This window comes from Pelodiscus sinensis, chromosome 1, assembly GCF_052426305.1.
Source record: "Pelodiscus sinensis isolate ZL-2025 chromosome 1, ASM5242630v1, whole genome shotgun sequence".
NCBI lineage: Eukaryota > Metazoa > Chordata > Testudines > Trionychidae > Pelodiscus > Pelodiscus sinensis.
The window spans coordinates 238,433,565-238,721,922 of record NC_143052.1 but is presented as its reverse complement, the minus strand read 5'-3'; the positions used below and the strand labels follow the sequence as shown (position 1 = coordinate 238,721,922).

At 42.9% G+C, this 288,358-nt stretch overlaps 1 protein-coding gene and 3 long non-coding RNA genes across 6 annotated transcripts; 2 read left to right on the top strand and 2 right to left on the bottom strand.

Moving 5' to 3' along the window:
- Positions 1-45,420: 45,420 nt before the first annotated feature.
- NCK2 (NCK adaptor protein 2) lies at positions 45,421-175,192 on the bottom strand. Of its 2 annotated transcripts, none has more exons than XM_075917651.2 (5): positions 174,965-175,192; positions 131,148-131,221; positions 86,627-86,868; positions 61,849-62,570; positions 45,421-46,853 (listed from the first exon to the last, which is right to left on the bottom strand). In XM_075917651.2, the coding sequence occupies exons 3-5, from the start codon at positions 86,850-86,852 to the stop codon at positions 46,659-46,661; spliced, it is 1,143 nt and encodes a 380-aa protein (XP_075773766.1). In that variant the 5' UTR covers positions 86,853-86,868; positions 131,148-131,221; positions 174,965-175,192; the 3' UTR covers positions 45,421-46,658. The 2 variants fall into 2 exon arrangements, with proteins under 2 accessions (XP_075773766.1, XP_075773770.1); XM_075917655.2 differs by lacking the exon at positions 174,965-175,192 and adding an exon at positions 174,835-174,908.
- Positions 175,193-175,424: 232 nt separating this feature from the next.
- Positions 175,425-191,697, top strand: LOC149525723 (uncharacterized). Its single transcript, XR_016348419.1, has 3 exons — positions 175,425-176,137; positions 188,332-188,450; positions 189,455-191,697. It is a non-coding gene; the product is annotated as an uncharacterized LOC149525723 (long non-coding RNA).
- A 25,908-nt stretch (positions 191,698-217,605) lies between these two features.
- LOC142825723 (uncharacterized) lies at positions 217,606-287,091 on the bottom strand. The gene is made up of 4 exons (XR_012900083.2): positions 286,825-287,091; positions 273,035-273,089; positions 270,944-271,008; positions 217,606-217,770 (listed from the first exon to the last, which is right to left on the bottom strand). It is a non-coding gene; the product is annotated as an uncharacterized LOC142825723 (long non-coding RNA).
- Positions 263,163-270,182, top strand: LOC149525722 (uncharacterized). Of its 2 annotated transcripts, none has more exons than XR_016348417.1 (3): positions 263,163-263,356; positions 263,802-263,918; positions 269,984-270,182. It is a non-coding gene; the product is annotated as an uncharacterized LOC149525722 (long non-coding RNA). The 2 variants fall into 2 exon arrangements; XR_016348418.1 differs by lacking the exon at positions 263,163-263,356 and adding an exon at positions 263,399-263,750 and having other exon boundaries at positions 263,835-263,918.
- Positions 287,092-288,358: the final 1,267 nt, after the last annotated feature.

Here is a 288,358-nt window from a genome sequence, read left to right as displayed (position 1 = left end):
TCTGCTCAGCACACGGGAAATAAGTGTGTTTATAAAATGTTAGTTCTTTATTCAGGGTTTTATTAGCATAAACAATTTGCTGCATTACCTCTGGGGATTAATCTGGCATTACAGAAAGCTCCCCTTTTCATCATGGTCTCTAAGGGACATTGTCCTGTCAATGTTTCCATTACCAAATCCCACATTTCTGGCTAGAATTAGGACAAATTCACTTCAGGATAAAGTCCAGCAGATTCTTATCCCCCCGCCCCCTTATAAAATATTGCATCTACTTAATTTTATGTCCCAGAAGCCTAGTACCTATTACTCAAAAGTAGCTACGTGTTTCCAGGGGTGACTGCTAGGGAGGGACACAAAGGAGGCATGAGTCATGTGACTGTCCCCCCACATAGAATCATAGAATCATAGGACTGGAAGGGACCTCGAGAGGTCATCGAGTCCAGCCCCCCGCCCTCAAGGCAGGATCAAGCTCCGTCTACACCATCCCTGACAGATGTCTATCTAACCTGTTCTTAAATATCTCCAGAGAGGGAGATTCCACCACCTCCCTTGGCAATTTATTCCAATATTTGACCACCCTGACAGTTAGGAATTTTTTCCTAATGTCCAATCTAAACCTCCCCTGCTGCACTTTAAGCCCATTACTCCTTGTCCTGTCCTCAGAAACCAAGAGGAACAAATTTTCTCCTTCCTCCTTGTGACACCCTTTTAGATATTTGAAAACTGCTATCATGTCCCCCCTTAATCTTCTTTTTTCCAAACTAAACAAGCCCAGTTCATGAAGCCTGGCTTCATAGGTCATGTTCTCTAGACCTTTAATCATTCTTGTCGCTCTTCTCTGTACCCTTTCCAATTTCTCCACATCTTTCTTGAAATGTGGCGCCCAGAACTGGACACAGTACTCCAGCTGAGGCCTAACTAGTGCAGAATAGAGCGGCAGAATGACTTCACGAGTTTTGCTTACAACACACCTGTTGATACAACCTAGAATCATATTTGCTTTTTTTGCAATAGCATCACACTGTTGACTCATATTCAACTTGTGGTCCACTATGACCCCTAGATCCCTTTCCGCCATGCTCCTTCCTAGACAGTCGCTTCCCATCTTGTATGTATGGAACTGATTGTTCCTTCCTAAGTGGAGCACTTTGCATTTCTCTTTATTAAACCTCATCCTGTTTACCTCTGACCATTTCTCTAACTTGCTAAGGTCATTTTGAATTATGTCCCTATCCTCCAAAGAAGTCGCAACCCCACCCAGTTTGGTATCATCTGCAAACTTAATAAGCGTACTCTCTATCCCAATATCTACATCATTGATGAAGATATTGAACAGTACGGGTCCCAAAACAGACCCTTGAGGAACTCCACTTGTTATCCCTTTCCAGCAGGATTTAGAACCGTTAACAACAACTCTCTGACTACGGTTATCCAGCCAATTATGCACCCACCTTATCGTGGCCCTATCTAAGTTATATTTGCCTAGTTTATCAATAAGAATATCATGCGAGACCGTATCAAATGCCTTACTAAAGTCTAGGTATATGACATCCACCGCTTCTCCCTTATCCACAAGGCTCGTTATCTTATCAAAGAAAGCTATCAGATTAGTTTGGCATGACTTGTTCTTCACAAACCCATGCTGGCTATTCCCTATCACTTTATTACCTTCCAAGTGTTTGCATATGATTTCCTTAATTACCTGCTCCATTATCTTCCCTGGGACAGACGTTAAACTGACCGGTCTGTAGTTTCCTGGGTTGTTCTTATTCCCCTTTTTATAGATGGGCACAATATTTGCCCTTCTCCAGTCTTCTGGAATCTCCCCTGTCTGCCATGATTTTTCAAAGATCATAGCTAAAGGCTCAGATACCTCCTCTATCCGCTCCTTGAGTATCCTGGGATGCATTTCATCAGGACCTGGTGACTTGCTGACATCTAACTTTCCTAAGTGATTTTTAACTTGTTCTTTGTGTATCCTATCTTCTAAACTTACCCTCTCTCTGCTTGTATTCACTACGTTAGGCACACCTCCAGACTTCTCGGTGAAGACCGAAACAAAGAAGTCATTGAGCATCTCCGCCATTTCCAAGTTCCCTGTTACTGCTTCTCCCTCCTCGCTAAGCAGTGGGCCTTTCCACACCACCCCTAGCCTGGAGAAGGGCCCGCCCCTGCCCTACCTGACCCCAGGTCCCACCCTTCCCTGCCCCCACTCCACCCCACCCTACCCACATCTCCCAGGACCCCTCTTCCAAGCAACACAGCCCAGGGGGTTAGTGGAGGGGCCTGGCACCAGCAGCAGGGATCAGCACCACCCCCCGCACTAGACAGTGGCAGCAGAAAGCAGAGTGACCTGGCCCCAGCCTGCTGTGTCCGCTGGCTCCCAGCTTCACCATTCTGCTTCCTACCACAAATGAGTGTGCGGCGGTCCCACCCCAGTCCTTATGCCCCCTCCCCTGATCAACATGGCTAGGAGCTGGGGGAGCAAAGCAAGCTGGGGCCAGGTAGCTCTACGTCCCATCACCATCAGTGAGTGCAGAGGGGGTGGGGGCTTGGCCCCTGTCACTGGAACCATTCTCTCCACTAATCCCTCAGGTCACCGAAGCACAGGGTTAGGGACAGTTGCCTCTGGATTGGACAGCTCTGCTAGCTCCTTGCCCCTCCCTCCACAGCATTTGGGGGCACATGGCATTTCCTGCCCCACAATGTGTCACCCCTGCATGTTTCCACCGTGTAGACTAGTGTCTTTGGGTATTTAATTTTGTGTAGTTTCTGAGAACCCCTAAATACTGAGGATTTCCTTATTGTATAATCCCTTTCCGTTAATTTGTACCTCCCATGAGTCATTTTACCACAGTGGCAAAGGGTGGGACTCAGCATACTAGCACCTTCTGCTGCTCACCATGCAGTTCTGCTCTACTGGTCAGTACACCAATTCTTGGTGGCATCTTTCCCACCATCACTTCTGCTCCTGGAAGCATATCACTTCAAGGACCTCTACAGGACCCAGCCTTTCAGCTGTGCCACACTCTCTGCTCTTCCCTTCCCTTCCATGGAACAGTATCAAAGTTCAAAAGTTTGGCCACTGCCTCAGTGGTGAGTATGTACATGTGTGTCAGGGGAGACCCAGGACCACCCACTACTTTTGGTTCCACCCCAGGAACTCTGTAGATGGCAGGCATGTGCTGCATCCCCACCAACATCTTAGTCTATTTCCTTGGGCCACTTCCCCCACAGCCTCAGTAATTTCTTTGCCTTTGCTTCAGGGACTCAACATGCACTGCCCAAGATCTCTTTAGTTCCTCAGGTTCCTGCTAGTAGCACTGTTCTGTTCTGGGTGCTGGCTTTCTTCCACCTCAAAGGCAACCCGCCCTCACTCCTTTAGCTCCAGGGAGCAACTAAACTTGCACTTAGCGTCATGCTGGCTCTGCTCCCATTGAGATCAACAGTAAAGTTCCTATGCAATTCAAGGAGAGCAAAGTAAGACCAACAGAGAATGCTTTTAAAAATCCCCCGCCACATGACCTTCCATCATTGAAGAACGGAATGGTACCATTAATGAAGTTTCTATCTGTTAATACCCTGAAATCCTGCAAGTTAAAGGTTTCCATTCAGAACAGTGCTTTTAGTATTCAACTTTCACCACAGCCTTAGTAACAAACCCAGATTTCAGATCCTCCACTAGGTCAAAACAACAAAGTCCCGCTGAAGCCAGTTTATACCATCTGAAGAACTGAACCCTATTTGTTTTCTGCATGAGCGGAACCTACTGGGTAGTAAAGAGCTCATTACTATGGGAGTGTTGGGTTTTAAATGTGGCATTTAATGCTGAGAAGGCATGTGTGTTGCAGGACCAAGGGGAAAGCTAATTGCAGACAGATTAACTGTAACTGCAGAAACAATGTCATCTAAACACCGACGTTGATTCTCTGATCCATCACATGTACGATGTACACATCTACATCTTTACATGCTATAGGGAGAAAGTAAACTCTCCAAGGCCTGAAAATGGGATTTATTTTCTTTCTTGCCCATTGGTTTGCAAGTGCAGTTCATTAATTTGGCTTTTCATGACTTGGAAACCAAGCCTATTTACTCTTTAATCTAATCTAAGAAATTGTTTTGTTCAAAAAGCCATTGTTGCTTCAACCCAGGGAATGTCACTCTTGGCTTTAGCAGCATGGCAGCCAGTGATGCAGCCAGGTTTCAAAACTCTCCATTGAATTACATCTGGGCGAGACAGAGAGTCAGATTGTGGTTATCAATCTGGGGGTGCACAAGATGGAGGGGGTTGAAGAATCTGCCTCCCTTCAGCAGGCCTGCACAGAGGCTAGCCATTGGATGAGGATCATAGGAACTGTGCTAGTCTCTTCCTGCTCTCAGACTTCCCTGAGGGTGAGAAGGACAACCTGGAAGGTTTTTCTATTGAGTTCAGTGAGACTAGGTTCTAGACCCTCATTAATATGTTCTTTTGCTACCAACCATTACCCAAGTAGCTGGTGCACAGGGTGCAAAGCAAGGAGTTGAATTACAAGAGCCTAGGACAATAGAAGCACATGGAGCTTCCCAAATTGCACCATTTTTAAATGACTCTTTGTATCCCAATTAGAAGAGATTTAAACATCTCCCATTCTGCTCCCAAAAGAGAAACCTACCAAAGGACTGCAGTGGCAACAGAGCCAAAACCTTGGAGTTCAGAAAAGTCCAGATACAGAGCCTAGCTTTAGGATTGGATCCTGGTTTCCACAATGGTCTCCACGAAAACCTTGGCTGTGATCGTACAGCCACGGTCTTGGATAGTGGTTGAATATGGGTCCAAATCTAACATAGTGGGATGTAACTGCTGCTGGTCTCTAAATTAAAAGTTTGGGGATAAGAGTTTCACAAAACAGGGGAGAAGCAAGAGATTCAAATTTACCCTTGGGAGAAAAAAAAAACCCCTAGAGACAGAAACAAATCCATTGGCTACACCTGTGACCTTAATTGTGGAAATAATTTCTGCATGACAAGCACCTCTACATCTAGAGCAGCGAGATCCCTAAAAGCGATTCAAAAGGAGGCCATTCATTCTAATCTAGGAGTAACGATTACAGTGAACATGGCCTCTGTGTGGGGCAGGGATTTTCTTATATATGACAAGCAGGGGGCCCCTCAGCAGGGCCGCATTTTGACTTTCGTGGGCCCTAGACACTTTTGCCTTCGTGGGCACCTTCCTCCATAAAAAAAAAATTAAAATTTATTTTTGATATAACTTTAAATACTTCAACAGTGTATTTTTTTTTCTGTTTTAGGCAAAATTTAATAGATTTTCGTGGGCCCTAAAAGTTTCATTTTTTTCTGATATGAGAAAAAAATTAAAACATTTTCTTCGACCCTAAAAGTTCATTTTTTTCTTCTGATTTTAAAAGAAACTAAAACATTTCCATGGGCCCCTAAAAGTATTGTGGGCTCTAGGCACTGTGCCTACTCTGCCTAATGGATAAGTCGTCCCTGCCCCTCAAACAAGCCAGGCCTCTGGGCAAAGGGTGTGTGCATGGCACCACACACCCAAAAGAGACAAGGCCTCAGACAGAAGGGGTGGGGCTGAGGTCTAGCCTCTCATTTCTCTGGCAGTGAAGGGCCCAGGGCTGCAGCGGCAGCCAGGAGACCGGGGCCCCTTTGAATTGCTGAGGCCTTTGGTAGGTGCCCTCTTCAGCCCTCTGCCCCTCCCTCCCCCCCCCAGCAGTGGGCCTGGTGACAAGAGAATAAATGAAACTGTAAAGGATCAGAGTTGGGTAGAGGGAAAACCTCCAAAAGGTTTACTGTTAAAGTAGGCAGCAAAAGGAATGTAACCTCTAAGCCAGGATATGAATGAGGGAAGCTGGAGGACTCAGTTGATAGGATACGTAACCTGCCCCTATTAAAAAATCCAGTCCAGGTCTGGGGCGATCAAGAGGCTAAATTAGCTCATGGCTGTTTGGTGGCTTCTGAACTTTATTGATCCTACATCCACTTCCAACAGTTCTTACATCACAAAATGCAACATCTTCATTGATATCACCCTTGTCAGAAGCCTCTGCGGAGAAGCCAAGCAGGCAACGAGGTTTCTTTGCGACAGGATGGAGTTACCTAAGTGGATCAGTATAAGCAAGTTCACATTGCTACAGCACAGTGTCTGTTCTAGGAACAGCTGAAAACAATGTCCAGTCAAATTGCAACAGTTTATGGACAATATGTTCACTTTAAAAATGTGGAGCACTACACATCAAGAGAATTTCATTAAAAACTCATGCAAAACATTTGAGGGTTTTGAATAAAAATGCAAGTAAAACTAGTTTTTATTGTTAAAAAGAACTCTGTAGGATGATTCCAGAAACTGCACTGATGACTTAAAAACATCAATTTTTGGATCTCTCTGGATCTTTCAGTAACCATAGAAATGCAAAATATATTTAATTACTTTTCAAATGGAAAAGAATGAAGTAATTTCATCTGTATTAGATATGTCTAGCTAGGGCCATCATCATTTAACCTTCAGAGCCATCCTCACAATCAAGCTACTAAAGCTCAGAGGAACTTCATTGCACTATGTATCTTTAAGGCAAATAAAGCATGCTAGCTTTTGTAAAATAAAATGTGAAGCTGCTCCAAACAAATATTCCACTTGGTAAAATCTTCAGGTATCACTCATTCCACCTACTGGCATAAAAAGCTGCTTTCCGATGCAGAAAACTTTGAGATTACAAAAAACTAATGGTAAGTAGTGTCAGAGCTTTGCTTTATTGCATCCTAAACATTTAAATGAAAAAAGCCAGGGCTATTTCCAATGAACAGGGCTTATTAAAATTAAGATGGTAGTTAGCTATAGTTGCATCGTGCGTAAGCTTGTATAAGATTAATGAAGTCCCACCAAGCCTTTATGCACAGCATAAAAAACATAAGGCCATTCATACAGGGTGTAACATTATCTGATTAAAATATAACCACATAGCTCATTGTTGCAACCACTGTTATATACTTGAAATAAAACTTGTACAAATTGTGGCACGTAGTGTGTCTATGGAAAGAGTATGAGTTGGTGAATATGATTAGGTTATTTGCATCCATGTATCATTTTCATATTTGAAGGTATAGACTCATCAATTCATAGAATCATAGAACTGTAAGGAACATTGAGAGATTGTCAAGTTCAGTCCCCTGCCCTCACAACAGGACCAAGCACTATCTAGATCATCCCTGATAGATGTCTATCTAATCTGCTTTTAAATATCTCCAATGATGGAGATTCCACAACCTCCCTAGGCAATTTATTCCAGTGTCTAACCACCCTGACAGTTAGGAAGTTTTTCCTAATTTCCAACCTAAACCTCCCTTGCTGCAGTTTAAGCCCATTGCTTCTTGTCCTATCAACAGAGGTCAAGTAGAACAATTTTCACTCTCCTCCCTGTGACACCCTTTTAGATACCTAAAAACCGCTATCATGTCCCCTCTCAGTTTTGTCCTTTCCAAACTAAACAAGCCCAATTCCTTCAGCTTTCCCTTATAGCTCATGTTTTCTAGACATTGTTTTTGTTGCTCTTTTCTGGACCTTCTCAAATTTCTCTACATCTTTCTTGAAATGTGGTGCCCCGAACTGGACACAGTACTCCAACTGAGGCCTAATCAACACAGAGTAGACTGGAAAAATGACTTCTCGTGTCTTGCTCACAACACTCTTGTTAATGCATCCCAGAATCTTGTTTGCTTTTTTTGCAACAGTGTCATACTGTTGATTCATATTTAGCTTGTGGTCCACTATGACCCCCAGATCCCTTTCTGCAGTACTCCTTCCTAGACAGTCACTTCCCATTCTGTTTGTGCAAAATGGATTGATCCTTCCTAAGTGGAGCACTTTGCATTTGTCTTTATTTATTAACTGTTCATTTCAAATGACTGGTTCCTGTGGTAAGACTCATGAGGTATTTAGACAGCACACTGTGAAGGGACTATGCAATTTGAATGGCCCATCAAGAAACATTCAACTCACAATGGACTATGGAAGATGCCCATCTGACCCAAATGGACTTTCCTATGAATGCTCAAAGTAGAGGGTGGGTTATGGCTTCTGCTGTGACTAAGCAAAATTATGCCTGGGCATGTGACTTGCCCATGGGACCCCATCCTCCAGCTTTACCTGTCATTTTTCACAGTCATAACAATGGGATTCCCTCCACATGGCAGAAGCTATTAAAGGCCCTTGAAACACCTGCATTTTGTATCTTTCCTGCTCCAGCCTCCCTCCTGCTCAAGCCTCTAGTCTAGGGGTCAGCAACCTATAGCTCTCCAGCCACATCTGGCTCTTTTGACATTCCCCCACACACAACTTTTTAAACTAAAATGAAAAATTAATTCAAAATTTTAAAAACACATTATTACTCATATCAAGATGGTCTTTTTTGTCTATTTCACCTTTAACCAGAGGTGAAAGTAAGGCAGGGTGCCCAGCTAAGAACCAGCTGTGCTCCAGCAAGAGCTGGCTTGGGCACTCTGCTCATTTAAAGGGCTGGCAGAGTCACATTGTAGGGGACACATGCGCTCTTCCAGGCAGGATAGTGAGAGAGGCCGGCAGTGGCAGATGCCTGCATCTGACCGTGGCAACCCATCTCCAGCCCCCATCTGACTGCCGTGGTCTGTCCTCAGCCGCTGTGCTCCTGGGGCAGACTCCGCTGTCCAGCAACTGCTGCAAGAGCCCAGCCATGGTGGTCTGCCTTGGGCTCTGGCCATGGCAGCCTGGCCAACAAGGCCCCAATGAGGGCCGCAGTCTCCAGTCCCTGACCCTGATTTTGGGGCAGGCCTCACAATCTGACCTCCATCTGGCCACAGGAAGGGCTGGTGGTGGCCTCCCTCCTGCTGCGGCACAGGTGGGAGGGGAGGCCATGGTCCAGCTGTGGAGATCCTGGCCCAGCCCCTCATCCAGCCACTGCCAGGTAAGGTAATCCAGCCCCAGGGCCCCACCCCATATTCTACTTCCCACTCCCAGCACCCTGCCCTGCCTACTGCACCCCCATCACCTGCCCTGAGCCCCTCATTCACTCCATCCCTGACTTCTGCACCCCCACATCCACAAACTGCACCTCCAGAAGAAGCAGATGTCTGATTAAATAAAGTCTGTGAGTACAATGTTTCAGCTCTGCTATTATTCATCATGTCAATTATCAATAAAATTAAGTTGCATATTTTCATTCATGCAAATGGGCATTCTTACGTGGCTCTTTGTTGACCACTTCTTCTGAATTTTGATGTAGTTTGGCTCTTTGGTTTGAAAAGGTTGCCGACCCCTGCTATAGACTTATACTAATGAAATCATTCTAACAAAAGGTCCTTCCCATGATTTGGAAACAACCAGAGACTTGACTTAAGCTAGCAGGTTATTTCATCACTGCTACAAGCCCAGACAAAGAACTTGACAATTATTGTATGGATTTGATTCCTTTAGACAATTTTAACTCTCACTTTTCTTTCTTTTATAAATAAACCTTTAGATTTTTCTATATGAAAAGATTGTCCATAGTGTGATTTTGGGGTAAAAGCTGAGTTGTGTGTTGACCTGGGCATGTGGGTGATCCTTTGGATCAGAAGAACCTATTATTTGCTGAAACTGGTTTTAAAGAAATCTAGTGTTTAGGGGGATGATTCAAAGACTGGAATGCCTCTGGAAACTACTTTTTATTAGCCAGTGTGGAGAGACGGAAGTGTACTTTTGTGGCTGGTTTGGTAGAGCTTATGGCAGTTGGCAGTATAACCACCGGCAGCTTGGGGCTGTATTTACCTATTTCTCAGCAGTGTGACCTGAATTTAAAGTTCTCTGTTGTAACCCATAAAGGCACAGTTACACAGGGTCAGACCGATAATCCATCTAGCCCAGTATCCTATCTTCCAACATTAGCCAATGCCAGCTGCTTCGGGAAGCTGAACAGCACATGTAATCATCAAAGGATCCATTCCCAGCTCCTGGCAAACAGCTATCCCTACCCATCCTGGCTAATAGCCATTATAGGTCCTATCCTCCACAAACGTAACTAGTTCTTTTCTGAACCCTGTTGGGCTATGTCTACACTCGCGGCTTCTTGCGCAAGTACGGCCGTTCTTGCGCAAAAATCTGCAGAGCATCCACACTGCCCGCCCGCTCTTGTGCAAGGAAATTTACAGTACGGCATGGTAAGAGCGGGTGTCTTGCGCAAGAGCTACGCTCTTTTTTAACAGGTGTAAGCTCTCTTGCACAGGAGCTCTTGCGCAAGAGGGCAGTGTGGACGCTCAGCAGGGATTTCTTGCGCAAGAAAGCCCTATAGCTAAAATGGTCATCAGAGCTTTCTTGCGCAAGAGAGCATCCACACTGCCATGGGCGCTCTTGCGCAAAAGCACAGCGCGCACATAGCAGTGTGGACATTTTGTTGCACAAGACTTCTTGCATAAGAACACTTGCGCAAGATGTTCTTGCGCAAGAAGTCGCCAGTGTAGACAAAGCCTTGGTGTCTTGGCCTTTATGACATCTTTTCCAAGACGTTCCACAAGTTGACTGTGCATAGTGTGAAGAACACAGTTTGAGTGGGTCTGGGGGCTGCTTACTCTATGGGTTCAGATACTTTACAGACAGGTAAGGCTGCAGCTAGAAAATGAACCCAACAGGGCATGGTCAGTTCATCAGTCTACTTATAGCCTGACAGATGGTGGTGATCCTTCATGCATGCATGCTCCAGCTGGGCATGCTGCACTTCCTGCTCATCTCAGCTACAGGACAAGCAGTGGAAGAGAATTAATGCACTGTGGGGCAGGAACTGAGATGTGGCATGACACCTTTGTGAATCATGTGAATATACAACCCATTGTGATAGAGGTTATTTCCTCGACTGGCAGAAATGCTTCTGTAACAGTTTCAATGAATGTTTTACTCAAGGCGAGGAGGAGACGACCTTTTTTTTTAGTTGGGGGCCACACACAAAAGAGAAGAAAAACAAACAAACAAACCCCTCACTGACGTGGCCTCCGACGGAGAGGAGAAAGACGTTTCCGCAAATCCCCTCGCACACCAGAGCCTAGGGGGGCCCAGCTTAGTAGATTTTGTGTGCTCCAGCCCTGCAGTGGGTCAGTGGAGGGAACAGGAGCACCAATGTGGGCTCCCTAATGCTGGGGCTGGGACTAAGCCACGAGGACAGGATCGAAGCAAGCCGGGGGCCATATCCGGCCCCTGGGCCTTAAGTTCCCCATCTAAAGGGGAGGCTTGAGAGAGCTTTAATTTACACCTGGATCTAGATGAAATTTTTTGATCCAAAATTTCTTTAGTGAAAAATGCAGATTCAGTGACACGAAAACATTCAGTGACTGTCTGGCAATCGTAGCAAATTGCTGAAGAGTATATATATATATATATATACAGGGCTCGTGATCTGCACATGTAAAGATTGCCGGAAAGCACGGCTAGCGAGCGGGGCTCGCCACGGTTCAGCGAGCCTTATATATATATAATCAAAACATTTTATTCCAGCATTTTCAAAACAAAATGTATTGATTTTTTAAAAATTTGACATGACCTGGTTTTGTAATCTCCCATAATTATTTGAGGGCTGTCAATTCATTGCAATTAATACACGATTAACATAAAACAAATTCACACTTTTTTTTAACCAAGCTTTAATTGCACACCTATGGAGATGCAATTCGGTGGCAGCCAGGGATGGAGAGAGCACCCTGCCACCTGCATCATCCCTTCCCCAGGGCTGGCCTTGGGAAGGTATGAGGGGGATCACAACCCAGGGGTTGCTGCTCTGTACCTCTGGGGAAGGGGTATCCCTTCTCCTGTCATCTTGCTCTAGTGTTGCTCCTGCCTACTCCTCCCCCTCCCCCAAATCTCCTGCCATGCATCCACCCCTAACCAAGCTGCTCTGGACTGAGAACATGCCTCCTATTTGTAGCACAGAGGTAAGGGTGTGTTGTAATTGAAAGCAATGTATTTGAAAATGTAGAAAACAGCCAATATATGGCATTCTATTACTGCTTAGCAGTGTGTGAGATTATACCTGCAAGTAATTGCAACTATTTTGTCTAATCACGCAATGAATTACAATCCACTTTTAAAACTGTTTGACAGTCCTAATTACTTTAGCAAATTAAAAAAACATTTAAAAATGCTGGAATGAAAGGCTTTGCTGACCCCAAAACGTTTTAAAAATCTTTTTAATCTGCTAAAAATGTCATGTTCAGTTTAGCCAAACTTGATTTTTTTCCCTGTGCTTTTTTGGACCCACCAAACAAACTGAAAAATGAGTTGTTCGTACAATTCTATGTATAATTTCCACTGGCTGGTTTGTGCCACTCTTACACTTCATTTAAAGACATATGTCATGGCAAATTTTGACAAGAGGAAGCTGTGGCCTACAATGCGCAGCATTCCATGGCTCCTTTTAGCTCAGAAAAAGGGATTGTTGCAGAGTTCAGTGAGGCTTGCTCAATCTGTGCATGGAGGGGCTAGGCTTGTTTACATAGACACTCATGCTACGGCCATACTACAAGCTTTTTCCGGAAGAAGAAATGCAAAAGGAGCACTCATTTGCATATGTCGTGCTCTCATTTGCATTTTCTCTTCCGATCCTTTTTGCAGAAGAGGTGTTTGCAAAAAAACCCTCAGTGTAGATAGGGCCATTTTGCACAACAAAATCCTTTTGCACAAGGTCCTTTATGCCTCAAAAAAGGAGGTATATGGGATTTTGCGCAAAAGGGGGGTTTATGCAAAATGGCCCTGTCTACACTGCGTTTTTTGTGTGCAAAAACATCTTCCGCAAAATGTATTGGAAGAGACTATGCAAATGAGAGTGCAAGAAATGCTAATGAGCGCTTCATTTGCATTGCCTCTGCCAACAAATTCCTGCAGTGTAGACGTAGCCCCAGTGTCTGTGTAGGCAAGTCCCAAGTGTCCCTAACCCTCCAAAACCTGAGAGTCTAGTAACAGTGCACGGGCCACAACAATGCAGATTACATTTTTGGACAAGGATTTTCACGCTGCATTTTACACTAATGCTAATGGAAGTTATATGGCCAAAAACTTCCCCATAAAATAAATTTTTTCTCTGGATTTCTGGTTATTAAAGAGCCTCACATTTCTGAGAGAGATACTGTCCTGAGCATAGAATCTTACAAGTGTAGAACTGGAAAGCATGAGCCAGGCTGAATCCCTAAGCCCAACAAATGTCTCCTGTGGAGCAGAAACCCCAAACCCTGGCAGGTGTCCTATGGCTCCCCAACTTCTGAAGACTGTCATATGCAGCTTGGAGGGCCAGTACATTTGGCCACCTCTGCCATTAACTAAATCATTGATGAAGATATTGAACAAAACTGGACTCAGAATGTATCTCTGTGGGACCCCACTTGTTAAGTGCTTTCAGATAAACTGTAAACCAGTGATGACTACTTTCTGGAAACAGTTTTCCAACCAGTTATGCATCCATGTAGCTCCATGTAGGCCATATTCCCCTAGCTCAGTGTTTCCCAAATAGTGCTCTGAGATTCTGCGAAGTGAAAGTAAGGGTTCTGTGAGAACCTGATCACTCCCTCCCCCAGGGCCAGTCTTAGAGGGGCTGTGGGGTTTTTTTGTTTTTTGCTTTACAGTTTTTACCCTTTTTTTTTGGTTGACGAGTTTCCCCCAGTGTTTTTTTTAAAGGGTTCTGTGGCCAAAAAAAATTGGGAAACACTGTCCTCGCTTGTTTATAAGGTCATGTGAGACAGTATCAAAAGCCTTCAAGTCAAAATGTACCACATCTACCACTTTCCTCTATCTACAAGGCTTTTGTTACCCTGTCTCCGAAAGCTATTGGCTGCGTCTAGACTGGCATGATTTTGCGCAAATACTTTTAACGGAAAAGTTTTTCCATTAAAAATATTTGCACAAGAGAGCATCTATACTGGCATGTGCCTTTGCACAAAAGATTTGCTTTTGCGTAAAAGCATCCATGCCAGTGTAGACACTCTCTTGCGCAAGAAAGCGCCAATGGCCATTTTAGCCATTGGGCTTTCTTGCGCAAGAAATTAACGTGGCTGTCTACACTGGCCCTCTTGTTCAAGAATACTTACGCAAGAGGGCTTATCCCTGAGCGGGAGCGTCAGAGTATTTGTGCAAGAACCACTGATTTTGTACATTACAAAGTCAGTGTTCTTGTGCAAGTACTTGCGGCCAGTGTAGACAGGCGGCAAGATTTTGTGCAAAAGTGGCTGCTTTTGCGCAAAATCATGCCAGTCTAGACGCACCCATTAAGTTTATTTGACATGATTTATTCTTGACAAATCCTTGTTGACTATTACCTATTGTCTTCTAGGTGTTTGCAAATTGATTGTTTGAGTAGTTGTGCCATTATCTTTTCAGGTACTGAGGTTAAGATGATTGGTCTATAATTCCCCAGATTGCCCTGTTAATGTGGGCTTCTTTATTAATGTTAGACCTTATTAGTTATCAGTTAAGTTGACATGATTTAAGTTGTTTATTTGTGCGTTCACCATTTTGTTTTGTTTAGAACAACAGGTGAGCCTCCATTTTGATTAGTCATCTTCTTCCTTGCTCATGGAGAAGGCAGGAAAACAGGGAAAGAGAGGGAAAGTTTTGCTAGGCAACAGGAGTGCATAACTAGGGGGTGGTCAGAGTGCTTGGGGCTCTCTTCCTCCAGCCTGCTCACTGACAGGGTGCAGTGAGTGCTGCTCAGGTAACTGATCACTGGCTTGGAGTGTCAGTTGTGAGTAAGGTGGGGTAACATCAGATGGTGTATTTGATTACTGGGGGCACACTCGCACACACGGCTCGATGGATTAGACAGGGCTAACACACACCCGAGACGGCGCAAAGGGGCTAGGGTGGGTTCTGAGTTAGGGCCTAGCCTAATCTGCTACTGTCACTGAATTATTCCCGATCCCTGCCATCCGGAGAGGAGACTTGAAGTCAGCTTTCCCTGGAGCTGGGTAAGACAGGAGGCCTAACATCAGCAACTCTCCTCTGTGTGCCTGCTGTTGTGTTGACTCCCTCAGTTTCCAGACCCAGTTATTCTGTCCTTCCCTAGTCCTTTTTACCTTCCCTATCCTATAGATAATAAAGTTAAGTTTCCTTTATAATTTTGTGTGTGGACTCCTCATTTGGTGCCCTGATAGACGGGTGAAAGGGGTGAGAATCAGATAAGAGCTCAGGTGGATCTCTCTGGAGTCCTTCTTTCTCTTACAGTCCTTTATCCCCTTCTTGGAGATTGGCACTATATTTGCCCTCTGCCAGTCCTTTGAATTTGTTATCCTCCATGAGCTTTCAAAGATAATCTCTACTAGCTTAGAGATCTCCACAGTTAACTCCTTGAGCATTCTAGGATGCATTTCATCAGGCTCTGGTGAAACTGAGGACATCTAACTTGTCTAAGTAACTTTTAGCTGGTTCTTTCCCTATTTTATCTCGTTCTTTCCCTATTTCAGATCCTCGCTTATTTTCACTGGTATTTACTAGGTTAGGTGTCCGATTGCTGCCAATCTTTTTGGTGAAAATTAAAACAAAAGTCATTTTGCCCTACAGGTTGTACACCCCTAAACCAGGACTCTCTGGTCCAGCAGCAACTGGTGGCTGGTCTAATTTTGTCCCTGCATGCTTGAGTTGTTCCTTTATATTCATCCTTTGGAATTTGGCCTGATTTCCACTTTTTGTAGAGCTCTTTTTTAAATTTCAGATCACTGAAAATCTCCTGATTAAATCAGGTTGGTCTTTTGCCATACTTCCAATCTTTCGTATGTAGTGGGATAGTTTGCTCTTGTGCTCTTAATGATATCTGTTAAAAAACTGCCAACTCTTTCATACGCTTCATCCCTTTAGACTTACTTCCCATTGGATCTTACTTACCAGCTCCCTGAGCTTGCTAAAGTCTGCCTTCTTGAAATCCATTATCTTTATTCTGTTATTTTACCTCCTATCATTCCTTAGAATCATAAATTCCATTATTTCATGATCACTTTCACCTACACTGCCTTCCACTTTCAAATTCTCAACCAGTTCTTCCCTATTTCTCAAAATCAAATCTAGACCAGCTTCTCCATTTCACCTTCTGAAATAAAGTCTTGCTTCCAATGCATTCCAAGAACTTGTTGATTATCTGTGCCCTCCTATATTATTTTCCTAACAGATGTCTGAGTAGTTGAAGTGCCCTGTAAAATTTAGTGCTGTTAGCTGTTTAAATAAAGCTTCATCCACCACTTCTTTCCTATATAATAGAACCCTACCATGACATCAGTCTTCTTTTTATTTGTACCCCTTTTATGCTGACCGAGAGAATTTCAGCAAGTCTGTCTCCTCTTTCCATCTCAACCTCTAGCCAATTGTATCTTTTATATTCAAGGAAATATACCTCGGTTACATCTATACTGTGCTCTCTTGCTCAAGAAAATATGCAAATGAGGTGAAGTGGTGAATATCGCCACACCTCATTTGCATACTTAATAAAACACCATTTTTGCACAAGGGGCTTTTCTGCTGCTTTTTTTCAGGCAGAACAGCTCTTGCATGAGAGGGAGTTTTTGTACAAAAAGGAGCTGTGTAGACGGCTTCTTTTTGCGCAAAAGCCCCTTGCACAAAAATGGTGGCTCATTAAATATGCAAATGAGGCACAGCTATATTCACCGCTTTGCCTCATTTGCATATTTTCTTGTTCGAGAGAGTGCAGTATAGATGTAGCCTTCCCTTTTTCCCCACTGTCTGTCCTTCCTGAGCAAGTGTAACCATCATGAGCTGTACAGGCAGTCCCCGGGTTATGTACAAGATAGGGACTGTAGGTTTGTTCTTAAGTTGAATTTGTATGTAAGTCGGAACTGGTACATATTGTAGGGGAAACTCTAGCCAAACATTTCTCCAGAGCTCAGTTTTATTCTCCCACACCTCACTTCCCTCAGTCCTTTATTCTCAAGCTGAGGTATCTGCTGAGAAAAGCCACTTCACATCTCCCTGGTCTGCTGGAGGGGGGGGGGCGCTAGCTTCACGTCTTCCTGGTCTGCTGGGGGGAAGCAGCTAGTGCGAGGTTGCCTCACCCCATTTGTAAGTAGGGATCCGATGTAAGTCGGATCCATGTAACCCGGGGACTGCCTGTATTTGAATCCTGGCCCTCTGGAGTTTAGTATAGGAGCCTCTACCCTTTGAGCTAAAAGCCAGCAGGCTCTTAGCCCATGCTGTAGAGGTCTCTTGTTCTTATCTGTTGCTGTGGTCTAGGTGCCACTGCATGAGACAGTGACCCACACTAGATGCGTGAGCTATACAAGCTTTATCCTTCTATATCAACATTCTAGTCATATTTATTATCCTGCCAAGTCTTTGTGGCTATGTCTATACTACCAAGCTACCAGGTTATTTATTTCAAAATAATAATTCCTGAAATAACTATTTCCAAAAAATAATGCATCTGCACTACAAGGAAGCCTCAAAATTAGTCCAAGGCAGGCTCCCTTAATGTGGATGTGCTACCTCGATTTAGAGCCCCAGGGAGCACTGGGGAGTAATTACTTTGAATGACTGTGGGGAGTAATCTGTTAGTCTATAAGGTGCCACAGGACTTCTCATGGTTTATGCAGATTCAGACTAACACGGCTACCTCTCTGATACTTGTGGGGAGTAGTTATTTCAAAATCACAGCAGCTGAGCATCCACACCAACCCTATTTTGAAATATCCATTTTGAAAGAGGGGTTATTCCTCGTAGAAGGAGGGGTTATTATTTCAAAATAACAAGCCTGTTATTTCAAAATAATGGGTTTGCTTTGTGGACGTTTACCTTGTTATTTCAAAATAACTCTAGAGTAGACATGCCCTGTGATACCAACTATATCATAGTTGTGTTTATTCACTAGTATTTGATAGGTGGTTGATCTTGAAAAACCCAGATAGATGTGAAAACTTTTACATCTCCTTTATGTAAACCACGAGAGATGAGCAGCATGGATTTCTCTCCAGCTTTTTTTTTTAAGGGGGGGGGGGGGGCATTGTCAGTTTACAGAGCTCAAAATATTGTTGCCTCTATTATAAATCAACAAGAACCCACACCTTCTGCGACTGCCCATGAAGATAGATAGATAGATAGATAGATAGATAGATAGATAGATAGATAGATAGATAGATAGATAGATAGATAGATAGATAGATAGATATCTTTCCCAGCAAATAGCTCTCTCTTACAGTGGTCAGGAGACAGGATAAGAATGCAACAATCCTGCAACAAAAATAACAAGAATGCTCTATTTCTCATCTCCATGCAGCTTTTGTGAGACTCTCCAATTGTACCGAGCATGGACAAGATTGCCAAGCGACAAACTCAGCATGTGTTCACACAAACACTTTTGGAATGATGTTATTCCTCTGATAAGGGAAAAAGTCTGTCATGCCAGGTCCTGACATGACTGTAGCTTTCCTTGGTGCTCCAGGGCAATTCAGAGGGTAGATTGGAGAGGTTTTTGAAACAGTCACTGTCAGGCAATCCAAGTCTCACGTCTGGAAGCATCAAAACAGTTGAATCGGTGTATCAATTGTATAGGTATAGTTGACACATCTGACGCAGGACAAACAATTCCAGAAAACCTCAGATTGCATTTGTGGACTCAATTTCCAGGTGGCTCCACAGTACCAGGAAGAACTACAGTATTTCTAAAAAAGTGAATCGCTGCATTGTACATCTTAAAATCTAATCCTCTGCAATGCAAAAACAGTACAATGTTTCCTTCCTGGGTCACCACACATATCCCCTTTGTTTCTAAATGATAGTTACTCTGGCCCAGATTGTGTTACTCTAATACACATTACATAGCCAGTTATTATACCTCTTTCCCTTTCCCTGAGGCTATGTCTAGACTGCAGGCGTCTTTTTGAGGAACCTTTTCTCGGAAGAGATCTTCTGAAAAAAATTCTTCTGAAATGGAGCACACACACACAAAAGCACATTGACAAAGCGATCCGCTTTTTCAAAAGCTAGTGTCCACACTGAATGGACGCTCTCGCGCATGTAAGCTGTGATTACTATGGGCAGAATGGCCAGCAAGGCTTTTTCCTTTTCTTTTGAAAGAACTCCCTCTTCCCTGTCCACACACGCCTTTTTCTGAAAGATCTCTTTTGGAAAAAGGCTTCTGCCTCATAGAAAGAGGTTTACCACTGTTGGAAAAAACCCTCAGTTCTTTCAATTAGCTTTTGGAAGAATGTGATTGCAGTGTGGATGTAACTCAGGTTGTGTCAGAAAAGTGGCCGTTTTTCCAACAAAAATCTGCAGTGTAGACATACGCCGAGTTATAATATTGTAAGTGGGCATCGGTGTTTGGCTAGGATTTTAGGATCATAGGCCAGGATTTGAATGATTTTGGCAATTAATGATTTTTCATTAAAAAACACTTCTTCACTGTTAGCAGCTCCCATAGATACACAGATAAAGCTATTAGTGCAAATTTTGGGAGAAACTGAGTGTACATATACAAATCTGGAAAGACACTAAAAATGTCAATTGAGAGAGAAGCATGATAAATGTCAATTTTAGAAGAAATCATTTTCCAGTTAAAGGGATATTTATTTAAAAGCTTACTAGGAAGACAGGAAAGATGGAATTTAAATCTTCATGAAGCATGTCTTCTATAATTATGCACATATGCTCAAAAGACAAAATTCACCCTTGTACAGAAAGCCAACCCAGGGCAAAGGCACAACATATATCATCAACATTATCTATGCTGTTCCTCTACAAAGAGTGAATTTCACCCAAAATGCAGCAGCTTTTGGGGAAATCAATTTGTCCCACAAGTGCTGAATTTTCTTTTTAAATGCTCCCCATCCACACACACACGATTTATCCAGGGTTTGTTATAGATTAATAAGACCTACTCTGGAAAAGGCATGCTTGTAGTTAAGTGATAATGCAATATTTTGGCAGGGTTAATGTGAATGCCCATTCCTGGAATGCCAACTGTGATACTGATGCCAACCCAGATTAAAACTGTAGGCTCAGTTGAAAACTGCCAGACTAACAGCTGAAAATCAGACCAATTCACTTGTGTATTGGTACAGATTAAAGTGGTTATTAATGGTATGAGAATGTATTTGACTTGTTAACTACAGGAATGGGATGTTACGTGTATTGTTTTCTTTCATCTGTATCATGTTATAGCAATCACTTATTCCTGTATCTCAGTGGTTACCAATCATTAGATATGGATCTGCCGGTAGATCTTGGAGCCTCTGACTGGTTTGATGATCCTGACTGGTTTGATCAGGAATCCATCAAGCGCTGGCACTTCAGTTGTCCCTCCACCCACTGTCATGCTGCTCCTGCCCTCTGCTTTGGAGCTGCCCCTCTGGGAACCTCCTGCTTGCTGTGCAGAGTGTGCGAGGGAGAAGAGGGGGGTGCTGATGTCAGGGTGACCCTCCTCCCCCTCACTCCTGTACCCTAATTCCACACAGAGAGACGGGAATGGAGGGAGCTTGGCAATGCAAATCTCTGTCACTCTCATGCACTGTGTGTGTCTCTGTCAGTCTCACAAACACACAGGCTGAATCCATGCTGGGCCACTTATTCCAGAAAAGCAGCCGCTTTTCTGGAATAACTTGCCAGTTGTCTACACTGGCCGCTTGCTTTTCCAGAAAAGCACTGACGATCTACTGTAAAATTGTCAGTGTTTTTCCGGAAAAACTATGCTGCTCCCGTTCGGGCAAAAGTCCTTTTCCAGAAAAACTATTCCGGAAAAGGGCCCGTGTAGACAGCACAGTAGTCTTTTCCACAAAAAAGCCCCGATCGCGAAAATGACGATCAGGGCTTTTTTCCGGAAAAGCGCGTCTACATTGGCCATGGACGCTTTTCCAGAAAAAGTGCTTTTCCGGAAAAGCATCCTGCCAATGTAGACGCGCTTTTTCCGGAAATACTTATAATGGAAAACTGTTCCGTTTTAAGCATTTCTGGAAAAGGGTGCTAGTGTAGACGTAGCCACACTGTCCTTCACTTATGTCCCAACCCGACACATACGTGGAAGGTTGTTACTTCTTTTACTGCTCACAAAGTGGGTTATTTTGGGGTTTTAACTGGTCTGTGCTTTTCACCATTTTCATTTCTCTCTTACACTTACATTTATTCTTTGACTAGGGAGTTCTAAAATTCCTAACTTGTTGTGGTTGGAGTAATTATCCCTGTGGAGGCTCAGGGGTCCCTGCATGGAGCTGACTGACTGGATGGGGCTGATTAATCACCTGTGAAGCTGTGCGGCCCTTCAGCTTAGAGGGTATACTGCCCCATGCTGTATTGTGCCTGTATTGCATCTTAAAGGTAGGCACATCTGGACTGCCCATCCCCACCTCCACCCCCTGCTCGTCACATGGGCTGGGGGAGCTACTTCCAAGTAGGAGGTGAAGATGTGGAGTTTCACAGGCACATGCAGAGCAGGAGCAGTGCTGGGGTTTGGCCTCGCTTTCCTGTAAGCCACACATGCAGTCCCACAGCTCTTAGCTGGGAGGGGGAGAAGCTAGCATGTACCGTCCAAGCCCAAGAAAGAAACTTCCCAAGCTTGTGCTAGAATCTGGCCTAGAATATTTGTTGCTGGAGCACAAACTCCTGCCTACATGCTGGACTCAGAGGCTATGTCTACACTGCAGGCTTCTTGTGCAAGAAGCATTTTGCACAAGAGTTTTTACACAAAAACTTGTTGTGCAAGAGCATACCCACACCTCAAAGTGCATCGCAAGTGATGTGCTTTTGCCCAAGACAGTCTCCACACCTGTGCTTTTTCCCACTTGTGCAAAAACCCCTCTGGAGCATCCACACTTGCCTTTTTGCCCAATAGTTGTAGCGGAAAAGGGAGCTATGCCTTGTACAAGGAGGTTTACCTAAACTGGCAAAAGCCCTATGTTCTGCCACTTTACTGCTGATTTACTTGCGCAAAAGTGCATATGAGGTGTGGACGCTCCCTAGGTTTTTGCGCAAAACCAGCCATTTATGCAAAAACCTTGCAGTGTAGACGTAGCCAGAGGATATGTCTAAACATCAAAGCTACTTAATAAAATAGCTACCCTGCGCCTTTTGAATGTGCCCACTATTCTGAAATATAGTGGGCACGCTATTTCGGCATTCCAGTAACCCTTCAAGGGAAGTCTTGAAATAGCACTTTATTTCAAACTTTGGTGCTCTGTAGATAGGCTATTTTGAAATTTGGTGCTATTTCGAAATAAACTCAAAATAAGCTACGCAATGTATTGTGCAAATTACATTATCTTATTTCAAGTTTGCAGTGCAGTGTAGACATAGCCTGAAGGAGTAGTTTCATTTTAAAGGGCTTCAGCCTGCACCAGTCACCTAGTGATGCCTGCTGGAGGTTAGATCCATGAATGGCTATTAGCCAGGATGGGTAGGAATGGAGACCCTAGCCTCTGTCAGAGGCTGGGAATGGATGACAGGAGAGAGATTGCTTGAAGATTCCCTGTTCTGTTCACTCCCTCTGGGGCATCTGGCATTGGCCACTGTCGGCAGACAGGATACTGGGCTACACGGACCCTTGGTCTGACCCAGAATGGCTGTTTTTATGTTCTTATTCTTGCAAAATAACCAACCCAATCCAAAAATGTATGATGTAAAGCCATGGTCACCAATCAGTAGATCGTGAGCTACCGGTAGATCTCAGGGGCTCTAAAAGTAGCTCTTGAGCCCTCTCTGAACTGCGCGCCTGCACAGTACATTTTCATTAGATTTCCTCATTTGAGGAGCAGCTACTCACTGAGCAACAACACAGGTGAGTAGCTGCGCGGAATGGTGGGAGCTGGGAGGTCGGGAGGGCTGAAACACCCCAGCCAGCTGACTGTGGCTTTCACAGCTGGAGCTAAGCACAGCCTCCCTGGGCTGAGCACAGGGCAGCCGGGCTGGAGGGAAGAGAAGCAGCTGCCCGGCCAGCTGGCCATGGTGCTCAGCCAGGGTGCACCACGCTCCACGTGGGCTGGCGCAGAGGAGAAGCTGCCTGGCCTGCTGGCTGTGGCCTTCAGCCCAGAGGAGGCTGAACCGCGTTCCAGCTGATTGGGCGGCTTCCCCTCTGTGCCTGCCCACGTGGAGCTTGGTGGCACCCTGGCTGAGCACCATGGCCAGCTGGCCGGGCAGCCGCTTTTCTTCGCTGCAGCCCGGCTGCCCTGTGGTCAGTCCGGAGGGAGTGCGGGTCGGAGGCTTCCCTCTGTGGCTGGTGTAGGGAACTCCCTGCCCCCAACCTTGTTCCCTGTCCTCTGCCCCAAACTTGTCCCCTGCCCTCCTGGCCCCCTGTTCCCTCTCCCTTACCCCCCCCCCCCCCGACCCTGCTGCAGAAACCTGCCCCCCCCCCCGCAGAAACTTGTCCCCCGGCACCCTGCCCCCCCTGCAGAAACCAGTTCCTTCTGGCACCCTGTCTCCTACTACAGAAACCTGTCCCCCTGCTCCCCTCTGCAGAAACCTGCCCCCCGCCAGCACCCTGTCCCCTGCTGCAGAAACCTGTCCTGGCACCCTGCCCCCTCTCCCCTGCCTCCCCTGTTCCCTGCTCCAGAACCCACTAGCACCTCTCCCCAGTACTGTGTCCCCTGCTCCCAAATGACTTTTCTATGGGTCAGTGACCCCTGACTCAAGGCAGGTTCCCTGCCATTCTCATAAATAAAGACAATGCAGAAACTTGTTGTGTTTAACATAGTATTCTATTTAAAAATTAAACCTGGCCAACAAACCCCCAATTGGGGCCAAGCCCCTATCTGGCCACAACCACTCCTGCACTCCCCCTTCCCCAGACCCTAGATCTGAGCCTATCAAACACTGGAACCTCATGCCCTCAGCCCCTCACATACCCCAATCCAAATTCCTGCACACTCACATCCACAAGCCTGTGGCTTGCTTAGTATCCCAACACTGCCCAGCCTGGAGCCCCCTCCCCGAGCCAGTGTCCCCTTCTCCACCTCCTCCTCCATCCAGATTTCCTCCCAGAGCTTGCACCTCTCACCCCTTCCCATACCCAAATCCCTCATTCCCACCCTGGAGCCTACACATCCTGTCTCAACCCAGCGAGGGTACGGCTAGACTGCAGGAGTTTTTTAGGATTCTGGAGATATCCCAGAAAAACTCTTCTGCATCCAGGGTTGCATTTGTTCTTCCGCTTTTTTAGTGGAAGAGCAAACAGGCTCTTTTGGTCACCCCTATTTTCCTCTTTCCACAAGGAATAAGGTGGCTTCCAAAAGAAGGGGTTTTTTTCTGACATTTGGTCCAGTGTAGACAGGCCAAATGTTGGAAAAATCTCTTCCTACAGAATAAATAAATAAATAAATAAGCAGCAGTATAAGGATTGGGGATAGCAAGTGATGGAGAGGAGGAGAATAGAGGGCGGGGCTTCAAGGAAGGGGCGGGGCAATAGATATTGGCTTGGTCTGTCATTTAAAAAGTGATCTTTGGTGTAAAAAGGTTGGAGACCACTGATGTCAAGTGAGATATAGTAAATTCACTTAGAGGTGTAAATGTATATGAAGGGAGAAGATTTTGGTGTAATTCTGTATGTGTAAAAATGAGGAGGGCTGTAGTACCTTAGGCCGTGTCCAGACTCAGGGGTTTTTTCGGGAAAAGTAGCCTTTTCCCGAAAAAACTTCCCCTGCGTCCAGACTCAAGCCGCGTTCTTTCGAAATTATTTCGAAAGAACGCAGCTTTACTTTTGATGGCGGTAAACCTCAATTTACAAGGAAGAACGCCTTCTTTCGAAAGTTCCTCTTTCGAAAGAAGGCGTTCTTCAATGTAAATAGGCCGTCTTCGAAAGAGAGCATCCAGACTCGCTGGGTGCTCTCTTTCGAAAAAGCGGATTTCTCTTTCGAAAGATCTGCCTGCAGTCTAGACGCGATCTTTCGAAAGAACCTCTTTCGAAAGATGCTTTCGAAAGAGCGTCTTTCAAAAGAAGCCTGCAGTCTAGACATAGCCTTAGAGACTAACAGATTTATCAGGGCATAAGCTTTTATGGGTAAAACCCACTGCATCAGATGTATTGGAATGGAAGTTACAGAACCAGATATATATATAAGAAAGAAATTACTTGCATTAATGAAGCTAATCAAGTCAGGGTGGAAGTGAGTTAGTCACAGCATTTGGGGGAGGGGAAGAAGTGAATATCTAGAGGGGAAATTGCCTTTCTAATGCATTAACCAGTTGAAATCCTTATTCAGTTCTAAGGTGATAGTGTTGAATTTGCAGATGAATTCCGGTTCAGCTGTTTCCCTTTGTAATCATGTTTTGAAATTCTTTTGTAGAAGGATGGCTGCTTTCAAATCCATTCCTGAATGCCCAAGGAAGTTAGACTCACCTTGCACACTTGAGTCAGACCAACTCACTATAGCTTTGTTGTATGCCAAACAAAGGAACTCAAGTGATAAAATCTGTAGTCAAACTGAGAGTTTTGGATCCCAGAGATTTGAATAAGGGATTCTGTATAAGCTAAGTGGGAAAGGTCTCCAAGGGAATCCCAACAAAATGAGAGCATTACAGCACTGTGCCACCCACCTAAATTTGTCTGAGATCTTTTAATATAACCACACAGGCCCCATTCACAATATTGTTTAAGTGGCTATTTTAAGCTACCCTCAATTTCATATTACAGTTTGGACCTTCCTAGTACAGGACCCTGAGAACCTGATTGATCCCAGATGAGGGCTTTTGCTGCACCAGGCTATATGTGGCCTCCCCTGCTATCAGCCCTGGACCTCTACCAGTCTTCCCCTCTCCTTTGCCAGTCCTATCCTCCTTCCCTGCTATGCTGAGCAGCCCAGCTCCCAGCACTTGGGAGTTGCATGGGGTAGCCCAGATGTGACAAGCCCAGCTGCCAGTCCTCCACTGGGTCTCTCTTGTCTGGCAACATCCATGGTCCAGTAGGTCAGGTTGCTTTACTTGGCATATAACAAAGCTATGGTGAGTAGGACTATGGATTTCCAGGACCAGAGAAGCCCAATTGACAAAGGTTCAACCTGCACTACTTGAAATCAGACCATCTTTCAAAGAGAGCTGTTAGAGCAGTAAAATATCCCATAAAAAGTTTTGGTCATTTTCTATGCAGTTCATGCACTTGTATCACAATCCTCTGAAATCCCTGTATAACTGCTTGCCTGAGATGCCTGTTAAAATATATTCTCTTCTGATTACATCAGCACATATATACTTGCTAGACAAGAATGACAATGATCTATGGAAAGCGTGTGTTGAATAAAACTGCAGTTATATTCATGATAAAAGTTTGTGTTGGCAAAAGAGACTGTTTCCTCTTTGCAGGAAAAAAAACCCCACCTCTAATTCTATAGTTGAATGAACTCTTTGTACAGATATTATCATGGTCAGGGAAGATGATTATGAAGCCACAATTTAAAAATGCCCCTTTTAATGCAATATAGAATTCTAAAAAGTTATAAAATAATTTAAAACAACAGACCTTTAGTTTGGTCTTTATTATGCCCTGTGTTCAAACCAGTTAATCAAATCAGACAATCCCATATCATTAAAATGGTGACTCCTGAGGAACTAACCTGCATGTAAGACTTTAAATCTAAGCCCTGATATAGTGTGACTAGCACTGGTGTTTGCTTAGCACAATTTAGTGGTTTTTGAGACAAAGCCAGAATTCCCAAGGCTCCAGTTAATAAAGTAGATGGAATCATGCATTCTGGATGCTTCAAGGAGGAAAGAGTGAATCCATATTACCAAAAAGATGTTTTCCTGTTAATTTAATACCTTAAAAACACACCCAGAATTATCACTCAAACAACATTTGGGAGGCTTATGCTGTTGTAAAAGAGAAGGACTTAGAGAGGCAGGTTGTGTCCACATCCACAGAACCCAGTGAGCCTTCCAGAAATAGCGTGTTTAATTATTACAGAATTGATACAAGCTCAGAACAATGGGCTTCTGTGACTGGCAGCTTTGTGCAGTGTGGTTAAGTGTGTCCTAGTAAACTAGGTGTGCAATTCCAACAGGCCGGATGACTAGTACCATGTCAGTGACATTTGAAAGAAGAAAGATATTTCTTGATGAGCTGCACTGTTCAGTAGCCTGATCCCTGCAGAAGAACATACTGTCTCTACAAGTACACAGAGAGCAGAAACAGAGACTCAAACCATCTGGGCCCTTCTTTGTCATCGGATCTGGGAGTACACTGGAATGTGGGAGGGGGCAGAACATCTAGTAGCAGTACAGCACAGAAGGCCTGGCTTGTGCTAGCGGATTAGGAACACACACATCTGTGGCCAGGATATTTTTTAAAGCAGCTCATGAGTATGGATGACCCAGTTTTGAGTTCCCAGCTCACAGCTACTACAAGGGATGTGATGTAATAGATTCCCAAGGGACTGCATATTCCTTTATACTCTTCCCTACATCCTGCCTGCTCCCTACCTCTTCCATTGTTCTCATTTTAGACTTCAAAGCTCTTTGCAATACAGATGTAGATAGCTTCCTTGCCCCATCATGCTATATAAGCAATAATAATGGACTTATTTCAACTGATTGGGATGGCAGAGTTCAGCTGATACATTAGCTGTTATATTGCACATCCATTTGAACACTTTTTCAATTTTATACACATGCACACCGGACACTATTTCTTTTTCAAAAAAGATTTCATGTTCCTTCACATTGATGATGGGTGGGTGTGACCCCATTAATTCCTTACAAATCTCTTTTCTTTTTTGATCCTTATATTTTCCCCCTCACCTCTGATGTTCCTCCATATGTCACAACTAAAGTAGGACTGGACATTCTAGGCAGGGGGAGTTGATGGACATGCATGGCACAGTGGTGCTAAGCACACCAGCACAAAGGTGACCCCACATTATGTGTGATGGATACAGCCATCTTCAGGGAAGTTTGAATATTCCAGAAGGGGGGAGTATTATTGGAAACATTCTGTTTGAGGTAATATTCCAGCATTTCTCTCCGTACAGCACAAACATCTGCTGTTGGGCTTAGCATGCTTGCACTTATACTGCACTTGTGTACCCGTGGGAACTGTAACACAACATTGTGGCCATCAAAGTAGAGGATGCTCAGGGACTGGATCCAGAGACCACACTAGTGTCTCTAGTCTGTCATCAAATATACTGCTGCTTGTCTCAGCGCTGTTTTTACTTTAACGAGAAAAGAAAGCAAGGATTCCATCCACAGTTTTCTACTGCTATGCACACGACCTTTCATTTTTGCTAATCATTTCCATTTTATCACCCTCCCCAGAAGAAGCAATTTAAGTATTTAAGAAAGAAAAATAATTTTCACGATGGTATTGGTCCATTGCTAAATAGAAATGCTAAAACGATCAATAGTAATGCAGAAAACACAAAAGTATTAATGCATGATTCTGTTCAGCATTTGATAAAAACAAATGATTCAGTCATACTTCTTTTCTACTAGAATCTCAGGAGAATGATAAATTACAGCTACTAAAGTTAGACATTTTATAATCAGCACGTCCAAAAACTTGCATCCAAGATTTTTAAAAGAGCTGTCTGGGGAGCTCACTGGGTCATTAATGTTGATTTTCAGTAAGTCTTGGAGCACTGAAGAATTTCCAGAAAACTGGAAGAAAATTACTGTTCCTCCAATATTTAAAAAGGTAAACAAGATAACTGGGGTAATTATAAAGCTGTCATATCTATTACAGGCAAAGTAATAGAACAGCCAATATGGACCTTGATGAACAAAATATTAAGGGAAGTTGATACAATGAATGCCAATCAAAATAAGCTGATGGAACATATATCCTGGCAAATTAACATGATATCTTTTTCAATATGTTTACTAGTTTGGCTGGAAAAAAAAAAGCAATAGCGTTAATGTAATATAAACAGACTTCTGTAAGATAGTCAGCTTTATACCACACATTTTAATTAGCTAGAATGATAGAAAATTAACATATCACACCTTAAATGGATTAAACATTGGCTAATTGATAGTAATTGTAACATACACTGAGAAAGTGTGTTTGTATAGTGGGGTCTGGGACTGGTTTAATGGCCTTTTACCAGTTAACATTGCTATTAGTGACCTGGAACAAAAAAAAAACATAAAATCATCACTGATTAAAAAGATGACCCTAACATCAGGAAATGGTAAATAATGAAGACAGCTCACTGATACAGAGCTAGCTGGGTTGCTTGGTAAGCTGGGGGCAAGCAAACAATGTATTTTTTAATACAGCTAAATGTATACTTTTACAAACAAAGCATGTAGCCAGCCATTCTCATCAGATGGAGAACTCTATCCTAAGAAGCAGTGACTCTGAAAAAAGGATTTGGGGTTCATGTAGACAACCAGCTAAACATTGCCTATTTGGTGCGATACTGCGACCAAAAATGAGATCCTTGGATGCATAGAAATCTTGAGTAAGAGTAGAGAAGTTATTTACCTCTCTATGTAGAACTGGTGTGAGCCCTGCTGGAATAATGTGTCCAGTTCTGATGTTCGCATTTCAAGAAGGATGCTAATAAACTGGAAGAGGTTCAGGGAAGAGCCATGAGAATGATTAAAGGGTTAGGAAATACATCATATGATGATAGACTCAAGGAACTCCATCTATTTAGCTTAACAAAGAGAAAGTTAAAGGGTGACTTGATTACAGCCTGTAAGTATCTACGTGCCAAACAAATATTTAATAATGGGCTTTTCAGTCTTAGCAGAGAAAGTATAACACATTCCTATGCTTGGAAGCTGAAGCTAGACAGATTTAGATGGCAGTATAGGGAGGGCCATAGCCTGGATTAGGGGAAGTTTAGCATCCTTGGGCCTATTCTACCCACCACCCACACCTACCATGTTGAGTGAGTAGGTGTGATGATGCTGAACATTAAGAGAAGTCCTGAAGAAATATATGTGGTATCCAAGTTGGAGACAAGCTCTGTCTCTTGGCTCCATGTCTGGCTGCTTTCAAGCTTCTTAGGCATGAGATTAACCTTCACGTCACAAGTGTCTGGTAATAGCAACCTCTGCACTCTGCTCTCCTCTGAGCAGGTCCAGTATTATCTCTGTGCTCATGCCAAACCCCTGGTGCGATTCAGTTCTACTCCCACGTAGAGAGTCAGCTTAGTCTTACTCCTTCCTCTGCTATTTTACCCTTCTCCACCTTGCTGGCTGCACCTAAAGCAGATTTCAGATCCTGTGCTTTCCTTTTACCCCATCTCCACGTCTAATGCTCCCTAAGTCAAGCACCTGCGTTGGGAGGGTTGTGATCTTTCACTGCTTCCTGTTCATTTTGAATGCAAATGTTAAACCTGAGGCAGTTTTTTTTTGTTTTTTCCATTATAAAGTCAGCATTTGACAAGTGAGCTTTTGCAAAACTTGAGACAGTTGCCAGGGCCTGAGCCAGCTCTCATTAAGGTCAATAGTCATCTCTCAGTTGATGTCAATGGGCGTTGGATTGGGCCCTAAACGCTTCAGAATTCTATACATAACTCAGCCCGAATTCTAGACATAACCCTCACCTAAAGGCAACACGGCTTCTAACGCTTGGTCCCCATTTTTTATTGCCCTCCTGGAAACCTTTCCCCAGCTGAGGGTGCCAGCTGAGGTTCTGCAGGGCTGTAATGTGGATCATAATCTGATCTGAAGCTACAGCTCAGGATTTTATTCCAGGTCATGGATGGGAAAAAAAATCATCTCTGGCTTTCTTTGCTTCCAATTTTCCTTCTTAGTCACTCTTTTTTTGCATTCAGTGTACATTCCCAGAGTAATATATTCAAATGAAAATGAATAATCACTACCTTAACAGAAGTCATTAATCCCTTGTAAGTACACTCTTGCATGAACCTATTAATTCTCATTTCCCAAGTTTTCAGAGTTAAAATAAATGTTTGATGTAATATTTGCTACCTACTCCGCTTTAATTAAACAACCTCCAACTGCCTATGTTGGTGAAATATTTAATCAGTCAATAGCACTTTTAGTCCTCAAGGAGAAAGCTTGTCTGACGCATGCGGAAACATTGTGAACCATCAGCTAAGGCAGAGGTGGGGAACCTTTTTTTGCACTGGGGCCACAGCCCCACAGAAAAATTAGCCAGGAGCTGCACACAGTCAGATGCAAAAAACCCAAAAAGTCAAACAAACAAAACACCCAAACCACCCTCTCCTCACTGTGGCCCCAACTGAGAAGGAGAAAAACACTCCCCACATTCCTCTCCCACACCAGAGCCTAAGAGGGCCCCGGCCTAGTACATTTTGTGTGGCCCAGCCCTGTGGTGGGGCAGTGGGAGGGGATGAAGTGCCAGCATGGTCTCCCCAATGCTCAGGGAGCCCTGAGCCTCACGGGCCAGACCCAGGCAAGCCAGGGCTTACATATAGACGCATAGACTTTAAGGTCAGAAGGGACCATTATGATCATCTAGTCTGACCCCCTGCACAATGCAGGCCACAGAATTTCACCCACCCCTCCTAGAATAATCCTCTCACCTATATCTCAGATATTGAAGCCTTCAAATAGTTTGAAGACCCCAAGATGCAGAGAATCCTCCAGCTGTGATCTGTGCCCCATGCTACAGTGGAAGGCGAAAAACCTCCAGGGCCTCTGCCAATCTACCCTGGAGGAAAATTCCTTCCCGACCCAAAATATAGCGATCAGCTAAACCCTGAGCATATGGGCAAGACTCACCAGCCAGACACCCAGAAAGTTCTCTATAGTTCTCTACATATGGCCCCAGGGCCAGGGGTTCCCCATCCCTGAGCTAAAGTTTTCAGCTAATGTCCCATGTGCAACATGACCAGCTTTTCCTTCTTCTCCACAGAGAGTAATTCCACCAGCCCCAGTGAATGAAAGCAGTTCACTCCTCCTGCTTGAAATCTATACATACAGAAAATGGGGCTGGATGATTCTGGAGATTTCTAATAAAGATGCACAAGTGCAAATTTGATCCAGATGAAAAGCAGAAGACAATGGTTACATCCTAGTGATAGCTCCTCAGTGGCTCATGTGGAATGAGTTGATGGTTTCAATGTTCCCTCTACTGTTTTCCATCGAGGCGCAGAATAATTTTTTTATGCATGGCACGTGTGAATGTGCACCACCAGTAGAAACAAATAGTGAGCTGTGGGCGCTCCGCTAATCAGCTGAAATTCCTGAGCAGCCCCACAAGCACACAGCTTAGAGGGAACACTGGTCTCATTGTGGTTCCTCTGTGGACACATCAACACCACGGAAACCACAACCGCGGCTGGCATCTTTTGTAGCAACTTCAGCAGTGAAACCAAACAGTAAAGGGGAATGAATTGCCCTTTTATTCCCTGGAGGCAGTCCCTCCAGAATAACGCTGAGACATGCGGACAGGGTAGGTACTTAGGGCATCTTGAATTGCCACGGCCTTTGCTGTATCTCTTCTGTGGGGGAAACTGTCTAATTTCTTGGGCTGTCAGTGTCCTCACTAAGGCCGTGTCCAGACTCAGGGTTTTTTTTCGGGAAAAGTAGCCTTTTCCCGAAAAAACTTCCCCTGCGTCCAGACTCAAGCCGCGTTCTTTCGAAATTATTTCGAAAGAACGCGGCTTTTCTTTCGATGGCGGTAAACCTCAATTTACGAGGAAGAACGCCTTCTTTCGAAAGTTCCTCTTTCGAAAGAAGGCGTTCTTCAATGTAAAGAGGCCGTCTTTGAAAGAGAGCATCCAGACTCGCTGGGTGCTCTCTTTCGAAAAAGTGGATTTCTCTTTCGAAAGATCCGCCTGCAGTCTAGACGCGATCTTTTGAAAGAGGCTCTTTCGAAAGATGCTTTCGAAAGAGCCTCTTTCGAAAGAAGCCTGCAGTCTAGACATAGCCTAAGTCTCTTAAAAATTTAAACCTGAAAAAAAGGGGGCAATTGAAACACATACAAGAGTTGATTAGAAAGTAGCTGCAGATCAGCAGTAATGTCTGAAAATAGCCCAAGATTCCACATTATGGCATGATGATCCTCTGGGCTCTTCAGGGCCCAAAATTCCTTCTTGTAAGCCCACAGGATAAACTACTCAGCTTTTCTTTAGCGGGGGGCAAGGGGGACTGCACGGGGAGGGGGGGTTCTTAACAAGCATCTACAAACAAGGATTGCAATTCTCTTCCATTTCAAAAGAGATGAAAGCCCTGAAGTCCTTCAAGTCTCCTCCATTTTTGCTGGCTATCCAATTATAAAAAAAAAAAGTGAGATGAGGTTAGGTTTGGTATATTTACATTGTGCATGAAGTATGCAGAAAGAAGGTGAGATCTCACAAGGAACTAAAAAAACGTAACACGAACTTTTATTTATAATCCCCCCCCTTTAAAAAATCCCGCAAAGTACATATAAAGTAGATGTGATTGAAAATGACATTGGGATGTTCCTATACATGTTTGTATTTTTCATAAACAAAGCGTGGGAATTTGCTTGATATAGAACAGTGGTTCCCAAACTTTTTGGCATCATGCCCCCTTTTTGATTTTTGAGAAACCCTCATGCCCTCCCTCCCCATAGCAGCAAAACTTGAGCAAAAAAGAAAGAAAAAAAAAAGGAACTGACCGGGGCCAAAAAACAAGATAGAAGTTTAGGGGGAGAGACCGGGAGAGGGGCTGTGTTGTCTCATGCCCCCCCAGGAATTTCTTCACGCCCCTCCTCCCCCAGTTTGGGAACCCATGATCTAGAAGGTGATATTTAATTCCAGTGAAGATGTATGGATGCTTTTTATGCCCATACTTCATGCACAGAGGCTCAGATTGTTCTGTAAGGCCTATAGAAGATCTAGCTGAAGACTCACCAAAGCCCAAATGTGAAACAAAAGGAAAATGGGGAAAAAAGGAATAGAAAAAAAACATATAAAGTTGTGGGTCTCAACATACAGTACTCTCATGGAGCAGCAGACTGATGGGTCTGAGATTCTACTTGCAGCTAGGAAAAGTGGACTTGGTTAGCCGGTAACTGTTAATATGGATTTTAATGTGTCCGAAATAGGTGGAGCTTCGCTCAGAGGCAGATGACTTGGTCCAATCTGCTGCCAACACCAGAAAAATCCTGGTAAATGCCAGTGTTGTCTGAATCTAATCCCCAAATAGGAATGCATGGCTCTATCCTCGAGTTCCAACATATTCAGGTATTAAAACCAAGCATTAGGTATCAGGGTAATTAGTGCAATGCCATGCTGCTGAGTCCAATCAGCATTATATAAGGTGGGAGCATCATTTTGAGCAGCAAGAATTAAGGAGCCAAGACAGCAGAGGGTCAGGAAAGAAAACCCAAGAGCTGCTATGCTTGAGGGAGATTAGGCTAAAGTTTATGTTATTATTCCACAGGAAAATTAAGACCACATCCCACAGAAGGAATATGCTGAAGACACTAATTCACATCTTGATGAAAAGGCTTTCATGCACTAGATGAGATTATTGTTTACCACAAGGCCGAGGGATTTGAACAGAGCTAGAGTGACCCTCACCATGTGGGAGGTCTCTGCGTGGGTGCGCCCCTTGATCAGACAATCGTCCAGGTAAAGAAAAATTGCGACTCCTATTCTGCGTAGATGGGCCGCTACCACCGCTAGTGTCTTGGAGAACACCCTTGGTGCTGATATAAGGCCGAACGGGAGTACTTTGAACTGGAAGTGATCGTTTCCTACCACAAAGCGGAGAAATCGCCTGTGTGCCACGTGGATCGAAATGTGGAAATAAGCGTCCTGTAGATCTAGGACTGCGAACCAGTCTCCTTTGTTTAGTGCTGGCATGATCTTGACCAGCGTGGTCATTTTGAAGCGCTGTTTGCGGATGAAGCGATTTAGACCTCTTAGGTCGAGGATTGGCCTCCACCCGCCTGATTTCTTGGTGACCAGGAAGTACCTGGAGTAAAACCCTTTCCCGCGAAACTCGTTTGGGACTCGCTCTATGGCACCTATGTTTAAAAGGTGGAGGATTTCTTCCCGAAGAATGGTCTCGTGGGACGGGTTCCGAATCAGAGCTAAGGTGGGGGGGGGTGGTGGGGGGAAGCAAACGGAATGGGATGGAGAGGCCCTTTGTTATTACTTCTCTGACCCAGCGGTCCGATGTAATGCTGGCCCATTGATGTATGTAGGGCTTCAGCCGGTGGTTGAATGTGATGGAAACACGCTTCTGTATACTGACCACTGGAGGCATGTTCGCGTCCTCTGCATGCGAGTCAAACCTGCTGCCTAGGAGCAGGTCTGGTTGATGGACGATTTTGTTGTTGTTGTCGTTTGCGCTGCGGGCGCTGTCGAAATTTGGGTTGCTCAGGTACACGCTGCTGTTGCCTATACGAGGGATAGTCATACCTTCTTTGGAATGGATAATATCTCCTCTGTCTGAAAGGTGGCGTGTACATACCCAGAGTTCTGAGGGTAGTACGTGAGTCCTTCCCCGAGTGTAAAATTTCGTCGGTTGAGGAGGCAAATAGCTTTTGCTTATCGAAGGGCATGTCCTCAACCTTGGTCTGCAACTCCCTAGGAGCTCCCGCTGACAGTAGCCATGAGGCCCTACGCATAGCAATGCCTGAAGCCATGGCCCGGGCCGCGGTGTCCGCTACATCAACAGCGATTTGTAGGGATGTTCTGCACGCCGCGAATCCCTCTTGAACTACAGCTTTCAGAAGATGTTTCTTACTGTCCGGAAGATGTTGCTTAAGTTCAGGAAGCTTGGAATAGTTATCAAAATTATGATTTGAGAGGAGCGCAGCATAGTTAGCGATGCGAAGAAGTAGGGTTGAGGAAGAATAGACTTTACGCCCGAATGAATCCAGTTTCTTAGAGTCCTTATCCGGAAGTGAATTTTTAAAATGCGGCGTCTTTGCCTTATGGCGGACAGCATCTACGATCAACGAATTAGGCTGTGGGTGGTTGAAAAGAAAGTCCAATCCTTTTGATGGTACGAAATACTTTTTGTCCACTCTTTTATTAGTAGGTGGCACTGAGGTTGGCGTTTGCCAGATATCCTCGGCCACCTCCATAATGGCTTCATCTATTGGTAGGGTGATCCTTCTCTGTCATCAGGGAGTGACGATTCGTTCGGAGTTATGGCTTTAACAGCCGAAGATATTGAAGAATTAGCATTAGGAGACTTGTCTGGCTCTGACTCAAAAAGTTGCCCCTCCTCCAGGTCTGATAGTTGCGACCTAGGGGTCGGGGATCGTGGGGGCCTCACGGATCTCCGGGAAGGCTGTCCCTGGCGTCTAGAATGTGTGGAACCTGGACTTATTGAGCGACAGGAGCATGGTGACCTACAGCGAGATCGTGACCGACTACAGCGCGAAAATTCGTCACAGTAGCGGCTATGATAATGTGAACCATGCCGAGCAGAGTGCGCAGGTGACGAGTGTTTAGAAGATCTAGCGCTGCCATGCCTGTCATAGTACGAATGCTGTGATGAGTACGTGGAGTGTCTGGAAGGGGACCGAGACCTAGAGCGCCTGTGATGCGAACAACTACGGTCCCTATGGTGGTGGTGAGAAGACACACTACGACTGTAATGCTTCCTATGACCCAGAGCATGATCAGCTTGAGAAGGAAGGTGAGGAGATGCCTCCGGAGAGGGTGAGAGCGAGACCACCTGAGCACCTGGCTTGGATGGTGCCATAGAGATCTGAGGTGGGAGCTGCTCCTGAGAGGAGGGCTGCAGGGTCACAGGCTCAGTAGAACGTGAGGCAGGCATTTCCATAGGCTGCACCGGCGGTGCGCACGGTGCTGAGGACAGCTCCCTGCGAGGAGAGCTGCGTGAGGAGGCTGGAGTGATCGGCACCGGGAGCGTGGGTGCCGACGGAGCTGGCCCTTTAAGGGACTCCTGCGGTGCCGGCTGCGGCCGCGGCTTTGATGTGCCGGGCGGCTTTTTTCCTGCCGGTGCACGGGCTGCCCTGGAACCAGAGGCACCCGGCTTTCCTCCTGCGCTGCCCCGGGGTTGTGGGGCTATTGGCAGGGACTTTGCTGGAGAGGCTCTCTTCCTACTCGGGGAAGGTGAATTCGGGGAAGGAGCCCTCCGCTTCTCCAAAGTGGGGTCTGAGGCAGAGGATCCTGCCGTAGCAGAAGGCATCAATGCCTTATCAAATAAAATTTCCTTCAGGCGCCTTTCGCGCTCCTTACGAGCTCTGGAAGTGAGCTTGGCACAGTGCCCACACTTTTGGGGAATATGTGCCTCCCCGAGACAGCGAACGCAGGCAGAGTGGCCGTCTGAGAGCGGCATAGAGTCCCTGCATACTGAGCATTTCTTGAAACCGGGGGAGCCCGGCATTTTGAAAGGTTGAGAGGGCTTGCCTGGCGCTCCTCTCCCTGACAGAATTTCTGTTCCCGTTTCCTTATTTGTATATTTTGTGAACCCCTACGTGTCCATTACTATTTGTTCATCTATATCTCTTTCTTTTTTTTTTTTTTTTTTTTTTTAAATAAGCCGGTAGGGCTAGAGCCGCGGAGAAAGTGACCAGAGCCGCGGCTTGAGCCGCCGGTTTTAAAGTTAATTACGCCGTTGTTAATTAGTTTCCCTTCTATAGTTAAATGCCGATGTTATTTTACAGTATTTCTTTAATTTTTCCTGAGGTAGGGAGAAGACAAGTTGGAGCCCCGTCCGCGACCAGGGGCGGATGAGAGGAACTGGCGGAGACCGGGTCGCGCGCGGCTGTTCAAAGGCGCGAACGCTGCTCGCGCATGCGCGACCCGGTCGGCTACAGCTAGGGCAAGCTCCGATTCGCGGCGCCGGGACCAGCCCGACACCAGACGTGGAGCACCCACGGGGACTACCCGAAGAAGAATTATAAGTCAAAGAAAAACTTAGAACAAAAGAACTGAATGATTTAACAATTGGATGGTTTTGAAAAGGCCACAAGATTCCTGAATCAGAAGAAAACTTGAAAGCCAGTGTCAGTTAAACAGCATATAAACAGCGAATGTCAAAGTAACCACGAAATAGGCTTTATAAGATGATCTTCTTTACATATTTGTGACCATGGATCTCCAAACTTTTACCCTTCCATTGGAGTGTTGAACAACACTTGTGTTAGTTTGGGAACTGCATATATGTAACTCCATCAGCTATTCCAGCAAAAAAACCTTAAAGGAGTGGTCCTGTAGCACCTTAGAGACTAACATATATATATATAATATTACATTATTAATCACACCGTGCTTTGGTTGAGGCTGTTAGAAAAAAATACAAAATAAATGTTATCACTTTTTTCCTTGGATTGCTACTATATACTTTGGCAATCTGTATCCCTATACTCACCCCTTTACAGGATTGGTGCATTTTTTGTGACGGTACTACCTGGTACACAGTACTGGCACCTCCAGACAGAGCTCAACAACTTTTCCCCTGGAGTACAGGCACCTTTTTTTTTTTAAACAAATAAAGCACTGTATACAATTATGTAAAATTTTGTACAAAGCATGCCTTGCAAGGTATCATTTGAAAACTCATAATTGGCTGATTATTGCCCTGGTAAAAAAAATATGTATGCTAACACTGTATGTAAAGTTGTAATATTCTGCTATGTTCTAAGGATGAAGAGTAGTCACAAAATGGTTTGCAGGAGACAAAAGGCTTGGGAAGAACTCACTCAGGTGCCAACAAAATCAAATGGACCATTACCTGGTTAAGTGGCCATTGTTTGGCAGGAAAGAGAATGTGGGTGAAAATCTACATCTTGTCAAAGAAACACCTAGGAGTTCCTATCCACACAGATTTCTTGACTCCTAAACCTGATCTGGAAATTCTTCTCAAAGAAGAAAAAGAGCTGTAAGATGTGGGAGCAGGTGTTCCAAATGATCTCTCCTCTTCCCTTTTACTCATGGTATTGACAATACTTGAAAAACAAAAGAAAGCAACATCGGATTGGAGGAGGGATCCTGACAAACCAATTCAGACAGCAAGACTGCTGTAACACACGGGATATGTTTACACTAGGAAATTGTTTCAAAATAAGTAAATTTAACATAACTCCTGATAACAAAATCAAAACTAACTCCTGATAACAAAATCAAAATAGCATGTCCCCACTATAGGGAAGCATCGAAATTAGTCAGAATTATTTCGAAATAGCATGTCAACACTGATTGGAGCCTGCCTCAGACTTAGAGCCCCCAAAAGCGCTCCAGGGAGGGCACTCTGTGGCTGACTGGTCAGGCAAGCTACAATGCGTGCTTACAGGGGCTCCTCTCTACGGCCAGGTCTCACATGCCACTCCTCCACTGCCTCCCTTCTCACGGAACACCCAACACACACTGTGTGCTCTGGTTGCCCTTGCGGACACCACAGCACTGACACCACGGAGCCAGAACTGCTGTAAAGCAGTGCCAGGCTCATGGGCCTCATGCTCTGCCTCATGGCACAGTTCATCCAAACTACCCACATCTTGCTACAGCAGGATATGGACTAGCCTGGACCACAGGCCCTGATCACCCAGATCCTTGCACTCCTACTGCTGTGCATGCCCCTCAATCTCCTGGACACCGTGGAACGCTGCCTCTGGCGATGCGAGACCAGTTTTGACTGGTGGGAGTACGTCGCCCTTCAGTGATGGGACAACCAGCCGGGGCTCCAGAACTTCCATATGCACAAGGCCACCATCCTGGAGCTCTGAAAGTGATTCATCCCTGCCCTCAGGCAACAGGACATCTGACTGCGACTCCCCATCCCCGTACACAAAAGCATCATCATCGCCCTCTGGAAGCTCATCACACCAGACAGCTACTGCTCCATTGGGAACCAGTCAGTGTGGGGAAATCCACAGTCGGGGCCGTGCTTCTACAGGTCGCCAAGGCCTCAACCATGCGCTGCTACGGATGCGCTGAGTTCACAGCTGGCCCAGCTGTGAAAAGTTACAAAGTCAGTCATCCCAGGAGAAACTGTATATGAAGCCCAGCCCTCATCTCTAAGCCAACACCGAAGGTCTCAGTTCAGACAATGGTGATGTGCTTTGAGCAAAGCCATACGCTGCCTAAACAGCAGGCACTTTCAAGCAAGGGTACAGACATCCCAGGGGAGCAGACATCACTACCCTTACCGCCTGGGGTCAAGCAGGCAGGGGAAGGTGACAGCCAGGCCAGGAGTGGGGGGATGGGGCAGCTCAGCTTCCTACTTTGTCCCATGCAAGCCAGATCTAGCACTGGCAGCATCCTACAGAGTGAGAACTTCTCTCCCTGCCCGCTGGAAGGGAGGAGCGGTTGGGAGAGGTGTGTGTAAATGGTACATGGTTCTTGCCAGAGAGAGTGCTACTGGGTTCCCCTCATCTTCCTCCCCTCAAAAGGTTTCCATGCAAGAGAGAAGTCTCTTCCACATCGCTGTGCTTGACTGGAAGCGAATGCTGCCTGAGTGTGGGCATGAGCCTGTGTCACGTGTGGCACGGTTATGTGGTTACATGACCCCAGACTCCTTAGTGGTGACCTATCGTGGGAAGGTGTCCCACCGCGGAGGCCAAAGGCAGGCCTCTCCAGAAACCTTGAGAGAAGGACCAAGGCACTCCTGTGTGAGAGCATCATGGGTTGAATGCTCTGGACTGGTGCTCCATGTGCACAGACGTGCAAAGGCTGTTGTGTGATCCCCAGGCCAAGCAGGCTGAAAAAGGAGCAAACAGTCCCCCTCGCAGCCTGTCGTCTGCCCCTGTGTCTACTGGAAAAGAACTCTCACAGAGAAGCACAGTACACACACACTTGGTTGGAGAATGTAGGGGATGTAGCTGTTCATCAGTCCAGATTGTATCCTGGGCAATGTTACACATATGTATGTTGATAACCTACTACATTATAAACTTAACCTTTATAAATGAGTTGGCCAACAGGGCCACTGCACAGTCCTCATACAAGTCCCTTCTTAATTCACTTCTCTTCAAAAAGACTACAAGTTAGTTAAGTTGTGTATATATTTTATCTTTAAAAAACAGTCATTTTGAACTCCCCTTTGGCTCATCCACATGACCATAAAGTGTAGCCACATTCAGCTGGGTTGGTACATTTCCAACAGCATATCTGTCACCATTCCTTAACTGCATTTCACTTCAATAGCTCATTTGTGGATTCTTTTGTCTGTTCTCCATCAGTATTGTATGTTATATAGTAATTATTTTGTATTTCTCTTTTTGGTTTGCAGTGTTCTTTCCTTTTGTATGTGGGTTGATATATTTTTAATTACAGGGTTTTGTTTACAGTTTCAGTCTTCTGAATGGAGGTTTATTTTTTTTTCTGCCTTAACAGACACTATAATTACAACAATCTCAATAAACCCTATATACTGTGATTTTACAGTAACACAATGGTTTCTAAGCTTATACACCAGTACAATGCCTACGCTTTGGTCAGGCTAACTTTGCATCAATTTGCTTCAAGCAAAATCACGCCTCTTCCTGAAAACGGCTACTGCTGAACCACAACTTTTAAAGGGGCTGCCAACAGAGGCATGTAAAATAGGCTACCTGACAATCAATGAAGTGGGGATTTAAATATCCCCGGCTTCATTAAAATAAAAATGGCCACCGCGCTGTGCCGGCTCAGCTGATTGTTGGCACAGCACGCGAGTCAAAATGTGGATTGTTCGACAAGGGAAGCCTTTGTCGACCGCTCCTGTAAACCTCATTTCACGAGGCACAAGGGATCGGTCAACAAAGGCTTCCTTTGTCAACTGATCTGCACGTTTTGACTTGCACGCTGTGCCGACGATCAGCTGAGCCGGCACGGCGCAGCGACCATTTTCATTTTAATGAAGCCAGGGATATTTAAATCCCTGCTTCATTGACTATGTCGGGTAGCCTATTTTACATGCCTCTGTCGGCAGAGACATGTAATCTAGACGTACCCTTTGTGACCCTGTGGAGCACCAGAGTCGACAGGGTACCCTCAGTGTCCTTGCTATACCCTCTAAATCAGACCCTGGGAGATCAATCTTCAAAGTGTTGATCTCCCACTAAGTAGACAAGGCATTACTGTTACATCTGTTGGCTCAGTGAAGCTGCTTAGCGCTCAACTCCTCACTACCAGTACTACAGGAGCAGAGTATCAAGCACAGAAACTGTTCTAGTTCTGCACAATACCCGGCTAGAGGAGTGGAACAATGATCAAAGGCAGTGGAGCAGAAGGGTAAGAATTCTGAGATCATAAGATTGGAGATAGAAAAAGGGTCAAGTTCAAAGCAGAAAGTAAAGAAACTGGGTGGTTCTGAGAACCACAAAAAAGGAAGCCAAGGAGGCAGACACTAAGAAGGAGAAAAGAGAGTAAGGGATGACATGTAAATGAGAGAGCACCGAGCAAAAAGGGCAGGAAGCTAGTAGGGGGAATGGAAAAAGAACAGGCTCATGGTAAAGGTCAGTTAGCAAGAAGAGAGTTCTACCACCTAGACTGAAAATCCAGCATCAGAGTCCGTGGATTTGCCTTAGAGAAAGAATAGATTTTATTCTTCAGTACTACCAAATCTGACACAAAGCATTAAATGTAAAAATACATTGAATGTCTGTGTAAGATGTGCCCTTGTTGTTCTTCCTATGCTTTAAAGTTTTTAAATACTACACTAGTGGTCCCCAACACAGTGCCCGCGGGTGCCATGGCGCTCGCCGGGGCTTTTGTGTGTGCCCGCCTACTGACCAGGGCCAGCCCGAGCCATTCCTGCATCAAGGGCACGCAGTGCCACCCCCAGGCGAGTGCGGCCCCCGCCCCGGGCACACGGCGTATGCGCAGTGCCACCCCTGGGCACGCAGCACATGTGTGGCCCCGCCCCCAGGTGCCCAGCAGCCCCAAAAGATTGGGGACCACTGTACTACACCAATAGATATAATTACACATTTTGAGTTCCTAGACTAGAGGGTTTTGTCGACAAAAGTGGACTTTTCTCGACATAACTATACCTGCGTCTACACTGCCGCTGAGTTCTGTTGACATAACGTCAACAGAACTCAGCAGTTTTGTCGACATCTGAAAACCTCATTCTACGAGGAATAACGCCTTTTGTCGACAGTTCTGTCGACAGAAGGCATTATTGCATCTACACTGTCCTTTGCATCTACTTTCATGTTGACAAAGCGGCTTGCTTTGTCGACAGAACTGGATGTAGTCTAGACGCTGTTTGTCTACAGAAGCTTTGTCGACAGTATTTGTCGACAAAACTTCTGTCAACAAAAGCCTGTAGTCTAGACGTACCCTTTAGTTTTACAGGTTTAGAGACTTCAGAGGTTTTTTTAAAAAATCAGTTAAGGTCCATATGAAAGCAGTACTGTACACCTTGTATTCACCTTTCCATTAGGAGTTTGTCTAATTCCTGTTTGTTATTAAGAGGATGAATGTTGGCTTCCCCACTCTTTTGGAGTTACAGTATATGGCTAACATTTTGCAGTTTAGAAGCTTTAGGGGTAGCCGAGATAGTCTGTACAGAAAAAAAAAAAAATGGTCTGATAGCACTTTATAGAATAACAAAACATGTAGATGGTATCATGAGCTTTCATGGGCACAGGAAAGGGACACAATTCAAAGAACAGGCATTACTGAAACATTGTAGAATGGAAAAAATAAAAAGCATATATTGTTATATCTGAGCTATACAAGATGAATAGTGGAAGGAAAAGGGATGGAGATGCAACACTAGATTTAAAACAAATTCCACAATCTGGTCATTCAAGTAAATATAAATCATAAGACTACAAATATACCATATGAGATTACACTAGACTTGTGACACTCAAAATGTAGAATGGGCATGATCTGACTATTTTTGTTGTGTTTGTACAGCACTAGCAAAATAGCGGCCTGGTCAATGACCAGAGTTCCTAGAAACTACCACAAAACAAACAAACAAAGAAAAGCTCATTAAAAAGACCCTGGTGAAATTAGAATCCTTGAACACGGTGTTTAGATATAGCAGTGTACGTTAACAGATTCAGAGAAGGTGTGCATACAATTAAATTGAAAAGGAAGCAAAAGATCAGAAAAAAATTAAATGATAGTACCAATAAAATTGGGTGACAATTAAAAACGAATAAATACACTTAGAAAAATCTGATACTATTTGGAAAAATCAGAAAGATTTCTGTAAAGAAAAATCAAGTATTTCTAATCTACTATAATTCTGAGCCCTTTTAATGAAAAAAAAAGAGCTGAAGAATAAGTAGATTGATTTATTTAATCTTAAAACAAAACCCCAATAATTTTTTATAAGAGGCTGTTAAGGAAACGAAGTAGTCATGGAGTGACAGATAAAGTTATGTCAGGGATTAGAAACTGGCTGAGAAACATAAATAGTTTGCATTTATTCCTAAAGTAGATATTCTAACAGTAGAATATCCCAACAATCTTTATTAGGACCAGTATTGTTTTTAGCATAATTATTAAAGAACTGTAAAAAATAGCTAGCAGTCAGGTGGCAAAACTTGCAGAAAAAACAAAATTATTTAGATCAGTTCAGATGACAAGATACAGAGGAAGTGCAGAGGAACCTAACAAATAAGCACCAACAAAGGCAAGCTAAAACTCATTGGAAGGAATAATTTCAACTACTTATACACCATTGTTGGGTTATAAATTAGCTATAACCACACAGGAAAAAGATATGTCCCTCTCACTGTAGGCAGTTCAATAAACATCTCTCCTCAATATACACCAACAGTCAAAAAATAAGCCATGTAAGAATGTATAAAGACAGGGATAGAAAATAACACCAAAATTGTGATATAAAACCTGTGGTATCCCTTTATCTGCAGTATGGTGTTCTGTTAGATCTCCATATAGAAGGGGTACAGGGAAAGGTGAAGAAAAAAACCTCACTTGATATGGAAATTCTTATGTTACCAATGTCTGGTCACTACCTGGATATATCAGTCCACAAATTATGACTCTTTATGATAGCAATGTTGCTATACTGATTGGGGTCTCTCTCAATCAGTGATGCCATGACAAAGTTGTAGTGGAGAAAGTCAAACAGAGGTATGATTTTTACTAGCAGATTCCATTGAAAAAAAATGAAGAAACCTAAAAGAAGAAAAAAAATGAGAGCGAGAACAAACATGTGCACACCTAGATATGATAAAAAACAGTAGATTTGTAAAACTTCCAAAAGTGTCTGCCGCTCAAGCTTTTCTTATGCTTGGATTTCAGCTACCTGTGCAGCTGCACCAGTGCAACCCCACTAAAAGGATGAGTTACATCAAAGCAGATCATGCTGCACTGGTGTAAATCCTGATCACATTACAGAGTTTCATCAGGGCAGTTATGCCAATAGCTGAATTCTCAATGGCAGACAAGGAGACACACACAAAAAATTGCCAAAATAATAAATAAAACAAAAGCCTTAGGAACTGGTTTCCTCTGCATTTTCATTACAACTCTTTTTTGCTCATCATAGTAACCAAGACTAAGGAATTACAAAGAATCTCCCCCCTACCTACAGTGTATTGCTATTTTTTTCTTTAGGTCAAATTCAAAATACACAAATTCCATATTTACACTATTTCATCTTCCTAAATCAACACCATGACTACCAGTCAAGGATACATCCAGTACTCCATCTTCACATAATATCTTTTTATTACAATATCCAAAAAACTGGGTATGCAAGAATTTGAGATTTCAAGATCCCTTCTTCAATCTCAGGAATGTGCCATCTCAAGACTGTATATTTAAACCATAAAAGAGTTTAAATGTAAAGAAAAGAGAAAATGCATTTTCTTCATAAACATTCTGTGTGTCTCTTACTACCAATCCTACCATCCTCTGTAAACCCTGAAGTTTTTCTCTGTAAAGCAAATATATATATATATATATATATATATATATATATATATATATATATATATATATATATTAGTGTTGGTAGCCCACCCACCCTAGCCCAAGATCAGTTTTTATTAATCTTCTGTATTAGTGTCAACAATCAGCTACAGATACATATTACTTTGAGAATTAAATACATAACTGTTTAATTCAAACAAGCAGAAGGGCAAGAGGAAAAAGCATTATGTGGATGGCACATTTGGTTGTAGATTACCAAAACATTCAGCCTTTACAATTCAATGATTCGTTCTCTAGTAAATCAACGTAAAAAAAGAAAATTCCTCTCCGTTGCAATTACAGACCAAAATACACTAGTTTTCTTTTACTACAATCTTACCATAGTAGATTAAGAAGTACTATTACAAAATGCTTTAATTAGTGTACTCTTTACAAAGAGTTAAAGAGGCAATGTAATAGCAGAGTACAGTGTAAAGAGTGCTTCTAGGAACTAGGAATTTTTGTAATATACTACTTGGTAAGCAAAATAGCTACAGAACTCACTGCCACAACTGTTATGTCTACTGTATCTCATTTAATTAGCTGCAGCTTCAGTGCATTCAAACTGTGCCCGATGTCTTTCAATGAACAGTTCCGTCAGCATGAGCAATTTGAACAGATTAACACTGTCTTGAATTGAAAACACCCCTCGTTTATCAGAACTAACTATGTAAACGTACACAGAAGAGGGGAGTTTAGAACTCAGGCCTGAAAGTGAGTGCTTACAACGTCCATTTAAGTGAAATTTTCAACCTGAGGGAAGGTCATCTGAGATTAACAGAACCAAAAAGACAAAATAGGCAAACAAAACAAAACCAAAAAAGGACAACAACAACCAGAGCAAACACTTGTGAAAGAGCCCATTCTTTAAGCCTGCTCCAGGGAGTAGATTGCTCTGCTCTATAAAAGTGAATTAGGACCTAAGGCTTGAAAGTTATAAGAGGCCTAGGCGGCATAGTCTATCTTCAACGTCACTGAAGTGCTTTTACAAGATACAACTTTTCCCCGTGTTCACTGGTGAAGATGGGAGCTTTTTTGTAGTGTTCCACCAATTCATCCATTGTTTGAAATCGACGCTGGCCAATACAATAGACATTGTCCACGAGCTGCACCTTGAAATGTTTGTTCTTCCCTGATGCCTTTAGAGATACTGAGAAGTCACTGGGCTGTTGAAAGAGAGAAAAACAAAATTATTATTATAAAAGAGTCAAAGAGAAAACACAAATGTTGTGATATAAAGTAACTACCATAAACTCTATTCTTTGTTCTCTAGTATAGTGTGTTAGCTATTTAAGACATCTAAATGTCTATTATTTAATAAATGTATCCCATTATTAATATATGCAGTTAATAGAAAACTCTCCAGTTACACGGTCTGAAGTAGCCAGACATGACTAAATTGCAAATAGTGCAAAAATTACTGACTCAAAGTAGCATCACAACAATGACAAGCACAGAAAAAGATCTGTGTCATGTATGGTTTCTTCTATTGATACATCCTGGATAAAATCAATATTGTTAGGGTGAAGAGAGGCACAGAGGTGGAAATTCCCATGACTTTTTTTAAAACCATGACCACTAGAGGGCATTTCCTGCATTGCATTACAGGAAAAAAATCGTTTCCATCCTTAAACTTTGTTTAAAAAGATGTGAGGAACAGTTCTTGTTTAGACATAGGAATCATATTTGCAATACAAACCACCCAAATACAGTACTAAACACATAAGGTGAAATTCAACATTTTTTTTACTGAAAGATTATTTGAAAGACAAAAAAGAATTATTCCATTTACTATTTTTTATACTGAGCAACTTTTCAGTGTTTTTCATAACATTAATGCTATGTAATAAAATAGTCAACGTGAACATAAATAAATGGCAGCAAATATTTTGCACATATACAACATTTCTTTCTACTCAAACATGAGTGGGCCATTCCTTCATCCTCTGCCATACTATTTTAAAAAGCAATTGAAAACGTTCCTTTTTTAAAAAAGAATGAACTTCCAATTTGTAAATTTTATTTAATTTAACGTTCATTTATACTAATTCTCAATTTAAATTATTCCCAGCGGTTTTGGATCCAATACTTGAACTTGGGCCTACTGTAGTATAACTCTTTAATAATGATAGAGACAACATTTATATAAAAGTTAAACAGTGAATGTCCATCTGATTATACCTCTAAAATCTAGTCTACGCTACACAGTGAGTTTGACGCAAGGCAGTTTAGTTCAATCAAACTATGGAAGAGTCTACACTTAAATTTTGCTCCCACTGACATAACTGCTCCTCTACACTGATTTAATGACTTCATCTCCACAAAGGGTGTAGAGTCAAGGTGAAAGCAATTAGGTCAAAGCAGTGTGTGTAGATGCTGCATTGCTTTTGTTGACTGTTAATTGCTTTTAGTACCACAATGCCCCCATAGTGACAGTGCAATCAGTAAAACCACTCTTGTTGAGGTCATACACTGGTGGGACAAGGTGTAAAGAATAGACAAGCACAAGTGATGTAAATACTGTGGTTGCTATTTGCCGATGTAAGCTAGGTCGACTTAATTTTGTGGTGTAGACATGACCTAAGTTTACAAACAACGTCTCTGGTACAGAACATAGATCACAGAATGCATACACAGTGAAGTATGTTTGATTTACCATAAGAGCTGTGTAGTTAGTTACAAAATCAGAACAGATTCACAAAATGTGGCAATAACCCCTAAATTCCGCAACATTATCTTATTCTATTCCTCCACTTCCACACAAAAACATAGAATTATGGCTATTTTAATGGAAAACTCTTATTGGCATAACATTCTTGAAGGACTATTTTTGACAGTGACTGACTTTATGGATGAGTTTTCACTGTGACTGCCAGGCAGCCTAATTCCACTCCCTGGGATGCTGTCCAAGTAGCCAGGTTTAGGCCATCTCTCTGTCAGCATGTATCATAGAAATTTGGAGGATAGGGGTACAGAGCTTGTAAATGGTTTTACATCTCATCTCCTTGAATTCAAGGGCTTCAACTATTGCACTATTCCACAGCCAGCCGAACTTGCCAGTTGAGCTGTGCAGAAAATAGTAATTCTGTTTCAATGAGAATTTTGATTTTACAATTTAGTTTTGTTCCAATTAGGATTGAAAACCAACATTTTTAAATGCTCTACAAAAGAGTCCTCCAATGTGGTTTGCCAAGGAGCTGGACAGGCAGGTTGGCAGGGTTCTGGTGGATCATTGCCTGGGTTTAACTGGGACGTTGCTGAAACTGAATCATCTCACTGAAATGTTTAGCTTTTAATGAATCCACAAATTCTGATGAACAATGTTTCATTGGAATTTTTCTTACTAGCTCTACTTGCCAGCATAAAATCTTATATTTTATTCCCTCCCCTTTCTTCCTCCTCCCTCTCGACTCCCACAACCTGGCTGTCAATTGTATTTTAGCTTTGGCTCTAAACCCATCCTGCCTGAGCTCAAAGAAACAGTGTACAGAGTTTTTACTGTAATTGGATTAATTCCCCCTAGTGAGGAAAACTGGAAAGCAAGAGACAGCTGCAGGCCAGTCCTTACCAAGAAGGGAAATGAACACAAAGTATCAGGAACTTGCCTGCAAAACTTGCACAATCCATGGGCCCTGGCTGAGATGAAAAGGGCAATTCAGTTTTCAATAGTATTGTTACAAATTCTATATGCTGCATTGGTCATATTATACTACAAGATCATCTTCACTATCGTATGCAATAGAACCATTCATGAAAAAAGGTAAACTTGAGACTCTGGAGCACAAAATTCTGCGACTGCTGAATCATAGAAATGTCACAGGGCACTGGCAATGAATAGCATACCACTAACTTTGTTTTAAATACGAAAACTAACAACATAAGCCTCCAGGAAATAATCTAATAAGGATAGATGCAAGTCAGTAATAGAATGCTAATTTGTGTGAGTCTGAGAAACAAGACCAAACTTTAATATTAAAGTCCTAATTCTGTTCTTCTGTAGATAACACACACACACACACACACACACACACACACACAACCCCCCCCCCAAAAACAGAAAAACTAAACAACCCACATTTAAAAATACTAATTGACACAGTTACAATCGGAAATACCAAAATATGGAACTGAAAATGTTACATCATGTCTGAAGCAAAACCAACTAAACTAATCCTTTTACACCATGGGTGGAGAATCAGGCCTAGTGGCTAGATGCGACCCCAGGCTTGCCTGGATCTGGCCCCCGAGGCTCAGGGCTCACCTCAAGCATTGGGGAGCCCATGCAGGAGCGCCAGCCTCCCACCCTACCCCAGGGCTGGCCAGGCTCTGGTGTATGAAGGGAATGTGGGGAGTGTCTTTCTCCTTCTCAGTCAGGGGCCATGTCAGTGAGGGTTGTTGTTTCTGGTTTTGGGTGTTTTTTGCTTCTCACTTATGTGCAGCCCCTGACTGATATTTCTGTGGATCAGTGGCCTCCGAGCCAAAAAAGGTTTTCCACCCCTGTTTTATGTTCTGTGGAGATTTAATGCCCTTTTGTTTAAGGCAATGTTATTATCAGAGCCTCAAAGCTATGATCTCAAGTAAATATATGCGAGTACTTTACTGGAGTGGGTAAGTATTGTTATCTTTATAAAGATGAAAAAGTTGGAGAACAGAGAAGTTGTGACAGTGAGTCAATAGGAGATCAGAAAAAAACCCCATACCCTGTCATTTTCAGTCCTGTGACCAAGCCACTGGCCCACCCTCACTAGCATGCCAAGTAGTCACACAAACACCAGTGCATTATTGCACTATTGCCACACTGCTCTGCTATTTTTGACACTTGCCCACCCTTCCCCAAATGCTGCCCTGCTCACCCCCAGTACACCCCTTTCCCCAAGCGACATAGGCTAAGAGATTACTGGGGAGTCCGGTGCTGGCAGCAGGGTTGTGCCTCCCCACTCACTGCACAGGCAGGAAGCAGAGTGACCCAGACGGGAAGTGGAGTGGGCTGGCTGGGCGATAGAGCAATAGAACGGGCTATGGCTGGGCTGCTCCGCATTGCACAGCTGGTGGTGAGGGTGGGGGTAAGTCTGGCCTCTGCTGCCAGCACCAAGCCCACCCAGTAATCCTCAAGTTGCCCTAGGCCTTGCGAGACCCTCCAAATCCTGGGGTTGATGCGCCTTGAACTTTTCTGTGGATGAGACAGCTCTGCATATAACAGAAGAATTTAGAATTGTATATATTTCACCACAACATGTTGAAAGTTACATCTTTTTGATGAACTCAGTCTTAAAACTATGGAACAGCCCGTATAACTTGACTGTGAGAGCCATCAGATGGTACAGACACAACAGCTCAAACACCAGTTGCAAAAGATCTGAAACTTTTTATTGCCCTCAAATTAATGAGTAACAAGAATACAAGAAGAATCAGTGAAAATAACTGGACTTGTATTTATTTTGATTCCTCCTCACGGCAAATATTCCAGTAAAAGGTTTAAATAATGTTTTAAAAAAAGTGTGTGTAAACTATTGCTCTTTAAACTTAACATTACCATCCTAAAGTTTGTTGGTTGAATATAGCCTGAATTGGTTCCCTGATGTCCTTCTTGGATATGTTCCAAGCCTGTTTGTTGATTTTAAATCTATTTTTTAGGCCATTTTCTTTTAGCTTCTGGCAGATTTCCTCCCTTTTCCCACTTGAATTAACTACTACCTTTAGATAGCTTGCATGCACACTTTTCTTGCTTAAAAGCCTCAGATGTTACACACACTCCTTAAAGACACACTAAAAGCAAATCTGAGTCTCTAGATAATCTGTAAGGTTGTCTGGTGATTCTGCAGTAGGATTATACAGCAGAGCATCATGACAGGGAGCCTATGAGTATTTCTGTCATTCTGTATCCCCCTGGATTTCCTTATCACCCCCATAACGTCCCTCCCTACAGTCAACAGTACTCACTTTAAAAAGCATATACAGTAAATGATGAAAATGCTTGAACCCAAAAAAGCTCAGTAAGTTTAAAAAGTATGAACAAATACTAGCTTCCTCACATAGATATTGTATTTTTTATGACAATGTTGGAACATTTGTTTCAGCAATGTTGAATTGTTTCAGAATTTCAAATTATGGTTTTTAAGCAAGGTCTGAATAAGCCCTCCCCTGACAGCTAGTGATGAGCAAGGGGGCAAAAGGGAAGAAGGCTTCAGGACCAGACTGTGTTTACAAAAACATATCTTCCTTGCGTTGGTACCAGCAGACAGAGCTGTATTGCCTATATGATCAATTTTGGTTGGTGTTAGGATACAAATCATCAGGTTATGCTCCTCTAGCCTACATCTTGAGAGGTAGGGGCTACAAGATTCAAACTCACACCCTGATCCTTCATGTCCTGGGTGCACAGGACCTTGGTAATAAGCAAGTGTAGAGAAAATGTGGAATTGGTGAACTCTATGTAAGACTGATGTGGTAACTCTTGGTGGCAGACTTGCTCTGAACAGGCCAGCTCCTCAGCATTTAGCCAGGGAGCTTACAAGCTGTCTGGTTGAGGATGTTCAGCTTTGGGTGAGCATTTGACTATGGTCCTGGTAATATATCTAGGAGTATTCATCTACAAATTTGACACTGTTTCTCTGGGCTTGAAGAAAGCCATTAATTGAATGTTGCATTATAAAGCCAGTCTCCGCTAGGGATGTTAAATATCGGTTAACTGAATAGTCAATTAACCTAAGGCATTCTTATCGGTTAGCTGACTACTCTATAGTCTCTGGGGAAGGAGCAGCAGTCAATGCGCTCCAGTCTCAATCCCGAGGAGCCCCTTGCCACTCCACGCTGCTGCCTCTGTATCAGAGGCAGCAGTGTGGGGCGCCAGGTGGGAACTGATCTGCGACAGGAACCAGTTTAAAAATCAGATACAAAGGCAGCAGCGTGGAGTGGCAGCAGCCCATTTCAGGGAGGAGAGGTTGAGCTTCCGGACCCAGCACGAGTTGGAACTGAGGTAGGCTGTTGGCCAGCTTGCTAAAAATTTACTGGCATGGGGGGGGAGGGGGGGGGGAAGAGGATGGGGGAAAATGTGTGTAGTCTATAACATTAACCTATAAGCTTTTGCTTATCGGTTAATCAACTATACTATTGCATCCCTAGTCTCCCCTGCCTCTAACAACTGCATTTTTACATCAAAAGCTAAGATGGGACACTTTCAGCCCACTTAATTAGCCTCATTAACACTGGTCCAACAACTGACAGGTACTTCCCCCTTCCCCTTTATAAATATCTTGATTCTGTTATTTTCACTCTAGCACATGATCTGATGAAGTAGGTTTTACCCACAAAAGCTCATGATACTATATATTTTTGTTAGTCTTTAAGACACAGGACGACTCATTGTTTTAGCAGCATCAGAGTCACTATTGAAAGGCCTAGCAGTGTGGTGAACCAGTGCTGGTGGGGCCAGGCTGGGGCTAGAGAATGACCCACATTCAGTCTCATTTGATCTTCAATAGGATACAGTGCACTAGAGGAATGGAGGGAAAGGTATTGAGCAGGTGTCCAATTCAAGGGAGTACAAAAGTGTCCATGAGTGAGCTTGGGTTGTGGCCTCACAAGTAGCAGAACTGGTGACATTTCCTGTTTTGCCTGGGGACGAACAGATCTTCCTGTGAAGTTCCCCACTGCTGGAAACTGACCTTTACTATATCAGAGAAGGGCCTACTGAGGTGATCTGCCTCAAAATGGATTGAGTGCATTAGGCAGAATTCCCACAAGTGGATAGTTTTCTGACGTGCGAAAGAGCGAGTTCTTCCCTGCCTACTAAGGTAGAACATGGTTGTGAGCACTAGCACATTCTTGTGCAAGAACCTGACAGCCAGGAAGATTGCTCTTAGTTCCCAAACATTTATATGTAAAGAGAATTCCTTCCTGAGACCACAGGCCCTGCACCCCAGCCCCTGGCGACTTCCCCATTCTAGATCTGCTTGTGAGGAAGTCCCCAAAGAAGAACTGGGAGGGAGGGAGCATGTGAGAAGTGGAAATAAACCAGGATACATCGTTCCTTTCTTCAGTGTTCAGCACCCAGCAGTCCATGGTGATAAGAGACCATGTCATGCTGAAGTGAGACAGTCCAAAACCAAAAGGGAGACAGGATCCAGTGGTATGGTAACTGGTATGACTACTTCAGGTGTACCATCAAAAGTTCTGTTTGGCTGCCTCCATTTATCTTGGTAGGCCTGGTAGAGATGTTGAGGCAGACAGAAGCAGCTTCCTATGTCTAAAACCCATTTAATTTCTTTTGCAGGTCCTGACGGGGCAGTGAAAGTGAGTGTTGGGGGTTGAAGTACTCAGTTGAAGATACAGGAGTGTAAAGATCCAGAGTCTTAAGAGTGTCTCTAAAGTCTTTAGGGCCATGGAGCTTTGCATCTATTTGCTCTGAGAAGAGTGAAGTGTCTTCATACAGAAAATCCTGACTTGATAGCTGAATCTCCATTGGCAGTCCTGAGGACTGGAACCAAGACACTTGCTCATAACCACTGCAGAAATCAAGATCTATCCACTGAGCCTGCTGCATCCAGGGCAGCCCGGGCTACTAAGCTCCTCTGCCAAAACAGAGAACTGCTGCCTGGACTCTTCAGAAGGAAATCCTTGAATTGCAACATCAAGTCCCAGACCATGAAGTACTACCTCCCCAGCAAGGCCTGGTTGTTGGAGGTGCACAGCTGCAGACCCCCTCCAATATTAACCTTTCTATACTTTTTATCTGAGTCTTTCGCCGTGGGGATCAGTGCTTATTGCCCTTGTCTGTCCCTCTTGTTGGCCACTAACAACACCAGGACCCAGGAGAGGGCTGGGAATACAAATATTCTTACCCTTGATCCATCCCGTGCTTTTCAGTAGACTGGGCTACCCACAGGTGACAGGGCGCAGTCACAGAAGACCCCTTAGGATTATTCCCGCTGTGCTGATCATGCCACTGATACCTGCCTTCTCTGGGGCTTCCCACCACCCTGTCCTGCTGGGCCAGATCCTCTAGTCTCCCCTGACAAGGCAGAGTCGGGGAAACCACCCTCCTGAAGAGCAATGTAGACAACAAACCACTTCAGCTCTGGAAGAATGCAGTTCTAGGGCACAGCACCCAGGAAACCAACCCCTAAAAGGGATCAACCCCTCCCCCAAATCCATCTTTCTCTGTGTAAAAGTTTTACACAAGGAAAGCTCATGAGGATGCTTGCCCTCTTTATCAATAAGAGAGATGTACACTGGTCATTTCCCCACAGATAAGATTTACACTGGGCCTGATAATAAAAAGATTATTTTGTTTTTTTTAAGTACAAACAGCAAGGATTTAAATGGCTGCAAGGCCTCTTTCCCAGGAACAGAGTGGGCGGCCCTTGCCTGCCCAGGTACCCGGGAGAAGGCTTTGCTGCAGCAGTGAAGCCACCTCCCAGAAGGAGTCTCCTCCCTAGGAGCAGAGCTGAGCACCTAGCTCCTGGGGAGGAGGCTTCACTGCCCTGCTGCAATGCAGCTGCCTCCCCAGGAGCCAGCTGAGTTTAAGCAGTATCATTCTAGCATCCCTAGTGTATAGTATATACAGCAGTATAAACAAACCTGTGTCTATGAAATTTGTTTGTACTGACTTTGCTAGTGTTTTTTTTTTTTTTAATGTAGAGCATTGTAGAACTAGGCAAATATCTAGATGATTTGATGTACCCACTGGAAGACCTCTGAGTACCCCCAGAAGTTAAAATGTGTCTATTCAGGTTTAGATAAATATGTAAATGCAGAACATTTCAATAGGGGCGAGGGGGAGGCAGTTCCTGCCTATATCAGAGGCAGTAGTGTGGGGGCAGGAGGGAAGGGAGAGTGCAGGGGCTGGAAGCTTCATGGCTCCCTGGCTCATTGGTTAACCATACATTTACAGGAGTTTCAGGGGGTAGCCAAGTTACTCTATTATAGAAAAAAACAGCAAGCAAATGGTCTGGTAGCACTTTATAGACTAACAAAACATGTAGATGGTATCATGAACTTTTGTGGACACAGCCCACTTCTTCAGATGATTGGAGTTATGACTAGGTGATTAGAAAACTTAAAATAAATAGGAGAAGGGAAAGGGTGGGGGAGAGAAAGATACCCTGTTGCCCATCCCCATCCCTCTACCTGTATACATAAAGTATCAGGAGAAAGGGTGCTAAACCTGAGTAGATAAAGATCAAAGTCAGTGGATAGATTGGTAAGGCAGGAAGGATACCATTCAGAAAGCTGTTAGCACCTACCAGGGAATACACATACCTCTGGTTGAGAACCACCAGAGCAGGGGAAGAATTAATCTGAGTTAGCGCTATAGCTCCATAAGATGGAATTTCTCCCCCCCGTTTTCTTTTTAAAAGCTTTGATGTACGTATTTTACATTCTGGTAAAGTTTGCTTAAAATCAGAGAGATTTTTTTTAAAGTAAAAAACTACTGTAAGCTGTCAGTGGGCTGAGGAAAAATATAAAAGGCTCCATATTTTGGTCATTTGTCACATACTGAGTACTTTTGTCACACATCTGCAGGTTTGAAACTTGAATGGTATAGGAGGCCCTATATTCTGTGCAGAAAACCAGAATACTGCATTAGCATCCTGTTTTCCCTCCTCAATGTCACCTTCCTCTGCTGTGTTGCAGGGCAAGAAGTGTGGTAGCTCTAGTCACACCAGAAGTCTCCCAGTGTCAACCAGCTGTACTAAATCTTGGAATTTATCAGCCACACTGCAGAGTGCTTGTAATATTACTTCTGGAAGAATTCTGCACCACTGCATAATGCCAAATTTCAGAAATTAATGGTTTTTGCACAGAATTTCCTTCCCTCAACAGAAAAGGACTAGAGTGCTGTTTGCCACTAGTGGCCACTGGACCCGGTGGAGCCCAGCTCGCACACAGATGACACTACTGGGGGAGGAAGAAAAAGCAAGATGGTTGCCAGCAGCTGCAGTTCCCTTCATGCTCTGAAGAAAGGAGAGGGCGGTGTGCAGGAAATTATGCAAGCTCAAGACCAAGCATCAAGATGTTTCTCCTTCTGGATCCCTGGACTCTAAAGGCTTGAGGTGTGAGTGGCTGGGCTGGGCTGGGTTGGCCCATGGCTGGGCTCTGGGGAAAGGAGATGTGAATATCTGGATCCCCAGCTGGACTCTGCGGGGTGGGGGGCTGGGGACAGAGTAGTAGGAACCGAGTTGTCGTAAGGGTTTCTTTAACTCTACTCCTGGAGGAAATTGTGCGTGTGTATTGTTACAGTGATAGAAATGTAGCCATGTTAGTCTGGGGTAGCTGAAGCAAAATGCAGGACAATGTAGCACTTTAAAGACTAAGAAGATGGTTTATTAGATGATGAGCTTTCGTGGGCCAGACCCACTTCCTCAGATCAAATAGTGGAAGAAAATAGTCACAACCATATATACCAAAGGATACAATTAAAAAAAATGAACACATATGAAAAGGACAAATCACATTTCAGAACAGGAGGGGGATGCAGGGGGGGCGGGAAAGGAAGGAAGGAAGGAAAGTGTCTGTGAATTGATGATATTAGAGGTGGGGAGAGTGGGATGTTTGTGAGTTAATGGTATTAGAGGTGATAATTGGGGAAGCTATCTTGATAATGGGTAAGATAGTTCAAGTGTTTGTTCATTCCTTTTTGGAGAGTGTCGAATTTTAACATGAATGACAATTCAGAGGATTCCCTTTCAAGTGCAGATGTAAAAGGTCTTTGTAGCAGAATGCAGGTGGTTAAGTCATTGAGAGAGTGTCCTTTCTGGTTAAAATGGCAAGAAACTGTTTTTTCTTTGTGATCTTGTCTGATATCTGTTTTGTGGGCATTAATCCTTTGGCGAAGTGTCTGAGATGTTTGTCCAATGTACACAGCAGACGGACACTTTCGGCACATGATAGCATAGATTATATTTCTGGATGCGCAGGAATATGTGTTCTTGATCTTATAACTCACTTGGTTAGGTCCAATAATGGTATCAGCAGAATGAATATGTGGACAAAGCTGGCAACGGGGTTTATTGCAAGGGAAGGTACCAGGGTTGGTATTAGTGTGGTATGTCCTGTGGTTGTTGGTAAGAATCATCTTGAGGTTAGGTGGTTTTCTATAGGAGACTATGGGTCTGTCTCCCAGAGCCTCTTGGAGTATGGTATCCACTAAAGCTTCACCCTTTTATTCTGGGTCACAACAAGAATTTAGGTGGAATGAGTCAGGACATATTAAGTGTGACGAGCATTTTTCATGGTTTTTAATGGATCAAAGAAAGAAATACATGTTTTTTGATCTAATAAAACCATTAAATAATTCACTCAGGTCCTAGCTACATTACAGTCTACATCTTAAGTTATAACTTATCATCATCACAGTTGCACTCCCCTGGGAACTAAGCATATGGAGAGCTGGGGTCAAAGCATTCTCAACTGAAGGGATCCAGCTGGGGAATGATTTTCCAGAAGATGTGAGATAAATCCAATTTTTAGGAAATGCTTCAAAACCTACCCATTTTGACAAAGATTTTTCCCAATTAACAGAATAATATTAACATCATCCACATGCATTCTCTGCCAAAAAAGCCCAACCTACTCCAGGCAGAGATTTTCATAATCTGCAATGGGGAAGAACCAAAGACTCAATGAAGTGCATGAAAAAACTATTTTGGATATGTAAGACTCTCAGATAATGAGCAGCTGTACAAAATCCTACAATGGTCAGGTCAGAAAATATGGGACAAACCATAGTAAGAGAATGACCCACATACAGAAGACCACTTTGTCACACGGCATCCCATATTTTTCATGATTGTACTATAATGATATAATTATCAAGCAATTTCTACAAGATGAGTTAAGTAAGGTATCACTGAAAAGACAGTATATGATTATCCTATCGGTATGTATCATTTTTGTATCTGAAGTGATGAATATTGACTATATATCCATATTTCACACACAGTCACACCTGGGGGACACCCATTAGGCAAGATGCTGCCATTCGAAATATCTTGTTGTGAAGGGCCCATTCAGGATAATGGGCCATTAAAGAAAACAAAAGGCCTTAGAAGTTTATTCCCCCACCTTCCTGAGAAACCTCCAGATAGCCCGTCGGTAATGGCTGCTATGGCTCTGTAGGGACAAGTGACCAGACCACATTACCTTGAACTCTATTTTGTGTGCCTGTATTTTTCCATAAATTATGCTCAGATCTGTTTTTGGAACAAAGGGTTCCTGCTATACACTAAAGCAATATAAAGCAGGAAGTTACTTCATCTATTTTTCTTTACTCCTGCTCTCCCCGCTCCCCCAATTCAATGCCTATGAAAAGCTCTTAAGAACTTGGAATATGGGTAGGGTGCCCAAACTGCAAAGCAAGTACAGCTTGTGCCTGGAGAATCTGCGTGGTTGCTTATATCATCGCTCCGAGTGAGAAATTTCTATTTCATATCTGATATTTCTAGCATTTTAGGCTTAGTTTCTGGTTTTGTTTATTGGCTAGTTAATCTGCTTTGATCTGTTTGCTATCTCTTATAATAACTTAAAATCTATCTTTTTGTAGTTAATAAACTTGTTTTATGTTTTAATCTAAACCAATATGCCTTTGACTGAAGTGTTTGGGGGAAAATCCTAGTTTAGTTTAACACAAATGTATTGTGCAGATTCCTTTTCACGCTGAGGGAAAGATGAATTGGGGATAAATTCATATTGGTCGTGGTTTTGACAAGGACAGGCTGGTACAGCCCTGGGGGTCCTAGGCTGGGAAGCTGCAGGTTAATTTGATTGTAGCTCCTCTATTGTTGGTTCATGCAGTGGCTGAACCACGCAGTGGTAATTGCAGCTAGGTGTGTTTCTACTGCTGCAAATGCTGGTGGGAGTGTAGGACTAGGAGCAGTCAACAGCTTGTCACAGTAACACAGAGTAAGAGGAAGTCCAGCATAATAAATCAGAGGGCTCAGTGATAGGGATGTAAGTGTCTAGTCGACTATCTGATAAGCAAAAGCTTATCAGATAGGCAACTAGTCCCTCGACTAGTCGTTCTTCCCCTTGCTGCCTCTATCAGATCTGATAGAGGCAGCAAGGGAGAGGGGAAGCAGGAGCTGGTGTTGGGGAGGAGCTATGTTAAAAGCCGGCTCCTTCCAGCACCATCCCTGCAGGGGCACCGGAGTAGTGGGTCCGGGTACGGGCAGGGAATATATATAACACATGAATACAATGTGAGTTGGCAGATACTGATACAGATACACTCTCAGGAGTGTCCTCTTTTTTGAAAGTTCAAATATGGTAACCCTACTCTTGGTATGCTCCACAAGCAATAATGAGCATGAGAACCATCATTTGGCAACCATTCTGGACACCAACTTATCAAATATGAGTTCATTTGACCGAGGGGGGGGGGAGGAAAGCACTCGAAGAATTTGGTAAGAGATGAGGGTGCAGACAGTAGGACTGGGGTGCCAAAGGCAGGCTTTGGCCAGGAGACACTTACCAGGGTGACTCCTAGCCAACAGCCCAGCTGGATCCTCAGCCAGGGTCCCTGGCTTACATGAGCCACATGTGGCTAAGTCTGAATGCTGCAAGCCTGGAAGGGGAGGGGTACTTCATGAGCTGACTGTCCTGCAAACACACAGCTCCCATTGACCAGAAATTGGCCAATGGGAGTTGCAAATTATGCTGGGGGTGGGAGAAGCGTGTGAAGATTCTCTCCCCTCCCCCAGGATTCCTGAGTTCAGAAATTGCTCTTATCAACATGCAAGGGAGGGGAAAACAAGCAAGAAACCTGGTGGAAGCTTCCCCATGCCACATCCGGCAGCTTGACGGGTCTCATCCAGACTGCAGGTCGAATTCTGCCCACCCCTGGGCTAGATGAGGAGTAACGTTAGTTCGAACCAAGGGTTTTGGTTCGAACTAACGTGTCCCGACGCGCACTTTTTGAAACAGCTGTTGATCAGAGTAACGCGCCGGCGAGTTTGTGCTAATGAAGCGTGGGATATTTAAATCCCTGCTTTATTGACTATTTTGAATGCCTACCTTTGCATCCCTAGTTCAAACTAGGGTACAAGTGTAGACATACCCTAACAGTCCCAAAAAGATAAAGTTGTGAAGCAGGACATTTTCATGTTTCCCCCATAGAAGGAGACAAAACTCAGTAGTTTCCTTGGAAAATCCTTAGGAGTGTGAAGCCTGAAACCTAGACAGATAATCATTTTGCAAGATATTGTCCGTATGTCATCATTACTGTTGTGTATGAAATGAGAATTACAGGGAATGGACACACATGTCAGTTCCCACTCCCAACCTTAGTAAAACTAAAACAGCAAATGTACATCAGAAAATAAAACCAGTTTCTAAGAGTTTAAAAAAAAACAAAAGAAAAATGTTTAAGCAATTGAAAAAAAAACCCTACTTTCTTGCCTTTAAATTGTTATTCCCTGGCTTCCAGAAATCTTACTGGCAGAAACAAGGTGTACCAGCAAATCCCAACTTAAAGTACATGGCTGAGTTTAAAAAAAAAAAAAAACTCCGCTAAACTCAAGAATAGATTTATACTTATTTAAACATTCCCTGAGCTGAGTAAAGGTGATAAATTTGGGGAGGATATATTGCATTTGTCATATCTAACAAGAAAAATATTTCTTGAAGTTCAAAATGGAATTCACTCTTTAGTACGGAATTATGATTTGCTACTCCACAATACACAAGCATACAAATACACAAACATACAAACAATGGTTGCACCTCAGTAGTGAATTAAGTAATTCCAGTGTATAGCAAAAGTATATGTTTGTAAAGTTTGTAAATTGCTTGCTTCTTTTGGGTTAGATATTCACTGTACTTACATTGCTACTTTAAAAACCACACACTATGTCAGGGGTGGACAATAACTGAGGAGGTTCACCAGGATTAGCCCCTGGCAGTTCCACTGTTGCTATATTTACCTGTGCCTCTACACAGGTACGGGTGATTGCAGTTCCCGTTGGCTGTGGATCGCCATTCCCAGCCAATGGAAGCTACAATCACGGTACCTGCAAAAGTGCTGGTAAATATAGTGGCATTGGCCAGCCAGGAGCTAATCGGATCTGACCTGTAGTCCACTATTTGTCCACCCCTGCACTATGTGATATTATATTTACTTACATCAAGCACATAATACAAATTCAAGTGTTAAATGTCACTTACCGAAGATTCACTATCTCTAACAAGGAAGTCCCCTTCCACTCCCCTCTCGTTTAGGGCACATTCTGCTTGATGCCGTGTAACATTCCCATAATACCACTCTCTTCCAGCAAACCGTCCTGTAGAAGATGGCCCTGTATAGCTTATCTGAGGTGGATGGGAAGTGTTAATGGCAGGACCATCACTTAAGATTACCACATAGTTTTTAGGAACAAGACCAATTTGCCCCCGGGAATTTTTACATTTCCACCATTCTGGGTCATTTTCTGGTTTTTCAATGACTTCCATTGTTTCCCCCTTTTCAAAATTGAGCTCTTCTTCTGTGACGGAGCTGAATGGATACAGTGTCTGAACAACATGGAGTACTTTTGAGCTCTGGCCATTACTCATGGATGCACCTTTCCTTAAACTTAGAAAACTTGGGGAATCTGCAGTTGCTTCCTCAACTTCCTCCATCACATAGTTCGAAGGAAACCAGCCAATCTGTCCATTGTAGCTACCTCTCCACCAGCCATCACTGCACTTTTCCATAACAATGACTCGGGATCCTTTAACAAGAGACAGCTCATCCTCCCTCTCTGCCACATAGGCAAATTTAACATAAGCTGGGATGTTAAGGTCATAAATCCGGTCTGCACTGCTACCGTTGGATGGATATTCTGCATCTGTACTAGGAGTAGGTGAAGCATCTCGTGCACTTGTCTTCCTTTTTGTTTTACCCAAACCTGTTAAATAAAAAGAGAAATTTCCAGTAGGCATGTAGGATATAAATAGAAAAATAATTTAAAAAATTAGTCTATAATGCATAAATTAGCCAAGTGATTTTCCTGTCATTAACAAAAATGTTAGGCATATAGTCATCAATATTACACTGCAAATAGACTGTCAGGAAATATCAGCATCTTAGTATTTTAAGAAATCACTCTGTCTATTGGTTCAGCTTTTTGGGTATGTCTAGACTGCACGCCTTTTTCGACAAAGGCTTTGTCGACAGATACGGTCGACAAAGCCTCTGTCGAAAAAGAGCATCTAGTCTCTCTTTCAAAAATGCACAGTTTGCATGCAATAGAGCCTTTTTTCAACAGAGTACTATCAAAAAAAGGCATCATTCCTCGTAGAATGAGGTTTACCGCCTTTGACAAAACTGCCACATTTTGTCGACTTACTGTCAACAGAATGTGGCGGTAGTGTAGACGCAGGTATAGTTTTGTCTACAAAAGCCCACTTTTGTCGACAAAACCCTGTAGTCTAGACACACCCTTTAAGTTAAGCTCTATTTCTCTACAAAGTCTCTTAGTGGAAACTCAGAAACAGAGTCGTACAAGACACATCATTTATGTAAACAATTAGTCTTCCAGGGATGTTATGTCTCCTGAAATCCAATCCAATCAATCATATATTTTAATTTTAATTATAAGGATTTAAATGGGTCTGGAAAAAAGTAATAACAAAAACAAGTTAGCACCGTTAAAAGGCTCCTCGCAACAAACTATATTATTGCTGAATTGTGCATCTATAAATCTTCCAAGGTTAAAAATATAGTAACCACACTGTAAAGCACAGATAACATATTGAGGGATTTTTAGGCATGAGACGATAGGCAAAATGATTCTGAATAACCTTCAGCTTTGACAATTTTCAAAAAATGTACATTTTGAATGGTTTTCCATGATATTAGGAAATAGAAAATATATTTAAAAAGGAGTGAAGTTGTGACAGTATATATAAGCAGACTGATACAGGGGAGCAATGCCCTGCTCTTCTGAATTTCAAGTGATCTGATTAAATTCTATGTTATTTATTAAGAGGGAACCCAATACACACAAGCCAGACAGCATTCAGGAATCAGACACAAGGGACAGAAAACAAAAGTACTGCAAAAAACTCTAATAATGTGTACATTTCTCTGTGCTCTAGGATCCTATCACCAGCATTATTCAACAAGCATGGAGCAATTTATCTAAGAGGACATGAATTTAAACCGTCTATAAAACATGCAATGAAAATCAAACGTGTGTCAGTATTTAAAAAAAAATTGTCTGTGTCAGAAATAGGGATGTTAAACTGCAGGTATTTAATTAATCAAGTAGTTGATAGAATTTTTATTGACTACTCGATTAGCAGATAGGCAACTTGATTCAGTTCTGGCTCGTGCCAGGTGCAGAACCAAATCCTGCTGCGGCTCTGCAATTTAAAAGGCAGTAGGAGATGGGGAGCCTACTCTCCCCCCCCCCCCCGACTCCTACTGAATTTTAAATTGCTGAGTTGCAGCAGGGTTTTGTCCCACACCCTGTGTGATCTGGAACTGAGCTGGGCTGATCGGGTACAGGGACTGCTGCTGCTGATGGGGGGGGGGGGGAGTGAGAAAAGATGGGCGGCATAGCAGAAATGGTGCTAGGAGGAATCGGTTTTTAAGTCAGATCCCCTCTTGATTCCCCCGCTTTGTTGCCTCTGATATAGAAGCAGCAAGGGGAGGGGGAGGAAATGCGAGTAGTTGACTTGACTAACTGATAAGCATAGGTTGATCGGGCAATCAACTAGTTGACTTCTCCCTTACATCCCTAGTCAGAAGTAGCCATATGTAATTTGACTATGCTGACAGTATCAATTTTGCTTGACCAGATACCTGCTTAATTACAAACAGCAATTCAGCAAAAGTGCTTGTCTAGAGCAAATAAACTCACCTGACATATTCTTACAGACTATCCTTTTGAGCAATATACATAACTGTCTACTAGACTTTAAGAATATTTAGGTAGCCTCAAAAAGAGAAAGAAATTAACTGATTAAGCTGATCTAATAAAGATCACTACAACTTTATTTCTTTACAACCACAAGAAATCTGATGAGGTTCAACAAGGACAAGTGCAGAGTCCTGCACTTGGGACGGAAGAATCCCAAGCATTGTTACAAGCTGGGGACCAACCAGTTAAGTAGTAGTTCTGCAGAAAAGGACCTGGGGGTTACAGTGGATGAGAAGCTGGATATGATTCAACAGTGTGCCCTTGTAGCCAAGAAGGCTAATGGAATATTAGGTTGCATTAAGAGGAGCATTGCCAGCAGATCCAGAGATGTCATTATTCCCCTTTATTCGGCTTTGGTGAGGCCACATGTGGAGTATTGTGTCCAGTTCTGGGCCCCCCATTACAAAAAGGATGTGGACGCATTGGAGCGGGTCCAGCGGAGGGCAACCAAAATGATTAGGGGGCTGGAGTATGATGACTTATGAGGAGAGGCTGAGGGAGTTGGGTCTGTTTAGTCTGCAGAAGAGAAGAGTGAGGAGGGATTTGACAGCAGCCTTCAACTTCCTGAAGGGAGGTTCCAAAGAGAACGGAGAGAGGCTGTTCTCAATAGTGACAGATGGCAGAACAAGGAGCAATGGTCTCAAGTTGTGGTGGGATAGGTCCAGGTTGGATATTAGGAAAAACTATTTCACTAGGAGGGTAGTAAAGCACTGGAATGGGTTACCCAGGGAAGTAGTGGAGTCTCCATCCCTAGAGGTGTTTAAGTCTCCGCTCGACAAAGCCCTGGCTGGATTGATTTAGTGGGATTTGTTCTGCCTAGAGCAGGGGGCAGGACTTGATGACCTGAGGTCTCTTCCAGCTCTATGGATCTATGATTCTATGAACTTCTGATTGAAGAAAGTTCCAAGGATTGCAAAGCACTTCTCTGACTTGTTTCAAGTGATTTCCCATTTCCTGTTAGAGCCTACGCTTCCAGATTTCATATCCTGCTAATCCTTCTGTAACTATTTTATTTTAGCTGGAAATGAATGGCTATATCCTTGGCATGATGACCAGTTTATTGTCCTGTGATACAACAGGAGAACAGCACTTCTACTCTTTGAACAAACTCCAGCAGAAAATTGGCTATGGTCCAATCTCTGATAAAATATTCCAATCTCAGCTATTTAGAAGTGACTGTCAACCAAAAGACTACCATGAATACAAGAACTAAGGGACGCTAATTAGTAAGGTTAAGTAGAAACAAAACATGGTACTATGTAGAGAAGCTGGACAAAATGTAAATCTGAAGTTAATGACCTCATTACTTTTTTATGGACAAATGGCTGAGATTTGATTTAAACAAACAAAAAATACACCCTAGTACTTGAGATTTCAAATATTTATCCCTATCAGTTCAAGGAAACCACCATTTCTGGTATTATATTATAGGAATGCATATCTGAAATTTTCCTATTTTGGAGTAATAAGGTCTACACATCCAGGATATTGGGTATTCTGCTCGATGCAGCCTTGGAAGCAGACCAAGCCTCTCAATCAGAGGAAGTATGGCTCCACCACTGAGAAACTGTTAGTTGAGACACTTCCATATGCTTAGGAAAAAACAAGCACTCTAAGGAAAATTAAACAGTAAGGCTACGTCTACACTGGCCCCTTTTTCGGAAGGGGCATGCTAATTTTGAAAGTGGGAATAGGGAAATCCGCGGGGGATTTAAATATCCCCCGCGGATTTAAATAAACATGTCCGCCGCTTTTTTTCCGGCTTGAGGAAAAGCCGGAAAAAAAGCATCTAGACTGGCCCGATCCTCCGGAATAAAGCCCTATTCCGGAGGATCTCTTATTCCTACTTTCCCCAAGTCGGAAAAAAAGCGGCGGACATGTTTATTTAAATCCGCGGGGGATATTTAAATCCCCCGCGGATTTCCCTATTCCCATTTTCAAAATTAGCATGCCCCTTCCGAAAAAGGGGCCAGTGTAGACGTAGCCTAATACTAAATAGAACAATCCTTCTGTACAGCAGTGAATTAAATGAACAGCAAACTGAGTACCAATAATACAATATTTTTCTAATTAACAACCCATTCAAGGGTGGGTGGGGTCTGAGAACCTCCTTCCTCCAAGAAAGGAATTTTTCCTATTTATATTTGTAAGGAGGTCCACAGATCCATGACACTGAGATTTTTACAGCAGTATAAACTCACTGGGGACTAATATACAGAAATATGTACAGATGCAAACGAGGATACTAACAATCACTGGGCTGCTACAGCGAGAAGCACATGTGTATTGATGGCAGCACAGGATGATGAGGACATCCATTGTATAGAACTGTGAAGGTCGTATGAACAGATAATCAGGTGGGTTTTATTGTTTAAGGCACATGATTCCCCCCTCCCCCCCATGAAGCTATCACAGCTTTGAGGGAGTGAGCAACAGAATTAGGTAAGAGCCCGTGAAAGTACACCGGCAGGATGTAGAAGAGATGCTGCTCTCATTAGAAAAATGCAGGACATTTAGGTAAGGTGAATTTCTCTATCTTTTCTACTGGGCAAAGGATGCTAGACAAAGCAGTAACTTCACCTTTGAGCATCAGAACTGAGGCCACATCTCCACTTACCAAAGGAGCGACACTCTGGCAATCAATCTTCCTAGGTTCCATTTAGTGGGTCAGCCAGGGAGGGATAAGACAAAATTCTTTAGTGCTCTCACATGAGCAGTGGCCCATTAAGAAAATCACATGGAAGTCCAATGATCCCGGAAGAAACAGAAGCATGTAAGACAGTTATCTGTCCTGTAACTGATTTTCTTGGAGATGTGTTGCTTATGTACATTCCAATTTAGGTGTGTGTGATCGCCATATGTCCAGTGCTATAAGATTTTCCTCCAGCAGTATCCATAAAGGGGCGGCAGCTCTGGTAACCGCTGCAGTGACACTCTCATAGAATATTAGATCTGGTGGAACTGGAGTTATTAAGTCTGTGCAGTAGTCAAGTTACTGCTGTGGCAGCTATATTTTAGGGCAGATGATTATAGAGTTAGGTCAATGTAAGCTGACTTACGTAGACCTAACTCTATAGTGCACAGCAGCCCTAATAGGAATTTACTAATGCCACACTGCAGTAGTGGAATTAACATGAAGACAGACAATATGGAGACCTTTGGAAGATCAACTACAAATAACTGTTCAAAGTTAAGAATATGAATTTCAGATACAATTAATAAATAGGAAAAGTAACCTGCTTTCTTAGAATCTTTGAACTATGGTGACAGAATATAAAAAGCAAACATATCTTCTTTAAGCATGTAATTGCAACAGGCAATTAAATGTCAAAAGTTCACAGAAGTCCAAAGCTCTAATGACACCTAGAAGGAAGTGACCAGGCATGAATAAAATAATTCATGAAACAAAATATCTAGAAGACAGCCAGCTAGCCAGCCGGCCAACCAGCAGAGAATTATTTCAGAATCAGAGTGAAGAGCTTATTAGAAAGGGTGGAGTTGAACGAAGAAGAACAATTCTCTAAATAGAACAGTGGACTGGTATATCTCCTGTGATAACTAGAAGTGTGTTCAAAATCCAAAATTCTTAAGTGTAAAAAAACCACCCAACAACCAACCATCATTTATTTTACTGGATATTTTAAAAGATTACCTAAAGTGGTTGTGTTTAGAAACCAAACTTAAATTGGAAATCTCTCAAACTCTGCTTTTTCACACGTTTTCCAGAACTTTCTGCTTTAGGCTGGGCTAGAAATACAACAAAAACAATTTATTGCATTGTATTTCAGTATTTCTTTTTCTGGCTCATACCACAAACCACAGCAAGGTAGGAAAACTACAAGAAAACAACAAAACAAGTCTTTCAAAGCTCAAAGAAAGACTGTTTTACTTTTTTGTTTGAACTTATGCTCCTAGTGATAATCAGAATTTTTTTTTTAACCATTAGCACCATTGGCTCTTTGGAGCCATTGGACCCAGAGCAGAATTTTCCAAAGCTCAAAGGGATCTTGTAGTTTATAGTAGCCTATGAAATGGTCTTTATAAACCACCTATTTTTTAGATGGACCCCTATTCTGCCTGCAGAAACTCAGCAAGCTTTGGAATCAAATTGCGATACATAGTAACACTTCTTTGTGCTCAGAAACCATTTTAAACAAAGGTCTCTAAAACTACACCCCAAAGGAGAAGATATTGGACTTTTTTTGGTGGCTTTTCTCTTTCAGAACAGGACTTGCAGAAAATGATAATCTGAAGCAGACTTTTTGACATGACAAGATATGGATATCTTAAACCTTTGTTTTGTTGTTTTATCTGCCTCAATGGCTAGACTGATGAAATTTTTGGGTTTGCACATAAAAACTTGAAGTTACTAGTCTAGATCTACAAGCACTATATAGAAATTAGAATTAAATGGTTTCCTCATTACTGTACAACATAAGGGAGACAGAGATACCTGATACACAGGGAGGAACTGGGGGACATTAGGATAGGCTAATCATATGCTTGAGGTCAGAAAGGGGAGAGGGTGGCATGTCCTTAAGCTAAAAGATGACAGGACTTGAAGAGCATGCACATTCACCAAATGTAATTCAAAAGAGGTTGTATGATCAGGCCTGCAGTATCCACAGTTGGCCTCTGTAAAGGCCATATCAGTAAGGAGAACCTGTGATTTTTATCACCTATCTGGTAGTTCTGTTCCAGCAGCAGACAAACACACCTTTTTCCGTAGATTTATCTTCCATTTTCTAATTATAGGCTTGCTTTGTCAATGTGCTTTTGTCTAGCAAAAATATTACATAGTATAAGCTATACTTACTAAGCCTTCTCATGCTCCTATATGTTGGTGTTCTTGGTACTGATGAGTTATCACGCTTTCTCATGTTGATTATTTCTCCTCATTCAGATAAGTGAAAGAGAAGAAGCACTGAAGTGACTATAAAATGTTTCTCCATTTTGCTCATCAATAACCCACACTGGTTTAATCTCTAGTCTTAGGTTCTCTTTCAAATTAATATGCATCACAGAATCCAGAGACTGAAGAGCCCTTTAGTCATACTGTCTAAATCCCAAAAAAACACAACATTGTCCCCTAAATTATATTCATGAGTACCTTGAGCAGTTTAGTTTCAAATATTACATAAAGCCTTTCTTCCTCCAAAAGAATCCCTATTTTTTGTTTATTGGTGACAAAACTATCTTCCCACATCACACATGCTCCCTACACGTTCAAAGCTGTCACTAAGCGCTGAATCATCTTTTTACACAAGACACCGAAAATACACTAAATCTTCTTTTCTGCTCAAAAAACTAAACATTTTGTCTGTACTTCAGAAGTTCAGACTATTTTCTTCTGTGTGGATTACCTTGCATTTGTCAACACAGAATTTAATTTGCATCTTACGCTCCATGCATCTCACTCTGTTGGGTCCTTTGGAGTGCCTCAGTTCATGACTAACCTATATATTTTTGTGTTATCTGGAATAATATAAATAAGCCATTACTTCGTTAAAACATACTAACTTTCTCCAGACATACAAAAGTCACAATACTTTATCAAGACACATCAAAAGCAATGTCTGGATCATGCATAACGATGGCAAAAAACTTCATTGTTCACCCTGCCACCATCCTAAACTCAGAGACTGAAATCTGCCTGTACAAAATACAGCACGTTTAAGTGATGTGTGGAAATCATGTACAGAGTAAGTGAGTGTTTCTGTTCCTATGGTTAGTTTGTGTATCAAATCAATTCCAGGAAAAAAGAATAAACCTAAACCAGGACCTCTGGGCTGGCAGGAAGGCTGGTGGAGAAATATTTGGATGCCTAATCAAAGATTTGGCTCTAAGAATTCATATTTACAGAAAACAAAAATACATAGAGTAAAGGAGGGAAAGAAATAGCTTAGATGTTACCTTGAAATGCTAGCCAAAATACTTCCAATGTTAATTTTAAAACAGAAAGCCACCAACGACACTGAATTGGCTTAAAACATATGCTCATTTAAAATATCAGTTAGGACTGAACATATTAAAAACTATTACTCACATAAGTACTAGCGATATTAGATATAAAACTATTTTTTGCTTTTGACGGCAATTAAATTCTCTAGCTATCAATGTGGATCTTTCAAAAGCAACAGAATATAACATTTTTTAATAGTTAACTTTTAAAATAAGGATTCAGGAGTAGCTGTATTACCTAAAACTACTTCTAACATTTTAAAATCCCCTAAATTACTAGACTTCAGTTTTACGGTATCCTTTTTTTCCATATCCTATCAAATTGGATAGGGGAATGCTGCCTGAGGGCTGGCCACAGACAAGACTGTTTGCCACGAACAGGGGCTGCTGGACTCAGCGCAAGCTGGACCAAGAAGTCTCAGCTAGCGCTGATCTCTGCACCTCTGCATTTTAAATGTAGTAAGAGCCCAGTGGCTCTTACAACATTTAAAATGCAGAGCCGCAATGCAGGTGGCTCCAGAGCAGACATGAGCCAGGACTGCTCATTCCTAGCTGGAATCGGCTGCTAGAGCTACCCCCGCTGCGGCTCTGTATAGCGGTGCTTATTGACTAGTGGATAGTCAATTCAAATTGTATCAACTATACGATTAGCCAGATAATTGCATTTTAAAATCCTTAGCCAACCCTGTCCACCATGAACAGGCTGCTCCGACGCCAGCTCCTGTCTGCAGGGGGGCCAGCTCCCTGCTGGGACCCCTGCTGACAGAAGTTACCACCTAAGGAGCCTCTCGGTCCAATGCTGGCAAAGGCTGCTTCGCAGCAGCTTCACTTAGTCCCCCTCTGCTGCCTCTCATAGAGGCAGCAGGGGAGGGTGGATAATCAGCAAAGAGGAGCCGGTGCTGGGGGAAAACCAGCTTTTAAGCCAGCTCCACCCCAGCACCAGTTCCTGTTTCTTCCCCTCCCCTTGCTGTCTATCAGACGCAACAAGGGGGAGAGAGAGGGAAGCGAGTGGTCGATACTCCAGTCTACTACCAGATGAGCTTATGCTTATCGGGTCGTCGACTACTGGACTACTTGCTAACATCCCTATTCTGAAGGCCCTGATTAAAACCACAGATATGACCTCCCTCCATGGCCCTGGTGTGGGCATTAAATTACTTAACAGATATGAGAGGTTTAGGGTTGCTAGATGGTTTAACCAAAAATACCGACCGTCCCCCAAACAAAAACACTAGGGGAAAAATTCTGTTGAGGAAAAAAAAGGAGGGAGACCAAAGTTGTTGAGTAAAAAAAAAAAACAACCACACCACAACACACATCACCCAAACCCCAGCATGTCCCCTTTAAGAAATGCCTTTGTGGCTTTTTGGCCCTAACAGGCTGCTGGCGGACATCCGCCATCTTGTCTTCCTCCTCCGGGCCAGATGGCTCCCCTGTGGAACCAGGTAAACACCTGGTATTTTCATCTCCTGGCTGGAAAAAAAAATAAATCAGAAAATATTGGACATTTCAGGTGTCCGGTATTTTCTGAATTTTTTTTTACCGGAAAGAAGGTGAAAATACCGGACTGTCCGGGTCAATACCGGACACCTGGCAACCCAAAAGAAGTTGGAAGGAGATTAACACAGCCAGTGAGCAGCACTGATGCCCTGTAGATACTACGCGATAAGGTTGAATTTATTAAGGTTGATTTTTAGCACCCAATTTTGAAGGTGCATGTTTCCACTGTGCACAGGAGTTTGGCATAGTTTGAACAAATGTGACCCCAGGAGGGGGCTATTGTCTTTGAGAGCAATGAACTGTGGGGTAGCTCTCTCTCAGTTCCTGCACCTCTTTGCAATTTTTCACTGAAAAAAATCACCTTATATTCTGTTAATCTAAAGTGTTAGGTTGACATTAATAAAAGCAATTAGACCAGAATAGGAAGTGAACATGTGTGAAGGACAGAAGTTATTACATTCATAGAACCCTTTAACATGGGGATGGAGAGAGGTCAGAGAGTGGAAAATGTTTTAGCATATCCTTTGGCTGGGAAAACATTTTTCTAATGAGTTTTCAAAGGCTAAATGTCTACATATTATGTTCAGTACTTTTGACAGTTTATTTTCTGACACTCCCACAAATAGCATTCTGTTTGAAGTATGCTGCAGTAAATTATTATATAGAAATGGAGGCTTAGAGTCTTAATAGAGATTTAGGAAGCTCACTATGACAGGCACAGACATACCATATCAATCAGAAAGCTAGAAAAGCTTGTTGAAAACTCAATGTGAAATTATTCAGACATTTCTACAAGCAGACTGTTTAAGTCATGTTACAATTCTACTAAGATATACCAAGGAATATCGTTTAAGATTCCTTTAGGTCAAACACCGCTATAACTGAGTCCTGCAGATGAATTTCACTCGATGAACGTATTAAAAATACTGTGTGAAAATTTGTAATTTAAATGATGTTGTGCATCCAGATATCATCAAAAGAGATGGTACTTAAATACGGTCAGCCAATAAAAAATAATAAACGTTCCATCACATTCCACTAATGAGGTTTGAATACATCGCCAAAATATAATAAAAGAATAATTAAAATTACAGCAATTTAGGTCAGGGACTGAGTCTTTTTTTGTCTTTCATGTGTCTAGCATGTAGTGGGCAAGCAAGAAACAATTAACCAATAAAAATACATTAAGTATCAATGCTTTCAATATGGAGAAAAATTATAAATTAAATGCATGTAAAATTCATTTTGGGATAAGATGTTAACTGTTTGAAAGATACAATCAAAATAAACTATTCTCTATAATAACAAAACAGAATTCCAGGACTTTTTCCATTCACCCACTTATACTTAAGAAATAAAAACAAAGATAACATCCCAGCTTCCCTCCCCCACTTCCTCCTACCTCCAGAAACAATACAAAACCTCAAAGCAGAAGCAGCAGCATATAAATTAGATAAAACCTAATTCTAGATACTGAAGTTGCATAGTAGTGCAAAATGTATATTTTTGTAAATTAAATTCCCTGGTTTATGTCTTTATGATGAAATAAAAATTGAGTTAACTGATTTTATCACCATTTTCTTTAAAACTAATTTAGAATGCCAGCAAACTATACCTCTTCTTCCTGTATAAAATCTTAGTTAATTCATTAACATGATTCGTTAATGACATCACCACTTCCTAAAGTAGGAATGGGGAACCTTTTTTGGGTTGGGGGCCACTCACCCACCGAAAAACTAGTAGGGGGAGTTAATGACAATCCACTGAATTTGGGGCTAAAGATCAAGGCACAACAGAAACTTCATTTTAGGTACTACCTCTCTGCTCTGCAACTTCCATCGGTTCCCTGTTTTCTTTCCAATGCCAACTAAAGGCACTGTTATCAAGAAACTCAAATGAGTTAAGATCCTGTTACATCAGAGACTGCCCTTCCAAAGAGGCAGACACTTAAGACTCAGTGAAGCACAACTACCACATTACTCGGGGAAAACTTGAAAGAACCAGTAATAACATTTGGTAAGGAATCCTTCATTATGGACTGACATATCAGAAAAGTAGGACTAGGTCTGAAACTGACCATACTGCAAAACCCACTTGGGTCATCTGACCTTATTTTCTTTGCAGCTAAATACCTTTAGAACAGGGATGGGAATCCTAATGATCCAGCCCATGGCTTGCCTTGATTCGGGCTGGGAAGCTCACTCTACCCCATAATGGAATGAGCTGATGCTAGTACCCAGCCATATGTAGAGCGCTGTGACTGGAACACCAATGCCAGCTCCCTGTGTGAGGGAGGAAATCGGGGGCCAAGACTCACGGGCCTGAGCAAGGCAAGCCATCAGCTGCACCTGGCCTATAGGCTCTGCCTGGCCGGGAGGAAGAAGTGACTCTGTGCACTGCAGGGAAATGATCCCTACAGGCACTGCCCTCCATTGCTCCCATTGGCTGGTGCCTGCAGCACACAGAGACATTCAGAGCCACCTGTGCCCCCCTTCCAGGAGCCACGCCAGGTGGGCATCCCAATCCTCTGCCCATTCACCACATCCGCACCCCTAGCCCATTCCTGCATCTTCTTTCCCGCCCAGATCCCACACCTAGCCCACCCCTGCCCTTTCACATCGAGCCTGCTCCTGCGCCCTACCTCCTATGCAACCTCTTCACCTCAGCTCAGTCCTGTAACCTACCCCTTCGCCACTCCCTCCTGCACACTTGGACCCACCCCTACAAGGGTCCCACAAAATCTACTAGTCTCAGGTTCCCAGAAGAGTTAATCCAGCCCTAAGAGTAAAACCTGAGCCTCGCCTCCCTCCTCCTCCGATCCCGTGGGGCTAGAGTGTCAGGGGACTGTCTTTTTTTCCCCTCCTGCTGTTAGTTGAGGATATCGAGGTTTTTCCCCACCTCCTACTTCTCATTTGGAGGCCAGGGGGAAGTGAGGCTTTTTCCCCCCTTCTTACCAGTGTGTGGGCTCCCTACTAGTTTTTCTGTGGGTCAGTGGCCTCCAACCCAAAAAAGGTTCCCCATCCCTGCTTTAGAAAGTGGTGATGTCAGAAGTCTAACTCACCTTGATGGGAACCTTTTTACGATCCTTGAGTTTCTGATGTCCTTGTTAAGATACTTGGGTTTGGTTTCCAGAGTCTATGGTATTAACGAATTTAAACAGCTCTTTTTGTATTTAAATTCTTTGTTTATATCTTATCAACATATGATATACTCCAAATAGGAAGGCTTAGATCTGTAGACACTAGAACTCATAGAATAGAAATTTTCAGTTAGTATATTTTTTCCTTTTCTCTTTCATTTATGAGGTTCCCAGATCCAGCTGGGATTTTCATAGCAATGTTCATTCAATCAAACCAAACAATATATGATCCTCAATTATTAATCTGCTTCTTGAAAACTACAGAACAATGTTTCTTCCTACAAAAGCCCACGATGTCAATGTCCAGCTTATAACATTTTAGGAAGGTATGAAACAAGCTGACTGCCCTGCAGATCTTCTCATGTGGAGCATAAGTCCTTTTGGAACAGTAGGCTGTTAGTTCTATGAGAAAGCAACCTTCATGTTTCCTGTGGAGAGATTCCTTAATTTGTAGGCCTCACAGATGCATCACTTCAGTAACCTGGAAACAGCAAATTTAGATACTTTCTCTAAGATGCCAGATGGAAGAGAATGGCTAGAGTATAGATTCTCAAACAGGAGTTGGGAGGTTATTGCATGTAGGGTAGTGAACCATCAATCTTCACCTCAAACCCTGCTTTAGGTTGCACTCAAAGGTTTGATATATGGAAGGGACCACTACTACCCAAGTTGTAGGAATGTAATATGTAATACTGAACCAAAACAAAAATACATTACACTGGGCTAAAGTATTGGACTTATCCTTAGCCAGGGATGTACACAGTTTCTGAATGCTCCATATATAATTACGCTCTTTACTCTACTTTGGATATATAGCTCCTCAGTTGAGCAAGATATATTTAGGCCAAAAAAACAGTTGGGGGAGGGGAGGGATAACCACAATCTTGGACTCTGATGACACGGGGATATTTTTATGAGTCCTGTTTGTGTCTCAGTTTCCTATATGTGCTTCTTTGCCATCCAGTAACTGGAAGAGGACTCTGTTTTCAGGGCAGGTGAAGAGATATAGATGTGGGTGTCACCTCACGGTCTAGCCTTAGTCTCCTTATTAATGGAGCACCTGAAGAAACGATGATGAATCCATTCGCCAGGATACTGGAACCTAGCAACCAACAACCCAGAGAGATATGGACTTTCTTGCCTCTCTGCAGGGAAGCTGAACCACAATTTCCCAGCTCAAAATCAAAGGACTGGAGAGGCATGAGGTGGGATAAGGAGTCAGGGCTCTAACCTTGATTATGACAAAAGAAGTCAGATGGGGAGGCACCTTGGCTAGGCTCTTGGCTAACCAGAATGGACTATACTTTATCCTTCATTTCTCTATGCTACCCTAAAGACTTTGTATACCGTATTTCATTCAATGAATAAATCTTCTTATTCTGACAGTGTTGTGTGAGTACTGGTGCAAATGCTTGATCAGATGTATTAATCCCTGAAGAGTGTACAAGTCTCCATCAGGCGTCTCTGTCTGTTGGACTTGCTGAACAGAGCTCAAGATGTGAAGCAGGCATGCAGAAGTCCCAGAGGTATGCCTCTCCTAGAGATTGTTACAAAGCTGGGGGTGTAGCATCAATCCTGTAAATCTGTGACAGGCTCTCTCTGTGAATCTCTGAATTAATTTTTGTCAGGAAGGCTGTATCTGTTCAAAGAACCATTTTATTGCTGAGCACTTAGGACAGTGAGTATTAAAAGACTCAGAAAGGAGATGCTAGTGAAGGACTCCTGTGCCTGCGCTTTAGGGGAGGGTACTTTGAAGATCCCTGGCACAAGCTAATCAAAGTTTCTCCTCATTGCTGTAAATGCAGAGACAATCCAAGTACTTTACCAGTGAGGTGGAGCAATAACAAATCTCTTATCTTCATATCTTTCTCCAACATGCTACGCTCTATGGAGAGAGGTGGACTAGCTCCAGGCCTCTGGAGGGGCAGGGCGTTAGGCAGAGGAGTGAGTTGAAGGCTAGAGAGAGAGAGAGAGAGACTGTGTGTGTGATTGTGTGCCACAAAGACTGGGAGAGTGTGTGTGGCCCAGTGTGTATGTGTACAGCAACTGTGCACGTGTGAGGCACAGAGATTGGGTACAGGTGACACACAGACTGGGTGTGTGTGCGAGCACGGGGCAGAGATACTGGGTGTATGACACTATGAGAGAGAGAAAGCGAGAGCGAGTTAGCTGCTGGAACAATGGACTGCCTCTTTAAAGAAGCACTTTCAGGGTGTCCCTATATACCCATCTCTGCAAAGTAGGGGTTGGGCAGAGGGACATAGGAGAGTTGCTTCAGTCTGAGATCTGAATGGTGACCGAGACATCAGCATTTCTCTCTCATTTCTTTCCCTCCCTCTTTTCCCCATTTTGTGCAGCTAGCAAGAGGGTCCTGGAAGCAGCTCAACTACAGGATGGAGCAAGGTGGGGAGCGGAGGGGCAGCTGAATACATGATGACAGCTATAAGTATGCACACACTGCTATTCAGCTAGATGGGCTGGAGAGAAAAGTTGGGCAGGCCACATCCAGCCCACAGGACGGATTTTGCCCACCCCTGTCATAGAGATAGGCCAGCTGCAGCAATGGAGTCCCAACAGTAGAGAGGAACTGGATCCTTCGATCTCCAGCAAAAGGGAGAGAGAAGTGAAGATCAGAGACACAATTAGGAAACTACCAAGAAAAAGTCTTTTTTTTTCTTTTTTGGGAGGGAGGGGAAGAAGATTTAATGTTTTTTCTCTGTAGCAGGTCTTCTTAAAGTTATTCTCCTTAACCTCTGATGATAGGACAAGAAGCAATGGGCTTAAATTGCAGTAAGGGAGGTTTAGACTGGACATTAGGAAAATCTTCCTAATTCTCAGGGTGGTTAAACACTGGAATAAGGTGCCTAAGGAGGTTGCGGAATCTCCATCACTGGAGATATTTAAGAACAGGTTAGATAGACATCTGTCAGGTATGATCTAGATAGTGCTTGGTCCTGTCGTGAGGGTAGGGGACTGAATTTGATGACCTCTCAAGGTCCCTTCCAGTTCTAGTATTCTATGATTCTATATAATTATTCCCCTTTACCTGTTTCCTCATTGTTTGTCACATACTCCAATTTCAAGTGTCCCACCCCAATATAATATTCAAAACTCAGTAATCATTGTCTAACACAAATGTTTTTTTAAAATTCATGCCTGGGTCTTGTTCAGTTTGCTCATGCCATTCTTTGGAATCCTAACCTTTTCTCTCAGCCTTCCTTCCTTTCTTTCTTTTTGGCTGCCAATCCTGCAAAGAGTACTGATCAAGCAGAGGCCTACATCCATGATGTGCCCCACTGAAATTCAATATAGCTCTCCTATATAGAGCTAGTTGGAGGATTAGGGCCTTAGATTGTATTCTGCTTGGAATTAGGTCTTTCTTGACCTCTAAATCATCTTCATGGTATCTGGAAAAGGGTTTACTGTTCTGTAAGAGCAACTCCTATGAGTAGGGCTGCAAAAATGTGTCAGACCATGAAATAAACCCTTCCCCATGAAAACTGAGCTCTCCCTTGCTGCTGGCAGTTCCCTAGTCATTAGGCTCCTAGTTGCAAGTGCCAACTGTGCTGGAAGGGAGAAGAGCCTCTCTCACTCTTTGGGGCAGACTGGATTCAATTTAGAGTGCCTACCCGGGCTGCCAGAAGCTCTAGCCACGAAGGTTCCTGCAGTGGGAGACTTGTGGAGGTGGTTTCAAAATCCCTCTGCTCCTGGTAACACTCCAGCCAGGGAGCTCCTAGTTGTGAGTTTCTGCTGGGCTAGGAAGGGACAGAACCATGGCCGTCTGGTATAATAGGTGAGGAAAAGCACTTGCCTTCTCAAACTGCCAGCAGGGCCCTGTTCACGCTCCACTCCCAGGACACCTACTTGAAGGCATTCTGATGATGGAATGTTGCTGCCCCAGTGACCGCCTCTGGGGCCAGGGAGACTGGAGCCACACACAACCCACCCTCCCCGTGCTTTGGGGTTGGGAAGGCTAGGGCCATGTTCCCACACACCCTCCCTGTGCACTGGAGCAAGGAAGGCTACGGCTGCATGCCGAGCTACCCTCCCTGTGCTCTGGGGCCAGGAAGGCTGGGGCCGTGTGCCTGCACACAGCATGCTGCCCTGCCTCCCTGGAAGGGAACAGGGAAGCAGTTTGACTCCTGTGTGGGACGGGTTTCCCTCCCTCAGCCCTACCTTCATTGACTGCCCATGGATAGGACTTGTCTTTGTCTGGATGCTTTTACTATGTTACCAATTGTAGAAAGTAATTTTGCTGTGAGAATATATACAGGCAGTCCCCGGGTTACGTACAAGATAGGGACTGTAGGTTTGTTCTTAAGTTGAATTTGTATGTAAGTCGGAACTGGTACATATTGGGGGGGAGGGGCCGGGGAGCTGGAGTTAGGTGGAAAAGACCCTGATTCTCATACAACTTCCTTATTCTAAGAAAAACACATACTGTTTTGATATGAAGGTTTTTTTTGGTTGATATTTTAATTAAAAATTGATCATAAGTTTCAGTGTTTCATGCTATATCCAAATCTTCCTTTTGGGGTACCTGAAAGATCCCAGTTATTCATTTAATAGTCAGAATCTTTGTTTTTTATAACTAAAAAAAGTTTATTCAATGCATATTACTGTTCCAAATGGAATTTGCTACCGATAGTTCAGTGAAATGGGTATTAAGTGTAATCAATAGTCATTGGAGAGTGCAGTGAAATATTGATACAATCAAAGCTGTTGTTGTATTCTGCTGAGCAGAAAATGGAAATCCCTTCCTGTGAAGTGTGTGTGTGAATTTATCCACAGGATTAATTTTAAAGAAAAATTCTGTGTTGGGAACAGGAGTTTAGCCACAGGTGGGTCCTCATTGTCCACTCACCCACTTTGCAACCAGACCCATTCCCTCGGGGCTTACCGTGCTCCGCTCCAGCCAGGGTGTGGAGTTGGGGCTTATCCCCTCTTCCCTTCTGTCCTGCTCCTCCTCATTCTTGCCCACCCACACCACTGGGTAATTTTTCAGCTTCACCTCTGCCAGGCTGAAAGGGACTTGTTAATTTCATGTGACACTAACAAGATACTTGCAGCTCTAGTGCTGAAGAGGGAAAGAGCTGTTGCTCCCAAGGTGGGGACTGTAACACAATGGGTCTCACTGTTTGCTGCTCCTGCTGTTCCCTAGGAAATTAATTTTTCCGCTCTGGGGTGCCCCCTTTTGGCTGGTGTCTTGTTCCCCCCCCAGCAGACCCGCGTCCTCCGCAGCGAGAAAAGCCGCTCCGCGTCTCCCTGGTCTGCTGGGGGGAAGCGCCCCCCGCGCCGCCGGAGGCAGCGACAGTGGGGGAGACACCCCGCACTAGCTGTGCCCCCCTCTCCCCCGTTTGTAACTAGGGATCCGATGTAAGTCGGATTGATGTAACCCGGGGACTGCCTGTATACATATTTGTATTATTCAATTATTTTGGTGGTGAGCATATATATGCAATTGTAGAACCGTCATTTTACTGTGTGTGCACAATAAAGAAAGGGGAAAAGAAAAGAGTCTAGTAGGAGTGGAAGATTTTTGCTGCCAAAACTGGTTGTTTTTTCCTGACAAAAGTAGCACTGCAGCATGAATACTCTCACTTTTGTCAAGACAGGGCAGTTTTTGGTGACAAAACTTGGTAGTGTAAACAAACCCTTGACCTAAAGCTTTATCTATACTACATAGCTTTTGGTGACACAGAGCTGTCTCTAAAATTCAGGCAGCATAAACATTGTTTATTAGCACTATTACCCACAAAAAAACTTCCACCCTTCATGAACAGTGTTTGCTTTGTGTGCAGGAGAGCTACTGCCCACAAAGCACTGTTTACATGAGCACTTGCCAAGGTGTTGCAGAGTTTATTAAGCACCTATGAACGACAAAAGCTTTTGTCATTCAATTGCCAGTGTAGACAAAGTGTAAGTATTCATCTGATTAAATTGATTTTACCCACGAAAGCTCATGATACCATATATTTTTGTTAGTCTCCAAGGTGCCACAGGACTACTTATTGTTTTAAAAAGGAAAACAGACCACCACCTATAGCCCCTAGCTTAAATACTCCACCGCATCTTTGACAATCTATCCTGGAAAACGATCCCTCACTCTCACAGACCATGAGAGAAAGGCCAATCCTTGCCTACAGGCAGCCCCCCAATCTAAAGCAAATACCGCAGCCACACACCATACCACAGATACACTCATTCAGGAACCAGCTCCTGCAACAAACCCTGTCCACATATCTATACAAGCAACACCACCACAGGACTCAACCACATAAGCCACATCCCTACTCTGTATATAGCATTAGTGAAACTGACAGTGGAAAAAACTGTTCTGTTCTGGCATCATATTTTATAGAGGATGATGAAAAATTGGAGAGGATGTAGAAAAGAGAAACAAAAATGTTTTGAAAGCTAGAGACTACAAAAAACCTTAAGGAGATCAATCTGTTTTGCTGATCAAAAAGCAGATTAAGACCATCATAAGGCATAAGTGTAACACTGTTGCTGGGATGTATTAGCAGGAGTGTCGTAAGCAAGACACAAGTAGTAATTATTCTAATCTGCTCTGTGTGGATTAGGCCTCAACTGGAGCATTGTGTCCAGTTCTGGGCACCACCTTTTATGAAGTATGTGGGCAAATTGGAGAGAGCTCAGAAAAGTGTGACAAAAAACACAATTAAAGGTCTAGAAACCATATCCTATGAGGGAAGAATGAAAAAACTGGGCATGTTTAGTTTGGAAAAGAGAAGACGAAGGGGGGACATGAAAACAGTTTTCAAATATTAAAAGGTTGTTACCAGGAGGAAGGGAAAATTATTTTCTCTCAACTTCTGATGATAGGACAAGAAATGATGGACTTAAATTGAAGCATGGGAGGTTTAGGTTGGATATTAGGAAAAATTTCCCAACAGTCAAGGCGGTTTAGCACTGGAATAAATTGCCAAGGGAGGTTGTGGAATTTACACAGGAGATGTTTAAGAGAAGGTTAGACAAACACCTGTCAGTAATAGTCTATACTTAGTTCTGCCATGAGTGCAAGGGACTCATTTTGTGATTCTATGATAAGTACCTTCACAGGAGAACATAGTGGGTATTAAAGGATGTTACATATTTAAGGCACTGTGTTTAAAAAAAACACACAGTAGTGCCCCAGTTAAATGTTTTAATTTCACAGAATATCTACACAGCTCCCCTCTGCCATCCCTACCCACACCACTGAAATTTTTCCAACAGCAGTGAGGGGAAAATGGGCGTCCCTGCTGAGGCCAAAGGTGCTTTTTGGGGATTAATGGGCTGATCCCATCCCAGTGAGATGAGGAGAGTAATGCAGAGCAAGGAAAGGCGTTCACTGTGCACATGATGCTGGCTAGTCCAGTCTGCCATTGCTACTTTCTTCCCCAGCAAGTGGGGAGGGGAGTCGGTATTGACAAGTGTATGGCATTTAGAAGCCCCAAACTTGGCTTTGTCCTCCAGCAAGCCCATTGGTGACACGAGAGGAGCTGAAAACAGGATCTGCTGCTTTGAGCATAAGCAGATGTATTGGGAAGGCGGGGGGCGTAAGACAAGAAATGTGTCTCAAACTTGGATCAAGCATTCTTTCATTCCTTCGATGTAGAAGGGCTCCCTTACATACCTCGTGCTTCAAGTGGTGGATCCTGGTCTCAGCTCCTGTAGTGTCTCCTCTGGGTTTGGGGAGGTGGGTAACGTGGGCCAGGTCAGTGATTCAAATCACAGCGCTTTGTCAGTGCTGTCTACCTCTCCTTGGTGGTTGGCAGGAAGCAATAGGAGAGCAAGCTGAGCTTTGATTCTTTACCCAGGCCAGGCTAGACTAGACCAGACAGACACTGCTATGTTGTGAGAAACCTCCATCCCACAAGTAGCCAAATTAGGCAAATGCTCCAAGTTAGCTGCCTCCCCAATTCTCATTTCCACCTCCCTACTGTTGGAAAAATCACTGTATTGAGCTAATGCCACAATTTCTGTGAAGAATGAAATTATGGTTTCTGAGGGCCTTATGCATGCACAACGAGCATTTGCAAAATGTGAATGAAAAGCTCTGTGAGAGGAGAGGAAACCCTTGTTTTGTCTCACATCTTCTTAACGCTGGATATGGGGTGACAAAAAAAAGTAGACAGTTGTCCCCAAAACCTACAGCTCTCAAAAGGCTGATGTGACAAAATTGATTTGGGAAGGAATGAGCTGGGATGAAGTGAGGAGTCCATTTCATCCCAATTGAGTATGTTCTTCACTGGCTCTCTATCTTCACTGTGCACAAACTGGCTAGTTACAGCTGTTTGCTTAGGAACTGCTTGGGGAGAATGGTTTCATCTTGTTGAATATTCCTCTGTTCCTAAAAATCTAAAACAAGTGAAATATAAACAGCAGGATTGATCCACAAGATCTACACCACAGTGAGTGTTTCCCTGAGATGAACTAAACTGCCCAGCCACTGCAGCAGGAATCTTGAAACAAACTACAAAGAAGAGATTAGAAAAAAGGGCAGGCTGCTAAAGGAAGAGTATACGTATGTCCCAAATATCCTGGTAACATTGGGGTGGAGGTACTCATAGCAATGAAGAAAAGCCCAGTCCCAGCACAGACTGGAAATCACTTAGTCCTCATAAAAATGCTATTAAAAGTGCTATTTTAGATATTAAAAGTAAGAGAGACATGAGAAGGAGCTGGATGGACAGTACGTAGGACCATTGAAAATTTCTCAATGGAAAATTGTGTTTTCAACAAAACAATGGATTTTTTTCCTCAAAAGTATTTGCTTTCTACACTGATTTTTACTTTGTGTCAAAAAAGCCAATAACTGAAAACTGAATATTTTTGATGAACATTAACAAATTTTCATTTGGAAATGCTTTTGTTCCCCCTCATGGGACTAGTACAGGGATGGGCAATAATTTTTGAAGGGGGGCTACTTCATGAATTTCAGAAGGGGCGTGGCCTTGGGCAGAAGGGGCAAGGCTGGGAGACTTCATGCATTCCCACACCCACAGATTCTGATTGGCCTGGGGGTGGGGGAGCATGTGAAGTCTTTGCACCCCACCTCCATCCTGTCAGGGGTGCAAAGTGCCTAATGAAAACCACTAGCTGTCAAACTGCTGGCAATTCCCTCTGGTGCCGCATGCCCCTGGTGGGGGAGGGGGGAGAGGAGACTTTGTGCACTCCCGTTGCCCCCACGTCTCAATTGCCTGGGGGAGTGGGAGTGGCCAAAAGCCACATCAAAGGGCTTGGGAGGTTGAATCTGGCTTGCAGAGGCTGTCATGCCCACTTGTGGACAAGTACTTGAGGTTCCTCTTTAGGCTAGGTTCTCAAGTTGGACCGCCTATTCCATAGTACACTATAGCTAAGGTTACATTTTTGCCATTATATCTTTTACTTAGTAAAAGTCATGGACAGGTCAAAGGCAGTAAACAAAAATTCACAGCCAGTGACCTTCCATGACTTGTATTATACACCCCACACTAAATCATGGGTGCTCTGAGGTCCAGGGCCCACAAGGTTGCGTGGGAAGGTAGAGGGCTGGGATCCCTGCTGGTACTGGAGAAGAGTTGGTGGGGCTGGCAGGTTCCCTACTAGGGATGTAAAATCCCATTTAATCAGTTAACTGATCTAAATTATGGCAGATGGGGGAGAAGGAAGGTAGCTCTAATCCAGCTGGATTGGAGTGTCCCATTCCCCGGCCATGGACATGGGTTGTCCTGGTTAGGCTAGAGCCCTCCTGCCTGAAATGCACCTGGACCAGGCTGCTGCAGACAGAAGCTGCTCCGGCTGGGCTGGCGTGCCCCTCCTGCCAATTTGCAGTGGGCTCCGCAGAGCTGAGTCCCTTCCCCATCAAAGAAAAAAGACACAAGGCAAACTAGAACTTCCACGAAGTAGCAGGTTAGCATTTCCAAATTGAAATTTTTGGTTTGTAGTTGACAGTTTTCAGCCTATAATTTGAGAGTTTCTGCTGGAAGCTCAAAACATTAGAAAAAAAATTAAATTAAATAATTTTCTCCTATTTTTTCAGTTTCCTCACACCATTCTTTTCTCAGCCAACTTTTCTCTTGCTTTATAATTGTTTCTATTTTAATAAATACGTCCTGAAACATCACTATGTTTATAACAGCCTTTAGCTATAGCTATAAGCACTTAAAAGTTATATTTAATTAAGGAAAAGTCGTAATTACCAACATCAGTACAAGAAATTCCAGAAATGAGGACCCAAAGTCTAAAAAAGCACAGTAAAAACCTTTCAAGTTTATGCTATTACTCTTAGTCCAATATAGAATGCTTCTTAAAGTATTCAATCTGCAAGAATCACATATTTGATGAATTTTGCAACAAATTCAAAAATTTAGTGGTGAAAAGATTAAACGTGTATAGGTGACTTTCAGATACACCTCATCAAAACAACTTAACTTCTTAAAAATGTAAGCATTTATACTTTTCTTTATGTGTTCTTGGGGGGAACTGGTAGGCAGATATAAGTAATGGTTGAAATATCAGGATATTCATTTCCATTGCTTCCATTTGGACTTTTAGAAGAGTTAGAAAACACCCTCAGGTTAATGAAAAAAAAAAATCAAGCGCTACTACTATGAACTAGGGATGTAAGTGAGTAATCAACTAAGTCTAGGCTTATTGTGTAGTCAAGTCAATTACTTGATTACTTGCATTACCCCCATTTCCTGCCTCTGTATCAGAGGCAACAGTGGGGTATAATGAGGGAAGGGGAGACTGCCACGAAGCAGCCTCTGCCTGCGGTGAACCCAAGCTCGCTATGGGCAGAAGCTGCTCCACATCCCTTAGAACAGTCACTGTCTGTGGGGAGACGTAAGTTGGGACTGAGCAAGTCCGGTTCAGTCCAGGCTTGCACAGGTCAGGGACTGCTGTGGCACTGCATTTTAAATGCAGAGCCACAGTGGGTTAGCTCCCAACCTGGCAAGAGCTGGGACTGAGCTGGGCTAACTCAGTCCTGGCTCATGCCAGCTCCTGGACCTACCCCTGCTGCACCTCTGCAGTTTAGATGTAGTAAGAGCCGGGATGCCTGCAAGCCCAGCTCCTACTACATTTAAAATGTAGAACCGCAGTGGGGGTAGCTACTGGACCAGGCGTGAGCCAGGACTGAGTACCTTCCCTTATTGACTAATTGTGTAGTCAATACAAATTGTATCGACTACTATTAGCCAATTACCTGCCTCTTAACATCCTTAAAATGAACATGGTGCATACGACTGAAAAAAAATGTTTCTTGCTCTACTTAACATGCACATAGATATGAGCAAAATCGTTACTGACCACATTAATGTTTTGTGGAAAAAAAATTGATCAAGCACTACCTCCCATAACTACAAAATCCCCCCAAAGCATTCATTTTACTGAGACAAATTCATTTTTAACACTCTAATTTAAAAGTCACTAGTTGTATCAGACTTACCCAATGTGTCTTTTAGATTTTTAACCAGGGAGCCTTTCTTCAAGCTGTTCTTTCGCTCCACGTAATTTGATGGCACATATCCCGTTTTGTTGGCCGCATTTCTTACCCTCCACCATGTTTTGGAATCATCCAGTAGCCAAAGACGCTCGTTCTTCTTGATGTCAAGTTCTTGGTCCTGTTGTGCAGTATAATCCCACTTGGCTATAACAATAACTTCTTCTGTCATCTTTCATGGAGTCCCTCTGCCACAAAGCAGTGGAAAAGTTCATTAACACACTCTACTTGAATCCCCTTCCATTATTATTTCAACATAAAAGCATGTAAACTTCAACTCCTTTGGAGAAAAAACAGGCATATACAAAAATAAATGAAAAAAATCATTCCTTTTTGGTTTGCCAAACAATACAGTAATCAAATTAGGATATCCTGGTAATACACTTATTCACAAATTTAAATTTCTTCTTCTGGACTATTAAATAATGTTATTAAACTGCAAGAATATCTAAAAAAGTTCTTAAACTTAACATTTACAACACATTTAGCCTCTATACGCACAATTATAAGATTATTCCTACATTCTTTAAGATCCTCTTCGTAATAAAAAAAAACAGTAGTACAAGCCAAAAAAGATTTTACTTTTCCATTCTGTGACAGGGTTGGGCCAGAGGGGTACAAGAAAATAAGTGTTAGGAGAGAAATATTAGCCCTAGATTAAGTCTCTTTTCCCAGGGTAAACTAATAAGGGCTAAACCAGAACCTGCAGGAATTTACCAGAACCAATCAGGGCAAATAAGTCACCTGTAGCCAGACTTGTCCAGAGTCAAGTGAGTTAGACTAGTCAGAACACCTGGGGCCTTTGAAGAACCAGTTGAGACTGGTTAAAATGGGCTCCCTTTCTGGTAGCTCAGAGTGCACGAGGAGTTTGGGGAGAGAGGGACCTGTGGAGAGTCTGAGAGGAGAAAGTAAAAGCAGATACCAGGAGAAAGAACCTGCCATAGGGAAGGTTCCGAGGAAGACTATGAGGAAATGGCATAGGGGATTCGTAGCTGTTACGCAGATGTTACCAGAGACATTGTAGACAGTTTCTATCACAGGGTTCCTGGGCTGGAAACTAGAGTAGATGGTGGGCCCAGGTTTCCCACACTACCAGTTCTCCATTCCAGTACTAAAGAGAGACTGGTTATGTCCTGTCCTATATCACAGAGACTATGAAATTTGGTTTTCTCTCTTTTTACCATGCTGGCCAATGATAAGAGTATCTCAACAAACAGCAAACTGGTGTCTAAATTGAGGGCTGATGTGAGCCTCTGAGGTAAGTAAAGTGCCTGAAAGTGTGGGGCCCACCACAGTTAAGGAGGAGCTATGTCACAATCCTCAATATCACACTTTGTATGTTACATCATTTTATAATGACCGTCATTCTAACATGCTCCGTACAAACATTAAAAATACTTCAGTTTAAAAAGAAAAGCATGGGCTTGCTCTCTCTCTCTCTCTTTCAAAAAAAAAAAAAAAAAAAAAAAAAAAGAGGACCATGTGGTATTTTGGGTCTATTTAGTTATATAATTAATTTGTGCTTCAGCAGAAAAAATAGATATGTTCTTCTAATCTGTATCATTCAGACCAGGGGAGGGCAATAATTTTGGGGGGGAGGGGCACTCCAAGAATTTGGAAAGTGGTCAAGGGCTGCACTTTTCTGTGGAGGTGGTGTGGAGTCCTAGGGGGTTGTGACCTGGTTCAGGGGTTTAGGGTGTAAGATCAGGGAGGGAGTATAGGTACAGGAGAGGATTCTGGCCTGGGGAAAGAGGTGTAGGAGGGGATACAGGTTCTGGGAGGGAGTTATGACCTGGGACAGAGGGGTGCAGAGGGTTTGGATGGTGACCTGGTGGAGGGAGTTGGGGTGTGGGAGAGGCAGGGGTGCCAGAGGTAGGCTTTGGCTGGGAGGCCCTTACCTAAGTGTCTCCCAGTCAGCAACCTTGCAGCACCCCAAAGGCAGGCTGGGCTCCCTTCCTGCTGAAGCCCCAGACAGCTTAAAACTGCAGCCTGTTCCCTCCATGCAGCTCTCAGCTCGGGAGGGGATAGAGGCTTGCGCTGTCCCTGTCCCCTAGGCCAATCTCAGCTCCTATTGGCTGGTTGTTTCTGGCCAATAGAGCTGAGGACTGAGATGGGGGTGGGGAAATCACACAAAGCCTTCCCCTCATTCCAGAGCAGAGAACCACATGGAGCAACCCTTCACTTAAAAAATACCGGGCCTCAGTGTGGCTGCTGGGGAGAGGGGGTGTGAGTGTGAGTGTGAGTGTGAGTGTGAGAGAGAGAGAGAGAGAGAGAGAGAGAGAGCGACCCACTGCTGGGAAACAGGGTTGGGGGCAGCGGGGCTGTCTGGCGGAGATCAGGGTGGGCAGGCAGTGGAAGCAGGGCTGGCCGGGGGAGATCGGGAGGAGGAGGACGGGAGAACCAGCCGCCAGAAGCCAGAAGCCGGGCTGGATGTGGGCAGCAGGGCTGGCCAGGGGAGATTGGGAGGAGAAGCGGGGAGGGGAGAGGAGGGGGCAAATTGGCCGGTGGGAAGCGGGACTGACCCGGGCACATGCAGACTCGGGCACACGAGTGAGTCCAGCCCCAGGATTTCCAATCCCCTCCTGCCCCCCCATGCCATCCCTCGAGTAGTTGCGAACTACCTGGCTGGTAGACACACTCACGCAGCATGAGCACATCTACCAGCCAGGCAGTTCACAGCTACAGACTGATATACCTAATAATAATAAAACTTACCTAATTAGAAAATACTGGACATTTTATATGTCCGTATTTTCTCAATTTGTTTCCCCGACAAAACCTTCAAATACCAGACTGTCCGGTACAAAACTGGACACCTGGCAACCCTACCCTACCCCTCCTTGCACCCTCTCTCCTAGCCAGATACCCTACCCCCAATCTGCTCCTGTCTCCTGGAGTGCCCATGCGGCATCGGGTCCCTCAAGCCCTGGCCCAGGCTTGGCAGAGGATGCAGCAGGGTGAAACACTGAAAATTTATTCGTTTTTAATTCTTTTTTTATGTGTGTTTATATTTTTGGGCTGCAAAAAACAGTACTGAAAAAAACAGGTTCCAACTAAAGTAAAAAGTTTGGGAAACCCTGGTCTAGCCAGCTTTCTATCCATCTTACAGTCCATTTATCCAATCCATATTCCCTTAACTTGCTGGCAAGAATATTGTGGGTGACCGTCTCAAAAGCTTTGCTAAAGCTGGCACTGGGGCTTTGGGAGGACTCATAGATTCATAGACTTTAAGGTCAGAAGGGACCATTATGATCATCTAGTCTGACCCCCTGCACAGTGCAGGCCACAGAATCTCAACCACCCGTCTTAGAATAATCCTCTCACCTATATCAAAGATATTGAAGCATTCAAATACTTTGAAGGACCCAACATGCAGAGAGTCCTTCAGCTGTGATCTGTGCCCAATGCTACAGAGGAAGGTGAAAAACCTCCAGGGCCTCTGCCAATCTACCCTGGAGGAAAATTCCTTCCTGATCCCAAATATGGCAATCAGCTAAACCCTGAGCATGTGGGCAAGACTCACCAGCCAGACACCCAGAAAGTTCCCTATAGCAACTCCTATCATCCCTCCATTGACCTATTTCCAACTGATAATGAATGGTCAATTAGTTACCAAGATCATGTTATTTCATCCAACCATCCCCTTATCATAGAATCATAGAACTGGAAGAGACCCCAGAAGGTCGTCAAGTCCAGCCCCCCGCTCTAGGCAGGACCAATCCCATCTAAATCAACCCGGCCAGGGCTTTGTCAAGCCAAGACTTAAATACCTCTAGGGATGGAGACTCCACTACTTCCCTAGGTAACCCATTCCAATGCTTCACTACCCTTCTAGTAAAATAGTTTTTCCTAATATCCAATCTGGACCTCTCCCACCACAACTTGAGACCATTGCTCCTTGTTCTGCCATCTGTCACTACTGAGAACAGCCTCTCTCCATCCTCTTTGGAACCTCCCTTCAGGAAGTTGAAGGCTGCTATCAAATCCCCCCTCACTCTTCGCTTCTGCAGACTAAACAGACCCAAGTCCCTCAGCCTCTCCTCGTAGGTCATATGCTCCAGCCCCCTAATCATTTTGGTTGCCCTCCGCTGGACCCTCTCCAATGCTTCCACATCCTTTTTGTAGTGGGGGGCCCAGAACTGGACACAATACTCCAGATGTGGCCTCACCAAAGCCGAATAAAGGGGAATAATGACATCTCTGGATCTGCTGGCAATGCTCCTCTTAATGCATCCTAATATGCCATTAGCCTTCTTGGCTACAAGGGCACACTGTTGACTCATATCTAGCTTCTCATCCACTGTAACCCCCAGGTCCTTTTCTGCAGAACTGCAACTTAACTGGTTGGTCCCCAGCCTGTAACTATGCTTGGGATTCTTCCGTCCCAAGTGCAGGACTCTACACGTGTCTTTGTTGAATCTCATGAGATTTCTAGTGGCCCAATCCTCCAATTTGTCTAAGTCACTCTGGATCCTATCTCTGCCCTTAAGCGTATCTACCTCTCCCCCCAGCTTAGGACCAGAAACAACTTATTTGAATATTCATCATTTGCTTAATGATTATGCAAATATGCAAATGAATGTTACTGGTCCTCCCAAAGCTCATGAATGGATTTACTGGTCCCCATGTCAAAAAGTTTGGGAACTTCTGGTATAGAACATAGCTATCCATCTTAGAATCTCTTCTTCCTTATTGTTCCCTGGTGTGGTGTGGCAGGTTGTGTTAAAAGGAGAGAGTCAGCAAGGAGGACCACAGCCAAGGCTCCTCTCTATTCTCCCTGGCCCACTCCCTCCCTTATTCATGAGATTTGAGAAGGCTGGGTAAATAGCTCCTTCTGCCCACATGGAGAGGACTCTGAACTGGAGCTGTAATCTGAGTAAGCTATTATTTTGTTGAGTAGGGGAAGCTTCACTCCCCTTTACTCTCATCATGACTGAGTAAGGGCTAGGAACAATTTAGCCCTATAAAACCAAGGAGCTTTCTTTTAGAAAAAACCACACATGCAAAATATAAGTTTCAAGAGATAATAAGTACAGTAACATTCAAATAAGAGTCTATCTTATTTCATCCCCTCAATTTCATCCTCTTTGAAGATCTTTGAGTGGTATCACAAGATTTCTATATTAAAAAGCATCACATTGATTTCTGATCTTTCAGTTTTTTAAAGTATGAAGTCAAATATATGGGTATCTCAGAAAGCCTCTTGAGGTCCCACCCAGTCATATGATTCTGTTTATGGTGGTTTCCATTTCAAGATCCAACTTGTGCAGTACCTACCTACCTACAGTACAAGCTATGAAAACTCAGAGATGTTGTGACAAAAATAAAAGACAAATACATCTTTAAAAATCAGTTAGAGACCACAAACACTAAGTTATCTTAATTGTGACTGTATGGTTATACCATGATGCCATCACAGAACTGAGTTATGTCTGGATACTGCTGATCCATTATTCCAAGTAAAGAAAGATGAAGTGAGATGATTCACCTGAAAACAATGGTCAGGACAAATTTGTAACTATGGAAGTCTATCTGTAGCATGGAAGTCAGGACATGCAATTTTTTCTGAAATACTGAGAGTTCAGAGGTTTGTCTACATCCTCATTTCTCAATTGGCAGAACACAAGATACAGAGCAGCATGCAACAGGTAAGGATGAGATGGGGAATTTGAACATGAGTCTATAAAATAATTATCTTTTGATCAACTTAAGAAAAGTTTAAACAGTTACAGACAATAAATGGGGTTTTTACAATTCACAATAGCTGAAGCATGTCAGATGAAGATTAAGAAATAAGAAGTACAGCAAAGGATAAACCTCCATTTCAGATCCTTTGAAAACTGAATTTTTAAAATAATTTTACCCTTTGGATAACAACAGACATAATACAGTTTTGAGCTTTTGAACCAAGTTTTCTGGTAAACTGAAATCTCTGCCTTTAGTTCATATAAATCAAGCAATATTTCACAGATCAGTAAGCTGATGTAGCCAGAAGGAGACTGTAGTTGAATCCATTCTGGTTGTTGCTGCTGTCAATACAATCTCTCTACAGTTTAGGATTGGTTTATTTCAGCAATTGTGAACTGGGACAGCCAATTCTCACTACTCCTGTGGATATGCAGAACTTAAAATTAGTTACTAACTCTTTACTAGTTAGGCTAATTGAGGGTATGGTTGTGCAGAAGAGCTGCAATTAACAGGTTTAGACAGAGATTATTTCACACCTAAAGGAAGGTTAAAAATGTAAGATGTTAAATTGTTGAGAATTTCAGATCTTTTAAATAAATGAAACATGTTAAGACAAAGACGTTTCCTGTACTGCTAACATAAGAACATAAGAACGGCCGTACTGGGTCAGACCAAAGGTCCATCTAGCCCAGTATCCTGTCTGCCGACAGTGGCCAGCACCAGGTGCCCCAGAGAGGGTGGACCGAAGACAATGATCAAGCGATTTGTCTCCTGCCATCCCTCTCCAGCCTCTGACAGACAGAGGCCAAGGACACCATTTTATCCCCTGGCTAATAGCCTTTTATGGACCTAACCTCCATGAAATTATCTAGCTTCTCTTTAAACTCTATTATAGTCCTAGCCTTCACAGCCTCCTCTGGCAAGGAGTTCCACAGGTTGACTACACGCTGTGTGAAGAAGAACTTTCTTTTATTAGTTTTAAACCTGCTCCCCATTAATTTAATTTGGTGTCCTCTAGTTCTTCTATTTAGGGAACTAATAAATAACTTTTCTTTATCGGCCCTCTCCACACCACTCATGATTTTATAGACCTCTATCATATCCCCCCTCAGTCTCCTCTTTTCTAAACTGAAAAGTCCCAGTCGCTTTAACCTCTCCTCATATGGGACCTGTTCCAAACCCCTAATCATTTTAGTTGCCCTTTTCTGAACCCTTTCCAAGGCCAAAGTACCTTTTTTGAGGTGAGGAGACCACATCTGTACACAGTATTCAAGATGTGGGCGTACCATAGTTTTATAGAGGGGCAGTAAGATATTCTGGGTCTTATTTTCTATCCCTTTCCTAATAATTCCTAGCATCTTATTTGCCTTTTTGACCGCCGCTGCACACTGCGTGGAAGTTTTCAGGGAACTGTCCACGATAATTCCAAGATCTCTTTCCTGATTTGTCGTAGCCAAATTAGCCCCCATCATACTGCACGTATAGTAGGGGTTATTTTTCCCGATGTGCATTACTTTACACTTATCCACATTAAATTTCATTTGCCATTTTGTTGCCCAATCACTCAGTTTGGTGAGATCTTCTTGGAGTCCCTCACAGTCTGCTTCTGTCTTGACTATCCTAAACAGTTTTGTATCGTCTGCAAACTTTACTACCTCACTGCTTACACCTTTCTCCAGATCATTTATGAATAAGTTGAAAAGGATTGGTCCCAGGACTGACCCTTGGGGTACACCACTAGTTACCCCTCTCCACTCTGAAAATTTACCATTTATTCCTACCCTTTGTTTCCTGTCTTTTAACCAGTTCTCAATCCAAGAAAGGACCTTCCCTCTTATCCCATGGCCATGTAATTTACACAAGAGCCTTTGGTGAGGGACCTTGTCAAAGGCTTTCTGAAAATCTAAGTATACTATATCTACTGGATCTCCCTTGTCTGCATGTTTGTTAACCCCTTCAAAGAACTCTAATAGATTAGTAAGACAGGATTTCCCTTTACAGAAACCATGTTGACTTTTGTCCAACAAATTATGTTCTTCTACATGCTTCACAATTTTATTCTTTACTATTGTTTCGACTAATTTGCCCGGTACTGAAGTTAGACTTACCGGTCTGTAATTGCCAGGATCGCCTCTACAGCCCTTTTTAAATATTGGTGTCACGTTGGCTAACTTCCAGTCATTAGGTACGGAAGCCGATTTAAAGGATAGGTTACAAACCACAGATAAAAGCTCAGCAATTTCCCATTTGAGTTCTTTTAGAACCCTTGGATGAATGCCATCTGGTCCTGGAGATTTGTTAACATTAAGTTTTTCTATTTGTTCCAAAACCTCCTCTAATGACACTTCAATCCGGGACAGTTCCTCAGATTCATCACCCACAAAGGACGGTGCAGATTCAGGAATCTCCCCAATGTCCTCAGCCGTGAAGACTGAAGCAAAGAAATCATTTAGTTTCTCCGCAATGGCTTTATCATCCTTGATTGCTCCTTTTATAGCTCGATCATCTAGGGGACCCACAGGTTTTTTAGCAGGCTTCCTGCTTCTAATTTACTTAAAAAACGTTTTGTTATTTCTTTGAGTTTTTGGCTAGCTGTTCCTCAAAATCTTTTTTTGCTTTTCTTATTACATTTTTACACTTGATTTGACAGTGTTTATGTTCTTTTCTATTTATCTCACTAGGATTGGACTTCCACTTCTTAAAAGATACCTTTTTGTCCCTCACTGACAAAGTTAGTTATGGAGGTTAGGTCCATAAAAGGCTATTAGCCAGGGGATAAAATGGTGTCCTTGGCCTCTGTTTGTCAGAGGCTGGAGAGAGATGGCAGGAGACAAATTGCTTGATCATTGTCTTCGGTCCACCCTCTCTGGGGCACCTGGTGCTGGCTACTGTCGGCAGACAGGATACTGGGCTAGAAGGACCTTTGGTCTGACCCAGTATGGCCGTTCTTATGTACTAAGGAGCCGGATACCAACGTCTTCTTATTTGTGGGAAGGAAGGGTATCGGCATGGTGTTGTCTGAGCTTTATGGTAGCTTTGCCCCTGGAGAAGGGGTGGCAACTTAAATGGAATGACTGGTTCCTCTGCTTCTGAGAAGGAATCAGACTCCAGCTACACTGGTAATGTGGATGGAGAGGGTGGTATTATATGAACAAGACCCGATAGCAACAAATCTGATGTTGGAGGCTGGGTCTTCATCAGAGACGTACCGGTGCCTGTGGAGATTGTCCACTCAAATCACTTCAGTAAGTATTAATGCAGAACCACTCAAGGGGAAAGAAATTGCAGGGGATGCTGCTGCCAATAAAGTCACCAGCATCAGTACCAACAGTGCCTTAGACACTAAGAGTTCTGGTTCCAAGCCTTGTGGTATGAACTGTGGATCAATGCATCTGGCAAGCACTGCGATTTCGTATCACTTTTGTGAGCCCTGGAATGATGTGTCCCTTCTTGGTCAGTAGTCCTGAATGGCACAGCATCTGTCTGTGGCTTGGAGAAAGATGTATTGCCATATTTACATGCCTGCTTCTGTGGCTTATGGCTAGGCCCCAATGAAGGGATCTGTAGCACTGATACTAGTGGAGTTGGACTATCTCTCTGAGGCTGGAGGCACTCTCTTGGATTGTCCTGGCTGATGTACGGAGGGATTCCTTGGCCAATGTCCAACTGTGATCCATTGGTGGCCTCCAGGAGGTGCTTTTTTTAAAACAGAGAACTCTGCCTTCTTGCATACATGTGGGGAAGGAGAGGCAAAATGTGCACCTGGAAAGAGTGTAGGCTTCTCCCAAACAGAAGAGACAGCACAGGGGCTCCTTGTTGGGGGAGAACAAAGGGCAAAAGAAGTATACCTTGAATCCTGGCTGCTTCTGCATACTCTAGTATGCAGAACCAGGTTCTGAGGGTAGGAAGAGAAGGAAAATTCCAAAGCAGTGTCCATTTGCAATTCTTTAAAAAATAAAACAAGAAAGTGCATAATAGAAAGGGAAATATAGGAGAAATGTCCCAAGTCCTGACAACCATGGCACATCCTGCCTACATGCCAGGGAGGGAACTTTTTGGCAGGATACTGACAGAGTGTATCCCCAGTCTGTAACCCCATATATTTTTTCAGTAAGGCAGACTTAAAAATACTGAGCTAAGTGAGAAATAAAAATAATGTCAGCAAAATGCATCACCCTTAGGACAAGAGGATAGTAGGAGCTCTCACTTGGACCACACATGTGCTGTGAAAGAACTGGAGACATGATTGGTCTTCCCTGGCCTTTATCACCCAGGGAGAAACCACAAGTAGTGCAAGGATGCATGAACAGACAGACAGGCACTACTAGTTTCAAAAACTCTGGCTTTGGGCACATGTACATTATCCTCTGTGGAATACAACAGGGACCATCACTCAAAGAAAGTAATTCTATTAATGTATGTGAGGTATTCACATATACTGAAAAGTGGTATATAACAGACTATAAATGAAAGAAATAAGTTGGGGAGGCTGCACACAGGGGAGAACCCAACTACCAAAGTTTCAAGGGAATTAAACATCCATCCAAAGCATCAGTGTTCTCTGAAGATCTGCTATGTTATATTTTTTAAAAAATCCAGTCAAATGCAAAAACTCCAACAACAATGTTAATGAGACTATCAAACCAGAAAAATCTGTGGCTAGGACAACTTCTTCCTGACCTCTTTGTGCTGCCAAAGCAATGCAAAGGGCCTGGACCAAAGTATAGAATCTGGCCCCTAATCTCCTTATGGCCGGAGATGGAGTTAAATGATGTCACTTTCTAAAAGACTTCAGCACCAGTTTGGAAATGCTTATTTAACTAAAAAATTAATTGCAAACACAGCTGTCAATTCAAGCATGAAACTTAGCTGTTTCTCACCATGTGAGTATTAACTATGCTTTTACTTTGCAACATGGGTGCCGCTTTCTTTTTAGCTTTATTATTGTAACAGAAGGTTGGGTTTTTCTTTCATATATTATTCCAACTGCAGTTTCCATTAAACATTCCCTATGTTCACAGGTACTTCTCATACTACAGGTTGACCCTTCCAAAACCAGGACTCCCTCATCTGGCAACTGGACCAGGGAGTCCCGGCTGGGAGCCCCAGTGACAAGATGGCAAGTGGCTAGGAGCCCGTTGGGGCTGGGGCTCAGACCAGTGCCGGACACATGGTAGTGCAGCAGGGGCCGCAGCAGCCCCACTAGCAGGGCTGGGGTGTGACAGTTGCAGCAGCTGCAGTAGTGGGGCCGGAGATACAGCAGCTGCGGCAGCCCTGATAGCAGGGCTGTGGCCAGTGATGCAGCAGTCCAGATAGTGGGGCCAGGGTAGTCCGGGCTGCCAGGGTTGCAGCAGCATGGCAGCCTGGCAGGGGTGGTGGCTGGGGCCAGCAGCGAGGAGGTTAAGTGGTCTGGGGAACTGGCAGCAGGGGACTTCTTCTGGTCTGGCACATTCCCTCGTATGGGAACGCGTTAAGTCCTGAGGGTGCCGGACTGAAGAGGTCCACCCTGTAGTTTGACAGAGCTCAGGCTTCCCCTCTCACTCTCCCTGCCCCTGGTCTGCTTTTCCTACAATGCTGTATCCTAAGCTAATTTTTATTTTATTTGCCACAAGATCAGAACTTTCTGTTACATTTCATTAAGTTGCAAGTACATGTAGACTACTAAGTATATATTTAAAAAAAATCTTGCTCACCCAGGAGGGATTCTTGCAGCTCATTAGTCTCTAACTCAGGGATTGGCTAAATGTGACCTGCAAGTCCCTCAGGAAGGCTCCTTGCCTTCCACAATATGTCACACCCCTCAAAATGACTGGCTGAGGGAGTCATGTGCTCTGTGTCCCACGAGCCCCTGGAGCAAGGGCTTCACATACTGCCTCTGCCTCCAGCATGATCTTGCAGCTCCCATTGGCAGCCAATAAGAGTTGCCTGGCCCATGCTTGTGGTGCATCCAGCAAACAATGCCTGTCCCCTTCCAAGGGTTTGCGCTGCTCAAAGAGCACATGAGCCCCATAGCCAGCTTCCTTGAAAACCTGCCTAAAGGTCCTAATGGGCTGCTGGCCAGGAGTTGCTTAAGAAAGGGTACGTCTAGACTACAGGCTTTTGTCGACAGATACTGTCGACAAAGCTTCTGTCGACAAAGAGCATCTAGACTACATCCAGTTTTGTCGACAAAGCAAGCCACTTTGTCGACATGACAGTGTAGACGCAAAGGACAGTGTAGACGCAATAATGCCTTCTGTCGACAAAAGGCGTTATTCCTCGTAGAATGAGGTTGACAGTCGTTGACAAAACTGCTGAGTTCTGTCGATGTTATGTCGACAAAAGTAGACTTATGTCGACAAAACCCTATAGTCTAGTCTAGACACCCCCTAAGTGATTTCGGGCTAGAACCTGCACCTGGCACCCCTGTCCATTTCTCCCCAGCCCTCTGCTTCCCCTCCACCATGCCTGCCCAGGTCACAACCCAAACTCTGTGCACCCCCGCTCCTGCACTCATACCACCTGCTCCTCATACTAGGAATGTAATAATTTAAATGCTTAAAATGGTTAACCCAGTGGTCGCCAACCAGTTGATTGCGATCAATTGGTCGATCGCAGAGGCACTGCCAGTCGATCTCAATGCAGTACCCCCTTGTTCCCTACTCCCTGCAACGAGGAGCCTGCTCTGGCGCTACAGCCTCCTGTCCCTCGCAAAATTGGAGCCAAAGTCGGCTTCCTGTGGTTGGGGAGGCGAGGTGTGAGAGGGAGAGAAGTCCCACAGCTCCTTGTCAGATCCGGATTCTCAGGAAGCATGCGCATGCACTGCTCCTTCCCTCCCCACAGCAATGTGCACACTTTCTTGTCTTGCCTTCCTTCCCCCATTCCCCAGGGAGGCAGGGTTGTAGGGGCAGGTGCTAAAATGGCAGCGGAGGATCCAGAGCAGCTGGATTTCTTAAAGGATCCACACGTGCCCTTCTTTCAGCACTGCCTGCAGAGCCTGCCTGAGAGATCCTCATACCGAGAGATTCCCAGGTACTGGTGGAGCTGCACCTGCCCCCTCTTCCCTGGCCAGACACCCACCAGCACCGTGCTCCTGCCCCCTCTTCCCTGGCCAGACACCCACCAGCACCGTGCTCCTGCTCCCTCTTCCCTGGCCAGACACCCACCAGCACCGTGCTCCTGCTCCCTCTTCCCTGGCCAGACACCCACCAGCACCCTGCTACTGCCCCCTCTTCCCTGGCCAGACACCCACCAGCACCCTGCTACTGCCCCCTCCCTTCTGACCAGACACCTACCCCCAGCTTACTCCTGTACCGCAACTCCCATCCAGATTCTGCACCCTCGTCCCTACCCCACTCACTGGCAGCTCAGTCTCGCACACTGGATCCCTCATTTTTGGCTCCACACCAGAGCCTAGGAAGGCCCACAAAATCCACTAACCCTGGTACCTCAGAAGAGTTAATCTGGCCTTAGGCCTTGAACTTCAGTCCTACCTACTTTACCCTCCACCATAGGGCTGGAATGCCAGGGGAGTGAGGTGTCTTAGTTGAGGCCACATCAGTGAGTGCTGGGATTTTCTGGAGGGGTTGAGATTTTGCATCTCACTTGTGTAGTCCCTGAATGATTTTTCTCTGGGTCAGTGGCCCCTGACACAAAAAATGTTCCCTGCCCCTCCCATAAATAAAGAAAACGCTGAAATGTTTTGTGTTTAAATAATATTTTATTTAAAAATGAAGCATGGCCAACAAGCCCCCATCTGGCTGCAGCCTCATAAACCCCCTGCATCCCCTACACACCCCAAGCCTGAGCCTATCATACACCTGAACCCCCTGCCCTGAGCCACCCACATCCCTGAACACCTGTACCCCCAATACCAGTCTTATGCCACAACACTGCAACCCCCCCCTACCCTGAGCTCCTCATACACCACAACCCAAACACCTGCACCCCCACATCCAGAAGTCTGCAGTTTGCTCAGCATCCCAACCCTCCCCCTGACCCCAAAATTCTCCAGCCTGGAACCCTCTTCCTGAGCCAGCATCCCCTTCTCCACATCCTCCTGCAGCCAAATTCCTTCCCAGAGCTTGCACCTCTCACTCCTTCCTACACCCAAATCCATCATTCCCACCCGAGAGTCCACATCTCCTGTCTCAACCCAGTGAGAGTGAGTAAGGGCTGGGGACAGCAACTGAAGGAGAAGAAGGAAATGGAGAGGGTGAGGTCTTGGGGAAGGGATGGGGTATATCTTGGCTTGCCCTGACATTTAAAAAGTGATCTTGGGTGTAAAAAGGCTAGAGATCACTGGGTTAACCGCTTCTGTTTTTCCTTTGATATTTCCATATCCTCTGCTCCTTGTTTTCTACCCCCACCTCCTTTTTTCCACCTCCTTCCCTTCTCCCCTATTTATTTTGGGTCTGCACATCCTAAACTCAAAACTCTGGTCATTTGAAGAAGTGGGCTGTGCCCACGAAAACTCATGATACCATCTACATGTTTTGTTAGTCAATAAAGTGCAACCAAACCATATGTTGTTTTTTAAGAGGCTCGTCGGTTAACCTTCATGGTTACACATAAGCCCTGCCCCCTAAACTCCTGCCTCTGTATCAGAAGCAGCAGCATGGAAGAAGGGGGAAGGCGCAGCATGAGTCAGTGCTTATGGGCAGCAGGCTTTTAAGCCAGTTCCCTGCAAGCATGAGCCTCTTCGGAGCAGCCTCCCCTGCCACACTCCACCACTCCAGAGGTCACTAAAGCCATTCCCCCATGAGTAATGCAGAGGAGAAAACTTCTGGCACTCGCACATATGGCACGCACACACACCTAACACAAGACAAACATAAGCAATCTCTCAAGGAAGAACAATATGCTTCAGTAAAGGCTGAGCAAAGATTGAATCATCACAAAGCAAGTCACAGAAAACAGAAATACTGTAGCTACTGTATATACCTTTTAAGAGACCTCCTAGAACGGAAAGAGCAAACAAATGGAGAAAGACAAGAAAAGGTATGTATGACTGATGCAGCACTGTTAGTTTCAGTATATGCCCATAGGCAGAAAAATAAAACAAGAAACAATTTTTGAACCATGTGTAGGGATAAGGTATTTTCCTGCTGCCATATTGTAAGGTTTGAAGCCTTTTCGTAGGGCCACATTATGAGAGCAGCAGCCATGTGTCAAACAGCAGAAAGTCACATCCTCACTAGGGATGCAAAATTTCAATTAATTGGCTAATCGAATAGTAGATGCAATTTGCATTGACTTTTCGATTAGTCGATAAGGACACCTCCACCTTTGAAATGTAGCAACAGCCTTAGGGTACGTCTACACTACATGCCTCTGGCGACAGAGGTATGTAGATTAGGCTACCCGACAGAGTAAAATGAAGCGGCGATTTAAATAATCGCCGCTTCATTTAAATTTACATGGCTGCCGCGTTGAGCCGACAAACAGCTGATCAGCTGTTTGTCGGCTCAGCGCGATAGTCTGGACGCTCCCCTGCCGACATCAAAGGGAGTTGTCGACAACCCAGGTATGCCTCCTGGGATGAGGCATACCTGGGTTGTCGACAACTCTCTTTGATGTCGGCAGGGGAGCGTCCAGACTATCGCGCTGAGCCGACAAACAGCTGATCAGCTGTTTGTCGGCTCAACGCGGCAGCCATGTAAATTTAAATGAAGCGGCGATTATTTAAATCGCCGCTTCATTTTACTCTGTCGGGTAGCCTAATCTACATGCCTCTGTCGCCAGAGGCATGTAGTCTAGACGTACCCTTAGGGTTGTTGCTACACTTCAAAGGCAAAAGTGATGCAGGGAGCATGGGGCCAGCAGGAGACTGCTTGAGTCCCTCGCTGGCCCCATGCTCCTCCCAGTATTTCAAAGTTGCAGCGCCACAGGGAGCCCTGGGTCAGATGGGGAATCTGAGTCCCCAGCTCACCCCGGGCTCCACATGGCACTGCTGCTTTGAAACACCATGTGCAGCCTGCAGCATTTCAAAGCGGCAGCGTCACATGGAGCTCGGGGGTCTGGCCCCAGGCTCCATGCAGTGCTGCCACTTTGAAGCACCTGCTCCTCACTCCTTCCTTCTGATAGATGCAGCAAGGGGGGAGGGGAAGCAACTAGTAAACTAGCATCTTGACTATTTGATAAGCATTTGCTTATCGGATAGTTGACTAGTCATTCACATCCCTAATCCTCACATTCCACCATCTAAATTACATTAAAACAATGTAATATCAGGCTGTTAAGGAGGAAATCCTGACCTAACAGTATCCACCATCACCAGATAAAGAAAACAGACTTTAATATGGTTAAAGAAAACTTAGTTCGACAGCACTACAGTATCAGTGAAGTCGTCACTCATCAACAGGATTATAAAATCTATACTGCAATTGTTTTGCCTTTATGGTTTCCACTTCTCTATTGTTTTTCTGTATGGTTTCTGCCTGCTTCTTTTATTGTTTCCTGCCTGTTGCATAATTAATTTTGCTAGCTGTAAATCAACTATGGTAGTGGGGTAGGACTGGTTAAAGAATTGTTTACAATATATTAGGATTGGCTAGAAAAGTATTTAGTAATATTTTAGTAAAATGAATGATTAAGGTACAGCTAAGCATGGTTCAAGTTTCCCTACTATAAAAACTGGGGTCCAAAAGGAAGCTCTTTGTAATGAAGCCCAGGACACAGCCTCAAAACCAGAGTTACCAGACCTCAACACCCTGCCAATAACATTGTGAACAAACTAGAATTTCCCAATGACCTGATCCTGACTGGCCATCAAAAAAGCCCATTTACCTTATCAGAAGTGGAGAGCATTGTATGCTTAGTTAATAAATAGAGACAAGTAAGATATTACTGTGTAAGGCTCTTTCATTGGTAAAAGACACTGTAACCTTGCAAAAGATTAAGCCTTGAGTTCACAGGCAGTGGGTGTTTACCTGGAGCCCAAAAAGTAGAGCCTGAAGCCCCAACAGAGGTAAAGTTAGGTGCCTTTTGCCCAGAGCCCTAAGAACACCTGCAAATTTATTAAGAAAGTTTACAGATATGGAAGCAGAGGTTCAGAGATGTTAAGAGACTTGCCCAAGCGAACAATGATTCAGTGACAGAGCCTAAGCTATCTGACATTTAGTCCTGTACTTTAAAACCAGCCCATGGTTGGTGGATTACTTGCTGGTGCTTAGATAGTGAACAGGTCCAGCGATAACCCTCTTTTCTGGTCACTTCTAAAGCTTTCAAAGCTCTTCATTATAAAGCATGACCTGTGCAAGCACATTTATTGCTAGTCTGAAAAAATGGGTGAACAATTTTCAAACAATACAACATTTGGAGATGTCACAAAATTTATATGAGTCAAGATGAGACAACAAGGGACAATTGTTGGACCTGATAAAACATAATGATTATATAGCACAATGAAAGATGAAATTCAGTGAAGACAAGTGCAACATAGTACACACCACCAAGATAACGCCTAGAACTATGCAAGCACATTTAGCTCTAAATGAACTGTAACTGTTCAGTAAAAGATCCAGGTATTACTATTGTCAACCTAACATCTTGTAAATGGCAAACTGGTGGAATGGGATGGGACTCTACATCAAAGAAAATATTACCTGCTTTAAAATCACTGACTATTCAGAAAAGCAGGATCTGGAATACTTATAAATTATTGAAACAACTGATGAAATCTCAAGGTGGTAGGGGACTGCTACAGACCACCAAATCACGAGGGACCAAGATGAAGAGTTCCTTAATCTACCATCTATAATGTGAAGAAATAAACAGTGTGTTATTACGGGGGTTTTGCCTCAGGAACATTTGCTGGAAATCTCACGCTGTCACTAGCAAAACATCCCTGGCCCGGACCTTCTAAAATTAATGATAACTTTTAAACACAAGAAGTAATGCAATCAACTCTTTATCAGAACTTATTCTGATGAGTAAAGATGAGCTGATCATTGATTTAAAATACTATACTTGGCTAGGTGTAAACAATGACCTAACGCTATCTGATATGTGCAAATAAAATATATAGTTCTAGCCAATAAATATACACAGTTGGTGCTTTACAAAGGCTAATTTTCCAAAGCAGAAAACAATCATGAGCAAAACTGAGTAACAGAAAAATGTTAATCATACACATTAAAGAAGACATAATTAAAAATGCTTTACTAGAGGCAAATTGACGGAATGGCCTTTCTTGCTTTCCTCATCTCCCTCTCCCCTCCCAGAAAAACCTCCACTCAAACAACACAATTCCCCAATCATGAAAAAAATGTCTTTGGTTCAACATACTAGTTAAGAGATGAGGTAAAAATGAGAATAAAAGGAAGGCTAAGAAATATTAGTGAACAATCTCTGGTTGTTAGGGGGTAAGGACATTAAGAAGGAATTCTTCAAATATAATGGAGGAAAATAATTGTAGCAATAGTATAGGTCCAATACTAGACAGGTTGGTAAAATGTCAAATATGATGCAGCAAAAGTCAGAAGTATGGAATAAATACTTATATTCTCTATTTAGAAAAAATATAATGATATACAGGCAGTCCCCGAGTTACGCGGATCCGACTTATGTCGGATCCGCAGTTACGAACGGGGCCGTCTCCCTGGTCTCCAGCAGACCAGGGAGAGGAAGCAAAGCGGCGGAGTACGCGGGCAGCGGATAGCCCAGACGCGTCTGGGCTGTCCGCTGCCCGCGTGTTCCGTGGCTTTGCTCCCCGTCCCCCTGGTCTGCAGACCAGGGAGACGGGGAGCAAAGCAGAGCAAAGCCGCGGAGCCCGAGGGCAGCAGGACAGCCACGGCGCGTCTAGGCTGTCCCGCTGCCCCCGTGCTCCGCGGCTTTGCTCCGGACGCCTGTGGTACAGCAGCTGGGGCGCTGCCGGTTGGTCCCGTAGCGCCGCTCTGGGTGCTATGGGACCAACCTGGCAGCACCCCAGCTGCTCTGCCCCAGGCGTCCTGATTCAGCCACTGCTGGTCAGTTTCAGCAGCGGCTGAATCAGGACGCCTGGGGCAGAGCAGCTTGGGTGCTGCTGGGTTGGTCCAGTAGCGCCGAGGAGCGGCGCTACTGGAGCAACCCAGCAGCACCCAAGCTGCTCTGCCCCAGGCGTCCCCAAGTCAGCCGCTGCTGAAACTGACCAGCGCTGACTACAGGAAGCCCGAGGCAGAGTTGCTCTGCCCCGGGCTTCCTGGAATCAGCCGCTGATCAGTTTCAGCAGCAGCTGACTTGGGGACGCCTGGGGTTCTTAAGTTGAATCTGTATGTAAGTCGGAACTGGCATCCAGATTCAGCTGCTGTTGAAACTGATCAGTTTCAGCTGCGGCTGAATCTGGACGCCAGTTCTGACTTACATACAGATTCAACTTAAGAACAAACCTACAGTCCCTATCTTGTACGTAACCCGGGGACTGCCTGTATTCTTATCCTACAGGGATAATGAAATCGTAACTATGGAGGGATGTTAAATGGCAACTGTTATAATGAAGCATTTTTTAAATCCGCAGGACCACATATATTTTACCCCACAAAAATTAAAAGAATTCATCATTTTAACAAATCTTGAAACACTGTGCAGAGAACTGAGGAAAAATGTCTGTTACACCAATGTCTCTGGGATGATTAACCTGACATCAGTCAGGGAGAATCATGGAAAGGCTGGTATGGGACATAATCAGAGAAGATTTAAGAAATAACAATATTAATAGGAATTAATTAGGTTCTATGAAAATTTGGTCTTGCCATAAAAAAAAAAAATCAGGTTTATCTGACAATGCCAATGTAGTTGATAAAGGTAACTGTGCTGACATATGTTTGACATAGTCCTGCATGACATTATGATAATGTGAAAGAAAATATAAAATAACTGGTAAAACTAGCAGATGACAAAGATTAGTTTTGAGAAGTAAGTTATGATGGGCTCAGGTCAATTGTATAGGTTGACCCCAGGTGAGTCTCTGAACAATATGCATTTAATTCAGCAAATATGCAAGACCATACATCTACAAAGAATGCACACACTCATGATGGGGAACTGTTATCCTAGAATGCAGTAACAAGAATGAACAGTCAGCGTGGAAATTATGGGCAATATTTTTTTTCTTTTAAACTGTGAGGATAATCAACAATTGGAAAAAAAACTTAATGGATGTCATGGATTTTCCTATCACTTTATATCTTTTAAACAAGACTAGATATATCTTTCTAAAGTTATGCTATTGCTAAAACAGAAGTTATGAGGTTGATGTGGAGATTACTTGGATAAATTCCTTGACCTATGTATGCAGGGCAGACTAAATAATCTAATTGTCACACTTTGGCCTTAAAAAAAATCTATTAATCTATACCATAAACGTATTCATTACAAGGCAGTTTACATTACAGAAAAGTTTTTTTAAAAACTCATTAATACTAGCCTGTATGTTTTGAGACATGTTCCTTCACTTTTATTTGCTTGCCTTAACAAAATGCAACTCTAGATATTCTACCACATGATTGATAGTAAATAATCACTAACATCTCACTTTTCCTCTTCTGGATTTTCCATCACAATTACAGACCATCTGAGGTTCAGGCCACCTAAAGATATCCAGACATTGTTCCTTCTTTTCTTTCATTCCTTTTCATCCTTGTTGCTGGTGGATTTTTTTTTAAACAAATGCTTTTTGACAACTGTAACCAATACCTGCTGTTCTCTCCAGCACTATAATATATCTGACACGGAAATCTCAAGTGCATCTACAGCCACCCTACAATGCTTGCATCTTGTGGTTCAAAACAACTGCAAACAGGAAACCTCAATTCTACTTTTGAGACAACGAATTTCTTTGTAGCTCCATTAGAGCACAGAAATGAAGTTTGTTTTGTAGCCTACTAGTGGTTTAACAGTCTTTAACTGATATAACATTAGAAGAGCAATTAAAAATAACAAACCTGGATCTGTGATTTAAAAAGGGGCAGCTTACTTTAATGCAAACCATAACTCTTCTGCTCTCTACAATTAAAAGTTTTCAAATATGTGTGAAACATTTCTATAAAATGTCCCTGTGGACATATATAGCACAGTAGACATACAACATGCTGCAGAAACCACAGAACTGTGAAACATCATACCAGAAAATACTCTCTCACTCCTGGTTCCTTGCAAAGCATACTCATTACAATACAACTAATAGGACTTATATTACATTTTTATTAGATTCATTTACTTTGTTCACAGAGTTTCAGCGAGCCACAGTTTTTGCACTGCAGCACGCAACTGCATTATTTAAGCTGTCATTTGTGGAACTGGGTGTTTTCACAACTGAACAGTTGGGGCTTTTGATACCCAGAAACACCTGGGCTGCATTTTCTGTGGTTGGAGTGGGGTTGGTTTTTTTTATTGGCATGAAGCTTACAGTGAAATCTTCTATACTTTGAGAGAGTCTCTCTCCCATTTTCATCGCTTACATGGTTAGTCATTTATATGCATTTTAACATTCCTACTACAATCTTGCCAGAGCTCCAACCACTCTCCCCTGGTGGAATCTCCGCAGGGTGCTGTAATAGACCCAAACTTTGGATCTCACATGCTCTTAAGGCTACCTAGAACTGGACAACAATAAGTTATGTCAAGCTCTGGGCTTCTAGACACATTATTGGGATGCAGAGTCTTCATCCAGCATCCCTTCCTGAGATATAGGACTCAAGACTTCAGCTAGCTAGGCCATGGGGGAACCTTTTCTGGATTGAGGGCCAGTGACCCACAGAAAGATCAGTCAGCAATCTGAAGAGCAACCAGAAAAGCAGCTCCCATTCCCTGTGGACCATTGCCAATGGGAGCTACAGGGACAGTACCTGCAGATAGAGGGAGCATACCTCAGCCTAGGAGACAAGGGACAGATCAACATTTCTGCAGAGCTCCCTGAGGTAATCACCACTTGGCACCTTCACCCCCTTTCCACACCCAACAGTGTGCCCCAGCCCTGAGACCCTTCCCATACTTAAACTCCTGCTGCTGCAGGAGGTAGTGGGGAAGGAGAGGCGAGAGAGTCAACCTCAGCAGCAGTCGGTGCAGTTGGCCAAGGGCCTGCCCAAGCTGCTTAGCCAGTCTCCGGGCCAGCTGCACTGGCTGCTGCAGAAGTCATGGAGGCCTTGGAAAGTTAAGGAATCTAAGACTTCCATGACAGACTCGCAGTCTGAATGATGTTTAGTCTGGAAGCCAGAGGAATGAGGGAAGATTGTAATCTAGCAGTGTAGCTGTGGTAAAAAGTCACATACCACCAAAAATCAACTCTCCAAGTCCTATGTTATTAGGCTACAAATCAGACTTCCCTGACCAGGACCCTTGGGACCAGAGCAGTCCTGAACAAGGGATTTTGCAGGACCAATGGAGGTCAATTTCAGCCCTTCTACTGATGGATGCCAGGCTCTCCCAGGGTCCATCAGCAGACTCGTCTGGGCTCCCCTCTTAGCCACTAGGCCCTGTCGCTTGCCCAGCTCCCCACCCCCTGGGTTCCCAACCTCTGAGCTCCCCGCCATTTGGGTATATTCATTTTAAACATTTTGAGAATTGCTCAGATGCTATAGTAATAGGTGCCAACTATATTTTATCTATCAATCTACTTTCAAAAAAATCTATACTGCAGAACTGTAACTGAGACAATGAAATTTTACAGTACCATTTTTGGTCAACTTAAAAATATTTCAGAACCAGAGAGCAGGCTACCATGACTCTCCAGCTACTTAGTCTCCTTCATTAAATTTCACTCCTGAGAACCCCTTATCCAGGACATGTCTGCAGAAGCCTCCAGTCTGGAGCCTACCAAATAGTGCAACAAATCCCAAGTGATTTTGCAAGATAGTGGTTTATTGTAGGAGCCTAAGGGGAAAAAATGAGTTACAACTTTCCATTAAACACATGCAATAGTATTCTATTGTTCTGTGTGGAGTTATCTGTGTCAAATGATGTGACCTTCAAATATGCTTACCTCCCCAGAGTCAGATTTAATTTTTATGTCATTAGTGATACCGCGGTGATACAAAATTTCCTGCATGGGGGCATTTCAAGATGCTAATGCTTAATCAATGTGACACCATTTAAAATATATAACACTAAAGTCTGCCTTTCCTATTTACTCAAACATTCTGCTGTTTAAGGGAGGGGAGGATTCTTAAATAACACCATCTTTCATAAAAAGAAAAAGGCTATTCCTATTTCTTATTTGGAATTTTTCACAACTTATACAGCAAATAGCTTTTCTTTTTGATTCTCATACATGTTTATATTTAAACTAAATTAAAGTGCAAATAGTTCTACAGAACTACTCTACAGAATTCTACAGAAATCACTTGGTATTACATAAAACCAGGTTTTAAGTGCAATGACACTAGGTTACTTGTCCTAGGACCTGTTTAACCTAGGAAAATAATCTGTAGTTGAAAAGTTGTCTGACAATTCACCAAACAGACCATAAATTTAAAATGAGCGTGGATATAGTTTGATTACTAAATAATCAAGAAGAAAAAAGTTTAAGCAGATTGGGTTGAAAAAAGTGTATGGAGATTACTTACTATAACTGAAGGTTCTTTGAGATGTGTGGTCCCTATCTGTATTCCACACATAGATACCCATGCATGCCATGCACCAGAGTCTGGAAATTCTTCAAAGGGGTGAGAATAAAACGCAGTATAGGTCAAAGTCTCCTCAGTTCCTTTTCTTCCAGCAAACAAACTGGATGCAAAGTGGACAGGAAATACAGCAGGTAGTGCAATGTAGATAGGGGCTATTCACCTTGAGGACTCTTCAGTTACAGTAAGTAAACTCCACTTCTTCCTCAAGTGATGATCATTGTATGTATTCCCCATGTGGGTGACTGGCAAATAGTGTTCATATCGGAGGAGGGTGAGAGAGAGTTGGCAACAGAGATTCTTGTCATACTTCCTTCTTACAGCTGCATCTGTAGTTACTACTTGGACTAGAGCATAGCATGGTGTGAATGTGTGAACACAGCTCCAAGTTGCTACTCTGCTAATGTCTTGCAGTGGAATATCCAGTAGGGATGCTATAGAGACAGCTGGTGCTCATGTGCACTGAGCTATAACACCATTAGGAGGGTGAATTTTTGCTATTTTGTAGCATTTTAAGATGCATGCTGAAACTCACTTAGAAATCCTGTGGAAGGATATGATTTATCCACATGATCTTTTTGCTCTAATAATAAAGAGCTACAGAAATTTTACAATGTGTTTGGCTTTTTGCAGGTAGAAAGGGCATGATTAACACCAAGAAACTGAAGAGTCTGATCTTTGGAAGAAACATGGAATTTTTTAGAAAAAAATACACATAAGCATATTGTCTGATTGACAATCTTGTGAATAAATCTGAGATGTGACTAAAGGAAACCTCTTTGACAGAAAAACTATGTATTGTTTTATATTTTAGTTTAAACATGTGTTTATATTGCAGTTTAAACATGGGGCGAAAGAGGACATGATTCCAAGTAGGGACATAAAGAGATAAGAAAACTGGAGAAGCAATGACCCACACTACCTTTTATACCCTCAACTGGGAACACAAGGGAAACTACAGAGCACATGAAGGTCAACAGAAGATGCTTTGAAGAATTTCTGGATTCAGACATACAGGGCTGTACCTAAGTGGGACCCGGAATCCCCTGTTCCAATTGCATCCCTTCCCTGAAGCCCCAGCCCCCAAACTACATCACCTAAGGGATTACTGGGGATCCTGGCATGGGTCATAGGTAGGGCTCAGGACACCCACTGCCCTCACTGTGGTGGTGGGAGCTGCAAGTGGAGCAATCCAACAGCCTGCTCTGCCGCCACCTCCCAGCCAGGTCACTGGGCTTCACTGCAGTGTCAGGAAGCAGAGATGCCTCACTCGGGGGAACAGAGTGAGCTGAGGCACTCCGCTTCCCACCACTGTGGTGAAACAGCGTGACCAGGCTGGGAAATAGCAGCAGCAGAGTGGCGCAGGCTGCTGGGTCACTATGCTTGCCGCAGCTCCCTGCTGATGTCCTGCGCCAAGCTCCTCAGTAATACCCCCCAGGCTGTCCTGGGCCCCATGTCAAGTCAATATGGGAGACTGGCCCATTCATAGGACAGTTGAGGTGCCCGTTGTGGAGTCTCCCAAAGCACAGAGGCTAGGGAGGCAACCCCAAACCATCCTGTGGATTGAATGGCTCTGCAGACACATGGCACACATGTAAACCCATGTGTAGAATACACATAGGGACCATCACTTGAAGAACAATACAGTAACAAGGTAACTGCCACTGGTTAAAAAAAAAAAAAATCTATGCCTAAAGATGACCTGAATAATTTAAAAAGGGGACGATGATATTATGGAAACTGGAAAACTATTGAAATAATATCACAAGAGTACAGAACAAAACACTGAGCAATAGGTGGATATGAATTTTTAAAGGCATATGGGCTTTATCAACACCAAATCACTCAAAATTAGATAACATTTCAGAAAAAAATGTCTTTGCTAAAGATTCTACACTCCACTGAGTATTAACTTCAGGCCTTCATACATAGAGGAGTAAAAAGCACACAACTATATTTTTAAAATCATCTTTTCAAGTAATCTTTAAGACTTAGAGGAACTACATGGCATTTAAATAGTTAAGTTGCAGTGAAGAAAACCTTCTCTCATTCGAGGACCTCGCCATTGTCCTTGCTTGGAAATAGCCCCAGTAGAACAATCAATTGCCAGCAATCAATGTTGCTATGTGGATTTTTTCCCTAATTATAAATAAGGACAAGCTTTGTTTTTGACTGCCAAATTTCCATTCCTTAATCTACTTCATTCTTTGGAACAGGCAGCATATAGAAATGTATAAAAAAAATAAGTAGGCAGAATGAGAGGGGAATGCAGGAAGACTACAATTTGCACAAAATGCCTACTAGACATGACAAAGCTAGAAGGTTCAATATTAGACCTACCAGATTTCATGTAACTCCTTAATGAAAAGACCACATAAAAATTTGGAAGGGAACATAAAAATAGAAGAAAAATTATATACATTGAGCCATGAAAAAGGGAACAAAAAATCAGAAGGAAAATTGAAAGTGTTTTTCTGTATGCTATACTGATGTGACATGCTCTGTGGAAGACAAATCCCAATAGACGCCTGCCACCTACGGTGATTCTGTCAGTTCAAATGGAGAGAGCAATGTTTCTGTTACTCTAAGTAAAAAACGAAAAAGATAAAATAATGAGAAACTACTTCCTAGACTGGCAATATTAAAGATTCCATATGGTAAATTTTATGAAATGTTAAGGAACCTCTCTCTTTCTGGTTAAGATTTCACTACAGGCAGTCCCTGGGTTACGTGGATCCGACTTACGTCGGATCCCTACTTACGAACGGGGCTTTTCTCGCCGCGGAGGACGCGGGCGGTGGGACCGCCCAGACACACCGCAGTCCCGCCGCCTGCGTCCTCCGCAGCGAGAAAAGCTGCTCCGCATCTCCCTGGTCTGCTGGGGGGGGCATCTCTGCGGCATGGCGCATCCCTGAGGTCCCGCAGCCCGCGTCCTCCGCAGTGAGAAAAGCTGCTCCGCGTCTCCTTGGTCTGCTGGGGGGGGGGCCCCCAGCAGACCAGGGAGACGCGGAGCAAAGCCGCAGAGGACACGGGCAGCGGGACTGCAGCGCGTCTGGGCAGTCCCACCGCCCGCGTCCTCCGCGGCGAGAAAAGCCGCTCCGCGTGTCCCTGGTCTGCTGGGGGAGGGGGAGCGCAGCTAGTGCGCCCCCCGCCCCAGCAGACCAGGGTTTTCTCGCTGACGCCTGGGGTAGAGCAGCTGGGGGGCTGCCGGGTTGGTCTCACAGCACTGAGGTGCGGCGCTACTGGACCAACCCAGCAGCACCCCAGCTGCTCTGCCCCAGGCGTCCCCAAGAGCAGCTGGGGTGCTGCCGGGTTGGTCTTGCCGTGCCAAGGGTCAGCGCTACCAGACCAACCCAGCAGCACTCCAGCTGCTCTGCCCCAGGCGTGTCTGATTCAGCCGCTGCTGGTCAGTTTCAACAGCGGCTGAATCTGGACGCCTGGGACAGAGCAGCTGGGGCGCTGCTGGGTTGGTCCCCACAGCGCCGCACCTCGGCGCTGCGGGGACCAACCTGGCAGCACCCCAGCTGCTCTACCCCAGGTGTCCCCAAGTCAGCTGCTGCTGAAACTGATCAGCGGCTGATTCCAGGAAGCCAGGGGCAAAGCAGCTCTGCCTCGGGCTTCCTGTAGTCAGCCGCTGGTCAGTTTCAGCAGCAGCTGAATTGGGGACACCTGGGGTACCCGACTTACGTACAAATTCAACTTAAGAACAAACCTACAGTCCCTATCTTGTACGTAACCCAGGGACTGCCTGTAAATATTTAACAATCTCAGCATGTGAAATAGTTACAATGACCTGGTCCTAATTTGTTCTTCCTCATGTTTCACTTCACCATATCAAACATAACCAATCTCTGAATTAAACTTTATTAGGCGCACTCTTTTTAGAAACAAAGAACACAGTTCTCAAATATAAGATTTTAACCTTGATCTTACATAAAAGGACAAAACTCAGAACCACCGTACTCTGCTACATTTTATTGCTAATCCCTTAGAACACCATTAGCCACTTTTAAAGGGATTTCACTTTATGCTGTCTATAAAATGCTGAAAATAAAACTGAACTGTTGACCTTCTGTTCCCCATAGAAAAATCATACACTGTATTCACTTTTTGTGTTCTAAGTAGAAAAGATTCAGGTATTTTAGAGTTTGACAAGAAAGATAAAAAATGAGCATCTCTGAAAAGGAAAAAAAAAAAGATATTCTGCCTCTATTTTTTCTTCAAAGCAGCAGATTGGATTAGCAGGATTAAGTGATCTTTATCAAATTTTCTGTGTTATGTATATAAATACTCCATAAAAAGTAATGACTTCCAGAACACTACAGCAGCATTGCAAACTCTCTCTCGAGATCTGCTTTCACACAAATGTTACTCTTTTTTTTTGGTTCACAGATATTGTTTTAAATCAAGAGTGTATGTCTAAATTTGTTAAAATTTTCCAACTATTATTTCAAATATTCAAAATATTCTGCTCCTTTAGAGTTTGCAATAAGTCATTGAGAGTAATTTTACACCCTTTTTAGGAGGGGGAAGGGCAAAAATTCTCCCAGTTTGTTAAATTTCAAAGCTGAGCTGCATTCGGTGCTGGAGTACTTCATACCAAGAGAGTCAATCATCACACACCAAACTGGTGAATAGGCAGCTATATGCCACAAAGCACATCACCTCTGGCACACTGCATCCAACAGATCCCAGTTCTGAGCAATATTGCTCCTTCCCCTATCAGACAAGAGGTTGCCACTGGCAAGTTCCTAAAGAAAGTACATGCCAACCCCAGCTTGCTGCTGCACAATGACCTTTTTAAACTGCCAGCTGTATGCTTGCCATAATGTCATACACCTTGGTGTGGCAGATGAGGCCATAATGATAGGGTGAAAACACTCTGGCAGAGGAAAGGATATCCGTTATAATTCCCAACTAGGCCCTTGTCGTGGACCCCACAATTTGCTCACTTGGTTTTGACATATCCCATTGTCAGTGATCCCTGTTGAACAGGTTCCAGAGTGGGAAAGATTTCTATGCAGCCAACCAATATTGCAGGGCCTTTGTGATAGCTCTTTGTGCAGCTGCTGCACAACACAGACAACGACACAATTTGTTAATGAATGCCTGTTGAGTAGGTTCAATGGTGGTATAGAAAAACTGCATCACGCCACTGAAGATACCATTGCTTGGCTAGACAACTATGCACATGCTAAACAAATAAACTGCTAACATACTAGCAAAATGAGCAAAAGTGACATCACTAAAACTAACTGTTAATTAAAATGCTCACTCAAAGCTGTTCCACTGAAATAACACCTTGTAAATATTTTCTAAATATATTTAGTCTGATAAGCACCAAATTAATGCTCTTCTATAACAGTCAATGCTTCCCATTTTTTCCGCTAAATCAATGTATCATTCTGTCTTATTTCTGAGGTATGACAACTTGAAGAAAAGTGCTCACACCACAGTCTTCACTAATTATCATCCTTACTAGTTGTTTCTACAGCAGCCCAAGAACTGAATGGCCATGAAATACAAATTCCTTCCCCCTGCTGCCTTCCTGCACGAGGGGATGGATAGGAGTTCCGGGACTGAGCACCAGCTCCAACTGCTCAGGAAGCACGTGGCTGCCATGGGGAGAGGAGGAGCAGGGTGCATGCGCTTCCTGAGCAGTTGGAGCTGGCGCAGACCTGGGACTCCTACTGCCACTGCCCCACATGCAGGAAGGCAGCAGGGGGAAAGAAGTTGCTGGTGTATGACAGACCCAGCTGTTCAGGAAACGTGCCAGCTGTTTGGGGAGGGGAAGCAGTGCAAATCTGTGTCCTGAGCCCATCATACTCCCAACCTCCATGCTCTGAGCCCTCAGACACCCAAAAAACTCCTGCACCCTCACATCCACAAGCCTGTGGCTTGCTCAGCACCCCAACCCTCCACCTAACCCCAACTCTCTCCAGCCTGGAGCCCCCCTCCACCTCCACCTGAGCCAACATCCCCTTCTCCGTCTTTTCCTGCAGCCAAATTCCCTCCCAGAGCCTGCACCTCTCATCCCTTTCCAAACCCAAATCCCTCATTCCCACCCCAGAGCCTGCACCTCCTGTCTCAACCCAGTGAGAGTGTATAAGGGCTGGGAATAGCAACTGATGGAAAGGAGGGCAACAGAGAGGGCAGGGCCTCAAGGAAGGGGTGGGGTCTTGGGGAAGGGATGGGGTAGATCTAGGCTTGTCCTGACATTTAAAAAATGATCCTGGGTGTAAAAGGTTGGAGACCACTGCCTTAGAGGGTCAAAAAATCCTTATGGTTTTTTCAGATAGAATTTTATAGTTCTACTAACATTCAGGATACATCAGAGACCTAAAAGGGAAGAAAAATAGGCAGACTATCTTCTGATTAAGGAATAACAAAAGCTGTTACACAGTCCTGTTACTGGAAAACCCAAGTTTATGTTACATGCATCTGAGAGAGAACAATAGTGTGAAAAGGCATTAACCTCATGTATAGCATGGCTTCAAAGAAAAGTACTTTAATGACACCTAAAACTCATGGAAAGCTAATATTTTGATTTAGGTTCTATGTGGGAATACTATGTTTTAACTGGACACCTAAAGACATAAGCTGCCCAAAAGTAATGGAAAAAGAAGATTGCTCACCTAGTGCAATAATTGAGGTTTTCGAGATATGCCTCACTGTGGGTGCTGCACTCCCAAGTGATGGTGCATCCCAGAGCCATTAATCAGAGATCTTTGGTAGCAATGGCTGGTCAAGATGTGCGTGCGCAGTTGCTGTCTTGCGGTACCACTGGAATCTGTTTAGTGTATGCATGTCCTAAACCCCTCAGTTTCTTCTCCCCTGTAGAATCTTATGAATCAAACTCCAAAGAGGAGGGAAGGAGTGTGAGTAGTGGAACACCCACAGGGACACACATCTTGAACAACCTCAGTTATTGCACAAGGTCAGTAACCTCTTCCTCAAGTGCTGTCACTAGGGGTGCTTCAATTCCAGTGAATATAAAGCAGTATACAACAATATAGTTGGGTGGACTTTGGAGTAGCGTTTTTGGTAGTAGCAGAAAGTACTTTATGACAGTACTATGGTGTCCGCTTTGGTGTCCTGTGCAATGGTGTAGTGTTTGGCAAATGTATGGCCTGATGTCCAAGTAGCAGCTTTGTATATGTCAATAATGGGTCTGTTGTAAAGAAATGCTACAGACGTTGACAGAGTACAGTGTGTTCTGATGCCCTCTGAGGCTTCAATATCCTGGATCTGGTAGCATGACTTTATACAATCAGATATTCACTTGGAATGTCATTGTTTTGAAATAGCAGCAACTTTGGACCATTTGGCTATGGACAAGAAAAGTTCCAAAGGATTTATAGACTAGATTAGTTCTGTCCAAAGAGAAGGCAATCACCCTTCTAATGTTGAGGTTATGTAGTGCTTCTTCCTGTATGTGGGTTTTTGTGGAGTTTGCAGTAAAAATGTAGGGAAGTGAATCCGCTGATTGATAAGGAAGGCGGATGCCATCTTTCAAAGAAATGTATGGTGGAGCTGCAACATGGACCTTGTCCTCAAAGAAAATAGTGTAGGGAGGGTTGACCATTTGTGCACTTATTTTCCCAACTCTTCTCATTGATGTGATAGCAATGACGAATGCTACCTTCATGGACATGTGTAGTAGGGAGGTGGGTAGCTAGCAGTTTGAAGGGAGGTCTCATAAGTACTCTGAAGGTGAGATTCAATTATCCATGTGCATGTGGGAGGTGTACCTCAGAGTAAAGTTTTTGAAATCTTGTAAAGAAGTGTTTCATAGGAGGGTGTGTGAAAACTGAGAAGCCATTCCTGTTGTCATGGAAGGTGTTGATTGCCGTGAGGTGTACTCTCGTGGAATTGAGTGATAGTCCGTCATTTTTTATTTCTAAAAATGTAATCAAGGATGTCAGGAAGAGGTATAGTGCAGGGTGAGAGACTTTTCGGCAAGCACCACAGAGAATTATTTCCAATTCTGTAGGAAAGTACTGCAGATGTAGTCTAGTCTACTGTGTAACACCACATGTTTGACTTGCTTCAAACAGGGTCGCCAGGCAAGTTTTCAGTTGAGGATGGAGGATTTGACCATCACTCTAGGACAGAAAATCTGGTTTCACTGAGAGAGTTCTTAGATCAACATGCATAGCAGATAAGAATACCAAGTCTGACTGAGCCATGCTAGAATGATAAGCATGACCTTGGCATTGCCGTCCCTAATAGTGTGGAGGACTCTGTGCATTAGTAGAATAAATGGGAATGCATACAAGAGTGTCTTGTTCCACAGGATGAAGAAAACATCTCCTAGGGATCTGAGTTCTGCCCTGAAACATAATAGATGACATTTGCGATTTTTTTGCTTTGGCAAAGGAACCACAATGGAAGAAGAGTTGGCATAAGATTGTAGGGTTTAGTTCCCAGTTGTGTCTGCTGGGTGTGTCAGTGGTAGGGATGTTAGAGTTTAACCAATTAAACTATTAACTGATAACCATTAGCTTATTCGTTAACATTACTGGTTAAACTCCCAGCCATAGACAGAGGTCTGCAGGTCAGGCAGCCTGCAGAGTGTTTAACCATGTAAATGACTGAAATTCAATCAGTTTCAGTTAGTAGGTTTGGGTTTCTTTTATTTATTTATTTTTACATCCCCGTTCAGTGTTCTGACACTCAGGAAGGTAGGAAGCCATGTCATCCATGTCATGTTGTATGTACCAGTTCCACAGTTGGATGGCTTCTCTGCATAGAGGGTGTGACCATGCTCTCCTCGTCTGTTGATGTAGAATATGCATGCTATATTATCTGCCAAGACTTGAATTGATTTATTTCTTAGGGAGTGGGAGGAAGTGAAGATGTACGTATCTGACTGAGTTCTAGGAGGATTAAATGCAGAAGGGTTTTGTGTGGTGGTCCAAGTGTGCTCCCTGCCTATCAGAGAAGTATCTGTCCTGAGCATAAGTGCAAGAGGATTTTGAATGCCTGTGCATGTGTTCACCCTTTTATATCACCACAGCAATGAGTTCAGGACTGTTGTGGATGGAGTTACCATCATGTTTAAACTGTGCTTGATGGATCTGTATACTGAGCTCAGCCAGTCCTGTGGAGGCACCTCATGTGTAGTCTGGAATATTTAATGATGAATGGGGTGGCCTCCATTTGACCCAGAAATTGCAGGCACATTCTTGCTTTGACCATGGGCAGATGGACACTGTGTCTACGATGTGTTTGATGAGGAGGAATCTGGTGTGCAGCAGCAATGTTCTGGCCAGAATCGAGTCCACATAAGCCCCAATGAACTTTATCTGTTGCATAGGTATCAGAGTGGATGTTTGGAAATTTATTTGCAGTCCTAGTCTTTGGGGGTGATGATAAACCATATGGCCATTTGTGTCTCTTCATATAATTGATAAAGCAGTCATCCAGGTATGGGAAAAATATGATTCTTTGTTCATGTAGGCAGCTCAGAACTACTGCAAGAGTTTTGGAAAACACTCCCAGGCTGTAGAAAGACTGAATGATAACACTCTGTACTGGAAGTTGGTTATGCCCCACTGTGAATCGTAGAAATAGTCTGTGGGCTAGATGTATTGAAATGTGGAAGTCTGCATCTTGTAAGTCGTGGGCTAACAACCAATCCTCGTTACAATGCAGATATTATTATGCTCAAAATGACCATCCTGAATTTTGAATCCCTTTCCTCTGTGTTGTGTTGGAACTGGTTTCACTGCACTTAACTATAAGAGGTGAGACTCCTCTGTTCCTAGGTGCTCACGAGAAGGGTCCTTGAAGAGAAACGGGGAAGGGGAAAGGGTAGGGACATGAAATAAAGAGGACTGAATAGCCCGACTACTAGTTCCAGGGCCCAGTGGTCCTGTGTGATCTGTTGCCAAGCACGGTAGAAGCATAAGAGGCAACAGCCAAATGGACAAGTAGACACTAGTGTTAAGGAGTGATCGCCCAGACCCTTGACCAAGCCTTAAAAATTAAGGCTTGCAACCAATAGTTGGGATGTGGCTTGTTCCAGCTGGTTTTGTCTGCGTCTAGCAGTTCTGCTTCAGTTCCTCTTAGTCTCATATGGCTTAGACTGTGGAAAATTGTACTGTTGCAAGTGAGGATTTCTGGTTCTGCTTTCTCTAGTCTGGGGGAGTTTATATTCCCAGTGTGGGCAGAGTGGCCCTGGAGTCTTTCAATGTGATCTTGTGTCCTCAGAAACATCAGGGGTAAATTCAAATAGTTTGTTATAGTTACCAAAGTCACTAGCAAGAAGAACAGTTTAACTGGCAATACTAAATTGCAAGTTATAGACCAGCAGTGGCCAACCCGCAGCTCGCGAAGAAAATAATTGCAGCTCCTGACGGAACTGGGACGGAATCCAGAACCGCTCAGGTCAACCGCTCTGACCGGGCCGGGCCGCTTTGAGCCGCATGTGTGCTCATGGCCCACTCCGTTCCACTCACGACCCCCAGCGCATTACATCATATCCTGCACGTGCAGGCTGAGACGCACACAGCATCCCAGCCTGCACGTGCTAGCAGCCAGTTGCTGAGGGCAGGCAGCGGCGAGGGCTCCAGGTGTGGCGGTGACACCAGCGGCAGCTCCAGGATCCAAGTATAAGGTTGCAGGGGAGGGGAATTGGGTTAGAGCAGGGAGGGGCGGCATCTGGCTCTAGGGTGGATGATTGGCTGGGGGGGATGTGCATGGCGTCCCAGCCAGCTCATGCTCAAAGCTGCTGCTCAGTGCACGCGCCCCAGCACCTGGAGGGAGACGTGTAGCTGTAGGGGCTCCGGGACCCAAAAATTAGGTTAGAGTGGGGGGAAGGGAATTGGGTTTGAGTGTGGGAGGAGGGCTGTGCCTGGCTCTAGTCTGGATGAGGGGAGGGGGATTGGGTTAGGGTGAGGGGTGCACACCACGTCCCAGCCAGCACATCTCAAGGCCAGCTGCTCAGCACACACGCCCTAGCACCTGTCCTCAAGGGAGACGCGCATGGCTGTAGCGGCAGCTCCGCCTCTGGGACCCAAAAATTAGGTTACAGCAGGGGCAGAGGGATTGGGTTAGAGGGGGGAAGGTGCCTGGCTCTAGGGAAGGGGATTGGGTTAGAGCGGGGCGGGGAGTGCTTGAGGGAGGGAAGGGGATGAGCAGCCAGCGCGCTTCCTGAGACCCGGGATCCCCAGATGTCTCTGTCCCCACTCCCTGGCCAGACCCCTCTCTCCCCCACGAGTACCCTGCCCAGAACCCTGTCCCCTGCCCACACCAGCACAGTTGGGGCCACATTAGTGAGGCTTGGGTTTGGGTTTTTTTGCATCTCACTTGTGTGGCCCCGACTGACTTTTCTGTGGGCCAGTGACCCGACTCAAAACAGGTTCCCTGCCCTTCTCAGAAATAAAGACAACGCTGAAACCTTTTGTGTTTGACATAATATTTTATTTAAAAATGAAGCCTGGCCAACAAGCCCCCATCTGGCCGCAGCATCATAACACTGTTGCACCCACCCAGGCCCCAAACCTGAGCCTATCATACCCTGGAACTCCCTGTCCTGAGCCTCTCACATCCCCAAACTCCTGAACCCCCACATCCCCAGTCTTCTGCCACAACACTCCTGCACCATCCACACCCTGCAAATCTGTGTCCTGAGCCCATCATACTCCCTGCCCTGCCCTGAGCCTTTCACGCACCCCAGCCCAAACTCCTGCACCCTCAGAGCACTCCCACCCTACACCTGAGTCCAAAACTCCCCGGCCTGGAGCCCCCTCCCTGAGCCAGCATCCATTTCTCTACTTCCTCCTGCACCCAAATTCCCTCCCAGAGCTTGCACCTCTCACCCCTTCCCAGTGCTTTTTTTGTCATGGTATGCCCCCGACGGTGTACCAGCACCTATTTTCCCCCAGCACAGCTTTTTTTTTCACGCCTCAACAACTCCCCCCCGTCCCCTGTCCCCTCCGAATACATGGCTCTTCGCTCTCTATCCACCACTATTTTGGCTCTTCGTCTCTTAACAGGCTGGCCACCCTGGTATAGAGCTTGAGACCCAAGAGAACATTTGAGGTCTTTTTCCTGTGCTGTGGACCCGTGCTGGGATTGTTCTGCCCAACAGTTCACTACTTCAACCACGGGGGAAAGGCTGGTGGTGAGAAAATAAGTTCATGCTCTTAGCATAATATTTATGGCCTGCTCACTTATAGGCAGGTGGTGTGGCGGCTGGTGTCTGTCACATAACATCAACTAGTTTCAGTATGGTGTCATTTATAAGGAGTGCAATCTTTGATATCACCAAAAGTAGGAGGATCTTCAGGCATTTGTGTTAGGTCACCTGCACATTCTCAAAAGAAATGTCTTGGCTGACTGCCACCCTTTTCAACAGCTCCTGAAATTGCTTGAAGTCATCCGCCATCGCTGGTGCTGGTGGCATGACAGCATCATCTAGAGTTGAAGAAGAGTTATGCTCTAGTGACTCCATCTCCAGTGCAGGTTCCTGCTCTACCTCAAGTGGATCTTAAGTAGCTCTAGATATAGATGGGCCTGGAGATCCTAGTGAAGAATGTATCTGTGCTCTGGCTGGTGAAGAGGTGCAGGAGTAGTGGGCTTATAGGCCACCCGTGAGTCCCAAGGTGGCCATTGCATAAAATATGGCATGTAAGATTCCATTCATGGGGGAGCAAACCACAGAAACTGGGGTTGATCCATGTGAGCCTTTGCAATTTTTGTGGTGGTAGTAGAGAAGAGTCAGATGGTGAAAAGACTGCATCCTTTTGATGGCACATTCTTAGTGTTGCACCCATACAAGATTTGTGAATACACCAAGTTTTTATTACCATTGGTTTAGAGGGAAAAAAATATTCAAATACTATGGCATCAATATTAGAATCCTGATAACAAAATGTAATAATTCAAAGGACACCTGACATGTTCTCAAGCCTGACTATGAAGAACCCAAATTCTTCCTGATAGTATTCCCAGCAGCTCCTGGTCCCCACAATGAATCAGTACAAATAGCAACATCGTTATTCTTAACTTAGATGAGATTTGAATAATGTAAAATAGCTATCTTCTGACATCCATTTTGAGGTCTCAGTACTGATCCTGACAGACAAGTTACATATATATTTGAGGTTCTAGTCTGAGTCTCCTGGTTTTGGAACGGGTATGTGCGCTCTCTCTTGCTCTCTCTCGCTCCTTAAATGAAATTAGTAAAATGATGATAGCTTCATTTCTTTTCCCCCTACTCACTGCACAGTATAAGTATGAAAGGTTATTCATAAAAAAAAACCTGTGGACTGCATGTCAAAGCACTGCTGGGAATGTGCAAGTTTATTTTTAATTGCATTTCCACTTTACATCCCAAAACCCCGGAGTGGTTAACACCGTCAACTTAGAAACCAATTAATTCTCCCAAAATCCCCAGTCGCGAAGTTGTCAGCCCAATTCTTAGACTCTGAAAACTTCATATGTCAGTAGTCCAGCCTTTGGATGAATCAAATATATAACTATTCACCAGACCAATCATGATGCTTTCAGCATTCCAAGATACTCCTCCTCTGATGTTACTTAACTTTGTCAGATATCCAGGAGCGATGCAGCATTTAGAGCAGAGGTCTCAAAATCACGGGCCACAGGCCATCTGTGGCCTGAACAGTTCCACAATCCGGCCCACACATGATTGCTGGCCCATGAGTCCCTGCAGCCCTGACCCGTGGGACAGGGGGAGGGAAGGGTCTTTACCTTCCCCCAAGTACAGCCCCCGCTCTGTCCTCTGCCTCCTTCCTCCATACTCAGCAAATCTTCCCCCACCCTCCCAGGGTTTCTGGAGCATGGCAAATAGCTCATTTGCTGTGCTCCAGATCAGGAAGGGAGGGGAAGAAGTAGGAATAGAGGGATGCTTGGGGAAAGAGGCAGGATAGCTGTCAAGTCCCCTCAGCTGGGGGCCACAAGTGTAGTCCAGCAGCAGTGGAGTTCGGTGCACTTCCACAGGGATGCAAGGCAGAATTTTTCTGTCATTTTAGCCCTGCCTACACTGGGGATTAAGCTGGCTTAATTTTTCACACCTCTGATGAAAACAGTTGAGTTGTCTTAACGTTTTAGTGTGGATTTGGCCTGAACCTTTCCTTTTTTGATGAGGCATGATGTGTCTACAGGCAGTCCCCGGGTTACATGGATCCGACTTACATCAGATCCCTACTTACAAACGGGGTGAGGCAACCCCGCACTAGCTGCTTCCCCCCAGCAGACCAGGGAGACGTGAAGCAAGCACCCCCCTCAGCAGACCAGGGAGACGCGGAGCGGCTTTTCTCAGCAGACACCTCAGCTTGAGAATAAAGGACTGAGGAGAGTGAGGTGTGGGAGAATAAAACTGAGCTCTGGAGAAATGTTTGGCTAGAGTTTCCCCTACAATAGGCATGTCCAAAGTCCGGCCCGCGGGCCAATTGCGGCCCGCGGTCGGATTTAATACGGCCCCCGCTTCTCCCAGCTCCCCGGTGCTCCTTTCAACTGGCGCGTGCAGCGCGCCGCTTCGGGCCGCGCTGCCGCCGCGCTCCTAGTCCCTGCCCTGTAGGGCACGTCCGCAGCCCCGCTCTCCCGCTTGGCTGCGGGTTCGCCCTGCCCCCGGGCCGCTGTGAGGCCAGCGTGCCCTGCGCTCTCCGACCCCGCGGGCCCTCCGCTTTGGGGCTGAGAGTGTGGGGACAGCCCCCGCTTCCTCCCCCTCTCCTGGCTCCCCAGCGCTCCTCTGAACTGGCGCGCGCAGCGCGCTGCTTCCGGCCGCGGCGCCGCTTCAGTCCTAAAGCCTGCCATGTAGGGCACGTCCGCAGCCCCGCTCCCCCACTTGGCTGCGGGTTCGCCCTGCCCCCGTGCCGCCGTGAGGCCAGCGTGCCCTGCGCTCTCCGCCCGCCTCCGACCCTGCGGGCCCTCTGCCTTGGGGCTGAGAGTGCGGGGACGGACTCCGCAGCTGCTGAGATCAGGAAATCTCTCAGTATCTGTGATTGGCCCTGCGCACTGTCAGCTTCCTGGCGGGCTCAGGCACGTGGAGCTGCGAACACGCCCGAGCTCATCATTAGACACTTCACCATAAACAGCCACAAAGGCAAGAGAATTCTTGTTGGGCAGTGTATTAGTGCAGTGTATTACTTGGGCAGTGTATTAAACCTCTGGCACTGCGCTCACATGATCCCTTCCCCTTCTGGTCAATTTAAAAAAATGGCGACTGTAAATAAGAGAAGGAAAGTTGACAGTGAGGGCCGCCGCTTCCAGGACAGATGGAAAGTGGAATATTTCTTCACTGAAATACAGAATCACTGTGTTTGTCTGATATGCCAAGAGACTGTGGCTGTTTATAAGGAATTTAATGTCAAGAGATACTACCAGTCGAGACATAGCACATACGACAAGCTAACAGGGCACGACCGCAGTGAAAAGTTGAAGCAACTTGAAGCTGTTTTAATGTCACAACAGCAATTTTTCATAAGAGCCCGTGAGTCAAATGAAAATGCCACAAGGGCGAGCTATGAGGTGGCAACGTTAATTGCTAAAAATTGCAAATCTTTTGCTGAGGGTGACTTTATCAAAGAATGCGTTATGAAAATGGTTGAGAATATCTGTCCCGAGAAGAAGCAAGAGTTTGCCAACATTTGCCTGGCTCGTAACACTGTAGCACGGAGAATTGAAGAGATTTCATCAGATATTAAGAGACAGTTGACATCCAAAGGAGTGGATTTTGACTTCTTTTCAATAGCCTGTGATGAAAGCACGGACCTATCTGACACAGCTCAGTTGCTGATTTTTATGAGAGGGGTGGACGATGAAATGAATGTGACTGAAGAGCTACTTGACCTCCAGAGCCTTACGGACCAAACAAGAGGAAAAGATTTATTTGTTTCTGTTAGTTCCGCCATAGATGACATGAAACTGCCTTGGAACAAAGTTACTGGGATTATTACTGATGGGGCACCTGCCATGGTTGGTGAATGAAGTGGATTATCAACCCTAATCTGTAACAAGGTGATCGAAGAAGGAGGCAAAGCTATTAAACTCCATTGTATCATTCATCAACAAGTTCTCTGTGCTAAACATCTCAAATATGATCATGTTATTAAACCGGTGCTAAAGACTATTACTTTTATTCGCTCTAAAGCCCTGTGCCACCGCCAGTTTAAACAGTTTCTACTGGACATCCAGGCTGAATACAAAGATGTTTTATATCACAACGATGTAAGATGGCTCAGTCGGGGGTCTGCACTGTAGCGTTTCTACTCTCTCAGAAAGGAAATCGGAGAATTCTTGGAAACAAAGGGACAACCAATGCGAGAACTATCTGATCCTATTTGGCTGGCTGATTTGGGGTTTCTAGTTGACATAACAAAGCATCTGAATGTACTGAACACGAGTCTTCAGGGGAAAGATGCAGTGGTGAACCAGCTTTATTCACACCTCAAAGCCTTTGGGACAAAGCTACAACTTTTCATAAGGCAGTTGTCACAAACACAGCCCAATACCATACATTTTTCAGCGTTGCAGGAAATAATGAACAGTTTTCCACAGGACAATATCAGTGCGCAAACGAGCAGGTATGCAGCAGACATTGCATCTCCGGCTGGGGAGTTTAAACGGCGCTTTCAGGATTTTGCAGCTATTGAAAAGGAGATCAGCCTTTTCTCCTCTCCATTCTCTGTTGACCCCGATGATGCTCCAGATCAGCTGCAGCTCGAGCTCATTGAGCTGCATTGTGACAGCGAGTTACGCAGTCGTCACCAACAGCTCTCTCTTGTGAACTTTTACCGCCAACTGGATAAGAGCCGGTTTCAAGAGATTCGAACATTGGCTAAGAAAATGCTGAGCTTGTTTGGCTCAACATATATGTGTGAGAAGACATTCTCTGCTATGAACTTTAACAAGAACCGCGTGAGGACAAGACTAAATGACTCTCACCTGCGTGACATTTTGCGCATCAAAACCACTGCCTTTGAACCAGACCTAGCCTATGTGCTGCAGTCCAGATCTCAGTTTCACCCTTCACATTAGTGTAGGCAAGTTTTTATTTCAATTGAGATGAATACATTGTAAAATCTCAGTTAATGTCAGTTGGTCTAAATCAGTTATAAATATATTTGAACACTACATGTATACTTGGTGTTATGTTCCTGTTCATATTTTTTGAACTTAAAAGTTGATAATATGTAATGTACTTTACAATGTTCCTGACATATATTTCAGCTTCCTGGATTTTTTTTTTTCATCTGGCCTTCAGATATGAAAGGCAGAGTGATTTAACACCTGTTTAGATTTGTCATCCATGTGACGAAATGAAAAGTATGCCGTTTGCAATAAACTTTGCATAAAATAGTTAATTTGCATTTAATTTTAATGGTTCAAAGAATGTCAGGCAAAATGGTCGGCCCTCACGCATGTTCACTTCTTCAAATCTGGCCCTCTTTGAAAAAAGTTTGGACACCCCTGCCCTACAATACGTACCAGTTCCGACTTACATACAAATTCAACTTAAGAACAAACCTACAGTCCATATCTTGTACGTAACCCGGGGACTGCCTGTACTTGGTTTGTACTCCTTATCCTCTTACCAATTTATATAACACTGAAATGTGTATAACATCAAGCTGGAAGTGTGTGTAATATTTTCTTTAAAGTTTTAACTTGTCATAAATCCTAAAAAACTCTCAATCGCTTGGATGCCCAAACATAGTAAATTTCAAGAAGCATTCCAGTGTCCACTGTCATCAGCTAGCTTTACTAAATGTTTTTGTTTATAGTTCTTCTCCTTAAGTGAACAACAGAGTTCACATTTAAGCTGCTATAACAATTAAGTGCCTGATTCTGCAAGGTGTTGAGTGCCCTCTATTTAGAGCTACTTTTGTACTTTACTGTCTTGAAATAAGCACTGCAGAAATAATTATTGAAGAAGTCTGATCACAACCCAATGTAACCTCATTTTGGGAAGCCTGTTGAAATTTGTCACAGCTTCTAAATATTCATTTTCACCAGTTTACATCTAAACTTGTCTAATTTAGTCATATCCACATTTCACAGCTTACAATGGCACAGCTGCACCAATGCAGCCATACCACTATAAGGGTCTCTCATGTAGCTGCTCTGTGCTGACAGGAGTGAGCTCTGCCATCAACATAATTAAGCCATCAACAATGAGCGAAGGTAGCTATGTCGCTGGAAAAAAAGGGTCTCCCATCAACATACTGCTGTGAACACTACCACTTATGCTGGAGAAAATGACCTCACTCGGGGGGTTCATACTCTTGAGCAACAAAAATTCTGCTAGTGTAAGCGTGGCCTTAAATTCTTCTCTGTATATGTATATTATTAAAAGACCTAATTAGCTTATGTTGTATGGATTATGGAGAAAAATGTTCTTAAATAAAATCTTTTGATACCTCCATTTTCTCTATGTGGTCAAATTAATTCTTGCCAGTATACATACACATATTATCCAAAATATTTTAGTTTGTAAAACTGTAAAATGTAACCCTTTTTTTTTTTCATTCAAAGAAATTAGTGACAAGTCTCCCCAGTTTAAACATGCAGAGTAGTACTCTTCATATTACATTCTAAACCAGACAATATTTACATACATCCTGATGAAGGATGTTAAGTAGCATGTACATGACTAATTGTGTCAATTTGTATCAAGTACACGATTAGTCAATAAAGGGCCACTGAGGCTCTGCAGTTTAAATGTGGTAGGAGCCAGGCTTCCATTTAAACTGCAGAGCTGTAGTGGGGGTATGCTCATCCTGGATCCCGTGCTGCGTCTCTGCCTTTAAATGTATTAAGAGCCGGGTGGCTCTTACAACATTTAAAAGGTAGAGCCGCAGCGCCTCTGTGTCCCCTGCCTCCCCTATCACCACAGAGAAAGACAGTGAGAGGGAACTGGCTTTTAAATCAGCTCCAGCTTTGCCCCTCCCCCTCGATGCCTCTGATATAGAGGCCACAGGGGGAGGAGAGGAGATGCAAGTAGTTGACTGCCGGATAAGCTTAGGCTTATTAGGTAGTCAACTAATCAACTACTCTTTTACATCAATAGTCCTGATGCTGGAATAGACTGTTATTTGCAATAATGTGTTATCTCAAAAAATCGTAAAATTTGAATTCAGAGATGTTCTCGTCACAAGATGAATTCAAATTATATTAATTTTTTAGACAAACTAAAGTGTCTGTAATAGAGTAAAATGTATTGAAAACCACAAAGTTCAATGGAATATACTATGTTGGCCATGTAATTATGTTACAACATACACAAAATGTGTCCTATATTTAAATGTATTAAAAAGTATGAAAGCCACATGTGGCTGCAAAAAAAAATCAACTAAGTGAATCACAGATTTACCCATATATACCTAATTTTGACTTAAGTATGTATTTTGGACCTGATTCAGCAAAGCATGTAAGCACATCCTTAATTTTAATTGTGTAAATTATCCTATAAATGCCAACGGTACTAATCACAGTTTAAGAGTAAACATGAATCAGTGCCTTGTGTACAAAAATCTTTTAATGTTGTCTTCCACCAAACTAGATCAGTTAAAAAAAAAAAAAGTCTTATGAAAATAACATTTAAGGTGACAGAAAATCCCCTCCTGCTCAAAAAGGAAAATCTGAGTTAACAATAGGGTATTTTTACCTTAACTGCACAGAATTATTTCAGCATATTTAGCATGTAACATTGCCCTCTATTTGGCCTTTAAATACAAAAAACACCATTTACAAGCTAAACGTCTTTTTTCTTGGAGAGGCCACAACTTTAAATGAGCCTTTTGGAATAAGGGGCAAACATGACACATTTTGGAATCTTAATTCAAATGCTCATTCTCAACCTCACAAGACTGTTATATGGGGCTAAAAATCTTGGGAAAACAGCCAATTATTTAAGTACTTTTACCTCTAGCTATAAAAAAAAATTAGAGTTATGCAAAAAAAAGTATCTATGCGTGCATACTCCTCCTAAATTTCACAAGGAAAATTTTGTGTATTTTGTTTTTGTTTTTATTTTAAATGGTACACGTAAACTCTACTCTCAAACAAGCAAACATCAAAAAGTAAAAATAATGTATTACTAAGTACATTTGTGCATTTATTTAATAAGTTCCGTTCCAGTCAAAACAAACAAAAGGAAGTTTTTCTTCACCCAGTGCACAGCCAACATGTGGAACTTCTTGCCAGAGAATGTGGTGACAGCTAGGACTTTAACAGGGTTCAAAAAAAAGCAAGATAGTTTCAGGGAGGCTAGCTCCATCAATGGCTATTAGCCAGGATAGGTAGGAACGGTGTCCCTAGCCTCTGTTTGTAAATGGGTGACAGGAGCGGGCTCACGTGAGGATTACCTGTTGTGTTCCCTCCCTGTGGGGCATCTGGTATTGGCAACTGTCAGCAGACAGAATACTGGGCTAGATGCCTTGAGGGCGGGGGGCTGGACTCGATGACCTCTCGAGATCCCTTTCAGTCCTATGATTCTATAATTTGGTCTGATACACAGCATTCAGGTAATACATTTCTGCTAAACCATGGTGACAGAGTACAGTTGCCATGTGGAAATGGTGTGCTGTGTGGATTAGGAAAATAGGAATTAACAAGATTCTTTTGTACAACAAATCCTGCATAAAACACAATTTAATTGGACAACCTCATGTCTTTGAAGACTGCCAAAAAATATTTTAAAATGTACCAAGTACAGTTCTATGTTTTGTAAACTGTGGTCTAAGTAAGATGAAGTCTTTACGCAATTCTGCTACTCCTTTATAAGAAGGCTATGTACATTAAGCAAGTGAAACAAAATTCTGATTTTATTTTAAACACTATATACAACAGTACTTATTTTATGGATCTAGTTTTTAGGAAACCAAGAGGAGTCAATGCTGAGCCTATTAATAAATCAGAGCTAACAAACTTTGGCTGAGCACTGTAAAAAAAGAAAATTCTGGAGCAAGGTATTAGACAATATAGAAGAGCAAGAGCCAAATATAGTCTTTAGTGAGATCTAATTCTTTAATCTGATTCTATTCACTTATGAAAGAGAGAGCTAAAATTTAGTTGGTTCAGATCAGTGGAGGAAAATGCTTTAACACTTTTCTTAGTAGCTTAACAATTTATAAGCACCGAAGTACATTAAATAAATGGAATACCAAATAATTAAGCCAGTTATCTTCCTATCATTGTCAGTTATAAGACTGAGTTTGGAGTTAACTCACCTTTGGCACACCTTTAAAGGATCCAGACAGAAAGAGGCAGGAATCCCCAATAAAATTATGTTCACAAGGAGTCTCTGAAACAGCAAAGATGCAGACATTTCAATTATAACAATAAACTCACCTCAGGATTTTTATCTATGGATTAAGTTCTACAGATTTCCTTATGAAAGTTTCATATGGAAATCTGTACAACCAGAAAAATACAGTGTGGCAGAACTTATTTAAGTTAATGTAGTAGGAGTCATAGGGGGGAACTGGCTCTTGCTCCCTCCCCTTTGTTGCCTCCAATACAGACTACTCGAGTAGTCACTTGCATCCCTAGTCATATAATATTTTCGAAGGGACCATGAAGGGTTTGAATAGTCATTGCCATTTTTAATTACATTTCAAAACTTAAGGATGTCTCACATTTCACATACTGCAAATCCATTAATTTGTGACTGGTAATATCGTGTTCCCAAAATGCTAAGAAATACTCTCAGAAATGGCTAGCCCAGTTTGAATTTTTTTTTTTAAAAAAAGGCCAATTTAAGCAAAGAAAAAAAATGGCAATTTTTAGCTGATGAAAATTACTTCCCTGGTGGAGTGTCTTTGTTTGGTGGATGCAAAGATTGCATCATAGAATTGGCCACCCAAATATTGAACAAGAACAAGCTTCAATCAATAATAAAACACCACCTGGCAAGCACACTTGTCACTACTACACTACACAGGAACCTATAAAAAGTAACATCAAACTACAACCCATACTCAAAGGAGACCCCATCCTCAAAGAAATCTTGCCTTAACTATCTTTTCTGGCCGTCAAACAAATCTCAAACCTCTCCATGCTTATCAAAAGCAAGCTCCCCCACAGACCAGGACATCCCAAATCAAATCTGTATCAGATCCTGCCAGAGTACCCGACAGACATATCTCCATTGCTATACTTGCTAATGAGTAAATCTGGCTATGGAAAGCCCTGAACCTCAGTCCTCCCTGTCCCTTCCCCTCACCCCGTGGAACCAGAGCGCCAGAGAAGTGAGTTGTCTCAGTTGGGGGCCACATCAGTGAAAGTTGGGAGGGGGGGGGGGGGTTGGAGGAGGTTTTTTGCTTCTCACTTGTGTGGTTCCCAACTGATTTTTCTGTGGGTCAACAACCCCCAAGCCAAAAAAGATTCCTCACCTCTGCCATAAATAAAGAAAACATTGAAGCCTTTTGTGTTGGTCATACATTCATATTTTATTTATTTAAAATGAAGTTTGATGAACTAACCTGAGAAAGTTAAAACTATTAATCTGTTTAATAACTTAAATTAAACTGTTCTCTCTAGCAGCAGCACTAGCAAAATGGCTCAGGAGTAATTATGTAGTTAACAGTGAGTTTCCATTAGGAGCTGATGGTCCATAAAAAAGGTGTAAATGGAGTCAAGTGGTCCACAGGCCAGAAGGCTTCAGAATCACTGAAAAAGAGCAACCCTGAGAGACTGCCCTGGGCTCCACAAAAGCCCTGGGCTCCACAAAAGCCCAAAGAGAGATTGGGTCTGTTACCACAGTGGTGAAACCACTGTGTCACTCCAGTGTGGATGATGGACAAACTCTTTAAGAGTCTTCCTCATCCAAGCAGTTGATGATTTAAGCCAGGCATGTCCAAAGTCCGGCCCACGGGCCAATTGCGGCCCGTGTTCCGGTTTAATACGGTAATTTGGCAATATCTATCTTTTATGGCCCCCAACGAATCCATATGTATTGAGATGAATACATTGTAAAATCTCAGTTAATGTCAGTTGGTCTAAATCAGTTATAAATATATTTGGACACAACATGTATACTTGGTGTTATGTTCCTGTTCATATTTTTTTAACTTAAAAGTTGACAGACAACCTTTATTACCAATAATATGTAATGTACTTTACAATGTTCCTGACATATATTTCAGCTTCCTGGATTTTTTTTTCATCTGGCCTTCAGATATGAAAGGCAGAGTGATTTAACACCTGTTTAGATTTGTCATCCATGTGACGAAATGAAAAGTATGCCGTTTGCAATAAACTTTGCATAAAATAGTTAATTTGCATTTAATTTTAATGGTTCAAAGAATGTCAGGCAAAATGGTCGGCCCTCACGCATGTTCACTTCATCAAATCTGGCCCTCTTTGAAAAAAGTTTGGACACCCCTGATTTAAGCAGTGTGTTAAGATGCCACGTGAAAACACATGGCATGTCCACAGGGAGGCGAGATGTAACGTCTTACTACAACAGGGCTACTCAACTTTGGAAGCCCCTGGGGTCACAATGATACTCACAACACATGACAAGGGCTGCAACTTAAGTGTGGTTGCATATACATGCAAATATATATATGCAAATAGCTTCTTTCACACTGACGGGCATGAACATAAAGATTAAGGCAAGACTACACAACATGCAAACCCCATTTAAGTCAGTTCTGTTGATATTAATAAAATGCAATATTTAATTTCCACCCATATGACAGCATTTTTAATGAGCAATGACAATTCAGGAATTTAACTACTAAAGTACATATCAAAAGAAGACCATTATATTGACTTGCTGTTGTGGAGTGTGTCCCCCGTGGAGGCCATGTTCAAAGGATCCCACCCGCAGGCCGCATGCTGAGCCCCGTGTAAACCCAAACTGCACCACGGGCCGCAAACAAACGGGATGTGGGCCACATGTTGAGTAGCCATGCTCTACAGAGAGGACTGTCATGATTTTTATTATTGGTAAATAAGCCCTTTGTGAGCTCTGTGAAGAGGTGAGATGTTTTGACTTTCAGTTTCAAGGGATTGTTTTTCTGTCTTTTGGCTGCACGTTGGTAAGACCTGAATGGAATTAGCTGTGGCAACACATTTCTGAATTATTCTGACACCAAAGTGAAACCTGTACTAAAGACCCCACATCCAGGGAGAGAAAGTGCTGCTGTTAGAAGTCAATTCAAAATCTCTCCAATTTTCATCAAAGATGGCCTCTACCAAACAGTGGGGCTTTTACTAATTGGTGCCTTATATTTTTGAAGGGTGACTAAATGTTAACTGGATCTTCTTGGTAATGTCAACAGACTGCATTGGGCCCAATCCTAGTTTAAAGTTGAAATTGGATCAGGCCCTTTTGTAAGCAGGTTTGGAAGTGGTCTCATTTAGCAATTATTATTAGGTATTATTTACATAATATAAGCACTGCCATCATGGTATTGATACATACATTTCTTAGTAGCTTTACATATAAAATAGCCCAGCCCCATTGACCTCCATCAGAAATGTACCTTTAAGAACATAAGAACAGCCATACTGGGTCACAGCAAAGATCCACCTAGCCCAGTATCCTGTCTGCCGACAGTGGCCAACACCAGATGTCCCAGAAGGAGGGATCACAACAGGTAATCCTCATGTGATCCCTCTCCTGTGACCCACCTCCAGAGAAACAGAGGCTAGGGATACCATTCCTACCCAACCTGGCTAATAGCCATTGATGGATCTAACCTCCATGAATCAATCTAGCTCTTTTTTGAACCCTGTTAAAGTTCTAGCCTTCACTGCATCCTCTGGCAAGGAGCTGCACAGGTTGGAAGATCACCGGATGCTTTATTTACCTGAGTCGGATAGTATGGTAGCTCACAGTTGCACACAGTTCACCATTCCCGGCCAATGGGAGATGTTGGAATGGCAAACCATGGCCAACAGGAGCTGCCAGCAGCTGTACCAGTGAATACCAAGGTAAATACAGAGTCTGGCAGCCCATGGGCTGCCTATTGCCCAACCCTCCTCTCAGGGATGCAATGGATAATCCCTTATTCTTTAGGACAAGCAAGTACTCTAAAATACATTGCAAAAACTAGATTAACCTCTTATCTGATATTCACAAGAGAAGTCTCCTTATTTTAGATTATACCATTTTATAGTTGATTTTTTAAAATATTACGTAATACACGAGTCTCAAAAATTGTCAGAGTCCTGTAGCCCATGATGTGAGATGTAGTGCTTCAGTCTGGATGGTACATCTTTCCCCTTGTGATAGGAGATTCAGTTATACCAATGAACATCTGAATTTCCCTCTAGAGAGGAGAAACAAGCCAGAGGCTCGAAAAGGTCTACATATTTTTCCATGGCTCACTATAAGAAGTGGTTGAATTGCGTTAGCCTAATCTTTCCAAAACAATAGACAACATAAGACAGAGCAAGTATGGAAAATATTAGCATAATATGAGTTATAATGGAACTCATACAGGCATTGCTATCAGCACTGACTAATACCACCAATATTCCATGACCCATACAGTACCCAAATAAAAATATAGAGACTGAATTATGATAATGATTAATAAATCATAACTGTCATTACAATTTTATCTCCGTGATTTGGCCGGTATAAATTTGACTCAGTGCACTTTGGTGATATTTTATCTATAAATTTTATCATACCAAGTCAGCGGAAAGAACAGGAGAGAGAAATACTCCAACCCTAAAACAGTGCTCTGAAACGCACGATTTCTTATGGCAGCTGTCAAATTAATGACATCTCCAAAGCTATCTGAATAGTGTTTCTGGGCATAAATCCAATTATGTTCTTTCTATCTGAATACCCCAAAAAAGTCCTGCCGAGGTTAGAAGTGGAAGTAATTTTAAGTGCAGATTAGATATATAACCAGTTCCAAAACTGAAACCAGAAATAGAGAACAAAAATATTCGCATACATGTCCTTATCTGGAAGTGAAGGGGGAAGGGAAAATAATTTTTGGTATTCATCTGGCAAAAAGTCAAAATCATTATCTTGTCCAAATTTGTCACTTATTAGATGCACCTCACAAAATAAAATGTCTAGATTACAAAATTTACATCAGCTTGCTAAAATTACTTTATGCAGCACAAATTTTTCTTCACTCATTAGGGTCCTACGTAGAGATTTTATCAAAAAACCGATTAACTAGTATCCATGTAACTGATAACTAGTATCTGAGGCGCAACCCTCTGCCCGCTTTGACAGGCCACTGCGCGGGGTTGCTGTCCCCCAGCCTATATGGACTAAGAGCCGACAGTCCTGTCTGGAAGTGGCAGCAGTGCTTGCTGCAAGGTGGCCGCTCCAGCCTGGCCATGGCAAGTGGTAGGAAAGGACACTCCAGCCCAGCAGGGTTGGAGCAGCTTCCCCTCCCCCACCATTTAATCAGTTAACCAGTTAAACATTAAGTTTAAACAGTTAACTAATTACATAAGATTTTACACCCTTACTACTATGTTCACTATTTTTTCTTTGTTCAACACTAACCTTTAATAGGAAATAACAGTACTGGATTACATGTTCACACAACAGTTCAACTTCCTTCAAATTAATTTCACAATACTGTTAATATATAAAGCCCAAATTTTAGAGGGTTGTTCTAATGGCAAGCCACAAAAGAAATAATACTGTTCGTGGCAAAGTAGGGGAATACAGTAAATGCCAGCAATATAAACAGAAAGGAAAAACAGATTTCTAATTAATTATTATTTTTTTGAGAAAACAGTATTCTGCAACACACAACAATTTCTCCAAGTGTGAGGAAACAATATTCAGTGTTTAATGTATTGCTAATGTTTCACATTAACCTTCTCCCATAAACTAATTATTTTTGAAACTACTGATCTCTGAGTTACAAAAAACATTTCACCACTCAAAGGTTGCAGATGTGCTCAGTTATATGGCAATTTCAGTTTGCAAAGTATGCTGCAGAATTCTCACTTAATTTCTTGTTTTAAAACATTCAGTGCAAAAAAACAAAAAACAACGGAAACCACTAACCAGCTATTTGATTCCCCACAATAAAACCACTGTGACCTGAGGATTGGTGTTTCTTTTAAGGACCTATAAGAAAACATGCTTCCAAAGGCAAAATGAATTTACCATTTTTAAAAAGCTATTCCAGTAAATATTTACAGAAGTAATTTTAAACACTTATGTCCCCAGGCATGTCAACCATTATGAGTAGAAAAGAAAAAAATCTCATCCAACTGCCTCATACACGTAAAGGACAGATTCTAACTTGCTGAAGCCATATAAACTGTTTAGATTTCAAATATAGATAGGAAATCTCATACCAAATCACAAATAAACAAATAAATAAATAAATTAGTACGATAAATGGATGCTAATGCAAATAATATCAAACTAACAGCATAGGAGACATGAATGTATTTTAGCCATTCTGTGAATTAGCATACAGACTGTATCAGTGAAATGTTCCAATCATGCTTCAAGATTGTCCTGGAAGGACCTCCTCTAGAGACAAGTGACTAGCTCAGGGTACATCTAGATCGTAGAGTTTTTCCAGGAAACTGGAAGTATCCCGGAAAAACTCTGCCGTGTCATAGACTCAGACTTTAAGGTCAGAAGGGACCACTATGATCATCTAGTCTGACCCTCTGCACAATGCAGGCCACAGAATCTGACCCACCCACTGCTAGAATAATCCTCTCACCTATACCTCAGATAATGAAGTCCTCAAACGATGGTTTAAAGTCCCCAAGATGCAGAGAATCCTCCCACAAGTAACCCGTGCCCCATGCTACAGAGGAAGGCGAAAAACCTCCAGGGCCTCTGCCAATCTATCCTGGAGGAAAATTTCTGCCCAACCCCAAATATGGCGATCAGTTGAACCCTGAGCATGTGGGCAAGACTCACCAACCAGACACCCAGAAAAAAGTTCTCTATAGTAACTTCTGTCTTCCCACCATTGGCCTATTTATCTTGATAGTGAAAGGTCAATTAATTGCCAAGGAATGCGTCTGTTCTTTCGAAAAAAAATTTTTTTGGAAGAGCAAACAAGGTTTTTCGGCATCCCTGTAAGCCTCGTTTTACGAGGAAGAAGGGATTTTCTAAAAAAAGGTTTTTTTCCCCCCACACATTTGGCCCAGTGTAGACGGGCCAAATGTCAGAAAAGCCTCTTCTGAAAAAAGAAGTGGAAAAAGCTACACAAATTGTGGTTCGCAATTTGCGTATCTTTTTCCAGAAGAACTGTGTGGTCTAGACACAGCCTCATTCTTTATATACTTGGTATGTGTCTACAAACTATCAACAGGGAATCCAATCAGGTCTGAATTAAACAAGTTACAGGTCTATTTCATGGGGCCTAGGACTCAGGGTACTGTGATTTGATTATTAGAAACAATATCTGCTTTCATTCACAAAATTAGGTTCCTAGCGCCTGATGATGAAAACAGAAGTTTAAAACATAAATTGAGTGTATAAGTAATACCCATCTGAGTCTGCAGACACACTGAAACAATACTGCTAAATGTCATGAACTTCCACATTCTTCATAACTGTGAAACCTGTTACTACCCTCAAGGAGTAGAAAGGCCACAGCATGAGGGCAGAGAATAACTGCCCCCATAAGCTGAGAGCAGGGGTTTTCAAAATCTGTGTCACTTGCCTTTACAGGTCACCATTAGGTGGCCACTTCTGCAGATATGGGGGATCGTAACTCCCATTGGACACAGATCACCGCTCCCTGCCAATAAGAGCTATGGGAAGCAGGGTCCCAGTCCGCACCACTTCCCACAGCTCCCAGTGGCCGGGAACAGTGATCAGCAGCAACGGGAGCTGTGATCGCTTGTATCTGTGAAGGTGCAGGTAAACAAAGAGTCTTGCAGCCAGCTAGCAGTTTGCCCTTACAAACTGTGACCCAGAGTTTGAAAATCTCTGGCATGGAGCACCACACTGTCTTAATTCACCCCTACTTCTGAATTGTGACGATGGCTCTAGTCACATGAGCACACCTGTCCAAGACTCACCAGAATGGCACCAACAACTTGCACACAGGTCACTAGACTTCTGACAAGTGATAGACAGCATCACCATTGACCAGATTTGAACCAGGACAGCCAAAAGTTTCTTCTTCCATTTCTTTTAAGTTATATCATAACTATGGCAAACAAAAATCAATTTAAATAAATACAATTCTGACAAAATTAAGGTAAATTTACCAATAAACATTTACTTACAATGCAAAAAATTGCACAAACAAAAACATCAGACAGTACTTGAAAGTAGTTTGCAAAATTAAACAGCTGCAAGCTGGAAGGTTGAACCACAATCATTAGCTTCTGGACGCTTCGTATTTTTAAATGAGAAATAATACAGGTAAAGAATTGTGTGTTACAGTTGTTCATGGTGAAAAATTTCATTTTTGCACCTCAGCACAATAAAACACAACGCAGCAGCAACATGAATTTTGGTTTGTGTCACAAATGTACTGCAAATCCAACTATTTTTCTATCAGGTCTCACATATGATGCAGAATAAACTGAAAAAATGAGTATCAGCATTTTTTATTCATGTTAACAGCATGATATGGTTAGTAACTGTAACCTAATAAAACCTTCACTTACCGAGGTAGTACTACATTCTGTTTAGAAAGGCAAACTTGTGAGAGATTTAACAGTTTTTTCCATCTCTTCTTACAAAGCAATTGGTTGTCACTACCTCATGCTAACTTTCTTAAACACATGAACATTTCTCTCCCTCATAAAACCAAAATTTGTGTTCCATGGTCAAATGTGTTTCTGCATTTCTGAATGCCTGTGGGTTAATCAATCTCTCCCTCAAAAATGGCACTGCTTCTTTTTTGGTTTGCATGGGTAAGGACTAATGTACTGTTTAAATATAGAGAGGGCTTTCGAAGATATCTACATTTCCTTCCTTTAGGAAACAAGGTACTCTCATATAAAGATTTCTTTTTAAAATGCCCACAAATCAAACTGCAATAAGGAAAGTGATTTTCAATAAATTTTCCTTTGAATTATACACAGGGTACATCTAGACTACATTCTTCTTTCGAAAGGAGATATGCAAATTCAGTACTAATTTGCAAATCTTCTTCTGATCGCTTTTTCAAAAGCAATTTCTCTAAGTGAAAGCAGTTTAGACTTTTTTTTCCCCCCTAAAGAACCCTCCTTTTTTAAAAAGAACCCTGTACACTTTATTTTTTAAGGAAGAAGGGTTCTTTCGAAAAAAGGGAGTTCTTTTGAAAAACCCTGTCTAATCTGCTTTCACTTCAAAAAAAAACGCTTTCGAAAAAGCGATCAGAAGAAGACATACAAATTAGTGCCAAATTTGCATATCTCCTTTCAAAAGAGGAACATAGTCTAGATGTACCCACAGACAAAAAGTCATTAGAAGGTCTCAGACACCATCACATTAGCAGAATACTGGCTGGCTCTGAAGTCAAATTTTACCTCATCTCTGGGTTGAGGTCTCAGATATGTATAAGAGTAACCATGAGTTTCCCACTACTTTTACTACCTTATTCCCCAAATGGTCCCACTCCTTAGTTTCCCCTAGACCAGTGGTCACCAACTAGTAGATTGGGATCTACTGGTAGATCTTGGAGCCTTTCACAGATGATCTTGACAGGTTTAGCCAGGAGGTTATCAAGTGCCAGAACTTCATCTTCCCCTCTCATTACTGCCATGCTGCTCCTGCCCTTTGTCCTGGATCTGCCTCCCACTCCCTGGGAGCCTTCTCCTTGCTGTGCAACGCATGGGAAGAAGAGGAGGGGGTGCTGATATCTGGGTGCCCTTCTCCTCCCTTCCTCCATCTCCACAAGGGGGGAGGGGGGCAGGGAGTTTGCTGGCTGCTTTTGGGAGTGGTGCAGGGCCAGGGTAGGCCTTGCCTTAGCACCACTGTACCACCATCCAGAAGCCACCTATGGTAAGTGGTGCCCAATTGGAGCCCACATTCTGAACCTTGACCCCGGTCCTGCACCCCAAACCTCTGTCCTAGTCCTGAGTTCCCCCTCCACCCAAATTCCCTCCTAGAGCCTTCACCATGAGCCCTCTCCTGCACCTCAACTCCCTGCTCCAGGCTCAGCTCAGAGTGCCTCCCACACTCAAAATCCTTTAGCTCAAGATCAGAAACTGCATCCCCCTCCCCTGCACTCAGCCTTCTGCCCCCTGAATGATAAAAGTGAATGTGGATGGGGGATGGAGTGAGCAGGAGCAGGGACTCAGAGAAGGGGCAGAAAGAAGGTGGGACAAGAATGTTTGGGTTTGAGGTAGATCCTGGATTGCTCTTAAATTAAAAAAGTGATCTTGTGCTTAAAAAGGTTGGAGACCACTGCCCTAGACCACCTCAGCTTATACGTTTTCCAATGTTTTCCCTAGTCTTCTGCAGCTCTGCCCCTTCCTTCAGAAGGCTTAATAAAAAAACCTCTCTCGATAGAATTTATTTAAAATGCTCAATTCAAAAATCACTCTCAATTTAACAACCTAGTCCCATAGACCACTAAATCTTCAAAATCTCCACTAAAGGAGCTCTCAAAAAAATGAAACATCTACAGACTTTTGCAGTTCATAAAACTATGCCTCTTTCGTGCATATTATCTTCCCATAAGCGCAGCTTTAAGATGCTAAACGAATATATGAGTCAACTAGAAATAGTAATTCTCTCCTTGCAAATATTAATACAATATTTACTGACACTGGAAAGTAAAAGGCATTCACTCAGGCTTATACAGCTTCTTTGGGATGTCAACTCTTAGGCTATGTATATACTTCCCCCTCTGCGAAAAAATATATGCAAATGAGGCAAAGCATGGAATATTGCCATGCCTCATTTGCATAATTAATGAGGCTCCGTTTTTGCACAAGAGGCTTTTACGCAAAAAGGAGCCATCTACACAGCTCCTTTTTTTGCGCAAAAATCCCCTCTTGTACAAGAGCCGTTCTTCCGTGTAGACGGCTCCCTTTTGCACAAAAACAGGCCTAATTAACTATGCAAATGAGGCACAGTGATATTCCCTGCTTCACCTCATTTGCATTTTTTTTGCGCAAGAGGGGGCAGTGTAGACAGAACCTTAATGTGATTAATAGTGCACAAACATAAAACAGTAAAAATAAGCAATAAAACAACACAGACAGTAAACAAAGTCACAAACTGACACCACTGAAAATAGGAAGGGAAGTAAAACAACAGGTGGTTGGTTATGGGTATTTTAAATGACAGTTTAAAACAGGATCCATGCTATCCAAATGAAACAGAGACCTGTAAAAACAGATAAAAGTTCTCTTGGTTTGAAAGTTTCATACTGTATGTGCCACTACCTACAAGACTAGATGCCCCAGAACACATTAATACATGGCTTCAGAGTCTGTAGACAGATCCAAACTTCAAAGAGCTCACAACACGGTTTTTATCCTACAAAAACACCTAGCATCACACCTTGCTACTTCTGAGTACGCCCATTGACTCATAAGAACCAGAACTATACCGAAGAGCAAAGACCTGGCCTTATCGGTTTGCAATACCCCTCTCCAAACAAATTCTAAAACTTAACTGAAATCACTTGTCTGGAATCCAACTGTAATTGAACGTAGTGATGTGAAACCGTAACATGGTTAACCGATGAATCTGAGCTTACCCGTTAACTTTCATGGTTACATGCAGGCTCCCGGTATGTAAAAAAGCCAGCTCCCAGTGCATACCGGCTCCTGGGGAGTCACCTGCATTCCCTGAGCTGTCGCCTCTGTATCTGGCTTGAGTTATTGATGGATCAACTGCCTCTATCTAGTATATATTTTACTGGTTGTAGGGAGGTATTTTTGCCCTCAACATTTCTGCACTAGGAGAATGGATTCAAAAAAACAGCTATATTGAACTACTATAATCTCACTAACTGGACCATATTTAATTTTCCTGCTCATGAAACAGCTAAAGACTTATCTGAGTTCTGTTTATAATTCAATAAATCACTTAGAACACTTCAGTTGGAAAAGTCATGCCCACACCCTACACAGTGAAAGGTGTTCCTTTTAACACACTAAGCAGACCTACAGCACCTCTGGGTATGTCTACACTTGCACCCTCTTTCGAGAGAGGGATGCAAATGAAGACATTCAAAATTGCAAATGAAGCCGGCATTTAAATATCCCGTGCTTCATTTGCATATGCGCATTATGGTGCTATTTCAAAATCATAGATGCTGTTAGGATACGGTTATTTCGAGAGAAAACTGTTCTTTCGAAATAACCCTAAGTTTTCTCTCAAAATAACCGCGTCTTAACAGTGTTTGTTATTTCGAAATAGCACTATTTCAAAATAGCGCCATAACACAAATATGGAAAAGAAGCACAGGATATTTAAATACCAGCTTCATTTGCAATTTTGAATGTCTTCATTTGCATCCCTCTCTCGAAAGAGGGTGCAAGTGTAGACATACCCATAGGTGCTGTAGGTCTGCTTAGTGTGTTAAAAGGAACACCACACCTTTCACTGTGTAGGGTGTGGGCATACAAATATATCATGAGCTTTCATGGGTATAACCCACTTCATTACATGAGTTGGAGTGGAAATTATAGAATCTTAAACACTGTTTATTAAAACAACTTCATTTATTGCTACATTCTGTTTTCCAAAATAGCTCGTTTCCATAATTCTTGATGCCTCTCACTCCTCATATCTATCAAATAGCTGGCCATCAACCACCTCATTACTGCTTACAATTATCAGTTTTTCTTGTTTGGAGAAGAGAGTCATGTTATAAATTATCTTTAGTTACATAAACTGAATTGTGAGACTATTATGAATATAAAACATCTACAGCTCCAAACAATGCAATTAGGAACCAAGTTAGTAGCTGAAAGTGAGCCTTCCTTCCATATACTTTGCTGATCAGAATAACTGGAGCTTTGAGGTCTAAGCGTGAAATATAATGTGCTATGCAGAATCTTTCCTTTTTCCCAATTATTCAGATATTTTCAAATATACATGATGTGCTTTCCAGGAACTATCCATCTCCAGAAAGTGCTCTACAATGGTATTTCTCTTAATGCATTGTAATTTTCTATTTATCAAATGGCATCATGAAGAAAACCTGAACTTTACATAAAGGATCATTTCACTTTATCATAAATCACTCGATACTAGTAAGCAACCTTTCAAATACAAGTAGAAATTCTAGTGGGAGGATGAAGTGGCTGCTCTCTAGCTACAATCTTCCATTAAAATACGCTGGTAGATCAAGTAACTGAGCTCAGAGACTATAGAGGATTACTTCAGACAGCAAGACTACTCACTTTCTTTCATTTTAAAATAGCTATATGCCATTCTCCCTGTCTTAAATATTACTGTAATAAATGATCATGAAGTGGCCTATACAGGGATGGTTAGAAGTAGCTGCCATCCTTAAGATTTCTCATAAAAATAAAACTTTTGAGCCGGATTATCCACGGCCTTTTACATTGTGTAGTCACTTATCTAACATGCCAAAGATGCAAAAGTGCATTTAAAATGCTAACTCTGACATTATTTCACCCACTTCACATTCACTTGGGTGCTGGAGTAAATGACTTCACAAGGTGCAAAGCAGTGGTAAATAAAGCATTTCTTGCTTTAAACCTGGCCTATGTTCAAAAGGCTGCACCAATAAAATTCTACATTTCTATCTTGTCCCCAATAGAAGTATACCCTGAGGTACCGTGAAATAACTATTCTCCTTTTCCAATGGATGTAGTGTAGATGTAGTGTAGATGCAGATGTTCACAGGAACCAAGTTCGTACACTGCACCATTCTCTTCAGCAGTGAGCAAGCTTCTACCTCCCCTAGCCAGAGTAGGTTTACAACCCTCTTCTTTCTTCTCATCAATTTGCTGCTCCATTATTTAAATAAATAAAACATATTTGAATGAAAATATTCTAACAGCTTATATGGAGGGACTTTCTGCTAGGTTTCTTCCTCTTTAAGGATGGAATTGTAGAAATCACCCTCCTCTGAAGTAGAGAATGAAGAAAAAATGATGACTACATTTTTCTCTTTTGAAAGAGACACATGGAAAGGGGATTTAAAAAAAAAAACAAGGATGTTTGCTCTGCTTCCTCTTCCCTATAAATTATTTGGCTAGCTCACTATGAAGCAAGAGGTTACAGAGTTAGAAACCCTGTTACAGATCCTGGAGCAAGTCTTCCCTCTATTCTCCCTAAGCTTCCTTTTTGGACTGAGCTGGAAATAGTCTTGGAGCCCTAAGAACAAAGTCTGGCAGTGAATGTAACTCGTCTGCCAATTTCTCCCTTGGTCAAATGCTTAGTTTTGACATAGGTTTTTTGGATAGGGCCCATCTATGGAGATATTTAGAGAAGTGCTATTTGACATAATTTGGGCATTCAGTTTCAAACGACAACTAGTCAAGGCAATGGTCTGAATCCAACTGGGCAGGTTCTGTTTTTTGAAAACAAGTACAGTAAACTTCCGATAATCCGGCACCTTTAAGACCCAGGGGGTGCCGGATTATCAGATATGCCGGACTATCAGAAGGGGGAGCTATGAGGGGTCTGGGGTGGGGTGGCAGGATGCTACCCTAGATCCCCTCATAGCCCTCCCTTCTGATAGTCCGGCTCTGCCCCAGGAGTCCCTGATTCAGTCGCTGCTGGTCAGTTTCAGCAGCGGCTGAATCGGGGACGCCTGCAGCAGAGCAGCTGGAGTGCTGCCGGGTTGGTCCGGTAGCGCTGACCCTTGGCGCCACGAGACCAACCTGGCAGCACCCCAGCTGCTCTGCCCCAGATGTCCCCAAGTCAGCCGCTGCTGAAACTGGTCAGTTTCAGCAGCGGCTGAATCGGGACGCCTGGGACAGAGCAGCTGGGGCGCTGCTGGGTTGGTCTGGTAGCGCCAAACCTCAGCGCTGCGGGGACCAACCCAGCAGCACCCCAGCTGCTCTGTCCCAGGTGTACCCAAGTCAGCTGCTGCTGAAACTGACCAGCAGCTGATTCCAGGAAGCTGGGGCAGAGCAGCTCTGTCTCCGGCTTCCTGGAGTCAGCCGCTGGTCAATTTCAGCAGCGGCTGAATCCGGGACAGCTGGGGTGCTGCCGGGTTGGTCCCGCAGCCCCGAGGGGCAGCGCTACTGGACCTACCCGGCAGCACTCCAGCTGTTCTGCCCCCTGCTTCCCGGATTCAGCGCTGGTCAGTTTTAGCAGTGGCTGAATCGGGGAAGCTGGGGGCAGAGCAGCTCCAATGGTCCGGCTGCCCGGAGCACTTCCAGGTTCCTGATAATGCCGGACCATCAGGAGTGCCGGACCATCAGAGTTTTACTGTAATATTTACTTCTCCAAGATGGGCGGTGGCTGGGAAGACGGAGATAGAAAGCCTCAGACAACTGTATCCTGGTCTAAATGGGTATGTTTATGCAGCAGTGAATCTTTAAGGCCAAGTTGACAAACTGAGGCTCGGGCTATCATGCTAAAATAGCAGTGTAGACACCGAGTTCAGGCCCTAAAATCTGCACTCCTCTTTTTCCCTTTCCCCCCTCAACTCCCACTCCAGGCTTCAGAGCCTAGATTCCAGTCAGAGCTCCAATGTCTACACATTCTCTTAGGGGGATTTTTGTTCATAGTTGTTTTTAAATCATGGTTGTGTTGGGGTTTTCCCTAATAACGTTGGGTATCTTTCCCCTTTTTATTAAAAGTTTTCTTTTCTATACATAGACTCAGTGTTTGCAAGAGGAGAGGTATTGTCTCATAGAGGCATCCAGAAGTAGTGTGTCACTGTCCCAGATTAATGGATGGGAACTCCAGCTGGTTCTGTCTTGTATTAATAAAAGGAGTGTCTACATATAGAATCTGGTCCTTGTTGCTGCCAACTCCACCTGACAGAAGGGTTACAATAGAATGGCAATTTCTACCCAATCTTCAGATACTAACTGATTCCTTCTACCTTCCTGAATTTCCTATACTCTCTGCTCCCTGTCTCCCACCCCCTCCTTTTATTTCCTTGCCCCCACCTTCTCTCCTATTTATTTTGGGTCTGCACATCCTAAACTCAAAACTCTGGTCATCTGAAGAAGTGGGCTGTACCCACTAAAGCTCATGATACCATCTACATGTTTTGTTAGTCTATAAAGTGCTACCAGATCATGTTTTTTTCTGTACAGACTAATTCCTGAAATGTCTATGTTTTTAGGATTCGTAGATTTAACAGAAGAAATATTTGGTTCTCAACTTCTTCTATTTTAACCAAAATTTTTCTTTAATTCTCTATGGAGCAGTTTCTTACTGGAGCATTAAATCCAATTCTAAAAAGAGCAGTCTAAGTGGATTTGCATGCACACACTAGTCTTGATTCATATTTTAACTTTGTTGGTAGAAGGGTTAAAGAATTCCACTGATGACTGAGCTGAAGCAAAACCAAAACCAGTACCATAATAAGAAAATAATGGAAATACATTCAATGTTTACATTCCTAACACCAATTCAGTAGCAAATTTCTAATGAGAGATTCATGCTGGAGATAGATAGAGGAAAAAGATAAGCAATACTGTTTAAGAAGAAGAGAAACATCCTGTATCCGGTAAAAAAAAAAAAAAAAAAAAAAAAGTGAAAATTCCATTTATAACTACATGAAATTTAAAAAGTGATTGTCAATGTTATAATTAGATACACTACACACCTATTTTTTTCCTTAAATCTCAAACTGCATGGTGAGAAAGCTATTTTGCCCTCTTAATAATTGATAGCTTGAGGCTCAGCCTTAAAGTGGTCCAAAACTTTTTATGTCACACCCCTCTCACTGTTAATGTATTTTGTCCACAGCACTCCAAGAGCTGCAGTCAGGAGCCAGAGACAGCAGCAGGGCCATAGTCGGGGACCAGGATCTGGACCGTAGTCGAGTCCAAGGCCAGAATTGAAGTTCTAGCTGGGGCACTGGAGAGGGCCTATGATGGAGCGGGGAGCAGAGAAATGGCTGGGAGCTAGGGCAGGAGCAAGTGGTACTCCGTCCCCACCCTCCATGGGGATTGGCCCAGGCCCTACCACTCCTCCCCTGAACATTCCTCTGTGCCCCCTGTAGGGCATGCCCCAGAGTTTGGGCACCACTGAGTGCCAGATGTTGAACACATTTGTTAAGGCTCTGTGCATCTATTTTAATTTTATATTTAAAGATAATTCTTCCCATATTCTAAGATTATTATTATTTTGCTTTGATGCTTTTTTCTTGAGCATTTTCAGATAAAGCTTTGGATTAAGCTATGCAAGGTGATCAAGAGCACTAAATTTCAATAACAGAGAATAGAAAATGTAGCCTTCAGCATATTAAACTCGCCTCTATGAGCTATACATGAAAATATATTGCTCCCCTCAGAAAACTCTCCATTGCTATAATTGTCATTTCACACATCAGTGATCAATCTCAGCTGAGCACATTCTGTAAGTCCACACAATTATAAAAAATTACATACCGAAGGAAAATTAAAACCTTTCCTTCATGAGCAAGTTTACTCACCTTGTGAGTTTATATGAAAATGACTTTGCTGCTGCTTCTCAATACAAAGCCAAACAAACTGAAGACACGTAAATCATTGATAGGAAAGGGACAAAGACTCAGCAATCTACATTGTGCATACTTTTAATCAGAAACACAAAGACAGCAGATTATTTTAAAAACAAAATATTAAAAAGATATAATCTGTAGTCTTAATAACCATTCTCTCTCACACACACACAGGGCTAGAGGCTACATTTAGGTGACTGGTAAAAAACGAAAGATAGTTAATAATAGGAGGAAGGGGTTGAGTTAGGGCTGTTACAATTAGATTAATCAACTAATCAAATAGTTGACAGAGTTTCCATTGACTATTGTATTAGTTGATATGGGTGCTTCTGCTTTGAAATGTAGCAAGAGTCCACCCATCTCTTGCTACATTTCAAAGGCAGAAGTGCCACTCAGCAGGGGCCCTTGAAATGTTGATTAGTCGCTTACATCCCTAGTTTGAGTGATGAAAATAAGCTATGAAGAGTGACACTAAACTGAGAGGGAAGTAGATTAAAAAAAAAAATCAAAACTAGAAGGGATCAGAGGTATTTCGTGTCAAAGTGATTTTGAAAGAAAATTAAATTTCTGTAAAATATAAATTCTCAGTTGGAAAAATTCAATTTTGCTGAACTTATTTGTTTAGATTTTCTTGATGGAAAATCAAAGTTTTGATATAGGTTGGTTCAACCCAAATTAAGAACAGTTTGGCTTGAGGAACTAAACCAATATATTTTGTTTGGAGTCAGTTTGACATTAACTACATTTTTAGTGCAGTGATTTTATGCCATCATTCTTTCAAAAGGACAGGGCTCCGTGGTCAGTCTATATCTCAAAGACCGCAATTTTTCTTATAAACAATATGGTTCCTCAAGATAGATGCAGTCAGGCCAGGGAGCCAAGTTACAGACAATGACAACACATTGCATGAGAACTTCAACACAAACAAGGCACTCTAGCATCACCAGTAAATTAAGTTTAACATCAAAGCAACACAAAACATTTCTGTTACGTGTAAAAAAACATTTGCTTTTAGGAATGTCAAAACATTTTCTTCTGATCAAAAAATATTAAAAAAAGTAATTCTGGCATTTCCAAATCAAAATTTAACAGAACTTTTCAGCCAGCAAAATAAATAAATAAATAAATCTCTGCCTTGATTTAGAAGAAAAACAACTTTGGTTATTAACCTTTCCATACCTAGTGTACAAGATGGGTTGCACATGTCCATTCTACTGTAGGTGTGTGTGTGCTACAATGAACTGTTGAGTTTTTGTCTAGGTGATACCTGTCAGGGTGGGGCTAGTGCCTTCTGCTGCTTCATGCACAACAAGCAAGCATAAAAGGGTCAACCACCCAACACCCTCCTGCTCTCTCGGTTCTCTCCTACTGGAAAAACTCCAAATAGAGAGGGGGAAAGGATCATGAAATGGACATGTGCATCACATCTTGAATAATAGACACAGAAAGGTTATTAACCATTTTTTATTCTTCTAGTGAATGCACATCCATTCCAGTGTAGGAGACTCACAAGAAATACCAACTAAAGCTGTGTTTGGAACAGGGACTGGAGGATCACTAGCTCAAATTTAACATTATCTCCAGATTGCTGAGAGATTGTGCCCTGAAAGGCAAACATGCGACATAATAACCAGAATGCCGCATTGCAAATGTCTAATATTGGCATGTTAGCAAGAAATTCTTCAAAGGTCACTTGGAATCTTGCCAAAATACACCATTATCCTATCCAGTTGTTTCATGATACCTAAGTGGTAACAGACAAATACAACCAAATTTGTGACAAAATCCTTTGCATGGAAACAAGACCACACATCATTTTGTCCAAAAAAGCAAAGAACAATTGAGACAAACTTGTTCCAGATAAAAATCACTAAAACTCTTTCAACATCTAGTGTGCAAATTCTCTCCTCCCACTTTGATTACCAGGAAGCTTTTGGAAGAAGGCTGGTAAGAAAATTGCTTGGTTGATTCGAAAAGTGGAGGCCATTCTCATAAGAAAGCTTGGAAGTGAAGAAGAAAGCAAACTTTATCTGTGTAAAAAAATGGTATGAAGGATCTGATACTAGCTATTATGTTAATCAGGGAGAGTTGAGGATGCAACTAAATACTCGCCCTTTAATGAAAAATGCAACAAAGCAGAGCGCCTGAGGCTTGGGAGAAGAGGACTAATCCCTTTTGTTAAGATTCAAGCTCTAGGATGCAACTAACTTTTGCACATGTGAAAACACTTTGTCTAACTCCTTTGAAAAACTTAGGCTAGGTCTACACCAGCAGTTCCCAACAGTTTCCAGATGGGGACCAATTTTGACAATTCAGGAAGACTTGGTGACCCAAGGCAATTCAAAAACGGGGGAGGGGAGGGGACAGAGCCACCTGGAGAGACACTTGGCAACCCTTTTGAAATGTAATCACAACCCATATTTGGGTCTCGACCCATAAGTTAGGAAACCCTGGTCTACACTATAGGGTTTTTTTTTTTTGTTTTTTTTTTAAGAAAAGCTACGCAAATTGCGCTGTGCAATTTACGTAGCTTTTTCCGATCGCTTTTCCAGAAGAGGCTTTTCTGCCATTTGGCCCCGTCTAGACGGGGCCAAATGGTAGGAAAGCCTCCTTTTTTGGTGGAGCACTTATCCCTCATAGAATGAGGTACACAGGGCTCCCCAAAAGAGCATGTTTGCTCTTCAGCAGAAAAAAGGGTAATACACGCATTCCTTTGACATGGCGGAGTTTTTCCCGGGATACCACCGGTATCCCAGAAAACGCCCATAGTGTAGATGTACCCCCAGTGAAGCTGGACTGGAAAAAAGGAAATAGTTATCAACAGAAGGTAAAAATGCTGATATAGTTGCCATGTGTACCCTGAAGGGTCTTACTGCCAATTCCCAATATTTCATGTCAAAACATCATCCAGCACATGCTGAATAAAAGCACAAATGGGAAAGATGTTTTTCTTCCACAATCATCTGGAAAACCTCATCTGGAAAACCTCCTCCATTTAGCAAAGTAAGTTACCCTAGGTAGTTTTCTACTTTTCAGCAGTACTTCTTGCACCTCTTAGAACAGGACTCCTCCACCAAAAAGTTCAAAAAGTCTTAACCAAAAAGTCTCTCTTGTGTCAAATGAAGGGACAAAAGAATGGGGTGGAAGTGGAGGCCATGATTCTATCAGTCCCCACTATCACTCTGAGTTAGAGGTGGAGAGCTCTGAAAAGGAGCCATGCCAGGGCGACCAGTGAAAGACTGGCCTTGTCTTGCATAACCTAGCGAAGAACTTCAGGAAGAAGAACAGATAGAGAGAAAAGCATACAGCAGGCCAACAGAAAAGACTCCCTCAATGCTCTGGAAAAGAGCTGGTAACATTTTGCATTGTCCTTTGTAGCAAATAACTAGGGAGTTCCACAGAGCTGGGAAATGGATTCTGCTATGTCTCGCCAAGACATCACACATGTGTGATTGATAAACATCCTGCTTAGGCAAATTTCATTTTTAACAGGATGCTACATAATAACACCAGGCACACTCAATTGCATAGTGACCCCAACATTATTTCAGAAGGGACTTAGAGCATGTAGCTCTAAGGCAATTTATAGAGGCAACCACTAGTACTGGTAACCACTGTAAGGCAGAAGAAAAATTACTTGAGGATGAGAAAATAAAAAAGAGGAAACCAAGTTTCAAAAGGCTGTACATTTTAATTAGTAAGAGAGAAAGGACAAAGTGTGAAAACAATGGGATTAAAGAATAAATATTAGCAGTAGAAGTAGAGAACTCTCAACAGGCATGTTATAAAACATGGCATTCGTTTTAGATTTATCTTAATTTAGATGTTTTAAAACCACTTACAGTAAACGCTAAATGTACTACTTAATACTAGGGATGTAAAAGGTTAACCGGTAAGCCTCACCCTTAACGGGTGAGGCTTACCAGTTCCAGTTACTGTAAGTGGTTTTAAAACATCTGAATTAAGATAAAACTAAAACGAATGCCATGTTTTATAACATGCCTGTTGAGAGTTCTCTGTACTTCTACTGCTAATATTTATTCTTTAATCCCATTGTTTTCACACTTTGTCCTTTCTCCTTTACCTCATGTCAAACTTCCATTTGTTTCTGCCTCTGAAAAAACAAGTCAGCTTCTTGTCAAAATATGTACTTTTCACAAAATGTTGGTATGCTACCGTTTCTTTTATTTTAGAAGGTTTTGTAGTAAATGTAAAGTTTAAATGAATCATCTGAATCATAAAAATTAACTCAATTGCCATGTGTATATATCTACATAAATACTAGTTTGGGAATCTGAAAAAGTTATGAAATACCTTTCAATTCAGAGTAACAGATTTTAAATCTATTTTCACTATGTAACCTTAAGCAATGCCCCAAAATAGTTTATTCCAATATGAGTTCTGGACTAATAATTTTAAAAACTCTCACTCCACTGCAGAAAAGTGTGTGTGTGTGTGTGTGTGTTGCTCAGGTTCTTCAGGGCAGGGGGTGCAGAAGTCAGAGCAGGAGGCTGGGGGACAAGGAGAAGCCCAGGGCAGGAGCTGCGGGAGTGGGAGGGCTGGAGTGAGGGTTCAGGGATGAGGAAAGGCTCAGGGCAGGGTGCTGGAGGTGTGAGGGTGCAGAAGTGAGAGTTTGGGGGTAGGAGGGGCTTAGGGCAGAAGGCTGGATCTGTGGGGAATGCAGACATCAGGGGATGAGAGTGAGGAGGAGCTCAGGGGAGGGAGCTATGGTATGGGTGGCTGAGGCAAGGGGGTGGGGGTTTGGGAGTCAGAGCAGGGAGCTGGGAGGTGTGGAAGGGCTCACAGGGGCTGCCCATGGCGGCAAGGTAGCACTGCTCCAATGACAGAGGCTTCCTGGGCCTCCTTGACTCTGGCTGGCAGCTCCTCCTGGAAAAAGAGCTGCACTACACCCCTGGCTCAGTGACTCCTCTGAGGGGGAGGGAGCTGGACTGCCTGGTCACAGCCAGCGGCTCCTTGGGGGGTGGGAGGGAAAGAGGGCTGTGCTGCCTGGCCACAGCAGATGCTCCCAGAGGAACAGCAGCGGTGGGAGTCGCTGGCTGGCAAGGAGGGGTTTGGGGCTGGGATGCAACTGACCCATGGCCAGTAGCTGGCAATATGGAGAGCCCTGGCCCCAGCTGGCCACTCTCTTCCTAGTGCAGCCACCCCACTGTGGTCATTGTAATATAAATGTTCCCTGGACTCACTGCCCCCCGTGGTAATTACAGAGCATAACCGTCCCTCCCATTAAACCCCTCCCTTTCCATGTTATGGAAAACAATCCCATTCCAAGCGCTTCCCATTTTACTAAACCCTGGCCTTGCTTTAAGTTAGGATAAGAGAAAGCTGAATACCAGGTGGTCCTAGGTCTTCCCATTTAGGACAGGGGTGGGCAATAATTTTAGAAGGTGGGTCACTTCACAAATTTTTGAAGTGGCTGAAAGGGGCAGGACCTTGGGTGGAAGGGACGGGGCCAGAACACTTCCATGCTCCCCCGCCCACAGACCATGATTAGCCTGGAGGCAGAGGGAACATGTGAAGTATTTGCCCCCTGACCCCTAAAGAGAACTGCCAGCTGTTCTGAACGTCTGGCAGTTCCCTCTAGGCACTGAGTGCCCCTGGCAGCAGGAGGACACATCGTGCACTTCCTCACCCCCAGGCCAATTAGGTGCAAAGCCTCTTGCCTCCTGCCCCCACCCAGCAAGGGGCATGAAAGTGCTTACAGTGAACCTCCAGCTATTCAAAACAGCTGCTGGTTCACTCTAGGCACTGCCCCTGAGGGGGAGGAGACTTTGCTTGCTCCCCCAGCCCCAGGTCTCGATTGGCTTGGGGGTGGGGGAGCAGCAGGGTGGCCACGAGCTGGATCAATCTGCTTGGTGGGCTGGATGCGGTCCATGAAGGCTCTCTTGCCCACCCCTGATTTAGGAGAAGTTCTTAAACAGCCTTACAGATGTACTCATGGAACAACAGACAGATGCACAAACTGAAATTTTTATATAAATATATACACATATACACACACACACACACACACACACAAACTCTCTAAAATATATATATAGATATATCACATGATTTGCCAGTTGTTTCTCTGAAACTGAAAGCAATCTAAGAGTCCAGTGCAGAGGATGTTGTATGAATAACCCAAATCTTGTAATTTTAGAGTTAATAATCTCCCCCCAAATTTGAAAAGAGGCTTCCAAACCAGCACTTTCCTTCCTTCAACAACAACAAAAAAGAGTCTTATACTGTTATGTAGGGAAGTGACAGATCTTATGATTAAGTCTTTAAACTAAACTTCTCCTCCTGTGACAGCATATTGTGCGCACCCACACCTTCTCTTAGAAAAGCTTCAAACCACAATTCGTAAGGCACAGCTATATCCTGCATTACACTTAAAGAAACACTGTCTGTTTGAAAAATCATATTGTCACCTGAAAGTTAGTGCAGCACTCTCAGGACCTTACCAGTGCCAAACCACAGAATTTGTTGGACTGCAGGAGGTCAATATTGTCATTACTAACACTTCCACTGTTTACTAGGCTCTTAGAAGACATTTAGGGTAAATTAGAACTAAATAACAGCACACTGAGAGCCAAGACTGGTGGCAGTAAACAAACTTTATGGGACCACGGGAAACTTGGCAACACCCCTGATAAGTGGACATCCTGCTAACTAAAACCATGCTGTTACCCGACCAAAGAGCGCCAGACTAGAGAGGTTCAATCTGTACCAATAGCAGACTAAAGCAATACTTAGTGCTGCTGAAACTGAAAGATTAAAGGAAGAAAAAAAATATTTCCAATTTGCTTACTTTGATATTTAATAGCATTCTATACAATCAGTTTCACTATTTTGATGATGGGCAAGTACACTTCCCATTAGGGTTGTAAGTGACTACCCAACAAGCTTACGCTCTGCTATATCAGAGGCAGCAAGGGGGGGGGGGGTAGCAGGAGCTGGTGCTGGGGGGGAGCCATCTTAAAAGCCGATTCCCCCTAGCACTATCTCCTTGGGGGACAGGAGAGGCAGAGGCACAGTGGGGGATTGGGCACAAGCCAGGAGTCATCTGTCTTGGCTCATGCCCGGTCCCAGACTGCTGCAGCTCTGCCTTTTAAATATAGGAAGAGCCTGGTGACCACCAGTCTTTTACTACATTTAAAAAGCAGAGCCACAGAGGGGTTATCTCCTGGGGGCAGCACGAGCCAAGACTGTTTAGTCCCGACTTGCACCACGCCAGCTTCATGTTCTTATGATCCCAAGAGCTGTGCCAGCAGGAGCTTAGTGCTCCTGGTAGGTTCAACCAAGCCGGAAAGGTCAAGGGGAGAGGAGCCAGACCAAGCATGCACACTGGTCCTCCAGGAGTGAGGGTTTGGCTCAGGGCTAACAACCTTGACCTAGAAAAAGCTTTTGTTACGGAAACAACAACAAAGAATTCCTTCTCAACTCTGTGTGACAGCCTTCCAGAGTCACTTATAGTGACTTGTATGACTGAGGCTGCCCAGAGACAGACAGAAGTGGAGGACCTTTGTTGCTGTCCTATACGCCAGTGGGCATGAAGGGCAATGATGATGCACTGCCCTGGTGAGCTAACTCCGCTGTGGCTCCCCCTTTTCGACTAATTGATGCAAATTCTGTCGACTACTTGATTAGTTTATCTGCAATTTAACAATCCTACTTTCCACTACAACATAGATAATGCACTACAAACTACAACATTATCATTCTCCTGTACTGCTCTGAAACAGCTCACATGGATATTCCCCCCAAAGCCCTTCAATAAGGTTTTGACTAGGAACAATGAAGTTAAAAATGCTGCAGAAAGAAATATACACAAAGAGAAGGGCTGGGCCTGAGAAGGTTTGAGCTTAACTATCTAGCGCTTACCAACGAGTCTTTGTACTGAAAAACCTTATTTTAGGGGGGAAAAAAGTTTCAAGCACTAGTTTCAGGATAAACTCTGTAAAATTGTGCTCTACTAGAAAAATTTATTCTTTAACTAATCAGTTTTTAAAAACGCAGTTTTCAGTGTTCATATGATGAATGCACTGAACATATGTATATTCAAGGATTGCTCAATTTCAGTTTTACAGGGGTGAGGAGTAATGTTTCAGAAATAAACAGGGCACAGTTCCTGGACAGGGAAGGGAGGAATAAAACACAGTATCTCTCCTCTCAGTGGCTCTCAGCTTCATCCATACCATTGACCCAATTTTATAAAACTGAAGTTTTGAGAATCTTTTCCCATCTAGTGATAAAGAAAAAGAAGGTGGTCACGACACCCCTGGATTCTATGTAACCCTCAGGCTGAAAAGCAACCTCACCTGAAAGTAAAAATAAGAAACAGTCTAGGAAACTGTCTTTATACTGCCATTAAGACTTTTGAGATCCTTTCTGCAATTAAACGATTGTAATACAAATCTAACTGGATTACACTTAAAATCATTATCTATGACTGATGGAACAGCTCAGATTATATACTAGTAGAATAGATGGAAATTGGCTCAAATGATGTGTTTCTCCCACATCCAGATCAAATACACTGAGTGCATAAAAGGTACAAAATTTCAAAAATGGGATTCTGCATTGACAAAAAGGAATTCTCCCTACCAAGTTGGTTTTTCATATGCTATTTCCTCATGTGGGGAACTGTGCTAAACTGAGGCTCTGCTGTAGTCATACCTTTACAGATCTAGATTATGTCAAGCGAAGGAGTACCAGATTTCCATCTTAATTGACAACAATACAGCCTATTGAATTCTTGTCTGCTTCTAATGTTATCTATTAAGCATACTAATGATTGAATGCAGTTCTGCAAAAGTGGTCTTTCCTATTTATTTTATTTTTAATTTTATAAACTTGCTCTGCCTATTTTTTAATTATTTTTTCACAGTTCTGACAGTGTAAGATACACTCATTTCTCATTATCTTCTCTGCACTGGACTACAACAGACTTGTTTGGCTTTTTCCATAAACCCAAATTTCAGAAAAATCCAATCCCCTATTTCTGAACCCTATTTCAGTAGTCAAAAAAAGGAAATCAAAGAATGAAAACTAAATAAATCATGATCAGGCCCATTATGAAAGGCAAGTTAAAGTATTTAAATAATTAATGGAATTCAGAAAGAAGTCCTTATATCTAACTTAATATTATCTATTGTGATTTTTTCAAAATATATCCCATTTAGAAAATAAAAAGATTTGGGTATCCTTTAGAAGGCCAGTGTTTAAGAACTTCTTCAGCCCTGATCCTACTAAGATTTACATACATACAACATATACCTTTGTATACCTTTATACCATACAACATACATTTGTATACCTTTATACATTGTGAACAGTCCCATTGACTTTAATGGGTTATGGAATGGGTCAACCTCAATGGGTTTTTATTTTGTTCTAAATCATTCCCTATGTTATTTTAATTTTGTTTTCAGTTTTTAAAACCCAATGTCTATTTTCAAACTAATTTTTCTGTTTTTAAATCTATTGCCTACCTCACCTAGTTTTCCATTTAATCACCCATACAGTATAGCAAATAAATTCCTTTTCCTATTTTCCCCCAAATTATCAATCCTTCAGCAGGCATTGGATTAAGTCCTCTTTGATTCATTCATGTTCTTTAATGGACATATTCTGAAACTACTTAATAAGTAAGAGTATTCTGACTTCACAAGCAGTCCTATTAAATCAATCACAATGTACTATGCGGGGGTAGAGAATCTGGAAGTAAATATAAGTTTACCACTAAAATTTCATGGCTACCAAAAGTTCATCATGCATCAACTTAAAAAAGTTAAAGCAGCAGTTTCCAACCTTTTTACTCCCAAGATCACTTTTTAAATGTCATGACAAGATAAGATCTATCCCATCCTTTACCCAAGACCCCACCCCTTTCTTGAGGCCCCAGCCCCTCCAAACCTTTCTGCAGATTACCCCTTGCTAATTGAAACTCACCATTAATTACATAATTACACACAAGCCATTTTGTTTGGGCTGCAGCTGGGGAAAACGGTTTAATTTAAATTATTAAACAGAGTAATAATTCTGTATTTTAACTTTCGCATGTTTATTTAAAATTAAGTTAGATAAACTAAGTAAAACATTATCGTCCAACAAAAAAAAAATTCAATTTTTTTTTAAATTTATGGCAGTGTGGGGAACCTTTTTTCGGTTTGGGGCCACTGACCCACAGAAAAAAAAAAATCAATTGGGGACCACACAAGTGAGAAGCAAAAAAAAATTCATCCCAAAACCTCCAACCCTCACTGAGAGGCCCTTACCTGAGACACCTCACTCTTCTGGAATGATAGCCCACATGAGGTGGGGGAAGGGAAAGGGAGGACTGAGGTTCAGGGTTTCCCATAGGCCAAATTTATTTTTCTGGGGTTCCAGAGTTAGTGAATTCTGTGGACCCCCTTATGCACTGGTGTGGGAACAAAAATGAGGGGCTCAATGTACGGGACAAGAGTGCCATTGAGTGGGATAGGAATGCAGGATATGGGTGGGAGGTGAGTGCAGAATGGGGTGACGAGGGGAGGGTCTGGAAGGGAATTTGACAGCAGGAAAGGGTGTGGGGTGGGTGGTACAAGAGGGAGTTTGGGAGCAGAAGAAGGTTGGGGAAGTAAAGCAGAAAAGGTGAAGGGTGAGAATGCAGCCAAATAGCTAGTTAGGGAAGGAGGCAAAGAAGTGGGGAGTAAGGGAAAGTGCAGCTTCTGCAAATTGAATCCCCTCCCCCCTCACATATTCCCTTTAGGAGGAGGGCTTTAAACTAGGTTTGACGGGGAAAGATGACCAAAGCTCACAGGTAAGTAAAGAACATGGGGACTTGGGAGATGGGTTGGAAATGGGAGGGAATGTGGGCTATAATAGCAGAGAGAAAGGAGGGACAAGGCAGAACTCGGAAGCAAGATCAAACCAGTATCTTAGATGCTGGTATACAAATACAAGAAGTATAGGTAATAAGCAGGAAGAACTGGAAGTGCTAATAAATATATACAACTATGACATCATTGGCATCACAGAAATTTAGCAGGATAATACATGATTGTAATATTGGTATAGAAGGGTACAGCTTACTCAGGAAGGGCAGGCAGGGAAAAAGGGAGGAGGTATTTCTTTATATATTAAAAATGTACACACTTGGACTGAGGTGGAGATGGACGTAGGAAACGGACGTGTTGAGAGTCTCTGGGTTAGGCTAAAAGGGGTTAAAAACAAGTGTGATGTCATGCTAGGGATCTACTACATGCTACCTACCCACATGGAAGAGGTGGATGAGGCTTTTTTTAAATGACTAACAAAATCATCCAAAGCACAGGAGTTGGTGGTAATGGGGGACTTCAACTATCCAGACATAACTTGGGAAACTAACACAGCGGGGCACAGACTATCCAATAAGTTCTTGGACTGCACTGAAGACAACTTTTTATTTCAAAAGGTTGAAAAAGCTACTGGAGGAAAACTGTTCTAGATTCGATTTTAACAAATAGGGAGGAACTCGTTGAGAATTTAGAAGTGGAAGGCAGCTTGGGTGAAAGTGATCATGAAATCATAGAGTTCGTAATTCTAAGGTATGGTAGAAGGAAGAACAGCAAATTAGAGACGATGGATTTCAGGAAGGCAGATTTTGGTAAGCTCAGAGAGGTATGGGAGGCAAGACTGAGGGGAAAAACAACTGAAGAGAGTTGGCAGTTTTTCAAAGGGACATTATTAAGGGCCCAAAAGCAAGCTATTCCGCTGCATAGGAAAGATAGAAAATATGGCAAAAGACTGTCTTGGCTTAACCAGGAGATCTTGCATGATCTAAAAGTAAAAAAGGAGTAATAAAAAATGGAAACTAGGACAAATTACAAAGGATGAATATAGGCAAACAATACAGGAATGCAGGGGCAAGATTAGAAAGGCCAAAGCACAAAACGAGCTCAAACTAGCTACAGGCATAAAGGGACATTCTATAACTATATTAGAAGCAAGAGAAAGACAAAGAACAGGGTAGGCTCATTGCTCAGTGAGAAAGGAGAAACATTAACAGTAAACTTGGAAATGGCAGAGATGCTTAATGACTTATTTGTTTCGGTCTTCACCAAGACGTCTGATGAAGGGATGCCTAACATAGTGAATGCTAGTGGGAAGGAGGTAGGTTTAGAAGATAAAATAAAAAAAAGCAACAAGTTAAAAATCACTTAGAAATGGTTAGATATCTGCAAGTCACCAGGGCCTGATGAAATGCATCCTAGAATACTCAAGGAACTGAGAGAGGAGGTATCTGAGCCTTGAGCTATCATCTTTGGAAAATCATGGAAGACAGGAGAGATGCCAGAAGCCTGGAAAAGGCAAATACAGTGCCCATCGATAAAAAGGGAAATAAGAACAACCCAGGAAACTATACACCAGTCAGTTTAACTTCTGTGCCAGGCAGGATAATGGAGCAAGTAATTAAGGAAATCATTTGCAAACACCTGGAACAGCCAGCATGAATTTGTAAAGAACAAATCATGTCAAACCAATCTGATAGCTTTCTTTGATAGGATAACAAGTCTTGTGGATAAGGGAGAAGCGGTGGATGTGGTATACCTAGACTTTAGCAAGGCATTTGACATGGTCTCGCATGGTATTATTATCAATAAACTAGGCAAATACAACTTAGATGGGGCTACTATAAGGTGGGTGCATAACTGGCTGGATAACCGTTTTCAGAGAGTAGTTATTAACGGTTCACAATCCTTCTGGAAAGGTATAATAGGTGAGGCTCCGCAGGGGTCTGTTTTGGGACCGGTTCTGTTCAATATCTTCATCAACAATTTAGATATCGGCATAGAAAGTATGCTTATTATGTTTGCAGATGATACCAAGCTGGGAGAGGCTGCAACTGCTTTGGAGGATAGGGTCATAACTCAAAATGATCTGGACAAATTGGAGAAATGGTCTCAGATAAACAGGATAAAGTTTAATAAGTACAAATGCAAAGTGCTCCACTTAAGGAAGGGAAAATCAGTTTAGCACACACAGAATGGGAAGCAACTGTCTAGGAAGGAGTACAGCAGAAAGGAATATAGGGGTTATAGTGGACCACAAGCTAAATATGAGTCAACAGTGTGATGCTGTTGCCAAAAAAAAAAAAAGCAAACATAGGATGCTTTAACAGGTGTGTTATGAGCAAGACACGAGAAGTCATTTTTCCCCACTCTACTCTGCACGGATTAGGCCTCAGTTGGAGTATTGTGTCCAGTTCTGCACCACATTTCAAGGAAGATGGAGAAATTGAAAAAGGTCCAGAGAAGAGCAACAAGAATGATGAAAGGTCTAGAGAACATGACCTATGAAAAAAAGACTGAAAGAATTGGGATTGTTTAGTTTGGAAAAGAGAAGATTGAGAAGGGACATGACAGCGATTTTCTGGTATCTAAAATGGTGTCACAAGAAGGAGGGAGAAAAATTGTTCTTTCTGGCATCTGAGGATAGAACAAGAAGCAATGGGCTTAAACTGCAGCAAGGGAGGTTTAGGTTGGACATTAGGAAAAAGTTCCTGTCAGGGTGATTAAATTGCACAGGGAGGTTATGGACTCTCCATCTCATATTTAAGAGTAGGTTAGATAGATGTCTATCAGGGATGGTCTAGACAATACTGGGTCCTGCCATGAGGTCAGAGGACTGGATTTGATGACCTCTCGAGGTCCCTTCCAGTCCTAGTATTCTATGATTCTACTCCAGCCTCACTCCCCTCAGCCCCATGATTCCCCCCTATCTGATCCCCTGCATTGCTCCATGCCCCTCAGTGCAACCCCTGCCCCCTTCCATCCTGCAACCACAACTCTGTGCCCCCAGGGCACTCACTGGCAGGGCAGCAGTGCTGGGACTTAAAGCCTCCTGGGAGCAGCGCTGGAGCGAGGAGACCTACGGTGGGGAGAAGGCAGAGTCTCTTCCCTGCTTGGCCCAGCCCTTTGCCTACAAGCAGCAGCTCTGGGGATGGGGCAGGCATAGGCAGAGCCCAGGGCTGCCCAAGGCTGGCTCCAGCACAGCCAGGCACAGCACAGTGCTGGGAAAGGGGCTTTCCAACACTGCACACAGCCTGTGGGGAACAACAGCATAGCTTAGCCTGGTGCCCGGCACGCCACGTGTGCCGGTTGGCCAACCCTGGCTCTGAGCAGCTGGCTCAACTCCGCTGCCTCCTGGACCAGGAAACAAGAGCCAGAGACGCACGTGTGTATGTGCATGCATGCCTCTTCCTTCCCCCCAGCCAGCAAGATAACAAAGAGGGGCAGCCATCCCCCTTTGATCCAGTTTAGCTAGAGCGTAACACAGCCTCAGCAGGTTGAACCTGCGGCCAGTTGACTAAGCAGCTGGCCCTCTTTGCTCCGGCCCAGCTGGATGCAGTGTTCAGCCTCCCAAGGTTGCACCATGCTCCAGCTTGGCTGGATCAAAGAGAGGCAGCGGCCTGGCCAGCTGGCCAAGGCAATCAACTCCTAGTGGTGCTGTGATAGACCAGTTGGTGACCACTGAGTTAAAGGATACAGGACTCAGGAACACCTGATCTATGATGCAACTTTAGGCCCTGATCCTGCAAAGACTTACAAATGTTCATAACCTTATACACAGTAAGTAGGCCTACTCACTTCAGTAAGACTACAAATGGAACATAAAGTCCCTTTCTGAGTTTTTTCAAGATTAATGTCACAATGTGCTAGTTAGGAAGCAAATGATATAAAAGCAGCATCAAAAACATTTTTATTTTTAATCAGAATAAAGGGAATCTTTTAGATTTCCCCAATTGTGTGAGGGAAAGAAAAACATTTTTAAAAACTGAGCAAAATGAACACCCACAGCTTTAAAAGAGAGCAAAAGGTTATAAAATGGCTATGAACAATGGAATTACAAGACACCAGTAAAGGTAACAAATGCACACTGGCTATGCAAACAACTTCGCTCATAATGGATTAATGGACGGGCTAGTGTTCTTTTAAAGTAATACTATATAATTTCAGATCATTATGATTCCACATGCATCTTTAATAGCCCATGTGCTTATTAAGATGGGTCATCTTCTGATACTTGTGCTAAACATAAGCTTGATTATAACCTAATTTTAAAAACCAATACAAATTGCATAACCCTTACACAGATTTCTGATTAAACTCCAAATATTTTCAAATTAGGTCATTCAGAACCCTTAATATTATAAAATTAAGTCTTTTGAGGCATGGAAATGTTAGTCATTCAGGGACAAGTGGAGGGTAGATCTCTTATTATAATGTTTATTATTTGGGATAGTAGTGTTCATTTTCCTCTTTACAGATGTTAAATGGAATTCAAAATTTAATGTAAAAAGTCCATAATACAAATATTTTGTACAATCGCAGCACAGTTAAAGAGAAAAGCGATGGCAAGTCAACTAAAAATTTAAAACAGGGAAAAAAGAGAACTTAATAAATTTAGATTCTTAATGATTTACATTTATTTTAAAATAAATATTGAACAAGATTGTATTTAATGTTTGAATTCAACCTTTATATTTAAAATTCTCATTGTTTTCCTTTAGTAGCCATAAGATTGTATTTTTGTGTATTATTATAATTGAAAACAAACCAGTTAAAAAGAGACAATAAAAGAAACAAAATAATCATTGACTTCAACATATTTTATTGACAAATTCATAAATTTGACAAAGTTTTAAAGAGAATTATGAGGGAATCTGCATAAGGCTGATGGAAGAGGGTAATTGCAAAAACTAGCTACCACCAATTTCTAATTCTTTAATACCACATGAATTCTTGTCAGTTTCTCACTATTAGATAGTACCCCGGGGCAGATCAGAAGCCAGTACGCTCCAGCCCCACTCCCAGGAAGCCCCTTATCACCCCAGAGTGACAGGCAGAAGCCAGTCCATAAGGGTAGCCAGTTTAAAAAACAGCTCCCCGCGCAGACTGGCTGCCTGCTGCCCAAGGTAGCAGCAGTCCCTGTCAACAGAGGTCCGAGCTCCCCACAGACAGAGGCCAGCCTCAGTCCAGAGAGAGCTCAGACCCCTCCCCACAATAGAAGTTGCTCCATGGGAGATGGAGAAGTCTCTGTCTGCAGGTAGTTCAGGCCTGCTGCGAACAGATGCTGCTTTGTGGCAGCCTCCTCCCCCCCATGCTGCTGCCTTTCGTGGCAGATGGCACTGTGGAGCCAGTGTTAGGGGGAACTGGCTTTTAAGCCGCTCTGTTTCCCAACCCTCTACTGTCTCTGATACAGAGGCTGGGGGGGAGGGGGGGGGGGGGAAATGTGTGCAGTCAAAAAGATTAAACGATAAGCTTTCGCTTATCGATTAATTGTATAGTCGACCACACGCTGACATCCCTAAATGCTATAGAAGGTGCATAGACAACACTTTTCACTAACAAGAGAATTCACAACTGGACTATAAAACCTATATACGATGTATAAAGTTACATCACCGAATTGCCATGAAATACTATATTCTGAAGTACTATGTCCTCAAGTTACAGCGTAATTCAGTACAGATTATTTTCTGGGTTTACAAGATTTCTGGGTTTTGGTTTAAACCAAAAGAAGTGTCCAACTAAAGCTGCAGGTTTACTAAAAAATGTTAGTCAAAGCTATTAAAAAAAATCAGGTTTTTGAACTACAGCAGAGATTCTTCTTCTCTTCTTCCCACAACCTCCTCCACATGTCAGCTTCTTGCTCCTCCCTCAACTGCAATACTGAAGAGTGGTGTTAACACACTAACTGTTGCCAAAGCTTCATAAATTCTAAATAAAGCAGGTAATTTCTTCTGACAAAATTTTTGCTGCTTCATACTACACTCATTTTTTAGAAAAATAAGTATTGTAAGCATTTGCAATAGTTTATACATTTATAAATTGATTAAAAGGAAGTCTTAAAAGGAAATAAACATGGTTTTAATTTATACAAATCAATGTTCAATCCCAATTTTATTGAATTTAGCATTTTTCCAGCCAATTCAATTTCATAAGTTAGTTGTTGGATAAATGCAAACTTGAATTTTACAATGGGATCTTGTATTTCTGTTCCACTTCAGAGATGAAAGAATTCTACAATAAATTTTGCTAAATTGTGGGGCAACTTTAACTTGTAGCTGTCTGTATTTCCACTCCATAGAATCCAGAATCCTTGCAATTTCATCGTGTAATTTCATCATGGTTGTGAAATGTAATAACCTTTTTAAGCATGTTTGGAAGTACAGCATATGTCCAGAAAAATTAATATGTAATTTGTCATTATGACACATTAACAAAGTGCAACTTTAGAACGTTGCCTACAGACATGCGTGCTAGGGATGTAAGCAACTACTTCAGTAGTCGACTACCTGATCTTATCAGGTAGCTGTGTCACTACTCAACTACTAACTTCCCCCACCTCTTGAGTCCTCTGTACCAGGGACAGCAAAGGGAGGGGAAAAGGAGATGGTGTTGGGAGTGGGATTCGACTACTTGATTAGCTAGTTAACATCTACTTAACATCCCTAATGTGCGCTGCCTTTTACACTGAAAGGTTGAAAGAGCCTTCCTTCATCACTATACAAAATGGCGCCAACTTTTTAACTAACCACTGAATTTTTTAGAACCGTATTCATTTAGGTTGAAACCGGATGCCAACCAGGATGTATACTGAAGATGAGAAACAGAAAACTCCAAATCAAAACACACTGCAACTAGAAGAAGGGAAAGAGGGGTCCATATTTGGTTTTTATGTTGCTGGAACTGTACCTAAGGAGGATCCATTCTGCTCCGTACTCAGATTTTCCTCCAAGAAGTAGTGCTATCAATTCCACACAATGGAAGTCTTAATTTACTGTTGTCTCTAAGATACTCTGACAGTCTTAGAAGTTCAAAATAAATTAATATGGTAAGTTAAACTCCGCCTTCCTAAATTATTCCTGAAATGTCAACAGGATTTATTGGACTTTGTTTTCTGCCCTACACTCCTTGTATAGCTGAGGTCTGTTAAACAGATATATTTTCCCACAGATGTGACAAACTTCAAGTGATGACTGAAATAAATGTTGTATAATTTTTCAAGTACTTTGGGACTCATATGGAATATAAGGCTTTAGAACAGTGTTTCCCAAACTTTTTTTAAAGTATCCTTTCTTCAAAAAAAAAAAAAAAAAAAATTAGAAGTCCCCCTTTAAAAAATGTTTTTGAAGTACCTAGTTTTCAGACAATTTTTTTTCTACCATTGCAACACATTTGTTTAAACAACTTAATCGTAGCTGGGCAGAAGATGAAATTTTTAGGTGTAAAAAGTACAAAAATAATAAAGCACTGTAAAACATAAACCAAAAATTCAGTCTTCTTCAAATTTCAGTTGTGTTGATGTACCCTACCCCCCAGACTCCTCTCAAGTCCATATCACTGGTTGAGAAACACTGCTTTAGACCACCTGAACAGCAAAGAAATCCCATATTTACAACAATACATTTAATTTAATATATTTCATATAATTTTTAAAAAACTTTTCCTTCCCAAAACTATCTAAACTGCTTATGTACAACCAGCTACTTTTCAACATTAATGGCCTCTTTTAAAAAATAATGAAAGTACACAGTAGCTGAAAAATGCAATGCTTTTCTATGGAGATCTGTCTTGGTAATTTTCAGCACCAAGCAGTTAGCACCAAGAATCTAGCTTCTTGCTACAATGTAAGCAGAAATACTCTTCCCTTTACCAGCCCTGCCATCCCTCTTCCCCTGATAGCTTCAATCAAGTTGGACAGTGTTAATGTCAGTCTGACCCAAACTTAGTGTAAGAAGAGACTGCTGCCATTAGTAAGGAAAGCAGCCAACTCCTGTGTAGAGCACAAGTGGTTAGCAGCTGAGAAAATGAAAAGCACCTACCTACTATAAAAAAGACTGGGATTTACTGCATCTGCTGTACTGAACACAGTCCCTTATCTCTGTCCCTTCAAAATGCTTCCAAATCTACCTGTATCTCCTTTTCTCTTAAAATAAAAATCAACTACAAATAATCTGGGCCTTTTAGTATCCCCAAAATATTAACCCATATCAGGAAAATGCTATCACTGTCTTCTTAAAAAAATACAATAAAATACATTTGTAGAACAGAACCCCCACTTAGGTGAGCCAGTGCAGTGGTTCCCAACCGCTGGGCTACAGACCGGTGGCTGGCAGGCCGCAGCAGCTTTGGGGGCGAGGGCTGGGATATACCGCGCAGCACCTCCTCTCCTGGTGCAGCCCCATCTCTCAGCCAACCAGTCCCGGCAGGGGCAGGGTCTCCTCCTGGCCATGGAAGAGTAGTCTGCTGCATGGCAAAAGGGCAGTGCGGAGCCTGGCATGTCAGCCTTAGAGCAGCCACAACCTGGGCAGCAGCGCTCAGCTGGCAGCTGGGAGACAGCGCAGGGCTAGGTAAGGAGGGATAGGGAAGGCACTGGGAGGGTTTGGGGGCGAAGCTAATACTGGGGGGCTCTAGGGCAGGACTAGTACTGGGGAGCTCTAAGGAGGGCGGGTGCTAAAAGGCAGGGGGTCTGACACGGGGGGAATTGGGGTGTTCTGGTGGGGAGCTGGCACTGGGGGGCTCTGAGGGCAGGGTTAGTAGTGAGAGGACTTTGGGGGCACAGCTGTCACTTGAGGGGTTAAGTACAGTGGGGCTCTAAAAACAGGAGGCTGGAACTGGGTTGTTTGGTGGGGGGTTCTAAGAGGTGGAGGGCTGGCACTGAAGCATTTGGGATGGGGGACTAGCACTAGGGGAGTTGGGTACAGCAGGCTCTGAGGTCAGCGGCTGGCGTGGGGGAGTAGTGGAGGTGTGGGGAGCTCTGGAGGTTAGGGCTGGCACTGGGGGGCTCTAGGGGCCAGGAGTTTTAGATCACAGACCACCAAACTTTTGGCGGACGGGGAACATTTTATTTGCATGTTTGCATATTCATTATTCAAATTCAGGAAATTCCACTGACTGCTCAATTAGCTGATTGCACGCAATTTTACCAAATACTAACTAACCACTGTGCTTGTTTCTATGCATATTTAGAACAGTTTTAAACTAACAATGTTGATAATGAAGATTCTTTTCCTTATACTTGAGCTTATACACTTAATAAAGGCTACTAAATATTATACATTCTGTTAAACCAACTCACTACACAAAAAGTATTTTTGTCATAGTTTCACAATTTGGAATCCATTGTTTTGTTAATAATGGAAAAATTAATTTGCTATGTAGAAGAGAAACATTACATAGATTTATTCTTATAATTCAACTTTCTATTCCATTTCAAGTTTTCATGAACTAGAAATTAATTCTTTTCATGCATATTAATTAAAATAGTGTATCATACATTTATCCAGCTCTTTCAGCAGAAATCTGAAATCATTTTTAAAAAAAGCTAAACACCATAACAAAATGCTTCACCCACTATTGAACAGAAATGTAGTATAATATATGGAGATATATCATCTCATAGAACTGGAAGGGGCTTTGAGAGGTCATCGAGTCCAGTCCCCTGCCCACACAGCAGGACCAAGTACCATCCCACGTATCATCAGTTTAGCTATACAGACTGTATCTATAAAATAATTCATGGAAAAACTGTCCAATGCATCTAATTACAACTGCAGAAAGACGTCTGTAGATAAATTAAATGATCTAAAATGGAAATTGGCTTGGAATATTTGGGTCGACAGTCTTGCAAAAAGTCATAAGGACTTCAATATCTCTTCCAGAAGGTGGTACCTCATAACAGTATCCTGTGAATACCAGCATGGGAAACTGGTTTAGCTGACTGGCTTTTCTATACATCAAGTTAGCATGCAGTAGGGACGTAAAATCCCATTGAATTAGTTAACCAGTTAAATGCCAAGTTTAACCAGTTAACAACAGTTAACGGATTAAATGAGGCAGGCTGGAGCAGTCCCCTCACCATGAACAAGGGCTGCTCCAGCCCTGCTGCTTCTGAACCCACACTGGACTGCTGTCTGCCAGCCCACGCGGGGCTGAGAACAGCAGCTGGAGGGAGTGGGGAGAGAGGAAAGAGGGTTACCTATTCACATCCCTACTACACCGCAAGCCAGGATGTGAATCTGTGGCACATCAACCTGCCATGCAACAACATCCTGCACTGAAAGCATAGTTAGTTAGCTAATCAAAAATCCTAGACTGTGACTTGGCTAACTGTAGTTACAAGCCAGGATGAACTCCAGAACTTTCACTATGCTACAACAATGCCAACATGGGCACATTACAGAATAGCAGGTTGGTGTGCTGTGGTGATGCCCTGGCTTTCCATGCAGGTGAGCACTTATGCTTCCAACTAAATTACCAACTTCACCTGAGTTTTCCATTGATATTTTCTGTCCTAATTTAGATAGAGTTACCTCCGTACTTAACTTACAAGTGTTTACCTTGTGGAAACAGAACACATTGTGGCATTTATATATACAGGCAGTCCCCGGGTTACGTACAAGATAGGGACTGTAGGTTTGTTCTTAAGTTGAATCTGTATGTAAGTCGGAACTGGCGTCCAGATTCAGCCGCTACTGGACCAACCCAGCAGCACCCAAGCTGCTCTGCCCCAGGCGTCCTGATTCAGCCGCTGCTGAAACTGACCAGCGGTGGCTGAATCAGGACGCCTGGGGCAGAGCAGCTGGGGTGCTGCCGGGTTGGTCCAGTAGCGCCCGGAGCGGCGCTACGGGACCAACCCGGCAGCACCCCAGCTGCTGTACCACAGGCGTCCGGAGCAAAGCCGCGGAGCACGGGGGCAGCGGGACAGCCCAGACGCGCCGTGGCTGTCCTGCTGCCCTCGGGCTCCGCGGCTTTGCTCTGCTTTGCTCCCCGTCCCCCTGGTCTGCAGACCAGGGAGACGGGGAGCAAAGCAGAGCAAAGCGGCGGAGCACGCGGGCAGCGGACAGCCCAGACGCGTCTGGGCTGTCCGCTGCCCGCATGCTCCGCCGCTTTGCTTCCTCTCCCTGGTCTGCTGGAGACCAGGGAGACGGGCCCTAATACATCCAACATAAGTCGGATCCGCATAACTCAGGAACTGCCTGTATAAGCCTCAGAGCAGGGATGTGAATGTGTACTCGTGTACATGGTTACAAGCACATTCAAAACACACATACATACACCCTGGCCTGCAGCCTCTGTATCAGAGGCAGCAGTGGGGGTGGGGCAGGTAGGAGCCGGTGCTAAGGGGAACTGGCTTAAAAGCTGGCTCCCGCAGATCCACCTACCCCCCCCCCCCCCCATGCTGCTGCCTCTGATACAGAGGCAGTAACGGAGGGTGGCAGAGGGCAGGCAGGAGCCGGTGCTTGCGGAGAGCCAGCTTTTAGCCAGCTCCTGCCTCTACCTCCACATGAGAATGTGTATCCGCTGATATTTTCAGCGGTTACATGTTTACAAAAACAACACTTTTTGATCCCTATTTCAGAGGGATAGCCCTTTTAGTCTGAATCTGTAAAAACTAAGGTGCCACAGGATGACTCCATAAAGACTAACAAGATTTATTTGGGCATAAACTTTCATGGGTCAAAAACACTTTGTCAGATACTTATGCCCAAATAATCTGTTAATCTTTATGGTGCCACAGGACTTCTCGTTTTTAAATATGATAAAAAAATGTACTTTATGTATTTCCCTTTAAGTGAAAAACCAGCTCTCCTCCACAGTAACTTCACCCGTCCCCAGAGGTTATCCCTCCAAAACAAGGCTGAGCTATTTTGACAGAGCACTGTATCCAATGAGGCTTATGCAGCATCTTTCACCACTCCTAAATTCATTTTGAACTCAAACTAATACATTAGAGAAACTAAATTTATAGCAAGCCACTGGGAAATAACTCCAAATCTTTTTGCACCTTCTCTATCAGCTTAATGTAGAATGGACACTTCAACTGACTATTTCTTTTCCCCTTTTTTCCTTCTTTGCCTTCCCCCTCCCCATCCCTGATTTATTTATTAGAAACTGGACCTTTAATAACTCCATTCATTTGAAGAAGTGGGTTGTGCCCATGAAAGCTCACGATACCATCTACACGTTTTATTAATTTTTAAGATGCTGAAAAACTCTTTTTTAAGTTTTTGAAAATCTTTTGACAAGTTCTGCCAATAAAAATAATGATTATAGCCATGCCTCAAAATATCCATTCATCAGGTTAAGTGGAAAGTTTTCCCAGAATTTTAAGTTTTATTTCAGAAACAAAAATTACTATATCTCATGATTATGTTAAAGATGGCCTTTCAACCCTGAGGCTGTGTCGACGTTTGAGAATTTAAGCGCAGCCATAGCAGCGCTTTAACACGGCAGGGTGGTCATGGCAAAAACACTGGGAAAGAGCTCTCCCAGAGCACTCTTAGTAAACTATCTGTAGCTAAAAGCACAGCTCCCAGCACTGTAGCCTGGTTTTAGACTGGCGCTTCACAGCGCTGTAATTTGCTGTGCTTAGCGGGGGAGAAGGGGAGGTATTTTTTCACACCCATGAGCCAGAAAGTTGAATGCAAGAAAGAGGCAATGTAGATTTAGCCTAAGCTAAATGTAAAGTAATACAGTATTGTCTCCATGAGTCTGTAGGCAGCTCTGATACTGCTGCAGCTTGTAACTTGTCAGTCAGCAGAACCGTGAATAACTCCACCAAGCAGCAGCGGTGTTAAGAAAAAGACGACTCTGGTCAGCTTCACTACTGCTTTTCAGAATTGTAGCCAAAAATGAAGCTCCTGGAATCTCAAATGTTAGGCTGATGCTGAGGAAAGCCTTAGAATCGGCAAAGGAATACACAACAGTTATCAAAGGAGAAAGAGACTGCAGTAAGACAAAATTATAGCAAAGTAGAGAATGGCAGACCTCTTTGTCCTAATCTCTCCCCTTGCAGCAGCCAGGAGGTGCTGGCAAAAGTGTAAAGTGATGTGGACCTTTCCTCACTCAATTACACATAGCTACCAGGAGACTTTCAAGGGGGAAAAAATAGAAATAGATAGTAAGTTCCCTATGTTACAACAGCCTGCGAGATGCTAGAGTTTCTAATTTATCAGACACCTACTACTCAGAGGTCAATATAAGGAACCATGCTGAAGGTAGATGACTAATTATAATTGTTGTGTTTCTTTTGCAGGACAGCAAGGGGAAGAAGATTTGGAAGCTCATTACATAGCTCAAGAAACTGGAATATGCTTTTCACCCCTAGGTAAATGATCCAAATACAGCAGAAAGATGCAGTGTCCAAATGTTTACCATCTGAAGACTGTTCACTGTCATGGACAGAATTATTTGCAAATTTTAGTATTGATGTTGGTAGGCAAGAGTGTCTCCAATCTCAACTCCTACTCACAAACATGTTCGGCACAACTGACCTCCTTGTTAAAAGTCTCAGCAAAATAAACAAGGAATGGTTATGAAGACTGAAATACCCTATCGTTCAGACATACTGATGGGATAACAAAACGAAATACAACTGCTTAGGTCAGACAGATTTCAGTTTTCAGAATTCTAAAAAGATCTTTCAGAAGCACTAAAATCACTAAGTTACCTAAATCTTATTTTGTAGTTAGTTATGTCTATAATCGAAATATAAGAGTATTGGCATCGTACTGCCTAAACAGTGATGACAGCCTAAGGTTGCTTAAGATCAGTTGCAGCAGACAGCAGGGTAATGACACTAGGGTAATGACACTTCCAACCCTAATCTATGATTCTGATTTCCTCTGGGAAGAGACCTCAGGAGGTCATCTAGCCCAATCCCCTGCTCAAAGCAGAACTGACCCTAGTTAAATCATCTGAGTCAGTGCTTTGTCATACCAGGCGCTGAAAAGCTCTATGGCTGGGGAAAGAGATCCTTAAAAGGGATCCTTTTTAAGAATCTCCCATCTGGTACGCACTTAAAAACTTAGATTTTTCCTCCATTTTAAGATACTGGACAAAATTCTGGAGAACAAAAGCCAACTGTGGCAGAGCTGACCTGCCCATATGGTGTTACAACACCCCGGTTCTGTAGAGGCCTGATTTTCTAATGTACGTAAAGCTGCTACAGCAATAGTATGTCCTTCAGAGACACCACTCCAGCCCAAATAAGAAGGCGGGAACAGAAATGGAATCCAGATACACAAAGAGCAAAATTAAACAAAAAATGCAGAGGGGGCTCAAATTTTATACCACCACAGAACAATTTTAAGTGAAATTCAGTATTTAGTTCACAATTTAATCTCAATATATACAGCTTTTTACAGTGCAATACATACAAATTACATTACATGGGCTCAGAAAATTAATCGAAGTTGCAATTTTAACCTATTCCATAACCCTGCAACAGGATCTATGTCAATGAACCACAGTGCCAAAGTCTCACAGAAGTCTATCTGTAGGTTTGTATTTTATTAATCTAGAGTCAAATATTTAAATTATGTACTATTTGTCATTCCTCCAGTGCCTGTCAACTGCTCAAAGAACAAAACTATATATATGGTACAGCCTTAAGTATTGTGTTATTTTAGTTAATATTACTGAGGATTAGTGGGGCTACCATCATCAATGTGAAGTATCAGCCTACTACAACATACTGATTTTAATAGCATTTCAGGTAACACAGTTACTACAAAACACCGTTTTAGTTCTATATGCAAATGCAAACATCAGAATATTCCTATGTTTTAGCATTTGAAGCCTGTGTTGGCTTTTTTGTTTTAACTGTGTCAGGTGCTGGGTTTGACTTATTAAGCAGTTGCAAAGGGTCTAATATTCTCTGAACATGTTGTAAACATGTATAAAAACTATGTACAAAACCTAAGTTCCATACCTAGTAAACACATTAAAGATGCCATTTTTTTGTATATTAATACCCGTCACATTTCAAAAGCCATATTAAACTCTTCTGAAAACTTTACAGAATATCAACTTTCCATTAAAATATAAACTTTAATATTTAAGATGAATTAAGGACTTGGTGCTACTTGACCTAGGCTAGCCCACATTCCTAGTAATTTGCCGATGATTAAGTCATTAAAAATATAAATGCAAATAATCAGTTTTGGCTGAGCAAACTGACTATTACACTCATACAAAAGATCTCCTGGGTTACTTTATTGACAGGATTATCATGTACGTCCTAGCTGAGCACTGCTTTCTGCCCTTTTGGCAGTCGGGCTCCGCGCTACACAGGGAAACCTGAGCGGCACTTAATTTAAGCCACGTTAGAAGCAGCTCGCCTCCGGCGTCAGCCCGGCGGAATCCCAGAGCCGGGCTAGAGACGCCGCCGCCGCCCGGCTCTGCCCCGCACGGACCGTGCTACCCAGCAGCGCCCGCTGTCAGCAACACTCGGGCCAGGACAAGGAAGCTCGTGCGGCTCCTTCGCAGCCCCGGCCTCCCCGCGGCCCCGGCGCCCGAACGTGGCAGCCAAGCCCCCGCCCCGCCGCCTCCTGCGGGCCCCGCGCTCGGCCCCCCCCCGCCCCACTCACCCCGGGGCTGCAGGCCCGGTACGCGGCGGGGGGGGGGGGAAGCGCTAGGCCCGGCAGCGCCCCCCGGGGCCGCCCAACTCCCCGGCAGCGGCCGCCACAAGTTTGCGGCGGATCCCGGCCCCGCTCTCACCTCGGGCCGGGCGGCGCTGGCTCGTGGCGGGGCGGGGGCCCGGCGCGCTCCGGCCGAGGGGCGGGAGCGGAGCAGCAATGGCAGCGGCGGCGGCGGCGGCTGAGGGGGGGGCTCCCAGGCGGGCTCCGCTCTTTGTCTCGGCGGCGGTTGGCGCGCGCGCTGCCCCCTCCCCGGCGGATTCTGGCTGCTGCGTCCTCGTGAGGGGCCGCGTCCCCCCCCCCTTCCTCTTCCTCCCTCCTCCCGCGGGCCGGCCGGACGTGCCCAAGGCCCCGGCGCTCCTGCCTCTGCTCAGCCCGGCGGCGGCGGCGGCAGCGACGGCCCCTCCCCCCGCCACACACACCCCTCCCCTTCCCTTCCCTTCCTGCCTCGGCCCGGAGGGGCGGGCCCCCGGACTCCCCCCCCCCCTCCCTTGCTCCGGCCGGGAGCCGGGCTCGCTCCGCAGAGGGGCGGCTCCCTCCCCGGCCCGCAAAGTTCGGGGAGGGGGAAGTGGGTCCGGGCCCGCGCCTAAAAGCGAAGCCGCTCCAGCGGCAGGACGGCCAGGATCGGGCCCCGCACACCTGAGCGCCGGGCGAGCGCTGCCCCAGGCGTGGGGGTGGGGGGGGCAAGCTCGCCGAGCCCGCGCTGCGTGTGCCGGCTTGAGGGGAGCCCCCCGCAGCTCGCTCTAGTCTGTAAACTGAGTGCCACGGACCTGGAGCAAGTGGGAGAGCCGGTGTGCACGAGAGAAAAGATGGAGCCGCACAAAGCCGCCCCTCCACCCACCCGCGCTCTCCTTTTGAGTCGAGCTGCGCTACAGAGTTTGCAGCGTGATGTGTGCCTAAGGCGTCCTTGGCAAGGGACTCTGCCTAACGCATCCTCTTTGTCAGGGAGACGCTCGGAAGGGGCTCAGCCATTTCTCCCGCTGAACTGCAAATGTTTCCCCCTCATTCTCGGCCCGCTGACTTGGGGTTAGCTGGCGGGGCTGGGGACAAAGCGCTTCGCCTGCCCTCTAAAAATAGAAAGCATTCAATGTTATTCCCCGAAGTGCCACCCTAGGGAAGGGAACTTTCAGGAATAGCATCACAAGCGTCTAATCGAGCGGATTGGTCAGTGCGGTGAGGTCACTTGCAGAAGCTCTGCCTCCTGAAAGCTGGAGTGGAGGGAATATACCAGCTCAGAGAGCTTCCTCGTAGAAAGGTAAGGGGAGCCGTGCCTCTGTGCAAGAAGTTAAAGGCAAAACGCCATCGTTACTGCCATAACACAGTTGTGACTTTAAGAGCACAACAGTAGGAAATGCTTAAGTTTAGTCATCATAATCTTTATGTCCCTAATACATATCTATTATTTTGGATTATGTTGGGATGCTACAGTAAAGTAATACTTTTCATATGTAGTATGAGAAAATCAGCATTGCCACTTCCCATGAGAACCATACATTTTGCATTCCCTGGCTGTTTTGCTATTGTAAACATTTAACTTTTATATTTTGTTAACAGATTTTTCAGTTTACTTTTCCTAGGTTCTCCTCTTCTGCCTTCCAAAAACAAAACGTGCAAAACCCAAATACTTCTGAAATCACGGATATCTCCACAAAAAACATACCAGTGTAATTGACACACATCTGTCCTGTTATGATTGCATCTCTACCTCAGTAAAGTGTGCCAAGTAGAAATCCTCATGCCAGATACATCTTAAATTAGTCAAGTAACCACTTTGTCAATGCATGTGCTGATTGTAGGTTCAGTGACAGGCTCTTGCTCAGCCCCATTGAAGTCAGTGACGTTCAACTTAGGTAAAGGCATTGCCAGGATTTAGTTCTTAATTGTTTGATGCTTAATTATACATCTTGTAATGAAATAAATGCCTTTGCACACATCACTAGCACTATTAGTTTCTTTCTGCTTTAGAGTAATTTTCACTTTAATGTTCTTAGCAAAGCAGTGTTAGGGTTTCAGATATATTTGGACAATGTTTTTAAACAATATTATAAACTTTTAAATGTGGAAAAACTAACTGTTGTTGGTCTATGTTTTATAAATACTTAAGATAATTTAAAATTTAGGTCAAATCTTAAATGTGTGTATATCATGAACATTTCTACTGCCTATGCTCAAATCATCATTTTTAAAAGTTAATTACTATCAGCAAGTTCTCCATTAAAAGAAGTCAATGGGGCTGTGTCTACATTGGCAAGATTTTGACTTTTGTGCAAATTCTTGCCGCCTGTCTACACTGGCCGTGAGTATTTGCTCAAGAACACTGATGTTCTACTGTATGAAATCAGTGCTTCTTGCTCAAATACTCTTGATGCTCCAGCTCAGGAATAAGTCCTCTTGCACAAGAGGCCAGTGTAGACAGGTAACATCAATTTCTTGCACAAGAAAGCCCGATGGCTAAAATGGCCATCGGAGCTTTCTTACGCAAGAGAGCATCTACACTGGCACGGATGCTTTTGCGCAAAAGCAAATCTTTTGCGCAAAGGCACATGCCAGTATAGATGCTCTCTTCCGCAAATACTTTTAACGGAAAAACTTTTCCGTTAAAAGTATTTGCACAAAATCATGCCAGTGTAGACACAGCCTGGGTGTTTCCTTACTGATATCAAAGGGGGCAGAACTGAACTCCTTGTTATATAAGAGGCAGCATGGCCTGAAACAGTGGTTTTCAACCTTTTGGGGTCCCAATTTTCAAAATACTAGGAAATCATTACGCAGGAATAACAGGGAGCTATTTTGTGGGGATAAGTGCTAACCGGGTAGGACGTTGGAGCTGCTGGTGGAATCTTGTAGGGCAGGTAGGCAGGTGGATGGGGGCTGATAATTCTGGGTGCTGTGAGTTAGGCCACTGATGTTGCTAGGTGGGGGTTTCTGGGCTAGGTAAGAGGGACTGATACTGTTGTGTTCTTCCCCCCTCTCTCCCCTGCCTCATCCCCTCATTTTGAATGATCCTCACTCGTTTTTGTCCTAAAGTTATGTATGTTGTACACAGATTTGGTCTTTCCTCACTTTCACTACTGAAAATTATTTGAATCAGAATTAAAGAATTCTGAAACTGAAGTGATTCCAGGAATCCCACAATATTTGGAGCTTGGGATGTTGAAATGTATGTGCCTTCTCCCCATTAAATAGCACTCAGATTCCAGGGTATCATTGCTCTGGTTGCACATACACAGTTAATTCAGCTCCTTTTTTCTCTTGTACAGCTCAGCATTGAGGGATAGAAGGGAGATGGACAAATTCCAGTGTTAGAGGTGGGCCAGCAAGAGACGGAAGGGAAGTTAAGGAACTGCATCTTTCTTTTACCTTTTCAAATTATACCTAGCTCCTAGTACGCAAGATTTTTTTGGCCTTATCTGGCAACGTGTGCACCATAAGTACATAAGGGCGTGGCAGCGCTCATAGTATTGCCAATCTCAAATGTTCAGAAATAATGAGATAAAGTAAAAACACAGATTTGGTGTTTTTATTTACCTTCTGCTTTTGAGACTCTCATGTTTTGAAGCTTTCTCCACAGCCACAAAGGCTAGAAACCTACTTTTTCTTTAAGAATGAAGGCTAAAATCATCACTTATCCACTTGACTGTAGGAGCTGGGGCTTTAAGAAAAATAATTATGAAACTCGTGGCAAAATCATGAAAGTTGGTAACATTCATCAATAATGGTCACACTATGATTGGAAGCTGAGATCCCAGAGTTCTAATCTTATGAAATAAACATGTCTGAATTATGGGTGGGACCCAACCAAATTCAGAGCCATGAAAAATGCATCACACCCCATAAAAGGAATTTTCAACGAACTAAAAATAAAATTTTAAAAATCACCATCTTTGTTTCGCCTGCAACAAATCTCGGTATCAACTCTGCCCACATATCTACACCATCACAGGACCTAACCACATCAGCCACACCATCACGGGCTCATTCACCTGCATATCTACCAATGTAATATATGCTATTATGTGCCAGCAATGCCCCTCTGCCATATGTAAAAGAATAAATGGACACCAACCAGATGTCAGGAATGGTAACCTACAAAAACCTGTAGGAGAACACTTCAGTCTCCCTGGACACACAGTAGCAGATTTAAAAGTAGCCATCCTGCAGCAACAAGAACAACTTTCAAAAACAGACTTCAAAGAGAAACTGCAGAGCTTCAATTCATTTGCAAATTTGACACTATCAATTTAGCATTAAACAATGACTGTGAATGGCCACTAGCCAACTGCAAAGGCAGTTTCTCCTCTCTTGATTTTCACACCTCCACATCATCTGCTAGAAGTGGGCCACATCCTCCATGACTGAATTAACCTCGTTATCTCTGGCCTTCCTCTTGATTGGTTCTCCCTTCTTTTCATGTGCCTGTATATTTATACCTGTCTCTGGAATTTCCACTACATGCATCTGACAAAGTGGGTCTTTGCTCACAAAGATTATGCTCCAATAAATCTGTTAGTCTATAAGGTGCCAAACTCCTCATTGTTTATGCAGATTCAGGCTACCCCTCTGATACTCATCTTTGGACAAAAGAAAAACCATGGAAAATTTCAGCCTACAAGATTTGTTTCACAAAGTTATGATTTGGGATCTGATCTTGGAAATGTTTCTGTAGGGGGGCAGACCTTCTTGTTTTGTAAGTCATGGGCTCTCAAACTTAGTTTCTCAAACTTCATTGCACATACCCCATCTTCTGACAACAAAACTTACACCACCCCAGGAGAGGGAACTGAAGCCTGAGCTCAGCTGCCTCTGGTACACAATATTAACTAAATTTACATTTTGCTATGAGCAAATAGAACTTGCACTTAACAAGACTGGCTCAATCTGTCTCTTGCCAGTTCATTTTTCCTGGCTCTTGAGACAATACATAAATCTGTCACAGGCAGCTCCAAACTAAATTCATGGCACCATGAAAAATCTGCACAGATTCTTCACTAATTGGGGGGGAGGAGGGGAGGGGAGAAAAGGACAGGGAACTGAATATTTATCCACCATATAGAAACTTCTGAAACAGATCAATTTTTTTTTCAAAATTATTACTTTTCCTGGGATTTTTCTGCTTCACTAAACTAAATCTTTTTCGTGTTTAAAATAAATCTCTTATAATTATTTCTAAATATGTTTATAATTCCATTTTACAGGTGTTAATTTCTTCCTTTATCCTAACCATTTCTATTTTTTAACTTTCTGAATACATTAGGCCTGATTCCTCCCTGTTGTCACTCCATAGAAGTCAATTGGAAGAGATATTTGACTCCTTGTTATTTTCAACCATGTGTCTATCTACACAAACCAGGAAGAAGTCAAAGGACCCTTTTCTTACCTAACTGGATTCTCCGCCCTCATGTTGGAATTTGATTAACCCAGCAGCCTACCTTTCTAAGTATCAGCTCCCTAGCCTGAGACAATGCTTAAGGTTCCAGGAAATGAAACAGAATAATGAGTAGTTACCCTTTTAGACCCACGATGACCTGGGACAGCATTCCTTCATAGGAACTGATCCTGCACACCCTTACTATTACAATGGGATCAGTTGTGTAAGCGCTTCAGTTTTATCCGTAAAAAATAGACTGCAGGTATAATTATGGGGAGAGAGAAAATTTCTGCTGTAGTTCAAGTTTATAAGCTGCCTATTATAAATTCAGTTTTGACCCTTCCCAACTAAACCAATTCTTCACATTATTATTTCCGATTGCTGCAGTGTGTTAGGTTTTGTACAGAGGAATATCATACCTGCATTAAGGAATTTAAACTGTAAATTAAATAAACTATATAGTTCAGATATACAGTACACCAAATGATGGTTCAAAATTGTTTAGATATCTTTATTTAAAATTACGATTTTAAAAGGCACATGTAATTTTGGTGAATTAATGTTCATAAGATCTGAAGAAGAAAAGTGTTTTAAGGAGGGACTGAAATGAATACATTGTCTTAATGCAAAAGACTTGTTTAAGGTTTTGAAAGTGATTCTTTAAAGTAGGTTTTCCAAACTGTGCATTATGACCCAGAAAAGGGTCATAGAATGGGTGTGGGATGAGTAAAAATGTAAAATTTAGTTTGTTTAATCCACAAATGTAAACTGATTTTCTTTGGCTGCCTCTGAAGAGCCATACTGAGCTGCAGTTGCAGAAGTTTGAAAATTCTCATCCCATTTCATCCTAATATCTTTATAAATCAAGTTCCTCTTCTGATGGTGATGATATAACAAAGAAAAATTTCAATTGCCTATCTACTGAAATGGTTTCAAATTCAATGGTCCATGTTTCATTAGCAATACAGGCTAAACCACTTTGTTTAATTGTACTTAAAGTGTTTCATCTTCTTGAAAATTGAAATTTATTTTCTGAAGCGTTATAAATAGCTTTTATTTCTGAAATAGCTATGGTTTAAAATTTTGCCTGCTCATTGATTAAAATAGAATTCAATGTGGAGGGTGATCAACAGCTCAAAAAGTTTGAGAAATCTTGCTTAAAAATAAAACTAATACTTATGATAGTGAACACATATTATTGTATGTAAAAATGGAAACATTCTTTTCACATTTTTAAGTATGGTGCAATCATCTTACTATATATTTTAGAAATGGACATCTGTCTTTTTGTTCAAGAACTCCCCATAAATGGTAAGAGCTAGGAACACCAAATTTGGTATGCAGCTTCCTTTTATCATATCTTAAAGCAAGGTAAGGGTTTGATTGTGCCAAGACACTGGGATGTGCCTGGAATTCAATTTTCTCATAAAATGATAGGTGGGAGTTACACTGTAGAATGACCACAGGAGGCAGCAAGGGGCTAGAGATGGTAACTGAGACAGCTATAACCCCATTGGGCCAGCAGGGGTGGAAAAAGGGACTGCTATCTACATTTCATTGTCTGTGTGTGTGTCTTCTGTGCCCCAGCTGGGGGACATGCACCCCTCCCCCAGCTGTGCCCGTTACAGCGGGCATGGAAAGGCCCTTCTCACCTACCCGCAAGCTGCTGTGGTGAGAGCAGGTTGGGGTTGTCCTCTCATACAGAATCCCTCATCCCCAGCCCCACCCCAGAACAATGATTTAAGTGAAAAAAAATAAAAAGACTTAAGCAATGCCAGATAAAAATCTTCTAGTGAAATAATATAAGCAAAAAAAATGTATAAATGTGACTTAGCATCTGGTTATAATTGTACAGTAAGAACAGAAGAAACTTACTCAGTATTAAAAAACTCTATCTTCAATTTTGTTAAAAGAATAAATTACTGGATACAGCTATTTGCAAACAGACTGTCTTTTAAGAAGAAATCTAGATGTTGCACAATTCACAACCTTCTTGGACTACATAAAAACAGTAAACCCATCTTAAAATTTGAGTTGCACAATACAATTATTTAAAAAAAAAAATCTTCATATTCTCTTTTTTCCTTTCACTTCTCTTTTCTCCCTCCTGGTCCTCTTTTGTGAGTATAGCTGTTTTCTATTTCATAGATAATGTTACTGATTGATCATTATTGTTCTGTGCTAGTTTTCTTGCAGAAAACAACCTAGATGTGGTCACTGACATGTAAACAATTATATTTTAAGATTTAAGACATATTAATTTTTTATATTTGATAAGACTTGTCTCAGATGACAGGATCTTTTCTAAGCTCTACCACTTAATTGCTTATTTTACCTTTGAGTCATTTGAACTATTCTAACTGGAAAATGACATCGTACATGCTCCCTATATGCCAATAGGAGGTTTTGGTATGTCATACCAGAAGAAATAATTTTACTAGATCCCAACTTTATGTGCAGTTTTAAAATTACTCTTGTACCAATTCACAGATGGACAACAAAAATATTCTGTTTCCATTCTGTCTAGTTTTTAGTCTATTGGCTTCACTGATAATAAACTAGCACATGGATTTCAAATAAGGGCAACTTCTTAAACAATTCATTACTGTATTCCCATCCTTCAGAACTGTCTTTTATATATGCCAACTGTTATATATTAATCTTTCTTTAAACTTTTGTAGTATAATTTCATTGACCAGAGAGGGAGAGGGAGGGTATGTCTACACTATCACTCTAGTTCGAACTAGGGTGGTTAATGTAGGCAACCGGAGTTGCAAATGAAGCCCGGGATTTGAATTTCCCGGGCTTTATTTGCATATTGCCGGGCGCCGCCATTTTTAAATGTCCGCTAGTTCGGACTCCGTGCCCGCGTCTACACACGGCATGAACTAGGTAGTTCGGATTAGGCTTCCTATTCCCAACTACCGGTACACCTCGTTCCAACGGTACAATTCTTACTAAATATGCTTAACACCCACTAAAACTAAAGGAAACTAAGTGGGCACTACACGGCTAGAACATATTTGTAATACTCAATTAGTTACTGCTGAGTCACTTAAGTATACTTGCACAATGATTCTAATTCAGCCTGACAGTAACACAGCTGCTTTTTTCACTTGCTGCTTCACTGTTGTATCTTCAGTGACATTTACAAAAAAACATTGTCTCTATGGAAAGTGATGTAGAGATAGAAATATTTCCAATTTCTTATATTCAATTAACCAAAGATACTATAATTCTGTAAATTAAATCCATCAGCTGATGATATTTTATTATGATAATTTATATCACTATCTTTTTCAGACAGGTGCAAATATTCAGTGTGTTTCTGTGACCAAATATTCTTGGGTTTTAGAAATGTCAAGGCTCTTGACTCATTCCTTTATCTGCAGGTGACAGTCCAGCACAGTATGCCATTTGAAACTTGTTCAGAGTGCATAACTAATCTTTTCCATTGTTTTGGAATTCAAGATACTGTTGCTAAATGACATGACTCAGACTGATATAATAATATTATATGATCTTACACTTACATAGCACCTTTCTGCCAAACACATTAGGATCCTTTTGGTTAATTCAATGATACAAAGAGCTCAGTGGTTCAGGAGCCAAATTGGTGATCAACATTACCCAAATAGCCATAGTAGTGTGAAATTGTTTCATTTTCTATTTTTATTTATATACAAGTCTCACAGCAAAATGATCAACCAAACATTTTATCAGCTACAGCAGCCCCCGCTCTGTGATGTGTGTATATCAGGTAAAAAGATGGAAGTTGGTGACACTTCTAGCATGCAGATATGATCACCCTCCTGCAATTAGATCTATGCTTTTGATGCTATGCATACACCTCTAAGCAGCTGAAGAGCTGAGATGACCACTGTGCTTTCCAGCAAGAGCACCAGGAGCACCTCCAGACTTACTACTCAGAAAAGCAGCCCCTTAGAGTTGTAGATGCAGCCCTTAAATACCAAAAAAAAAAAGCTTGCTGGCAGAATTTAGGTCACATTCTACCTGATTTTTCCTATCAAAGGCCACAAGAATGGGAAAATGTCCTCAAGGGAGGAAGGGGAAAGGCAGACTGTTAAGATAGAGTCTAGGTTGTTTAGACATACAAGATAGAGCACCTGTGTAGTTAAACACTAGTGTTTCCTCTCTACATTATGGTATTTTGTTTTCACTCCAAAATTACCATAGTCACCACTATGGAATTAATTGCAGCTCTAAGTAACAGGGGAATTAACTGAAAGAAAAAAATAGTCTAAAGAAATAATATTGCCCTATAACTCCACCAATTTTAATTCAAATTGCAAAACTACTATGTATAATACAAAATTAAAGTAACAAGAATTCTTTGTATCGAATATAAGCAGGGCCATACACCACGGGGTAGGGAGGGGGCGAATGTACTCCCATTCTATGGTCCACAATGAGGCCAATTCTGGCTGGGCTGGGCTGGGGCAGTGCGTTGCCTGAGCCTTCCCTCCCACCATGCTCTGGCCAGCCAGGGGAAGGCTGGGCTTCATTTCCCCCTCCCCTAGGAATGAGGTAGTGGGCAGGGCTGGGCTGCCATGGCAGGAGTGGGACAGCCACCAGCCCCTCCAATGGGTGGTGGATATCTTTGTCCTGAGGTTCCCTAGAAGACAGGAGCTTCAAACGCTCCTTAATTAACTGTGAACATGTCTTACACACTGCTGTGAACTTCTTGTCATGAAGAAAAGTTTGCTGTTACCTAAAATCTATTTTACTACTACTAGCTCATATATAGTCTTACCTGAAAAACACTGAAGATGAAGACTGGGATATTTTGGAATATTGTTTTTCACTTATGATATTACAGCAAGATCACAGAAGGTTAATTTCTATAAAACCTTTATTACTATATACATTTTAGTATAACAAAATCATTTTACCAATCACTGTTTCCACTCAATTTTTTCATTAGCCTCTCATGCACCCTCATTGCATGAGTATTTTGAACACCTTAATATTTTTAAAAAAAAATGCAGTCCACTTTTACAAAAAAAAAAAAAAAAAAAAAGCACCACCACTCCCAGAAATTCCTGCCTGATAAGTGTTATTGAAAAGACAGATTGTAAAGCCTGTTGCTAGGAATCAGTCTACTGTGTAAAAATATGAAAATATTTAATGTAAGTCAATAAATGAAATTAAGATAAAATAAGATTTTTTATTTTAAAAGTTGATAGCTTTTAAGTGAAACTGATAGTAGAGTCTATCAATTTATTATTTTAAGTAAATTAATATAACTAATTTTTTAATCACAGAAGAGTTGATTAAAACAGTCAGCTTGTACAGAATTGATTTTTAGAGTTTTACACTGATCTGTTTCAAAAGAGCTGATGCAAATAGAGTGGCTGTACTACAGCAAACGTTACAGCATATTTAATATCAGCATAGTTCCGCTACCCACACCATTCTAGTGGTTGAAGAAGAGACCCTGGAATCAGAACGCTGGGATTTTTCCTAGCTTTGTCACTGGGTTGCTAATCAGCCTTCACTAACTGAAAGAAAAAAAGAAACAATATTGCCCTATGACTACCAATTCTAATTCATATTGCTAAACTACTATGTATAATAGAAAATTAAAGTAAAAAATTATTTGGATCAAATATAAGGAGGCCCGTACACAGGAGGTCAATTCACTACCCTGAGACCAATTCACCACCATGAGGCCATTAAAGCTTTTTATAGCTTAGTGTTCCTCTCTTGTTATATGGTTGTAATCCTTTATAAGACTGTCATGGGGCACATTTATGGTTGTAAAGCACTGAGGTCCTCAGATGGAAGATATTTTGTATGCGTAATCGATTATTATTTAATGACTCTTAGTAGTCAAATTAGTTTTGATTCAGTTGCAAAACTCCAGCTCTCAACAGAAATGTTAACTGCTATTTGCTTTTTAAAGATGTTGAGTGGATTTGTTGAATTTATAGGTTTTACGTTAATGATTCTTATCACACACCAGTGTAAGTCGAGAGTAGAGGCTTATACCTGATTCAGTCCCATACTGCAAACGAAGAGGAGATATACAATTCCATTCAATGTTCCACATAGTTCTGCAAATTCCTTATTTGAAATATATGGTTTTCCAAATGCCAAAATTGCTCCAGGTGCATCATAATCAGGGGTGCTAAGATGCAATAAGTAAAAATAAGCTGTAAAAGTAAAGAGCATGACGTGCTCAACTAAGGAGAGTGGACACAAAAGTATCTAGCTATGGTGCTGTCTCCCCCCCCACACACACACACACAGAGAGAGCAGGAAAATCTCCCCCTTGCTTTTGCATAGATTGTGAAGTACACAGCAGGCTGGCACCACGAAGGGGATGTTGCACTCGCTGAGGTCCAATGAGGTAAGGAGACTCATGAATCTTGCCTTTAAGCAGCCACATGCACACTACCACCATGTAGCACCTGATGAGCCTGATGTTAAATTTCTCCTTGGCGGGGTCCAGGCTTCCCATGTAGGGCTTCATAATTCAGGGTAGCAAGAAGTACACTGTGCCGCCCAGGATGTACATGGGCATGTCCATGTCCCTGATGGTACTGTTTGGAGAGGGGGCAAATGCTGGCATGCATCTTATGGAACAGGCATGAATTCCAGAAGTGGGCATCGTGCGCCATTCTTGACCACCCGACCTTAATGTCTGTGAAGTGGCCCTTGTGGTTCACCAGGGCCTGCAGCACCATTGAGAAGTACTTCCTGTTTATATAGTCTGAGGCATGGTGGTCAGGAACTGGGATGAGGATGTGAGTGCCATCAGTGTCCCCCTCTTCCCCCTATAGCTGGGAAAGCCAAAGCCCTCCACGATGGTGTTGACATTGCCCAGAGTGATGACCCTCCATAGCAACATGTTGTTGATGGCTTTGACTACCTGCAGAAGCAAGGCCCCAACTGTGGGTTTCCCCATACTGACTGGTTCCCCATGGAGCAATAGCTATCCAGCATGGCCAGCTTTCACAGGGCAATGGCTACGTGCTTCTGTGTGGTGAGGGGGGGTCGCAGTCGAGTGTCCTGTTGCCTGAGGGCAGGGGTGAGCCACTTGCAGAGATCAAAGAAGGTGGCCTTGTGCATGTGGAAGTTCTGGAGCTACTGCTGGTTGCCTCATTGCTGCAAGACTATGCAATCCCACCAGTCAGAACTGGTCTTCCTCCACAAGAAGTGGTGTTTGACAGTGTCCAGGAGCCTTAGGAGCATTTGAAGCAGCAGGAGTGCCAGGACATGGGTGAAGGGGCCCTCCGGTTGGGTTGGTGGTCATCCTGCTGTAGCAGAATGTTGGCAGTTTGGATGAACTGCCATGAAGCACAGCACAAGGCCTATGAGGTTGGCACTGCTTTACAGTAGCTCCAGCTCCATGATATCAATGCTGTGATATCCGCAAGGGCAACCAGAGTACACTGCATCTGTTTGGTGTCCCACAAGACAGGAAGCAGTGGAGCAGTGGTGGATGAGGCGCAGTCAGAGAGAGGAACCCCTGAAAGCATGTGTTCATCCTCGTAGTGCCCTCCCTAGAGTGCTTCTGGGGGGCTCTAAGTCTGAGGCAGGCTCCAATCAGTGTGGATGTGCTATTTCAAAATAATTCTGAACTATTTCAATGCTTCCCCCATAGTGTGGATGAGCTATTTCGATTTTGTTATTTCAGGAGTTACTTCGATTTTACTTATTTCCGAATTATTTCCTAGTGTAGACATGCCCTGAGAGGGGTGGGGCTTAGACAGACCCTACCTGTTGACATTTCCCATTAACTAGCTTACGCAGTTTGCCACCTTTCATGTAACCCATTCTAAAGCATCTGTCTTTTCCCATGCATTATAAGGGGAGACCAGCTGCCAAATATGGGCTTTGTAGATCTATGTTCCTGTGATTTCCTAGATGCCTAAGTGCAAAGGGCAAGTCCCTTTCTGGATCTAGGTTCAAACTGAAACCGCTTCCCTTGACAGCTGCTGAGCTTTCTACAGCAGAGGGAAGAGGTATCACACCATGAGGACATGTTAGCATGGAAAGCAGAGGGGGGAAAAATGATGGTGGAAGTGTTTGTATTCTCCCTTTTCTTTTCCCAGTACTGCAGTCCATGGCACCTCATCCACAGAAATACTCCTGGGAGAAGTATTCATAAGTGGCAAGTGACCAGCATGATGCTGTACATTGAGGCTACGCCTACACTGCAGCGCTATTTCAGGTTACAGCTTTTCCACATCTTTTGAGCGTGCCAGTTATTTTGAAATATAATGGGCTCGCTATTCCAACATCCCTGTAAGCCTCATTCCACGAGGAGTAAGGGATGTTTTGGAATAGTGATTTATTTCAAAATTGACTTGAAATAAGCTGCACAATTTGTGTAGCTCAAATTGCATAGCTTATTTCAAGCTTCGGGTGCAGTGTACATGCACCTTTGGAGTCACATGGCAACCAGAGGTGTGATCTGGTTTTATTTCACGGATTTGCTCCATGTGACGTCGAACACTAATCAGCTAATCTTGGATAACTAACCTGGGATACTTTTGGCCTGATTTTCAAAAGAACTGGGCAGTCACAGCACTCAGTGACTTCAGTTGAAATTGCAGGTGTTCAGTGTTGGCAACTCTCTCAATTTTATTGTATCTTGTAATACTCCACACACGCGTGGTTTTTTAAATCCCCAACAGCTAGAATCAGGCTATTACCCAACAATTTCAGCTTTTGTTATGGAAAACAAATTTCTAGCTCTTATGGCTGTGGAGAAAAGTTCAAAAGTATGAATCTGACACCTTCCAATAACAGAAAGCTAATAAAAGTAACTCAATATTTGTTATTTAAATCTGATGGCATTGGAGACATGTTTTAAGATTTTTTTAATCCCCTGGGTTGAAAATCCAAAATATCTCATCTTGGGCATCCAAAAATTGAGTTACCCAGAATCAGTGGGCATGTCTGAAAATATGAGCCTTAATTTTTATGCCTCAGTTTAGCTACTTGGAAAATGCATATTATTATATCAACTTCCTAAGGATATTGTGAGACTTTGTGTTTGTAAACTCCTTAGATGGGAAGCACTATAGCAGTGCAAAATATTCCCATAGCTATCCTTTATTATTTTGGGGTGTTTTAGGTGCTTCTAAACAGTAAATTTGCTTCTCATCTGTATTTAAAGGTTACTTTTTTAACCACTGTTGTACTAAATTTCTCTGTGAATCTTTACCACAGTTATCACATGATCATCAATAACAAAAGAACAGTGTCTATTTACTCTCCAGAATCAAAATTCATACAATCCTTTCAGAGGCTATTGATGAAGAGAATAAATACAACATGGTGCAAGAAAAGACTCCTGTGGGAACTTTGAGAATAGAACAATTGCCTGCTTTCTCTCCATCCCACAGTTTCACATTCTGCCTCTAACATGTTGGATAGAAATAAAGTTAATGTAGCTCACTAGCCCACCAGAGTTGAACCTGCTGAGAGCATGAAGTGAAAAGCCTTGAACTGAGCTTGCAGCGAGAGCCCTTCTTGTTTCATTTGGTGATGCCAGTAAGTCGATAAACTGTGCGACAGCCCTATCAGAATGGAGATGCTTATGGCAAACAAAGTCAGCATTTGTTTTAAGGATAAAATTTACACACAGGTGTACTGGCCAGGTTAACTGAAGAATAGGTGCATTTCTCCCAGTTCAGCAAATAGAAGTATAATTATAGAAGAGCACTTTATCAAAATTGTTACCCTTGCAATTGTAAACAAGAAAGCCTTGCCAATTTTCCACTCAATGGAAAATTTCTGTGTGCTTTGATAGCAATATACCCGAAGCAGCACATAATGGAAATGTTATTATGGCTAGTGCCAGAACAAGGAGAGGAAAAGGTAGTTGAATTAATTCTTGTCAGGACCCTTTTTAACCTTACATTTTGATTTCAAGAGAAAGATTTATATCTACAACATTTCCGTATGTCTTTTCAATTGTAATTTAAGATTATGTCTACAACAGGTTCATGTGCATCTTTCAGCTGTAATTTCAAAGACATTTCCTACTTACGCCTTTTACTGGTGTTAGTTGAATAATGAAAGAGCAAGCTCCAGAGCACTCAAATATGGTGTTGCAGATGTTATAAAAACTTTAATGGACGAGAACAAAACAGATTTCAGAATATGTTCAAAGAAATTATTCACATTTGATAACTGCTACTATTTGCAGAAATATGTATCTATGGACCAAACTGCAAACTGCTTTATGTGCCCTCCCAAGGATCTTTTTTTAAACTCAAGTTAATTGATTGCCAAACATCAACTCACATGCCTATAAGTCAGTGGCAGGCAACCAGCATTCTGTAAGCATGAGCCACTAGTAGGCCATGAGGCAGTTTGTTTACATTGAACAGCCACGGACATGGCCACCTGCAACACCTGGGGACTGCAGTTTGCCATTCCTGGCCAATGGGTGCTGCAGGAAATGCATCTCCCTGTGTCCTGCTGCTTCCCACAGCTTCTTGTAGCTGGGAACAGCAAACTATTGCCACTGGGAGTTGAGGAGGGGGGAAAAAGAGACATGTCTATGGATATATAATGTAAACAAACTATCTCACCGCCCACCAGTGGCTTACCTTGATGAGGCACATGTGGCCTATGGGCGGGCCACACGTTGCCCACCATTGCTGAAAGTGCTAACCTGAATGTTTGCTGTTTACCCAAGAGCAAGTCCTGGGACAACAGTTGACAAGTTAAAAATACTTCCAACTCTACTATAAACAAATCCTCACTCAGGCTTGTGTGAGAGCCACAGTCTAGGCCTGTAGGTCATTATTTGGACAACTGCCTGCATTCAGAAAAGTATTGGTGAATACTAAAATGTGGATCAGAGAAAGCAGGAAGTAGTGATTTGTGAAGGCAAAAAATAGCCTACATTACTATTTTGGATCTTACTTTTATTTACTTCAATCTAAAATTGGTAACTGCATTTAGAAAAACAAACAAACAGCACCAGTGGTTTTTCAGATTGCTAAACTGGGTGTCATGATCATGAGGGTTAGCAAGCAGCCTGATAACTAAGGGGTTAACCTTATCTAAGTCAGGTGGATTCAACTAATAGGAATGTAGCTAGGAATTTCAAACTGGGACAAAGGAATTTTTGGTTTTTCTCTCCTTTGTCCGGGGGCATTTTCTCTCCATCTACTGCGGGGGATAGACAGAATGTCTCCCTTCAAGAATAGACTCTTCACTCTTCTGTAAGTAAGGTAAAGTTTAGATAGATCCGTTAGGTTTTATTGTTTTATGGTTTGGGAAATAGGATCTGATGTCTGTGCATTTAAAATGCTTTTTGCTCTCTTTTGTAACTAAGCTCCTGGCCCCCGGTGGGGTTCCCCCCAGGACTATATTACTTTGTTACTTTTCCATCTAGTCATTATGCTTGCAACAGGAATATTGTACTGATAATAAATGTTTCCTTTTTCTTTTCTTAACATGGCATTGGTTAATTTTTGTGTCCTGGTTTGTACTTTAGGAGTGAGATTTCCCAAGTGATCTTTCCCCTGATTTCTTTATCAATACTTGGGTGGTGGCAGTGGGATCTTATCCCCAAAAATCTAGGTTGTTAAGACTTTGGGGGGAAGTTTTATACCAAAGTCTAGTAGATAAGGTTTTTGGGGTACTTTTGCTGGTCCCCACCCCTGCATTTATCGTGCCAGAGTGCGGAAGGAGCCATGACACTAGGGAAGAGGGCATCTTGTGGGGATGTAAATATCTGAAATCCACAGCCTTAGGCAATTAGCATTTTGATACTTTAAATTAGTTGCAGAGAAGAGGAAAATTCCTGGCAGCAAAGTCTTACACATTTAGGCTACGTCTACACTGGCCCCTTTTCCAGAAGGGGCATGTAAATTTCAGCAGTCGTCGTAGGGAAATCCGCGGGGGTAGGATTTGAAGTAGGAATAAGAGCCTCCGGAAAAGGGCACTTTTTCCGGAGGATCGGGGCCAGTCTAGACGCTCTTTTCTGGCTTTTTTAAAAGCTGGAAAAAAGCGGCGGACATTTTTATTTAAATGCCGCGGGGGATATTTAAATCCCCCGCGGATTTCCCTACGACGACTAGTGAAATTTACATGCCCCTTCCGGAAAAGGGGCCAGTGTAGACGTAGCCTTACAGTCAGAAAACAAAGTTTATGAGGGGTGAGAGGAATTCAATTTCTCTAGCTAGCTCCTTCCCTTCAAATGAATCAGTAGGACAGAGCTGACAGTAATAGTAGACAGAAAGGAAGCACTCAATATGTCCACAGCTTTCTTCAATTCAATCATTTCATTGACCCAGAGATCTGAAATCCATGGCTTGTTCTGACCTGCAGGCCATTGCTTGTTCAGACAGTTTTTGAATAACTTGGGTAGTATCCTATCTTTAAAGATTTAACTTTTTACACGACAGCTTATGTATTTCTTCCTATTTTTGCTAAGCTGCTCTTGCTAGCATTCATTTTTTTCAGATAACAATGTATTCAAATACCTGTGCTCAGATATAATAAATGATTTTAATAAAACTCCCATTCATTTGCCACTTGTGAGAGTTCCTCCTTACTGATTAGATTGTTCATTTTGCATGTCCAATAAAGGGAAATGTTCCAGGGAGATTTTCACGCTAGGACAAACTTAGAAGAAAAAGCATTTATACATGAACCAATTTACTTTGCTAGTCTTTTTGATATTTCACCTTCTACTGTGAATGATTCAGTGCTACCACTTAAAGTGTAAATGATCAATAAAATTCAGATGACTAGTCTGTATGCATTTTACTGAATTCAGAGAAACAAAATAATTTTGATATCAAATAGAACCAGGAACCATGAGTGGAAATTTGAGGAAAGAAAGTTCTTAGAGGAGATGTGTAACAGTAACAGTTTGACTTGTGTTTCAATTAATATCTAGATTTATCTAGAAAGCAACATGTCTCAAGGGCCAAATCCAATTTATCTTATTCATCAAAAACAAGATTTGCTCAGAATTAGGGTTGCCAGGTGTCCGGTTTTGAACCGGACAGTCCAGTATTTGAGCTGTCTGTTCGGGAAACAAATTGAGAAAATATAAATGAGCAAATATAAATGTCCAGTATTTTCTAAATAAGATGTAATGTAGATTGTGATGTAATATCAAGTGTGTCCGGTATTTCTGTTGAAACCATCTGGCGACCCTACTCAGAATTGATGGTCAAATACTCCAATATAATGGTGATGACTAATAAGTATGAAGTAATGAAAACTTTGACATGTTTGTATAGCTAGAGATCTCTTATAACCTAGGTACAGGATCCTAGGCCAGATCCTCCGTTGGAGTAAACTGGCATAGTTCCACATGGGTTCAGCATGGAGTTCAGTTTTCATAACAAAACGGTAGCACCAAGACATTCCTGGGAAGTTGCTCTGCCTCCAGTACCTCTACAGAGCACCTATTTTGGGCTGAAGTACTGTGCAGATCTTGTGTTGGCCCTCTTTACCATGGCTGAATGCCACTCTATATGAACGTTATTATTCCAATACACAATTAATTAAATATACACCTTCTAACATAAAGCAAAGATAAATAGGGAACGCCTGCGAACTATGCATAGGTTATGGAATGGAATCTTCCCCTCACGCTCACACATGCAGAATGCTACCTTGCTGTCTGTGCTCTCTGTGCATAGGTTCCTACTCCCTTCCCTGTCTCAATTGTTAACATTTCCCTCTGCACCAGATTCGTCAGGGCTGCTACAAAGCTCACTCCTACAACACATAAAAGGGGAACACAGGTGTTTCTGCTGAATTACTTCCTGGTGCCCAACCCTTATGCAGAACTGTTGTGCACATATTAATGGGGATGCAATCTAAACACACAAAATAAGTACAAAATAAACATAAGCTATAATATGACACTAATTCCAATATAACATTGTGGGTTATTCTACCACACTCCAGCCAAACCACAACATTTTGAGAGAGAAGAGATTTAAGTGATCATGTTGTTACAGTCAGCAAAATGGTAGAACAACATCAAATCAAAGTAGTGCAATGTGTGCAACAAGCATAGTTGTAATGGGCAAACATTCCATTCTGGAAGCATTTCCCAAGCCAAGTATTACACGCAATACACTTTTCACTGTTCATGCTTTGGACTGCTGAAGAAAGGGTAAACCTTGTGGGATGAGATGGTAACTGAGGAAATGAGATAGAAAAGCTCCAGAAATTTAATTTCCCCACAAAGTAATTCATCCATAAGCTACATAAACTTTCCTTACTTTAAACAAATACTCTAAGGCACAAAGGGGTTTACATTTTCAATGAAACACTCAGAGTAACCTTTGCCTGACAGTCCGAGAACCTTGGCAAATAACCAGCACATTTACATCTTGCCTACTATATTGAATTAGACAAGGGTTAGGAGTTACAAAATTCAGCCAAACATTCCCAAAATATTGGAGTGTTAAAAAGAATCCTACGACTGACTGCAGATAAACTTAAATAAGAATTCAGAATAAAAGCAGGAAGGAACCTAAGCAGGAAAGATTATAAAACCACACATTTCTTCCAGACACACCTCTCTCCTTCTCTTTCTTACTGGCAGCGCTTAACCACTTGTGTGCAACAATAAAATCATCTATATGCAGAAAAAATAACACTTACGAAAGTTTTAAGAGCTGAGCACCTCGGAATACAAATAAATGCAACCAGTTTATATATGTAATTATATAATACTTTGAATTTATATAGTTCCCTTCATTCTCAAAATACTCCAAGAGGAAGGTAGGCATTATTTAGCCCCATTTTACAAATGGAGACACTATGGCACAAAAGAGGTTAGGTGACTTGTCCATTGCAAAAAAAAAAAAAAAAAAAAAAAAGTCATTGTGCAGAACTAGGAACAGAACTCAAGACTGCTTGATTTCTATGCCAAGCACTAAGAATGTTTCTAGACTTCAGAGTTTTTTCGAGAAATGTGGACTTTTGTCGACAAAACTATACCTACGTCTACACTACCGCCAAGTTCTGTCGACAGAATGCGGCAGTTTTGTCGACGGCGGTAAACCTCATTCTATGAGGACTAACGCCTTTTTTCAACTGAGTTATGTCAAAAAAGGCACTATTGCATCCACACTGTGCTTTTTCAAAAGAGAGCATCTAGACTCTGTCAAAAAAGCAGCTTGCTTTGTCGACAGAACTGGCTGTAGTCTAGATGTATCCTAACTATCAGACAATATTTTCTGCTGTATGGTCCATCATTCTAACTCATTTTCTGCCTCTATGTGCCTCAAAAATTATTTAAATATCTCAGTCTGAATTTATTAATTCTTGTTTAAAAGTGCTTTGCTCAAGGTACTTTTGACAATATTTTAAAACCAAAAAATCAATACAAAACAATAAGCCCAGTACCTATCTTCTTCCCTTAGCCAAGATTAATCAAAATGTATCTCTTCTCCCCCCAAAATAAGTCTTCAAGTCCATCTCCTCCATAATCACATAACTACTAAGATTATTAGCCATCTGTGAGGCCATATCTACGCTGCACATTTATTTTGGAATAAGCTATTCTGGGATAGTTATTCTGAAATATCTTATTTCGAAATAGCACATCTACACTGAAGGAAAGCCTCAAAATTAGTCTGAGGCAGGCTTCCCTAGTGTAGACGTGCTATCTCAATTGAGAGCCCCAGGAGAAATAGTTTAGCATGGCCCTGGTGAGGGGCTATTTTGAAATAGCAGAAGTGGAGCATCTACACATGCCTTATATTGAAATAGCTATTTCAGAATAGGCATTATTCTTTGTAGAATGAGATTTACAAAAGTCAGAATAAGCCGTCCATTATTTTGAAATTATTTCTAAAGAACAGAATTGCTTTGTAGACGCTAACATAGTTATTTCTGAATAACAGCCATTATTCTGAAATAACATTGCTGTGTAGACACACCTTGAATGAATACTGGCTGGGGGGGAAATAATCTTACTGTCTTCTTTCATTAGAACCAGACTTTGGGGCCACTCTGTTTTTAATTTAACTTTTTATTAAAAGCACATCTTAAGTCAGACAGGTTACTTCAAATAAATTAATTTAGTTTTTCTCTACTGAGACCATTTTGTCAAGATATACTTTTGAAAAACAATCGACAGCATGATCACCTGTATCACACAGACTACTATAAAAGCTTTATTGAATCCAACTCTAGATCTGCGCAATTCCAACTTTAACAACATTCTGGTTACAGCATCTGAAAATCTGATCTTGGCAACTGAAAACTGAATCATGTCCTTTCTCTTAGGCAAGGAAAAGGTAATGAATCATGACGCATGCATCTAGACTAGAAAAAAAACTTGCCAGCTGCCTACACTGGCCACTTGAATTTGTGCAAGAGCACTGACATTCTAATGTAGGAATTCAGTGCTTCTTGCGCAAATATTTTGACGTTCCCGCTCAGGGATAAGCCCTCTTGCACAAGAATACTTGCACAAGAGGGCCAGTGTAGACAGGCACCTTAATTTTTTGCGCAAGAAAGCCCGATAGCTAAAATGGCCATCGGAGCTTTCTTGCACAGAAACGCATCTATGCTGGACACGGATGCTTTTGCGCAAAAGCATCCGTCCCAATCTAGACACTCTTTTGCGGAAATACTTTTAATGGAAAACTTTTCCGTTAAGAGTATTTCTGCAAAATCATGCCAATCTAGACGCAGCCGACTTGTTTACAAAAGGACTTTTTCTCTATACTTTCCGCACAGTGTTGGGGTAATAACCAAATCATAACTCCACATGATGTCCTCTTGTTCAAATTTAATTAGCAATTGCCCTTGTCATCATGTGATTAACATGCCCAATGCAATACAATGCAATCTGAGATACTCAAATGGTATTTTACAGGATTTAGGGTTTATCAACATTCTTTAATGAAACAAAGAAAATTTTGCAAATAAAAACACACTCAAAAAGTCATATGTCTTTACACACAAAACCACAAAAAGTCATATGTCTCTACACTTCTCATCTGTCCTTCATTTTAGGGTAATTAGCACATTTTTAGCCAAAAAGTTAAGTACACTTAGAGAATTGGCATCTCTCACTTTTATTGTTGAAAATATTTTACATCAGAAACAGAGAATGATAAAATTGAGGCTTACTGAAAGAATTATTTAACTGAAAGGAACAAAACACACAGCATTTTACATTTCCCACATGAATTATTTTTATGTCCCTCATTTTGAGTCGTCACCACACATTCATTTCTATATTTGAACCTTGGCAAGTTGAAGTGCATGTCTATTTTACCATACTCTAAGGCTATGTCTAGACAGGCAAGTTTTTCCGGAAAAGCAATCGCTTTTCCGGAAAAACTTGCCCACTGTCTACACTGGCTGCTTGAATTTCCGGAAAAGCACTGACGATCTGATGTAAGATCGTCAGTGCTTTTCCGGAAATACTATGCTGCTCCCGTTTGGGCAAAAGTCTTTTTCTGAAAGACTTTTGCGCAAAAGGGCCAGTGTAGACAGCACAGTACTGTTTTTCGCAAAAAAGCCCCGATCGCGAAAATGGCATTTTCGGAAAATCATGCCAGTGTAGACGTAGCCTAAGAGTGTCTCTGTAAGGAAAGGGTATTATACATGTAGGGGCAAATTCAATAGAACATGCACACATGTAAATGAAAGGAGAATTTGGCCTGGGAACTTTAAAAATAATACAAAATTAAGCCAATCAGTATTCACTGCATCCACATTTCTGTGGTCTTCATTGCCAGGAAATCATTTTTACAGCTTGTAATGGCGTCACATAAAGTATAAAATTCAAAGTGGTACAGAAAACAATATTAAAAGAGAGACTAGATGTTAAATTCAGATAAGAAGGAAGTTTCTATAAGAAAGCTTTTGTAACTCCATTTTAAATAAAGTGTTTCGTTTATTTTAAACAATTACACAGAGTATGTAAGAAAAGTATGTGTGTGCCATTGACACCTAATTTTGCTAAAATCTCCCTTTATAAAACATTCTACATAATTGGAAGAAAAAAATCTTTATTTAAAAATATTTATTGGAAAACTTTGAAAATAAGAGTAATATTTGAATATTTTCGCTATTTTAGATAGATTTCTGCATCCCTTCTTCCATATTAGTTAAAAGTTTAATATCCAGAGGAAGCAGCACTGGCATTGCCCATATAGTCAAAATGTACTGACATAGATTTAAATCAGAACATGAAGCCAACAATTTTCCGGTTTCCACAGTACAGTCGGTGTCCATCTAGCCTGGAGTACAGGCAGTCCCCGGGTTGTGTACAAGATAGGGACTGTAGGTTTGTTCTTAAGTTAAATCTGTATGTAAGTCGGAACTGGCGTCCAGATTCAGCCGCTGCTGAAACTGATCAGCGGCTGATTCCAGGAAGCCCGAGGAACAGCAACTCTGCCTCGGGCTTCCTGTAGTCAGCGCTGGTCAGTTTCAGCAGCGGCTGACTTGGGGACGCCTGGGGCAGAGCAGCTGGGGTGCTGCTGGGTTGCTCCAGTAGCGCTGCTCCTCGGCGCTACTGGACCAACCCAGCAGCACCCCAGCTGCTCTGCCCCAGGCATCCTGATTCAGCCGCTGCTGAAACTGACCAGCAGCGGCTGAATCAGGATGCCTGGGGCAGAGCAGCTGGGGTGCTGCCAGGTTGGTCCAGTAGCGCCCAGAGCGGCACTGCGGGACCAACCGGCAGCGGCCCAGCTGCTCTACCACAGGTGTCCGGAGAAAAGCCTGGTCTGCTTGGGGGGGGGGGGGGTGGAGCGCCCTAGCTGGGCCCCCCCCCAGCAGACCAGGGAGACACGGGCAGTAGACCGAGATGCACCGCGGTCCCGACACCAGGGTCCTCCGCGTCTCCCTGGTCTGCTGGAGACCAGCAGACCAGGGAGACGTTGAGCAAAGCCGCGGAGCACATGGGCGGCGGGACAGCCCAGACGCACCGCGGCTGTCCCGCTGTCGGCGTCCTCCGAGGCTTTGCTCCCCGTCTCCCTAGTCTGCTGGGGCGGGCTCCCCCCCCAGCAGACTAGGGAGACGCGGAGCAGCTTTTCTCGCCCCGGAGGACGCGGGCGGCAGGACCGCGGCGCATCTGGGCGTCCCGCTGCTCCAGTCCTCCGGAGCGAGAAAAACTCCGTTCGTAACTGCGGAACCGACATAAGTCAGATCCGCGTAACTCGGGGACTGCCTGTATATGTTAAAGGAGCTGAAATATATATAAAATGTCAGGAGAACATGTGTCTTTTTTAGAAAAGTCACTAAAGATTAAGGTAAGATACTACAGGTTGAACCTCTCTAGTCTGGAACCCTCAGGACCTGACTGGTTCTGAATGAGAGACATTTTTGGACCACGGAAGGTCAATATTGTCTAGCAGCACTACCAACACTTCCACTGCTTACTGTGCACTGACAGGACATTTAGGGATAAATTAGAGCTAAATTATAGCACAGAACACAGAGTTAGGACTGGTGGCTGCAAACAAACTTTATGGGACTGCAAGAAAATTGGCCACACCCATGAAAAGTGGGCATCAGGTTAAAATCATTCTGGATGAAGGATGTTTCTGGATGAGAAAGTTCTGGATTAAAGAGGTTCAAACTGTACTTCAAAATGTCATTTTAAGAAAGAATGGAATGAAAGAGATATCCCATGAGATTTGGATATGGGCAAGAAATGAGGAAAAAGGAAGAGTATTTTTCACTTCCTATGGCAATATTCTAAAATTCAGAAATACTGGAAAGGAATTTGAATATTTGTTTAAAATAATTATATCTTTAGAGAGCCAAGGTTCTCCATATTGAAAGTTTTGGAGCCTGTACTTAGGGGGCTAAGTAAATCTGAGAAAGTAATTCTTGTAAAAGGTATCTGCAACTGTCAAAAGAATTAAGACCATGTCTTCAAATATAGTCTAGGAATGTCCATCATGTTTTGAAAAAAATCTGTATTTCTCCATTAACTCTCTAAGACTTCATTTTCCTTAAGTATAAGTGTAATTATATGGGAATAGATGGACACTGAATGAAACATGCTGGGTTGGGTGGAAACAGTGAGTCACTGTCATGACTAAAGGCAGCTAATTTATTGACTTATAAATTCCCTGTAATCTCATTTTCCATCACAGTCAATGAGTCACTGTTTGCTTACCAATGGAAGAAGAAACAGACACTTTCTCAATATATCGGTTCAGATTGTCCTACTCAGAGTTGTAAATGAAGAGATTCTTCTGAGCATGGCTCTCACTTCTCCCACACACAACGGGGGCTTGAACTCAAAACAACATTACCCACCTCTTCTGTGCTTAAATGGATCCAAGGTCTATGCCGAGGGCAAAGGGAGACCATAAGAACAGCCATATTGAGTCAGACCAAATGTCCATCCAGCCTAATATCCTATCCTCTGACAGGTGCCCCAGAGGGAACAATCAGAACAGAGGAATCACCAAGTGATCTCTCCCCTGCTACCCATTCCCAGCCTCTGACAATCTTGAGGCTACAGGCACCATTTCCACCCATCCTGGCTATCATTAATGGACCTTTCCTCCATGATGAATCTATTCTCCATAAGGACAGTGACAGTGAGTATCCAGGGGCAGGCTTAGATGAACCATAAATCATACCACCTTCATCCCCACAGGGAATTCCCATTATCTGTCTGTGGCCAGTGGGGGTGCTCTGTCTACTGGAGATAGCCATAAGCTTGACATCTGTCAATGCCAAGCTAAATAAACTCAAACTTTGGCAGTCTGTGCCTTTAGCTACACAGAACACCAAGGCAAATGCCCATCTGCAATGAATCATAGAATCCTAGGACTGGAAGAGACCTCAGGAGGTCATTGAGTCCAGCCCCCTGCCCAAAACAGGACCAACCCCAACAAAATCAACCCAACCAGGACTTTGTGAAGCCGAGACTTAAAAACCTGTAGGGATGGAGATTCCACCACCTCCCTAAGTAACTTATTCCAGTGCTTCACCACCCTCCTAATGAAATAGGCTGGTGGCGATCCTGCTGTAGACCGCCACATTTCTCTTTCTGGTGCGGAGATCCTGGAAGCTGGGCTCCTCTCCCTAGACCTTGATGAGGTCCAGGATCTCCACACCAGTCAAGGCTGAAGCGCTCCTGCGTCCCTGGCCAGTGGCTGTCAAGAGAGCAGCAGGAGCACTGGCAGCTGTTGGAGGCTCTGAGGGAGCATGGGGGTCCATCAGGGCTCTCTTGCTGGCTGCTGTCTCGCATGGGGCTTGCAAAGCTTACCACATGAGAGAAGCCCTTCTCCTCCTGCCTGGATTTTAAGCTCCACAGGAGAAGGGGAGCTGTGGAGATGCCAGGTGTGGTTAGAGCAGTCAGAGTTGCAGCTGTGAGAGGCCTCCAAAGGCCAATTATTTCAAATTAGCAGCAGGTGAGCATTCACACTAATGCTATTTTGAAATAACTAGCATTATTAGCTTGGTAGCATGGACACTCCACTTATAAGATTGACCTAAGGGGGTTTATTTTGAAATAAGTCCCTAGTATAGACCAGGGCTTAGAGTGATCTCTAAGATCTGTCTAGTAGTGTCTCAAAGTTTGAGAGCAAGAAAATAATCTTTCTATATGAGAATATTTTAAACCAGCGTAGCCTAATGGAATCATAACTGAAATATATTATGCATATTTGTTTTGTATAAATAAAGATTCAAAAGAGGCAAACAACCTAGCTGTAAATAACCTAAAATACTCCAGGATCATTGCTCATCTTGTAAAACACACACACATATACATACCAGTTTTAAAAATTAGGGTTGCGTAGTTTTACATCTAATTTATTTGCGTAACCACTGTGACTGACTGCTCAGATCTAGTAACTGATCATGCAAATACCCAAACAAATGTCTAACCAAGCTCACTATGTTCTATATTTTTATATAAAAACAAAACATTAAAATCACTCCTTCACAAATCAACAAAGTGTATATTAATATATACAGAGCATTGCAGAGATATTCACAAAGAAAATGTCCTCAGAAAGAAAAATTCCAGTTACAATTCTACTAAGGACACTAGGTCCAAAATAAGAAGTTCTAAAAATACATGTGCTGCAGCTGTAAGTGGGAGCTATCCATAGCTGATGGTCACATTCTTAACATCAGTCTATGCTGGTTATAACTACAGGCACTCCCAAGTGATATTTTAAAAAATACTACTCTGTACTGCAAAAGCATAAGAAAATAAAATTGTATTTACTCTAATATGGCAGTCATGCAGTTGATTTACATGATGAAACACAAAGTTAGATTGATGCTCTTCTCAAGCTCTATTTTAGTCTGAACTTTACAGCAGTTTGTCTAATGTCTAATGTCACTCAAAGCACTCACATCAATTGAGTGCAGTTTTAAACCTGTATTAAAAGAACATGAACAAACCAGGTTATAGACAGGGATTTTCTATAAAGAGATAACTGAAAGATATAGTAACAGAATGCAGTATTTTGAGGAACCCATTGCATTAAGTGTGTGAGTGATTTATGTATCACTATGGACCAGGGATTGTTTACAACTTCAGAGTGGGGCTCTGGAGCACACCACCTGGCTCTCTGGCAACAATTCTAAACGGTCCAGGGCTCCCGTCACTTCCCACTGGGACCTTTGCCCCCTTTGGGCAATAATTTTCTCCACTTCAGAAATTTGTGAAGTGGCCCTGGGCCACCCCCGAAGGGGCAAGGCCTCAGATGAAAGGGGCAGGGCCAGGACACTTCCATGCTTCCCCCACCCACACACCCTAATTGGTTTGGGGGTGAGGGAGCGAGTGATGTCTTTTCCCTTGGTGCCCCACCCCTAAAGAGAGCCACCAGCTGTTCTGAACAACTGACATTTTCCTCTAAATGCCTGTTCCCCTGGCAGTGAGAAAAGACTTCCCATGCTCCCCTCCACCCTTCTGGCCAATCACGACTTGAGGGTGGGGGAGAAGCACACAAAGTCTCCTCCTGCCCTGCCTCCCTCCTGCAAGGAACACACGGCTCTTAAAAGCACCACACCCCTTGTAGGCTGGGAGACTTCACATGCTTCCCCACTCCCTGGCCAATCAAAGCCAGGGGCAGGGGAAGCACATGAAGTCTTATCCCACCCTGCCCCATTCCTGCAAGGAGTGCACAGCATGCTCCCTGCAGGACAGGAGCAATCTGGGAGGAGACTTCCCACATCCTCCTTTCTGCCCCCAAGCCCTGATTGGCTGGTGGGCAGGGGGAAAGGCGAAGTCTCTTGTTCTGTGCCCTTGAGCACACGGGGCTCTTGACTCTAAGCACTGCATGCTCTCCAGTCCCTAGGCCCTGATCGGCCTGGGGAGCAGCAGGGCTTCTGGGGGCCAGATCAACCTGCTTGGTGGGCTGAATCCAGCCTGCAAAGGCCCTTTTTCCCACCCTGCCTTTTCTCATCATTTTTCCTGGTCCCAGGGGCTGCATTAGATTCTCTCTCAAGGTCAGTTCCAACCCTACATTTCTATGATATGAGTATAAAGACACCTAATACTAATATAGCTTTCCATACGGGAACAGCAATATCATCCTATGCAGCACCTTCATACTGATATAACTGTGTCCAACTAGAGGGCTGTGTCTATACTGCCAGCTGTCTACACTAGCCACTTGAATTTCCGCAAGAACACTGATGATCTCATGTAGAAATCAGTGCTTCTTGCGGAAATACTGTGCTGCTCCTGTTCGGGCAAAAGACTTTTTGCACAAAAGAGCCAGTGTCGATGGTTCAGATTTGTTTTGCGCAAAAAAGCCCCGATCGTTAAAATGGCGATCGGGGCTTTTTTTTGCGCAAAAGCGTGTCTAGATTGGCACAGACGCTTTTCTGCAAAAAGTGCTTTTGCAGAAAAGCGTCCGTGCCAATCTAGATGCTCTTTTCCGCAAAAGCTTTTAACGGAAAACTTTTCCGTTAAAAGCATTTGCGGAAAATTGTGCCAGTCTAGACGTAGCCGAGGGGTTGTTTCACTTTAGCTAAACCCATATACTTACAGTGGTACAGATTTTGTGTGAAGGCAACTCTTATGCAAAGGCATGTGCATATATGTACATTTTTAATACATGTGTCTATGTATAGTAAACTAGATAATAATGACTTGGCTAACATTTTCTGCGAGCCTCACAGCTGGAGTAAAATTTAATAGGAGATCTGACTGATGGGAGAGTTGAACTACAGGGAGGGAAGCAATTAGAGTATTGGAATGCAAGTTAGAATTCCTGGGTAGGAAGCTGTTCCTGACTCTGAAACTGACTTGCTGTGTCACCTTGGGTGGGTCAATTAATCACTCCGTGCCTCAGTTTCCCCCTCTGTATAAGGAACCTACTAATAGTCCATAACCATAGGGTATTATGAAAATTAATTCATGTTTGAATAGTATTTCATGTTTCTCAAAATGAAAGGCATTAAGTACTATTATTCTCATATTACCTCTTAATTATGAGATTTGTATGCGTTCCTTTAAAGCACATGGTACAGGTTAGAATTCCCTGGTCTAGCACCCTCAGGACCTGACTTGTCCCAAACAAGGAAGTTTGCCACACCAGGAGAGGTCAGTTCCAGCCCCCCTTGCCATCGCCACTCCAGGCCCTGCTACTGCTTCCAGCTCCCCTGCCACTGGCCCTGGCCAGGCTGCTGGGCTCCACTGGATGCCCAGCCATAGGCCCTCCAACTCCTGGTCGCCAGGGCTCTCTGGCCCAGGAACAGCCATAGTCCTTGTGGGGGTGCATACTCACCACCTTGCCTCAGTGACCCATTGCCAGTCTTCATCTAGCCCATCTCAGGGCAAACTGCAGTCTGCACGGGCCGCTCATCACCAGCACAGGTGATCTGCTACCCTGCTTACCAGTGTTGAGGTAAAATGGAAGGTTCGAGAATGTGGCCAGCCCCAGAGAGGTGCAGAAACAGGCAACCTTGTTCTGAATATTTTTTAACTTTTATTAAAATGCTTTTAACTATAACTTTTTATTTATCAGCTTTTTACATGCGTGGGCGCCAGATAGCTATTAACAGTAACAATAAACAAACTGCAGTGCAATAGAGGAAAATACCTTGAGGTTTTTCCAAGTCCCAGTAATTATCAATAACACCCCAGGGATTTTTATCAGATATATTTACATTAATTTTACTCATAAGGTCTGACATCTATCTAAACGCCTAACTATACTATTTAACAAAGTTCTATTTAACTTACTCTTAACGCTATTATTTATCAAACCTTTAACTAACTTTACACAGCAATACTCACACTTATCAGACATACAAGGGACAACAGAGACAACAGCATATTCGTTATTCGTTACGCTCTGTGGAAGATTCAGTAGATTCGGTGAGCGGGAGGGGGCCTTCGGGTGATCAGCCCTCAGAACCTGATTCGTGTTCTGCCTTCCAAATTTTTGGGAACCCTCAACTGGATGCAGGAAGGGTAGCTGCTTTATAGAGAGAGCAAGAGCTTTCCTGTGCTTAGTCATGATAGGCTTAACAGATTCTGTCTGCCTAGTGACAGGCTGAGGGGGAAGGGGAGGCAGTGAGATGGCCCTTGACTGGCACGCACTTTGCATGACCCTTACCTGCCTGGTGTTTTACTCCTGGTTTTTACTGATCCTAAGTCACATAGTGGAGGATTTTTGGTTTGAGGGGAAGGTAATCTTGGGCTAGGAAGGCTATGCGCACAAGGCCTGGCCAGAAAAGAGCCTGCTTTTACGACCAGGACTGCCTTGCTACCACCCTCCAAGCCCCGGGCCTTGCCTCAGGCTCTACAGCCTGTGAGTAAACTTGGCCAGAGGTCCCCTAGCCCTGCCTTGCTGCCCCAGTACTGCTCTAGCTCCTGAGAGCCTCCTACTTCCTCAGCTGCCAGCTCCTTACTGCTCTCCCCCTCAGTAGCAAACTGTTCTTCTTTATATAACCCCCAGCTGGGCCCTCATTAGCCCTAGCAGCCTCAGCTGGGTCTTTGCTTTCAGCCCCTGTTCCACGCCTGGGCTGTGTCTACATTGGCAAGATTTTACACAAAAGCACTTGCTTTTGCGCAAAATCTTGCCACCTGTCTATACTGGCCACGAGTACTTGCGCAAAAACACTGATGTTCTAATGTATAAAATCAGTGCTTCTTGCGCAAATACTCTGATGCTCCTGCTCAGGGATAAGCCCTCTTGCGCAACTGTTCTTGTGCAAGAGGCCAGTATAGACAGGCGATGTTAATTTCTTGTGCAAGAGAGCGCCTACACTGGCATGGATGCTTTTGCGCAAAAGCACATTTCTTGCGCAAAGGCACATGCCAGTGTAGACGCTCTCTTGCGCAAATACTTTAATGCAAAAACACTTGCGTTAAAAGTATGTACAAAATCATGCCAGTGTAGACGTAGTCCTGGGTTTTGCCCTCTCACAGTCCTGCTAGTCCACAGATGTTGCTAGTCCAGAGAGTCTCAGTTTTCAGAGGTTCAACCTGTACTTGCTAATTTATATAGATGGGCTACCAGACCTGATAGATAATTGGTCTGATCCATTTTGACAGTTATTGTCTTTCCAAATTGTGCTTAGCTATGTTGTATATATTTATCTCTTCCAGTACTTCTCTGTAAGTACAGGCAGTCCCCGGGTTACGTACAAGATAGGGACTGTAGGTTTGTTCTTAAGTTGAATCTGTATGTAAGTCGGAACTGGCATCCAGATTCAGCCGCTGCTGAAACTGATCAGTTTCAACAGCGGCTGAATCTGGACACCAGTTCCGACTTACATACAGATTCAACTTAAGAACCCCAGGCGTCCCCAAGTCAGCTGCTGCTGAAACTGATCAGCAGCTGATTCCAGGAAGCCCGGGGCAGAGCAACTCTGCCTCGGGCTTCCTGTAGTCAGCCGCTGGTCAGTTTCAGCAGCGGCTGACTTGCAGACGCCTGGGGCAGAGCAGCTCGCCTGGGGCAGAGCTCCTCGGCGCTACTGGACCAACCCAGCAGCACCCCAGCTGCTCTGCCCCAGGCGTCCTGATTCAGTCACTACTGAAACTGATCAGCAGCGGCTGAATCAGGACTCCTGGGGCAAAGCAGCTGGGGTGCTGCCGGGTTGGTCCAGTAGCGCCAAGGAGCGGTGCTGCGGGACCAACCGGCAGCGCCCCACCTGTTCTACCACAGGCTCCAGGCTTTGCTCCACGTCTCCCTGGTCTGCTGGGAGGGGGGGGCACTAGCTGCGTCCCCCCCCCCAGCAGACCAGGGAGACACGGAGCAAAGCGGCGGAGGACCCGGTGTCTGACCCGCGGCCGCTTCCAGATCAGCTGGAAGCGCCGCAGGTCCGGCCCCTGGTCCTCCACCGGGGCGAGAAAAGCTGCTCCCCGTCTCCCTGGTCTGCTGGGGGAGCCAGCAGACCAGGAAGACGCTGAGCAAAGCCGCGGAGGACCTGGGGTCGGACCCACGGCGCCTCCAGATCAGCTGGAAGCGCCGCAGGTCCGGCCCCTGGTCCTCCGCCGCTTTGCTCAGCATCTCCCTGGTCTGCAGACCAGGGAGACGCTGAGCAAAGCGGCGGAAGACCCGGGCCGGACCTGCGGCGTTTCCAGATCAGCGCCGCGGGTCCGGCCCCGGGTCCTCCACCGCTTTGCTCAGCGTCTCCTTGGTCTGCTGGCTCCCCCAGCAGACCAGGGAGACGGGGAGCAGCTTTTCTCGCCCCGGTGGAGGTGGGCGGTGTCCCGCCGCTCCAGTCCCCCGGGGTGAGAAAATCCCCGTTCGTAACTGCGGATCCGACATAAGTCGGATCCGCGTAACTCGGGGACTGCCTGTAATACTCTTCAACCTCTTACTTCCTTTAGCACTCTGGGAAGTGTATCACTAGGCCCTGCTGATTTACATACATTCAGGTTTGCCAAGTATTTGATGTGCTTATCTTCAACATCTTCAGTATTGCCACTACTCCTAATTCCATATCCCCTTTTGAAAGAAGCCTGTAGTCGAGACGTAGCCTGAGTCTGACAAGCGGTCTTTGTGAAGCCATACTGGCCATTTCTTTGTCTATGTTATTTCCAATCAGAGGAGATCTATAGTCAAGGATGTTGTAATTGTGGTTTCTTTCAAGATGCTGCACCCTTCTTCCAAATGCATGGATTTGGAAAAAAAATTCTTTCCATTGCATCACTCTCTCTACATTTCTTAATACGTGTCACACTTTATATCAACTCTTTTTCTTTTAATATGGGCCTTTTCCAAAGGTCAGTGTAGTTAATGGGATGCTTTCCATTGACTTTAATGGGGACTGGATCAGGCTCTTTGTTCCATAGCTTACTGTGTTTAATTCAAGTAGCTGTGGTCACTCTCATCAAACTTTCCTATTACTCTCACAGTTTTCCCTTTGTTGGGAAGATGTAGCTTCAAGACAACTGAATCCCAGTACTGCCAGACCAGAGCATCCAAAAATTATAAATCAAGCCCCCCAAAACATGAGACTGGTTTAAAAATCACGAGATTTTCATAAAATTATGATTTCTAGTTTCTTTTTATTTGCCTTCTGGCTTTTGATCCCGTAGGACATACTTGCTTGCATCATGTTTCCACACTATTCATGGTAGCTATGAGGGCTAGAAACTTATCTTTTTTAAGAAATAAAAACTGAGATTTTCCACAGAGCAGACTAACTCTAGGAGCTAGGGCTTTAAGAAAAATGCCATATGTTGTGAAATTTTCAAGAACATCTGGAGAGTTGGCAACATGGACTGGATCATGTGTTGTCCTGTATATAATTTAGGAACTTCTTTCATGATCCATATTTACAGTAGCTACAGCTGTCATTCTGTAGATGCCTGGGTATTTTCTTCCATGAGCCCTGTTGTTTTACATTCAAAGTATATGTCTACACATACTGTGTGTGTAGAGTATAGACCTTGAGTGGGCAGCTAGCACAAGTATAAGATATAGCGTAGACAGTGAGGCATGGTTTAGCGTGTGTAGTACCCTATGTGTCTGAACCCACAGGCTATGTCTAGACTGCCCCCTTTTGTGCAAAAAAAAAATGCAAATGAGGCAAAGCATGGACTATCCCCACACCTCATTTGCATAATTAACGAGGCTCTGTTTTTGTGCAAGAGGCTTTTGCGCAAAAAGGAATCATCTACATGGCTCCTTTTTGCGCAAAAACCCCCTCTTGCGCAAGAGCACTTCTTCTGTTTTTCAGCCTCTTGCACAAAAATGGAGCCTAATTAATTATACAAACGAGGCACAGCAATATTCCATGCTTCTCCTCATTTGCATTTTCTTTGCGCAAGTGGGGCACAGGGTATATTCCCTGTCCAGGCTCCATACACGCCCAGACAGTGCCTCCCATGTTTGTATTGCTATAGTTAGCAGTAAAATGTCCTGCTTCCTCCCCACTGCTGGAGGTTTTCTCTGCCACAGTGAGAGGCTCTGCCAGGGGAGAGGCAGCAGGGAAAATCAGTCCAGGAATTCCTCAGATTCAATAGTAATAGAAATGTAGCCGTGTTAGTCTGGTGTAGCTGAATCAAAATACAGGACTATGTAGCACTTTAAAGACTAACAAGATGGTTTATTAGCTGATGAGCTTTTGTGGGCCAGACCCACTTCCTCAGATCAAATAGTGGAAGAAAATAGTCACAACCATATATACCAAAGGATACAATTAAAAAAAATGAACACATATGAAAAGGACAAATCACATTTCAGAACAGAAGGGAGATCCGGGGGGGGGAGGGGAGAAGGAAGGTAAATTAGCTCACAGACATCTACCTTTCCCCACCTCTAATATCATTAACTCACAGACATTTACCTTCCTTTCCCCCCTCCTGCATCCCCCTTCTGTTCTGAAATGTGATTTGTCCTTTTCATATGTGTTCATTTTTTTAAATTGTATCCTTTGGTATATATGGCTGTGACTATTTTCTTCCACTATTTGATCTGAGGAAGTGGGTCTGGCCCACGAAAGCTCATCATCTAATAAACCATCTTGTTAGTCTTTAAAGTGCTACATTGTCCTGCATTTTGCCTCAGATTCAATCTCTGCCAACATTTTGGCCCTGTAACAAATGCCCACTGCAGTTTCCCTTAGGGATATCATATATAAAATGTCCTTATGCCACACATTTGGGTGATGTTCTTTTCATTACCAAGTGCATCTAGTTAGTTTTGTACTCTTCCCGTCCTGCACCTATCAAAGGTAACATAGTCTTTATGCCAGAAGCTTTGGAAGATTACGTGCAACCAATGCTTCTAATAACCAAAAATATATGAAATCAAGATTTCCCCCAGTAATTCAAACTGTTCTTTAATATTGCTGATATTGTCACGAAAGGCAGGGCCCAAATCACCAACAAAAACTGGCCTCAGAACTGGGAGTCTTTACTGTTCCTTTTTAAAATTGTACTTTTTATCTGTCAATGCCACAAAGATCAATAATCTCATATGTGAGGAGAGATACTAGAGCTCCCAGTGGCCCCTAATAAGATGGCCAGAGCACAATCTCTCCCCTCCACAGTACTGTGGTATTTATTATATTGCTAAACTTGATTAGATAATTCTTTGAGTCTAACCTAAAGCAAAATGATTATACTTTCCACATGTTATGCATACTGGAGGTAGGGAAATGAATAATCACAGTTCACTCTACATAATTATTCAGCTATGATAAAACCTTGATGAAGCAACATTTGGACTAATGGAGACTTAAAAATAGACTGTATAAATAACTCCCTATTTTCAGTTTCCGTCTGTATGCATATTATCCACCCACATATACACTGTACATGTACACGCCCAGAGATGTAGAGAATGTGTTTGTGTGTACTTATGCACACAAAAATTGGTCTTAGGGGGGCCCTGTGGCTGTCCAAACTTATTCTATGTCATTCACAGTGCCTCAGATTTGTTATGGAGTGTGACAGAGCACTTATCAAATGCTAAATTTTCACAGATGCATTATAAATGAATATTTATATAGATGTATATATAAATTATAAATCCATATTAATATTTAAGTGCATTTTAATCACATAGCTGTATATGTGGGTGTGCATAAGGTGTATCTATAAGTAACTTATCACATAGAGTTGATAGCCGTATGTTAAACTGCAAAGCCATGTCATTAAAGCAGTATGAAAAATTAACTTTAAAATATGTTACTGCTATTGAAAGATACAATCCCCAGGTTCAAAGATAAATGTTTTACAAACCTCAATTCAAAAGTTTTGTGTGTCCATGAAAAAACCTACACAAGACAACATAAAGGTTTTGTCTTTTTTAAGGCATTTTCTTTACTTATTATTCCGGTACATTTATACAGAATGGAAAGAAATAAGAGTGAGGAGGAAGAAAAGCAAAGCAAATACAATTAAAAAGAGGTGAAAGCGGAGAAGAGTGAGGTGCTTCAGCATTTTTATCTTCAGCTCTCTATGCAACACAGATTGCAATTTACATAGTCATTTTTTTCAGAGTAATTTGCAATATACACATATACAGACACATGCTCAAATGTCTATCTAAATATATACATATGAAATAGAAATCCACCTTGACAAATTGGTTTTCAGGGAGAGGAGAGTATTTGATCAAGTTCCTTCCAATCTTAGGAAAACTGGACATCTGGTTCACGTCACCTGTATTTCCATACAACCTAAAGTATAGAAGATTAAACTCTGTTTTACATGTAGTCTTTAAAAGCAGTGCCTTACAGGCAGATCTGCAGCAAACAACAATAAATGAGTGGGTGTAAAGTCACTGAAATGCTGACACAACTCTTCAGCTAGAAAAAGCTCCTCTGAGGCTCCCAAAAGATCAGCCAATTTCTTTCTTCAACACATCTTAAAACATATTGCTGTCATCTCTTGGAAGAAATTCAGGGGTTTCTACTACAAGAAATAACAAAAAGGAGGATATATTTCTACATCTGAGGCAAAAGAAGAGTGGACTTTCTATAATATTGCCAAATCCACTGCAAGCAGTACATTTCTTCATATGCATTCAAGCAGTTATTTCACCCTGAAATGAGGGACAGAAATATTTTCACTTCTGATCCTTGAACTTCTTCAAAGACCTTGGTCAGGAATGAACACATTTGCAGCCACGTTGCTTTGAGGGATACTACAGTTCTGCCAACCCTCCAGAGCAAGTATTGTGCCTTGGTTTGTTTTGTGTAGTTTTCTTTCTCTCCATGAAAATAAGCAATTCTCCCTGATCTAGATTTCAAATAAGTGGAAACTACAATGAAAACACCTACCATTCTGGTTGCAAATGTAGCCAAATCACCTCTCTCTTTCTCTCTAGAAATGAAACATGAACACTGCTCAGAAATAGCTGTAATCATTTAGAGGGGTGGGTTAACAGCACTGTTTGTGTATTCATGTAAATAACAAACTGACAAAAGAAATGTAGTTAAGTTTCCTGTCTTTCAACCACAAAGAACTACAGAACGGAAATAGTAAATTAAAAGTTCAGTTCAAAATAACTGCCATCTAGTGGCCAAAATATTGTGTTGGCTATTTTGAACAATATATTATGCATACATATGAGGTAATTCTGTTCAATTATTTATATGCCAGTGCCCAGAATGCTTTTCTAGTTCTTTTTAATTTCTGGAAGTGCTCATGTGTGAACCTCATGGATAAATCAAGGTGTGAAAATGAGGCATAGCCATTTTAGTAGCTGTATTTGTAAGAACTCCTTTTATTTGGGGGTAGCACTTATGGTCCCCCGTCATTGTGCTAGACCAGGGCTGGGCAAAATATGGCCTGGGGGCCAGATTTGGCCCACCAAGCCACAGCATCCGGCCCATGGACCACCCTGCCAGGACCCTCAGGCACACGCAGCTGCCACGTTTAACAAAGACCCTGTGTTTCGCTGCTCTGCAGGGAGGGGAGGCTTCACGTGATCTCCCTGGCCCAGTCCAATCCTCAGCTCCTATTGGCCAGAAACAACCAGCCAATAAGAACTGACCTCAGCCAATCTCTCAGCTCTTATTGGCTGGAAACAGTAAGAGATGAGAGATTGGCCTGAGAGTCTGAGAGTTGAGAGCCACGTGGAAGGAGCAGCCTGTATTTTCAAGTGGCTGGGGCTGCTGGCCAAGAGATAATTAGGTAAACTCCTCCCGGCCAGCGCCTGCTTCTGGCACCTCAGTCCCTCCTGCACCCCAGCTCCCTCCCCCAGGTCACCGTCCAAACCCTCTGCACCCCCAGGCTCAGGCAACAACTCCCTCCCAGACTCTGTACCCTTCCTATACCCTTCCCCCAGGCCAGAATCCTCTCCTGCACCCACACCCCCTTCCTGACCCTGCACCCCAATCCTCTGACCAAGGTCACAGCCCTCTCCTCTACCCAAACACCTTCTGAGACCTCACGCCATCTCCTGCACCCCAGTCTCCTACCCCCTGAGTCCTTCTGCACCCAGCCTCCACCCTAGACCCTGCACAACCTCCACAGAAAAATGCAACCCTTGATCACTTACCAAAATCTTGGAGTGGCCCCCACCAAAAATTATTGCCCATCCCTGTGCTAGGCCAAGGGTTGGCAACCCATGGCACTCATGCCATAAGTGGCAATGTGGGTCAATTTTCATAGGGTGGGAGCTCAGCCCCCTTGTATCTCCCGCGCAGCCACTGGAGAGCCCTCCCTCTTCCCCGCAGCAGATTAGGCTGCAGTGGGAGGAAGCAGCTCTGGGGCTGAAGCTCCTCAGCAGCGCCTCTGGGGCCAGCTCGGGACTGCATGGCCACGGCAGTTGCAGCAAGGGTGTGCAAAGTCAGGCAAGTGTCCAGCCTCATGCCTGTACTCAGCCCACCTCAATCCCCTCACTCACTCCCCTACCCCTCACCAAGACCCTGCACCCCCACCTTGCTCTGACATCCTCTCTTGTCCCTGCATCATCCCTCCTGGCCACACACTGCACCCTCCTTTGCTTCTGCTCTGTCCACCTGGCCAGACACTCTACTCCCAGCCTACTACTGCACCCCACCTCCCTCCCTGCACCCCCATCCCTATCCCTATCCCACTTGCTGGCAGCCCTGTCTCAAACACTGAACCCTTCATTTGTGTCCCTATCCCAGAACCTAAGGGGGTCCATAAAATCCACTAATTCTGGGACCCCAGAGGAGTAAATCTGGCCTATGGGAAACCCTGAGCCTCATGGGGCTGGAGCACCAGAGCACTGAGGTGCCTCTGTTGGGGACCACATCAGTGAGGGTTGGAGGTTTTAAGAGGAGTTTTTTTGTTTCTCAATAGTGTGGTCCCCAACTGATTTTCTGTGGGTCAGTGACCCCCGCAACCCAAAAAAGGTTTCCCGCCCCTGCCATAAATAAGGTAAACATTGAAACGTGTTGTATTGGACATAAATTAATATTTTACTTTATTTACAATGAAGTTTGATAAACTAACATGAGAAATTTAAAATGTTTAATCTATTTAATAATTTAAATCAAACCATTCTCCCTAGCTGCAGCTGGTTTAGAAAATAGGGTCACTGTACCCAGCTTGTCCCTGCTCCCGTCCTTTCCCCAGCACATAGATCCACAAATAAGTTAAATCTTGGCAGGTCACCTCTCAAAGGTTGCTGACCCCCGTGCTAGGCACTGTACAAACACATCACCTCAAGAATTTAAACCAGGGGTCTCAAACTCAGTTAACCCTGGGGCCAGGGCCAGTCCTCCAATCATCCTACTGGGCTAGTGAATGGTCCAGGGGAGAGGCTCCAGGGAAGGAGCTCCTTGCGTTTCCCCAGCACACATCTCCCAGCCGGCATGTGCCCCACATCTACTCTCCAGCCCCACCAGCCACGCCCAGGCAATTTAACGCCTCGTAGAGTGTTAGGGTTGACAGCTTTATTCTTTTTGGCTACGTCTACACTGACATGATTTTCCAGAAATGCTTTTAACGGAAAAGTTTTCCGTTAAAAGCATTTTCGGAAAAGCGCGTCTAGATTGTCAGGACGCTTTTCCGCAAAAGCACTTTTTGCGGAAAAGCGTCCGTGGCCAATCTAGACGCGCTTTTCCACAAAGAAGCCCTGATCGCCATTTTCGCGATCGGGGCTTTTTTGTGGAAAAGAAATCTCTGCTGTCTACACTGGCCCTTTTGCGCAAAAGTCTTTTGGAAAAAGACTTTTGCCTGAACAGGAGCAGCACAGTATTTCCGCAAAAGCACTGACAATCTTACATGAGATCGTCAGTGCTTTTGCGGAAATCAGCGGCCAGTGTAGACAGCTGGCAAGTTTTTCCGCAAAAGTTTTTCCGCAAAAGCAGATGATTTTGCGGAAAAACTTGCCAGTCTAGACACAGTCTTTATATTTCTTATCCTACGTTTAGTAATGTAAGGTAATATATATAATCAGGGCTTCACAAGCAGTGGCAAGCCCCGCTCGCCAGCTGCACGTTTTGGCGCACTGCGCAGGCACAGACCTGCCAACTGATTGTGCTGTGGCGCCGTGCCATGCCGGGCTAAAATCTACTCGCCGCGGGCGAATAGATTGCCCTAATTGTCAAGCCCTGTATATTATCATATAGTAATGTAGTCTAATAATGTAGCAATATTATAGCAATATAAGGTATATATATTAACATACATTTAATATTTTATACATTACGTCCTTTCAGTTGAAGGTCTGTTTTCTTTGTTCTGAAGTTTAGTAAATGTCCTAAAGTAGAAAAACAGTACTGGGTATTGTTGCTGTGTTAATAAGATTAGAGAAATTCTGCTAATGTGCAAGGCCAAAGCCTTAATTGCTTGATTTACAATTGCAGATCTGTAACCTCCAGAGTTCTTGTAACATTGCTCATGTGTGTGAAAGGATTATGAATGTATCGAGATAAGATGCAAAGTTATATGGCTTAGAACGAGATGGCCAAAGAAGGGGGTGAGCGAGAGCGGGCAAAGGCCAGAGGTCGAGATGACCTGGTTGCAGAGAAGCCATCTATAACAATCGATGTGTACCCCTTACTCACAAGAGGATTGGCAGATTGACGAACCTTGAAGCGGAGCGGGCATCCCCAAAAGACGATTGATTACAGGATGAGCCTTGGAAGATGTTTGGGAACGATTGACATCAACAAGATAACATTCCGGTCACAAGCTGACAGAGCGGAATCCATGGATTTCAACAAGAGAAAAGGATTATAACAGCAAGGTGCTTTACTATGGAACTTTGGGTTCGTCTGCCACTGTCTTGAGAGGAGTATTGGATCAATTGACTGACAAGGCCCTGCTCCCCCCGGTGCTCGATCTAGCTGGCCACTAGATTGATACAGACTCTGGACAGGTAACTATGACATCATCTGGCAAGACTGTGTATGCATGATGTGTTGTGTGTGAGTGATTGAAAAGCATATGCAACTGTTGTATTCTCAATAAATGCGGCATACTGCCTTTTCCCCTATAAAAGATCTCATGTGCTTCGTTTAAGCATAACAGGGGGACCCTGGCACCACCACTGGTAGCACAGTGGGGCTAGATTAGCTTCCGACTGATAGTGCTGTGCCATTGCTGGCATGTACCGGTGGCCCAGGGGACATGTGTACAGAACCATCTTATTCACTACCCCAGGCCCCACACTTTGGGGATTCCATGGCAACTGCCCCAACCATCCTATGGAAGGGATGGTCCTCCATACTCAGGTTAGCCTACTGGGCCGTGGCTGTCTAGTGCTGGCAGCAGGCATCAGCCCCCCTCCATACTCACCATGGTAGTGGGAGCTGTGGGAAAGCGAAGCTATACAGCAGCCTGCTCTGCTCCAACACCATCTCCCAAGCCATCCCATGCCACCGTGGTGAAGGGAGCAACTAGGCTGGCCTGGGAGATGGTGACAGAGCAGAGCAGAGCAGAGGCTGCTGCATCACTCTGCTTCCATGCAGCTTCCATCGCTGCAGTGAGTGTGTGTGTGTGGGAGGGGGGGCGGGGAGGAAGGGGCAATCCTTGCTACCGCCCTATGCCAGGCTCTCAGGTAATCTCCGAGGTCACATCCCTCACAGGAGGGAGCTTGAGGGAAGGGATGCAATGGCAGGGAGAGGATGAAGCAAGGATGGAAAGAGGTAGGTCAGGGGAGGAGCAGGTGCTGGAGTTGTGGGAAGGATATGGACAACCCCCACCAGGGCCGCAAAGACTCACATGCAAGCAGCCATGAGCAGGTCAGGTTGTGGCAGTTGGTCCAAGGGCCATGAGATTGAGACCTCTGACTTAATTTAAACCCGTTCAAAGGGTGGATAAGACACCTATATTCTGTGTTTCTAATGGTCTTGTTTCAATCTGGTTCATTTTTTAAAGTATATATATTTTTTCTTTTTCTACACATAATAATTAACAACAATGCTTTGTACTTCAGAAAACTTTAAATTAAATGTAGCACAGCAGATTTATATATTAATTTCTAAATCCTTGATTATCATGGTGAATAAATTATAATGTTATAAATATGAAAAACAAAACTGGAAAATGAATGTTAACCAGTGAATTTTTATTGGGATAAGTATTCATCTGATTCTATGCTGAACAATTGAAAATAAAATTAATTATAAGGGTCACAGATTAAAACTTCTCAGTCTTTAGTTTGTCAGAATATTTGTGATCTTCATCTGAGCTGTCTCATGAAATCTTAGATCTGAAAAAGAGGGATAGGTTTTAATTCTTACCATGTTCTTATGCAATGGCTGAATTTCAAATAATATTTTTAACTACGTTAGAACATTCTTAATGCCAAATTACTTTTAGTTGTATCATTTGGCTTCAAAATATATTGTACAGAAATAGAATGTTACTCACTGATTTTTTATTAGCTATTTTTTTACTAAGAAGAAAACTATTTATAATCATAGACATGACTCTTGGTGATTTGTGCCTTACAAGGTTAGCTATATTACATGAAGTATTTGTGCATACAATAATCCTGCTAGTACTTATATAACACTTTACATTTTCCAAGTACAGGACATAAGTTCACCAATTAAGCTCACCACTAAGAAAGTGGTTCTTTCTAGGATTTCTTTGGTCTAGAAAGGTGAAAAACCTGCAAAGCTGCCCTAATTTGTATAACTTCTCTACTCCTTTTTTATAAAATGAGTGAATGATCCTTTCCTGGCTCATGGGATAGGTATATGAGGATAATAATGGCTGTGAACTGCTCAGAAAAGGCACATCTACACAACAGGGCTAAACTTGAAATAAGCTATACAACTTGAGCTATGCTAATTGCATAGCTTAAGTTGAAATAGCTTATTTCGACTTTTGGTACCGTCTACACAATTATTTCAAGAAAGAGCACTCTTCTCCCAACTTCCCTTACTCCTTGTACAATGAGGGTTACAGGAGTCAGAGTAAATAGTCCTCCAGCTCAACATTATTTTGACATTATGTCGAAATAACTGCCGGTAGTGTAGTGGACTATATTATTTCGGAATAATGCCAGTTATTCCAAAATAACACAGCGGTGTGGACATAGCCAAATAGTAACACCAGTTAGTCAATGGGGAGACTTGAATAAAGAACTCACAGCCCAGTACACCATCTCCTAGACCAGGGGTGGCTAACCCATTACCGACAAAGAGCCAGAATAGCAGAATAGTGGTGGATACAACGAAAAGAGATGAGGGGGAAAATGTTGTTGAGCAAAAAAAAAAAAAAGCCCTGGCTGCCACATTTGGTCAAACAAAAACAAACAGTTTGCCCTTTTAAGGGCAGAGTAGGCATTGCCCTTTAAGGCGGCCATTTTTAAGTCTGCACTGGACGCCGCAACTCCGGTTCTGTCTCTTTCAAAGGGAGCAGGAGAGCAAGACCCTGCACCCCCAGCTTCACGGAACCCTTGCTTTTGCTTTGCCATGCTGCCCCTTTAAGATACACAATTTTTTCTTTGAAGAGCCGCATGCGGCTCGCGAGCCATGGGTTGACCACCCCTATCCTAGACCAAAAAGTCTTTTTCTTGAATTATCCTAAGGTACTGAGAGACATGACAGGTCACACGGATATCACGAGAGATGTGTAACACTTACTGGCTTTGTACAAGTAACTAATAGGGATGCTATTGGAATAGAGACGGGGTTATAAAATGATTCATATTTTGTCAGACTGCCCACAGGCTGAAGATTTATGGGATAGGATTATTGATCAAATCAGGTCTTCTTAAGGGCCCATCAGTCATAATTCTAGGTCTCATAAGTAATTATGTGGCCAAAATAATATATAACTTTAACAGCAAACTTTTAGTAACATGGCTCTTGTTAGCTGGAAATAGAGAAAAGAAAATACCCTTCTCTATTAATTGTTGATGACATAGAGGCTGGAATATTTGTGGTAATGGAAACATTAATGCATCAAATTAAATTCAGCAAGAGGGATTAAAAACTAACAAATATCTAGGAATCTAGCTTCTTATTCCTATTTAGATGAAATATGCTAAATGGGGTACTTAAGTATTTTTTCTAAGTACTAAATGAAATGTCGAGTGAGAAACTTTTCACTGATAAGGATAAGAAAAAAAAATACAGAAGCGAAGATTCAATTGATGATAATCTTTTATATGAAGATGACAACAAAGCAATACCTGGTAACAAGCCAGGAATTGTAAATCTTGCAAGACTAAACTTTATAACTTTATGTAATGGAAAATATCACATTGATTCATATTGAAGAAATGCTACAAGACTGTTATGCTTTCTTTTTTACTCAAAGGGGTAGCTGTGTTAGTCTGTAACTTTAAAACCAACAAGTAGTCCTGTGGCAGAAGTACCCATTAGTTGTCAGACCCATGTTAATGAGGTTAATTGATAGATGCCATCAAGTGCCAGCAATGCCACTCTGCCATGTATATTGGCCAAACTGAACAGTCTCTACAACAAAGAATAAATGGACACAAACCATACATCAGAAATGGTAACACACAGAAATCTGTAGGGGAACATTTTAACCTGCCTAGGCATTCAATCCGGGATTTAAAAGTAGCCATTTTTCCACAAAGGAGTTTCACTAACCAGTTACAGAGTCTGCAGAACTTGGAATTTATCTACAGATTTGACAGTTACCCTGGGCCTAAACAAAGACATTAACTGATTGGTGCATTACAAGGCAGTTTCTCCTGTCATTAATATCTGCATATCCACATCAAAAGTGATGTATAAGACCCTCCCAGCCACTTAATTTGCCTCATTAGCATGGGTTCTACAACTGGCAAGTACTTCTGCTATTGTGTATGTCTCCTGGTTTCTGTTATTTTCACTCCATTTAATCTGATGAAATGGGTTTTGCCCATGAAAGTTTATGATTCTATATAGTTTGGTTCTAAGACAGGGATGGGCAATAAAGAAATGGCAGCCTGCCAGGTAAACAAAATGGCATACATAGTGACTAAGCCTGAAGAGTGGATCTGGTCCGACGACCGGAAATTGCCCACCCTGCTCTAAGGTCCCACGGGGCCACTCGTCTGTCTTTTTACTGTCATTCTAATTATATTTTGTAAGGCATTCTGAAAAAAATGAAAATTATTTTTAAAAAAACCTTCTGAAATATCAACCAGAGTTTAAACTTTGAAACTCCCAAATTGGGTTTTGGGGCAGAAAGAAAGACCAGAAGTACATTATTAGGCATATGGAGAAAAGCTATAGATCATGGAGGCCTGAGATTTAGATTGGAGAAAAGAGTGAGGGCAGGACAACTGGCTTAGCTAGAGGAAGAACTTTTGGGAACTATAAATTAGCCCGTCATAAGACGGGATTTTCAGGTCTCTCCTCTAGGTCGGTCTTCTCTCCTGAGCCTCTGGTCTCTTGCTCTGTGTGTCTCTCTCTCTCTCTCGTCTCCTCCTCCTGCCTCCCCCCCTCCCTCTCAGCTCTCCTCCGCCTCCTGCCTCTCTCTGGGTATGTCTACACTACCCTGCTAGTTCGAACTAGCGGGGTAATGTAGGCATACCGCACTTGCAAATGAAGCCCGGGATTTGAATTTCCTGGGCTTCATTTGCATAAGCCGGGCGCCACCATTTTAAATCCCCGCTGGTTCGAACCCCGTGCCGCGCGGCTACACGCGGCACGAACTAGGTAGTTCGGACTAGGATTCCTAGTTCGAACTACCGTTACTCCTCATTCCACGAACTAGCGGGGTAGTGTAGACATACCCTCTCTGTCTCTCTCTTTCTCTTCTCCTCTCCCTCCTGCCTCTTACTTGGGGGACCACGGGCACTGCACTCCCCCTGCTGCATGGGGAGCATGCAGCCCAAACGGTCACTTGCGCCACTTGCTACCACGCGGCGGCCCGGCTGAACGGCACAGAAGTCAGCTGAGCCCCACTGCAGAAGGCAAAGGGGGGCGGGTGGTGATGTTCACAGCCAGGGGGCGGGGCCTGGAGCCGCTGTCACGCCACACGCCATCGCCCCGCCACCCTTCACCTCCCTTTGTGGTGCTCGGCTGACTTCTGCGCCACTCAGCCGGGCTGCCGCGGGGAGCAAGTGGTGCAAGCGGCCGTTTGCGCCGCTTGGTCCTCCGCGGAGGCCTGGCTGAGCGGCGCAGAAGTCAGCTGAGCACCACAGCGGGAGACGAAGGATGTGACTCAGGCAACAGCGCCGCCCAGAGGGAACAGCCAGGGAGGCAACAGCCAGGGAGGGAACAGCCAGCATTTCAGCATTACAGAGTCACAGACATTGGGCTACTATATATATGATACTGAACATGCTCCCATACAGACTTTAGAACAGGGGCTACGTCTAGACTGCATCCCTCTGTCAACAGAGGGATGCAAATCAAGCACATTGAAATTGCTAATGAAGCAGGGATTTAAATATCCTGTGCCTCATTAGCATAAACTTGGCCACCACTTTTTTTCGAAACAGAATTTTTTTGAAAAAAAAAACGGCAGTCTAGACGCGGATCTGTTGAAAATAAATCCTTTTTCGACAGATCCTGTATTCCTCAAAAAATGAGGTTTATGGGATCTGTTGAAAAAGGCTTTATTTTCAACAGATCCGTGTCTAGACTGCCATTTTTTTCCGAAAAAAATCCGTTTTGAAAAAAAGCAGCCATCATGCTTATGCTAATGAGGCGCAGGATATTTAAATCCCTGCTTCATTAGCAATTTTGATATGGCTAAACTACCTCTTTCTGTCGACAGAAAGGTGTAGTCTAGGCACACTCTATATATCTAAGTGTGTGTCTACACTGCACCAGTATTCAGGAATGACAGCCATTATTCCAGAATAATAATGCTAGTGTCTACACAGCAATTGTGTTATTTTGAAAGAAAATTGAAATAACTGACAGTTTTTTCCAATGTTGGTAAGCCTCATTCCACGAGGAATAACGCCTCTTTTGAAATAGCTATTTCATGAGGTATAAGGGAGCGGTCGACAAAGGCTTCCCTTGTCGACCGATCCGCGCCTTGACTCGTGCGCTGTGCCGACAATCAGCTGAGCCGGCTTAGCACGGCGGACATTTTTATTTTGTTTTAACGAAGCCAGGGATATTTAAATCCCCGCTTCATTGACTATGTCGGGTAGCCTATTTTACATGCTTCTGTCGGCAGAGGCATATAATCTAGACGTACCCTGTGAGAAACTCTCCCTCGGGGCCTTCCGGATGCACAGCTCTGCCTGATGGGCCTGCCAGATGGCAGCTGCGCACGGCTGCTCAAAGGCCTTTCCCTCCCGGCCAGTCTCTGCCCCCATTCTGGAAGGAAGGCCTCCTGCTTCCTCTCCACTATGCTGTGGAATACACAACGTGCCGACACTACCTGAGGGATGTTCTACTCCGCTACATCCAGGCGGGTCATGAGGCACCTGAACCTCACCTTCAGACGCCCAAAGGTGTCTTGCTGGGATCAAAGTGTCCAGTATATGGCTTCATTAGCCACGGCATGAAGGGGTAGGCTGTGTCCCCCATGATGCACAGTGGCATGTCCACGTCCCCAACCCTGATCCTGCACCGGGGGAAGAAAGTTCTGGCCTCCAGCTTCTGGTACATGCTGGAGTTTTGGAACATGCGGGCATCATGCATCTTCCCCAACCAGCCAACAAAGATGTCCAAAAATTGGCCTTGGTGGTCAACCAAGGCCTGCAGGACCATCGAAAAGTATCCCTTCTGGTTGATGTACCGTGATTCCCAGTGGTTGGGGGCCTGGATAAGGATGTGGATGCCATCAATAGCCCCCTCCCTGTAGTTGGGGAAGCCCATGGTGGCAAAGTCAGTCCTGCTCAACAGTCAGGCCCAAAATGACCAGTATCCCAATGGGGAATGTCAAGCATTCTGTGATTAATTGATTAAGATCTGTTGTCACTTTTCCCCTGGCAACTGATGGATCTAGTAGTCTGAACTGCACACAATGGATCAATTGACAAGGAAACTATTTAATGACAAAGCTTCTAAATGTGGGTCTGAATTCTTCTCTGCATGCTAATGCCTGTCTGAGACTACTTATTCAGTGGGATGAATGTCACTGATACTGAACTGCCCAGTTGAACTCTAGCAGCTTCTCCATCAAGAATGCATATGGGGTGCAGAATTTTTCTGACAAATGGTAACATGACAGGATAAGGATTCAGTGCTCAAGGGCTGTCCATTTGGATGGAAAACAGGCATTTGGAGGTATTTTAAAATGATTTAGTTGATCTCAGATTGCTAGCACCTAATCATTTTCTGTTTGTGTCATCCCCTAAAGGGAGCTGTTCAAACTTCAGAGTGATGTTGAGGTGCAGGTTAATATTTCATGCCTGTAATAGTCATTTGTGAGGTTCTTTGTCTTTTATTGGCTTTATGCCCAAAGCTTTGCTTCAAAGCTACTGAAGAACTTTCTAGGACCAGAGGAGTTTGGTCAAGTTTTGGCAGGACATGTTTTCTCTCTAGGTTTGTGGTTTTCCCCTAGATTTATCAGTAGTTTAGTTTATCTCTAAGTCATTGATATTAGACAATTCTGAATCAAAGTCTGATATAGAATGCTCTTCATTTCATGAGGGCTCAGAAGTAGCACTGTAGGAAACATAACATGATCAATAATGGTAATTGCTCATCCTCAGACAAATTTCTTTAAATTAATAATTCTGCTCAGTTTGGAATTTCAGTAATACCATTGCTACAGATGTTCTGGTTGTGTGTCAAGTTTTTGAGCATTCACTAGAAGAAGTGTCTATAGGGATTCTGCTGCTCTTGCATTGAAGGACATGTCTGGACTTGCTTTCACTTTCGAAAGAAGGTATGTAAATTTGGCATGAATTTGCATATCGTCTTCCGATCGCTTTTTCGAACGAGGTTCTTTTGATAAAGAAAGTAGTCTAGATGCAGTTCTTTCAAGAAAAAACTCTTTTTCGAAAAACTGTGTAAACCTCATTTTTTTAGGAAGAACAGTTTTTTCAAAAAAGGGTTTTTTTCCTCAAAAGAACCGCGTCTAGACTACTTTCTTTTTTGAAAGAACCTCTTTCGAAAAAGCGATTGGAAGAAGATATGCAAATTCAGGCCAAATTCGCATACATTATTTCAAAAGTGAAAGCAAGTCTAGACATGCCCTCAGGAGTAGCCTGGTTGATTCCCTTTCACTTCATTGAGTCAGTCATTATTCTTTGCGAGAAAAGGTAACAGAATTTGGCACTCACAAAAAGAATAAGCAGCAGAAGGATCATGGGATAAGGCAGTTACTTACTGTAGATCAGGATCTGCCACCTTTGCTTAGGCGGCGTATTTGCTTCCTCCATGTGAGTCAATAGGGCCACTCACAAAGCTATTCAGCACAAATAAAGTGGCAGAGCAAGGATCTGTGTAAGTGTGATTATGCTGACTGAGTCAAGCCAGCGAAAGCAGGACCACACTAAAATATGTATGCTGCACAGTATCTGAGAAGTGCCAGAATAAAAGCAACCCAAGAGCAAAAATTTGGCTCACCCACGGAATTTTGCCTTTTTATCATACTTTTTTTTAAGGCAGGCCACGTCTGTTAGTCATTAATGCTTCCATTGTTCTATCTCAGAAGGAAAGAAGCAAAATGTATAATCTATTCCAATGCTATGAACTGTCAAGGATTTTGTCTTTTTAAGCACTGACATGAAGTTTATTTGCTTGAAAGACAGGATGAGATTAGGTCATGTTTATATTAAACTCTTTCTAAACATCATCCTTATTTTGCATATAATTAAAAATGGCCTCATAATTTCATGTCCAATTTATCATGGAAGAACAGCCTGACACTTACTTCCCTTTGTGATTCCCATTTAAGCTAACAGCCAATTACAAGGGAAAAAATTAACCTAAAAAATGCTCTGCCACTGCCCCTGTTATTGTCCAAAAGTGGTGTCCATTTCTGCTAGGCTTCAACCACTACCAAAACGAGAGCTGCTTACCATACCGCTACTGCTAAGTGCTCCTGACTACATCCCTTTCCCCCACCCCAAAACAAAGCCTGGTCAATCACAGATATCTTGAAAATTCCACATACTACAGTGTTCACTTACACGTGAATGCTATAGATAAGGCTGCAGAAGAGTTTCCATTCTAATCTACATTTTCACATTCATACTATTTTCAGAAACATTCACATTTTTGGCCTGAAATTTAACTTAAAGATCAATTTCGATTTCTAAAACTTGAACAAAAACTGTCCCACTATAAGACGAGGTAAAAACAAACCAAAACTAAAACAAACCGCTCTTTCAGCATTACAAAAATATGTGTTCATTTTTCTGGGTGGTGTGAAGCAGCCTCCATCCCACACAAACCCTTTTCTGCCCAACTGCTGCTTAGCCAGTCTGTCTCCAGCCTGTAGCAGTGCATGGGGTTCTTCCATACCAACTGCAGGACTCTGCACTTGTCCTTGTTGAACCTCATCAGATTTCTTTTGGCCCAATCCTCCAATTTATCCTGAGTGAACCCTATCTCTACCCTCCAGTATGTCCACCTCTCCCTCTAGCTTAGTGTCATCCATAACCTTGCGGAGGGTGTAATCCATCCCATTATCCAGATCATTAATGAAGATGTTGAAAAAAACCAGCACCAGGATCAACCCCGGGACACTCCACTTGATACCAGCTGCCACCTAGACATTGAGCTGTTGATCAATACCCATTAACCTGACAATCTAGACAACTTTCTACCCACCTTATAGTCCATTCACCCAATTCCATACATCTTTAACTTGTTGGCAAGAATACTATGAGAGACCGTATCAAAAGCCTTGCTAACATCAAGGCATATCATGTTCACTGCTTTCCCCAGGTCTACAGAGCCAGTTATCTCATTATAGAAGGCAATTAGGTGGGTCAGGAATGAATTGCTCTTGGTAAATCCAGGTTGACTGTTTCTGATCACCTTCCTCTCTTCCAAGTGTTTCAAAATGGATTCCTTAAGGATCTGCTCCATGATTTTTCCAGGCACTGAGGTGACGCTGACCAGTCTGTAGTTCCCTGGATTCCTCTTCTTCTGCTTTTTAAAGATGGCCACTACATTTGCCTCCTTCCAATTGTCTGAGACCTCCCCCAGTTTCCATGAGTTTTCAAAGATAATAGCCAGTGGCTTTGCAATCACATCAGCCAATTGCCTCAGCACTCTTAGACACATTGCGTCCAGTGCCATAGACTTGTGCTTTTCCAGCTTTTCTAAATAGTCCTTAATCTGTTCTTTTACCACTGAGGGTTGCTCACCTCCTCCTCATAGCATGCTGCCCAGTTCAGCAGTCTGGGAGCTGACCTTCTGTATGAAGGTGGAGGCAAAAAAAAAAAAAAAACCCACACACAAAAAACATTGAATTCTTCAGCTTTTTCCACATCATCTGTCACTAAGTTGCTTTCCCCATTCATTAAGGGACTTACTGCGTTTGAATGTTTTAAATGTAATCCTCTGAGTAATCATTTTAGTTCCTGCTATAGCAATTTCAATTTGGCTGGCAATAAGTAAACTTAATTCTGGTGCAAGCATTAATCACTGACATATGGCTGTTTTCTCCATGAGTTGGTCTCAGATTGTCTCATTAGTGGTATTCCTGTACTGGCAATTAACAAGTTTCCATGAAGTAACAACATATCAGTCAGTAGATGAACCCACTTTCTGGGTACACTGCTGATAATGATCTAAAGAGAGCATTGCCATTCCTTTTATGAGTAACCAGAAATTGAAACTTAAAATTACTATAGTATATTGAGCATCCAGAAATAAATATATTAAAATACACTGCTTTTTTAGTATCCAGATAGTGTACTAGAACATTTTGCTTCCTAGTATGTGAGAGCTGATCCAAATTATAATAAATATTTTTAAATGCAGGCTCATCAAAGCAAGAGAGAAATGTGAAATGGAAAGGGGAAGAATGGCTATACCTGTAGCATAATGATATGCTATTATTAGGGAATGTACGAGTACCTAACATATAATAATTTCTTTGTTTCAAGAAGTTCTAACCAATCTCAAGGACTGTAATCAGAACAGTTAAATCTGCATAGCAATTTAGGGGTATGCCACAGCTGACCAGGTAACTCAATCACAGATAATTTCCCCCAGACCTCAATGGGAATATGTCTACTCTGCAATATAAGCCCAAGGTTGGTAAAACTCATGTTAGCAGATCCTGGATTTATTAATCTAGGGCTTGAGCATGTACTGTCATTTGTACCCCCTGGTTAGGAATTGTTGAACCCGGTGTTCAACCTGAGGCTCCATTGCAGTATGCAGGCTTAAGGCCAACCACCCATATCTTCAGACTTCCCAGGGCCTTCCCAAAACATGGCTTCTGTAGCACTTTCTTTGTGGTGCATTGTGGGAAAATGTGACTATCCAGAGGACAAAGAATGTCAGTCTGTGGGATACTTTGGGTGGACACCCAGAGTATGAGTTCATTGGGGCTACATTTTCACTGCAAAGGAATAGGGTCCTGGTTTGATCCTTCCACCTCTGTGGGATCTTGGGACCTTGGGTCAGTGCAATGTATGTGTAGATGGAATGGGGATTAGACCCAAGCCTGCGTTCAAACCCTGGGTTTACACCGCAGTGTAGGAATAACCTTAATGGGCCTCCTTTGAAGTAGCACTGAATTAAACAAACACTGAACTCTAGGTATAATTCAAATGGTACTTTCATGGCTTTTCCTGCACACCACAGTCCTGGCCTGTGTTGTTGCCCCATCTTTTGGGTAGGGTAGCTAATTAATTTAAAAGGAATGGGGAAGTCCATACTTCCTTGACATGAAACATTGTTTCAGGCTGATGCAGGCTCCAGTTACATGTGGGTCACATATTAAAAAAGTTTCAGATATTTTACATCCAGAACTAGATTTTTTTTCTTTTTTAAATGAAAGCTGAAGTTTAGATTTCATGTGACCCACCCCCCTGGAATTGGGCACCTATGCATGTGGCTATAATTCTTATACCTTAATCTGTTCTATTTTGAACTTTCCCACTTTCCTTTGGTCTTTCAGAGGACTTCAGGGACATCTAAAGAAACGGTCTACAGCTATGATTCCTTTATACTTTCACTTGTTCATTTTCAAGGACAATGTTGGGAAAAGCAGTGCACAGAGGCAAAAGATGTGCTGGGGTCCCTGAAGCTTGGGAGAGGGGACAGTACCGATGTGTGACTGCCTCTGGCTTCCTATAGATCTCATCACCAAAATGTCTTGGGTCCAAACTGCTTGTTTATTCTTCAGAGGCTGGGGGGCCAGCAACCCTCTAATGGAATGGCCTGAGGAAAATGCCACAAGGGGAAATGGGTAGATTTTTCTGACCACATCTCCCTTTCCCAACACTACCCGCCCCCATCAGAGGGCAGATATGACCTACTAATTTGCAGTCTTTTAATATTTGCCAGGAGGTACAATGATGAACTTTATAGTTCTGACACAGGCATTTATTGGGGGGAGGGGGGTGATACTAATTCTTCTAAACCTCATTCGTCCAATCACATTGGAGCCTTCATCCAAGACATTCCATAGTACTTGTTAGTTTTGCAAACCTTGTATTAAAACTACCAGATGAGCCAAGTATATTTCTTTCTTTCTCTTTGAAAAATAAATGAAAATTATACGTGTGTTATTTCAATGATTGTATTTTTCGAAAAAGGAAGGCTGAAGTGAGAGTTCGAAGGTAATGAGGGGGCAACGGTAGTTGCCTTAAAGCAGAGGGTTGGGAAATGGGGGGGGGGGGTTCCGGGGAGGGGAAGGAAGATGCGGGACTCAGGGCAGGAGGAGGAGGTACTGAAGTCATGGGAGGTGCAGGACTCAGGACAGGGGATTGGGAGGGGCTACTGGGGCCGCCTGTGGCAGCAAAGGTGGTGCTGCTCCCGCAGTGACTTTTCCCAGGGCCCCCCTCAGTTGCCCTCCCCTGCAGCTTGGGAAGGAACAGGCTCCAGGGGCTGCTGCCCTCTCCAGGCCTCCACCCCATGGCCTGCAGGCTGTCTGGGGGGTAGCAGGATCAGGAGGCTGCCACCTCCTCCAGTGGCACCACTGTGGCCTACAGACATCTGGGAGAGGGTGAGGTTCCAGGGGCTTCCCCCTCCTGCAGTAAATGCCCCCCACCCAGTGGCCTGCAGACTGTCTGAGGGGGTCGAGGCTCCAGGGCCGCCCTGGCCTGCAGGCTGTCTGGGGAGGAGCCAGGCTCTGGGGGCTGTTCCCACCTCAAGCAGCCCTCCCATGACATGCAGGCTCTCCATGGAGGGGCAGGCTCCATTTTTGGGGTAGGAAGGCACAGTGTAGTAGCAGGCAAGATGGTGGAGCTCCAGCCCTGCTAGCCATGGTATTGGTGCTGCAGCTGCCCCTAGTGGCCACTCTCAGTATCGTGTCCCTCCAATCTCTGTGCCCCTCCTTTTGTGTTCCTCCTCTCTCTGCACCCTACCTTTCAAACAGTCCCATTCCCAGCACTTTCCGTTTAGTAGGTACAACTGAACCCTGACGCAGGTTTAAGTTAGGGGAAGAAGGAAGCTGCATGCCAAATTTGGTGGTCCTAGCTCTTACAGTTTAGGAGGAGTTCTGGAACAAATGGACAAACAGATGCACAGACAGACACACTCTAAAATATACAGAGAGATATAGAAAACTATTCCTTGTATGTGTTTTATTTAACTAGAGATCCAAGATATGCATTCATCTGAGACAAATCTCATGTGGATCAGATTCTGTCTCCCAAAACACAAACATGCGAGAACCTACTAATCACTAACGTTAGCAACTCATTGCCAGACTCCTCATTAAATATAGATATACAGTAGATGAAAGCAAGCAAGAGTGCTGAGACAGTTCGCTACCATGGCACTGAGAAATGAGAAGCAGCTAGTGCAAAGAGTTAGTGAAACTCATTTGCAAGGGAAATGCACCACCAACACAGAGCGGACTGCATTCCCAAAAGCAGGTTAAATCTGCTCTGCTAGTGCTCTGTCTTTTGAAAGTGTGGGTGTCTATCACTGCTCTTAACTGTTCTGCAGTGGGGGTAGGAAAGAATGTGCACAGATAAGAGAGTCCTGACTGAGCTTGCGAAGCTCTCACATTCAACTTGGTGGTATTTGTGTCTGTCAATAAGATGATGAATTTGAAATGACACATCTGACCAATTCAAAAAACTCAGGGAATGTTCAGAACCCTACTGATCTGGGGCAAAACTGGAAAACCACAAGGGAGAAATGGGGCCTTCATGGAGTTTCTGTCAGCTTTTTAGCACAGCTGCAACATCAAGCCCATCTGCAACTGTCTGTATTATAGATCAAACTCACTGTTGCTAAGTCCTGTTAAAGCCCTCCAGCATAACAATGTCCCTAACTCATCTCTGCATCTTCTCCCAATAGAGCTTAACTTGTCAACACACTGAATGACTTCTTTCTGTCTGGGAAGTAAAATGTGGCGGGAACAGAGGAATGCAAAGAGCCCCGGATGGGTGCAATAAACACTACCTACTCAAGATATGAAATATGAGAAGCTCTAATGTATGCAGCTACTGGGAGAAAGTAAATTTAAATAGAATTTAACACTTATAGAGCCCTTTATATCCCTCCAGCACTTTACAGGTACTGTAGTGTGATTCAGGCTATGTCACACTACACAGCTTACAGCGGCACATCTGTAAGCTCTTTAATGTAGCCACTCTATGCTGACTGGAGAGGGTTCTCCTGTTAGCTTAATTAATCCAATCCCAACGAACAGCAGTACTATGTCAGCAGGAAAAGCTTCCTGCTAACCTAGCACTTTCCCCGCTAGTGCTTAGGTCAGTGTAGCTTATGTAGCCCAGTGGAGTAGCTTTTTCACACCCCTACCAATATAAGTTATACAAACAGAAGTGGGAGGGTGCACACAGTCTCACTAACTCACACTCCCAACCACATTCTGTCGAGAAGTAAGAGCACATCAGCCAAATTTTTAAGAAAGAGTATCTGGGACCCAATCCAGCAAAGGAGTTTAGTCACTTAAGTCAAAGCGATTTAAAAATTAAGCATATGCTTAAGTTCTATGGTGGATGGGAACCCTACCCCTGTAAAGTGCAGAGCATCTTCCAGAATCAGCCTCTAAGGATATGTCTTCATTGCAGAGTCAGCCCCAGCTAATCTGGCTGCACATACTCCACAGCCCCACTGCAAAGCACTAGCTGACTCAGATCTGTGTGGCTGTGTCCCAGTGGCGCTATACTAGCCCCACTGCTGGCCTGGAGTTCTGGTGGCCTGTCCCATGGTTCTTAGTGGTAGAATTCTATGAATTCAGTGGCTCTTCTTCTCCTCTCGCCTAACACTGAGCTGCTGTCTGGCAGTGACATGAGAACAATGCTTTATGGTAATAACTTCTAAGTGGAGCTCCTCATTATTAATGCAGGCAGCACTGAAGGCAAAAGCAAACTGCATCTGACAGCAAACACTTTTAATGAGAATTGTCATTAAGGTATTCCGTCTGCAAATTACAAAGTGATTTGTAGCCCACGAGACTGACAACTCGGCTTCTCCATTTCTTTCCTGTCCACTAACCAGAAAAGTGTCATGGTAGGTTCATTTCCCCTGATTATGGATCTTTCTGACTTCACTTCTCAGCATTACCAGAAGGCCCGTGTCAGCTTTTGGCCAAATGGTAGCTCTGGAGAAGGATTTCTTAGACGGCATCTCTGTTCAAATGCTCTGGAAGCACAGCAGAAATGGAGCAAGCAAATGAAGTTAACACTGAGCAGTGTAGGTGATTTACAGTGCAGAAGACAGGAGGAGATAGACAGTTCAGGTGGAACCGTGGGAGAGCATTGAAGGACTAATTGCACCTAGACTTGATTAGCCTGCATTCTCACTGCAAAGGGAATAGGTTTGCCAGACCAGGCTCAACTTTGAAACACAAGCTCAACTTTATACCCTCAGCTGTGCTTGCTACCCCAGGCTTAATGTACCTTCAATCCTAGGTTAGAGGTTTTTCTGTGTGGACAGAAGGAAGGTTATGGACAACACCTGGGCAAGATCCCCAGCTGACTTCTGTGAAGACACAGTCCAAGGCCAGAAGGCACAAAAGAATGTAGGTGCCTAGAAAATGGTTGTGATTTACAATGCCTGAGTTAGGTACCTATACAGTGAATGGTGTGAGAGAGGTGCCTTAGACAGTGATTTACAACAGCCAGCATGCTAGGCAGGGAGATGCCTATGCTAGCTAATGGGAGATGCCGACCTAGCGGGGTGTCTGAAGATAAGTGCCAGAGGAGTCCAAGCGGCAGGGAAGTGCCTCCCACTGCTTGGGATTCTTACCCTGTAAGAACTGGAGGCCTGTGCTGTTCACAGGAAGCTGAGAAGAGGAGGAGGACCTTTTTCATAACTTTTCTTTTAGCCCATTGTTAGGGTACTCACCTGGGATGTAGGAGACCCTTGGGTCAAGTTCCCTATCTGCTCCAATGACTAAGCATATAGCCTGCTCCTTGGCTATGGAGCCCAATCCAGTAGGCACCCTCTGAGCAGGCCTATCACATTGGGCCCTTCACACAACTTAGGGGGAGGAATGCCTATCTTCCCTTGGTTTGTGAATCGCTCTGGGGCTTAGGAAAGAGGTAGGTGGCCTAGAGGGGGACAGCCAGTAGCAGCATGCATGTTCAGAGCCAGAAACAGGCTCTGAGGGATTTTTTTATTAAAAAAAAAACAAAAAACTATAGGGCCTATAGGCTTAGTAGGAGTTTTGTACATCACAGTAGTCTCCAAACTGGGAATTAGATGCCTAATGCCTTTTGTGCTTTCAGGCTCAACTGACATCCAATGCCACAAAGGCCTTTATTTCAGGGCAGCTATTACATGAGAGCTATCAGTGGTTAATTCACAGAGAAACCACTTTAATTTTACGGTGAGTTAAACTAACCAAGGTTGGCCACTGAAAGGGTATAGAGCTGGTCTTACACCTTCTTCAGCAGTGAAGACAAGGTCAAAGGCAGTAACTGGGAGAACCTGAGTTAAGATAAGAACTCAGGAGCTCTTGGCTTTCAATTTTGTACATTAGACCATAATCCTCTCTCAAAAAGAATTCTATAATGTTGAGGTACTTAGCAAAAATAGAAAATCTCTTACGGGAAATAGAAGCCAGTACTGAGGCTATGTCCAGACTACGTTCTATTTTCAAAAGAGGATATGCAAATTCGGTGGCAATTTGCATATCTTCTTCCGATCTCACTTTCGAAAGTGGACCTTTCGAAAGTGAAAGTAGTCTGAACACTTTTTTTCTGGAAAAAAACCCTTTTTCGAAAAAACCACTCTTCCTTAAAAAATGAGGTTTACACAGTTTTTTCGGAAAAGGGGTTTTTTCCCCTGAAAAAAACACTTCCAGACCACTTTCACTTTTGAAAGATCCACTTTAGAAAGTGAGATCGGAAGAAGATATGCAAATTCCTGTGGAATTTGCATATCCACTTTCAAAAATAGAATGTAGTTTAGACCTACCCTGAGAGTGGGAAAAGAAGGGAACAGGTATCTCAGGCAAAAGGCACCTCTGAAGTGCTGTCACGTACCACTTGTACATCCACACTGCAGTGCTGGGCCTCCAAAAATGCAATGTAGGAATCTGGCATGTCAGAAAACAGCAGTATTCTTTACCACAATATGTAGTGGCTGTGGCAGAGAACACGAGCCAGCAGTAAATTGAGTATATAGAGTATATAAAGATCTGGGTAAACACACCATACCCTACCATTTTTTTAAAAGAAAAAAATTATTTTCCCAAGATTGTTGGACTTGTTTTTCTGGATTTAGACCTGATAACAGGAGCTGCCAGCTGTTTTTTCAATCCTCTTTTGAATAAAATACAGATTCTACAAATGATTTATCTATGTCAACTAGTGGGTAGATTTTTGTCTGGCTTGTTTTACATATATTAAAAAAGACTGTTCAATGTTCAAGGGGGAAATCTGCACCTGAAGCTTTAGCAAGCTGCCAAAGAGTTTAATGCCTTATTGATCAAGTGGTGTACTAACTCCATATCAAATGCCAGCAAGTCATACATACAGCATTTCTCTGGTTACTTAAATATTCCTTCTCTTCAATTTTTATATTAATGAATAAATATCTCCAAATTTTTACATGATATTCTATTAGACTGTTGTTTACTTCTTGCAACCTGAAATGTGAGCTATGTTCAGAGACTGACTATAATCATTGTGAATTGTGTTTGTGGGGGACAATATTTGGGTGTAAATATTAATCAGTACCAGAATACACTGAGTATGGACGTTTCTTTTCCAAGGAAATGACTCTTTAGTTGGCTTTAAAAAAGAAATGTTCGAGACTGGAACAGACTAGTTATTGTAATCATTCAAAAAATTAGGCTATCTAGTGACTCATTGTTAGGATATTAACAGAGCAAGATAAACGTTTCTTGCTTTACACATACATGGCTTATCTGATTGGGTTATTGATTGATTTTGGATTAATTTAAGGAGGAGACAGCTGTTGATGGGGTGACTGCAGTCATAGAAACCGCAGAGGGCTTGGCTCAGCAAGCAGTGGCCGGAGTTGATAAGCAAAAGAAAAAAAATATATTTTTTAATATACAAGAGGAATAGAGCAGAGCAATTGGGCAGAGCAGCTTGTGGAAGCCTTGTAGGAGCAGGTGAAGGAGAACGATTTGGTTCTGCAACAAATGAAACCCAGTGAACCAGAAGCAGTGAATCAAAATCTACTTGCAGCTCCATTCTGTTCTAATACAAATGTCTAGATCAACAGATGGGCCTAATGCACGGAATGGTGCAGGAACAGAACTGGTGTACAGTGGGGAGGCAATAACAGACATATACTTGCCAATGATAGTATCAGTAGGAGTAAAGTAACAGAAAGGTTTGTTCTGGGGGAGCGTTGATGATACACCAGAATTAATGTCAGCAGTGTTAGTGGTGCTTAGAAACTATGGTGATGGGCACTATAAAAAACACTAAAAAGATAGCTAGCACCCTTCAATATCTTACTCACAGCAGATGAGGCATCAAAATGCATCGCTGACATTAGTCTACTCTCAGATACAGTAGTTACTGACAGACTGGTTTACCTGGATGTTTTTGGTGTTTGTAAATTTTCTTTGTGCAAGAAAAATACAAATGGGGGCTTTGTTATTTAGCATATCTCCCCAGGATCATGAACTATGTAGCTCTTGTTTTTTGTACTAGAAAACTAGCTTTAATATTGACTTGGAATAAAAGTACTGAATATATGGATTTCTCTCAGTTCCTGTTGTACTATATGCATCTCTGTCCTGGATCTCTGGCTTTTCGCATGAATGGTGTATGCCTAATATTGATTGGAACGTGGCTAGATAGAAATCCATACTGTATACTTTCAATCTCTGTATAATCTCTGCTGGTTTGGACAGGAGAAAATTTATAAGGATGAATTTCTCATGTGCTATCTTTCAGCGTGTATAAAAAGAAATTACCTAGAGCATTGAAAGTGACCTCTTGTAGTATTTGTTTTTCAGTCTCCCCATCATTATTTTAACATCTCCCCTACTTAAAGCTCCTTCTTTTTAGCATCACGGCTCAGTTGCTAACACTCCCAGTAAATTGACATAGCAGGGCATTTTTATGAGACATGCCATCTGTCTTCCTTTCCCTTGGTATTTCAAATGATTTCTTGTTTAAATACAGGTTTCTGAGTCTGTCTTTCACATCATGCTGCATGCTCATGTTGAGAGCCCTGCAAAAATGTCAATCTCTCCGCTTTTTTGAGGGCTAGAACTTGCCTTTGTATTTCAGTTCTACTTCTCAATCAGCCACGGCCCACATGTGGGACACAATATGAGACAAACACTCAAAATGAGGGACACAAAACATTATTCATGCAAGGAAACTGAAAATGTTGTAGGATCCATTCCTTTGGTCTAAATAATCCTTTTTAGAGTTGGCATATCATGATTCTGTATTTCTTTATTGCTGATTTTTATCAGTAAAAGTGAGGGGACACCAAACTTGTTCGCAATGTAGGGAACTGTGATTAAAATCACTTGACCTTTGAAATGAGAGACATCTGAGAGGCATGATTCCAACTTAGTTACTCAGGTTCAAACATGAATTGAGCCTGGATTCATTTTATGCCTTTCATGACTATATGTTTTCAGATTCTACATATAAATCCCAACTTTTCTGCAGACAATAAGTTAAAGTATAATGAATTCAGATTAATGTAGCATTATATAACCTGTCACTCATCTATTGTATCAAAACCAAACTTTTTCTCTTGTTCACTCTTGTCTAATATAGCTGCTTTCCTTCTGGCTCCATCAGCCCCCATATTGTAGCACTGAATTCATTAGTGTTCTAAATTCTTATACCTTTATCAATCTTTTTTATTATGATTTTTTGTATTATTTATACAGATTTTCAGTAGTATTCTAGGCACTTTAAAAACACTAGTTACAAGTAAGAACATTAGGTCCCTTCCCCTCTCCCACAAGAATTTATGAGCAAGATGTAAAGGATTATTAGTTTATTGGGAGTTCATTTCCACAGACTCGTGTGAGGCACATATGCAATTGTACCCATATTATATAATGATATGTATTAACAAATCCTTAACCTGTTCTGCAGTTTCAGTCTATTCAACATTTTTCCTTGTCTTTTCCAATATTGTAATCCACCTGGCTACATTAACAGGATTTATTTTCCTAAAAGGGTTCCTTTTAATTTTATTAATCACTGTTAGTTTCCTTCTCAGATCATCCTTTTGCTGTTTCTTATTACTTCCTCTGTATCTTAGAGTTTTGAATGCTGTCTTATTTGCTGCTTGGCTATTAGCCCCAAAGAACATTTCCATTTCACCCTCTTAAAATTATGCCCATACAGGCAGTCCCCGGGTTCCGTACAAGATAGGGACTGTAGGTTTGTTCTTAAGTTGAATTTGTATGTAAGTCGGAACTGGTACATATTGTAGGGGAAACTCTAGCCAAACATTTCTCCAGAGCTCAGTTTTATTCTCCCACACCTCACTTCCCTCAGTCCTTTATTCTCAAGCTGAGGTGTCTGCTGAGAAAAGCCGCTCCACGTCTCCCTGGTCTGCTGGGGGGAGCGCTAGCTTCACGTCTTCCTGGTCTGCTGGGGGGAAGCAGCTAGTGCGGGGTTGCCTCACCCCGTTCGTAAGTAGGGATTCGATGTAAGTCGGATCCATGTAACCCGGGGACTGTCTGTACTTCATAAGTAAAAACCAAGATAGCATTATATTTGGTGGTTGTTCTCATGATCATTCCTCAGGACCTCCCCCTCTGTGTGCAAAAAGGAAGTAATGCTACTTTAATGTGCCATTATCACCCTGTTCTTGCTGTGAATGGATGTCCTTATGCTTGAGCTCCATGTACATGCAGCTATGTGAGGAATTCAGGGCAGGAGGGAAGGACAAAAGAAGGTAGAATAATGGAGGTGGTGTGCTCCACAGCACTGTTCTCTGTAGATGTGATGAGATGGACCAGGCCCTGAGGCCTCTGCCAGAGGCCCTGCCACACCTTGCCCCAGAAAGATAGTAGAGAGGTCCTCTAAGCAGGGTAGAATGGCTACAAAGGAAATGGTCAATCAGGGGCCAGGAAGGCCCTATAAAGGGAACTGCAGGACCAGAGTCAGTTGGTGCATCTGGAGACCTCAAGGTGTGCAGACCAAGAGACTGGCTGACTGGAAGAGCAGTAGCACTGTGGATAGCTCTGTGTGAAGAGCTTATTGGAGACTGCTGGATTATGTCGGGACTCTGCGATAAAGCCCTGAGGTAAGGGCCAGGATACTGCCTCCAGGAGGATAAGTCCTGGGAACACCATTCTCTGAGAGTATTTTACACTTGCACACTCTTTCAAGAGAGGGATGCAAACGAAGACATTTGAAATTGCAAATGAAGCCGGGATTTAAATATCCCATGCTTCATTTGCATATTCATGTGATGATGCTATTTTGAAATAGCGCTATTTCAAAATAACAGATACTGTTAAGATGCGATTATTTCAAGAGAAAACCTGTCTCTCAAAATGACCCTTATTCCTCAAACAATGATGTTTACCAGTTATTTTGAGAGACGGGGTTTCTCTCGAAATAACCGCGTCTCAACAGCGTCTGTTATTTCAAAATAGCGCTATTTCGAAATAGCACCATAACGTGAATATGCAAATGAAGCGCAGTATATTTAAATCCCAGCTTCATTTGCAATTTCAAATGTCTTCATTTGCATCCCTCTCTTGAAAAAGGGTGCAAGTGTAGACATACCCTAAGAGAGTGAGGAATGAACTGAGGGATGCTCTAGGGAGAACCAACATGGACTCTATTAGGCATGTACTCTGGAAGAGGTTTGTTTTGATTCACATATAGGCAATGTGTGTGACTAAGAGTCTTTGGGGAAGAGAGTATGCAGACACATGGACTTGGCCAGAGAGGGGTGCTTGTGAGAGATGAGTACCATCCTATTACAGCAAGGCTCAGTATTTCTTTGTAGAAATGAAAGAGGCAGTTAATACAGACTGGAGCTGTTACTTCTCTCTGGAGCCCTTCTGTGTGGAGCATGCTGTCAGGAGAAGATCCAAGCGCAACCAACCTTGCTGGATCTGTTCTGCCAAGCTACCTTCTTTAGTTTTCAACCATAATCCCTTTGGAACAGCGGGAAGCAGGGAGGTAGGAACAAATAGGTAGAAAAGAGAGATTTGGCAGAAATAAGTGGCTTTTCCTCTGATTGGTACTATACCAAACTCAGCATGTGGCTCTTGTACATCTGTTAAGACCCAGACTTGCCTGGATGATGTGGATGCCTGATTTTAGTTCTATCCTTTCCTTTGTAAGCTGAAATTTTCCATGCCTTGTGACTTCTTGTAATGGACAGGAGGGCTATGTCTATACAGCAAGCCTCTTGCAGAAGAGCAAATGCAAATGGAGTGCTCATTTGCATATGCAGTGTTCTCATTTGCATTTCCGCTTCCTTTCCCTTTTGCGCAAGAGGTTTTTGTACAAAAAAGTGCTGTGTATATGGCGCCTTTTTTCGCAAAAAAAAAAACCTTTTCCGCAAGAGCCATTCTTCCTCATTTTTTTTGAGGAAGACTGGTTTTTGCGCAAAAAGGCACTGTCTACACAGCTCTTTTTTGTGCAAAAACCTCTTGCACAAAAGGGAAAGGAAGCAGAAATGCAAATGAGAGCACTGCATATGCAAATGAATGCTCTATTTGCATTTGCTATTCTGCAAGAGCCTTGCAGTATAGACATAGCCAAGCAGTGCTGATCAGCCCTGGTGACTAAGGGGTTAAACTCAGGTAGCTAGCAAAGGTGTTGGCCAGGGGGCTGGGAGAACCAATTGAGATAGAGGGATGAAATTTGAATTGTATAAGATTCATTGCCTATTTTCTTTTTGTGGGGAAAGTTAAACCAGGAGTTGAAAGACACAGAGAATGATTTAAACCCAGGCAGGATTACTATGCCTCTAAGGAATTCGAGACATGGAAGTGGACTGAATAAAGAGAAGATTGGAAGTAAGTAGAGGGAAAAAGTGAATGTAGTCACATTCAGGGTATTTTTTCTTTATTTTGAGGTTTGGTTTGAACTGCTCTGTGTGAATCTATGCTCTCCCCCTCCCCATTTACCATCTAGCATTGTGCCCAGAGACTTTTCTCTGTTTTAATTTGTTTTCCTTAGTTGCTCTATAACATCTAGCAACCAAGTATGCTTTATCAAGTACATCTTTTGTTTTGTAATATTTTTTTTAATGGGATGATTTGATTGTGTCCTGGAAGGTAGAAGAGGCCTGTCTGTCTGCCTCAGACTAAGAGGTCAGCTACTAGAGACTGCAACTTGTTTTTCCTCTTTTCTTTTTCCAAGCTCTTTTAGGGCAAAAGCGCGTGGGCTACCTCTGGGGAGTGGATTCAAGCAGTTACCCAGTGATACCCCAAAATCTGTGTATTGTGATTTGGGGGGATGGGTTTTTTTGTAACCAGTGCCTACAGAGGCAAAGGTGTTGGTTTTTTTTCTTTTTCTTTTGAGCTCTTTGCAGGCCTCCATCTTCTGCACTCAGAGTGCCAGAGTGGGGAACACTTGACACTTCTCATAGTCCCAAAGGTTTTAGTTTTTGATAGTTGAAGCAAAAATCTTTTAAACAAAACTCAGTTGTGTCTGAACCTATTTTGCTTGGTCAGATATCTTTGGCTACATCTAATCTACAGGATTTTTGCAAGATCCCACCAAAACCCCACTGTGTCCAAGGGACACATTTCCTCCTCCGCTTTTTTTTTTTTGTGGAAGAGCAAACATGCTCTTTCGGGGAGCCCTGTATACCTCATTTCATGAGGCATAAGGGCTCCACTGAAAAAGGAGGCTTTTCCACCATTTGGCCCCATCAGACTGGGCCAAATGGCAGAAAAGCCTCTTCTGCAAAAGTGATCAGAAAAAGCTATGCAAATTGCAAAGCACAATTTGTAGCTTTTTCTGATAAAGCCCCGCAGTCTAAACCTAGCCTTTGAGAGCTAAGGAACAAGGCTATTTTGAAGGATTTCTGATTCAGTAGTTTTGAAATAAGTATTGTAAATTTGTGTAGTAGGGTTAACTGAAGCTACCACTAATTGGTTCGACTGCTCAAATTCACCTAGCTCAGAACACTGAAAGCACTGTTGAGTGCTTTATCTTTATCTTACAAGGACTTTTGAGATTTGATAAGCCTTACACAGGCTTCAGGAAGTGAACAGCAGACTGGTCATAAAGAAAAGAATTAGTGAGGATGTCTGCCTGAAAACCAAATGATCCAGAGAACAGGTACAAAGTCGGAAGTGTGGTACTTCTGAGTTGTGTTCCACTTCTGCCATTGACTGATCTTCGTACTCTTTGGCGTGTAAACCCATTAAGAAATATTATTTAATTAGAAGATTTACCTGCTGTTGCTCGGGTCCTTAACTCAATTAATTTTTTACTTTTTTGGAAAATAAAACAAGTTGTACATGCTTCATTTAAATCATTGCTCTGGGGTGGGGCTGGGGATGAGGGGTTCAGTAGGCTGCTTCTGGGAGAGAAGACAACCCCAACCCTCTCTCATCACAGCATCCTGGGGACAGATGAGAAACGCCTCTCCATGGCTGCTGCAGCTGCAGTGGGCACAGCCAGGGAGGGGTGCATGTCACGCAGCTGGATTTGGTCCCGGTTCATCTGCCCCCCTATGCTCCCCATCCAGAGTGAGGAATGCAGCAAACTGTGCACTTTCCATTCACTCCCCAGTGAAGGTGAACAGCCAACAACATCCCTGCGGGAATGTGGCGGGAGGAACTTCAACACCCCTTCCCTCCCTAAAGGATGAGTGTGGGGTGGGAGGCTTGGGGCTGGGGTAGTCCCGGATGCAGCGAGGTGCATACCTAGTGACCCCCTTTCACCTGCCCTGGTGATTCTCTTTTCTCAGAGGTGTAGTCTGTAATAGAAAAAACTTGACAAACAACAAATGGTCCTACAGCACCTTAGGGTATGTCTACACTACAAAGTTAATTCAAACTAACAGACATTAGTTCGAATTAACTTTGATAGGCGCTACACAGGCAAACCGCTAGTTCGAACTTAATTCGAACTAGTGGAGCGCTTAATTCGAACTAGGTAAACCTCATTATATGAGGACTAACACCTAGTTCGAATTAAGTAGTTCAAATTAAGGGCTGTGTAGCCACTTAATTCGAACTAGTGGGAGGCTAGCCCTCTCCAGCTTTCCCTGGTGGCCACTCTGGGCACCACCAGGGAAACTTGTCTGCCCCCCTCCCGGCCCCGGAGCCCTTAAAGGGGCACTGGCTGGCTACGGTGCCTGTGCCAGGTGCAAGCCTGCCAGCACCCAGCCAGCAGACCCTGCACCTGGCACGGCACGAACCAGCCACCTGCTGCCACCCAGCCCTCCGCCTCTTCCTGGGAGCAGTCTGGCGGCTCCCGGGAGCCTGCCCAGGTCCGCAAGAGGTGGGCGCCCACCAGGTCTAGTGCAGAGATTGTGGACCTCATCCACGACCTCCGCACTAGGCACAGGAAAGTGGCCGTCTAGGGCAGGATAGCTACCAGCCTGGCCACCCAGGAGCAGGTTTGCATGAAAATCAGGGTGGTCCAGTGAGACCCCCGACCCTGAGCCCTGATCTTAGAATGGCCGTACTGGGTCAGACCAAAGGTCCATCTAGCCCTGTAGCCTGTCTGCCGAAAGCGGCCAACACTAGGGACCCTGGAGGGGATGGACCGAAGACAGTGACCAAGCCATTTGTCTCGTGCCATCCCTCTCCAGCCTTCCACAAACAGAGGCCAGGGACACCATTTCTACCCCCTGGCTAATAGCACTCCATGGACCCAACCTCCATGACTTGATCTCACTTCCCTTTAAACTCTGTTCTAGTTCTAGCCTTCACAGCCTCCTGCAGCAAGGAGTTCCACAGGTTGACTATTTGCTTTGTGAAGAACAACTTTCTGTTATTAGTTTGAAGCCTGCTACCCATTCATTTCATTTGGTGTCCTCTAGTCCTTCTATTATGGGAACTAATGAAGAACTTTTCTTTATGCACCCTCTCCACACCATTCATGCTTTTATAGACCTCTATCATATCCCCCCTCGGTCTCCTCTTTTCTAAGCTGAGAAGTCCCAGTCTCTTTAGCTTCTCTTTATATGGGACCTGTTCCAAACCCCTGATCATTTTAGTTGCCCTCCCCTCTCCCACACTGTCTCTTTCCCTCTCCCACCTCCATTTTCCCAGTCTCCCCGAGTTTTGTTCAATAAAGAGTTTCTATTTTTGAACACACGTGTCCTTTATTTTGTACATCAGGGAGGGGGGCTAGGGAGGTGTAAGTGGAAGGAGGTGAGGGAGGACTGGGGTATGAGCCCCCGATGGGGAGGACTGGGGTGGCTCTGCGGGCTCCTCGGGGTGGAAGCTCTCCTGCAGCCCCCCGATTGACCCCCCCCCGGATGGCAGCCTGCGGCAAGTGCAGCCGGGCTGATGGCCGAGTCCTGTGATGTGCCGAGTGTGGGCATTCAGGGCACTCCAAGCCAGGACTGCTTTGCTGTCCCTCATCAAGTTAGACAAACGAGCAGGGAACTCCTGAGAACTATCTGTCCGGGGTGGGGGTCGGGTCCCTTTAAGCTCAGCCCTCGGCTAGCCTGAGACAGCAGCTCCACGCTCTAAGTCCTAATCTGATGCCCTGATGGCACTGCTTCCGGCCATCTTTAACCTCGGTTCAGGGTCCACTCAATGTGGACATGCTAGTTCGAATTAGCAAAACGCTAATTCGAACTAGTTTTTAGGTCTAGATGCACTAGTTTGAATTAGCTTAGTTCGAATTAACGAATTTGAATTAAGTTAGTTCGAATTAGTGCTGTAGTGTAGACATACCCTTAGAGACTAACAAAACATGTAGACGGTATCGTGAACTTTCATGGGCACAACGGACTTCTTCAGATGAAACATCTACTATTTAACCATCTACACTTTTTGTAGTCTCTAAGGTGCTGCAGAACCATTCGTTATTTTTAAGTTATCTCTTTTCTGTATGGTTTGATGCGAAGCAATCCCATTCTTGGCACATCCCATTTTAGGCACATTTTCCTGGACAACCATACCCTGACCTTGCTTTAAGTTATGATAAGAGGAAGCTGTATATCAAATTTGGTGGTCCTAGCTCTTATTGCTTTGAAGGAGTTCTTGAACAGACTTTTGGACAGACAAACTCCAATATATAGTAAATTAGACCTCAAAACGTATATTATGATACAAACTAGTAGAGATGTGAAAACATAATTACTAGAGAAATTAATTTAAGCAGGTAAGGTCATGCTAGTCAGAATTAGAAGTAGCATTAGCAGTCAGTACCAGACTTATACTTACATTTACTAGATTGTAGTGAGTGTCTATAGATTCTAAGAACTGTATGAGAGAGACATTTCACCTCACAACACGCAAGAGGGCCAGTGTCAGAATACTGCCACAATATGTCTGAATTAACCCACTATATCTGCTTTGCAGAGGAAACAAGGTCAGAGAGACAAGCAAACAGCACTGCAGCAGCACCCAGCAGGAGGCCTTACAGTTTCCACACTGCAAATGGCAGACCTGCTCCTCCCCAGATCTTCTGTGCTTGTTGCCTGCAACAATGTGGACATTATGGCACATGCAGTGCAAGACTGGCATGGTAAAACAGACACAGAAATGGTATGTGACTTGCTCAGAGGGCACTTTGGCAAACTGCAGTTGTCTCAGGTCTGGTGAGCCAGAGACCTTGGAACTAATCTTTACTCTGATACTGATTTTCTGCATTTAAAAAATGTTGTCTTCAGAGGAGCACTGGAACTTACAGGCCGTGGTGGTGAAAATGATAAGGTGGATAAACAACAGGTTTGAAATATTTGGCCTCTCTAGTGCCAATCTAAGCGAAGTTGGCTCAGGCTTTCCTGTTTTCTGTGGGGCACCTGGATGCTTTCAGCCAGGATTTGGTCAAGAGCACAGCACAACTCCAATAGCATGGAGAGATTACCCTCTCCAATCTATGGACTGAGGTTACATCTTCATATTCCTACAGTTTCACCTCTCTGCAGCTTTCAACACAGCCAGCCCCAAAGTGCTAATGAGACCCACTTATATGACATAGCTAAGGTAGATGGCTTAGCAATACATTAGCTTCAGTGAATTGGACTGGACCCAGCAGATAGTTAAAGTCCTCCTTCCCAAAAGCAAGAAATTAGTATTCATCCCGACCCTTTCCACTATAGTATATATATGAAATCACTCACTGAGTTTGCCATTGACTTTGCTGCCAACAGTGCGCCGATGTCATAGATAGCTAGATAGCTGATTTTTTACAAATGCAGCCAAGATCATTACAAACATGCCTTAATACTTACCAGAGATCACTGCTAGATGAAGAACAGCTGGGGCATGCTGAATCAACATGGCCACTTGGACTGTGACTTAATTAGAACATTATCAGTGTAAATTCTGCTTAATGAGGATGAATTTAGCTTGTACTAATAACCAAGTGGCCTTTAATTTGATGTAACAGGTTGAAACAAAGTTCAGATATGGACAAACTCCGATAACAAAATGTAACTACCAATGGAGAAAGACTATCTCACAGACACAGAGTCAATGAAAAGATGATTGCTGTCTTGAGAGGAGCCCAGCCCTAGAATCTACTAAATCAATAGGATTTTTGCAATCAACTTCAGTGGGAGCAGAATTGGATTCTCTGTCTTTTACTCAGGCAAATTACACATTGACATTAGTGGAACTGTTTCTCTGAATAGAAAAAAAACCAAGAATCGGGACCCTCATTGAGATACATGTGGTACTCAGTAGTTTAGGTGATGCAGTGAACATTCCTATTGTAATGTTAGTTTTCCAGGTCAATTAGAACTTATGACCGAATTTGACCCTGTCAACACTCTCTGAGGCAATGATATACGGAATTACTGGTAGAAAAGAGCGTATAGAACAAAATGGAATCATTCTGCTAATGGCCTGTCAGCCTGAAAAAGCAATTTTTTACGTTATTAAAGAAAGCCAAGTGTTATTCAGCACTTTTGGACTTCACTCAAGTTCTGTCGCCAAGAGCAGATGCTAATAATTATTAAATATAGAAGCATTTCCAAAAATGCAGTAAGTACTGATGAACTTGTTCTGGTTTGTACATCAACTATATTTTAGAATAACATGCATTATAAACAAGAGGAAATAATTTATTATAATGTATTATAAGGCCACACCTACACTTCTTGCATCCAGTTGTAAGTATTTTATCCTGATAGGGAAATGCAAATTTTGGACAAGACCTACAAAGCAAGTGAACAATTCAGAAGTTTTGAGGGTCTTAGTTATGAGTCATGCTTATGATGGCTTTCTTTCATTTCTCTTTGGAGCACTGAAAGAGGATCATCCACTAGGATGAGATGAGTATGGTCTCAGGCAATTCAGTTGTCTTTATTTTCAAGCTATTCCTAAATTCTTCTGTCTCCACATTGAGCAGATTTGGTTTAATTCTTCCTTCCAGAAAGCATGTGAAGATACCTATATACAGTGGGGGAGGTAAATGGGGCAATTGCCTCAGAGCCTGGTGATTTAAAGGGACCTGGGGCTATGGCTACCAGCAGCCCCAGGCCCTTTAAATTGCTGCTGGAGTGCCACACCTTAGTAACAGGCTGTGCCTTCAGGGCAGCACTAAAGACTAGGGAAGTGCTGCACTCTGGGCAGAGCTAAGGGCCAGCTGTCTTCAGGCCTGCCCCTTGCATCGTTGGCCCCACCCCTTCCAGGAGTATGGAGATGCTCTCTCCCCCTTTCCCCCACACCTTGCACAGGGCCCTGCACAGGCTGTTGGCTCTACTGCCTATATAATGGTAGGACCCAGGGCTCTTCTGTTGAGTCATTCTGGTGTCAGGTGCTTGGAACCTGTCTAGAGGCAAAGGGTAATTACTGCTGAGTCACAGCAGCAGATGCCACTTAATAACTCTACTAGGGATATAGGAGGCGTTGGAGTCTCTTTCAGTAATGGAAAGAAATAGTGTCTGGGACAGAGAGGGCCCCTAATAACAAGCAACATTACTGAGAAAGGTTAGGTTGAGGTTTATGTTTGGTGGTTGTTATTAGAGTTACTATTAAAGTCAGCTCTCTGGATGGCGTAAGATTTTCCTATGTTCATTATATGTGTATATCCTGTTGTTCTCTGTCAGCAAAAATGAGCCCGTATTTTAGTTCCTGGGCCAAACTCCAGTCATGGGGTTTTAAGAAACCTTAAAGATTTAATAGTCTCAGGGGGCTAGCTGTGTTAATGTGTATCTGCAAAAGCAGTGAGGAGTCCTGTGGCACCTAAGGGCTCGTCTAGACTACAGGGAACGGTCGAAAGAAGATATGCAAATTCCACAGGAATTTGCATATCTTCTGATCACTTTCGAAAGCAGAGCTTTCGAAAGTGAAAGTATTTAAGGCGTTTTTTCAGCGAACCCTCCCCCTTTGTCAAAAAGCCACTCTTCTTCAAAAAAGGAGGTTTACGCAGCTTTTTGACAAAGTGAGGTTCACCAAAAAAGCCGTGTCTTTACTACTTTCACTTTTGAAAGCTCTGCTTTCAAAAATGTGATCAGAAGAAGATATACAAATTCCCCTGGAATTTGCATATCTTCTTTCGACCATTCCCAGTAGTCTAGATGAGCCTTTAGAGACTAACAGCTTTATCAGGACGTAAACTTTCATGGGTAAATCCCAATTCATTGAATGAATTGGAGTGGAAGTTACAGAAGCAGGAGTATATATATGGAAGAAGATTTAAAGCTACTATTGGAACCTAAAAGAAGACCATACACACATAGTTTATATGCAGATTGATTGACTGGAAACAATACTTTAGTCATTATCTCAGAAAAATCATTCATTTTCTTTTGATGTGTCTTGAAACTAGTATACCCCCCTCAGAATTTCAAAATGTTTTTATCAGTGAATACTACAGAATGCTGAGACTTGTTTTAACATGCCACGTTAAATAAGAGGCCTTGTACCAAGTGGTGAAAAATGACTGTTGGATCAGCATAAAGCATGAAAATATTGTGCAAGATGTGGGCTGAACTGCCAGAAACCTGAGATGAAAGATTAAAGATGAAAATTCTTCCCAGATCACCTTTTTACGGGTGCTGTGGTACAGGGATAGGGAGCTAGTGTTATAGTAGGTGAAACTGTCAACCTGCCAACTCAGGAAAGTGCCAGTTGTATCAGTCAGGTATTTGGTGGATGTTAGCTGTCTTTCAATGCCATTTACGGTTGTCAATAAGGATGAGAAACAAGAACAAATGAACAACCCTCTTCTTATAGGCTACCAACAATTGATACACAAGCCACAACATGATATAATCCAAATATGTTTCTTTATAAATAAACTTCAACGTGCATTAAATGGCATCAAAACATACCTATTATTCAGGCTGCAAACCATACCTGGATTAAAACAGCATAATAGTGCTTATATGTGTATAAAATATAAATCTAATAATGTCTTGGATTTTTTCATTTTATTTATTTGGGTTTCATTCTCATTTATATTTTATACATTTTGTTGGCATAATTTATATGAAAATATAGTTTTTTGATTTGTTTGTGATAAGTGACTTGATATAGAATATTGAGATAGTTTAGATATGAAGTTGTTTGCCATCTTTATGTATAAAAAGTTCATTTAAAGAATACTTTTAAAGTTTGGTTGTAGATAGATGTCTATTTCCTGGAACAAAGTTTAATTAAAAATAAAGAACTAAGTAAAGTCATGTTACTGTACTTAAAAAGCCTTATTCGAAAAATAAAAGGTAGAATTTAAAAGCTAACCAAATAAAAGTAATGATTCCGCACACAACCTTAGTTTTCACCCTCTCACACCATTTTATCTCACAGAAAACTCCTGTACAGCAACATACTGTGCCACTAAATCATCTCTTCCACATCACCAATATCCACCACAAACCATCAACTCCCTCCATTTCAATAAAGATCCCCAAATTATCTCACTTCCTAGAGACATGGGACGTTAATCCAAGCACACAGTTACACTTCTGCCACCCACCTGTTATCTATAAAGAACAATAACATCTCCTCTCTATTACTCATCATACACATTCCAGGAATAACTCTTCTTCAGAGCCATTATTTTGCAACGTGTTATGCAGGCTAATTAACTCAAGTGTAATCACTCTTAGGTTAATACCACTCCTACACTTCCCTTATTCATTTCCTGAAATAGTTTAAATAAAGACACCTCAGCATGTGCACCCTAACATTATGCTTGTGTTACTCATTCACACAAATGAAATGTAGTATAAATACATGCTAGGTGGGGATACAGAATGGAATTAAAGTTGTTTTTTGCAACCCCAAACTTAAAAAAACCCACTTTTAACACATTGGATACAAAAGGTGTTACATGAAACATTTTCTTTTAAAAATGAACACATCTTGGTGATGTGCCAAATATAATTTTGCAAACTTTTATTGAAGAATTTAGCAGGGCAAGCAATTTAATTTTGTCTCAACTTAATCATGACAATATCAAAGATGAACCCCATCTGATTGCGGTGATTTATTGGTGTTCATCCTTTTGGCAGTGACTTTAGTTCTCTCATCTGTTTCATCCTGGTACACATCTGCTCGTAAGTGTCACATGTAGGTCAGAAACAGCCAGAGCCGCAAACAAATCGTATGAAACCAGATGGCTACTGATTGAATTCTGGGAAAGATTTGGCCAAACACACTAATCATTTGATCTGCTATCATCAAAAGTATTTCCCATTTCTAGAATTTTTCACCAGATTTTTAATGGCATTCATGTTTGGACAGTATAATCTCTCTTAAATGCTGCAGCCTGCTATTGTCATTGGTCTTTGCTATTTGTCAGTTTTTCATGCATCTCATGAAATTCAGAGCAAGAGGTTGTTTTCATTTGTGACAAACCAGAACTGAACTAAATTCTTCCACAGTGAACTTCAAACTAAACCTAAAACCCATAACAGTCTGATTTCTAATCCACAGGTTGCTTCATTTTCCTGAGCATAAAGTCAATCAAAGCACAGGATTTGGTGGTGATGGGGGACTTCAGCTATCCAGACATAAGTTCTTGGACTGCATTGCAGACAACTTTCTATTTCAGAAGACTGAAAAAGCTACTGGGGGGAAGCTGTTCTAGATTTGATTTCAACAAATAGGAAGGAACTAGTTGAGAATTTGAAAGTGGAAGGCAGCTTGAGTGAAAGTGATCATGAAATCATAGGCTGCGTCTAGACTGGCAAGGTTTTCCGCAAAAGCAGTTGATTTTGCGGAAAAACTTGCCAGCTGTCTACACTGGCCGCTTGATTTTGCGCAAAAGCACTGACGTTCTACTGTTCGAAATCAGTGCTTCTTGCACAAATGCTTTGATGTTCCCGCTCGGGCAAAAGCTCTTTTCCGGAAATGCTTTTGCGCAAAAGGGCCAGTGTAGACAGCTGAAAATTGTTTTGTGCAAAATAGCTCCGATGGAGAAAAGGCACTGGAATAAATTGCTTAGGGTGGTTGTGGAACCTCCATCTCTGGAGATATTTAAGAGCAGGTTAGACAGACGGGGTGAAACACTGAAAATTTATTCATTTTTAATTTTTTTTATGTGCATTTATATTTTGGGGCTGCAAAAGACAGTACTGAAAAAAAAAACGGGTTCCAACTAAAGTAAAAAGTTTGGGAAACCCTTATCTAGCCAGCTTTCTATCCATCTTACAGTCCATTTATCCAATACATATTCCCTTAACTTGCTGGCAAGAATATTGTGGATGACCGTCTCAAAAGCTTTGCTAAAGCTGTTACTGGGGGCTTTGGGAGGACCTGAAACAACTTATTTGAATATTCATCATTTGCTTAATGATTATGCAAATATGTAAATGAATGTTACCAGTCCTCCAAAAGCTCGTGAATGGATTTACTGGTCAAAAAGTTTGGGAACCCCTGGTCTAGATGGTACTGGGTCTTGCGGGCGGGGGACTGGACTCGATGACCTCTCGAGGTCCCTTCCAGTTCTAGTGTTCTATGATTCTATTAAATACATTTTTTATTTGTTTTTTTTTTTCAGCAGAGCTAATAAGATCCATGTTCCATCAGTGGTGGCTATCAGAGTTCACATTTCTGTTCATTCTGCTCTGTTCCTTATTATCTCTTGAAAATAACTGTTCATAATAGTACAATATTTTATTCATTGTAAATTCAAAATCACATTGGATAACATTTGTTTTAGAGGCAGAAAGATAATTGTTACTGTATGGACTAATCAACGAAATAGTCAGTTGAGTAGATGGCGCTGTTTTATTTTAATTAGTATTACCTCTTACTTGAATCAGGATTACTACTACTACTACTACAACTTGTAGTTTTGATATTACAGGATTTATTTCTCATGTCTAAATGATATACCTGATAGTACTAATTATGATCTAAAATTATGTCAAACTATCTTGTGATATAAAATATGCCATTTCTATGTAGTGTAATATTCTTAATCAACTGATAAAATCCACCTATGTTGATCATAATTGACTATGAAGTAATAAGTCATATGTGCTCAAATACTGATGACAGTTTCAGGTCTGCCATATGCACAAAGTAAATTGGTAGGAGAATATTTTTCCCAGTGAAAAAATTCACCAACATTTTTTTCCACACATTTCTGTTTATCTGAAATACTATTTCCTCTGAAATAATGTTTCAGTTCAAAATTCACCAACTTGATTTTACACACATATACATAGACTTTGTCTACACTGTCGTTTTTGCTGGCCGTTAGTATGCAAATGAGGTGCTGGTTAGCATATTGTTGTACCTCATTTGCATAATTTATGCCATTTTGCGGAGAAAATAAGTAGTGTAGATGGGGGGTTTTTACGCAAAAAACCCCTTTTTCAGCAGGATCTTTATGCATCTCCGGGGCTACATCTACACTACGAGTTTTCTCTGCAAAAATATGCTAATGAGGTACTCCTTTGAATGAGTTGTGATCTCATTTGCATATTTTCTGCCAATCCGGTTTTTCGCTAGGGTTTTTGCACAAAAGCAAGCAGTGTGGACGTTTCCTTTTTGCGCAGAAACCCCTTATCCTGCAAGATTCTTATATTCCAAAAAAGGAGGTTTACTGATCTTGTGGAAAAAGGGTTGTTTGCTTTATCCAGCCCATAAATGATACAGATCAAACTATCAAAAGGCTTCCTGGTTAATTAGGTTTTTATAAAATTGAATAAAAGCTATAAGGGCACTAGTCCGAGGGGCACGGGTAGGATTAACAAAATGTTATGTAATACAAATAAATAATAACAGGGGTTCCTGAATCTCTGGAGTAACAGCTGTGTAAAGACAAAGGTGGATAGATATGCATATAGATAATGGAGGATCGCTACCACAAACAGAATACTATAATGGCAAACACATATCAGAATGTGGTCTGCAATGAGGGTCTGCAATGGGGATGGGGATGGGGATCCACTGCTTAATTCATGCCAGGGTTTGTCATGGCTGAGCCCCAACACCTCCAGGCTTGGCAGCTCACAGCCCTGGCACCTGTGGCCTTGCTGCATCAGTTATGGATGTAAAAAAATTGCTTGAGCCTCAGCACCTCTTTCAATGTAAATTAAGCACAAAGGAACTCCACAGTCCCCAAGCCCTCAGTGCCCTGTAGGTTCTTTTGCATCTCTTTAGGTATTCCTAGCCACTGGAGCCACATAGGTCCCAACCTCCTCCCTTAGCTCTCCTACCGGTGGCCTCTCCTTGCCTGATTTTCTGGAATTAACATGTAGTTCTCATTTAGCAATACTCTGTGCTGTCTTCTGTGCAGCCATATACTGGACGTAAATACCTTGGGGGCTTTGCAATGCCCCTCCACCCACTTGTCTGCATTTCATTGTATGTGAATAATTCAAGAGAGAATCCCTATGAAACTTTCAGTTAATGTTTCTTCCCAATAATTCCCCTCCTCTCCCCTGGGGTATATTGTTGCACAGTTAGATCTTCTTCTGGTTCATGCACAGGGTGTGGGAAAGACAAAGCACTTAGTAAAGGGGAAAACAATCTGGCTGTGATGAACAAATTACACTGACTGGTTTTTAAAAGCAAAACATCATTTGGGAAATTCTTAGTCCTTCCCTGCCTGTAGCCAGACACGAACCCCATCTTGTTCTCCCCCCTCCCCCCCCCAGAGAGCAAGAGAAAGGCAGTCAGCCTTTGATGCCCTGGGAACGCAGGTGTGGTGCCTGTCCCTGACTCTACCATAAACAGAAACCACACAGTAAATGGGCTAGCTGACGACTGGGAGGCCTCCCGTCGCCCTGATGGCTAGTACCAGTAATTGACATGCCTGCACTGTCCCAGGAGAGGAATCTTCGCCCATCACATACCAGAGGTGCCCATTGTCTGCATTTTCCCAGGTGTGAATTATGCTTTGCACCCTTCGTGGGAAACTTGGCATTCAAAGCCATTTTTCCTAATTGGCCACTTGAGACCAGGAAGAAGCCCATGTGACCCAAGGGGTATAAAGAGGGGTTGAGTTGCCCACCCCATTGGAGCTCCAATCACCTACACCTGCTGGCAGGTATTGATTGTCTCTCGAGGTCCGTGGGACGCCCAACCTCGCCCTACTTCTTCCCGAGGGATTGAGAGAAAGACGCTGGCCATGCCAAGTCTGGAACGTAGGGGTGAGAATTGTACCTGCAATGTGTTTTCTTTATGTGTACACTTTAATTGTCACTCTGTTGTAAGTTTAGTTACTTTATTATAGTTTTCTTAAGTCAAGCTGCTTCATTTCTATTGTAAACTGCCTTTGGTAAGGTGATTTAGCTATAAACTTTGGGAATAAGTGGGGTGCCCTCATTCACTTATAAATATATATATACTGAACCAAGTTTCTTTATTTCTTTTCTCTTTCTTTCTCCTATAAATAAGCCAGTGCGTGTCAAGCTTCTGACTTGAACCCGTGCTGCTGTACCCGAACCGAACACAGACAAAAGAACTTCAGCCGGTCAAAAGGGACAGGTATAGGAAGAGCTTGGGCATTTTGGATCGTGTCGCTTCCAGGGGACAGAGCCGTTGGGGCACCGCTCAGCCTCCCCAGGCTGCCCGCTGCGAAGGGATTTCTGAGGTGTAATAAACTCTTCCTATAAACTCGGGGCGTCTGAGAGCCTGTTGGCTGCCCTCTGCGACGGGACCCTGGTCCTAGCAGTAAAGTCACAGAAGTTAAACTATTTTTCGGGGCACCCTCCAGCCTCCTAGGCTGCCCACTGCAATGAGACTTTGCATCTCAGTAGTTGAAGACTTGGGTGTAACACACATGCGCACACTGCCCTGACCATTTCGGCTGACACTGCCCAAATGTCTTTTCAATACTGACACCACACTCTCTCACCTGGAAGAGCTGGAGGGTTCAGTGACATCACTGGAAGGGAATGCTGACCTTATCTTATGCTTACATTGTCAGGCTTCAGAAGGGTGTGAAGATAACCTTTATACGTGATAGACCCAGTCCTGCTGTATTCATTCATCCAAAATTCCCATTGACTCCAGTGGGAGTTTTGCACGATCAGGCCCCCACAGTACAAAATGAGCCGTTCCTATGCACTGCATATTAACCGTGACTGCTGCATTGTCACTAGAGGCCAGGTGAAGTGATAAGAACCTAAGAATGGCCATATTGGGTCAGACCAACCATCCATGTAGCCAGGTGTCCCAGAGGAAATGAAGAGAACTCTAGTAAAACACAAGAAACATTTTTCTATTAAGAATAAAGAGAAATAGAGATGTAAAGTACAAATTATTTTAAAAGGCAAAATACATTACATATGATTGATGGGGAAAACGACCCACCCAGCTAGCATATGTGAAAGTTCAGTCCAGCAGTTATCAAACTTCATTGCACCTCCACCCTCTTCTGACTACAAAACTTACTACACAACACTGAGAAGGGAGACTGAAACCAGACCCCAAGTATGAGCCTCACCGCCCTGGTCAAGGGGGTCCAAAGCCAAAGCCTGAAGACTTCTGCCCAGGCAAAGGGCCTGTAATCAGAGCCCTCATACCCTTAGGCTTTGGGTTCAGCCTAGGGCCTGAGAAAGTCTAATGCCAGCTCTGGCCACCCCATTAAAATGGGTTCTCTACCAGCTTTGGGTCCTGACTCAGTCTGGGAATTGTTGAGCCCAATGAAGTATAATGTCCCAAATATACGTTATTCTGCATGAAAAAGTTTGATCCACTGCAAAGAAATTAAATATATAGGATACTTGAAGGTCTAATTTCTTTACTCATCTTGCCTGTGAATTGATGTCCTGCTCAGGCAGACAAATAGTCCAATCCCCATTCATTAAATTCAGAATAATTCCCAATAAGAGCTCATATTATTCCTATTTTCCTGCAAATAATTGCATTAACAGATGATTTACGTTTTCTGTTTGACATTAGAAGTCTGAAGACACTTAATTGTGCTCATTTGGAGATGGTGTGGGAAATTCTATTCCCAGCACTGCCAATGATTTCCTGCATCGTCTTCAGCAATTCACTTAGCTTTCCAATGCCTCCCTTTCTCTGACTGTGTAATAAGACTAATGATACACACCGTTGTGAAGTGCTTTAAGATCTATAGATGAGGAGCCCTGCATGGAGAGATCTATCATTATTAAGTATGAAGTGCCAATTACTATTCTGTTATCTTGTTCTGAAATTATAGCAATCAATAAAACGTCAATCCATTCTCAAATGTAACTGAATAAAGCAAATAAGTTATATCCATAACTTTTTATCCTCATATTTCTCTATCTGCTATTTTATCTGATGTGATCTATAAACAATTTACACTTCACTGATCAAATGTGTTATCAATCCTCTTATATCATATAGAAATGTAAATATTTTCTGCATCAATAAATCATGTAAACCATAATTTGAACCTCAGGAGATATCATGAAAGCCACTTTTAAGATGTAATCACTTTCAGGCTGAATGACAGGCCAGCTGCCTTCAGCAGGTGTATTTGTCCATTGCTACTGATAAACCTGATATGTGCAGAAATTCTTTTTCAAGTGAAGAAACATTTGTGGCTTACCTGAATTTTTTAACAAAAAGTAATATATGTTCTAACATGACAAAGGATGGCTCTGAAATTATTACGCAAGATATAGCCTGCTACTTATAGAGTACAAGGGAGAGTATACGATAGTTGCTCTACATTACAAAATGTGAGACATAGCTAGTGCATTCATTTTACATATTTTTACTGTAGGAAACTGCGTTGCTATTCTCATTTAGGCTATGTCTACATTGCACACTTACTTCGAAATAAGCAATTTAAGGAAACAAAACTCCAAAATAGCTTATTTTGAAATAGCATGTCCACAGTACAAATGCCCACTGAAACAGGGCTGAGCTAATTTGAAATAGAGTATCCATACTGATTTGCGCCTGAATTGCATTTAAAGCCCTCCAGAAGCACTTCTGGCAGGGCATCAGGACAGCACTCACTTCCTTGAACTCATGCTTAAAAGGGCCCCCTATACACTCATGTCTCAGGCTCTTCACCTTTGCCTACTCCCTTGAGGGACAGCGGAGCCTTCTCACTGCATGCTCTGGTTGCCCTTGCGCATACCACAGCACTTCTGCCATGGAGCTGGACCTGCTGGAAAGCAGTCCACAGCTCTTAGAACTGCTGCTGCACCTCTTAGTGCAGTTATTTCACGCTGCCCTCGTGGCTATGGAGGAACATGACCCACCTGTGGGGCAGCTCCTCTCCTCTCTCCACGTGCTGCTCATGCAGCATAGTCCCTCCCACCCTCCCCTGCACACGATACACCACAGCTTCTGGTGCTGGGACACCAGCTCTGACTGGTGGGACCAGATCGTCATGGACTGGTGGGACAACTAGCCAGGGAATGCTGTTCCTCTTCCCTATTTTAATTATCCAGGTTTTACAATCAGAAAAAATATTGTTTTATCTGTTCTCAAATTATTACCAACTAGTCTTTAAAGTTCCATAAATTAGTTTTCAGTGTGTACAGAAGTTTTTAAAAAGACCATGAAAACACTTCAGATGCAAATACTTTTGCGTTTATTTATATAATATTGACAATGCTTTTAGATTGCAAACATTCTTGCAAAAAAAAAAAAGATTGCTTTCTAAGTGTTCATTAATAAGAAATGGGTCACAAATACAAACAGAATTATGTGTTTTATTCATTAGAATATTATTCATTAATTTTTTGCTATATTCTTCCTGTTATTATTTGTTAGTGGTTGTATTGATAAGTTTGCCACCTTCTCCATAAAGTATTGGGAAATCTTTGTACACAGCCATCATTTTGCTGATGATACTGTGAATGGAACATTGTTTTACTGTTACTTTGCTGTATCTCTCTTACGGATAGTTGTTTTGAGAGAGAGTTTTAGTAATTATAGAAAAATGCTTTATTTATGACCTCTAGTGGCAGGAGAGTCACTATACATGATACTACTTGAAGCATACATTTGAAAGAATGAAGTTATGAAAACTTGCCACAACATAGTTTCCTTGTCCAAATTAGAATAAAGTTCAGCCATGAATGGATTTTAACCATGAAATTATTTTACCCTACATAGATAATTACATCAGATTAAATCTGTTACATTATAACCAACCAATCTAACAATGGAGGTGCTAATTGTTCTTATCAGCCTCTTGTAACTATTTGGACTATCGACTCACTGTCTCTCTTTTTTTCCTCCCCTCCTTTTTTTTCTCTTTTTTCCTTCTCCCATCCCCCCTTCCCTTATTTATTCTTAGATCTGGACTTCTCATACTCTTGTCATCTGAAGAAGTGGGTTGTGCCCACGAAAGCTCATGATATCATCTGTATGTTTTGTTAGTCTTAAGGTGTTACTAGACTATCTGGTTTTTTTTTTAAAGTTTTTACATGATAATAGCCATTCAAATAATGTGATCACTACAGACTTACTTAGGGACCTGCAGAATGCTTAATTTCATGGAAGCCTGTTTACTATACATTAAACTATGCTGTGTCACGTCACATAACCCACAAATTAACAACAGTCTATGCACAATTTTATACTATTTTAAATTTAGAGTTTTTTAAAATAATGAAACTAACGCTTAGCATTCTTAAAAAATGTCCAAGCACTTTGTTTCTAGACAAAGTCTGGTCTCATTCCTGCCCATGAGACTTCACAACAACGTGCAAGTAAGGGAAGAATTCATCCTAAATAGGTTAATTCATCTTCGTAACACCACGGTGAAGCACATACATATTAGCCTCATTTTACTGATGGAGAAACAAGTGGCAGAGAAAGTAAGTGACTTAAACAAATTAACACTTCAAGTCAGTGTGAGGAGTGGGATAAAAATTCCTAGCTTCCAGCATTGTCTTCAGCCCACTTCTTCCACTTGTAAGCAATATACACTGTTTTATTTGCTCACATCAATGGTAACAAGTGCTGCCATTCTCCCTGCACCCCTGACCAAACACACCATCTCACAAGCATTGCAATTCTCAGCTGTCAGCTATCCAACGATGCAATCCCAAGCTTTATTCTTGCTTTGCAAATTTGATGGAGGAGAATGAAGGTTTTAACTCTGCACAAGCCACCCTCACAATCCCAGTTCCAACTTGCTGTTAATTCATGATGATGCAGCCTAAAACAGTAGCACATTCATTGGGAAAGAATCCCTTCAACACCCGAGCTTGTTTAAGAACATCAAAATGGGGTTTGTTATTTCTCCTAGTACAAATAAACTAAATTCTAAAAGAAGCCCAATGTTTTTTTCTCTGTACAAGAGTCTCAAGCTGTTGCTCAGACTTGACAGAAGGGAGTTGAAAATGTCAGGACCCTGAGCAGTCACTCATGAGGAGCCTTCAAATCTGTTGGTGACTGGTCCACAGATGTTCTCCTGGGCTTAAGCATTCTGTGGGAGAGAGGCATCCCTTCTCATGCAGCCATTCCTTTCACAGGAGTTGTGCAATATACTTTATCCACAATAAGGAAAAGCAGGGTCATTGAAATGACGTCAGGAAGCTGTCCCACAACTATAGCGACTACACCTGCACATTCCTATGACAAAAACCACCAGCTCAAGCAGTGCCTTGATCCTCCAGAGCAGGAGTGAGCAACAATTTTCGCAGGGGGGGCCACTCCATGACTTTTGGTACATGGTCATGGGCCAGCTCCAGGCCCTCTCTCTTAGAAGGGTGGGATCCTGGGCTGAAGAGGAGAGGGTTGGGGCTACAGAAAAAGTGAGTGTGAAAGGGAGACACTATGGGTACGTCTAAACTACATGCCTCTGTCGGCAGAGGCATGTAGATTTGTTTGTTCAGCAAAGGCAAATGAAGCCGCGATTTAAATGATCGCGGCTTCATTTACATTTACATGGCTGCCGCGCTGAGCCGACAAACAGCTGATCAGCTGTTTGTCGGCTCGCGCGCTAGTCTGGACGTTCCCCCTGTCGACATCAAAGCCCTTTGTCGGCAGCCCCGGTAAACCTCATTCCACGAGGAATAACGGGGCTGCCGACAAAGGGTTTTGATGTCGACAGGAGGAACGTCCAGACTGGCGCGCGAGCCGACAAACAGCTGATCAGCTGTTTGTCAGCTCAGCGCGGCAGCCATGTAAATGTAAATGAAGCCGCGATCATTTAAATCGCGGCTTCATTTGCCTTTGCTGATCTTTCTAATCTACATGCCTCTGCCGACAGAGGCATGTAGTCTAGACACAGCCTATGTGTGAGAGACAGACTTTCTGACACAGATTGAATGTTTTGGCACAGAGACTGGGGCAGGGGCAGACTGGCCTGGCGGGATACTGGGAATTTCCCGATGGGCTGTCTTCCGAAGGGCCAGCCGAAGGGCTGGCTGCCGGCTGCTGGAGGAGGAGGGGGATTGTGATGGGGCGCCGCAGCCCTGCACTTTAAATTCCCCAGCACCGGCCATGTACTGGGCACGGTGGGGCCAAGGGAATGCAGGCGCGGCGTACTCAAACGCTGTGCAACAGCTGAGAGGGGAGATGCCCGGGCGTGGCGTGACATCATGGCCCAGGACTTTAAAACCGCCCGGCCCAGAGTTGCACCGTGCGATCCAGCTCCAGGCCTGGCAAGTGGTCTGGAGCCCTGGAAGCAGCTGGGGCCAGGGCTGCAGGGACTTCTGGGGCCCGATCATAGACTCCAGCACCGCAAACTGGAGGGCAGAAGGTGGGGGAGGGGGAAGGGAGAAAGTAGGGGGAAGGGGTGGGAGAGGAAGGGGCTTGTGCTGAGGAGAGAGGGACAGGTCAGGAGAAGAAAGGGGAAGGCACCAAAGGGACAGAGTGGAGGAGAGATAAATGTCAGGGGTCCAAGTAGAGACAATAAGGAAAAGGGCAGGAGGGGAGGTGTCAGTGGGAGGGGGGACAGGGTGATGCTGGGAGAGGAGAGGGTAAGGGCATTGGGAGATAGAGAGGTGAGGGGAAGGTGCTGAGAGAAGGCTTGAAAGAAGGGGTGGGCATGAGGAAGGTAGGAATGGAGCAAGTCATGTGTGAGGGCACAGGGGCATGAGGGGAACAGGGGCAGAAAGTGGTGAGGTGGGCATCAGGGAAAAGAGGGCAAAGGGAGCAGAGGCAGTGAGGGAAGGGGGGCACCAAAAGGGTTCAGGGGTAAGGGAAGGTGGAGGTGCCAGGGGATTCTGGGAGTGAAGCAGAAGGGCAGACACCTGCAGGAGAGGGACCAGCACCAGAGGAGAGAGGTAGGGCAGGTGTGTAGAGGGAGGTGTTAGGAGAGGGGATGAGGAGGGGTAGCTCACGTGATCAGAGTAGGGCTACTAGAGGAGAAGGCACAGGGGGGAGAGAAGGGCTGGTGGAGGGGGGCAGGTCACAGGAGGGTTGAGGGCAGTGAGAAGGGCAGGAGTCAGGACAGCAGAGGAGGGTGAGGGGTGGAGGGCAGCAGGCACCGGGGGAGCTGATGGAACAAGGGGAGTAGACATGGCAGCAGAGGGAAAAGGTAGAGGTTTATAAGATATTTATTAATAACTTGGATGCCACAGTGGCACATCCAAACAAGCCACATGAACTCAGTACTGGTGCACAACATAAAATTCATTCTGCTCATGGGAGGAAACTCTTAAAGGGAACACTTCCCCCAGCCTCTCTGCCCCCTCCGTCCCCGAGTTAATGTCACACACATTGGGTTAATGCAATTGCAGGATAGTTGCATGAGGGGGGTTTGGTGGGGGCCAAACTAATCCCTATTGGTAGGAGGATGGTGGGAAAAGTCCTTAGAGAGGGGTCACATGACACCTTTTACTTCTGCTCATGTGTCCATCTTGCCCTGAGAGTGTTACCTCCAGAGGCATAGCTAGTGGGAGTCAAGGGGTGTGGCTAATGGGTCTCAAAGAGTAAATTAAAAAAAATTCTTTGATGTGAAAAAGTGGGCCATTCTCAACCCATTCCCGGGCCTATTTTGATTGCCAGTCCACCCCTGGACTGGGAGAGTGTGGGTAGGGGGAGGCACAAACTATGTGTATGTGGCAGGGTGTGCCTACACTGCACAGTAGCTCAAAACAAGATATGCAATTTGAGCTACGCAAACTGTGTATCTTTTTTTGGTCTTATTTCAAAATAGCTTATTTCCTACTTTGGCGCTGTCTGCACAGCACCAAATTTTGAAATAACCCGCTATTCCACAAATTCCCTTACTCCTCATGGAATGAGGTTTACAGGGCTATTGGAATAGTGAGCCTGTTTTATTTCAAAATAACGGGCTTGCCGTGATGATGTGGAATAGCTATTTCGGGATGCTCTGGTGTCCTGAAATAGCACTGCAGTATAGACATAGCCACAGTGACACAAAGTGTGTGTGTGCTGGCTGCTACTGGGTATGTTTCTGAGAGAAGCAATGTGCTGTCTCTTTAAGACACGGAAAGCTGTCCTGTTCTGTTGTGTCCCCTTTCCCCCTCTCTGCAGAAATGGAGTGTAATGTTACATTTGTAGTTATAGGGCTTTCATATATTTTTCCATTCTGTGAATTTAGGGAAGATAATATGTATTCTGTGGCTCAACATCTAATATACATAAAGTGGGGGGAGGGAGGAATTTCTTTACAAGTGAGTGGATGTAAAGTCAGCACTACATTTTATACAATTTGTTACAGATTCACTTCTTTAATCACTTTTTCTTTGTACTTTTATTCCTGTGTAGGCCCTAACTGAGATCAAGGCACATTGTGCTAAGCCTGATATGTTAATATAGTAAAGCCATGTCTACACTGCAGGTTTTTATTTGGAAAAAGATACACAAATTGCGAAGCGCAATTTGCGTATCTTTTGCCACTTTTTTTCGGAAGAGGCTTTTCTGACATTTGGCCCATTTACATGGGGCCAAATGTGGGAAAAACCTCCTCTTTCGGTACATCCCTTCTTCCTCATAAAATGAGGAATACAGGGATGCTAAAAGAACGCTTATGATTTTTCGGGAACTGTTCTGAAAAAGCGGAAGTGTTCTTTGGACATGGCAGAGCTTTTCCGGGATATCTCCAGTATCTGAGAAAAGCTCCACAGTGTAGACATAGGCTAAGAGAAAGAAAGAGAGAGAGAGAGCAGGAGCACTGAAATCTTACAAGCAGTACACTGCCTCTTACGACAAGCACTCCTTAATCAAGGAGCTTTACACTCCACATAGACAGGACAAAAAGGGTAGAAAAAAAGAAATAATATCTCTAATTTACAGATAGAGAACAGAGGCACGACAAAATGTAAGCTATTTGTCAAGCACACAGAAAGCTAGGAATTGAACCTACATCTCCTGGGGTTCAGTTTCATGCCTTATGCATCCTGCCCTGTTCTAGCTGTCCAATTCTTTTTCTATTTTTAGTTACCTGTTTTCCAATAGGGGTTCCTGACAGAGTGGGGGATTAAGGACGAAGAAAATGGAATCAGAAGAAACAAACCTACTTGTACACCTCCCTCCCTTACCAACATTTGAAGAGCTTTTGGATAATTACACAGAAAAACATGGCCCATGTTCCCTCAGAGCATAAGCATGGCCTCTGCTTATCATTGTTTGGCTAGAGTTCTTTCTGAGATGCTATATAAATACATATCCCATGTCTGTGCATTTAAATTATCCGCTGGTGCTCATTACAGAGATGTGCATTTGAAAGGCAGGCTCTTCCTCCTGTTGTTGGGCCGATGTCACAATGCCCAGTAAAGTGAAATAACTGTGTGTGTCACTTCAGGTACATTGGCACATTGCCATGGTAACCAATTTATGTAGCACTACAAACAAGAGGCCTTTGGGGGAATCTCTGTTGAACCAAGCAGCACACGTTAGTGCTTTCATAGGCCACAGGTGACACACACAACCCAGGAGAGAAAGAAGTAATTTTGACTTGAATATGGGGAAAATGCAGGACATTTGTGAAGCTTGAAAACTGGCCCAAAGCTGGGAAATGTTAAAAGGGTCACATCATTGGGGAGCATCTGGATTTGCAAACATATAAGATGACAAGAGGCCAGTCTCTGTTCTAGGCTTCACTGGCAAAAGCACAGAGTAAATTAATTGACTCCTGCCCCCTCTCTAGCACTGACAATATAAACAATGTTGATATGATGCGAGGCTTGCTATTGTGCTAGACCCTTTCACTGCTGCTGTGTGCATGGTGCACAGAGTAATGAGGACCCTGCCAGGTTGGCAGGACAGGTTCAGTGACACCAAGGAGCTCCAAGATAAAGAAGGGAAAACAATTAAAACGTTTGAAATGTAGAATGTTAAGTAAGGCTTTCCTATTAACAATATTTCTTGTTCTCTTTTCTCTAACTGGAGGGAGTTATTACAAAGACCTTCTTTGTCTGACAGTCTTTTAGATGGAATGGAAGATGGTAATTGTGACAGATATGGCAATATCCAGCAATATCCATTGAAGATCTTCTTGAATTAAATGTAAGTATATTTGAGCTTCACTGTATTTAATGAATGTTTTATGTATTATTGTGGGCCAGGAGTGTATGAAATCGCTTGGGAGGGGTGACGTGGCAGATGTAAGATCTCACAGTGCGAAGGACTATTCTGAACTCTGTGCCAGACAAGAGCAGACTTTTGGAACAAAATATGTTCAGCAGTTTTCCTAGGGAATACCTAGAGAAAAGGGAATGCAAATTCCTCAACTCGTTATGCAAAACCCAACCTTTTGAAGCTACCCTTTGGAGAGGGTCTTTGCCTGCTGATTACCTGTTACAAAAGGCCAAGATCAAAAGCCCAAACCCAAGAAAGAAATGGATGCTCTGTCTATCCATTGTTCTGGATATGAATCAGAGGATTTATGGAAGATAGGCCAATCTATGATTATTAGTCAAGATAAGCAGAGATGGTGTCCCTAGCCTCTGTTTACCAGAGGCTGGGAATGGGCAACAGAGGATGGATCACTTGATGATTGCCTGTTATGTCCATTCTCTCTCAATCTTCTAACACTGGCAACTGTCAGAGGAACGGACACAGGGCTAGATGGAGTATTGGTCTGACCTATTATGGCCTTCTTATGTTCTAGACAGTTGTGAACTTTTAACCATTTTTCTTCTTACTTTATAAACTCCTCAAGGCAGGAAACACTTCTCCACATGCGTTTGAACAGCACCTAGCACCTCTGGCATATAAATATTAAAAATTAGCAAGGGGTCTGCAGAGAGAGAGGAAATAATGCAGTGAATAGATATGTTTTTGTGAACAATGAAAAATTAACACTGATAGCATCTGAATATACTATGTGCAACTGTCTGAGTGTATTGGAAATCAGATGCCTTCCCTGTTCTTATTATTTTCACCAACCTCTTCCACTGACCTCCCTTGCCCTGCAAAGCTAAACATGATGCCCTTTTATTGGAAATAAGCCCTGCCCTTGTCAGTTTTGTGGAAGATCACTGTAATGTGTGCTCTAGGGGAAGAGAAGAGGAAAATCAGTGCCTGATGTGCTAGCAGATAGTGAAACTTGAGGGTCATGGGAAGCAGCGAATCTGTCAGATCTGATTATTTCAGAGCAGAGCATAGAGGTCTAAAAGTTATTCTGTGTTACCATGTGGCAATACTAACTCTTGGTAGCAGCACGGAGTAAAAAGGGGCATATTAAAGACTACCCAATGGCATTTATTTTCCCCACATAGTTCACCTCAACATGTTGTAGATGAAGGTGCCACATTCATTCCATGCCAATGAAAACTATCATGTTTGAGAGTTAACAAAAGCAAAAACAATTAACTAATTCCTGTCATTTCTATTTTATTGATCTACTCTTTTTCATAATTAACATTCATGAGGTTACTTTGTTCAGTTTCCCAGTCATGTGAAAATAACTAACTTTAAGTTGAGGGTCAAGGTGGGTGAGGTAATACCTTTTTCTGGGCCAGCTTCTGTTGGTGAGACACAGAGGCTGTGTCTAAACTGGCCAGTTTTTCCGGAAAATCAGTCGCTTTTCCGGAAAAACTTGCCAACTGTCTACACTGTCCGCTTGAATTTCCGCAAAAGCACTGACCTCCTACTGTAAGAAATCAGTGCTTTTTGCGGAAATACTATGCTGCTCCCGTTTGGGCAAAAGTCCCTTTTGCGCAAAAGGGTAAGTGTAGACAGCTGAGATTTGTTTTGTGCAAAAAAGCCCCGATCGCGAAAATGGCAATCAGGGCTTTTTTGCGCAAAAGTGCGTCTAGATTGGCCACGGACGCTTTTCCGCCAAAAGTGCTTTGGCGGAAAAGCGTCCATGCCAATCTAGATGCTCTTTTCCGAAAATGCTTTTAACGGAAAACTTTTCCGTTAAAAGCATTTCCGGAAAATCATGCCAGTCTAGATGTAGCCAGGGTGTGTCTACACAGCACCATAAACTCAAAATAAAATATGCAATTTGTGCTATGCAAATTGCGTATCTTATTTCAAGTCTATTTTGAAATAGCTTATTTTGAAATGTGGCGCATCTACACAGCACCAAATTTCAAAATAATGTGATATTTCAAGTAATTCCTTATCCCTCATACAACAAGGTTTACTGGGCTGGCAAATTAGTGCACCCGTTATTTTGAAAAATATTTCAAAATAACGAGCGGATTGTGTAGACACAGAATAGCTATTTTGGGATGCCTTTGGTATCCCGAAATAGCTGTGCAATGTAGATGTACCCAGACAAGTTTTTGAGCTTACACAGAGCTCTTGTTCAGGGCTGGGAAACTAAAGGTTTGTCTACACTACACAGCTTTTAGCAACACGGCTGCATTGCTACAGCCAGGTCACCAAAAGTCAAGCAGCGTAGCTGCTATTTGTTGACTCTTTTGCTAATAAAATAGTTCCACACCCAATGAATGGGGTTGGCGTTGCTGGCCATAGAACACTCCTGTCGACAAAACACTGTTCTCACTGGCTTTTGTTGCAACAAAACATTTGTCTTTCGGGAAGAGGAACACCTTGAAAGACAAAAGTTTTGTCATTTAATCATCATAGCCTAACTCAGTGACACTGCTAAATACAAGATGGAACAAACAGCGTAGCATACGCTGCTAACACATGTTTCAAGGGATGATTTCAAAGTGAGGTGGCCCTAGAATGGTCCACCTGAAATATGTTTTAACTGCTTGTACAACACAATCTGTTCCACCTTGTATTTAGCAGAGAGGCTCTGAGTTAGAGCAGGTCTACGCTTAAAATGCTGCATTGCTCCAGCTACATTGGTGCAACTGTGTTGCTGTCGCACTTTAATGAAGATGTTGTATGGGAACAGGAGAGAGCTCTCCCATTGTCATAATTAATCCACCTCCCCAAGAGCTGTGGTAGCTGTGTCCATGGCAAAAATTACCCCACCAACATAATACTGTCTACACTAGTGCTTGAGTCGACTTCACTATATTGTTTAGGGCTATGGATCTTTCAGACTGCTTGGAGCAGGGGTGGGGAACCTCACGCTGGATGTGGCCCCTGACCTGCCTGGATCTGGCCCCCAAGGTTCAGAGCCTCTCCCCCCAGCATTGGGGAGCCTGTGCTGCCCCGCCAGCCCTGAGCTACCCCACTGAGGGGCTGGAGCACACAAAATCTACTGGTCTGGGTGCCCCAGGCGCTGGTGTGGGAGGGGAATATGGGGTGTGTCTTTCTCTTTCTCAGCTGGGGGCCACATCAGTGAGTGAGAGTGAGGGTGGTTTTTTGTTTTGTTTTTTTGTTGCTTCTCACCTGTGTGCATCCCCCGACTGATTTTTCTGTAGGTCAGCAGCCTCCCCAACCCAAAAAAGGTTCCCCACCCCTGCCTTAGAATCTTAGTTACAAGTAATCTTGTAGCATATTCTTCCCTCTAGTTTCTGAGACCTGAACAAGAGCTCTGTGTAAACTTGAAAGCATTTCCCTCTCTCACCAAAAGAAGCTGGTCCAACAAAAGCTCGTCCACTGATCCAGTTCATCTCTCTGATATTCTGGGACGAGCTCAGCTACAACAACACTGCAGAAGTTGATTATTTGCCTCGGTGATGGGTTCAATAACAAAGATCCCCTTGAAACTGTCACTTGATGTGCCTATCACACCAGTGAGCCCACCTACCTGCCCTCTGGGGCACCCCACCACTAGGTCCTGCTGCACCAGAACCTCTGGTCTCCCCCAGTGATGGCACAGATTAGTGGACACAGCCCACAGCAGAGCAACACAAACACTGAAATAATCTGAGCTCTGGGAAGGCTCATTCACAGGGACTTGACACACCACCCAGGTACACAGCCCCAGTGGGACCAAAACCTCGGATAAATTCATCTCACTGTGCATAAAGTTTATACAGTGAGAGCTCATAATTGGTTCTCCCCCTTTATCACTGAAAGAAAAATGCACAACTATTATCCCCCTGAGATAATAATTATTTACACTGGGTTTATTAATAAACAAAAGTGATTTTATTAGATATAAAAAGTAGGATTTAAGTGACTGCACATGATAGTAGACAGATCAAAGTAAGTTACTAAGCAAAACAAAACACACCAACTAAGCTTAATACTTTAAGAAATGTTTTATATGCAATTTCTTACTCTAACAGTAGTTCTGATCACCTTTTCTCACAAGTCAGGTAGCCTCCTAGTTTGGGTCTGATCCTTCCTCCTCTTCAGTCTTAGATGTTTCTAGCAAATCCGGCCTGCTGATGAGGAGGAGGGGGCAAAGGGGCAATTGCTCAGGGGCTGGGTGATTCAAAGGGCCCTAGGCCCCAGCCACTGCTCCAGCAGAAGCAATGGTAGCCAAAACCCCAGGCTATTTAATTCATTGCCGAAGTGCCATGTGGCACACTCCAGACTAGGGATGTAAGAGAATAGTTGACTAGTCGACTGGTAGTTGAATCGACTACTCACATCCCCCCCCCCCCACTTGCTGCCTCTCTATCAGAGACAGCAAGGGGGTGGGGAGGAGCAGGAGCCAGTGCTGGAGGGAGACAACTTAAAAGCCGTTTTCCCTAGCACCATCTCCATGGTGCCACCCATTCTCTCCCCTCTCTCTGCCTCTATCAGAGGCAGTGGGAGAGGGCAGGGGTTGCTGCTGTGAAGTAGCTCCTGTCTTCAGGAGGTCCCACCTCCCTACTGCATTTTAAATTGCAGAGCCAGGGCAGGGCTTGGTCCTGCATCCTGCCCCTTCCATTTGAGACTTTTTCAGATGCTCAGTGAAGCTGTCAGGTACCCTACCAGCAGTTATCTTAGGTAGTAACCAGGGGTATGTCTACACTACCACCCTAGTTCGAACTAGGGTGGTTAATGTAGGCAACCGAAGTTGCAAATGAAGCCCGGGATTTGAATTTCCCGGGCTTCATTTGCATCTTACCGGGCGCCGCCATTTTTAAATCCCCGCTAGTTCAGACTCCGTGCTTGCGGCTACGCGTGGCACGGAGTAGGTAGTTCGAATTAGGCTTCGTATTCCAAACTACCGGTACACCTCGTTCCATGAGGAGTAACGGTAGTTCGGAATAGGAATACTAATCCAAACTACCTACTCCGTGCCGCGTGTAGCCGTGGGCACGGAGTCCGAACTAGCGGGGATTTAAAAATGGCGGCGCCCGGCAAGAAGCAAATGAAGCCCGGGAAATTCAAATCCCGGGCTTCATTTGCAACTTCGGTTGCCTACATTAACCAACTAGGGTGGTAGTGTAGACATACCCCAGGGGTCTTATGGCATCTGGCAGCAGCCCCTATTGTTTGGTTTTGTGCCTTTATATAGATTTTGCCCAAGGTGGGAATCCTTTGCATTTAGTGAGAACTTTTCTCACTTGGAGTGGAAAAGTACATCAGTCAAAATTGTTTCCAGCATCATGTGACCTTGGCCTTGGTAATACCAGCCATAGAACAGGTTTACAGGAAAAGCAGGACAATTCACAGATCATTGTCCCAGATTCTGAGACATTAAGCTTGAGTACAAAGCTACATAACACTGATCCCAATTCATTGCTGATTTAACTCCACTAAAGATGAATGTGACCCACTCTGCACAAGATCATTCCCTATGGGACAAGATTGGACTAATCACAAATGGAAACTGAGCAGAGACCGTGGAAGAACAATACTAGTCACATTTTGCAATTGTTTTCTGCTTTTGGGGACAGAGGAAAGAAGTAGAGGGGGAAAATACAATCAGACCTAATTACTTGAGCAATGCTGACACTCTGGGGACATGATATCATATCTTTCACTGTAGTCAACGGTGCTATGTGGTCTTTTACCTTTAAAAAAATCATCCATTTCCAGAAAGCCAATGCATAACAAATACTTCATCTCAGTATATTTCCCCTCCTTCCCTGATGTGGGGCTTTTAAATATGTTAGTAAGCTTTAAAACAAGCTGGATTTTAGGCATGCATAGAATCTTGGCCTGAGCAGTTTAGGTAGCTTAAGAAAGTGCAATTCCCGGCAAGACAAACCAGGCAGTGTTACCTGGGCTGTGTTCTGGGGGAACAGTCTGAATATTGCTTCTTTTTTCTTCTGTGTTCTGATCCAGTTTGACTGATGTGTAAATTAATTTTCTAGGGCTTTTCCTTTTGAAGAACTGTTGCCCATTGCCAGGGATTTGGGAAAGAGAGAAGTGAAAGAAAGGACTGGAGAATTTACAGGCATATCACGTGCATTGGTTTGCACCTGCAGAACAGCAGGATGGGAGGCTTACAAAATGTTCCTGGGTTTTGTGCCTAAGAATACTCTTTACTAATAGAATGATTGTGAGGAAAAATATTGTCAATAATTTACTCATCCACCAAAAATATGCATTTTCCCTGGGTGAGTAGAATTTTGCAGGGCTCATTATATTATCTATACAGGAAATAGAGGTCTTCCTCTTAAGTAATTTTTCGTGTTACTAATTTTTGTCTTGGTCCAGATGGGGAGCACTTGTCAGTTCCCCTCCCCAACGTATTAATCTGGTTCTGTTATATGCATGTTTAGTAATGAATAGTACTTTGACTGGTTGAGCCTTTCCCCCACACTTAAAACCATGAATATCATTATTCGGTTTTCACCCTGCTTTTTTTTCCACCCTTGTTGCTTATGCAAACACACTTAATTTTTTAAAAGAAATTGCAATAGTCAGTTTGTACACTAGATGGCAGATCTGTGTCTCCTTTCCTTTCCATTAATCCTTTAATTGGTTTGATACATTGATGAAGTCTATGTCAAATGATGTGTATGTGGCCTTTGGCACAGGTGGGAAAAAGTATGGCAGTAAACAATAGCCACCAATTTAACACCAAATAATAAATGAAGGCATGACATTGGATTTGCTAGTTCACCAGAATCCATCACCTTGCCTGTTGAGTTCATGGAAGTTATTCTCTACCTATTTACATAACATCCTTCTTCTTAGTAGTAGGCCAAGACTTAGTTAATTGTTTGCAAATAACTACTGCTGCTGTGATTGTATTCACTAGGTCTTAATTTTTTAGATGTTTGTTTAAAAAGTTTAGAGACAATGCTATCTCCCACAAGGCTTCTTACCTGTTACTGTGTTCAGGGATAATTAAGCCATTGTGATCTTTTGATATGAACATCCTTTTCAGGAGCTGCAGGAAGGGGGAGCAGGGCAATAGAAGAATGAATTAGAAACTGAAGGGAGGAAAACAGTTTAATCCCATTCTTTCAAAAGCTTTCTGTTTTAAGGCCTTGTCTATAACTGTGTCCACAGTGTTTTGTCTTCAAAATCTAAAGATTAGAGGAGGTTCATATCCTGTTTGTCCAGCCTCTCTCAGACACATTCCACCCCCATCCCAATGCAGTACAGGGAGGACAGATAACTGGTACCAGATTTAACCTGTCTCTCCTAATAGGTACCATGGGAATGTTTCATTTCAAAACATAGAAAATCACATAGAATATAATCTAGTTTTGAATTGGAGCCTGCTAACAAGAATCTTAGCTTTGGTCACCTCTCCCTTCCAAAGCCTACTCAGAAACACAAGAAAGAGAGGTGTCTCAACCCATGAATCTCAGATCTGGGACCAGAACTTAATTCAAGCTTTTCCCGTAGTACAAGGCTGTTCAGACCCCACACAAAGGAAGGCCTAAGCCACAATGTTTAGTTCTGGATCTGAAAAGACCTATAATTTTGGGGAAGGAATCAACTCCATAGTTCTGATTCAGGCTCATTTCTCAGGAAAGAAGTTGTTGCTTCTGGACAGGCAAAGATCTGAGGCAATTTTTTATTCACAGTTTGTTTTTGTTACAGAATTTTGAGACATCTGATCACTCAGCCATCATCTGGTTTAAACCAAACCCCATACATTTTGTAAAATGTTGCAAGTCCACATACAGGCACCGTTTCCCGAAGAAGCAGAGGGGACTGGCCACTGGTGGGTAATCAGCACCCAATTTTTTTCAAGGGTGCTCAGCATTTATGAGTCCACAGGCAATGACAGAGGTAAGTTAAGTTCACTCCATTCATTTGGGAGTTTTGATTTAGCCATGTGGGCTTAGATAAACACAAAAATCAGAGCCTACAAAACCATGTGGATGCAAACTCTTGAGGTTTGCACATCACTATCCAAAAAAGAAAGGAAAGTTGTATTAAATGCTCAAACTCCCAAACAGCTCAGAGTGCTTAATATCTCTAAATCAAAGAGCAGAAAAATGAAGTGACAAAGTAGTAATTTAAATATTTTTCTTGTAATACCATCTGTCACAATGTCTGGAGTGGCTCACGACTGTGAGTGCCAATCTTAGGGCAGCTTCTTAAGAAGCAGGTGAGAAACCCCAAACTGGTGACATGATTTATAACTAGATTTTACCACCCTAGTAACAAATGTGACCTCCTGAAGGACTATAAAATTTTACCATGGAGTCACAGACAGTCGCTTCAGGCATTCCATCTATCTTGCCACTCAGGCTAGCTGGATTTAGTGATAAATAGTAATTTATTCCAAAGATCACAAAATATTCAGGTTGCTTCCAGACCCTAGAGACAAGTAAACTTACTCCAAGTCAATTTGTACCTCAGATCTCTCACCAAAGACAACATTGGCAGCCAATCCTGTAATGAGCTAACTAAAGATTTTGTTAATTAGAAAAAAAAATGAACGAGTTTTTACAAGCAAACATAGACCCACAAATGAGTTACAGTCTATGGCTACGTCTAGACTACATCCCTCTTTCCAAAGAGGGATGTAAATTAGACATCAAAATTGCAAATGAAGCCAGGATTTGAATTTCCCATGCTTTATTTGCATAATCACATCATGGCATTTTTTTGAAAAATGTTATTTCGAAAGTAAAACCACAGTCTAGATGCAGTTCTTTCGAAAAAAAAAAACCTTTTTGAAAGATCCTGTACTCCTCAAAAAATTAGGTTTATAGGATCTTTCGAAAAAGGCTTTTCTTTTTGAAAGAACCGCATCTAGACTGCAGTTTGACTTTCAAAATAACTTTTTCAAAAAAACACCGTAGGACGCAATTATGCAAATGAAGCGTGGGAAATTCAAATCCCGGCTTCATTTGCAATTTTTAATATGTCTAGTTTACATCCCTCTTCAGAAAGAGGGATGTAGTTTAGACGTACGCTATGGTTTTAAAAGGTGATAGAGTTGTAGTACTCACAGAATGTCTTTTAGGTTGCCTCTGGTGATTTCTGCTTCTATTTCAGAGCTCCAGCCTTGTGAGAATATAAACAGCAAAAGAAAAATGAAAAATGTTCACGTCATCTTTTTTATTTATTTCTTCCAGAATTCAAACTGATGGGACAAGCCCTTTTACACGTAGCCTCTTTGTGGTTGTAGCGGGGCAATTAACAAAGTTCATTACCCATCTTAACTAGAGTAATATGCAGGTGAAAGAAACTAGCACTGAATATATCAGTGCTCAACTAAGGCCTAAATCCTTGGCTAAAGCTGGTTCCTGGTATGCCAGCATCACAGCATTAACGTCCTAAGACACTAAAAATGAAAATTATTCTTGCAGTTCAACAGGAAACAGTTGAAACTAGATGTGGAGAGAGACCAAAGTTTAACAGTAAGTGGTGACTCCTATTTTTGAAAAGGGAAATTCATGAAAGAGAAAAGTAGCCACTGTCATTGGGGATGCTGTTCCACTTTGCTTTCACTCCCTGCAGGCTCTATTATGTCACATACATCTGATTTAGAACTCTTGCCAATATTTAGGAGAACTGCCCAGCAGAAGAGCACCTGCTGGAGAACATCATGGCATCAGTAGTGAATGCCAGATCTTACAAAAAATCTGAGGTATTTAATCTGAGTCTCTTGTGGGGAATATAATTAGTGCTTTTAAGTAAGCAATGCTGGAAGAATGTTTGGAAATGTCCAAAATGCTGCATTACTGATTATTAAGTGTCTTTATACAGTTCTGGTGGAATGGGAGGCTAACTATCTGAGAATGATTACAGAAGTGAGGAACCTAAGGTCCAGGGGCTGGATGTGGCTCCTGGCTTGCCAGGATTTGGCCCCCTGGCACTTATGTATGAGGGGAATGTAAGGAGTGTCTTTCTCCTTTTCGGTCAGGGGCCAAGTCACTGAGTGTTTGTTTTTGTTTTGCTTCTCACTTGTGAGCGGCCCCTGACTGATTTTTCCGTGGGCCAGCAGCCCCTTATCGTAAAAAGGTTCCTCACCCCTGGCTTGGGTAGAAAGATTGGCTAGTTCTTTTTTCTTGTCAATCACAATTAGAGAGGTGATAATGAGGATAAAAACTTGCTAATCAGACATTCAACAAGTGGTGCACTTTCTTACATGGAGTGTTCTCAAAATGTCAAGCACATCAAAGAAGCTGTCTCTTGCTATCTATTACACACCTGTTTGGCATAGGAATATAGTGATATTTATGGATTTGATGATTACACAGAATAAGTTGAATTCCTTTCCCATACAAGTCACTTTTTGGGTCACCGTGTTCTCCAAAGACATTGCCTAATCAGGACACAACAAATCTATGTATTAAGGGAATTTCAGTGTCCTAAAAGAACTGGCTGAGGAGATCCCTGGCTCGATGATGTTGTTTTTTAAAACATCCTGAAGTGCTGGGGAAATTTCAGGCAATATTCAAAAAGGGCAAGTTGCGTAGCTCAAGCTATTTAGCCTGACAGCAGTCCTAGTCAAATAAATGGCAAAGCTAACATGGGATTCAGTCAGTAAAGGATTAAAGGATAATGATATAGTTAATGCTGGTCAACATGGTTTAATGGAAAATAAATCTTTTCAGACATGCCTGATTTCACTTTTGATAAGATAATATGTTGAGGTGCTAGAGGTGTTAGTGTATTACATGTATGCTGCTTAGCCCTTGGTAATGTGTTTGAGGTAGTCGTGCATGGCAATCTGATTAAAAATCAGCAATAACAGAGCACAGGTAAAACGGATTAAGAACTGGTAAGATGACGGATCTCAAGAAGTTAATCATGGGGGATTCCATTGGGAACATTTCTGTTCAAGGGATCTGGAATCCCTTTATCATATTGAATGGGACAGGGCAGTCCTACAGAGTAACATGAATTACTTGGTAATTAGTAACCAGTTAAATAAATGTTTTAAAATACAACCAAATGCAGAGTTATACATCTAGGAACAAGAAATGCCTGTAGAATGGGGGACTGCATGCTGGAAAGCTGAAAAGGATTTAGAGATCTTAGTAGAGATTCTGATCCTAGATAAATTCATTGAGGATTGGTTCATCAATGCTTATTAGCCAATGTGGATAGGAATGGTGTCCCTAGCCTCTGTTTGTCAGGGGCTGGAAATGGATGACAGGAGAGGGATCACGTGTTGACTCCCTGTTCTGTTCACTCCCTTTGGGGCATCTGGTATTGGCCACTGTCGCAGACAGGATACTGGGTTAGATGGCCATTCCTATGTTCTTAAAAGCAACTGAACATGGAATCTCAGTGTGATGCTTTTACTAAAAGAGCTAATGTAATCCTTGAATGTATAAATGGGGGAGTAGTTGAGCAGGAGAGGAAGGTGATTTTACTTCTGGACATTGAATTAAGTCTCCCATTATCAGCTCTGATGATAAAATATCCACATTTTTAAAGGATATTTAGAAACTTCAGAGGATGAGGAGAGGAGCTACAGCAATGATTAAAAGTCTGATCCTCCAATCATACTTCAGGATTTCAACTTGCTTCTTTTAGGGTATGTAAGTAACCTGGGTGATGAGCTAGAGCTGAACTGAGTTTTTTTTAATTCCAGAGTGTGGCTGAAGTGTTATTCCAGAACTGGACAACATGTTCTGGATGAGCCATGTTGATTTTGTGTGATGTTATAATTAGCTAACAATTTATGTCATATATAATCTTCGTATGTTAAATAGGGTTAAATTGTAGGATTATGGAAGTATAAGACTGATTAGTTGTTAGAAGGGATAATTATGTATTGGATATTTCAAGCAAAGGAAGGTTTAAACACAAGGCCTACAGACTGAGGCCTGTAAGATTTTAGCTTAGCCATACTAGGCCATAGGTTTAAAAAATGTTTGACATCAATAAGTAAAAAAAATGATCATAGGCCACAAGATTATGGGAAAAGATGTACCAATGGGTGATACTGCAAAAAATGAACAGTAAGAGCAATTTTTCGCTTATGAGATACTCAGTGCACTGTGTGCTAAATGTGACCACTATGTGTATAAATGCTGATGAGATATAGTCAGAATCACATTGTAAAAATAGGGTGTCCTGATTAGGAGAATTAAGTTCCCTATGGGAAACTCCAGAAGGAAGCATCCCTCTATTGATGATCAATCCATGAAAGACCCATTAGACCTTAATGCCATCTAGCAGGATGTGAGTATAACCCTATTTTTAACTTGTGCAGAGCTGTGTATAAAATTTCTGTATGCTTGGGTAATCACAGCTTTTATTATAACTTTAATAAAACTTGTGAAATAGACTAGACCTCAAACTTGTGAATGTGTCTTATCACTACCTTTGGTCTTCGTAGTGATAGAAATGTAGCCGTGTTAGTCTGGTGTAGCTGAAGCAAAATACAGGACTATGTAGCACTTTGATCTGAGGAAGTGGGTCTGGCCCACGAAAGCTCATAATCTAATAAACCATCTTGTTAGTCTTTAAAGTGCTACATAGTCCTGTATTTTGCTTTGGTCTTCATGTAATTCTAGAGATCCCAAAACTACAGGAAGCAGCAAATGTGATTTTCACTCTGTTAAGCTTGAAACTCTAGTCCTCAGAGCCAAACCCATGGTTGTGTAATGCCACATTACAACATTTACTTTAAATTAAATTAAAATTAAAATAAAATAAAATAAAATGCTACAGCTGAGTGGAAAGGTCTCAGGGGGAATTCCAACAGACAGACTCATCCTTCCATTGACCTAGTTGCATGTACACCAGCAGATAGATAAGCATAGTTATAATGCTTAGGAATGTGTATTTTTACATCCCGGAACACCATATTTATGTTGCCCTAAGTTTTAAGCCTAGAGAAGGCCTTACTGCTCTCAGTTTATCTCCACTCTCTTTCTTCTAGAAATGTTGCTGTGGGAGGTTCTTCTGGAATCAATAATACCACACATAAAGCTGCTGCCTATGTATTTTTTTAAAAAGTTTTTAGTTTTTGTTTTGATTTTTTTACCCCATTAGCAACTGGAATGCTCTTGATTATAATTGGTCTATGATTGGGAAGGGAAATAGGAGAATATGGACAATGAACTGATAGTATCTGTGCTTTTTTGGGCCATTTTTGTACTGGAAGTGATTTCTTCTCTCTTCTACCAAATATTAAAATCTCAAATGACTAGATACATTCTTTTGGAAAAGGCAAGCCTGTTGAACATGTACATTTTTTTTAGTTGGTTAGCTTCTAATTTGCAAACGTCATCTGACACAAAGCAAAGAGTTAGAATTTGTACAGTGGATTGCATGTCAACTAAAAAGAACTTCGGCTGCGGAATCATCAGCTAGTGGCATTTGCTGTTCTGTTTCTAAATTCCAATTTTCTTGTTTGTTTAACTGAGTTTAGAGTTTACACATAGTGAAAAATTAGGAATAAGCAGTAACTGTGGGTGGCTAAACAGAGAAAATGTCTAGACTACTCTGTATATTTCTTCTCTCTTCTAGAAGGAGACAAAAAAGATAGAAATGCCTTTTGGAATTTATTACTTTTAGATAATTCAACTTTTTCTTTCTATATAATATACCAAAAACAAAACAACAAGTATAATTAGTGTGGTGCAGGTGGTGGGAAAAAAAGTATTAAATCAAGCTGCTAAATTAAATTGAAAACTGGAGTAGCTCCAATTAGATGTTGTCACAACTGTAATATGTAGAAATCATAGGTACAGATGAACAAGATGTAACAGAACCTGAACTTGCTAAAGTATTGCTAAAACTGTGTTCTCAAAATGTCTTCTGCAGATCATAAATAAATCCACAGACTTAAAAGGGACATGTCCAGATGAAAATAATATTCGTCACTTATTTTATTTGAGTCAAAATAATATTTAAAATCTCACTTACTTTCCATTTTTGATGCTGTTTCCTTAATCTTGCATTTTCTTTCAACTTTGCTGTTAGAATTACACTATAGTTTTATTTCAGTTCCTAGCCAGATTTACTGTCTACTTCCTAGGTACCAGCACAATGCTTGTGTGTTATTGTTTGCAGCACAGGAGGGGAATGCTTAAATTTAAAAAATAGTTTTTATTGCATTTTAATTGCTCCATTCCTGGCACTCAAAACTCCCATTGGTTTGAAGCCTGTAGGACTGGTCCAAACATTAAGGCTATGTCTACACTACGGGGATTTATCGGAAAAAGGTATGCAAATTGCACTCCTGATAGTTTTTTTGGAAGAGGATTTTCCAAAATTTGGCCTATCTACACTGGGCCAAATTTCACAAAAAAACCCTCTTTCGAAAGAGCCCTTCTTCCTTGTGGGAGGAGGAAGACAGGGCTTCTGAAAGAGTGCGTCTGCTCTTCCATTTAAAAATGGGACATCTAGTCACCTTACACCTGGGGTTCAGCCCTCCTCCCCATCCATAGGGGGTACTTCTAGCAGCACAGTGCCCCCCGCCATGGGAGTGACTTGGAATGCCACCAACACATCAACACCATTTCTTTGAATATGCTGGGAGACTCCAACCTAAGCGCTGACCCAGCACAGCCCCTTTAGTCTGCCAACAGAGAGGTGATCCCAGCCCTGGGAGAGGAGACTAGCAGAATGCCGTGAGCCTGACCCTCTCCATGACCTCTGGACGCAAGAAAATGAGGTCTCATTTTTGGAGCCTACTGGTGCAAAAGCACCACTGTGTAGCACTGCTTGGATGGGGGATTTTCTGTGTGGGATTAGCGAGGTTTAAAAGAAGAGTGGAGGGTACAAAACAGGTGCATAGTGGAAAGATAAAATAGACACAACAGGGCATTGCTGAGAGCACCTACAAGTTTTCCTGTAATGCTGAGCTAAGGGAAATTGCCTGAAAGAGATCGGCTGCCCATATAGCGAGTTACTGAGCCTAAGTTCTGTTGCCCCAGGACCTCTGTCCACCGGCCCTGAATATCACAGCTGTTCAAGTCATCCTTGTCCTCTTTAACAAGCCCCTAGGTCTGGAACAGAGAGCTGACAAGTGGACTATGGCTTAAAGGAGCCCACAAAGGAGGGGGGTGACCAGTGGGTTTCCTGAAGGATCTGTACTGGGAAGGGCCATCCCTGGGGGGGATGCAGGGCCCAGGACAACCCTCTCCCCATTCCAGGCCCTGCCCCCTAGCACACAGCACCACTGCTCCACTCCCATGCACCCTTCCCCCAAGCTCCATCCCTGCTCCACCACTTCCCATCTCTGCTCTGCCCCCTTTCCTGCACTTTCCCAAAGCCCCCTCCCCCGAGTGACATGACCCAGGGAATTACCGGGGGGCTGACACAGGGAGGTAGCAGGGGTTGGGCCCCCACACTCACTTCGGTGGTGGGAGCTGGAGTAACCCAGCAGCCCACTGTGCTCCTCTCCACAGAGCCCATGTCAGCTAGGGGAGGGGAGGAGAGGGGAGCTGGCTGAGGCTGGGTCACTACACTTCCTGCCGCCATAGTGATGCAGAGTGACCCAGCTGGGAGATGGGGGTGGAGTGGGGCAGGAACCTGTGTGCATCTCTAGCCATTCAGGTTTTCCAGACATCACCTCTTGTTTGGTCCTCAAATCTCCCTCCAGGCAGATTTGGGAAATATTAAAAAATGTCTGTGGTATTTCCTGGCCTCCCACGCTGGGTGGCTGGAGAGCAGAGGCCACTCTCTGAGCACCCAGTTCAGAAGCAGCACCACTGCCAGCAGCAGCACAAAAGGACGGGGGCGGGGGCATGTTATGGTATTGCCACTCTTCCATCTGCACTGCTGCTGGGGTCAGGATTTGAGGTGTAAATGACCTAAATGTCACTTTATTAAATCAACATTCAAAAATGCATGAAGCAATTTGTATAATAAATAGTTACACCTGCCACTACAAAGCACCTTAGAAGCGATCATTTGCTATGCAAGGGAGTCTGCTGTCCCCTGAACAGCCAGCTAATTGTGTTTGTTTGGGCCAATCCCACAGAGGTGCCTTTTTCTAGGTTTGGTTGTGACATTTTTCTTGTTATTCATCATTTAGTTAAAACAAATCCTGTTCAAAGTCCAAACAAATACATTCGTTTGTTCAGTGATAGAAGTGTAGCCGTGTTAGTCTGGGGTAGCTGAAGCAAAATGCAGGACAATGTAGCACTTTAAAGACTAACAAGATGGTTTATTAGATGATGAGCTTTCGTGGGCCAGACCCACTTCCTCAGATCAAATAGTGGAAGAAAATAGTCACAACCATATATACCAAAGGATACAATTAAAAAAAATGAACACATATGAAAAGGACAAATCACATGTGTCTGGCCCACGAAAGCTCATCATCTAATAAACCATCTTGTTAGTCTTTAAAGTGCTACATTGTCCTGCATTAGTTTGTTCAGTCATTCACATTGCAATCAGCTCCCCCCCCAAAAGCCCTAATTCACATGAGCAGAAAAATTCACAAAAAGTCCCCCCTCCCCTCTCCAAAAACACAGTCCAGATTATTTGTTGGAACAAAGAGACTATTTATTGCTTTGTTTTGTTTAGACTTACTTCAGAGAAACTCTATTTCTACCTTATTTGTGAGCAACCCAGAGGAAACACAAGGGGATATAGGACTGGACAAGACTTTAAGTCATTGAGCTCAGTCTCCCGCTTTGCAGGCAATCATGTCAGATAATACTGTCCATAAACCCTGGCACATACCCCACTGAGACTTACATTTCTTCTCACTACCAGAATCTTTTTTACAACTACATATTAAGGCATCCACATTTAAAGATGTGCCAAAGCAAAAACCCCACCAAGATGCCCACCATTCTTTAAAATTATCCTCAGCTCATGAGTTGTCTAAGTAAGTATCCAAGAGTAATGATGGCAACATGAAACAAAATTCTGTTGTGATGGCTCATGTCAGAATTTAGGGAGTTAGGGAAACTGTTCAAAACCAGTAAGTAGTTTAGGAATGAATTAGGGAAGCCATTCAAAGAGCTTATTTGTATTAGATCAGCTATGCAGATGTTTTCAGCTGTTGAAAGAATCAGAAACAAGCTTAAAAAAGAAGAGAAGGCAGCACCGAAAAAAACATTTTGACTGCAAATTGAATTGTTGCTTGGGAAATAAAACTTACATGAGGCACTCGGCTTCAAAACAACTTTTTTAATGAAAGACTGGATAGTACAGGAGATGTGTGTTGTCATGATCATGAGGGTTAGCCAGCAGCCTGGGGACTAAGGGGTTAACCTTACCTAACCAGGTACATTCAATCAATAAGAATGTAGGTAGGAATTTCAAACTAGGACAAAGGATGGTTTGGTTTTTCCCTCCCTAGTCTCTCTGAGAGTTCCCTCCAGCTTCTGAGGGAGACAGACTCTCTCTCTCTGTCTCCAAGAAACAATTCTTCACTTTCTGTAAATAGGGTAAAGTTTACATAAATCCGTTAGGTTTTATTGTTTTATGGGTTGGGTATGGGATCTGATATCTGTGCACTTTTTAAGAAATGGTTGGCTTTTCTTCGTAACTAAGTTCTAGACCCATTCAGTTTCTAGATGGCTGTGTCTAGACTGGCCAGTTTTTCCGGAAAATCAGCCGCTTTTCCGGAAAAACTTGCCAGCCGTCTACACTGGCCGCTTGAATTTCCGCAAAAGCTCTGACTTCCTACTGTAAGGAATCAGTGCTTCTTGCGGAAATACTATTCTGCTCCTGTTCAGGCAAAAGTCCCTTTTGCGCAAAGCTTTTGCACAAAAGGGCCAGTGTAGACAGCTCAGATTTGTTTTCCGCAAAAAAGCCCCGATCGCGAAAATGACGATTGGGGCTTTTTTGCGCAAAAGCGCGTCTATATTGGTACGGATGCTTTTCCGCAAAAAGTGTTTGCGGAAAAGCTTCCGTGCCAATCTAGACACTCTGTTCCGAAAATGCTTTTAACAGAAAACTTTTCCGTTAAAAGCATTTCTGGAAAATCATGCCGGTCTAGACACAGCCCAGGAGTATATTATTTGTTACTTTTCCATCTAGGCATTATGCTTGCAACAGGAATATTGTGGTAGTGATAAAAGTTTTCTCTTTTCTTTTATTAACCTGGCATTGGTTAATGGTTGTGTCCTGCTTTGTACTTGAAGGCTGAGATTTCCCAAGTGATCTCTCCCCTGATTTTTCACATCAATACTTGGGCAGTGGCAGCAGAAGTTTTATTCCCAAAATCTAGGGTTTTAAGATTTTTTGGGGGAAGTTTTATACCAAAGCCTGGTAGATAAGGTTTTGGGGTACTTGCTGACCCCCACTTCTGCATTTATCATGCCAAAGTGGGGAAGGAGCCATGACACCTTTAGTTTATTGATTCCACTCAGGCAGGCAGTTAATGAGACCTGTTAGAAGGTGGTGTCATTGGTTCTTGAGTTTGTGGTCTCAGTCCAGCCTGGGTGGACTAGTGACTACATGTACATCATAAAACCTCTGCCACAACTGGGCACTGTATCTATTTGACACTGAAAAGTTTTGCTTTATGAGCAGCATGTGAAGCCACAGACCACGGAAATGTTTTCATCTTAAAGAGATATACCTTTCTTTGTATCGCTCCCTTAGTATCAGGTGTCTCTCTAACAGAGTTCATTCCATACTAACCACAACTTATTTTTTGGTCTATGATGCTTTTCTTTCTTAAGGCTGTTGTGGCAAGAATTGGTTCCCCCCTAAGTAAAAGTGTTTCCTAAAATGAAAATTCATTGAAAACATATATGGTCTGTACATATTAGTGTGATTATAACATTATTCTCAAAGGCTTTGTCTACACTACACATTTTTTTGGCAGAAAATGTGCTAATGAGGGACTCGTTATCATAAGTCATGACATCATTAGCATATTTTCTGCCATTTATTTTTGCACAAGGGGCTTTTGTGCAAAAAGAAGCAGTATGGATGGGGGTTTTTTTGTGCAAACCCCCCGTTTTTCACAAGATACTTATACCTCTCTGGAACAAGCATAAGGATCTTGAACAAAACGGGGGTTTTGCTCAAAAAAAAGTCCATACTGCTTCTTTTTGTGCAAAAACCTCTTGTGCAAAAAAAAAAACCCGGCAGAAAATATGCTTATGATGTTGAGAGTTATGCTAATGAGTCCCTCGTTAGCATATTTTCTGCCAAAAAAATGTGTAGTGTAGACGTAGCCTAACATTATCTTTATTGGGAGGGTCAGCAAAGAAGCCAACTACCCTAACAACAGTAACAAGGATGTCAGAGCAGCGTTGTGGCTTTGATAGTGTGGATGCTTTTAAACAGACTATAATCCCAAACACATTTCACAGTGGCGACGGAAGAACCAGGAGTCATTAGGTACAGAAGCTGATTTAAGGGATAGGTTTCAAACCAAATTTAATAGTTCTACAGTTTCACATCTGAGTTCTTTCCAAAATCTTGGGTGAATGTCATCTGGCCCGGTGACTTGTTACTGTTAAATTTATCAATTTGTTCCAAAACCTTTTCTAACGACATCTCAATCTGGGATAATTCCTCAGATTTGTTACCTAAAAATAATGGCTCGGGTTGGAGAATTTCTTTGAGTGCTCCTTTTGCATCTCGATCATCCAGGTGCTCTACTGGTTGTTTAGCAGGCTTTCTGCTTCTGAGGTAGTTAAACATTTTGCTATTACTTCTTGAGTTTTTGGCTAGTTGTTCTTCAAACTTGTGTTTGGTTTTCCTTATTATATTTATACACTTAATTTGACAGAGTTTATGCTCCTATCTATTTTCCTCACTGGGATTTAACTTCCACTTTTTAAACAATGCCTTTTTATCGTCATTGCTTCTTTTACTTGGTTGTTAAGCCATGGTGGCACTTTTTTGGTTCTCTTATTGCATTTTTAAAATTTGTGGTATACATTTAAGTTGGGCCTTCATTATGGTGTCTGAAAAGTTTCCATGCAGCTTGCAGGGATTTTACTTTTGTCACTGTACTTTTCCATTTCTGTTTAACTAATCTCCTCATTTTTGTATAGTTCCCTTTTCTGAAATTAAATGCCACAGTGTTGGACTGCTGAGGTGTTTTTCCCACCACAGGGATGTTAAATGTTATCACATTATCATCATTATTTCCAAGCTGAGCAGTTATATTTACCCCTTGGAGCAGATCCTGTGCTCCACCTAGGACTAAATCAAGAATTGCCTCTCCTCTTATGGGTTCCAGAAGCAGCTGCTTCAAGAAGCAGTCATTTAACTAGTCATCTTAACTAAACCTGCTAAATCAAATGCCAGAAGATCACTCTCTAGTGTAGGTAGTGGAGAGGTAGCCTTTGTGACATCCTAATTAGCTACTGTGGTGCACATGATTACAGTGTTATAAACACATTATTGTTACTTAAAGGAAGAAATAAGCAGCAAGAATAGACTATTAGTGAAGCTGAAAAAGCAACACAGATTCTGCTTTCATGCAAGTATCCTTAAGTAAGAACAACAACTAGGAAAGAAGAAAAATCATATGTTCCAGTTAGATAAAGGAAACTGTCTCTACACAGAATGTTTTTTCAGTATCCCAATTCAGGAATTTGCAAAGTATGGGAAGTGCTGGAAGTGAACCCAGAGGGTGTATTCTGGTGTACTTCAATGGCATACAAATATTCTTCAGAATTATCTTCATTACATCTGTGTAGTGGTAGTTTCTCTGAGGCCTAGTTTACTAAGTGTTTAATCAAAATCAAACAGACCCAGAAAACAGAGAGAGGCTTTAGTGAATCATACAAAGAAGAAAGGGAGATAACCCAAGGTTGAATTCATCTCTTGCCAAAGCCAATCACACTAAGAACTAGCAATTGTTGCATGGTGGAGGGCAAATTCAAGAAAGATTTTAACTTGAGAGAGTAAGTGGGAATTTAATTTAGATCAGAATAGGAGGATTGGACTTGGCAATGGCCAATGGTGACAGTATGACACATACTAGTCACACTGACTTCTGGTATATTGGCAACTGATTTAAGTCATGTCAGCTCTTACAGCAAGTTATTTAGCTGTGAACAACCAGAACCAGCCTAGAATTTGGTTTAAATCAAGGATCTCTGGGCTGATCTGGTGAAGACATTAAGGCTACGTCTACATTGGCCCCTTTTCCGGAAGGGGCATGTTAATTTCAGCGATCGTAATAGGGAAATCCGCGGGGGATTTAAATATCCCCCGCGGCATTTAAATAAAAATGTCCGCCGCTTTTTTCCGGCTTTTAGAAAAGCCGGAAAAGAACGTCTACACTGGCCCCGATCCTCCGGAAAAAGCGCCCTTTTCCGGAGGATCTTATTCCTACTTCGAAGTAGGAATAAGATCCTCCGGAAAAGGGCGCTTTTTCCGGAGGATCGGGGCCAGTGTAGACGCTCTTTTCCGGCTTTTCTAAAAGCCGGAAAAAAGCGGCGGACATTTTTATTTAAATGCCGCGGGGGATATTTAAATCCCCCGCGGATTTCCCTATTACGATCGCTGAAATTAACATGCCCCTTCCGGAAAAGGGGCCAATGTAGACGTAGCCTTAATGTAAGAGACAGCTAGGATCAGGAATAAAAATCATACTTTGAGAGAGGATTTTACACGGGAAGAAGGAAGATTAGCTGCAGAGAAAGAAATCCCTTTCTCTGTCTATTCTATTTCTCTTCAATCTGACCACTGCTTTTGTCTGTCCATCCCCACATATTTTCCATGAACTATAAGCCTCTTTAAATATGGCGAGAGATGGCTAACCCTGAAGAGAAGACATTCTGTTTAGTAGCTCAGTTTCAGATTATTGTACCTTTAAGACCTTGGTAGGGGCATGGTATGAGCTGCCCCATATCCATCCCCTTTGCTTGTTGTTTTGTTTTGCTTTTGTTTTTTGTATTTACAGTATCTGGGGCAATGAGCAATCTGGATTCTGGAGAGAAAGTAGTAGATGATAAGGATGCAGTCATCTAAGCAGAAGACCAAAAAAATAGGCAGGAGGTGCTATAGGGCTGACAGTCTATAGAGAATTGAAAAGAACAAGCAACACATCTCTAAGTTTTATTCATTTGGATCTATCTATTGAAAGAGTCTCAGAACTCTCTCAGAACTGAATCTTGAGATGCCTTTAAAATATACGATCAGTTTCTTCTCCCCTGCTAGCCCATTCTTCTCCCATATATCACCTTTTTTGCACTTGGATTGATGGTGGGAGGCTTAGAAATGGCAATCACCATTTTAAAACAAACCAAAAACTTATTTTTCAAATAACTGTCATAACTCATTCAGGCTAGCAGAGGTCTCCAGCTGAGTGAGCTTTCTGCTGCTGAGCTTTGCAAAGGATGAAAGACTTATTTAAGGATATCAGCGAAATTCTGAGGATATATTAAACAATGGTGCATATCTTTCAGTCATGTATATGTAACCCCCTTTTTCCTTCCTGGGTTACTGGGGAGCAGGTCACACTCACAGGTGTGCCTGGGCGCCTGGTGTTTTAACCCAAAAAATATCCTGAGCACCCCAGTGGTGATGGTGTTTATTTGGGGAAAGCCCTATCCACTCCCTTGCTGCAGTCTCTTGCTGGCAATGAATGTAAAATGGCAGTGCCTCCACCTGGCTGGCTTTGTACACACACTGGTGTGCCTTGAGAGCCTCCAGGAACATACTCATGCAAACTATAATCTGGATTTAATTCCAGAACAACTACATATCATATACATCTAATGGAACACTTTAAAATAAACTATCTTTACTTAACTTAAATAAACAGGGATTAACAGATTAGCAATGAATAGCAGTAACAAAACACATAACAATAATTGAAGCTTATATAGCTAGACAACAGTGACCCCACCCCAGAGTGTGCACACCCCTAGACTCAGTCCCAGATGCTTACGTTGGCGCGCTGATGTTGCAGCTGTAGTGAGGATTTGGTCCAAGCTAAACAGCAGCTCTGTCCCAGGCAGCACTTTTCCAACAAGGCCCAAAACTTACTGCCTCATGCTGTGCCTATAGGAAGCAGCCTGCTAACTCCCAGTTCCAACAGGCATCTAGTAGCTGCATCCAACAGCCCCTCCACTGGGTCAATGTCCTTGACAGCAGCCTGGCTCCCCCTTTGGTTCCAAACTCCAAGGCAGAGTCCCAGACTGCTAGGCTTCTTTCTTCAAACACATGGAGAGAGCAGTCCTCTCCCTCACAAAAGTCCTTCCTTTCTGTTTTTCCCAAGGGCTCATGGGAATTGTAGTCTGGATTGTAGCACACGGGGTCTTTTCAGAATAAAACAGAGGCCCCTTTAGAGTAAGGGGACTACATATATGTTCCGTTATTTGCCAACTGCATCAATGCATGCAGTTTTTAATTTCCTATGGCAACAATTCTTCTGGTGACAATGGTCAGGTTGGGTTTTTGTGTGTGTGTTCTTCCCTTGGCCTATTAACACTACATATTAGGTCTCAGATTTTAATTGCATCTAGTTTATTAGTGATTATATTGTTCATCCTTGTTACTTGAATAAAATAGCTCAATAGATCAGTAAATCTGTGTTGTAGCTACATTCCTCTTTAAAGTTATTAGTGTTATTTCAGAATAACTTAGTCTGCATCTACACAGCAGGCAGTTATTTTGAAATACTGTCAAGCTGGAGGACTTCTTACTCCAACTCCTGTAATCCTCATTGTAGGAGAAATAAGGGAAGTCAGAGGAAGAGTGCTCTATATCGAAATAAATGCTGTGTAGGCACTCCCAATTTCGAAATAAGCTATGCAATTGATGTATCTCAATTTGTGTAGCTTATTTTGAGTTAAGCCTGGCTGTGTAGATGCACCCTAAGGGATCAAAGGCTTTGTGAAACAAAAAACCTGATTTTATTTGTGTCTTTGTAGATAAAAATCTATTGCTTTGAAGTCACAAAAGGATTTTTTTCCCTGCTTTGATTGGTTCCTGGTCCATGACTAGGGGTGCTACAGTAAAGCAAGTAAATAATAATTGTATTTAAAGATGGACAGTTTGGTATGTATTAGAACTGGATCTCGTCAGAAAATATTTTTTCTGTTGTGAAGAATTTTGGCACATAACTGAAACTTTTTTTAACTAAAAAATGAAAATTTCAATTTGGAAGTGCCACCGTAGTGCCTCATTTACCCATTCTCCTCTATGGCTTTGACTCCCTATTCAGAGTACTTCTTTTGCTGAACAGCTGTAGTGCATCATGGGAGACACCCATCATGGTAGATGTAATCCCGGTGGGAAATCCAGCCCGTCTGAGGGGTGTAATGCACCTATCATTCTACTCCCATGAGGTAAAGGGGTGGTACTTCCAAATCAATTTTAAACTGCTCTTTTTTTCTTTTTTTTTTCTTTTTTAAATAACTTGTGCTCAGGAAGCTGATACTTTTCACACAAAATATCCCTCATTTATTCAAAACCCCAAT

Excerpts from the sequence above, each read along its gene's own strand:
- NCK2 (XM_075917651.2), bottom strand. The coding sequence starts at position 86,852 with ATGACAGAAGAAGTTATTGTTATAGCCAAGTGGGATTATACTGCACAA. Across the intron at positions 62,571-86,626 it reads AAATCTAAAAGACACATTGG|GTTTGGGTAAAACAAAAAGG; the intron begins GTAAGTCTGATA and ends TTTATTTAACAG. Across the intron at positions 46,854-61,848 it reads TTAGAGATAGTGAATCTTCG|CCCAGTGACTTCTCAGTATC; the intron begins GTAAGTGACATT and ends CTCTTTCAACAG.